The sequence below is a fragment of the Macrotis lagotis genome, chromosome 1 (genome assembly GCF_037893015.1).
Source record: "Macrotis lagotis isolate mMagLag1 chromosome 1, bilby.v1.9.chrom.fasta, whole genome shotgun sequence".
In the NCBI taxonomy this organism is placed as follows: Eukaryota; Metazoa; Chordata; class Mammalia; order Peramelemorphia; family Peramelidae; genus Macrotis; species Macrotis lagotis.
The window spans coordinates 231,853,823-232,142,180 of NC_133658.1; positions in this window are offsets into that span (position 1 = coordinate 231,853,823).

Sequence of the window (288,358 nt, forward strand, 5' to 3'; positions counted from 1 at the left end):
GATGGTAAAGGTAAAAGTCTGGACCACAATATATTATACTTCAGCAGAAGTAAAAGAGAAGAGTTATTAATGCTCAACTCAGACAACCCAAAAAGCAAAAATAGATTTCATTAAAGGGGATAAAAAAAGAAACTACATCTTCTTAAAAGGTACAAGAAGCAATAAAGTGATATCATTATTAAAGATATAGCATTCAAATACTTAGAGGAGAAACTATAGGAACTACAAGAAGATATAGATACTAGAATTATAATAGCAGGGAACTTCAACCTCCCTCTCTCAGAAATAGAGTAACCAAAACTAAACAAGAAGGAAGTTAAGCAGGTGAATAGAATTTTAGAAAATTTACTTATGATATACCTCTGGAGAAAATTGAATGGGGATAGAAAGTAATATTAATTTTTCTCTTCAATACATTGCACAACACAAAACTTGACCATGGAATACACCTTCAAAATCTCACAACCATCTGTAGAAAGGCAGAAATATTAAATAAAATTTTGTCAGATCATGATGCAATAAAAATTAAGTGTAATAAATGGCCATAGAAAGATAAATTATTTGGAAACCAAAGAATCGAAATTTATTTTATTTTTTACTTTATTTTATTTTATTGATAGTTTATTTTTCCAAATACATATTATGAAAGTTTTTCTACATTCATCCATATGCCTATGCATATTTTCAAGTCACAAAATTTTCTTCCACTTTCCCTTTCCCTCAGTGGTGAACAATCAGGTTAATATTGTGCAAACACATATATTTTAAAATGTTTACAAATTAATCATTTTTGATATGAGAAATTAGGATTAAGGGAAATAAATAGATAAAAAATTTTTAATAAAGTAAATGTAGTGTTCATCAGATTCTGAAGTGTTTATTGCTTTGTTTTGTTTTATTTTTTTTTTTTGTTTTATTTTTCTTCCTCTGGATGGGGCTAGCATTTCCCAAAGTTGGGCTAATAGGGTTGTCCTAACTCTCTGAATTGCTGTGAGAAGCTGCATCCATCAGGGTTGAAAATCTCACCAAATTCTTGATAATGTGTATATATTTCTCTTGCTTCTGCTCCCTTTTCTCAGCATCATATCCTTTAATTCATTCCATGAACCTCTTGAGAGTCTGACTATTTATGATTTCTTATAGAATAGTAGTATTCCAAAATATTCATGTACCAGAACTTGTTTAACCATTCCCCAGTTGATGGGCATTCCCTCAATTTCCAGTTTTTTGCTACTATAAAAAGAATTACTATGAATATATTGGAATATATGGGACTTTTTGCATATTTTATGATTTCTTCTGGATAAAGGCCTAGAATTGAAATTGCTGGGTTAAAAGGTATTAACAGTTTTATTGTTCTTTGGGCATATTTCCATATTACTCTCCAGAATGTTTGGATCAGTTCACAACTCCACCAGCAATGCATTAATGTCCCAATTCTCCCACAACCTCTCCAATATTGATCATTTTCCCTTTTTTGTCATCTTAGTGAATCTGATAGGTGTGAGGTGATATCTCTTAATTCTTTTAATTTTCCTTTCTCTTATCAGTAATTATTTGGGACAATTACTCATATGGTTAAATATAAATAATTTCTCCATTTGAAAACTATCTATTCATATTCTTTGACCATTTATCAATTGTGGAATGACTTGCAACTTTCTAAATTTGACACAATCTTCAAAACTCCTAATTGTGAACATTATTTCCAAGCTTACTGCTGTCCTTCTAATTTGGGCAGCATTGATTTTATTAGTGCATAAGTTTCTTAAATTAATGTAGTCAAAAATCATTAATTTTACAGTTTATAATATACTTTATTTCTTATTTGGTCATAAATGTGTCCACTTTCCATAGATCTGATAGATAATGGTGTCACCCTTTATGCCTAAATCTTATACCCATTTTGATCTTATTTTGGAATAGGGTGTGAGATGTGTTTCCATGCCTAGTTTTTGCTATATTATTTTCCAGTTTTCTGAACAATTTTTGGCAAATATGGAATTTTTGCTTTAAACATAGTGGTGTCATCTTAGTCTTCTTCCATGGAGAGATAAGATCCAACCATATTCATATCCTCTAAGTCCAATCTCTTCAATTATAATCATCTTTTTAAGTATCCTAGGAAAATTCAATTCTCAAGAGTTATAAATGTTATATATTTCCCTTTTAGGTTTGTATACATTTGATGGTATTAACTAACTTTCAGTTTGTTTTATTTTATCTTTTCCCTTTTTAATTTACTTTTTTATTTATTTCTTAAGAGTATTGGGAGATACAATTCCCTATTTAGTTTTGGTCTTTTTGTAAGGAATTTGGGAAGTCCTCTGTTTATTGAACATCCTTCTTTTCCCCTGAGAGTATATGCTGAATTTTGCAGAGTAGTAAAAGTTGGTTTTAATCCCAGGTGTTTTTGTCTCTGATATTTGCTATTTTAGCTTCTCCAGTTCTTCAGTGTTGAGGCTGCTAGGTCCTGTCTGAGTCTGATTGTGCTTCCCTTGTATTTAAATTGTTTCCTTTTTTGCTACTTGCAGTATTTGCTCCATTAATTGAGTGTTCTGGAATGTGGCTATATCAGCCCCTGGAGTTTTATTCTGGGTCTCTTTCTGGAGGGGTTCTGTGTATTTTTTTCTTTTTTTTAAAATTTATTTATTTAAGACAATGGGGTTAAGTGACTTGCCCAAGGTCACACCACCAGGCAATTATTAAGTTTCTGGGTTCAGATTTGAACTCAGGTCCTCTTGACTCCAGGGCCTGTGCTCTGTCAACTAAGCCCCCTAGCTGTTCCTCTGTGTATTCTTTCAATGATTATGTTGTCTTCTTGGTCTAGAAGATTTGGACAGTTTTCCCTGATAATTTCCTGCAAGATGTTTTCCAGATTCTTTTTATGATCTAGGTTTTCTGGTAGTTGAATAATTTAAAATTAACTTTGCTAGATCTATGTTCTAGGTCATTTGACTTCCCTAAAAGGCACTTTCTTTAATTTTTAATGTCATTTGTTTTGTTTGATGGAATCTTGAGGTTTTATAGATTCATTGTTTTGTATTTGTTTAATTCTAATTTTTAGGGTTTTATTTATTACAATTAACTTTTTTCTTTCCTTTTGCAGGTGGTTATTTTTACCTTTAACAGAACAGACTTCTTCAGTCACCTTTTCATAATTTTCCTGCATGACTCTCATTTCTTTTTTCCATTTTCTCTTCTTTGGTATTTTAAATTCTTTTTTAAGCTCCTCTCTGAGGTTTTGGATTAGAGTCCAATTCATATACTCTTTTGAGACTTCCCTTTTTAGTAATTTTCTCTGATTTCTTTTTCTGACATGACATTATAATTATCTTTATCTGCAAATATTGTTTTCATAGTGAGCACTTTTTTAGCTTTGTTGCTTGTCTTTATTGTTTCAGCTCTGCTCCTGGGGTATAGGGAGTATAGATCCAAGATTTTTATGCTGGGGCTGGGGTCTGATCTCTGTCTTGTCTTTGGTCAAGATATTTCCCTGTGGATCAGATCAGATCTTGCATTTGCAGTAGTTTATTTCCTCCTTTGTGTCTAGATTCTGACTATGTAGCTTGTCCCTAATCCAGTCCTATCATTTGCTCCAGTTTTCCCAGGGTTCAGGCTTTGTTTGCAGTTGGGACCCTCTTTGCTGGCTTGCCAGCTGCCAGGATCTATGCTGTTGTCAAACTGTTGGTACCTGGACTGCACTGTAGTTTACAGCTTTCCCACTCTCCCACCTAACTGGACCTTACTTCCCCTTTTACCCAAAAGAGACAGACCTTCACTGAAGATATCTCCACGATGTCAACCATTGAAAACTTTGGATCTTCTCTTTTTCTTGGTGGGTTCTGTAGTTTTAGTATCAGTGCAGAAGTTTCATTTATCTCTGGTAGGAAAAAGTTCCATGAGAATGTTGGCTTCATGCCACCATCTTGGCTCCACTTTGGAAGTCTCACTCCAACTCCCATCATTTCCAATACAGTCAGAGGTAAAACATGGATGGCAATTATTATCACCATTCAACATTATATTAAAAATGTTATATTTAGCAACAAGAGAAGACAAAGAATTTGATATAGTTAGAATAGGCCATAGGGAAAAATCTATTCACTATTTCAGATGATATGATAGAGTTTATAGTTCTTCTAAATCAACTCAAAATGACTTGAAAAAATTAAAAACTTCAGCAAAGTAGCAGGATAAGAAATTAATCCACCCAAATCATCAATATTTCTTTATATGACCAATAAAACGAAAGAGTAAGAAATAGAAAGAGCAATTCCATTCTAATTAACTATAGATAATATAAAATACTTTGGAATCTACCTCCCAAGAGAAACCCATGAACTATATGACCATAATAACAAAATACCTTTCTTACAAATAAAGTCAGATTTAAACAACTGGGAAAAAGTCAACTGCTCATGGTTAGGCCAAACCAATATAATATTAATGACAAGCCTATCCAAAATAATTTACTTATTGAATACCATACAAATCAGACTACCAAATAACTATTTTACCAAGACAGAAAAAAATAACAGCAAAATTCATATGAAAAAAAACAAAAACTCGAGAATATCAAAGGAATTCATAAAAAAGGAAGGTAGCCTAGCTCTACCAGATCTAAAATTCTATTATAAAGCAGTAGTCATTACAATAGCCAGGTATTAGCTAAGAAATTAGATTAAGCACAAAAGAAACAATAATACACCACTATAGTAATCTACTGATTGATAAACCCAAAGTGATAAGAACTCACTATTCAACAAAAGGTGACAAAACAGGATAATAGTATGACAAAAACTAGACAAACTCAAATCTCACATCCTATATGAAAATAAGATTGAAAAGGGTATAGGATTTAGATATAAATGATGACATCATAAAAAACTTAAGAGAACAAGAAATGCTCTATCAGCTCAATGGAGGGGGAGAAATTAATGAAGAAACAAGAAATAGAGTACATTACAAATTGCAAAATGAATGATTTTGATTGTATTAGATTTAATGGTTTTTGCACCGGAGCAGCCAGGTGGTGCAGTGGCCCTGGAGTCAGGAGTACCTGAGTTCAAATCCGGCCTCAGACACTTAATAATTACCTAGCTGTGTGGCCTTGGGCAAGCCACTTAACCCCATTGCCTTGCAAAAACCTAAAAAAAAGTTTTTGCACAAATAGAGCCAATTCAGTCAAGATTATAAAGAATGTGGAAACACAACTAGTATTTCTGATAAAAGACTCATTTCAAAAATACATAGAGAACTTAATCAAATATATAGGATTACAAGCCATTCCTCCATTTATAAGTGGCAAAACTATATGTACAGGTTCTTTTCAGATGAAAATGGAAAGTTATTTATAATCCTGTGAAAAATGTTCCAAATCACTATTGATAAAGAAAGATAAAATTTAAAGCAACCCTGAAGTAGAGTCTCACAACTTAAAAATTGGCTAAGATGAAAAACAGAGAAATGATTAATGTTAGGGATGACATTGGAGAATTGAGACACTAAAGCACTGTTGGTGGAACTGTGATTTGATTAAGTCATTCTGGAGAACAATTTGGAACTATGTCCAAAGAGCAATAAAACAATGCATACTCTTACCTAGCAATAGCACTACTAGGTATATATCCCACAAAAATGAGAAAAATCTCATAAATTCAAAAAAAATCTTAGTAACTATTTTTGAAGTGGTAAAGAATTGGAAATTGAAGGAATGTCCATTAATCAGGGAATGGCTAAACAAGGTAGGGCACATGAATGTTATGGAGCCTGACTTTGGAGAAACAAACAAACAAAATAAAAAAGACTTGCATGAGCCAATGCTGAGTGAAATAAACAGACCCAGGAGAATATTGTATATTTTAGCTACAACATTGTAAGATGATCAATTGTGATGGATGCAACTTCTCTCAGCAATTCAGTTATCAAGGACAACTTCAAGAGATCTGTTAGGGAAAATGCCATCAACGTCCAGAGAATAAACTATGAATTCTGATTGCAGAGCAAATCATACTATGCTTATTTTTTAAAAAACTTCTATTATAGTTTTTTCTTTCTTTATCATGTTTTCCCCCTTATTTCTAGTTCCTCTTTCACAACATGACAAATTTGGAATTATGTTAAACATGATTGTATATGAATAACTTTTACCAGTTTGTTCAGCACCATTGAGAGGAAGGAAGGAAGGAAGGGAATATGGTACAAAACTGTGGAAATCATATACCTGCAAATGGGTGAATGCTGAAAATTCCCTTTGCATATAATTGAATTAAAATTTAAATGAAATTTCAATAAAAGAAAAGAAAAATAAAAGCAATCATTAATGATGCATATTTAAGATGAAGTAAAAAGTAGTATTTTTGTAAGACCTTCACAACCAATTCCATGATAACCTCAGAAGCATGCTGAATGGAATCTTGCTATGAAAAGTGAAGAAAAATTAATAGCTTAGTAAAAGTGGTCTAAAATGTTAAACCAAATAATATACTAAAATAAGAATTGGCCAAATGGAAGCCAATAAATGCATGAAACAATAAGAAACAATAAAGTAGTTGAAAGATTTTCAAAAAAGAAACAGAACAAAATAACTGACCTGAACAAATAGGTCAAGTAGAGCTACTTTAAGAATCACTTGGATCAGCTAGGTGGTGCAGTGGATACAGCATTGACCCTGTTGTCAGGAGGACCTGTTCAAATATGGCCTCAGACAATTAATAATTACTAATTACCTAGCTCTGTGATCTTGGGCTATTCACTTAACCCCATTGCCTTGCAAAAAAACAAAAACAAAAGACAAAAATAGAATCACTGGCTTTCCTGAAATCTATGGACAAAAGATTATTTTAGATATCATATTTCAAAAAGAAAGTTATTTATATAGCTTAGAAACAGAGGGCAAAGTGAAAATTTAAAGAATTCTTTATTCCCCTCCTGAAAGAAAACCCAAAATGAAAACTATGAAGAATATTATAAATAAAATCCAGAATTCATAGATCAAAGAGATAATACTGTAAGCAGTTATAAATAAATAATCCCAATATCCAGTAGCCACATTAAAGATCACAAAAGATTTAGCACCTACCCAAATAAAGGATTGAGAAGTTTGGTACATAATGTATCAGAAAATTACAGAACTAGGATTAGAGCCAATATAACCAATCCAGCAAAATTAAATATGACACTGTAGAAAACTATAGGTATATAAGAGGACTTTCTTTCTCTTGTAAAATATTTTATTTATTTTTTCCAAATGCATGCAAAGGTAGCTTTTACCAATCAATTTTTTCAAGGTTTTGAGTTTTGCATTATTCTCTATCCCTTCCTTACTCCCACCACCCCCTCCCAAAAGTTATCAAATATAGGCTCTATATTTATAACATGCTAAACATATATCCATACTGATCATGTTGTGAAAGAATCAAATCCAAATCGAAGAAAGAAAAATTTGGAGAGAAAAAAATGACATTATACATTAGACAACTTTCAAAAGTTGAAAATAAAAGGCTTTGGGCTTCATTTAAATTCCACAGTTCATTCTCTGGATATAGATGGAATTTTTCATCACAAGTGTTTTCAAATTGTCATTAATCATTATATTACTGAAATGACCATCATAGTTAATCATCACCCCATGTTTAGTGTGTTTAATGTTCTGGTTCTGCTCATTTCATTCAGCATCAATTCATGCCATGCAAGTCTTTCCAGGCTTTTCTGAAATCTCATCCTTCATGATTTCTTAAAGAACAATAGTATTCCATTACACACACACACACACACACACACACACACACACACACACACACACACAAACACACACACACACACACACACACACACACACACATATATATATATATATATATATATATATATATATATATATATCACAATTTTTCCATTCATTCCCCAATGGATGGGCATCCCCTCAATTTTCAATTCCTTGCCAATACAAAAAAAGAGCTGGAATGAATATTTTTATACATGCTGGATTTTTTTGTCCTTTTTCTTCATCTCTTCAGGAAATTACCAAGTAGTGTTATTGCTAGATCAAAGATTATGCACATTGTTATTGCCCTTTGGCATAATTCAAAATTGCTCTCCAGAAAGGTTGGATCCATTCACAAGTCCACCAACAATATATTGGTGTCCCAGTTTTCCCACATTCCCTTCAACATTGATAATTTTCCTTCCTAGTCATATTGGCCAATCTGAGAGGTATGAGATATTTTAATTAGAATTAAAATGGTGCAATCAATAATGACACAGAATCATTTTTTCACATGACTATTGATGGTTTAGATTTCCTCATCTTGAGAATTGCCTTTCCATATCCTTTCTCCATTTAAAAATTGAGGAATGACTTTTTTATATATTTGACTCACTTCTTTATTTATTTTAGAAATGAATCCTTTTTCAGGAATACAAGTAGTAAAAATTGTTTCCCAACTTAATACATTCCTTTTAATCTTGGTGGCAGATATTTTGTTAGTTCCCAAGCTTTTTAATTGGTGATCAAAATTATCCATTTTATACTTTATAATGTTCTCTGTTTTTTAGTACTTTATAATGTTCTCTATTCTTTGATCACAAACTATCCCCATTTCTGTAGATCTAGCAGATAATCTAATCCTTGTTCTCCTAATTGGCATATAATATTACCTTTTCTGTCTAAATCCTGTACCCATTTCCACCTTATCTTGGTACAGGTTGTGAAATGTTGTTCTATCCCTAGTTTCTGCTATACTATCTTTTGGTTTTCCCATACTTTTCTTCTTATGAAAGAGAGAATTTCTACACTACAATCCAGGATCTTTGGCAGACTACAGAGTCATTTTCATCTTTGTAACTATTAAATTCCACTTAACCATCACTCCATTTCTTTGCCAATAACAAACAGTTTTGATAACCAGTGCTTTATAACATAATTTTAGATCTGGTATGGTTAGACCACCTTCCTTTGTATTTTTTTTCACAATTTTCTTGGTATTGTTAAATTATTTTCTTGCTTACTAAAGTAATTTTTTGGATGTTAGATTTGTATGGCACTGAACAAATAATTTTATTTAGCTGGAATTGATATTTTTATTATATTAACTCAGCTTACCTATCAGCAATTGACTTGCCCAGTTATAGATGACTTATTTATGTGAAAAGTATTTTATAGTTGATTTCACAAAATTTCTGAGACTGCCTTGGCAGGTAGACTACCAAAGATTTTGTGTTGACTGTAATTATTTTAAGTGGGATTTTTCCTTAGATCACTTGCTGAAGTGCCTTGTTAGGAATATATAGAAATACCGAGAATTTATGTGAGTTTATTTTGTATCCCACAAATTTCCTAGAGTTGCTAATGGCTTCAAGTAGCTTTTAAAGATGGTTTTCTAAAGTTCTCTAGGTATACCATCATATGATTTAGGAAAGAATGACAGTTTTGCTTCTTCATTATCAATTCTAATTGCTTCGATTTCTTTCTTTCCTCTTATTGCTAAAGCTACCATCTCTAATACAATATTGAATAATATTAGTGTTAACAGTATCCTTGTTTCACCCCTGATCTTGTTGTGATGCTTCAAGCTTATCCCCATTACATATAATACATGCTACCAGTTTTAGATAGATACTGCCTATCATTTTAAGGGATGTTCCATTTATTCCTATGTACTCTAGTCTTTTTACTAGGAATGTTTATTATACTTTGTCAAAAGCTTTGAGATAATCACATGAGATCTGTTAGGCTTATTATTGATATGGTAAATTATGCTAATAGTTTTCCTAATATTGAATCAATCCTGCATTCCTGGTATAAATCTGCATGATCATAATGTATTACCCTTGTACTCCATGAGCAGAGCTAAAACAACAAAGATGAACAAGACAACTAAAAGAGTCCTCACTATAGAAAACTACTTTACAGACAAAGATGACAGTAATGCCATGTCTGAAGATGAAAGCATTAAAAAATCACTCACAAGGGAAGTGTCAAAACAATTTATAAATTGGGCTTAAATACAAAGGCTCATCAAAGAGATTAAAAAAGAATTTTAAAACCAAAGAAGAGGGTAGAAGACAAAAGGAAGGAAAATAATGAAAGTCATACAGGAAAATTATGAAAAATTGACCAAAGAAATCAACTCTGTTAAAGTAAAAATAACCAACTGGAAAAGGAAACACAAAAACTAATTGAACAATTTAGCTAAGTGAATAATTCTAAAATGAGAATTGAACAAATGGGGGCAACTAGGAGGCTCAGTGCATAGAGCACCAGCCCTGGAGTCAACAGGACATGAATTTAAATCCAGCCTCAGACACTTAATAATAACCTCGTTGTGTGACCTTGGGCAAGTCACTTAACCCTATTGCCTTAAAGAATTAATTTTTATAATTAAAAAAGAGAACTGAACAAATAGCAATCAATGAATCTACAAGACTGCAAGATTACAACAAACAAAATAAAAAGACTGAAAAAAATACAAGAAATGCAAAGTACCATTTAGGGAAAATGAATTACCTGGAAAATAGATCCAAGAGAGATAATCTATGAATCATCAGACTACCAGAAAGTCTAGATAAAAAAAAAAGAAAACAGCATGCAGGAAATTATAAGGGAAAACTGTTCAAATCTACTAGAGCCAGATAACAATATAATAACCGAAAGAATCCACAGATGGGACAGCTAGGAGTCAGGAGGAACTGAGTTCAAATGCAACTCCAGTCACTTAATAATTACATAGCTCTGTGACTTTGGGCAAGTCACTTAACCCCAATGCCTTGCAAAAACAAAAACAAAAAAAACAATTCACAGAACCCCTCTAGAAAGAGACTCCAGGATAAAAACATCAATGGATCTAATAGCCAAATTCCAGAACTCGCAAATAAATGAGAGAATATTGCAAATAGTTAGAAGAAAACAATTTAAATATCTTATTAATGAATTCTATGTGAATCAAAAAAGAGAAAGATAATGATAGGCTAATATTTGTAATGAATATTGATACAGATATTTTCATTAAAATACTAGCAAGAATATTATAACAATATTTCACAAGGATCAAATACTATGATCAAACTGATTTATACCAGGTATGCAGGGCTGGATCAATATTTTGGCAATTGTAACTATAATTGCCCATATCAGAAATAGAGACAAAAATCATATGTTTATTTCAAAAGTTTCAGAAAAACCTATTGCCTTCTGTTTAAAAAATACTTTTCATTCTGCAGATAATATGATGGTTTACTTAGGGAAGGCTTGAGATACAACTTAAAAAATTACTGGTTAAAACAAATAATAGGGGTGGCTAGGTTGTGCAGTGGATAGAGCACTGGCCCTGGAGTAAGGAGTATCTGAGTTCAAATACTAGCTCAGATACTTAATAATTACCTAGCTGTTTGGCCTTGGGCAAGCCACTTATACCCATTTGCCTTGCAAAATCCTAAAAAAATAATAACTTTATCAAAATTGCAGGCTGTGCATACAAATCATCAATATTTCTGTATTCTATATAATCATTTTTATACCAAAAACATTTGGGACAGAAATAAAAATTCTATTTAGGGACAATATAAAATACTTGGGTCTACTTTCTTAGACATCTACAATAACACAAATAGAAAATTAACAAAACACTTTTCACACTAATAGAGATCAAAATACTTGGAAAAATATTAACTACCCATGCACATTCTGAGCCAATATTTTTAAAAAAATATAATGCTACTTCAATTAAATTACGTATTTAGTACATTCTAAATGAAGCTACCAAATGGTTATTTTTACAGAACTGGGAAAAATAATACAATTCATCTGCAGGAGCGAACAATCAAAAATATCAAAGGACTCAGTGAAAGAAAAAAAATGAAAGGAATTGAATTTAGCAATACGAAACTCATATTATATTACAAATCTATGATGATTGAAACAATTTTGCATTGGCTGAAGAATGGAGTGACTGAAAAAAACAAATATACAAAAATAAATGAGTTCAGTCACATAGTATTTGATAAAACCAAATATCTGATTTATTCAAGTAAGTATTTGGCAAAACCTATTGGAAAAACAGGAAGAGTCATAGAAACTAAATGTATTTTGCAACTGGATATCTCTTGTCATATACAGAGAAAAGCCAGAAAAAGATACCTTATTAGGACAAAAAAACAAACAAATTAGTTAAACATGCAAGAAATTACCTGTCATATCAATAGATAAGGGAAGACATCATTACCAAATAAGCGACAAGAGAGGTTCACAGCTAAAACTTATGTTTTCAATAAAATAAAATCCAAGTTTTTAGCAATAAAATTATAGAACAGGTAGAATTTGAAGAGAAATAGGAAAATGGAAAAATATTTCTTGGCAGCATCATCTCTGATAAAGGTCTCATTTCTTAAATATATAAAGAACTAATCAAATTTTCAAGACTAAGAGCCATTGTCCAATTGAAAAATGGTCAAGGATGATGAAAAATGGGAAAAGTCTCACTTGTTCTAAAATATTCAGAGCAACTCTTTTGTAGCTTCAAAGAATTGGAAATTGAGAGGATGCCCATCAATTGGGTAATGGTCAAACAAGTTATGGTACATGAATACTATGAAATATTATTGTTCTATAAGAAAGTATAAATGATCAGACTTAGAGATGCATGGAATGACTTAAAGGATCTGATGCTGAGCAAAGGGAGAAGAACCAAGAAATCAATGTACACAACAGCATTGTGAGATGATCAAACTTGATGGAAGTAGTTCCTCTCAACAATTTAGAGAGGACAATCATTTTAGACTAGCTATGGACAATGTTATACCAATTCAGAGGAAGAAATACAAAACAAAACAAATACAACAAACTTTCAGAATCTGAGGAACACTTTATAAAAATTATCTTTTATGTATCTCTTTTCCTTAATCCTAATTCCTCATATCAAAATGACTAATCTATATACATCTTTATCAAAAATATATATGTGCAATGTTAACCTGATTATTTGCTGCTGAGGGGTGGGAAGGGAGGGGAGAAGGCTATTTTTAACTGAAAAATATACATGTGCATATGGATGAAAAAAAATTAAAAATAAATTTAAAAATGGACAAGGCATATGAATATTCAGTTTTCAGAGAAAACAATCAATTACCACTTATCATATAAAAATGTCTAAATCATTAATAATTAGGGAGCTGCAAATTTAAATAACTCTGAAATAGCATAGCACACACAATCAACTTGGCTAAGATCACAGAATAGCTTAATGAAAATGTTTGAGTGTAGAGGAATAAGTCGACTAAAGAACTGTTGGTATAACTGCAAATTAGTCCAAGCATTCCTAAAATCATTGGCAACTATCCCCAAAATGTATGACAACACTAATTTTTTATTTATTAATCATATTACTAAAAATATACACTAAAGAGATTCAAAAAAATGGGGAGAAATGAACAAATATTTATGCTAACTCATTTGTGGTGGCAAAGTACTGAAAACTGAAGGGACATCTATCAACTGAGGAATGGCTAATCAATGCATAATATATGACTGATTGAATTATTTTGTGCTGTCAGAACTAATGAAAGGAATTGCTTCATAAAAATTTGGGGCAAATTATATGAACTGATGAGAAGTACAAAGTACCAGCATAGAAATTAAGACAATAACAACATTATTGTAAATTCAACTACGAAAATCAAGAATATCAAACTATGAAAAATTAGCAACCAAACAACAAAATGACCTATAATAGTTTCAAAAGATTAATTATGAAAAGTGCTATAGATGTCCAAACAGAAAATTGATGGACTAAGAGTGCAACTTGAACCAAACATATTTTATTTTTCTTTCTTTTACTTGTGTGTTTGTTTTTTGCAGGGATTGGAAGAACATGTCCAATGAGGAAATTTGTTTCGTATGACTCCATATATGTAAAGGGTTTTGTATTTCTTGACTTCTCAATTGCTAGGAGATGACTTAGAGGAACATAGGAAATTTAAATTTAAAAATTAAATTAAATATAAAGATAAAAAAGAAAAAAGTGTATTATATATCATATTCTCTGGAAGGTATGAATAGGAGAGCTACTGGTAGAAATTTAGGCAATGTAAAAAAAAGATCAATAAAATTTTAAAAAGTACTTTTGTTAGTGACTTGAATAATAGCAGAGAAGACATACTCCAAAAGTATAGATTATATAAATTGGTTAATGGAAGTAAGAACCAAAGGGATCTTGATAGGCTAGAGTGGATGAACTCAAACTTTTGCTCTCAGGACCATTTTAAACTTTTAAAATTATTGAAAATACTCCAAAGAACTTTTGTACATATTTTACCTATCAATATTTGCTGCAATGTCATTATCAAACCATTATTATGAAAATAATTTTGATTTTTCAGATGCCTTAAAAGAACTGTACTCCAAGTGATTCTGAGATCATTCATTATGAATAGCTGTGTAGACAAAGAGATCACAAAATTTGTGGAAAATTTACATGTACAAAAATTTGTAATGACAAAGAATTGGACATTGAGGATATGTTCATCAATTTCAGAATGATTAAAAAATTGTGTTATATGAATATGGTGGAATACTATTGCTCTGTAAGAACACATGAGCAAGCAGACTTCAGAAAAGCCTGGAATAACTTGGGTGAACTCATGCTGATTGTAGTGAGCAGAATCATAAAAACATTGAATATATTAGCAACAGCATTGTGTGATGATAAACTATGATAAATTTACCTCTAATTAGGAGTATAATGATCATAATCAATTCGAAAAGACTTGTGATGAAAAATTCCATCCACCTCCAGAGGAAAAAACTATGGAGTCTGAATGAAGACCAAAGAATATTATTTTCACTTTTTAAAAATATGTTTTATGTTTTTTTCCAATATTTTCCTTTAGTTCTGATTCTTATTTCACAGAATGACTAATATGGTAAACATAATTGTACATGTTTAACCTATAACAGATTACATGCTGTCATGGAAAGAGGAGAAGGAAGAGAGGGTGTTAGAAAAAAGTCAAAAGCTTACAAAAAGATGAATGTTGAAAAGTCTCTTTGCAAGTGATTGAAAAAATAAACACAATAACAATAAAAAAATCTTTATACCAAAATAGATGGATTAAAGGGAAAAAGAATAACTAGGCTACACAGTGAAATGAATCTAATAAGATGATATACAATATGGACAAAGGTAAAATCTCGCATCTAGGTATAAACAATCAACTTTATAATTATAAAACAGAGAAGGCATAACTAGGTAGTAGCTGTTTTGTAGAAGATCATATGCTCTTCATAGTCTGCAAATTCATTATGATGAATGCACAGCAGAATGATGTGGCAGGCAAGAAATCTAATGTAATTTTAGGCACAGTAAGAAGAACATAATTTCTTCATTACCATTAAAATCACTAGAAAGTTTAGGAATAAAAGGAGTGTTTCTTAAAATAATAATCAGTATCTATTTAAAAACAAAAATATTAAATGCAGTATGGATAAACTTAGAGCATTTCCAATAAGATCAGTGGTGAAATAAAGATGCCCATCATTACCATTACGATTCAATATAATATTAGAAATATTAGCATTAGCAACAAGAGAAGAAATAGAAATCAAAGGAATCAGAAATGGCATCTAAAAAGCTCCTTGAAACAATTAACAAATTCAGCAAAGTAGCAGGTTATAAAATAAAACCAGAGGAATCATCAGCATTTCTATATATGAACACCAGAGCCCAAGAATAAGAGATAGAAAATGAAATTCCATTTAAAGTAACTGCAGACAGCATTAAATATTTGGAAATTTACCTTCCAAGACAAAACCCAAAGCTGCGTGAACATGATTATAATGCGCTTCTCACCTAAATAAAGTCAGATCTAAATAACTTTGAAAATGTCAATTGCTCATGGTTAGGTTGAGCTAATATAATAATAATGGCAATTCTATGCAAATTAAATTATTTATTCAGTGCGATACCAACCAAATTATGAAATAATTATTTTACTGGGACAGGAGAAAAACAGTAACAAAATTCAAACACATCAACAAAAGGTCAAGAATATCAAGGGAACTGAAAAAAAATATAAAGGAAGGCAGCCTAGCTCTACCAGATCTAAAACTATTCTATAAAGTAGCAATCATCAAAACTGCCTGGGTCTGGTTAAGAAATAGAGAAATAAGGGAGCAGTTAGATGGCACAGTGGATAGAGTACTGGCCCTGGAGTCAGGAGGACCTGAGTTCAAAACTGGTCTCAGACACTTAATAATTGCCTAGCTGTGTGACCTTGGGCAAGATGTTAAACCCCATTAAATTGCCAAAAAAGAAAGAAAGAAATAGAGAAGTGAATCAGGGAATTAGAATAGGTTCGAAAGAACAGTAGTAAATGACTACAGTGACCTACTGTTTGGCAAACCTACAGACACTGGAAAAATGTCAGTTACTCATGATTAGGTTGAGTTAATATAGTAAAAATGACCATTTTATCCAAATTAAATTAATTGTTCAGTGCTGAATAGTATGAATACAATGAATCTAATAAGATAATATGCAATAGAGATAAAGGTAAAGTCTTGCACCTAGTTATAAACAATGAACTTCACAAATATAAAATAGAGAAGGTATATCAGTGGATTAGAATAGGTTCAAAAGAAACTGAGTAAATGACTACAGTACTCTACTGTTTTGCAAACCCAAAGACATTAACTTCTGGGATAACAACTCACTATTTGACAAACATTGTTGGGAAAACTGAAAAATAATATGGCAAAAAACTAGGAATAGACCCCCATTTCAAATCCCCTAACACAAAATTAGGTCAAAATAGGTATAGTATTGAGACATAAAGGATGACAATCATAGATAATTAATAGAACAAGAAATTATCTATCAGATGTATGGAAAAGCAATGCTGCCAAAATTAGATGGAAAAACAGAATCTTGGAAACAATCTTCACAACTAGGAATTCTGATAAAGGTCACATTTCTAAAATATATAGAGAATTGCATCAAATTCATAATGTTACAAGTCATTCCCCAATTTATACATGTTCAAAGGATATGAATAGAGAGTTTTCAAATGAAGAAATTAAAGATATATATATATATATATATATGTGTGTAATCAATGAAAAAATGCTCCAAATCATTATTGATTTGAGACATTCAAATTAAAACAAATATGAGTTACCACCTCATACCTATCAGATTCACTAAGATGAGAGAAAAAAGGGAAAATTATCAGTGTTGGAAAGGTTGTGGGAGAATTGGGACATTAATGCATTACTGGTGGAGTTGTGAACTTATTCAACCATTCTGGAAAGCAATATTATTCTATTCAATAGATCTATTAATCTATCTTACATCTAAGAACATTTCTGTAGTGGAGTTGGTGAAGCACTGAATCTAGAGTTATGAAGATCTGAGTTCAAGTTCAGCTTCAGACACTTTGTAGCTGTGTAGCCCTGGGCAAGGCATTTTATCTCTATCTGCCTTGGTTTCCTCAACTGTAAAATAATGATACAGTAGCATTTAACTAACAGGGTTATTATAAGAATCAAATGAGTTAATATTTGAAAAATTAAACAGTTTTCTGATTAGTCTCCCTGCACAAACCTCCCCACTCCAATCACTCATCCACTCATATTTTAAATTCTCTCCTGCCCCACCTCCCCATTCAAGAAATTCTAGTGATGTCCTATTACCTCCAGGATCAAATCTAAAATCCTCTATTTAATTTTTAAAGCCCTTCATAGCCTATTATACTCCTACTTTTCAAGTATTGTTTCACCTTATTCTCCTCCAAGAATTTTGTCATCCAGTAATACTGGCCTCATTATTATTCTTACATAAGACATTCTACCTCCCAGTTCTACCTATTTCCATTAATTTTCTGCTAAAATGCTCTTCCTCATCTCCATTTCTTGTCTTCCTGTAAAACTTGATTAACACCTTTTCCCCAAAAAAATGCCTTTAACTATCATTCAATGTGAATGACTTTCTCCTAAGGTAAAGGTAGCTAGGTACTATAGTATGGAAAGTGTCAAGCTTGGAGTCATCTTCTGGAATTGAAATCTGGCCTCAGTCTCTTATTAACTATGTAACCCTGGGCAAGTTATTTAACTCTGTTTATCTCAGTTTCCTTACCTGTAAAATAATTTATACAAGGAAATGGCAAACCACTCCAGTATTTTTACCAAGGAAACCCACAGTGTGTACATGAAGAATTGGACATGACTGAAAGCATTTAACAACAATAGCAAAAGACCAACATCTGCAATGTAATTAATACCTTAATAATGGTTTGTCCTCTTTTCTCCTATCTCTCCATTTATATAATGTATAGAATGTTGTAGACGATAGATTTAGAACCAGGGTAGAGAATATCCAATCCACTGGCTGTATAAGATCTGAGGTCTGGTGCTGCCTCAGGAAGGATTTGAAATTCAGTAATTCTATGAGTTTTAAGCCATGAATTAATTAAATATTTGAGCATATATTGCAGGTAAATGATGTTTTACAAATATCGAAATAACCCTTGGCAGAAATAATAATTCCCTACCCAGTTAGAAAAACTGTCTTTTCTTTTTTTATTTCAAAGAGGAGTGAGATACACATTTTATAGATCATGAAATGATTGGCACCCTGGACTGGAATAAAAACAAAAAAGCACTAATAAAAGCAACAAATGAAAAAAGAAACTACTTTAATCCACTAAACCCTCTTTTTCACATAAACGTGTGTATATGTATGATTAAACTAACTTCAGCTGATTTGTTCAAATAAATTCATATGAGCATTGGGTAAAAGCCTTATATTTTCTTTTAAATATGCCATCATTCTTTCTTGCTTTTCATTAATAACAGGGAGTTTGAGGTTGTTTTTATTTTTTTAATTTAAAAAATATTTGTTGATTTAAGGCAATGGGGTTAAGTGACTTACCCTAGGTCACACAGCTAGGAAATTATTGAGTGTCTGTGACTGGATTTGAACTCAGGTCCTCCTGACTCCAGAGCTGATTCTCAATCCACTGTGCCCACAGTTTGCCCCTTGAGGTTGTTTTTTTATTAAGTTATTTATAATAACTCCAATGCTTTTATTTAACCTCTCTAAAAGCCTACTTTATCAATCCTGGAATACTCAGAGATCTGGGCCCACTCTCTCCCACTCTTCATTGCTTCCCTCCTCATAAATTGAATTAACTTTTATAAAGACTCCAAATCCTCTGTTTTAAAATATTTATGAAAAGTGAAAATGAATACAGAAAGGGCATTTTTTCTCCCTCCATGTATCCAAATCACCATCACCATCAACAGAGCTGACACTGATACAAATTTTTAGGGTCGTAAAGAACTCTATATACATTTTCTTCATTTGATTTTTGTTCTACTTACCTGAGAGGGTGAAATAAAATAAGGTATCTGTAATTTAATCCTATATAAAGATCTCAGTGCTATACCATTTGCTTTCTCCCTGCTTCCCACTCACTGCTTTCTCCCCACTTCCTTACCTAGGAATACTTATGTGTTTAACAATTTTCTCCTGCTTTTTGAATTCAACACATTTCTCTGTCCTTAGTATATGTTTCTATGTACAACATGTTTTAATTCCAGAGGCAATAAACTTTCATCCACTGGTGATATGTATCTGGTATGTCCAGAACTAATAAAACATAATTGGGAAATGTTTAACAAAATAAATAAAAATACAATAAAATACAAATATTGTTATTTGTGATTTTCTAGACAATTACTGTTCTATAAGGATCTATTTCTACTTGAGTTTGATATAATGAAATGAATTTCACATACAACATATTATATGTGTGTATATTTACATGTATTTAGTCATTTCCACTTATGCACATTTCTTCTTGAACTCAATTTAGATTTTTTTGGCAGATATAGGAGTGATCTGTCATTTTCTTCTCCAGTTTATTTTTACAGATGAGGAAACTAAGGCAAACAGGGTTAAGTGACTTGCCCAGAATTATAAAATGTCTGAAGTCAAATTGGAACTCAGATCTTCATGACTTCAGGCCTGGTTCTCTAACCACTATGCAACTTAGTTGCTCCACATATACACATATAGATACATAAATATATATATATGTCTACATATGCATGAATATATGCACATATGCACTTGTATACAAACATGTATATTTGTATGCAGAGAGTTGTATTTTCTCTTTTACTTAATAATTTCACAAGAAACTGAACTCTCTTTTGCTCTTTTTTGAATATTGAAACATTTGTGGGTTTGATGAAACAATGTCTCAGAAAAGAAAAATGAATCATACATCATTCCTTAGAAGCATAGAGGAGGGGCATGTTGAAAACAGAATACTGTATACCTTATTAGACATCTCCATATTTTATTTCTTTCGTAGTCTCCTGGTCTTTGCAAAAGAATGGTGTTATGCAGGAAGGGGAAAGGAATCACACAGAGAAATTATGGGAGGTTCATTTAGGAGTATTGGCTACAACAATATCACTGGCAGACAACTTACCTGATAAAATAATAGGTAAAAAATGACAAAAACCCCACAATAACTAATTCCTTTGCTGTATGGAGAAAGTATAAGACTCTAGTATAAATCTTATGTCTCTCGTCCCTCTTGAAAGGGAAGAGTCCTCTGGGATTTTAGGGCAAAGCAATTCTTTGGTGATTGGGTACAATGAATATATGTGAAACCCATTTTCTCTAGAGTGTTGGCATTTGCATTTGAGAAACAACAATGTTCATAGGTAGCTAGTTAGTCTTCTTATCAGGACTCTCCATTTGTTAATCACAGCAGCTTTAAAGAAGGTACTCACCATACCCCCCTTTCCCAAATTGCTTATCACATTTCTTTTCTGTAAACTTTATCACTCTCTTTACTAAATATATGATAATTAGCACATAGAAATTACAGATAGGGTAAAAAGAAGATTTAATAGGCCAATCTGACAAGTTAAATAGTTTAGTCTCCTTATCTGGTAACACTTAATATTCCCCCTTTTCCAAGGAGAATTTAAAGTAATTGGCAGCAGTGTAATCAGGGTAGCAGATCTGTCAGCTTTCAGCCTCAAACTACATGTATTTACTAAATTAGCCCAGGTGTTTAAAGCAAAATGTAAATGAGGCTTAGTTTGGAGCTCACTAGAATAGTGGAAACTTATGACCCACATTTTGACCTCAGGAAAAAAGAAGAGAAAAAACAACTTCCCATTGCTAGTCTCTCTGCATTCTCTCAAAGCAATTTGCATTTTCTTTTGAATGCTCCATGGAAAAGTTTCATTTTAATAAATGAATAGAAAAAAGTTCATTTTTTTGATGATTGTTTTAGATTTTCTATAAAGGTCATCTAGGTAAACACACTATGATCCTTTTGATACCCGTTTTTTAGTCACTAGAGTAGCTGGCTTCTCTTCCATAGAATCTTAGAGAGAAATTCATCCATATTTGCAAGCAATTAGATATAATAGCGAATGTTTACATAGAACTTACAGATTTAAAAATACTATGCATGTGAGATTTCATTTGATATTTCCTCATAGAGAAAATTGAGGATGAAAAAGCTAAAGTTCCTTATCTAGACACACCCATCTGAGTTAGTATTTGAGGCAGAATTCAAATTTAGGACTTACTGAGCCTAAGTCCACTATGTGAATCACTAGCATTTAACTGTTTGGTAATAGGAATGGGTACATCTAGGTAATGATAATATAGCTAAATTCTGAAGGGATTTAGAGATTCTAAAATGTATAAGTGAGAAGGGAAGACAAAGATACAAATAAAAGAGGTAGGTCATCATATATAGGAAACAGAAACAGAGTGAAGCTATTTTGTGGAGACAGAATCAACATTTAAGGTGAGAATGAGACATTGAGGATGACTCCTAAGCTATAAATTCAAATAAATTGGAAGAAAATATTGCTCTTAAAAAAAGAAAAGTAGAAAGAAGTAGGCTGTGAATGAGTGAGGTGAATAGATAATGTGAGAAATCACAACAACACATCCAATCAGAAATATCCAACAGGCACCTGTTGATGCAAAGCTCGAGCTCAGAAGAGATATAGGGGCTAGATATAGTGATTCTGGAGTCATCTAATACTCAGTAATTCAATGAGAATAGCAACTTGTTGCCATGGAAGCTGATGAAGTAACCAAGAGAAAAAAATTAAAGAAAGAAGAAAGGGGAACAAAATAGAGATTCGATAGCTGCAAAGAATGGAGGAAGACCATGGATGGTATTTTAGCAAAGGGGAGTAAAAAGAGGTAGAACCAGAATGAAGAAAATAAAGCCACCAAAATCCAAAGAGAAAGTCTACTGTAAGAAAATGAAGTCAACAGTGTTGATTCCTATAGTTAGGCAAGAATAGATTTGGGACTTCCAGGACAGAGTCAGGATGGTAGCATGAAGCTAGAAAAGTCTTGGAGCTTGCCCCCATCAACTTTGTATGATTCCTCTAAATAGATCCAAAGTGACAGAACACACCAAAATAGTGATAAAGAAAAATTTTTCAGCAAAATGTCATCAAGGAAATTCAGGAAAAGAACTGCTTTCTGAGAATATAGCCCAGAGTACCAGTGTAGATAGGAGAGCTGGGAAGCCAGTGAGAGATTTTTAGCCAAAATGCAGCTCAAGTGCTGCTCAGCAGATAAGCAGTAAGGTTCCCAATCCCAACTCAAAGAGCAAGGTCTGTAACCTAGAAGATAGGTGCAACATTGGAATTTCGTAGCACAAGAAATAAGATCATTATCAATGTAAGAGTAGAAATCCAGGGACCAGAACCCCCCACAAAAACTTGGAAAACATATATATATATATATATATATATATATATATATATATATATATATATATATATATATTATACCACATATATACTATACCACAGGAGCAGTGTTCAATTTCCAAAATGAGCAAAAAACAATAAAAGGTTGCTAACCATTGAGAGATACTATACTGATAGAGGCAAAAATAATACCATCATAGAATTGGAAAACAATAACAACATGCTTCAAAGGGGAAAGCAATGACAAACTCAAATCCTCGGAGGGGATGATTAATTGGTCTCAAATCAAAAAAGTTTGGGGTATTTTGGAAGAATTCTGAAAAGATTTTAAAAATCAAAGAAGTGAGTAAGAAAAAAACAAAAAGCAAATGAGAGTCATGCAGGGGAATCATGAAAAATTGAATGAAGAAAACAATTTTTAAAATAAATTTGACAAGTTGGGGAAAAATTGAAAAACTGGAAAAGGAAAACAACTCATCAAAAAAATAAAATTAAACAACTGGAACAGGAAAGAAAAAATTCACTGAAGAGAATAAAGTCCTAAAAATTAAAATTGGACAAATGGAAATGATTGACTCTTTGAAACACCAAAGATTCCATCAAATAAAACCAATATTCTAAAAAAAATAAAAGAAACTCTTTGTAAAAATGATCAACCTAGAAAATAGAACCAAATGAGATAATTTACAAATTATTATCCTATCTGAAAGCCAGCTATGGCCAGAAAAAAACCTGAACAATAGCTTTCAGGAAATTATCATGAAAAAAATGCCCTAATATCCTTGAATAAGAAAACAAAATAATCTTTGAAATAATTCATTGATCAACCACAGAAAGTGTTCCCAAAATCAAAAGCAAAAATCAAAGATTGTAGTCAAATTTCATAATTATCAGATGAAGGAGAAAATACTGAAAACAGCCAAAATAGGAGCAATATAAATTCAAGGGAACCACAATCAGTATTATGCAAGATATTAACTTCAACATTATAAGATCAGGGAACCTAGAATGTAATATTCCAGAAGGCAAAGGAAATTGGATTACAATGAAGAATCAGCTCCTTGAAAAATTCAGCATATACTTTCATGGGGAAAAGATGGATTTTTTTGTTTGTTTTTTATTCATTCATTCATTTATTTATTTATTCTTATTTTGTACAAATAATGGTTTTATACATTACTAAAGTATTCTTGTTTAAGAGTAAATATAATACCCCTCCGCCCAAGAAAATATAGACCTGCATAAGTAATAAAGTAAAGGGGAGAGAAAAAAATAATAATAATAGTAGGTATGGCCAGGTGGCACAGTGGATGGAGCACTGGCTCTAGAGCCAGGAGCACCCAAGCCCAAATCCGGCCCCAGCTGTGTGACCCCATGCAAGCCACCCCAATCCCATTGCCCTACAAACCCCCCCAAAAAAAGACCTAAAATAAAATGAAATAGTAATAATAATAGTAGGGGCGACTAGGTGGCACACAGGTCACTGGCTCTTGGGTCAGTGGACGCAGGTCTAAATCCGGACTCAAACACCCAACAATCACCCAGCTGTGCTGACCCAGGCAGCCCACCCAGTCCCATTTGCCCTGCAACAAACCACATAAAATAATAATAATAATAATAATAATAAAAAGGTGCTTCAGTCTGTGGTCCAACACTACCAGCTCTGTTGTGGGTGGATCACATTCTTTATGATAAGTACATAACAAAAGTTACTTCCATATTTTTCCCACATTTACCATTGCTGATTGCAACTCCTTCCATTCATACTTCTCTACTACCATGAACTATATTATTTCTCTCCATTCACTCTGTCTCTGCTGTAGGGTAGTTGAGTGGCACAGCAAACAGATCCCCAGTCCTGGGGCCAAGAGGACCCGAGCCCACATACCACTCCTTACCCAGCATCCACCTGGTCCTATGGTCCCAGACAGGACATCCAATCCCAGACCCTTGCAAGAAGTAAAGAAAATGTGTTTTTCACTTCACCTCCACTCTCTATGCTTTGCCTGAATCCTGTATTTGAGGATCAAACCTTCTGTTCAGCTCTGGCCATTCCAACAGTAACATTTGAAATTCCCCTGGTATATTGAAAATCCATCTTTTTTCCCTGGAAGAGGACATTCAGTTTTCCTGGGTAGTTGATTCTTGGTTGCATTCTAAGCTCTTTTGTCTTCCAGAGTAGTATATTCCAAGCCCTACGAGCTGCTAAGTTCTGTGTGATACTGACTACAGCGCCACGATATTTGAATTGTGTCCTTCTGGCTGCTTACAATATTTTCTCTTTGACTTGGGAGTTCTGGAACCTGGCTATAATATTCCTGGGGGCTGTGTTTTTGGATCTCTTTTTCAGGGAGATCGGTGGATTTTCTCCATTTCTATTTTGCTCTCTCCTTCTAGGATATTAGGGCGATTTTCTTATAATAATTCTTTGAAAATGATGTCAAGGCTCTTTTCCTAGTCCTGACATTCAGGTATTCCAATAATTTTTAAATTATCTTTCCTAAATCTGTTTTCCATATCAGTTGTTTTTTCAATGAGATGTTTCACATTTTCTTCTAATTTTTCATTCTTTTGGTTTTGAAGTTTTGAGTCCTGATTTCTAGTAAAATCAGCAATCTCCCTGAGTTCTATTCTTTGTGTGAAGGATTTGTTTTCCTCAGAGAGATTTCTTATCTCCTTTTCCAACTGGCCAATTCTGGTTTTTAAAGCATTCTTCTCTTCAATAACTTTTTGAACTGTTTTATCCATTTGACCTATGCTAGATTTTTAGCATGCTATTTTCTTCAGCATTTTTTTGCATCTCCTTGCCTAAGCTACTGACTTCATTTTCATGTTTTTCCTGCATCTCTCTCATTTCTTTCCCAAATTTTTCCTCTATTTCCTTCACTTGATTTTCAAAGTCTTTTTTGAGCTCTGTCATGGCCTGAGCCCAATTTCTGTTTTTTCTTGGAGTCTTTAGATGCAGGAGCTTGTACCTCTTCATCTTCAGATTGAGTATTTTGATCCTTCTTAGGGTCACAGGCAAAGTATGTCTCAATTGTGTTCCTCTTTTTTCTCTACTTACTCATTTTCCCAGCCTGGTTTCAGGGTGCTTCCTGACCTTTTGGGATAACCCCACAAGGATCTCAGTATGTGAGGCTCTGTCCTCCTCCCCAGTCTGTGAATGACCATAGGCATCCCCCTCTGCCACGGGCCTGATGTTTGGGGGGGGCTGCTGTTCTATGGGGGGCCTAGACTGTGATCAGTATCTAAATGTATTAAGAATCCCAGCATCCTTTTTCAGGAGCAGAAGATGGAGCTCTGCACTCTCTCTCTCTTCACTCCCCTCCCTTGGCTCAATGGGCTCATGCCCTGGGGGCTCCTGCTTATGGGCTCTGCCTGCTTCTGTTTCTTGGATCTGGGATGCCTTGGCCACTGCTTGCTGTGTGCCCTGAGAGCTGGGCTTCAAGTGCTCACTCTGGCAGTGGTCACCCCGCTGTTCCCCAAAGTTTTGCCTAGTGTTCCCTGGGGTGTAGGTCAGGAAACTGCCCCAGCTTCTGTGAGCCAAGGCTCCCAGCACCCTGGGTCTGCTGCTGGGAGACTGAAGTTCCTTCGCCCTGGCAGGCCACCCCTCTGTTAGGCCACCTCTCGGACAGTGGAGCTGAGCCTTTCCGCTCTTTTCCAGGTTACCTTGGGTTGGAGAATTGCCTTACTGGATCCCTCTGTAGGTTCTGTCTCTTGAAAATGTAGTTAAAGTCCTTAGTTTATAAGTTTTGTCCCAGAGCAACTGAGAGAATATCCTCTCCTGTCACCATCTTGGCTCCACCCCGAAAAGATGGATTTTCAATGAATTACAGGAATATAAATCTTAACTGGCAAAAAGACAAGAACTGAACACAAGTGCAGGACTCAAGAGATGCATAAAAGATAAACAGAAGAGACAGGAGGAATGTTAGTCAATAAAGCTAAATTGTATATCCCTACATGAGGCGACAATATTTTACCTATTGGGAATTTTATCTCTCGGGATATACTTAGATAAAAAGTGTGGGTCAAAATTGCCTTTTAGACTTCTGGCCAAGCTAGCAGAGAGAAATGAGGCCCGGTTTTAAGTTGTGGCTTTCCCTCAGAAATAACATGAATTAAGCCTCTTAATAGATTTTGGATCCACAGAATCCAGAGAAGAATGGAGGAGAAAATCTAACACAAAGTCTGTCTCAGGGGTGTGTGGATGAGCCAGAGGCAGAAGGCAGAGAGTCATCCCAGGGGCAGCAGGGTAAGGCCCAGGAACTAACATGAGAACAGCTGTAAAAGCTTTGGCTATGTGAGCTGCAGGTGGGAGAGTTCCAGAAAGGCTGGAGGGAGAGTTCTAGTACAGTGGGCAAGAGAATTCCAGAGTGCTGCTAGACATAGATCAGTCAACTTGGCTGGTCTGGAAAACCAGGGTCTTGAGCCCCATATTCAGCATAGTCCCCACAGTTGAGTCCCCTCCCCATCCCTGTGGAGAAAATGACTCTTACCAGAACAGACACAATAACTACTCCCTCACCCCCCCCCCCCCCACAAGCTCAGGTGTGGGCAAATCTCCCTCAGTGCAGAGTGAGGATTAAGGAGTTTAATGATGTAGCCTGAAGGTGCAGTCCACATTGTTCAAAGATGATCAGGATTCTGCCACATCTCTCATCCCCACTCCCACAGGCTTAGGGGGTAGACCATAAATCAAAGTCACAGACACTCCAGAGAAGGTGCATAGTATCCCCCTCCTTGCCTGCCCACTTGGAGTTACTAAATCCAGTGAGCAAAGCTCCTAGGGATATTAACAACAAAGTATCTGAACTAGCCCTCCCAGATAAAAGGTCCTAGATACAGGAAGAAAAGCCAGTGGAAAGGGGGGTCCATTGAAAGCCACCTAGGAGACAAATGTCCTAGCTCAGAGAGATCTTGAACTTCTGAGGAGAATATAAATTGGTTTCCAGCCCAGAAAGACTTCTTAGAAGAGATGAGGACTTTAAATATCAATTGGGAAAATTGGGAAAAGAAATGCAAGAGAAAATTAATACAGTGCAAAAGGAAATTATCATCCTGCAACAAGAAAACAAAAATACAATTGCACACATGTAAAAGGAAAATAATTCACTCAAAACCACAACTAGAGAAATGGAAAACTCCTTCAAAATTAGAATTGATCAATTAGAAAGAGTTGAAAAGGGTAAATGAAGAAAATTCTTCTCTAAAGAAAGGATTGGGATCTATGGAAACTAATGACTTCATGAGACAACAAGAATCTGTTTAAAAAAACAAAAAAATAGAATAAAATATAAAAAGCCTCATGGGTGAAACAACTGACCTAGAGAATAGATTCATAAGAGACAAGCTAAAAATGATTGGACTTCCTGAAAACATTGAGAATGACAAAAGCCCAGATACATACTTCAAGATATAGTGAAAGAGAACTGCCCTGATATCATGGAACCAGAGGGCAAAATAGTTACTGAAAATAGCATTGATCCACACCTGAAAGTGATTCCAAAAAAGAAACACTAAGAAACATTGTGGCCAAATTACAGAACTATTAGATAAAAGAGAAAATCTTGCAAGCAGCCAGAAAAAACAATTTAGATACCAAGAAGCAACAGAGAGGATTACACAAGACCTGGCTGCATCAACACTAAGGGATTGAAAAGGCTGGAATATGATATTCAGATGTGCAAGGGAGCTTGGAATGCAATCAAAAATTCACTATCCAGCAAAACTGAACCTTCTCTTCTGGGGAAAAGATGGGCATTTAACAACATAGGAAACCAAAAACTTTTGCTGTTGAAAAGAACAAAGCCAAATAGAAAATTTGGCCTTCAGACAGGAGATTCAAGAGATACTTGAAAAGGTAAAAAAAGCGACAAGAAAACAAAAACGATTGGTAACTAATAAGATAAACTGGCTATATCCCTGCCTGGGATAAAAAAATTAGATGTAATAAAAGGTTAGTGAAAGATAAGCTAAAAATAATCTAATATTAAGGAATGAATGGATCAAACAACAGATCATAGGACTAAACAACAATTTCATCAAAGACAATGACATAATGAAAAAAATCATACAAAAACTTGTGGGACACAGGAAAAGCAGTTATTAGGGGAACTTTTATACCTCTAAATGTTTACATGAATTAATTAGAGAAAGAGGAGGTTGGTATACTGGGCATGGGATTAAAAAAGATGGTAAAAAACATTAAAAATCTCCAATTAAATATCATGTTAAAAATTCTGAAAATCAAAGAAGAAATTAATAAAATTAAAAGTAAGCAAACCATTGAACAAAAAATAAAACTCATTTGCTTTTATTAATAAAACAATAAAATGATTAAAATTTTATTTAACAGGATTTTTAAAAAGAAGGAAGAAAAATTATCAGTTTCAAAAAAAATGAAAAGGGGAAAATCATCACCAATGAGGAGGAAAAATAATAATTCAGAGCTATTATGTCAACTGTATGAATAAATTAGATAATCTAAGAGAAATAGATGAATATAAACAAAAATAGCATGTGCCCTTATTGAAAAAGAAGAAATAAAGTATTTACAGGAAAAGAAATTGAATGATCCATCAATGAAATCACTAGAAAAATTTCCATAACCAGATGGATTTAAAAGTGAATTTTTCCATTTTAAGAATGTTACTCCAATTATATAGAAACAACAGGTAGTGTATTTCCAAATTCCATTCCTAAGCCAGAAAGAGTAAAAATAGATAAACAAAACAATAGACCAATCTCTCTAATGAATATTGATGGAAAAACTTTAAAAGAATTAGCAAAGAGATTAAACCAAGTTTTCCCTAGGAGAATACACTATGATCATGTGGGATTTATACTTGATATGTGGGAATGTATTGATATCAGGAAAACAATTAGCATATATATATATATATATATATATATATCAATAACAAAATTAACAGAAACCATATGTCTATCTCAATAGATGTTGAAAAAGCCTTGGACAAAATATAGTATCCATTAATATTCAAAACATTATAGAGTATAGGAATAAATCAAATTTTCCTGAAAATGAAAATTATTATCTATCTAAAACTATTAGCAAGCACTAGATGTAATGGAGACAAAGTAGAGACATTCCCAATATGATCAGGGGATGAAACAAGGTTGGACATTATCACCGCCAATATTATGCAATATTTCATTAAAATTGTCAGCTTTAACAATAAGAGAAGAAAAATAAATTTAACTAATTAGAATAGACAAAGAGAAAGAAAAGGTCTCAGTCTTTTTAGATGATATTATGTATACTTACAGAATCCTAGAAAAACAAATAAAAATACTTGAAACAATTAACAACATTAAATAAAATCATATAAATATGCATTTGATATGTTACCAAAAAACCCAAAACAAGAGATAGAAATCAAAACCCCATTAGACAACATAAAATATTTGGGAATCTACTTCCCATGAAAAACTCAGAAACTATGTGAACACCATTGCAAAACAATTCTCACACAATTAAAATCTCACACAAAACTATTCTCACTCAAATAATTGGAAAAAATGTCAATGGCTCATGACATGACAATTCTATCTAAATTAAATTACTTATTAAATGATATATCAATCAAACAACCAAATATTATTTTACAGAGCTATGAAAAATTATAGCAAAATTTATCTGGATTAATAAAAAGTCAAGAATATGAATATAATTAACAAAAAATGTAAATAATGGTAGCTAGTCATGAGATATAAAATTATATTATAAATCAAAAATCATTAAAACTTTTTGCCATTGATTAAGAAAAATGTGTTAAATGAGTTGTATAGTTTAAATATAAAAGAAACAATAATAAATGGCAATACTAATTTATGTTTTGATAAACCCAGACTATAGCTTCTGGTTATAAAAACGCATTTTAACAAAAATTGCTAGAGAACTGGAAAATAGTATGGCAAAAACTAAGTAGAAACCACCACTGCATAACCTATTGAACGATAAGGTAGAAATGGGTACAAGATTTAGACACAGGAGTCAAAATGGCAGCATGAAATTAGCATTCTCCCAGATCTTTACCCCAAACAAAGCTAAATGAAACCTCTGCACAAACATTAAAGTTATACATCCCACATAAAAAAAAGGCAAGATTCAAGGAAGTTTTCAACTTCATGGAGCATCTTTAGTGAACTCCTGTCTCTTTGGGGGAAAGGGGGAAGTAAATTCCAGCTAGATGGGAAAACAGAAAAGGCAATGGGAAGATTTTAACCACAATATAGTCCAGTTCTGGACAGCTTGACAACAGTATAGATCCCGGCAATTAGATAGCAACCAACAGGGAGGGTGAAACCCAGATAAATTCTGAACCCTCGAAACACTGGAGCAAAAGATAGGACTCGGTTGGGAACAAACCACTGCATAGGCACAACCTGGACATAAAGGAGGAAACAAATCACTGCAAAGGTAACACCTGAACTCCATAAGCAACATATTGGCCAACGACAAGTTAAGGATCAATGCCCCAGCCCCAGCATAAAAAGCTTGGGTTTATACTCCCTATACCCCCAGGATTAGAGCTCAGTCATTTCAAGGAGAACAAAAAGACTAAAAATAACACTCACTATAGAAAGCTACAATGCAGATAAAGTTGATAGCAATGACAGTTCAGAAGAAAAAAAGAAGTAAAAAAATAGCTCATAGAAGAGCTTAAAAAAGAATTTAAAAAAAAACAAAGAAGAGAGGAAAAGGAAACATGGAAAAGGTAATGAGTCATGCATGAAAATTATGAAAGATTGTTCAGAGAATTCAAAACCTTTAAAAGTAAATAGAGCCAACTGGAAAAAGAATGTAATTCTTCAAAAAATAAAATTGACCAATTGGAAAATGAATTCAACTTAGCAAAGAGTAAAATTAACCATTTGGAAAAGGAAATACAAAGTAACTGAAGAAAATAACACTCTAAAAACTGGAATTGCAATAATAGAAACCAATACATCTATAAGACTATTAGATTCCATCAAACAAAGTAAAAAGGTCAAAAAAACTGAAGAAAACAATGTACCATTTAAGAAAAAGAAACACTTAGAAAATAGAACCAGGATAGATAATTAATGAATTATTGGACTAGTAGAAATTCTAGGTCAAATAACAAACTTGAAAAACATCTTTCAGGAAATTATCAGGGAAAACTGTCCAAATCTTCTAAAGCAAGACAAAAAAAATAGCCTTTGAAAGAATATATATAACTCTTCTGGAAAGAGATTCCAGGATAAAAATTCCAAGAACCATCATAGCCAAATTCCAGAATTGACAAAAAGTAAAAGGTAAATGAAAATAAGAAGGAAAAACCAAAACAAAACAAATGTTAGTCAAATCCACCAAATTGTATATAACCTATAAAGGAAAATATGTCACTTATTACTCCTGAGAATTATGTTCCTCTTCATATAGTTAAATGTTTGGATATAATTGAAGAGACTAGATTTAGAGGATATGGGTATGGTTGCCTTCTGTCTTTCCATTGAAGATGGCCAAGATTACATCACTATGTTTGAGACAAAAAAGTCCAGATGAAAAGGAGGGATAGTTACCCTTAAACTTATGTCTCAGTTTCCTTTGACCTACTTTAATTCTGCTTTGCTCATAAAGCTTAACACTTTCTCTGATGAGAGCATCCGAAACTGAGCAGTCCAAAGCCAGTAACTCCTGGGCCTTACAATCAATTGTAAAGTTCTTAAGAGAGAACTGCAGACTGTCCCAGTACTTAGATCACATAGAAACTCAATATAAATTAAATCAGAAGTGACTTTAGGGGGTAGATATTGAGAAACTACTTGGAAGCATTGACCTTAATCCATACTTCAGTTAACAAGGGTTTATATAACCTGGTTGAGGAGTTAAGAGTGGGAGGGTGGGAGAGAGTATTCTTGGAGAATGGTACAAATGATTCAGGATATGATTTGTCTTTAGATAATAGTTTGGCTCATGAGGATTGTGTGTCATTTGAGAGTACTTGAAAAGGGGGTAAAGTATAAAATGATTATAATTTGATGTAAAGCATGAATGTTCAAAAGGTTATTTCTAATTATGCATAAAAGGAAAGGGTACTTAGTTACTATGAGATGCTGCTGCTGATCAAACAATCAATCGGCAATCAATATGTGATTGTACTTTTATTGATATTGCTTTGAGCTTATCAAGCAATCAAGAATTCAATTAACCAAGTTTTCATTGATGGTACCAGATTGATAGTACTTCATTGATATTTAACACCAGGTGAAGAGGCACAAAGATAAAGATATATATATATATATATATATATATATATATATATATATATATATATTAATTTATTGTATTGTATTATATTATATTATATTATATTATATTATATTATACTATATTATACTATATTATACTATATTATACTATATTATACTATATTATATTATATTATACTATATTATACTATATTATACTATATTATACTATATTATACTATATTATACTATATTATACTATATTATACTAATTATATTATATTATATTATATTATATTATATTATATTATATTATATTATATTATATTATATTATATTATATTAATTATATTATATTATGTTATGTTATATTATATCATGTTATATCATGTTATATTAATTTATATTAATTTATATTATATTATATTAATTTATTATATTTATTATATTGTATTGTATTGTATTGTATTAATTATATTATATTATATTAATTATATTATATTAATTATATTATATTAATTATATTATATTATGTTATATTATATTATATTATATTATATTATATTGTTATGTTATGTTATGTTATGTTATGTTATGTTATGTTATGTTATGTTATGTTATGTTATGTTATATTATATTATATTATATTATATTATATTATATTATATTATATTATATTATTTAGAAGATGGGAGCATATAAACACTGTGTAAATTCAATTTAAAAGATTTGACCCAGAGAGGGAATAAAAGACATTCCTACTTGGGTTTAAAAATACATTTTACTCTACAGGGAGGTGGGGAGGGAGGGAGGGAAGAAGGGACCAATAAAAGCAAAGACAAAGTAATAAGTGAAAATAAACTAAAAGTTAAATTTTAAAAGAAAGGTTAAAGGGGAAGGGATTTAAAACTTTGGTGAGGAAGAATAAGAGGAAAAGAAAGGGGAAAAATATAAATAAAGAAGATAGCTGGATGGAAATTCAGAATTAGAAATCTTAACTGGAAATAAGAATTTGATGACTGTCCCATAAAACATAAGCAGATTAAACAATGGATTAAAAACCAGAATCCCACAATATGCTGTTAACAAGAAACACATTTGAAGGAGGGTAAAAGTGAAAAGACTGGTGCTTAGAGAAGCCAAGAAAATCATCTAATAAAGTACTTGAAACAATTAACAAATTCAACAAAGTTGTAGAATATAAAATAAAACCACATAAATATTAACATTTCTATGAACCACAAAGCCCAAGAGCAAGAGATAGAAAGAGAAATTCCATTTATAGTAACTACAGACTACATTTAATACCTGGGAATATACCTCCCAAGGAAAACCCCGAAACTGTATGAATACAATTACAAAGAACTTCTCAAACAAATGATGTCAGATCTGAGCAATTGGAAAAATGTCAATTTTTCTAACCAAATTCAATTACTTATTCAGTGTCATACTAATCAAACTACCAAATACTTATTTTACCGATCTAGCAAAAATAGTAATAAAATTCATCTGGAGCAACAAAAGATCAAGAATAGCAAGACAACTGATGAAAAAATGCAATTAATGGTGGCTTAGTTCTTCCAGAGCTTTATACTTTAAAGCAGCATTCAACAAAACTGTCTGATGCTGGTTAAGACATAGAATGATGGTTCAGTGGATTAGGATAGGTTCAAAAGAAAAGGTAGCAAATGACTACAGTAATCTACTGTTTGTCAAACCTAAAGACATTAGCTTCTGGGATAAGAACTCATTATTTCAAAAATGTTGTTCAGAAAACTAGAAAATAGACCCATATCTCAGACCCTATTCCAAAAATGGTCAAAATTGATACAAGATTTAGACATAAAGTGTTACTCCATCTATCAATTAACAGACCAAGAACTACTCTATCAGATCTATGGAAAGGGGAGAAATTTATGACCAAACAAGAAAGAGTCCATTTTATCCTGCAAACTGGATGATTTTGACTTTATTAAATTATAAAGAATTGCACCAATAAAATCAATGCTGCCAATATTAAAAGGGAAATGGAAAGCTGTGAAAGGTGTTTCACAGCTTGGGGTTCTAAAAAAGGTCTCATTTCTAAAATATATAGAGAATTGCATTATATGTGATTACAAGTCATTCCCCAAGTGATAAATGATCAAAGGATATGAACAGACAGTTTTCAAATGAAGAAATTAAAGTTATATATAATTGCTTGAAAAAAGCTACAAATCATTAGTGATTAGAGAAATGCAAATTAAAACAACCATTAGATTCCACTTCACATCTATTGGATTAGTTAAGATGACAAAAAGGGAAAACAATCAATGTTGTAGAGGTTGTGGGAGGATCAAAACATTAATGCATTATTGGTAGACTTGTGAACTGATCCAATCATTCTAGAGAGCAATTTGGAACTATACCCAAAGGGAAATAATACTTATCATACCTTTTCATCCAGCAATTCCACTACTAGGACTATATACAGAAGAAATTATATAAAAAATTGTAAACGTCCCACACGTTCAAAAATATTCACAGCAACTCTTTTTGTAGTGCCCAATAATTGGGAATTATTGAAAAAGATATTGTATATGAATGCTATGGAATATGGTACTCTAACAAATCATAAATGGTCAGACTCTAGAGAAGCATGGAAAGAATTACAGGAATAGATTGAAATTATGGAAGCAGAATCAAGAGAATATTGTGCACATCAACAACAACATTGTGAGTTTGTCAATCTTGATGGATGCAGCTACTTTCAGCCATTCAAAGAGCTAGGACAACCCTAAGACTGGATATGGAAAGTGTTTTTCCATCCAGTGGAATAAAAACCAAACTAAACCAAACCAAATAAAACCAACAACCAAACCCAATCAAACCAAAACCTTTCAGAATCTACATGAAAGCTATATTCACTTTTTAAAAATTTCTTTTATGTATTTCTTTCCTAACTTGTAGTTTTCCTTCTTTTCCCTTGATCCTAATTCCTCATACAAAAATGACTAATCTGTAAACATGTTAAACAAATGTGTTTGTACAATATTCACTTCTGAGGGGAGAAGGGTGGGAAGGCATGCTGGAAGGTAGTTATGCATACGTATGAGAATGAATTTTGAAAAACTTTCATAACATGTAATTGGAAAAAAATCAAATAAAATATCAATTAAAAAAGATATAGACATAAAAGATGATAATATGAGTCAATTAGAAGAACAAGGAATAGTCTATCTGTCACTTCTATGGAATAACGAGAGGTTTATGTTCAAAAAAGAGTTGGAGAACATAATAAATTGCAAATTGGATAATTTCAACTACATTAAATTATAATTTTTGCCCAAATGAACAATACTTAGATGAAATGTAGAACTGGGAAATAATTTTCACAGGCAATTTTTCTGATAAAGAAATCATTTCTAAATTTTATACAAAATGAATCAAAGTTATAAGAATACAAATCATCCCCCAGTTTGAACAAGTAAATTTAGATGAAGAAATTAAAGATATTTATAGTCATATGAAAAAATATTCTCCAATTCATTATTGATAAGAGAAATGCAAATTAAAACCACTTTGAGGTATCATCTCAAAACTTTCAAAGTAGTCAAGATGACAAAAGCAGAAAATTATTTATGTTGGAAAAATGTGAGAAAATTGGGACACTAATGACTGTAGTTAGAGCTGTGAATTGATCCAGTCATTCTGGAGAGCAATTTGGAACTATGCTCACAGGACAATAAACCTGCTAATGCCCTTTAATTCATCAATAGTTCTACTAGGTCTATAGCCCAAAAAGAACATAAAAAATGGGAAAAAGTCCCACATGTTCAAAAATATTTATAGTATCTCTACTTGTGACAAAGAATTGGAAATAGAGGAGATGTCCATCAGTTGGAGATTGGACAAACTGTTTATGAATGTGATGGATTACTCTTCATCTGTATGAAATCATGAGTGGCCTGACTTCATAAAATTCTTGAAAGATTTCCATGAACTGTTGCTGAATGAAGCGAGCAGGACCAGAAAAACATTGTACACACTAACAGCAGCACTGTGAGATCAGAGACTATGATGCAAACAATTCCTATCAGCATTTCAGTAATCAAGGACAATCCTGAGAGGCTTGTTAAGGAAAATATCATACACACTCAGAGGAAAAAAAAAACTGCTGATTCTGAAAGCAGACCAAAAGATGCTGTGTTCACTTTTTAAAACTTCTTTTATGTTTTTACTTTCGTTCTCACATTTTTCTCTTAGTTCTAATTCTTCTTTCAAAACAAGACATATTGAAATTTGTTAAAAAAGTGTTTATACATGTACATCTTATATCATATTGATTGCTACCATCGAGAGAGGAATAGAAGGCAGGATGGTAGAAAAATGTGTAACTCAAATACTTGCAAAAGGCTAAGTTGAAACCTATCTTTCATGTAATTGTGAAAAAATATATGGAGTCATAAAAAATAAATAGAAATGGGAAAAAAGAGACTAGAATAAAGGGAAAAGCACCTTTGGGTATCTTAATCAATTTGTTAACAAATATTTATTAAAGCTTACTTACTATACTATTGGTCCCTTGATAGATGCTAGAAATATATATATATATATATATATATAATGAGTGAAATGATCCCTATATTCAAAAAGCTTATATTTTAAGGAAGCATTAATAAAATTAAAGAAGATTATTTCAAATGAATAATTTGGTCATGTGTCAAATTACAAAGAATAGGGAAGAAAGTGGAAATGATGGCAAATGATAACATGTGAGACTTCATGTCCAGTTGAAAAACTGGACTAATAATAGATTTTTTTTTTCATAGTGCAAACCCAGTTTGGAAAGTCAACAAATTTTCTTGATGATTTATTATGATGAAAGGTATCAGAGATATAAACATGAAAATAAACATCATTATCTTTTAATTTTAAAGATTTTATTTATTTTGAGTTTTACAATTTTCCCCTAATCTTGCTTCCCTCCCCCTACCCCCATAGAAGACAATCTGTTAGTCTTTACTAACAGAGTATAGATTGCTTTAATTTTCTCATCTGTAAATTGTATTTCCATATCCTTTGACCATTTGTTAATTGAGGATTTTTTTTTTGAAAATTTGACTTAGTTCACTATATATATTAGAAATGTGTCCTTTCACAGAAATACTAGTAGCAAAAATTGTTTCCCAGTTTCCTACATTTCTTTTGATCTTGGTTACAATGTTTTTTAATTTAATGTAATCAAAATTATCTAGTTTTTAATGATGGTCTCCATCTTTTCCTTGACCATAAACAGACATCCATTCCATGTATCTGACAGGTAAATTACTCCTTGATCTTCTAGTTTGCTTATAATCTTGATTTTTATGTCTAATCCCTGTATTCATTCTGATCTTTTCTTGGTATAGGGTATGAGGGGTTGGTCTAATCAAAGTTTCTTCCATACTAATGTCCATTTTTCCCAACAGTTTTTATAAAAGAGTGAGCTTTTGAACCAATAGCTGGACTCTTTGGGTTTATCAAACAGCAGATTACAATAATAATTTCCTGCTATTGCACTTGTCTGTTCCACTCATCCACCAGTCTATTTCTTAAACAATATCAGACGAATTTGATGACTGATGCTTTATAATATAATTTTAGATCTAATAAGGTTAAGCCACCTTCTTTTTGACTTTTTTTCATTGAATCCCTGGAAATTCTTGACTTTTTATTTCTCCATATGAATTTAATTACATTTTTTTCTAACTCATTAAAGTAATTATTTGGAATTTTGTTTGGTAGTGCACTAAATAAGTAGTTTAGTTTTGGTAGAATTGTCATATTATTATATTATTATATATATATATATAATTATTATTATATTATTATAATATTATTATATTACCTCGACCTATCCATGAGCAGTTGATGTTTGCCCAGTTATTTAATCTGATTTTATTTGCATGAGAAATATTTTGTAATTTTTTTGCAAAAACTTTTTAAGTCGGCCTTGGCAGGGAGTCTTCCATGTATTTTATATTGTATGAGGTTTTTTGAATGGGATTTCTCTTTCTAGCTCTTTCTTCTGTATCCTGCCAGTCATATATAGACATGTTGAGCATTTATGTGTTTATATTTTAAATCTTGTGATTTTACTAAAGTTGATAATTATTTCTAGTAGTTTTTTAGATGATTTTTGAGGATTCTGTAGGTATGCCATCATGCAATCTGCAAAGAGTGAGAGTTTTGTCTTTTCCTTCCAAATTCTAATTCCTTCAATTTTTTTCTTCTCTTATTGCTGAAGCTAACATTTCTAATACAAAATTGAATAGTAGTGGTCATAATGTACATTGTTGTTTCACCCCTTATCTTATTAGGAATGCTTCCAGTCTATGCCTGTTACATATAATGCTTGTTGATGGTTTCAGATAGATACTGCTTATTATTTGAAGGAACAATCCATTTATTCTTATGCTCTCTAGTGCTCTTAGTAGGAATGGGTGGTATATTTTGTTAAAAGCTTTTTCAGCTTCTATTGATATAATCATATGATTTCTTATAGTTTTGTTATTGATAAAATTAATCATAAAAATCAGTTTTCCTAATCTTGAACCAAACCTGCATTCCTCATATAAATTGTACTTGATCATAATGTATTATGTATTAACCTACTGATAATTTGCTGTAATTGTTTGACTAAGATTTTATTTAAGATTTTTACATCTATGCTCATCAAGAGATAGGTCTATAATTTTCTTTCTCTGCTTTAATTCTTCCTGGTTTAGGTATCAGCATTATATTGGTGTCATAGAAAGAGTTAGGCAGAGTTCCTTCTTCCCCTATTTTTCCAAAGAGTTTATATAGGATTGAAAACAATTGTTCCTTAAATGTTTGATAGAATTTCCTTCCCTGGAAATTTTTTCTTATGGATTTCAATAATGACTTGTTGAATTTCGTTTTCGGAGATAGGGTTATTTAGATATTTAATTTCCTGTTCATTTAATCTGGGCAACATATATTTTTGTAAATATTGGTCCATTTCACTTAGCTTGTCAAATTTATTGGCAAAGAGTGTGCTAAAATAATTCCCAAATTATTACTTTAATTTCTTCCTCATTGGTGGGGGTGAGTTTACCGCTTTCATTTATGATACTAGCAATTTGGATCTTCTTTCATTTTTTATTGAATTGACCAGAGGTTTATCAATATTATTGTTTTTTTTTTTCATAAAACCAACTCTTGATTTTACTTATTGGTTCAAAAACTTTCTTGTTTTTGATTTTATTAATTTCTGCTTTAAATTTTAGAATTTTGAATTTGGTATTTAATTGAGAATTTTTAATTTCTTCTTCCTCTAACTTTTTAATTGCATATTTAGATCATTGGTTTCCTCTTTATCTAATTTATCCATGTAAGCATTTAAAGATATAATATATCCACTGACAGCTGCCTTCAGTGTGTCCCATAGGTATTGGTTTGTTGTTTCATTACTGTCATTATCTAGGAAGAAATAATTCTGTCTTTGATTTTTTGCTTGATACAGTCATTCTTTAAAATGAGTTTATTTAATTTCCAATTAGTTCTGGGTCTATATCTCACTGGCTCAATATTGCATATAGTTTTTATTGCATTATGCTCTGAAAAAGATATATTCACTATTTCTGCTTTCTGCAGTTGATCATTAGGTTTTTATGCCCTAGGACATAGCCAATTTCTGTGTAAGTGGCATGTACTGCAGAAAACTAAGTTTATTCATTTCTATACCTGTTCATTTTCCTCCAAAATCTATCATATCTTGGTTTTATTGCAATCTATTTATCTCCTTATCTTCCTTCTTGTTTATTTTATTATTAGATTCATTTAAATCTGAGAGAGGAAGGGTGAGGTCTTCCAATAATTAAGTTTTGCTATCTCTGTCTTCCTATAACTCCTTCAACTTCTCTTCTACATTTTGGAAGCTATACCACTGGGTACATGCATATTTAGTATTGAAATTACTTCATTGTCTATGGTACCTTCTCTCTTTCAATAATATCTATTTTTGCAGTTACTTTGTCTGAGCTAAGGATTACTACCCTTGCTTTTTTCACTTCATCTGAAGCAAAACATATTTTACTCCAACTTCTTATGTTTACACTATGTTGTGTCACATATGTTCCAGGCTAAGAGCTATGAAGGGTTAACACAGAAATAGTTATGTGCTTTAACCAGCAAGATGTATTTCAGAGCTTAGATAAGGGAGTAGCTGCATGTCTGAGCTAACAAGGTGTATTCCCAGGCTCAGATAGATAGTGCATTCTGAGATAATTACCTTCTGCACTCTGTTTATCAAATCACTGTTTGGTTCTCAAAACAATCACCTAAGACATACACAAGGTATGCATGTGAAAAAAATGCTTGCTAAAATGCTTATGTAATTGGTTACGTAAATGTAGAATATAAAAGTAGGTATCCTGTGATCAATAAACGAACCAGCTTATGCATCATATTGATGTCGGCCTGGGTTTCCTCCTCTGGACTCGACAACACTATAAGTAATTCCTTGTTTTAAAATGTTTCTTATAAGCAAGATATTGTAGGATTCTGGCTTTTAATCCACTCTGCTATTTGCTTAAATTTTAAGGAAGAGTTCACTCCATTAACATTCAAAGTAATAATTACTAACTCTTTATTGCCCTCCATGTTATCTTTATACTGTTAATATTTTTCCCCTTTGTCTCTTTATCCATATTCCCCAGTATTTTGTTTCTGCATACTGCTACTTTCAATGTGTTTGCCCTCCTATACAGCCTCCCCTCTCAGATTTCTTTCCCCTTTCCCTTTTCCCTTTCTTCCCTTCCTTCTGTTAGTTCCCCTTTTTCTCCCTGTAGTCCTCTCCCCTTTTCCCCTTTTAATGCTTGAAAGGTAAGCTCAGTTTCTTAACTTAACTGAGTGTATCTAACTTAACTTTAAGCCAAGTCTATTGAGGTGAAGTTTCAAGTGGTTTTTACCTCCTCATTTCTTCTCCTCTATCATAATAGGTCTTTTGTACTTCTTAGGGTAATGAGATATACCCCATTCAATCTCCTCCATCCTCACTTCTCGTTATTGTTCCCCTTTTTTAAGGAGCTATTGTTATTAAGTCACTCTATCTGAATCACAGAAAAGTCATGAGTGTCCATCACTTCTGCCTAAGTATATTCTCTCTAATAGAGTTACAGTTCCCAAGAGTTATGAGATTCTTTCTCCCAGGTGGGGATACAGCCAGTTTCATCTTATTGTATAGCATCATTTTTTTCTCCCTCCCCCTTTCTTTTACCTTTTCATGTGTCTCTTGAGACTCTTATTTGATGTCCAAAGATTTTATTTAGCTCTGATATTTTCATCAGTAAATGTTGGAAGTCTCCCGTTTCATGAAATGTCCACCTTTTCCCCCTGGAAGAGAAGACTCACCTTTGCCTGATAGTTGGTTCTTGGTAGCATTCCAAGGTCCCTTGTTCTTTTGAATATCTCATTCCACATCCTTTGATCCTTTAATGCTGATATGGCCAGGTCATGCATAATCATTACTGAGTCTCCTTGGTATTTAAGTCGTTCCTTTTGGGCTGCTTTCAGGATTTTCTCTTTCATCTGATAGTTCTGGAATTTGGTCACAACATTCATTGGTGGTTTCCTTTTAGGATCTCTTTCAGGAAGGGATTGATGTATCCATTCAATCACTATTTTGACATTTGGTTCCATTTTATCAAGATAATTCTCCATCACTAAATTCTGTAGATTTTAAGTCCAGGTTTTTTTTTTTTTCCTTCAATGTTTTCTGGAAGATCGATAATTCTCAGGCTGTTCCCTACTCGATTGATTCTCAAGGTCCATGGTTTTGCTGATGAGGTATTTTACATTTTCCTCTATTTTTTGATCTTTTGTTTTTCTTTAACAGAATCTTGTCTCATGAAGTCATTAGTTATCACAGGTTCTATTCTTATTTATAGAGAATTTTCTTCACTTAACTTTTGAAACTTCTTTTTTCCATTGGTCAATTCTATGTTTGAAGGAGTTTTCCATTTGCCCAAGTTTAGTTTTGAGGGAGTAATTTCCTTTTTGCATTTGCCCAATTGAGGATATGAGAACATTATTCTCATTTTGCAATTTGTCCGATTATATTTTCCAAGGATTTGTTTACTTGTTGCGAGATTTTAATTTTCTCTTGCAACATGTTAATTTTCTCTTGAGTTTCTTTTCCCAATTTTCCCAATTGATTTTGAACTCCTTCCTGATTTCTTCAAGGAAGTCTTTCTGGGCTGGAAACCAATTCATATTCTTCTCAGAAGTTCTATATCTCTCTGGGTTAGAATCTATTTCTTCCATGTATTTCTCCATGTGTCCCCCTTTTCTGACCTTTCTACATTTTCCTGGGATCTTGTGTTGGGTAGGGCTAACTCTCAGAGATTTGCTTTTGCCCTAGAGACTTTGTTTACTTGGTTTACTAATTCAAAGGGCTGGCCAGTAGGGATTGATGATTACTTTCTCTGGAGTGTTTGAGGCCCTTAGCAGCAGGGTCTGAGTTGACCATGAAAAATGCACTCGGCCCTGGGGGTGCATGTTAATCTCCCTTTCAGCTCAGTGAACACTGTTGCCCACACTTGAGCCTGAGGATATTTACCATTTGTTTTGGTAAGAGTGCTTATATGGAACTTAGGTTCCTTGCCCAGCTGGTTGATTTCCAGGTGTGCTCTGTGATTCTTTGTGTTGGAACTCAACCTTCCTTTACTCCTCTATCCCTGGCCCAAATTTCCAAGGCTAAAGTTGGTCTTCAGACCCACCACTCACCAAAGCCTCTGAGGCTAAGGCTGGTCCTCTGGCTTCCTCCTGCTGCTGTCCCTGTTCTGGCCCTCTGCTTTCCATTCTGGTTCACCCACAGTACCCTGAGACAGACCTTGTTGGAAGGTGTTTTTCTTCTAGTTTCTCTTTCTGTGTTTTGTCTATTTAATTTCTGTTAAGAAGTTTCTTTCATTTTATTTTTGAGGAGGAACCAGGAGCACTTAAAACAATGCTTGTCTTCCACAATCTTGTCCGGAATTTCCAGATAATTTACTCTATTATAACTTTCTCTTCCCCCTTGAAAATTATTTCTCACCTCTTAATTTTACATTTTTATATCTTCTAATCTTAATCAGTTCACACCTGAGCCCTCTGTCTATATAGATATACAAATATACATACATAAATACTTAATTTCTTCTAATGTCCCAATAATGAGAGAGTTTTTATGAATTATAGGATCATCTTCCCATGTAGGAATAGTACCTTATTAAGTCCCTTAAACCTCATTTTTATCTTTTTTTGCTTCTTTTGTGTCTTGTAGTTGAAATCCAAATTTTCTTTTCAGACTTCGTCTTTTCATCAGGAATGCTTGGAACTGCTTTATTTCATTGGATATCCATTTTGTCCTTGAAAGATTATACTCAACTTTACTAGGAGTCTTATTTGCAAAGACATTTACCTTGTCCTTCAGAATATTATCTTCCAAGTTCTCCAGGCCTTTAATGGAAAATCTACTAAAACTTGTATTGTACTGACTGTGGCTTTATAATATTTAAAATCTGACTGCTTGCAATATTTTCTCCTTGATCTGGGGACTCTGGAATTTGACTGTAATATTTCTGGTAGTTTTCATTTTGAGATCTTTCTCAGGAGATGATCAATGGATTCTTTCTATTTCAATTTTACCTCTGGTTTCAGACTATCATGGTAGTTTTCCTTGAATATTTCTTTTAAGGTGATGTCTAGGCTCTTTTTTGGATCATGGATTTCAGTTGGTCCAATAATTTTAAGTTATCTCTCCTGGATCTCATTTCCAGGTGAGCTGTTTTCCTAAAGAAATATTTCTCATAATATAAATTTTTCATTCTTTGAATTCATTTCCCATTGTTTAATTCTAATTTTTAATGAATAATTTTCTTAAGTGAAATTTTCTCCCTCCCTTTTTAATTTACTTCAGTATTTTTGTGTGGTACTTTAAAAAAGATATTACCTTTTTCATGATTTTCTTGCATTATTTTCATTCTCCTCCCAGTTTGTCTTCTACCTCTTTTACTTAATTTTTGATAACCTTTTTGAGTATTGTCATTACCTTAAACTAATTCATTTATGTCTCTGAGGATTTGTATATAGGAGTTTTGACATTGTTGCCTTCTTCTGAGTGTGTTTTGATCTCCCTTGTAACCATAGTATTTTTTCATTCATTTTTTTCTCTTCTACACTTATTTTTCTAGACCATTTCTTGAATTTTAATTATTTTCTAAAGTGAGGGGATTTGCTTCCAGCATGAATGAATGGTGGCACACTGTCCCGAATTTAAGAGGATTTTTACAGCTGTTTCAGAAGTACATCTGGGACCTCCAAGTTTATATTCCTTCCAAAGTGGTATGATCAAAGGAAAGATAACTTTACTACTTTGGCTTGTGCACTGCTGATGAATTTTTCTCAGTCTCATCTTTTTTAAATGTTGACATACTCCTTTTGTTGTATATTCATTCTTCTCATAACTTGAAATATATAATATCCTTCTGATTCCTCTTATAAGTAATAATGATTTGACTACAATGATCTATCATCCAAATCTCATATTCTAATCACAGATATTATTTGAGGCTCTATGTTTTCCTTTTCTATTTTCAATACTTACTAGTCATGTGACCATGGGAAAGTCAAGTAAGCTGTCTTACTCTCAGTTTAGAAATATCTGTAAAATGGTAGATTTATACTGGGTCATCTCTGAAACAGTTCTAGAGTTATGAGTCTGAGTTTTATGTACATTTTATCTATTTTTCTTTCTTCCTTTTATTCTTCCTTTCATTCTTTTTCTCTCTCCACACATAGACATAGACACAAACACATTTTTTTACTTGCATAGACTCACATATTTATATATGAGTATGGTATCAACAGTCCAATATCTGTCACACTTGAAACCTATGAATTCTTACTCCTCCCTCATCCCATCCACTTCTCTCTACTCCACTCTCTTTATCTCTGCCTCTATGTGTCTTCTTTCTCCTTCCATGATTTCCACCATAACTTCAATTCACAAGGCATGTGGAATCTTCCTCTTTCATATTACTTGAGCCTACCCCTTTTATTCATGTTTTCACCCTATTGCCTTGACTATAGAAGTAACTTCCAAGGAGGTCTCCCTTTCTTCAGTCTAAAAACTCTATTATTCATCCTTCACATGGATGTCTTGAAATCTTCCCAATAGCTGGTTCTGATCATGTCATTCCTCTGTTCCAAAGCCTTCAATGATTCCCTATTGCAAATAAGAAAAAAAAATTTACTCTTTGTCCTGCTATTTAAACTGCTCCTGGAGCTGGCATCAGCCTCCCTTTTCATCCCCTTTTTCTCACAATATTTTTCTTTACCCATTCTTCTGCAGATAAACCATCCCTTTTATGTTGGTTAGATAAAAACCAATGCTTTTGTTGCTGGCAGTGAAACTTTATAAAGGCAGGGATTGACCACAAAAATGAAGGAAGATATTGTCCTAGAATATTATCCTTTGTTCTATGCCTTAAATTTATTTGCATGTGAGGGAGCATTATGAATGAAAGAATGGAAGAATGAAAAAAAATCTTTAAAACCAGTCAATAAGAAAAAAGAAAAATCATCTTGTCCTCCTAGGCCCTACACAAGTCTTGTAGTATTTTAATGATCTGAATCTTGGAAATCGGTTTTATCAACATAGATTGACAAAATTTACCTAACGAAAAATCAGAGAGTTGATGTCAAGAAATCTGAATTAGAGGTAAGGGGGGAAGGACAGTTGTGAGATGGGGAATCAAAACAGATAAACCTGGTTTTTGGCTGACTTTTTCTAATCTGCCTGAATGGATATAGTGATTCATAGCTCTAGACTATAAAATCACATAACTATTAAGTTTCCAAGGTCAGCTTTGAATTCAAGAAGATGAGTCTTCCTCCAGACCTAGAGCTCTATTCACTGGCCTCCTAGTCATCCCCAGTTTATGGTCATAATTAATGATTATCCTGAAAAGACTGAATAGCTGAAATCCAATGGCTGATATGGGATTCAATTCAATTATTCTGAGACTAGTATAAATTTCCAGGAGAGAGAACATGATACCCAAGAAAGAGTGGAAAGTCAACATTCAGTGTGTCACCTAATAGAAAATAACATGACAGTACAATAGCTTCACAAGAGATTACCATTCTCTAGTGTTGGTATGTGAATTTCCCTGAAATTCAAAGCCTTCCCATTCAAAGCCTTATGCATGTTTTCTTCATGTGTATGACAAAAGTTCAGGACACTTAAGTAAATATGTGTCCTTCATTTTCTTTGGTCATATATGTTCTATTTCATGTGCATAAGTTTCCTCTTCCATTGATGAGGGAACAACAAAGTATTATGTCTTTGGAAAGGATTATGCATTCTTGGGAAAGACAGGAACTCTTTTTTTTCACTTGTTCTACTGTGTGTTTGCTCACTGATATAAGTAAAGGTATGAACACAGACAACTGAATATAGCTTTGATAGAGTACTTTCAATACAAAGATTAACATAGGTCTTTGAACATAAAATTTTTTTAAAGTTTTTGCAAGGCAAATGGGGTTAAGTGGTTTGCCCAAGGGCACACAGCTAGGTAATTATTAAGTGTCTGAGAACGGATTTGAATTCAGGTGCTCCTGACTCCAGGGCTGGTGCTCTATCCACTGTGTAACCTAGCCACCCAAAATTGTTTGCTTTTTTGCTTTTGTTTTCTGAAAATTTGAAACACTATTTATTTTCCAACATTACACGCAATAACCTAGCTCAGTACATTCTATGTAAGAAATTGCTTTTTGACTACTCTTAAGAATCCCCCCCCTTTCTACAATTTAACACAATCTAAAAACATTTTATAGAGCATATACTATTTATAGGACACTATACCAGTCATTGAGTTTATAGACAAGCCATGAAATAGTCTCAGTCTTTAGGAAGTTTCTATCCTACTAGAGGAATACAACAGGTAATCAGACAATGTGCATGCTCATGTGAAGATGAAGAAAAAACAGTCAGCTAGAAGAATCAACAAAGATGTTCTGTAGGAGATATTATATGAGTTGGTTCTTGATGGAAAACAGAGATTTTGGCTACCAGAGCTTTCCATATTTCTAATGACTTTAATATCTAGTCATTCTCTTGGAATTTTTCAGATTAACCAAGACTGACCATATCTGCAAATGAATAGATAATCAAGTTTATTCTGAATACTACCATTTTTTCTAATTTTTCTTAAATCCTATGTTATTCTTCATTCAACTTCAGCTACTTATGTGTTATTCATATTTTAAGCCACCCTATCACTCCAATGAACCCAGTTTCCATGGTTTTATTTCATACTTGACACAATATAATTGGTCCTTTGTTCTATCCACATTTTGACCTTTGGTATTTTTATTTATTCTCAAGAATTGCTATGTCAAATTTATGCATAATTATCATGTACTTATCTCTAGACTAAATTATTCCTTAAAGCAGAAGTTCTGCATCAGCAGCTGTTATATTTCTGGATTTTAGAATCTCATCATCCCTCAAGATCACATCTTTCTGAGCTTACACCTTCTCATATCCCCAAGTCCTTGGAGGTCCACTTTCCCTCTGATTAGAGAGAGGATTCAGATACAATAGAGAACTCTTTCCATATTCTCCTTTGAAAAGACATCCATACCCTTTGATTCAACAATACCATACTAGATATGTATCCTGAAGATATATTGAAAAATGATTCAAATCCCATGCACAAAAATATTCATAGCATCTCTATTTGTAGTGGCAAAGAATTGGAAATTGAAGGGATATCCATCAACTGGGAAATGGTTAAACAAATTCTGGTATATGTATGTAATGCAATGCTATTGTTCTATAGGAAATAATGACTTATGGCATTTCAGAAAAGCCTGAATTGATGCTTAGTGGGGTGAGCAGAACCAGAAGAATATTGTACAAACTAACAACAATATGGAGTGATGATCAACCTTGATGAACTTGATCACTCCAGAGACAATTTTAGGGAATCTGTGAAGGAAATTTCCATCTGTATCCAGGGAAGGAACTGTGGAGTTTAAATAAACACCAAAGCTTTTTATCTTCACTTTAGAAAAGTTGTCTTATATATTAAATAATTTTGCTATCTCTGATGCTTTCTTTCTTTTACATTTCTTTCTTCTCTACTAACACATTTAACTTTGATATATACATATCATGGATGCATATCATATTGCCTCATGTAGAGGATAGAGGGATAATGGTTGCTAGAAACAGCCACTGTATAAAATTGGAAAAGGAATAACATTTATATAATGGGGGGAAAAAAGAAAGAAAGAAAGACACCCAGGGCAGCTAAAATTACCTTCGTACCTAGTTGCCCTCCTGAATTTATCAGAGACCATCTTTTTAGTTTCTTTTTATGGAATATCTTCCTCTCTAGGTCATGAGCTCCTTCTGGCAGAGATTGTAGTTTCCCTTCATTTATATCCCAGATCTTGCCATTGTCTGACACATAAGACATATATAATAAATATATACTGATTGACTGACTATTAAGCATCACTTGAATGTGCTATCAACTCAATAAACTTAACATTTCAAAAATTAAGTTCAATACCTTCTCCCCAAAGCTACTCCTTCATGTTGACTTCTCTATGTATGTTGAAAGTATCACTATTCTCCCAGTCACATGAATTTAAAAACTGGGAATCATCTCTGTCCCCTACTTCTATTTTACCCTTCAAATTCTTTCTCTTCTTCTATATTTTTACTTCACATTCAATTAGTTGTCAACTTCGGTTGATTCCAACTCTACAAGATCACTCAAATATTTTTCTCTTTTTCAAATTACACATCTACTCTAATTTTGGTCCTTGGCATTTTTGATGTCAATATTATAATAGTTTTCTAATTTTTCTTACATTCTTATCTACCTTCATTCTAAATCCACCCTTCAGACTTTTGTATAAGGTGATGCACAAATCTGTTCATTTCGGTCTTGTAAACAAAACCATTGATTTCCTTTTTCTTAAGAAAGGAATAACTCTTTTTTACTTGACATTGAAGGACTTCCACACCCTAATTCAAAAAACACAAAGTAATATATTTGAGACCTTTCACAATCTTGCAAAAATTGTTTTAATGGTCATATTGCAGCTAAACTAGATTATTCACTATTGCCTGATTTTATTCTTCTCTCTCTCATATTTGTTATTTTATTGATGTGATTTTCTAAGCCTACTAAGATCTACTATTAATAACTTTCTCTTCCTTCAAGGCATCATCTGTTACCTTTGATTACTATTACATCCAGTATCATTTATTTGACTTTTAAAGATTTTCACAATCTAGCTACTTTCTACTTTTATCATTTTCTTAACTCACCTGTATTCTTTCTGTGACTCAGCTGCAGTAGCCTACTTGTTGCTCCTTATTGTCCAGAAGTTACCTTCTGAAATGTTTTCCAGTTATCTCATTACTAATCTCATTACTTTCTCTCTCATATTGGTTGCAATTAACTGTAAATACTGCTTTATATCTAGTTATTTACATGTTGTATTCTTCTTTCAAATTTAAGTCCTCTGAGAGAAAGATTATCTTTGCCTTTCTTGGCATCTCTATAACTTGGTACACTGTCTGTAACAATTTTAAATGAATTTATTTACTTATTTTTCCAACTATATGTAAAGATAGTTTTCAACAATCATTTTTTAATAAATATTTTACTTCTCAAGTAATAAATACTTGTCTTTCATCAAGTTTCTTGAAACACATTATCTAGACTTTTATTTTGAATTGATTTTATTCCCATCTGAATTATAATATGTATGGAAAAATTTCTTATTCTCAGTTTTATAGGTTCTTTTTAAAATTTATTTTCCAATGAAAGTAAAGATAGTTTTTAACATTAATTTTTGTAAACTATCTAATTCTACATTTTTCTCCCTCCCTTTCTTTTCCATCTCTTGATAATGAGTGATCTGACTTATTTTATGCATGCATAACAGTGTTAAACATATTTTCATATTAATAATGTTCTGAAAGAATTGAAAGTGGTAAAAACCATGAGAAGGGAAAAATATGAAACAAATTTTAAAAAGTGAAAATAATATGGTTTTGGTATGCTTTCAGACTCCATAGTTTTGTCTCTGAATGTAGAGGGTATTTTCCATTACAAGTCTTTTAGAATTGTCTTTGGTCATTGTACTACTGAAGAGAGCAATGTCTGTCAGTGATGATCATCACACAATGTTGATGTTTATGTGTACAATGTTCTCCTAGTTCTGATCAAATCACTCAATATCAGTTCATCTTTCTAGGTTTATTTCTGAAATACTCCTATTCATGAGTTCTTAGAGAACAATGATATTCCATCATATGTATATATATCATAATTTTCTCAGTCATTCCACAATTGATGAGCATTCCCATAATTTCTAATTTGAATTCTAATTCTGCATTTGATGTTTATAAAAGTTTTGGGTACAGGACCCATGATATATTTCATCATTATATTCTCATCAGTCATCAAAGTGGCCTTCATTAAGGAGAAGAGATAATCTGAGTCACAACATTGATCTCTAGGAAAATATTATTTTTCTGCTAGTAGATATATTTAGGATGGCCAATATATCAGGTGCATAGATTCAGTACCATGAATAAGTAAATCATGAAATTCTGTTTTTTCTATCCTTCAAACCATCTGCAAAAGATCATAAAATTCCATACATACATGATTTGTCCCCCTATATTCTATAAAATAACTGTTTTACTATTTTTGAATAAAAAAACAAGAATCTTATTTCATCTTCATAGTAATTTATAGCCTGCAATCAAATTATCATCAAGTTTTTTCCAAGAGCAAAATGATGTGTGATGGATAGAAAATCATAATGCATGAGATAACTTTCTTGGGAGAAGAAATATAGTCTTCTATGGTTTCCCACCTGCTCAGAGAGCCCTATGTTCACTAGGTAATGGCATATGTTTATTGTGAATTGTGAAGGTGATTCAATTCTTTGAAAACTTATTAAATACCTGCAACAAGAACAAACATTTATAAAATACTTGCTGCATACAGAGTATGATGTTTGTGTTGGAGAGATACAAAGTTTAAATAAGACAGCCTACATATGATGTTAAGTTCTAATGGCAATCAAAAGATAGCAATATAGTTAGCTATAATCTATTTACATAATGAAAGGAGCAAAGACATACAAAGAAATGTTGAGTGGTATCTGAAAGGAAAAGAAAATCATCACCAACATGACAGTATTTTAACTGAACTTTTAAAAAAGGGAATGAGTTTGTCAGATAAGTAAGCTGTAAGATTGTGGTACATAGGCAGCAACCCAGGTAAATTTTAAAACATTCTTCTCCAAAAATTTTCAAAATAAATCTTCAAAAGGACAGTTAGGTGGCACGGTAGATAGAAGACTGTCCCTGGAGTCAGAAGGACCTGAGTTCAAATTCAGCCCCAAACACTTAATTGCCTGGCTGTGTGACCTTTACTCTCTTAATACATGTATCAAAAAATCATTACAAACTAAATTTTTCCTATATTAAGAATAGGGTTCTAACAATATAATTTTCATTATTATCTTATAATCTAATTTATAAGAAGTGATTTTGAGAAGAGAATTCACAACTTGACAAAAGAGACTCAAAATTACTCAAATAACCCATAAACAATTCAAATATCATAGAATCATAGTCAGAATCACACAGCATTTATCTACTTCCACATTAAAGGAGCAGAGGATTTGGAATATGAAATGCCCATAGGTAAAGGAGTTAGTTTTACAACTAAAAATAACTTATCCAGCAAAAGAATAGCATAATCCTTCAGGGAGAAAATGATATTTGAAGAAATAGAGAACATATAAGCTTTTCAGATGAAAAGACCAGAACTAAATAGAAAAATTTACATTTAAACATTATAATTCCAAAGGAAAAATAGAAAGGTAAACATTAAAGAGTAATCATAAGTGACCCAGTGAAGGTAAAATGTTTTCATTCCCATCTGGGAAGATGATACATGTAACTCCTAAATTATTAGGACAATTAGAAGGAATCTTCAAAGACAATCAGCATTAAGAATGAGTAGATGATATGGACAATCACTAAAAAAATTTAAGGGGTAAAAAGACGAATATGTTGGGAAAATGGGGAATGGATATGTAGAATGAAAAAAATATCTCATATAAAAGATTCATGCAAGAAAGAGCTTTTACAGTGGAGGCAAAATTAGGAGGGGGAGACAGGAATACTTGAATATCACTCTCATCAGAACTGGTTCAAAGGGAGGATGGGGCATATACTCAACTGGGTAGAGAATATTAATTTCCCTAAAGAACATAGGAGAGGAATGGAATAAAAAATAAGCGATGGAGAAGGGAGAAGCTAAAAAAGGATGGCATAAGAAGAGAGACATTGATCAGAAGCAAGACAGTTTTTTGAAGGGGGATAGAATAAAAAAGAGAGAGAAAGATAAATAGAAGAAATGGGATGAAAGGAGATGCATAATAATTATAACTATGAATGTGATGAGCTCACCTATAAAACAAAACTGAATAGAAAATGAAGTAGAATCCAGAATTCAACAACATATTGCTTATAGCAGTTACACTTGAAATAAAAAGACAAACACAATTTATAAAAGACCAGAACAGAATCTGTTATGATTCAGTGAAAGTAAAAATGGCAGAGGGGGAAATCATGATCTCATTATCTCAGACAATCAAAAGCAAAAATAGAACCAATTAAAAGCAATAATCGGGGAAAGTATATTTTGATAAAATATACAATAAAAAATTGAGAAAAAATTAAGAGGCTTCCTCCAAGTGATAAATAGTCAAAAGATAAGAACAGATGGTTTTCTGAAGAAGAAAATCAAAGCTGTCTATATTCATGTGAAAAAAAGTTCTAAATCAGTATTGATTAGTGAATTACAAATTAAAACAACATTGAAGTGCCATCTTGCACCTATCAGAAATAATCAGTGATGGAAGGTAAGAGGGAAATAGTGTACACCAATAAACTCTTGGTGGAGTAGTCCAAACATTTTGGAGAACAATTTAGAACTATATTCAAAGTCTATAAAACTGTGAATACCATCTGACCCAGGAATATCATCATTGGGTTTGTTTGCTAAAAAGATCAAAGAAAAAGGAAAATAATCTACATGAACAAAAGAATTTAAGACATTTCTTTTTGTGGTTGAAAACATTTGGAAATCTAGGAGATACTCATAAATTGAGGAAAAGTTTGAACAATTTGTAGCATATTATTGTGAAATGGACTACTGTGCTATAAAAAAATAATAAAGATATTGCTTCAGGAAAAAAAAATTATGAGAAGACCCATATGAACTGATGCACTGTAAAGTGAGAAGAACCAGAAATTCATGTGCACAATAACAGCAATATTGTAATAATGATATGAAAGACTACTCTTACTCATATCCCCCCCCCCCTAAATGTGTCTGTACCACAGCAAGTGTCCATTCAAACTTACTCTTTCCACTAGGTGGAATATAATACTTCTGAGGCAACCCATTTCACTTTTGAATAGTTATTATTAGAACATTTGTCCTGGTATGAAGGCTATATTTACCTGAAAGTGTTGATTTCGTACTATCCATAGCAGTCAAAGAGAATATTTACTCTTACAAATGATAATGCTTCAATTGTTTGATAACAGCTATCATTTACACTTTTAACTGTAGTCTAATATTCTTTTTTTCTAGCTCTTTTATCCAGTGTTAAAAGGGTAAGGGTCATTCACCAATCTTCTGACTATCCTTCCGGCTTGGGTACACACATGTATGTATAGATATATTTAATATATCATATGTTTAATATCTAATATCTAATATATTTCATATATACAATATATTCCTTATATATATTTATATATGCTTGTATATATGAATATATACACATTCTAATTCAAAATATATTTTAAATTTGTAGAAATTCATTTTCTTTCCTTCCTGTACCCTTTGACATTCTAATTGTAAAAAGAGTAATAAAACCTATACAATAAAGAAAATATGCTTATTCAAAAAATTAATTTTCTCATTGTGTTCAGAAATATATCTCATCCTGCACCCTAAATCTATTCAAATTCTGACAGAAAATATATTTATCACAAAGATTTTAATAGCTTTAAAATGTGTTTGTTTTTAAAGGTCATTTCTTTCATATATTTTCAAATTTTTCCTGGCTTTCTTCATTTATTTATCAATAAAATTCTTCTAATTTCATATGAATATTATAAAATAACATTGTTCTTCTGGAACTGCTCATTTTATCTTGTGTCAATTTATTACAACTCATTTCAAGTCTTTTTGAAATCACGTATTTCCTCATTGTCTGTAACATATTATTTTGTTTCTTTTGACTTTCTTGAACCTTTCTTGGACTATGCCACACATAGTTTTGTGAATTTGAGGTTGAATGTTTGACTCATGACAAAATAAGTTGCTGACATAGAAATTACAGGAACAAAGACTTGAGCGTCAAAGTGATCAATCCGGGAAGAGTCAGATAAATACTTATATTTTTAGAAAGTAAACATTTTTTATCAGAAAAAAATGTTGAATTCTGCAGTTAGAAAATTTAGAAAGAATAAGTTTCAAGAAGTTCAAGGGACTCTAATACATGAAATACTAATAAAGCAATAAAAATAACACAATGAAGAATGGGGAAAGTATTTAAAAAATCATAAAATGGATGAGCAGCGTATGTGCATCTCCTCAATGAATTTATAGCATAAATTTAAAAGTAGATATATTGCCAATATAATAATGACAAAATACTCAGACCTGAGAAAATGGTGTCCAGAAGACAAAAGCTCAAAATGAGCTGAAGTTTATTTAAAAAAAAAAACCAAATAAGTATAATATATATGATTTTTAACGGTATGATTTTGAGGGCCAAAAGGGAGGGGACATCCTCCAGCTTCTGGAGGAAAACAGAAGAAAGTGCTGATACAAAAGAGAAAACCAATTTCAAAATACTTTCCTGATTATTGAGGGGGAGAAAACATGTAGATTCCGGGCTTCTAGGATGGATGAATTTACTATTGATTCATTGTAAAATTCTAGAATGGATTGTTAAACAGAAGATTTTTGAGTGATTAGAAAAGAAAGTGCTAATCAGTAAAAAAAAAAAGTCAGAACAGGTTCACAAGGAACAGGTCATACAGAACTGATCTCATTTCCTTTGTTGCTTGGGTAATTAGAGTGATTGATGAAAATGCCCTCAGAATATGTTATCTTGATTCAAGCAAGACATTGGTAATCTCTTAAAATATGCTTATGAAAAACACAGAAATAATTGATTGAATAATTGGTAGTATAAGTGTACTTCTAACTGATAGGCAGTTGTATCTAGAGTATTGTTTGTTGCATCGAAGGTAATTGAAAGGAAGTCTTTTTATAATGCTTTGCTATTAGGCTAATACTTGTATCCTGGTCAGCATTTTTATTAACACCTGGATGTAAAAAAGAGAAATAAAAATGAATCAAAGTTAGGAGAGCAGGCATCTTAATAGGCAAATTAGGGTGAGGAAAAGACTTAGGATTGTGCATATATGTGTGTGTTTGTGGGGGGGGGAATTTAGTGATAGATTATGGTTTTTATGACAAAAATTATTAGCGATAGAAAGAATTCATATGACTTAGGTATATTATAGCCTTCAGAGCCACAGATGTCTGTGGCTATTGAGCATATCATCTGAAATGGAGCTGTTTCTAGCTTCATATTGTAAAAGGGGAATTGAGCAGGCAAGTGGTACAATGGATTAAGAAGAAGACTCATTATTTTGAGTTCCATTCTGACATCAGAAACTTCCTATTTTTGTGTCCCTGGGTAAGTCACTTAGCCCTGTTTGCCTTAGTTTCTCATCTGTAAAGTGAACTAGAGAAGCAATAGAAAACCATTCTAGTATCTTTGTCAAGAAAACGCCATATAGGGTCATGAAAATTTAGACTCTGTTGAGACGACAGAACAAGAGAAACAATAACAATTGACTATATGGATTATTACCTAGAGAAGAGACATGAAGATGCCAAGAAGATTTCAATGTCAAATTAGAAAAGCATTGAGGGTATTAGATGTATCTTGCTGAAAAGAATATCATAATAGGCTTTGTTCAAATATTTGAAGTGTTGAAGAGCTTTCAGAATTATTTTGATGAAATATAATGCAGTAGAATTATCTTTAGCTTGGGGAAATAGACCAAGATTCAAATGCCATGTATGTCTCTTACTACAACTGTCACCTTTAGCAAGGTTCTTGGGTCTCAGTTTTCTCATCTGTAAAATGGTTCAATGACATTAAAAGGGAAGAACCAGAATCACTGGAAAATTTGAGTTATCTCAAACCCTTTGGAGGTAATTAAATTCCAGGCCCTGGAAGTATTTGAGTGAAGATTGAATGGCCATCTGTCATGGGCACTGTAGAAAAATTACAAGGCTTTCCCTAAGAAATGGAGGCATATTATTTTCCCAGCTGTATCTTGTTTCGTACTTCAGCTCCTCATTAAATACATGCTGCTTTTCTATGTGGGTGAGAGAGAAGTAAGACTTCATCTTAGAGTGTGTCTGTGAGTGAGTCAGGATTTGTGTTTGTTACCTGGTGTTCCTATTATATTTTTTATCATCCATACCATTGCACCTTTCCATGAGCAGAAAGTACATTGTTTATAATTTATGTTATCTACTTTTATGTCTACCTTGCTATTTCTATTATTTTTTTGTTTAGTGGAAACTTCAGAAAGAATGAAATCTGAGAAATCCCCCATGCTGTGTCCCCCCAGACTTGACGCAGTGCAGTAATCTCTTTCCACCAAAGTACCAGATTTAATCATCCTGAGATCAAATATCAAACCTGACAGAGAAGCCTTTAAGCTTAGGAGAAACCTTAAGGATTTGGGAACTATAAAAAATGGATTCAATATAACATTTTAAATTAAAAGATTGGTAGGAGACAAGGAGATAAAACCAGGCAAGGGAAAAGGCAGTAACTGACTGCTTTAGCCATGAAATGCAAATTCACTGAAATCAATTTCCTCTACCATACATGGATATGTAAATGTGGTCTCAAATGAGCTGGGACAATATTTGACCAATCACATTGACTTAAGATTTCTACCCTAGGGTAATTCATGATCTGAATAACCATAACTAAGTTGTCCCATGTTGCTACATCTGGGATTCATACATTTAAGCACATGCATAAATGTATGTATGTATATATGCATATGCATACACATGCAAAATCAAAGAAGACCAAGACATGAAGGAGGTGATACAATGACAAACTTATGAATTGAATTTGAGCGAGGGGATGTTGGGCTATGTCACCAGCTTCACTTTTTTCCTCCAGTCATGGAGATCCAGTGACCAGATATGAACTAGGACAACTGGAGATGGCCTTGGATGTAAGACAATCAAGGTTAATTGACTTGCCCAAGGTCACCCAGCTAGTGAGTATTCATTGTCTGAGGCCAGATTTGAACCCCTGACTTCATGATTCCAAATCCTGTGCTATGTCCACTGCACCAAAGCATGTATGTATTTTGTGTATATATATATATATATATATATATATATATATATATATATATATATATATATATATACATATATATATGTGTGTATGTATAATTAGGCTAATACTTGGCCATATCCTGGTGAGTATTTTTATTTACACTGGAGTGTAAAAAGAAATAAAAATGAAACAAAATTAAGTGAGCAGTCAGTTTAATAGGTGAATTAGAATGAGAAAATTCGGGTGAGGGACAAGGGAGTATTAAGGGGCCAAAGAGGCCTCTCTATCCTTTCCTGGTGGTGATCAAAGACATATGCATATACATATGCATATCTATGTCTTTATCTATATCTATATCTTTGTAAATATACATGTGGTAATCATCTCCTAATATTCTCTTTATCTCCTTTTCTCCCTCAAGGAAACAACTTCTGTCACTTCAGGTTTTCACTATCTGCAACTCATAGAATTTTCCTGAAGCATGTAATCAATATGTAGCAGATGTAGAACTTGAATGCAGATAGTCTCTATTTGCACTTGACTTTATTCACTTCTTCTGCATATGATAAAGTAGAAAAGTAAACTCTGGCATCAGAGATTCAAATCCAGCCTGTAATTCTCACTATTTATGTGATCTTGAGCAAATTACTTACCTCCCTGGGAGAATTTGTACTAGGTCACCAATGATGTCACCTATGATTGTCTATGACATCTTCCTTTATCCTGGTTGATTTCAGAGTTGACTTTTTTGTAAATTTATCATATAAATTATTCATGAATCATATTGAATGTGCTTTGTAGCACAGAATGTTCATAGCAAGGAGATCATAAATTGCATAGTAATAATGGAGTATAAATTTACATATTCATCTCATTGACTTAGATCTTTCCTACAGTGATAGAGATCACAGGATATCCTTGACAGCTCATCCTGTGTTACTCATAATCATTGCTTGCAGCAAGTTTTCTCAATATGTTAAAGGTATTTCTGATTTCTCAATACATGTTGATTGTACCAGTGAAGCATTCTGAACATAGTTCTGCACACTTTTGTCATTTATTTTTGTTCTTGTCACATGAACCAGGACATCTTTTTATTTGGTCATGAATTTTATGATGACGTCTTTATTGTTGATTTCTCACCATATGCCTTTCCACTGCCCTCTGTTGATCATCTTTAATTCTTCAAAAGAAGTACACTACAGATGTTGCTATTGTAGAGTAAGACCAGTAAAATATTTGTATTGAACAAATGGATCTTTTACATTGGGGAAAATTTCCAAATTCCTCATAACAATTCAGACCCTATTTACTCTTCCTCCTTTTCCAATCCATACCCAACTTATTGTCCATCTATACTGTCTCTACTGTAGATATTTTCAGGATTGGATAAGATCTAAAGAGTTAGGCATTCTTTATCCTCTTGGTATTTTCCATGTGATGGACAATTCAAACTCTTTTTATGGTTTTTTTTTTTTTTTTGCAAAGCAACGGGGTTAAGTGTTAAGTGGCTTGCCCAAGGCCACACAGCTAGGTAATTATTAAGTGTCTGAGGTCATATTTGAACTCAGGTACTCCTGACTTCAGAGCCAGTGCTCTATCCACTGTGCCACCTAACTGCCCCTCAAACTCCTTTTAATGAATACAAATCTCTTCCAGGATGATCTGCAGTATCTTAAGGTTGATATAATCAATACAATGTCATTTATGAATGACAGCCTCTGGAGGACCCCATTATCCCCAGGAAACACTCTTCAAACTAGACTCTTTAATAGATCCCACTGTCTTAATGGTGAATATATTTAGGATTCATATATCTCCTTGATTTATGATTTTTCCAGTGTTTATTATTGGAGTATATTTTCTTTGTTTCCACAGAATATCGAATGATCATTGTGATAGGGAAATTGACAATGAGAGTCTAGTTCTTGTGAGCATCTAAAGTAACATCCTTCTGATACAGTCCCCCATTTAGACTTCAGAACATGTTCAGTTATTCTATGGCTCCTTCCTATCCACCTATTGTGTGGCAGAAAGGTTCTTATCTAGAACAGGGGTGAGGGACAAGATGTGTATTAAAAACACATTAAGGAACCAAAGAAGCCTCTCTATCCATTGCTGGTGGTGATGAAAGACATTCTATAAGACTATGGAGAAAGAATCCCCAGTTCTTTAGTATTCTTTTCTGATATTTTCCTACTGTTGTATGGGCCAAAATTTTCATCACTGCCCAGAAAACATACTAGTGAAATTTCCCTTGAATTCTATGCTGGTGCTTAGGCAATAGCCTCTTCTCCATTTGCCTTAAAGTATAATTCAAACTCTTTCCAACATAATCTAATCTGTTCAAACTTGAACTGGCATAACCAAAAGACTAGAGTCAATTACACACTGATAAAATTTGAATACAAATTATCATAGTATAAGTTATTGATTCTCAATTAAGATATAATTCATCTTCTTCAACATTTTACTAAGTAGACCATTTGACTAAATCCTTTACTAGTCTAAGCTTCTTGTAGGCAGGAAACATTTTTCATCTTGGCTTTGTGCCCCTAGCAATAAGCAATAGTTAACTGCAAAAAGCATGTGATGATATTGTTGCATTGGATTAGGTTGGATTAATTTGCTTCTTTTTCTAATGCCTTCATTTATTTCCAATTTCCCAACTTCTTCTTCTTAGTTTTTATCTGCTGTTGACTCTAGCCAGAAGAAAACTGAGTTTCTGCCTTGAGCTGGCTCAGTTAAAGTTGCTGGCGTATTGTTATGTAATCAACATTGCAGCAGTTGTTCATAAGTATTTTTCTTCTCACTAGAGAGACTTAAAATTCTTCAAGTGTATTATGAATAATTATAGTGAAGATAGTAACCAGATGTTCTCCATTCTTGCTGTCAAAAGAACAGGAGGAAAAAGGGAAAAATATAGAACAAGAGACTTGGAACTTCCTTACTTAAAATAATTGAGAAAAATCAGACCAAGTCCTAAAAACATATAATTAGAGAATCTTGGATTTGGAAGGGATCTCAGAAGTTACATAATTCAACTGGGATAAGAATCCCTTCTGTAACTTCCTTGTTGAGTGGCTACCCAGACTTTCTCAAACACTTCCAATTATGGGGAATATATTGCCTCACAAAGTATCTTTTTTTCCCCAATTGTTGAACAGTTACAAGAGATAGAAACAGTATTGGGAAGTAAATGTAAGTTTGATTTCAAAGCCAGGATGACCTGAGTCCAAATATTGCTTTTCTTCGACACAGCAAGTTATTTAATTTGATAATCTTGGAAATTTTCTAAGACTTTCACTTAAGTACTTCTGAGAATGAGGTAAAATTAGTGGCCAAGCAAAAATCCCAATATCTTTTTTTTAACTAAAGGCATTACTTCATCTAAAGGAAACTGAAAGAAAGTAAATCTCTGTCCACTATTCCACTGTCACAAAATCATCTCCCATTTAATATAAAGGTATGATAATTTCCCACAATGATATCAGCAGTACCAGTCAATAATAATCTATCCATTCATAAAAAAGGACATTTGAAAGTAGCCCTGCCACATCTAATGCTGACTCATATTGGGCACTGAGTGAAATTATTGGAGAATTTCTCCTCTCCAAATCTGTGTCTCCATGGGTGCTTTGCTTCTTCAGAAGGAGCACAAAGTCAGTCAGTCAACAAGAATTTATTACATGCTTAATATGTGGCAGGTATGCTAGGTAATATAAAGAAAAGCAGCAGGGTCCACTTATTTTAGCTCATTTGCTAAAAAAAAATGCAATCCCTCCCCATATGTTAATACATGCCTGCGAAAAAAAAAATATCAGGGCAAAAAAATCACTGACTTGGGTTATAGCTACTGAACTCCTCCTTATCTTTTTGGATATGGAAATTCCATGTTCAGGTAAAATCTTTCATTATGGAGCATTGGAAAAGTTTTTTTTTTTTTTTGCAGACTGAAAATAAGTCAAATCCCAGGCTTCATTGACCCTACTTACCAAACCTTTTTGTCCTTCACAATGCAGTTTTGATTATCTGAGGCAGGATTTGAACTGTCTTCCAGTCTCTTAAGTTTGGTACTCTATGTATGTACTAAGTTATTTCATGATGATACCTAATGAAAATCATGAATAATCAGAACAGCAAAGGAAGGCCTAAACAGGGGACAGTCAATGTGAATGACTTAAGGTGAAAGAACATAACCCAAAAACAAGAAAGTGAGGGATTTTGATGTAGAGAACCTAAAGAGAAGTAGTGCTGACTAGGACTGGGGGAACAGCAGGTTAAGACCTGTCATGTCATCAATGTAGGGAATTAGTGATGGAAGCTAATCTTGTAGTAAAGCGAAATAACTTGTCTAGGGTCACTAGACTTCACTTTTAGATCACTATAACATGTGCTATCTTTTATCCTATAGCATAGATAGATAGATAGATAGATAGATAGATAGATAGATAGATAGACATAAATATCTATTTATCTGTATAATATATAAATACACATAAGTACAAAAATGTCTACATTGAAGGCAAGAATATGAAGAAGTATATGAAAGTAGGGGGAAGGGAAGGTAATAGGAAAGGAATGGAACTCACAAGAACACTGATCTGATCTGATCTGATAACATTTTAATACCCAGGGGAAAATGGGAGTAGAAAACAAATAATCTTTTCTTTTACCTTATTAGAGAGAAAGAGAATGTAATCACTGTGAGAGTTGTAAAATCTTCCCCAAAAGAGCCTTGGAGCTTATCTTACTGTCTTTGTAGAATTCACCTTGATAGCCTATGATAACCAACAGAAATAAAGATGTCAAATGATTGGCAAGACTAAATATTTAACTAACTTGTATAATATATCTAGGTTCCTTGTTGGATACGCCAAGGTTCATACTTCTTGAGAGATAGCCATATCTTGATTCTGCTATTTACTTGCTCCCACTGAATTCTCCATGACCAAACTAACATTGAATCAAGTAACAACAGAGTAAAGTCAAAGATTTTATTTAAAACAGAATATGTCAGGAGAAAATCAAGCAAAATTCTCCATGAAGATCTATTTTTCTAAAGTACCACCTCTCAAGCCTCAAGAGATGAGAAGGTACAATTTATTATCTCTATTCTTTACAATAATTTTCAGCAGGCCATATCAAAAAAAAGGAATAGGAAAGGTTATGTTATAGTCAGAACCATTAGATCAGTCCTATAAGTGCAATACCTGAAAGTTACTACTTCTCAATATAGAAATAGTGAAGCATTACAGTGTTTTTGTTGCTTCCTTTCAGAACCTGAAGAGGGAAAATGCCTTCCACCACTGATGCAACTTGAGAATGCTAGCATTGGCATGAACTAGATGTAGATTCTTTTCTATCCCTTCACCCTTCCTAGACACTTATCACTTAAACTTAAGTCTAATTATTTCTCTTTCCTTCCTTTTCCTTCTTGCCCTCTCTCCCCTCCTATTTTTTCCCCTTCCTTCTTTCCCTTTCTCTTCCTTTTTCATTGTATTGTGCTTCACAAATTGATATTTACTGAAAAGCTTTAAAAATGCACTTATAAACATTTCTCCAGCAACTGGTAATATAACCTTCCCTGTATCACCTCTGTCCCTGGGGATAATAGGCTCAATCTTAATATAATATTGACAAAGCATTTCTCCTAACAAATTCAGCTCCAGAAGCAATCTAATTTTTTACATAGTATTATTTGCAATACATTAAAGTACAAATTCTACATAGTTACTAAGTTAAACTCATTTAAGCTTTTTGCTGGTGTGTACCAGAGGTCATTCCTCCAGGCCTTGAAGCTGTACTGACTAGCCAAAAAAAAACCCAGCAAAGACTGCTGGCTTGCTGCTATGAGCTTGCTGTGAGCTAAAAGCTCACAAGTTCATAGAACCTTCCAATATCTTCCACCTAAAAGCAGAAAGAACACACATAGCCAAAATAAAAACCACAGTGAGGTCTAATCTAAATTCTGATACCAGTTACAAAAGTCTAAGTATCCTCCCTAACCAAAACCTTTGCTACTCTTCTCTCTGCTCCAAAACCAGCAAATATAGAAAGAGTCTTATGTTAGAAGTAGCTGTTTTATTTCTAATGAGACTATGCTTCTATTGAACAAACTGGCTCCAAAAACAGTGAGAAATTCATTGAGAATCTACAATAAGGAAATATCTTCATCTTCATAGATGATACATGGGCTTCTGGGGCATGTTCCTTTGAAGAAGGACACAATTTGGGCCGACCTCCCCTTTCCCACTTTAAATTCAATTAGGAGAAAAAAATATTTGTGAAAAAATCTAGAAGGCTCATTACTTTATACTGATAGTCTCACATTTTCTAAAAAATAAAGGGAAATTTCAAATCACTTTCTTTCCCTGTAATATAAATTTTTTTTCAGATCTTATAGGAGATCTGAGTTTATCAGAGTGTTAAATTATTAATAATGGGAGACGGAAAGTAAATGGGAAATAACTACAATTCAAATACAATAAATGCCTAAAACATAAGCTGACAGAGCAGAAATACCTGTTAAAGTGCCTCATGTTCTTTCCCACCAATGCATCAAAAGCTGGAAAGGGTCATGTTACATTGAGAGTGTATACTTGAATTATTTCCTTTAATCTTCAGAAAATGTCATTAGTGTATATTTTACAAACCTTACTACAATCCCTCTAGATTTTTCTTTTTCAACTTTATGCCTTTATTTCTGTTTTGGGGGGCCATCACAGAAGCACAAGGGATTTGGGAGCAATCAGTTTTCAGTAAATTTCAGTTACAATATTCACTCCAGGAAGGCTGAGTCCCTTATGTCCTTGGAAGAATGAAAGAACTATTTCCTGCAATTGTAAGATATTGCATCAGGTGTCAGTAAACAGATAAAGGAGCATGCTTTTGTAGTGCAAAAAGTACTGTGAATTATTCTGTAGGGTTTCAACTCAAACTTCGAATTCATTCTATTAAATATTTAAGCATATATTAAATGCAAGTAAAAAATGAAAAAAGTGGATAGATATAATCTGACATAGGGAGGACATGACAAGCAGGGAGAAATCAAAGTGATTAGGAAAATTTGCATTTGGTAAGAAGGCTAATACCTGGGAGCCAGAAGGAAGCTTTTATTGATGGGACAATCCCTCAATTTAGCCTTGAAGGAATATTAGAATTCTCAAGGGTTGACATGATAAGAGAATACAGTCTTTAAAAGATGGTTTATACAAATGTATGGAAATGAGAGAAGGCATATAACATTTAGGCAATAGGTAATTATCTGCTTTATTTGAAATGGAGAATTGATAAGGGAAGTTGCCTAAGATTGGATTAGTTGGGTAGTTTATTTAATTATACAGAACTTTCATAACAGAGCAAACATTTTTTCTGATCCTAGAGGCAATAAATGATTATATAGATTTTTTATCTGACATTGACATGGTCAGACATATCTTTGGGAGTATTTTTTTTTGTATAATATCAGCAAAGGAGACTAAAACTAATACAGTTAATAAGTGACAAGTACTGAGTAAGGGTAGTGACTTTAAGAGCAATGAGTAGGTAATACATACAAAACGTACCCAGATTGAATAATAAGGAATTTAGAATTGGTTGGTGTGGAATATTACGGTAAAGGATAAAAATCAAAGATATCTCTGAGTTTGTAACTCTGTTCTGTTTCCCCAGTATAAAAGTTCTCTTCAAAATAGTGCAGAATCATAATTTACTAGTTTTAGGGATCATTCTAGAGCATTAACCCCATTGAGTCTAAAGCAGCAAGGTGTGAGGATGAAGTAAGACTTGTTCCAGTTCTCCAGTCATATCTTATCAACAAAAATACTTAGTTCTTACAGACAACTAGGTGATGCAGTAGATAAAGCATTTGGGTCTGTAGCAAAGAAGACCAAAGTTTTAATACAGCTTCAGATACTTTCTAGATATGTGACTCCAGGAAAGCCATTTAATCTCAATCTATCTCAGTTTCCTCAACCATAAAATGGAGGAAACAATGACATGATCCCAGGTTCATTGTGAGGATGAAATGAGATAGTATTTTTAAATGATATAGTGTCTAAGATATAGGTGATTTTAAAAATTCTTGTTTCTTTTCCTTCTTTCTTTTATCTCAGTCTGCGTAATGTACATATACATATATATATATATATATATACATATATTTATATGTATTTCCAAGTAATCTATGAAAGTAAGAAATGATTCAGAGTTGTAGATGATCTCCAAAAAGAAGAGATTGTAAGATCATATACTCAAAAATGAGAGTCTATTTCATGAATGTTCTGTGAGTTGGAAACCAGGAAATAATTTCCTCTATAGAAAAGAATACTAGTTTTATCTGTTACTCTAGAAAAAGGCTCAATCATCAGTTATTCTGAATACCAAGCATAGAAGCTGTGGCTATTCAACCTTTAAAAGACTCTTATACAGCTTTCTTGTAGTCAGTGATGGTTAATCAATAGGAAGAATGTTTAGACTTGCTCTGATTTAATCAAAGGTTAGAAAGCATAAGAAGGCAGATTTCAGTTTAATAGAAAGGGGGAAAGAACAATTAGAACTTTCCTAAAATACTATGAACTCTTCGGCATAATAAGTTTCAGCTCACTAGAGTTCTTTAGGTAGAATTTGGATGACCACAGAATCACAGAAACTCATAATTGAGAAGGACTTTAAAGGCCAATTAGTCTTTACCATTCCTAACAGGAGGTTATCAAACTTTCTTTCAAAACCAAAAATCAGGGGAAATATACTAGAACTATTTCCAAGCATTTGGCTTCTATTTGTTGCTCCTAGTTTTGGCTACTGGGAAAAACAAAATATGCTTAACTAGAAAGAAACTTAACTTTGGAACTTAGTTCAGCTTGCATCTGTTCTTCTTGTTTTTCTTTTAACCTTCTTGGCAGAAGATATTCTATGCTTCACCCTCTTATTCTGCTTTCCTACCTATTTTTGTGCATTATATCTCCCCATTAAATTTTAAGTTCCTCAAAAGTAGAGAATTTCTTTTTTTAAGTGTAACACCAGCACTTAGCACAGCACATGCAACTGTGTACATTCAATAAATGTTTATTGGATTGGACTGAATTAACTATACTTTCTGATCCACTCTTCCTAGGTATTTCAAATATTACTCATAAAGAGCAATGAATAGTAATGAATACAGTGATACTGATATGGAATAGCTAAAGAGGTTAGGGGCAGCTAGGTGATATAGTAGTTAGAGTAAGAGCCCTGAAGTCAGAAGCACCTGAGTTCAGATTTGACCTCACACTCTTGACACTTATTAACTGTCTGACCCTGGGTAAGTCACTTAACCCTGATTGCCTCACCTCCAGGACTATCTCCAGTCATCCTGTTCATATCTGGTCATTGGACCTAGATGGCTCCAGAGGAAACTGAGGTTGGTGACTTAGAATAAGACCCTTTCACACAAATTCAGTTCATGTGCTTGTTATATCACCTTGCTGATATCATGGTCTTCTTTGAACATGAAGGATAAGCAACAGCTAAGGAGATGAAAGTGGGACTATAACTGGCTTCATTCTGTACACCATATATACTTCTCTATATCAGTCTAAGAAAACATTGCCTTTTTTGCCTTCTATATCACACTATTGAATCATAAACTTCTCACCAAAACTTTATATTATTTTCATTTATTTAGCCATTCCTCCCTTTTTCTGCTTGAGACATTTTGTTTTTGTTTTGTTTTTAGTAATTCAAGTGAATGCACTTTTATTTATTTTGAGTATGTTTTTTCCTTTGTTTTCACTTTTGTTTTTGTTTGGACCTGTGATTTCTTTTTCAAGGGAACTCCCAGGGAAGAAACTTCTACCAATCCCACTGCATACCTTCCATGAAACTTTTTTTCTTAAAGTGAGTTGCCTAGCGTAACTCAGAGGTTATATGTCTTACCCAGAGTCACATAACTGTAGCTGTTATATCAGTGAAGCCACTTGAACCCAGGTCTTCCTGACTACAAGTCTGATGGGATATGCCATGCCATCTCTTACTTTTCTTTATAGTCATAAAGAAAACTCCCCATTACTTTATTTTTACTCACTAATTCAAATTCTCAACCCTTAAAGTAATGAGGACAGTTTGAATCTGTCTTCCATATGATAACATTTTAGGATTTGAGTGCAACTAACATTCCCCTTTACCCCCACCTAAGTCTTTTCTTCCCTAATATGAAATATTCCTTTAATGTATTTCAGAATCACATTTTGCTAGTTTCAGAAATCTCACTGAAGATACCTTATATGCCAGAGTTGATGAGGAATGCTAAATATGGACCAGTTTTTCCTAACATATCCTTCTAGCCCATTGGCCAATTCCTGCCTGTGGATGCTACCTGAGTCAATCCTAACACTTTAGTTTTTGTTTGTTTGTTAAATCAATGGGATTAAATGACTTTCCTAGGGGCACACAATTAACACTTTGCTTTAACAGAATTTCCTTTCAATTTACTTTTGGTTAAAAGTAGAGTTATTTTGGATTTAAACAGGTACATGTTTTACTGAAAATGAGAATCAAAATTATAGAATAAAGATAAAATATGTGTGTGAGTACAATCTGACCTTTTAGATTCCTTAAATTTTGCAGCTCATTGAAATAATAGAGAAATAGTCTTGATTTAGATTGGGATTATGCAAAAAGGGTAGAGAACCAATGCATGAAGATTGAAGAGACCAAGAATTGATACCCCAAAGGATGAGTTGGCTTGTTTTGAGGAGAGACATGGAAAAATATCCTGATAAATAAGGGAAGATTAACTGACACTATAAATATAAGATCCCTTTTGGAATTTGTACCCAGAGACCTCCATGTACAACAGTTGATTCTTTTCATATATCAAGAGTATATCATCACCAAGAATGGAGCCCTCAGGGGAGACAAAGTAAAATTTGTGGTTCCAAAAATTCTAGAGAGAAGGAAGAATTTTATACCCTACTGCAAATTTTGCTCTATCCCCCCCCTCAACCCCACCTATTTATTTCCTTGACTTATAACAATAGAGGGATGTTACCCACACCCACCTGGCTACGTCTTTCATTTTAAATGGTTGGTGGCATAGGTGAGTTGAAACTGCCCAGTGTCATGTATTACAATGGGCCTACTATGCCCAGGAGGTAAGAATTGTCTTTCTGCTCATCCTCTACATGAACAGCAGTCTCTGCTTTCACCTTACAGCTCCCACTGATCAGTAATTCATCTGCTTTCCCAACCATGCCTTCCCAGGGGGCATGTATTCAATCATGAGGATGTATTTACTCCTTTCTGACCATAACCTCATCTCAGATTTGTTGTGGCTATTTTTCCTAGGAACACAAGTTGCTATTGCAAGAATTCCCTGTGGAAATGTCCCACTCATCTAAGGTGTGACACCAGGTTGATGGATAGTTAAACATAAAGTCTCTTGCTTACCCAACTTATTTTTCCTCTCTAAGACAAGCATTTTAGTTCCTGTAAAATACCATGCCGCCTGTCCTAAAAGAAACAATAGGAAGGATATAGTAAACTCACATGTTTCATAGAACACTTAAACATTTATTTCAGAATATATGAAATAGCTTATAGCTAATGGTATGATGAATCTTCATTAGTTCTTCCTTTAGGTGGTATTCTGAATTGTGGTATAAATTTGACTATGTATATTATGTAAAAGATGGGTTCCTGCAGAAATATCCAAATTCTCATTGATTTCAGTTTTCATCACCAATAAGAATGATCTTCAGACAGTCAAAGTGAGAAAGTAGTATTGGAAAGATGGTTTTTGAAGCCAAGAAAGGCAAGAACACAAAATTCACAGAGCTCTCAAATGAGTACTATTATTCAATATTTGATAACACAGAACATAGGTTATGGAAATAATATATAGTTTTGATCATAAACTTTTACATGTTTAATTCTATTCATAAATATATTATTAAATTTCAACTATGTGCAAAGCACCATGCAAGGTTCATGAGTGGTCAAGAAGAAATCACAGCAAATGGGGGAAAAAAGCTGGGACTCTGAAGAATGGTAAATATTGCAGCATTCAAAATAAGGAAAGAGGGATTTGTAGAAACTGTAGATTATGATCTTGAGCTTTATCTTCAATCAAATCCCAGAATAGATTATGAAGTAGTGATTTATAGGGATCTGGAGAACAAAAAAGTAATCACCAAGATTTAGTAGGACTCACAAACAACAAATGATGTCAAACTAACTTTACTTCCATTTATTGTTGATGTTGACAAGTGTATATAAATTTTAGTTAAGCATTTGATCAGCTTTTTTCTGATATCCTAGTTGACAAGAAAGAAACATTATAGAATCTTTATATAGCTGTTCGAGCAACTACACTCAGAATGGATTTTTTAATAGCTTAATGTCATTCTAGACAGAGATTTCTAGAAGCTGCTACTAGACTCTGCAGAGTACTTTTCTGCTCGATATTTGGATCATTAGCTTTGTTAAATGCCTAGATAATATATTAGTTACATTTACTGATGGTACAAACCTGGAAAAGATAGCAAGTATGTTGGGCAACAGATTCAAGAAGCAAAAAAAATTCATAGACTAGAATTATGGGCCAAATCTGAGAAACTTTAAAGCATACAGAAACATAAAGTCTTGTAATTAGGTTTTAAAAACTAATCATGGTGGATAGCTATTTTAAAGTAATAGCTTATATGGAAAATCAATGGGAGATTTAATTGATTATGATTTCAATAAGATCTATTATCTCCATCTCTTTCCCATCTTTATGCCTCTGTGTTGGTCATCCTTGATACATGGAATGAACTACTAACTTTTACCCCCATAGAATCCCCTGTTTCCTTCTAAATACTGCTTTTGTATTATCTTCTGCATGAAGCCTTTCCTAACCCTACCAACTTCTAGCATGCTATCTCCAAGGGAAGCATCTTATATTTATGCTGTCCTCTTCCCCACTCCCCCTCTCTATATACTATATATATTATATATATATATATATTATATATAATTATGGATATGATTACATATTAACTATTGTCTCCCCTAACACAAAAAAATACAAAAGAGTAAGTGCTTAATAACTGCTTGTTGGTTAATAGATTGCTTGATCCAACACTAAGATCCAGCTTCAAAATGTCTAATGAAATCTTTGGTTATATTAGTAGAGATATGGCACTCCATCCTGATTAAGTTACATAGAAAGTATTGCATTCAGTTCTCGACATCACAACCAAGATGGTGAGAGGTCTGCATATCAGATCATGAGATGGTGAAAGAAGAGGAATGCATGGATTGAAAGAAGAAAATATTTAAGGAGAGACATGTTTTCAAATACTTGAAGGATTGTCATGTAGAATATTAAGTAAATATTAATTTAGTTCAATCAATTTCAGGTATCTGAAAATGAGCGTAATAGTCAACTAGTATTAATTAAATCCCTATTATGTGACAGACTGTATGCTAAGTGCTGGGCACTAGACTCACTTCTCTATCTGTAAACAGTGATCTGGACCAAATTATCTCCTAAATTCTCTTCCAGTTATAAAAGCTATGATTTTAAGAATTTTCTAATAGAATTGCTTAATGATTGACCTTGTAAGTGTTGAGCTCCCTATCATTGAGTGCTTTTTTAATATCACCACAATTTACATAACTGTCCTGTGTATAGATCTTTAATAATAGATTCCTAAAAATAATTATGAGATATGATACATTGTTTGATTGAATTGTCAATCATTATCAGTCTATCTATTGTTGGTTTATTTGGTTGAAACTTTGCTATTGACAATTCAGCAGGCAGCTGATGAGAGAGGAATGTTCCAAGAAGTAACCTTCTTATTTATTTCCCTCTAAATTATGCAATCCAAGTAAGAGATGTTGAAAGACAATTTTAAAATATAAACTATATATTTGTGCCCTGAAAATGAAGTTTCAGTAAATGTTAAAATCATCAGATCATGGTTCAGCCTCTCCTTCATTGCATCTTGCAAGGTATAGAGATGGGGAGAGACCCAGAACTGGGGTATATGCATTCCTGGTAGTGTTCACTATTCATTCTTAGTGAAATAAACTAATGTATGTAATAGTGCTAGTATTACTTTCAGGTTGTACTGAAGCAGCTAGAAATTTCTTGAGAGACTAAATTTTTAAATTTTCAGTTTGATCCTTTACACCTCAGAAATTGACAAATACTACAAATCAAGGCATGACTGATTATTTCATTGACTGTTTAGACTGAGGAAGGTGATGACGAAAATAATTTCTATGCAGATTAAATTAAAAAATATCTTGTTGCAGCCACTAAGTAGGGCAGTGAATAGAGCACTGGCCCTGGGGTCAGGGGGACCTGAATTCAAATCAAATCCTGCCTCAGACACTGTGTGACCTTTGGCAAATCACCTAACCCTATTGCTTTGCAAAAATCTAAACACACACACACACACACACACACACACACACACGTATGTGTATGATGTATGTATGTATGTATTGTAGGTGCATTTTTCCCCAAGATCTTATTACTAAATATTTACCAATTTGCCACTGACAAATGATTAAAAAGGAAAAAAAAAGAAAAAAATGATCACTAAGAGGTATCATGAGCTGTGTTTTATTTTACAGATCCCAATGGAGTTTGATTTCTTGCCTTTATCAGAATTATTTTTAACTTTCACCATTAAGTGATGATGAGTCTTTCCACAGCTGTGCTCTGATTTTTCCATTTCTTGAAAACTTTTCCAGAGGGTGTCCACTATATTGCAAATACATCCTAGTTTACTACAAACATTTCTACTCTGCTTTGACTGACTGAAAAAGATTAAAGAAAATTAAAAACACTATTAAGAACCTAATAATATGTCTCAGACATAATCCTAGAGACAAATAAAAAGCTAAGAGTATCTACATTCTACTGGAGATATACATCAGTGTTACTTAAAAATAGGAGAATTAGTAAAGATGTCTTATAGGAGGAAGCATTTGGGATAATGCTTGAAGGAAGCTGGGCTTAATTAGAAGTAGTAAGATGAGCAAGTATTCCAAGTAAGAGAGACGAAGGTGTAGGTAGAGTCTGTACAAGTAATGTATTAACCAAACAAGTTGGAATTCTCTTCTGATATATTCTGGTATTTTTAGCATTTTGCAAGGCAATGGGGTTAAGTGGCTTGCCCAAGGCCACACAGCCAGGCAATTATTAAGTGTCTGAGGCCAGATATGAACTCAGGTACTCCTGCCTCCAGGGTAGGTGCTCTATCCATTGCACCACCTAGCCGCCCCTCTTCTGATATATTCTTGATCATATAAAACTATTTTCTGTCACAATAACCAATGTTTTATTATTTCCAATTACTTATACCTTCATTAATAAAAATTTAAAAGTTTGAATCAAAATTAAATCTTAAACCAGTAAGGATTATTCATCTTCATATATTTTCTTAGTTCCTCCAAATGGATAGAAATATAAAATAATTAAAGTAACACATAAATATTTAGAAACCAGTCAGTCAAAAAGTATCTATTGAATAACTGCTCTTTGCTAGGTACTGTATAAGATGACATGGATACAAAGATGAAAAATAAGATGGTCTTTATCTTCAAGGACTTAGTCAACAAAATTCTTTGAATTAATTCATTCATCTTTGCATCCTTGTCTTGGAATAGTCTTTGAAAGACTTTCCTTTGCAGCTGCTACTCACTAAAGACTGACTTCTGTTCCAAATTTGGTCACCCTTTCTGCGAGTTCAGTTCTACAACTGGTGAGTCTCTGCCCCCATGGAGATCATACATTTCAGTATGTCAAAGAACTGGAGATTGACTTCTATCAACTGCCCAAAAGAAACTTAATAATAATTTTCATTTTAAAATTTAATATTTATATATTTATTTGTGCATTCCTGTATATGTATATATGAATGTGTTTATTTGTATATGTGCATATGTGTATAAAGCAGTGATAGCTTAGATTGGGCAGTGGATAAACCATTGATTATGGAGTCAAGAATGGAGTTCACATCCTGCCACAGGTACTTGTTAGCTATCTGATCTATAAGTCTCTCAGTCTCTTTTTTTTCCACATCTCTAAAATGAACATAATAATAGTACCTGATTGTGATCATGATCTCCATAGGGCCAGAGACTCACTAGTTAATAAGAGAAGGTAGATAAAAAACTGCGTTCATAATCAGGAAAATTTGGGTTCTTGTCCTCTTTCTATGCAAAGACTTTTTTGTGTAATAGTGGGCAAATCACTTAACCTCTCACTCCTTCAGGCAAGTAAGACTGCAATTGTAAAGTAGGTGCTGAGTTTAATGGAGAGAAGCAATTTCCTCACTGGAACTTTCCTATTATAATGAAATCAAAGATCTGATTTTAAAAAAAAAGTCCATATATTTATTTCCCCTGCCATAGATCTTGAGCAAGAGGGGAAACAGCATTAAATTTAGAAACTACAGGAATGATTTGTTAATGATATGTTTTCAGGTATCAATGAAAAAGTGGGAGTAACTGAAGGATCTGGACAGGCTTTCTTGAAACCCCTGAAATTATGGTGTATGAGCTTTGTGCCTGCTCCTGAGGTCAGGTCCATAGGTGGAGGATGAATATTTCCTATGCTACTCCTTGTCTTGTTATTTTTGTAATGAATAAATTGATCAAAGAGACTGAAATGTCTTCTTTTAGCCATAATAAAATGATTATTTGGCCTAAGCTTTAATAAATTTCATTGATCCACTGATGGGATGCTTGCACAGTGATCATGGTACATGATCAAACCCTAAGAGTTCAGATTACAGCCAACTGGAAACCTTTCCTTAAATCTAAAGTTTAAACAAATTTCAGCAAAGGCTAGGGTAGGAGGTTGCATCGAAGAATAGAGAATAATCCATTGATCACCACATTCTACTCTAGCATATAAGAGAGAGAGGGGGGGGGCACAGTGTCCCTTCCTTTTCTGTAATTCTTATCATCAGGAGAAGTCTTATACCTGTCCTCTTTCCATCTTCATTTACAAAAAGTGTACTATTATTCAAATAAGAAGAGAAAGAATAGATCCTCTCACTGTCTACTTGAAAAACTGATTTTTCTCTGCTTTGCAAAGATGAAGACAAGCCCTAACCAGACTTGGTGTATAAGATGAGAAGGAAGGGGCTGCCTCAGTTACTGTGAAAGCTTGTCACTTATTCTGTTGATACCTAGAGTTCTTTTGATCAATAAGGAAAAGGTAGATAATCTTCAGGCATCTTGGGATTTAGTAAACACTACTCAAAGGGAACCTTGAATAATTGTACCTTTTTTATTATTAAAAGCACTTATGAAAATATGCTGAGACCTCTAAATAGCAATGATTTTCTTACAAAAAATGTTTTGTATGCACATTTTCCTTATCAACATGTTGCCAATTATTTAAGATTTAGACACTGAAGACAGATGATTTAAGGCCTCTGAAAAGGTGAAGGTATTTGCAACTCTCTTGGATGTTAAAACTGCTCAGGGTTTTATTATGGCAAAATAATGTTAGGAAATACAAAGGCCAAAATTCATAAGAAAAATAGTAAGCACCTTGAGAACAGACCAGGTGAAGTGAGTGAGAGAGAGAAAGACAGGCAGTCATGGGACTTGGCTTAAACAGACTACGTGATGAGGCCCAGGGTATTCCACTTCGGTTAAGGAAGAGCATGAGAAAGTCCCATCCTCCTAGAAGGGGCAGCACTTCCTATTAAATACCCTACTATGGTAAGCTGGACAAAGGGTGGCACTTAGGGAGTGGTCTTACATCTTAGGCCAGGTATCTTCCAATGGCAAGCTATGTACTGGTCCTTCCTGTCCCAAGGTGGCCAACCCCAGGTTCAACATGTCAATTCCTGTCACGCCAGTAAATACAGTCAAAGTTAAGTGAAGGGGAAAATGGGGACAACAGTGTCAAAGGGAGACAGGATACAATCAACAATCAAGGTCATCTCAGAACCAAACAGTCCTCCACAATGAACAAGATTTTAATAGCATTAAAGCTACATTCATAATTCTCTACATGATTTCCCTGCATCAGGCCCAAGATAATGTAGGGGGGGGGAGAGGACTTTGTCTTCCCTATGCTGATGATTGAAATTTATAACATGAATTTGGTAGAACAGGTTTAAAAAGAGTAAAGCTTTCTGTTTTGTGCACTCAGGAAAGCTATATTACTATAACCTTAGTGGGTGACTGCTGTAGAAATTTAGAAAGGAGGCTATCAGAGCCCCAAAATGGGCCTGTCTATTCACTGCTTTAGCAAATGGCTCACATATATAGAATAGGTGGTCTGTCTAGCTCATACATGAAGAGAACAGTGGTGTTAGATTCAGAAGATTTAAGATCAGATATTATATTTGATGCTTATTAATTATATAAATGATTTAAAATAATCATGTGATCTCTGTACCTATCATCTGTAAAACAAGGGTGATGCAGGGAGTTATGAGAACATGATACAGGGAATTGTGAACATAGGAGATCTGTAATTGGAAACAGATTGTGTAATCTTTTATACAACTAAATTTTTAAATGTTATCTGCTCCTGTGATGTAAATTGACTCCTATTGTTATATTCTTAAATATAAAATTCATAACTTTCCTCATTCCCACTCTCCCAACTTTCAGCCTTTTACCTAGTTTCAGAAACCTAAGGGGGGGGAGGGATTTCACATTCCCCCAAAATCTCTTCACCCTTTTGTTCCCAGAGAGTGGACAAGTCTATAAAAGCCTGGTCTGGACACTCCTCTTAGTGGACCAGACTCACTCACGACCATTATCTCTTTCTCCTCTTCTGTCTGTCTGTTACAGTCCCCCAAACATACCTATCCTAGTCTTTTATTATTCTGAACAATTTACAAGGTGCTTGCTGCTTCTCCTGGAGGAAAAAAGGTTTTAATCTGTTCACTTTGCAGGCTCCTATAATAAATCCTGAACAGTTTTATAATCCCAGGGCTGTGTGTGAATTCTTTCACCATTTAGACCTCTCAATCTTCAATTGGCAACTCCCCCTGGCAACAAGGGGAGTGGACTAGGTGACCAATATCTCAAAGTAAATGTTATTAATTATCCACAGCCCTTCTCATGGGTAGTGCAGAATCTATTATATTCCAATCATTGTGGATACATCATACAAGGTCCCCAGCACCATGTTATCTCTTCCACATCACAGGAGTTAGGGGTTTGGTGCCCACTACCATCTAGAAAAATGAATTAAATTTTTTAACCCTCCTTTCATGCTGCAGAAGAAATCTGAACTTTTTTCCTTTTTTTTCATTAAGTGTTTACAGTACCTTATTGAAAAATTTGGCTTGGTATTTGGTCATGTATTGTGTGTTATCTATGGCTTCCACAAATCTATTTTAAAAAACTCCCATTGAATGTATTATGCCAACCTGAAATATATGGAAATCACAATGGGGAAAGTCATGATGTGGAAGGGATAACTGTAATGAAACAAAGAAAGATTCATTCATCCATTTATCACTTAATTGCCTCATTGCCCCCCCCCCCCCCAATAAGAAGTAACTTCTATGACTGCAGTCCTTCCCATTTTGGAAGCTGTTAGCAGACATCAAAAAAAAAAAAAAACCCAGACAATTATTCAATTTCTCTTGCCCTTGAATTTACTCATCTCTTGCCTCCATGCAGTTGGGTAAAATGTGTATTGTGATAGAGTTTAAATTACTGTTATCTACATCTCTGTGTAGCATTCATATGTTTGAGGTTATGCTTAAGAGTCAGAGATCATAATGAAGTAAGTTATTCCTGTCGAGAAGAACCAACCTCAAGCCCTGCTTCAAACAAGACTTCACGATAACCTCTCTGTGTTTTGTTTTGTGTTCTAAGGAGTTTAAGGAGAGTAACTCACAGGGCTGTTGTGGGGATCTAAGATTTGCAAGCCTTTAGCAGAATTCTCCAGGGCTCTGTCAGCCAGATTGTGCACAGCTAACTGTGTCCATTTCTCTAACTCACAGAGAAGGAACTGTTGACCCCCTCCCCCCCGCCCAGGCTTATGTCACACAATAATCTGCCTTCTTCCTTGTTGGGAGGTGGCAAATTAAGTGTTGGCAACTTTCTTGAAAGTTGTCAGTTATTTGTGTGTTTGGGAAAGCCCAATCATTTTATTAGGAACTAGATGTGGTCCAGGTTAATGGGTTCATAATTTTCTGAAGATGAAATTCTGCTAATAAAGAGCTTATACAAAAAAAAAAGAGAATGAGTGGATCAAAAAACAAATTATAGAAAGAATTAGTGATTTCATCCAATCATTGACAATAATGAGACAATATACCAAAACTTATGGGATACAGTCAAAGCAGTCTTTAGGGGAATAATGCTTACATGAATAAAATAGAGAAAAAGAAAATCAATGAACTGAGCATGCAACTAAAAAAGTTAGAGAAAGAACAAATTAAAAACCCCAAATTAAAAATCAAATTATTCTAAAAATAAAGGAGAAAATAATAAAATTGAAAGCAAGAACACTATTGAATTAATAAATAAAACGAAGAGGTGATTTAATGAAAAAGTCAATAAAATAAATAAATCTTTGTTAATTTGATTTTAAAAAGAAGGAAGAGAGCTGCTAGGAAAGTGGCAGCAAGGTGCATGCCCCTGGTGAGTGAGGCCTCTGGGCTTCGGAGGTTCTGCAGTTCACCTAGGTGTCTTGCTGGACAACGTGCCTCCGGCTTCCTGCGCCTGGAGCTCCATGTGTGTCGACTACTGGTGGGCTCGGTCGGCTTGGTGCTTGGAGATGGAAACCCCTCGGAGGAGAAGCCAGTGCCTGGGGGGCCTGGAGGCTGAGAACCCCATGACCCGATGACCCCATCTAGGAGGCAAGGCCTGGCGCAGCTTCCTGAGACCCATGGCCAAAACTGCCTTAGAGCTGCTATCTGGAGTAGTGGCGAGAGCAGGGAAGCCGGGGGAAGAGTGGGGGCCAGGCCTGGGCTCCCCCCAAGAGCAGGGGCAAAGACTTGGCATTGCCCCAGAGACTCTACCCTGCGTCCCAGAATGGAGCTGCAGACACAGCCAGCGCCCCAAGCTAAGAAGCAGGGCATCTCCTCTGCCCCCAGAGGCAGCAGAAATACCCAAAGAGAAGCCCAAGTCCGATGGAGTGAGGAAGGACCCCAACAAGAAGAGTTTCTCCAAGATGGTCCAGGCCAAGCCGCGTGGACATCCTGCAGTGCAAGATAAAGGAGAGGCAGGAGAAGAAACTGGCAAAGAACTTTGCAAGGCACCTGGAGAGAATCAAGAGGAGAGGAAAACGCTGCGAGCAGAGAACCTGAAGAGGTGCCTGGAGAATGAGCGGACCCAGAACCTCACAAAGCTCAAGCAGGTCACGAAAAAGTAGCTTCTGCACTTCGAGAAGCGAGATACCTCGGCACTTCTGCAGAAGCAGCCCCCACAAGGTTCCAGTAGTTAAGGAGTGCAGGGGTCAGGGGCTCCGGCTATCCCTTGGCTTCTCATTCTACTGTCCACCTGTATGGACAGCATTCCCAAGGACAGTGCTAGACGGAGTCAAGGCTTTAACCCTGGATACTGGGGGGAACACAGTGATGAGTAGTAGGGCTGGTGGCTGGACCAGGCAAGGAGAGCAGTAAATGTCTCCTCCCAGCTAACCTTTCACAAAATGACCACAAGGTCAAGGGATACACCCCATTTTATTATGTCACAGTTCTTGGGAGGAAGCAGGAATGGTTGCTCGGGAGCTCATGTGCAGGAAGGGGGTCCCAGAGGGCATCTGGCTTCCTTCCTGGAGTGTCTGTGCCTTATATCCATGCCCCCTGTTTTGGGAAGACAGGCCTGGGGATCAGGAACTGCAGGTGACCCCACTGCATTTTTGACCCCTTTATTCACAAGATTTGGGAGTCTATGGGCCAGCTCAGGGAGATATAACAAATCAGGTCTCTACTTCTCCTTCTCCCTCTCCATTTGGAGAGGATATGTAAGGGCCCCTTAGTGGTCTATTGGGAAGATTGGGGAGCAGGAGGAAGGGCTGCTGGGAGCATAGGAACTGTGCTTGGTGGCCCCATGCCTGAGGATGTGTCTACTCCTGGTGAAATCCATCCAATAAACTCACTCCCTCTCAAGTGTTAAAAAAAAGGAGGGAAAATAAACAAATTACTTGTATCAAAAATGAAAAACGTGAGCTCACTGCCAATGAGAAGGAAATTAAAGTAATAATTTGGAACTATTTTGTACAATTGTATGCCAATACATTTGATCATGATAATCTAAGTGAAATGAATGAATATTTACAAAAAATATAAGTTACCCAGGTAAAGTGAGGAGGAAATTACATACCTAAATAACCCTATCTCAGAAAAAGAAGTTCAACAAGCCATCAATGAACTCTGGAACTAAAAATCTCTGGGCCAGTTGGATTCAAAGTGAATTCTATCAAACATTCAAGGAACAATTGGTTCCAATGCTATGTAAACTATTTGAAAAAAATAGGTGAAGACAGAACTCTGCCTAATTCCTTCTATGACACCAATATGGTGCTGATATCTAAGCCAGGAAGAGTCAAAACAGAGAAAGAAAATTATAGACCTGTCTCCCTAATAAATATAGATGCAAAATTCTAAAATATTAGCAAAGTGATTACAGCAAGTTATCACTAGGATAATACACTATGACCAAGCAGCATGTATTTCAGAACTGTGGGGTTGGTTCAAAATTAGGAAAGTTGGCAGCATAATTGACTATATCAATAGCAAACCTAACAGAAACCTAATCTTTGATAAAATACAGCACCCATTCCTACTAAAAATACACTAGGAGTATAGGAATAAATGGATTGTTCCTTAAAATGATAAGGATATATCTGAAACCATCAACAAACATTATATGCAATGGGGATAAGCTAGAGCACTCCAAATAAGATTAGGGGTGAAACAAGGATGCCTGTTATTACCACTATTATTCAATATCTTATTAGAAATGTTGAGTTCAGCAATAAGAAAAAGACACTGAAGTAATTAGAATTGGGAAAGATGAAACAAGACTTTGACTCTTTGGAGATGAAGTGATGGTAAACCTAGAGAAAGCTAAAAAAAATCATCTTAAAAACTATTGGATAAAAAGTTAACGGCTTTAGCAAAGCCACAGAATATAAAATAAACCCACATAAATCATCAGAATTTCTATATGTTATCAACAAGATACAGCAGCAAAAGTTACAAAGAGAAATGCCATTTAAAATAATATCAGACAACATAAAATACTTGGAAATCTACCTGCCAAGGCAGACTCAGAAATTCTATGAAAACAACAATAAAACACTTTTCACACAAATAAACATAAATAACTGGGCAAATATGAACTGTTTGTGGATAGGCCAAGCTAATAAAATAAAAATGGCAATTCTACCTAAATTAAACTACTTATTTAGTGCTATACCAAATAAACTTCCAAAAGATTACTGTAGTGAACTAAAAAAATGTAACTAATTTCATATGGAGAAACAAAAAGTTAAGAATATCAAGGGATTTAATGAAAAAAAAAACTAAAGAAAGTGACTTAGCCTTATCAGATCTAAAATTATAAAGCATTAAGCATCAAAACTGTTTGGTACTGGCTAATAAATAGAGTGGTAGATCAGTGGAATAGATTCGGTGCAAAAGAGAAAGAAGGAAATGATTACAATAATCTACTGTTTGATAAACCCAAGGAGGCCAGGTTTTGGGATAAGAACTCACTCTTCATTAAAAAATGCTGGGAAAACTGGAAGATAGTATGGCAGAAACTAGGATTAGGCCAACATCTCACACCCTATATTAACAAAAGTTCAAAATGGGTACAGGATTTAGACATAATAGGCAATATTATAAGTAAATTAGAAGAGCAAGTAATAATTTACTTGCCAGATCTACAGAAAGTGGAGCTGTTTATGACCAAGGAAAAGATAGAGAACATTATAAAAAAAGTTGGTAATTTTGAATACATTAAATTAGAAAGCTTTTGTGCAAACAAAACCACCTTAACCAAGATCAAAAGAAATGTAGCAAATTGGGAAACAATTTTTACAACTATTGTTTCTGGCAAAGGAGTCATTTCTAAAATATATAGAGAACTGAGTCCGATTTATTAAAAATATACACCATTCCCCAGTTGACAAATGGTCAAAGGGTATGCAAAGCCAGTTTTGAGATGAGGAAATAGAAGCTATCTATAGTCATATTGAAAAGACCCTAAATTAAAGCATCTCTGAGGTGCCACCTTCTATCTATCACATTGACCAATATCATCAGAAAGGATAATGATCAATAATGGAGAAGATGTGGGCAATCTGGGACACATGCATTTTTGGTGGAGCTGTAAACTGATCCAGCCTTTCTGGACAGCAGTTTGGAATTGTGCCCAAAGTGAAATAAAAATTTGCATATCCTTTTATCCAGCAATATCACTACTGGGTGTATATCCTGAAGAGATCATGAAAAAGGCTAAAATCCCCACATATACAAAATGATTTATAGCAGCTCTGTTTGTAGTGACAAGGAATTAGAGATTGAGGGGATGTCTACCAATTGGGGAATGGCTAAGCAAATTGTGTTTTTTTTATGTGATGGAACACTGTTGTTCTATTAGAACTAAGGAGGAATGGCATTTCAGAGAAGCCTGGAAAAACTTGCATGAACTGATACTGAGTGAGATGAGCAGAATCAGAAAAATATTGTACACCTTAACAACATGAGGTGATGATCAGCCTTGATGCACTTGCTCATTCCATCAGCTATAATCAGAGAAAATTTTAGGTGATCTATCTTGGAGAATGCCATCCTGAGAAAGGACTGTGGAGTTTAAACAAAGAACAAAGATAATTGCCTTCAATTTTTTTTAAAAAAATGTTGTCATATGTTTTATATAATTTTACTTCTCTAATATTTTTTCTTCCTTGTCCATATTGTTTTTATCAATGGATTCATTTTTAATCTATGAATATCATAGAAACAAATGTAAAGACTATCAGATTCCCTTCTGTTGGGGGGAGGAGGGAGGGAAGGAAGGGAGAGGGAAAAATTGTAAAATTCAAAACCTTGCAAAAAATGACTGGTAGAAACTACTATAAATAATTGGAAAACAAGTAAAATATTTATATTATTAAAAAAGAAAGTATGTATTAAATTCACCTGCTTCTAACCCTATGTAAACATACTGTATGCTACTGCTTAAACATATCATAGTAATTCCCTTGAGCTTCTTGATCTCTGTCACTATGCTAGGACACTCCAAACTTATAAACTTTAGATAGGGGTCTAAAACTCCAAGGAATCAAACTTACATTTCATGACTCATTTTAGACTGTATAGAAATCAAGTTCTGGGAGCATGAACCCTGTGTATCCAAGAGAGGTACTCTTTTTTCCCATAACCAAGACCTGGACTGAAGGCTCAGAACCTCTTGCTCATCCTTTTATTTTCCCAAATTTGACCTCCCCATCCCCCAACGGAGAATTAGTACAGGTGAGACAGTCTCAATACAGGGAAAACTGCAATAGCTAATTTATTGAGCCCTTTTCTTATTTACCCTGGTCTCATCCTATCCTAGATTACCCACAGCTTCCTTCTTTTCATGCCCTGGGTTAAGAGGAAGAAATAAACAGAAAATATAATAGCTAAATATGTCCTACCCTTATGGGCAAGTTAGGAAGAGATGGGGAAAGTCCCCTATAGGAATCTTCAAATTAAAAGCAGAGTTCACAGAAAAATTGCAAGTAATTAATTCATCTTCAATTTAGATGGGTAACATTTACTCCTTTTATCATAAAGGCTTTCCAAAAAATGAACACTATTCTGGAATTTTCCCTGAAATATGAGATATATTCCCATTTGTTGAATAAGATTCAAGAATTTCCAGATGATTCATGAACATCAGTTACTAAGTTCCACTTCTAAGACAAGGATACCCTCAGAAGCTATTATTGAGTTGTCAAAGCCTGTTTGAGCAGTCACCAAATGGCCCCAGGCTTTGGGTCTATAGCTTCTGTTTCCTTTCTTTAATTTCAGCTATCTTTATTATCTCATTGCCTCTTAATGGTTGCCTTATGTATATGTAGTTACCTGGGTGAAGTCTTGGTGGTGTCTCATCTCTTGTTAGGATCAAAGTAAATAGATTTTAGGTGGGTATGTGCTAGAACCAGTTTGAATTGCTCTGAGAGTCAATTGTTAAATTTACATCTTGAAAATCAACAATGACTATAAATCAGTTGATTTATTCTTTCATTGATTATCTAGTCTTGAGAAAGTAATTGAAAAGTTGTAATAACTGCAAATTAAATTAAAAGGTGTGTCATGCTAAGGAGAACTAGTTGTTAAATATTTTCCAGAATACCTCTGATTTTCTGATAGTGGTTGGCCTGGATAAGATATTTTCTACTTCCAGACATGGCTTCACTTTTTTCTGGAAACTTTTCTTGAACTTCTTGGATTCTGTGAAAATATTAAAAGTTTCCCTATTTGAGCAGTCAGGGGTATAGTGAAAGATATTAAAGAATTAGATCTCCACAACAAGAGGCAGTTTTTAAGTCTTTTCTAATTAAAATCTCATAGATGAGCTCTTAGTCCTGAAATCCAAAAATCACAGAATTGCAGACTGGGACAACCCCATACCCCACTATTTCAACCCACACAGGAAAGGACAATTCTTTTTGTTTCATGTAAGCATACATTTTATTGCTATGCTATGCAATATTTTTTAACATTTAATTTATTTATTTTCACATTACTACAATAAACTTGATGTAAAAGTAAATATAACACCTTCTCTACCCCCACAAAAATAGAGAAATCGCAAGGAAAATAAAGTGAGAGAAAAAAAAGTTTACTGCAGTGTGTGTTCAAATACCATAGGCTCTGTTTCTGGGATGGATCATTTTCTTTACTATAAATTCATCAAATAATTTGCTTCAATATGTTTTCCTACAGTTTCTATTGCTAGCTGTATTTTCCTCCACCCTAATACTCCCCTCATACATTAATTCTGTTCTCTCTCTTTCACCTGTCTCTCCTCAAAACTGTTTTATTTGACTATTTTCTCCCATGATCTTCCCTCTTTTGTATCACCTATACTCCACTCTTCCCTCCCCCTTCCCCTTTCTCCCACCTGCTTCCTCTCTTTTTTTCCCTGTAGAGTAAGAGAGATTTCTATAACCTATCGAGTGTGTATGTTATTTCTTCTTTGAGTCACTTCCAATGAAAATGAAAACTCACTCATTTCCACACCTCCTCCCCTTTCTACTTCACTGCAAAAATTTTATCTTGCCTCTTCTACATTAAATACCTTAGCCCATTCTACTTTTCCTTTACTTTTCTCCCAATACATTCCTTATTTGCTCATTGATTTCATCTTTGTAATATATTATACAATTCATATTCATGTCCAGGAAAAGAGCCTAGACTTAATTTTTCAAGAAATTCTCCAGAAAGATTGTTCTGATATCCTAGAAGCAATTTCATATTCAGTTCTCTCCTGTGCCTTGCCTATATGTAATGAATGAGAAGATTCATATTAGTAGTATTTTCCCATGCAAGAATATAAACAGTTCAACATCATTAAATCCCTCATAGCTTGCCCTTCCTGTCCACTCTCTCTGTGCTTCACTTGAGTCCCATACTTGAAGATCAAACTTTCTTTTCAGTTCTGGCCATTTAAACAGGAAAGTTTGAAAGATCCATATTTCATTGAATTCCCATCTTTTTCCCCGTGAAAGGATGTTCAGTTTTGTTGAGCAGTGGATTCTCAGTTGATTTGCCTTCCAAAATATTATATTCTAAACCCTATGAGCCCTTAATGTAGGTACTGCTAAATCTTGTGCAATCTTGACTGTGGCTCCACAATATATAAATTGTTTCTTTCTAACTACTTGTAATATTTTTTCTTTCACTTGAAAATTATGGAATTGGCTATAGAATTCCTGGTGTTTTAATTGTGGGAACTCTTTCAGGATATAATTAGTGGAAACCCTCAATTCCTATTTTACCTTCTGCTTCTAGGATATCGGGCAATTTTTCTGGAGAATTTCTTGAAAAATGAAGTCTAAGCTCTTTTCCTGATCATGACTGTCATTAGCCCAATGATTTTTGAGTTATCTTTTCTGGATCTGTTTTCCAGGTCAGGTCTTTCTTCCAATGAGATATTTCACATTTTCTTCTAGCTTTTCATTCTTTTGCTTTTGTTTTATTGTTTCTTGATTTGTCAAAAAGTTATCAACTTCCCTTATCTCTCTCCTACATTTGAAGGAGTTATTTTCTTCATAAAGCATTTTATCTCCTTTTCTAAGTGGGCAATTCTGCTCTTTAACGGTATTTTCATTGACGTTTTGCACATCTTTTTTTCAATTTGACATAAGCTGGTTTTTAAGATGTTATTCTCTTTGATATTTGGTTGGTATCTCCATCAAACTGCTGACTTGTTTTTCACGATTTACCTGCATCACTCTCATTTCTCTTTCCAATTTTTCTTCTACCTCTCTTGATTTTCAGAAACTTTTTAAAATTCTTCCATAGCCTGAGATCAATTCCTATTTTTCTTGGAGGCTTTGGATATAGAAGCTTTGACTTTGTCACTTTCTGAGTGTGTATTTTGATCCTCCATATGACCAAAGTAATTGTCTCTCATCAATTTTTCTTCTGTTGTTTGCTCATTTCCCCAGCCCAAAGCATGATTTTAACTTTTCGTTAAGCTGGGACTCTATTTCCAAGCTGGTGTAAATAATTTCCCAAACTTTTGAGGGTTTGGGGGACACCCTCCAGGGACTTCAATTTCTTCAAAGTTATTTCAGGAACTCTGACTGCTCTCCTGGCCCCTGCCCTTGCCTGTGAATGACCACAGGCCCTCCCCTATGCCCTGGATCTGTGAGAACTGTCCCTGCTCCACTATGGCAGTATGGAGCCCTAGTTTGCAACCTGGACTTGAGAATGGGCCAAACAAAGATACTTGCCCAAGGGATAGTGGAGAAATCTCTGCAGTCTTTCCCAAGCCCCTTACCATTCATGGGCTCTGGAAGCAACTGTTGTGTGGCTCCACTAGTTCCTGGGGTAGGGTTGTCCTGAGGTCTGCACTGGCCTGGACTCTGCACTCTCTGCTGAAGCAGATTTTCCCACTGACCTTCCAAATTGTCCTTGGCAATCCTTGGATTGAGAGATCTGGAAAATGCCCCTGCTATCACAGACCTAAGAAACCCTAGGGACCTAGGTGCCCCATGGAGGATTCCTGAATTCCTGGAGATAATTTTCTCCAATGATCAGCACTGAGTAAGGTATGCTGCAGCCCTTTCCAACCCTGGTAGAACAGCCCTTCCCATGAATTTTACAACTTTTCCTGGACTGAAGACTCTACAGTCTTTCTGTGGGTTTCACCTCTCCAATATTTTAGCCATAATTTTAAGGTATTTAAAAATGTTCTGGGATAGAACTTCTGGGATTTCCTGCTTCTACTGTGTCATCTTGGCTCTGCCTATCAGGTAAATTCTGTATCCTTTATCATTAACATTTTTACATCACTTCCTAAAGTTTAATTGTAAGAAACAAACACCTTACCATGAACTCAGAACAGCCATTAGCAAAGCAAAGAGGATCCTTCATTGTAACATTCTTGAGAAGGGGTGACTCCCCAATATGGGCACACCTGGGTCAGAAAAACCATAGCCTTTTATCCCCTATCTAGACACACAAAATAATATCCCTCCCATGTCCCCAGTTGGCTGGATATTACAGAGGTCAAAGACCCATCTAAAGTGCCTAATTCTCTCCCTGCATTAGTCCTTATTCCTTACCAAACCTCCCCTTCCCCACAATATGGCGACAAAACTCTCAAGATATATAAAGCAAATATGTGAATCAGACACCTAGACTGGCACCAGTTTATTTATTAATTCACCCAACATTCTAATTTTTTGCTTTATTGTTTTCCTGCTCAATGTTAACCTTCTTATCAGTAGAAAAAGATTCCTTTTTATGGCTTCCTCCATTCTCCCTGTTATACATCAACTTATATTTTGGTCTTCTCCAATCTCCCTAGTTGTTTATCTGTTAGTCAGAAACTCCTTTCCTCAGTTTTTCATAACTGAAGAAGAAATAGAAGCTAATCACATATTACATGAGCAATCAATAAAACAAATTAAATACTAATTTCTAGCTTTCTCTAATTTCTAAGATGCAGATACTCCCACTGAAAATAACAATAGACTTTTTTGAGCCAATTTGAGCTAGCTTCAGCATACTTCTTACTTTGCGGTACCTTCAGGAAACAGCAATTGACTTCAGGATTCCTTTTTTGTTATTTTACAGTTAAGAAACTTTTTTGTTCTAATTAAAAGTGTTTGACATAAATCATGAAGAGGTACTAACAAATTCATAGGAATTAAGCAAAGTCACAGAATCTTTGATATCCTATTCCTTTATTATATTACAAGTGCTTATTTTCTATACTTCTACAAGAAGTTAATCACGTTAATGTCTCTTCTTTGTTGCACTTGTCTCTCTGTGAGCTTTGTTCTTAGGGGAACTAGAGTCCAGTTTACAGTTGGTTCTCTGGTTTCTCACTTTTATGTATTATTGAGATAAAGTCTTAGTCTTGATAGAATTCTCAGTGGTAAAGGATTATTTACTTCACAAGGCTACCATCTAGATCTAAGAGGATTTAGGAAGGCAGGTAGCAAAATCCACCCAAGATTATGTGGTGATTGATTCACATAACTTTTGAGTTGGAAGAAACTGCTGAGATTATGTATTATAACTTGTCGTTAAACATATTCAGGTGTTAACCTAGAATTTGCTGGAAGATCTCTTGTATAGGTCAACCCATTGATATTGAACCCTATTATTGAACCTCAGCTTACTTCTTTTAAGGCCTTTGCCACTAAATAGAAGTAGGAATAGCTCACCTTACTTTTAAGGTTAGTTAGAATTGAAATAGTGGGATGTGGGGTCTGTCCAACTCAAAAAATCTTTGATTCTAGATTTCAGGAATAAGAGGCCATCTATGAGTTTTCCAAGAGAAAAATTCACTTGATCAAGACCCTTTTGAATGAACATTTTGTTAATGAATGGAAGGAACCGAGACAGAATCAAATTAGAGCAATTTATTAGGAAAAGTGTTGCTTTCAAGGACTCATAGGCTAATCTGTTTTCCTTTTCATTGAAAATGTAGTTCTAAGGTGTCAGTATCACTAACTTTTTTGAAGTTGTTGTCGTTCAATCATATTCAGTTCTTCATGACCCTATTTTCAGGTTTCTTGGAAATGATACTGGAGTAGTGCACATTTGCATCTCCAGCTCATTTTGCAACTGAGAAAACTGAGGAAAGTAGGATTAAGTTAAACCAGAGTTACACAACTTTTAAGTCTGAGGTTTAATATGAATTCAGGAAGAGTAGACTTCTTGATTCAGGTCTGGTGCTCTATTGACTGAGTTATCTAGTTGCCCCACTTCCCCAAAATAACATGGTGAGTATATCCTGTTTTTATTGGGGTTTTCTTAGCAAAGATACCGGCAGTTTGTCATTTCCTTTTCCAGCTAATTTTTCAGTGGAGGAAACTGAAGGGAAGAGAGCTATATGATTTGCTTAGGATCATAAAACTAATATAAGTCTAAGTCTATATTGAAACTCAATTTCTCCTGACTCCTGGCCTAGTAGCATTCCATACACTGTGTCAATAAACTGCCCTAATATTCTAGGAGGAACCAAATTTCAAATCAAATTAATTTTGAAAAGGGGAAGAAAGAGCATGGAGAGGACATAGAGATAAATTCAGAGTCTTCTGAAGCAACTCAAATGTGATACCAGGAGGGTTCAAATAAGATCAGGAAGAAGAAGAAAAGAAGTGTGGGTTTGTAGGACTTGATATGACTAGTTAATTATAGGAGATAAATATAAATTGCTGAATCTCCTTATTGGAAAGCCTTTTATATACTAGTCCAACCTTTACCTAAATCCATTCACCACTAAAATATGGTCTTTCAGAAGAGCAGCAAATGCTCTGGAAAGAATAATTCATTTGGCAAAAAAGATGAAATACTCAATATAAAAAATAATAATTTCTTTCAAGGATAACTTTATATTTAGTATCCCTATGTGGCCAAGGAGGCACTGCCATAGTGAACTCACTTGGTAATTCAGAATTATCTCAATTCAGTTTACATTTCATCCTTCTTATTTTGTATATTAAGAAAGCATCCCCAAGGTAGCAGATCCAAGATGGTGGAGAGAAGAAAGAAACTTGCCTGGTATCTTCCTACTTTCCCTCAGAAACATTGTTAAATCAAGACTCTAAACAGATTCTAGATTGGCAGACCCTACAAAATTATGAAGTGATACAATTATCCAACTCAAGACATCTTAGAAAGATTTCAGAAATTTAAAACAAAGAACTTCAGCGAAGATTTGTCTGGATTGGGTAAAAGAGGAACATAGCCTAGCTTAGGTACATTGTGAACAAGCAAGTAAGAAGCCCTTAACCACAGCAAAGGATCAGCAACCAAAGTTCTTCAGTCTTGGTTCAGCAGATCAGTGACATAGCAGGCTAGCTGTAAGGACTCCAGCTATTGTTAAATAGGCAACACTAGGTTGAGTTAACTCAGCACAGTGAGCAAGCCACCAGCATGTGAGATACCAATATGGAAAGTTGGTGACCGGACACTGGAGCCCCAGCACAAGAAGATTTTGGCAGTACATATGTACATTCAATGCCCCAAGAGCCGAGACCAATTTTTTAAAATAATTAAAACAAACAACTTAAAGAACGCTAACCTATAGAATGTTACTATGGCAATAAGGAAGAACAAAGCATTGATCCAGAAGATAAAAATGTCTAAATTATATATCTGAAATCTTAAAGGAAAATATGAATTCAAGTCCAAATCCTCAAAAAGGACTTTATAAAATCAAGTAAGAGAGGTAGAAAAAAATGAGAAAAGAAATGAGTTGTTCATGAGGATTATAAATGAAATTGTAAACAGCTTGGAAAAAGAAGGAAAAAATGACTAATGAAAACAATTTCTTAAAAATAGAATTAGCCAAATGGGAAAAATACACTAAACAAAACAATTCCTAAAAGAGTATAAATGGAGAAATAGAAAAGGAAATACAAATGTTAACTGAAGAAAATAGTTTCTTAAAAATTAGAATTGGGCAAGTGGAATCTAAAGACCCTATTAGATGTTTGGCTTATGGGTATGTATGTCCTTCATTATTTAAGAAGACCAAAATGATATCATTAATATAAGCAATAAAGTACAGTGTGTGCAACTATACCTAATCAGACCAATATGAGCTTGAAACACTCTACCACAGTTTGAGTCCAAATAGTCCATGTGAAAATCTGTAGTGTTTACTCCAAATTTTACCTTTCCTTTGAGTTTCTTCAAATCTGCCCTACTCATAGAATCCCGCAATCTCTCTGATGGACACTCCATGCTGAGTGGTCTGGGGGCAGTGTCCCGATATTGCATAATCAATTCTAAAGTTAGCAAGTGAGACCTTCAAGTTGTCCCCATATCACTTCCTCTGAAACACTTATGAGAGTTTAACCTGTGTGAGTTCTCTGTAAAATAGACTTATTAGCAAGTGTATGTTGGGCATTCTAACAACTGGCCTGCCCATTGTAGTTGTGCTCTCTGTAGCAAAGTTTGAATGCTTGGCAGTTTAGCTCAAAAAAGGACCTCAAAAAAAAGTACCTGTTATCTTCTCCTGCCAGGTAATCTTCAGAATCTTCATACACAATTTAATATTTTAATGTTTTAATAATTTTTCCCAGCTACATACAGTGGTATTTTTTGCCAATCATTTTCTGCAATGTTTTGAGATTTAAACTTTTCTCTCTCCTACCATTCTTTCTTCTCTCACCCTGACAGAAAGGACTCTGATATAGACTTTACATTTATAATCAGCTAAACAATAGGTCCATATCGATCGTGTTGTGAGGAAAAGATATCAAATCCAAATTAAAGAAAGAATATATTAGAGAGGAAAAATTGACATAATAAATGAAAAATTTAAAAATTGAAAATATAGCAAAACCAACAGCAATCATATGATTATCTCCATAGATGCTAAATAGCATTTGATAAAATAGAACATTCATTCCTTTTTAAAACACTTAGAAAGTTTAGAGATAAAAGGAGCTTTCCTTAAAATAATAAGTAGTAACTATTCAAAACATCAAGAAATATTATATGTAATGGGGATAAACTCAAAGAATTCCAGTAAGATCAGAGGTGAAACAAGGATGCCTATTATCGCAATTACTATTCAATACAATATAGCATTAGAAATGCTAGTTGTGACAATAAGATAAGAAAGAAATTAAAGGAATCAGAATTGTCAATGAGGATGCAAAACTTTCCCTCTTTGCAGATGATATAATGATATACTTTGATTATCCAAGGAAATCATCTAAAAAAACTCCTTGAAACAATTAATAAATTCAACAAAGTAGAAGGATATAAAATAAACCCACATAAATCATTGGTATTTCTATATATGAACAACAAAGCCCAAGCACAAGAGATAGAAAGAGAAATTCGATTTAAATTAACTGTAGGCGACATTAAATATTTATGCATCTACCTCCCAAGATAAACTCAGAAACTGGTTGAACACAATTATAAAGCATTTTTCAACCAACTGATGTCAGATCTAAATAATTGGAAAAATATCAATTGTTCATGGTCAGTTTGTGCTAATATAATAAAGTCAATTCTATACAAATTTAAATTATTTATTCAGTGCCATATGAATCAAACTACCAATTAATTATTTTACAGAGGTGGACAAAATAGTAACAAAACTCATCTGGAACACAAAAGTTCAAGAATAGCAAGGAGAGTGATGAAAAAAAAATTGTAAAGGAGGTGGTCTTGCTGTAGCAGATCTAAAACCATACTATAAAGTGGCAGTCATCAAAACTTCCTGGAACTGGTTAAGAAAATGAAGAATGGATCGGTGGATTAGGATAGAAACAATAATGATTACTCTAGTAATCTACTGTTTGACAAACCCAAAGCCATTAATTTCTGGGATAAGAAGTCACTAAAGAACAAAAAGTGTTGGGAAAAACTGAAAAACTGTATGGCAACAACTAGGCAAAGACCCACATCTCACACCCTATACCAAAATAAGCTCAAAATGAGTACAGGATTTAGACATAAAGGGCAACACCATGGATAAATTATCATACTAGAAATACTCTATACATTTGATTTATGGAAAGGGGACAAATTTATGACCAAACAAGTAATTGAGTACATTATAAATTGCAAATGAATGATTTTGAATATATTAAATTGAAAAGTTTTTTCACTAATTAAATCAATGCTTCCAAAATTAGAAGGAAAGCAGAAAGCTAGGAATTCTGACAAAGGTCTCATTTCTAAAAATATATAAAGTACTGCCTCAACTTTATAAGGTCAGAAAGCACTCCCCAACTGATACTCAAAGGATATGAATAGATTGGTTTCAAATGAAAAAATTAAAGCTATATACAATCATATGAAAATTTCTCCAAATAATTACAGATTAGAGAAATGCAAATTAAAACAACTATGGGTGATCATCTCACACCTATCAGATTGATTAAGTTAATAAAAGGGAAAATGATAAATGTTCAAGTGGTTATGGGAGGATTGGGACATTAATGCACTGCTGGTAGAGTTGTGAAATGATCCAAATCATTCTGGAGAGAAATATGTAACTATGCCCAAAGAGCAATAAAATAGTTCATACCCTTTAACCTAGCAATTTAAATTCTAGGTCTATATCCAGAAGAAATCATTAAAAATGGGAAAAGTCCCACAAATTCCAAAATATTCATAACAGCTCTTTCTATAGTGGCATAGAATTGTAAATTTAGGGTATGCCCATCAATTGGGGAATAGCTCAACAAGTTATGGTACATGAATATTATGGAATACAATTGTTCTAAAAGAAACCATAAATGATCAGATTCTAGACAAGCATGGAATGAATTATAGGATCTGATGCTGAGTGAAGGGAGCAGAAAAAAAGAAAACAATGTTCACAATAGCAACAACATTGTGAGATGATCAACCCTGATGAAAGCTGCTGCTCTCAGCAGTTCAGAGAGCTAGGACAAGCCTATTAGACCTGCTATGACCAATGTTATCCCCATGCAGAGGAATAAAATCAAAACAAAACCAAAAAATCCTTCATAATCTGATAAATACTACATTCACTTTAAAAAAATATCATATATTTCTTTCCCTTAAACTTAATTCTTCATAATGCAAATGACTAATCTGTAAACATGTTTTACACAAATGTACATTATTAACCTGACTTTTTACCACTGAGGGGAGGGGGTGGGAAAGGAGGGTGGAAAAAAATTTTGTAACTTGAAAATATATGTAGGCATATGGATGAATGATGAAAACCTTTCATCACAAGTATTTGGAAAACGAAAACATCAGTAAAAATAATAAAAACTTAAAAATAAATTACATCAAAAATTGATAATAATACACTTTGGTCTTCATTTAGATGCCATAGTTCCTTCTCTGACCATGAATAGTAATTTCCATCATAAGTCTTTAAAAATTACCTTTGATTATTTTGCGGAAATGAATATATCCATCATAGTTGATCATCATCCCATGTTGCTGTTAGTTTTTGAAATGTTCTTCTGGTTCTGTTCATTTCACTCCACATCAATTAATGAAAATCTTTCCAGGTTTTTCTGAAATCCAATCCCTCATGATTTCTTGAAGACCAAGTGTTCCATCACATACATATATCACAATTTGTTCAGGTATTCTCCAATTGACGAGCATCCTCTCACTTTCCAGTACTTTGTCACTGAAAAGAAAAACGATTATGAATATATTTGTACATGTGGAATTTTTACCCTTTCTCCATCATCTCTTCAAGATACAGACATGGTAGTAATATTGTTATTTCAAAGTGTATGCACAGTTTTTATTGCCCTTAGGACATGATTCCAAATTACTCTCCAGAAAATTTGGATCAGTTCACAAGTCTACCAACAATGCATTATTTTCCCAGTTTTCCCACAACTATTCTAATATTGAACTCTAACATTTTCTTTCTAGTTGTATTAGGCAATCAGAGAGGTGTGAGGAGGTGTCTTGGATATGTTCTAATTTACATTTCTCTAATCAATAATGATTTAGAGCAATTTTTCATATGACTTTAGATAGCATTGCTGTCTTCATCTGAGAATTGTCTTTCCTTGGCCTTTGACCATTTATCATTTGTGGAAGGACTTGATGTTTTTTTTAAATAAATTATACTCATTTATATATTTTATAAATAAGAAACATTTCTAAGAAATATTAGTTGGAAAAAATGCTTCACAGTTTACTACATTTCTTTTAATTTTGCTTGCAGTGGTTTTGTTGTGCAAAATTTTTTAATTTAATGTAATCAAAATTATCGAGTTTGTTTTTAATAATGTTCATTATCTCTTCTTTGGTCAAAAACTTCATCCTTTCTACAGATCTGATAGGAAAACTATTCCTTGTACTCCCAATTGGCTGACAATATTACATTTGTATGTCCAAATTCTGCAACCATTTCCACCTACTCTTATATAGAGTGGGAAGTGTTGGTCTTTGGCTATTTTCTATACTATTGTACAATTTTTTTCAGCAATTTGTATTGGAGAGTTCTTATCTGAGAAGCTATAATCTTTGAGTTTATAAAACAGGAGATTACTATAGCCTTTAATGCTGTTTCTTTTGTACCTAAACTATTCTACTATTTCATAGCCAGTACTAAACAGTTTTGATAATTGATGCTTTATAATATAATTTTAGATGTGTTATTGCTAGATTGCCATCCTTTGCATTTTTTATTAATTCCCTTGATCTTCTTGAACTTTTGTTATTCCATATGAATTTAGTTGATATTTTTTCTAGCTTACTAAAGTAATTTTTGGATGCTTTATTGGTATGCCACTGAATAAATAATTTCATTTAGGTAGAATTGTCATTTCAATTATATTAGCTTAGCTTACCCATGAGCAATTGACATTTGTCCAGTTATTTAGTTCTGACTTTATTTGTGTGAAAAGTGTTTTATACTTGTTTTCATATAGTTTCTGCCTTGGCAGGTAGACTTCCAAGTATGGTATGTTGTCTGCAATTATTTTAAATAAGATTTCTCTTTCCATCTCTTGCTGCTGTATCTTGCTAGCAATATATAGAAATGCTGAGAATTTATGTGTATTTACCTCATGTCCTGTATCTTTGCTAAAATTGCTAAATGCTTCCAGTACTTTTTAAGATTATTTTCTAGGATGATGTAGTTTTATCATCATATCACCTACAAAGAATGAGAATTTTATTTCTTCATTACTAATTCTAAGTCCTTCAAAATCTTTTTCTACTCTTATTGCTAAAGTTAACATTTATAATACAATAATGAGTAATTGTGGTGATAATGGTATCCTTGTTTCACCCCCTGATCTAATTGGGAATGCTTGTAGATAATCTTCATTACATATAATTTTTATTGATGGTTATAGATAAATAGTGCTTATTGTTTTAAGGAATATTACATTTATACCTATGCTTTCTAGTGTTCTTATGAGGAATGGGTGTTGCATTTTGTCCAAAAGCTTTTTCAGCTTCTGTTGAGATAATCATATGATTTCTGTTAGGTTTGTTAATGATATGGGCAATTATACAGAATATTGAAACAACCCTGAATTTCCAGTATAAATGCTACATGATCATAGTGTATTATTCTAGTGATAATTTGCTATAATCACATTGCTAATATTTTATTTAAAATGTTTGCATCTTAGGGGCAGCTAGGTTGCCCAGTGGATAAAGCACCAGCCCTGGAGTCAGGAGTATCTGAGTTCAAATCCGGCCCCAGTCATTTAATAATTAATAATAGTTCCTTAAATGATTGGTAAAATTCACTGATGAATTCATCTGACCCTGAAGATTTTTTCCTTAGAGTGTTAATTGATTACTTGTTCAATTTCTTTTTTGAGATGGGCTAATTTAAGTATTTTATTTTCTCTTTTTTTACCTAGGCAGTTTATATTTTTGTACATATTCATCCATTTCACTTAGATTGTCACATTTATTTGCATATAATTGGGCAAAATAGTTCTGAATAGCTATTACATTAATTTCCTCTTCATTTGTGGTGAATTAATCTTTTTTCATTTTAGATACTGGTAATTTAGATTTCTTCTTCAACCAACACTTGGACTTATTTATAATTTCAATAATTTTCTTACTTTCAATTTTGATAATTTCACCTTTAATTTTCAGAATTTAACTTGGTATTTCATTGGGGATTTTTATTTGATTCTTTCTCTAAATTTTAGTTGCATGTTCAATTCATTTACCTCTTCTGTTTTTATTTTATTCATGAAAGTATTTAGAGATACAATATTTGCCCTAATAACTACTTTGACTGTATCCCATAAATTTTTGTACCAGTATGTCCATATCAAGATAAAAAAATTACATGTAATAAATGTACATGGAAAGATATTCTAAAAGTTATTGGAAACTAAATCAAACAATAATTTATCAAAATACTCAAAAATTTTCTAAAAGAGAAAGGAAATGATGAGATATTAAAAAATACAGGATACAGCCAAAGCAGTAATTATGTGAAATTTTATATTTCCAAATGCTTAGATGAATAAAATATATAAAATCAAGTTAGAAAAAGAAGAAATTAAAAATTAAATTCCAAATTTGAAAATCAAAGGAGATATAAATAAATTGAAAGAAATAAAACTATTAAATTAACAAATAAAATTAAAATGTGATATTATAGAAAAATGATTAAATTTTGATTAATTTGATTTAAAATAAGAAAAGTAAATTACCAGAAGAAAAGTGTAAAATATGGCTTTCTGTCCAAGATATCAGAGAGAAACCAGACATGTCCTAAGGTCTCCTAGTTTCTCCTCAAGACTAATATGAATCAAGCCTCTTCACATAATTTGAATCCACAAAGCACAGAATAACAAGCTAGGAGAAGAGCATCTATTAACAAGTTCTGTCTCAGGGGAAATGGGGGTAGGCAAGGGCAGAAGGTCTGCTCAGATGTGGCAGAATGAGGCCCAGTGACTAACATGAGAACAGCCATGGAAGATTTGACTGTGCAACCAATGGGCAGGAGAGATCCTGTGAGGTGGCTAGATATCAGTAATGTCCACTAGTCTGGTCTGGAAGACCAGGGACACATGTCATGTATTTTGAGAGAAATTCTCTGTTTCCAATTGAGTCACCCCTCCCCAATCCCTATGAGTGAAAGTGATTCTTCCAAGAACAAACAGATTAACACCCCTCCCCCAAGTTCAGGTGTGAAGCATATCTCTCTCAGTACAGACTGAAGAATAAATAGATTAATTATAGCCTGGGGATGCAGCCCACATTGTGCAAGGATAATCCAGAAACTGCTGCCCACCCCACACACTCAGGTCTAAGGATTGGGCCACAAATCAAGGTCACAAACAGTCCAGAGAAAGGAACGAGGACCACCCAGTGGCCTGCCCACTGGAGTAACTAAACTCAATGAGCAGAGTGTCTAGGAATTTCATTACCAAATATCTGTCAATAAACCCCTACTCACAACACAAGATACTAGGAAGATGAAGAAAAGCCAATGGAAAGGGGTGCCTATTGAAAGCTACCTTGAAGTCAAAGACCATAACTCAGATCTTGAACTTCTGAGGAGAATATGAATTGGTCTCCAGCCCGAAAGACTTCTTAGAAGAGATCAGGAAGGAGGTGAAAAATGAATTGGAGGGTAGGGCAGCTAGGTGGCACAGTGGATAAAGCACCGGCCCTGGAGTCAGGAGTACCTGGGCTCAAATCCAGTCTCAGACACTTAATAATTACCTAGCTGTGTGGCATTGGGCAAGCCACTTAACCCCTTTTTCCTTGCAAAAATCTAAAGAAAATTAATTGGAGGGGCAGTTAGGTGGCACAGTGGATAGAGTATTGACCCTGGAGTCAGAAGGATCTGAGTTCAAATGTGGCCTCAGACACTTTATAATTACCTAGCTGAGTGCCCAAGGGCAAGTTACTTAACCCCATTACCTTAAAAAAAACAAAAAAAAACCTCAATTTGAAAAAATTAGGAAAAGAAATACAAGAGAAAATTAACACCTTGCAAAAAGAAAAAAAAATCCTTGGAAAATACATTTCAAAAAGAAAATAATTCTCTCAAAACCACAAAGAGGCAAATTGAAAACCTCTTCAAAAATAAAATTAACCAATTGGAAAAGGAGTTGCAAAAGTTAAATGAAGAAACTTCTTCTCGAAAAAAATAATGTAATCTATGGAAACTAATGACTTCATGAGACAGCAAGAATCTGCTAAATAAAATTAAAAAAACAAAAAAAAGAAAAAAATTCAAAATGCCTCATTGGCAAAAAAAACTGACCTAGAGAAAAAAAATGTATATATATATATATATATATATATATATATATATATATATATATATATATACATATATACATATATACATACATACACACACACACACACACACACACACATATATATATATATATATATATATATATATGTATGTATGTATATATATGTATGTATGTATGTATCCAGGGGAGACTTAAGAGTCATTGTGATTCCTGAAAACATTGAGGATAAAAAAAGTTTGATTCAGAATATAGTGATGGAAAATTGACCTGATATTATGGAACCAGAGGGCAAAATAGTTATTAAAAGAATACATTGATCCTCTCCTGAAAAGTATCCAAATGAAAATACCAGTGAATATTGTGCCCAAATTTGAGAACTATCAGATAAAAGAAAAAATTCTGCAAATAGTCAGAAAGAAACAATTTAGATACCAAGGAGCCACAGTAAGGATTGCATAGAACCTGGCTGCATCAACATCAAGGGATTGAAGGACCTGGAATATAATATTCCAAAGAATACGGGAGCTTGGATTGCAGCCAAGGTGTCATCATCCTGGAAAAACTGAGCCTTCCCTTTAATGAAATAGATCTCTAACATTCCCTAATGAAAAGACTAGAACTATATAGAAAATTTGGACTTCAAACAAGAGACTCAACAGATGTAAAAGAGAAGAAATGGAAAAGGAAAAAAAACTGCTATCTAATAAGATGAAACTGGCTATATCCCCACCTGAGAGAAAGATTCTCATAACTCTTGAGAACTGTAACTCTGTTAGAGAGAATATACTTAAGTAGAAGTAAGGGATACTCATGATGACTTGTCTGTGACTCTTATTGAATGATTTTAAAAGTATATTTTCTTAAAAGGGGGGAACAGTAAAGAGAGAGAAGGATGGAGAAGATTGAATGGGGTAAAACACATTACATGTAGAGGAACAAAGGAGGAGGTGAGAAATGACTGAATCTTACATCATATTTGGCTTAGATCTGTGTGGCTGAAACACTCAATTAAGTTAACAAAACTTATCTTTCCTTTGAAGTATTGAAAGGGGAAAGGGGGAAGGGGAGGAAGAAAGGGCAGAGGGAATGGGGAAAGAAAGGGAAGGGGTTTGGATATAAGGTTACAAACACATTGAAGGGAGTGGTATTCAGAAGCAAAATACTGGAGAATATGGATAAGGTGGGAAAAAAGGGAAAAATACCATCAGTGGAAAGATAGAATGTGAATGGAATGAACTCTCCCATAAAACATAAGTGGATAGCAGAGTGGATTAAAAACCAGAATCCTACCATATTCTGCTTACAAGAATCTAATTTGAAGCAGAGAGATACATATAGATTAAAGGTAAAAGGTTGGAGCAGAATATATTTTGCTTCAGTTGAAGTAAAAAAGGTAGGGGTAGCAAGCCTTATCTCAGACAAAGAAGTTGCAAAAAAAAAAAAGATCTCATTAAAAGAGATAAGGAAGGAGACTATATCCTCCTAAAAGGTAATATAGACAATTAAGTAATTTCAACACTAAATATGTGCACACCAAGTGCACATCCAATTCTTAGAGAGAGGCTGAATGAGTTACAAGAATACATAGGAAACAAAACTTTATGGGTAGGAGATTGCAACCTCCCTCTCTCAGATTTAGATGAATCTAACCATAAAATAAACAAGAAGGAAGTTAAAGAGGTAAACAGAATATTAGAAAACCTAGACAAGATCGACCTCTGGAGAAAATTGAATGTGGTCAGAAAGGAATGTACTGTTTTTTCCTGCTGTACATTGCACTTACTCAAAAATTCACCTCATACTATGACATAAAAACCTCCTCCTGTGCAAAAACGGCCCATGGAGAGATAGACCTAATACTGATTGGAAACTAAATAACCTCATTTTAAACAATGAGTGGATCAAGCAACAAATTATAAATAGAATTAATGATTTGATCCTAGATAATGACAATAAGGAAACAATATATCAAAACTTATAGGACACAACCAAGTCACTTATTAGGGGACATATTGTGATTTTGAATGCTTAAATGAATAAAATAGAGAAAAAGGGAATCAATGAGTTAAGCATACAACTAAAAATATTAGAGAGAGAACAAAGGATAAATCCCCAATTAAATAACAAATTAGAAATTCTAAAATATAAAGAATTATTGGATTTGAAAACAAGCTATTTAACTAATAAATAAAACCAAGAACTGGTTTTATGAAAAAAACAAATAAAATTGATAATACTTTGGTTAATTTCATTAAAAAAGAAAACTAAATGCTAGTATATTAATTGAAAAAGGTGAACTCACCTGCAATGAGGAGAAAATTAAAGTAATGATTTTAAATTATTTTGCCAAACTGTATACTAATAAATTTGATAATTTAAGTGAAATAGATGAATATTTATAAAAATGTAAGTTTCCCTGTTTAAATGAAGAGGAAACTAAATACTTAAAAAACCCTATCTCAGGAAATGAAATTCAACAAACCATCATTGAAGTCCCTAAGAAAAAATTTCCAAGGCCAGATGGATTCACAAGTGAATTCTATCAAACATTTAATAAATAATTGGAGGGGCGGCTAGGTGGCACAATGGATAAAGCACCAGCCCTGGAGTCAGGAGTACCTGGGTTCAAATTCAGTCTCAGACACTTAATAATTGCCTAGCTGTGTAGCCATGGGCAAGTCACTTAACCCCGTTTGCCTTGCAAATAAAAAAAAAAGGAATAATTGGGTCCAATTCTATAGGAATACTTTGGAAAAATATGGGTGAAGATAGAATTCTACCCAACCCCTTCTATTACACCAATATGGTACTGATACCTAAATCAGGAAGAGTCAAAACAGAGAGAGAAAACTGTAGAGCAATTTCCCTAATGAATATGGATGCAAAAATCTTAAATTAAATCTTAACAAATTGATTAATGTAAGTTATCGCTAGAACAATACACTATGACCAAGCAGGATTTATCCAAGGTATGTAGGGCTGGCTCAATATAAGGAAACTGTCAGTATCATTGTCTATATCAATAACAAACCTAACGGAAATCATATGATTACCTCAATATCTCAACTCTTGACAAAATACAGTACCCATTCCTACTAAAAAAAAAAAACCAACTGAAAACATCATTAACACTGTATGCAATGGGGATAAGCTAGAGGCATTCCCAATAAGATCAAGGATGAAACAAGGATGCATATTATCACCACTACTATTCAATATTGTGTTAAGTGAAATGGATGAATATTTATAAAAATGTAAGTTGCCCAGTTTAAATGAAGAGGAAACTAAATGCCTAAAAAACCTTATCTCAGGAAATGAAATTCAACAAACCATCATCGAAGCAATAAGAGAAGGAAGGAAGGAAAAATAATTAAAGGAATTATAATTGGGAAGGGAGAGACAAAACTCTTACTCTTTGCAGATGACATGATGGTATACATAAGGAATCCCCAAAACTCATCTAAACAACTACTAAAAACAATGAACAATTCTAGCAGAGTTGTAGGACATAAAATAAACCCACAAAAATCCTCAGAATTTCTATTTATTACTAGCAAGATAAAGCAATAAGACCTAGAAAGAGAAATCCCATTTAAAGTAACTTCAGGTAATATAAAATAATTGGGAGTCTGCCTATCAAGTCAGTCTCAGAAACTCTATAACAACTATAAAACACTATCCACACCACTAAAATCAAATGTAAATAACTGGGCAAATACCAACTGCTCATGAATAGGCCAAACTAATATAATAAAAATGACAATTATACCTGAATTAAACTACTTATTTACAAACCAAATTACCAAAAAATTACTTTGAGCTACAAAAAAAATTGTAAATAAGTTTATATGGAGAAACAAAAGATCAAGAATATCCAGGGATTTAAAGAAAAAAAAAGCAAGTGGCTTAGCCTTAAAAGATCTAAAATCATATCATAAAGTATCATTCATCAATACTGACTGGTACTGGCTAAGAAATAAGAGTGATGGATGAGTGAATAGACTAGCTGCAAAAGAGATAGCAGGAAATGGTTACAGCAATCTGCTGTTTGATAAACTCTGAGTCCAGCTTCTGGGATAAGAACACTCTTATTTAAAAAAAAACTGTTCAGGAAACTGGAAGTTATCATGGCACAAATTTAGATTAGACCAACATCTCAAACCCAGAGAAGATAAAATGGGTACAGGAGTTAGACATAAAAGATAATATTAAAAGCCAAGTAGGAGATCAAGGAATAGTTTACCTGTCAGATCAATGTAAAAAGGAAGCACTATATGACCAAGGAAGAGATGGACAACATCATTAAAACCAAACTAGATAACTTTTATTACATTAAATTATAAAGCTTTTGTAAAGACAAAACCACTGTACAAAGATTAAAAGAAATACAGTAAATTAAAATATTTTTGAGCTAGTATTTCTGACCAAGGACTTATTTCTAAAATATAGAGAGAACTGAGAAAAATTTTCAAAAGAAATTCCTACCCCAATTGATAAATAATCAAAGGATATGCAAAGGCAAGTTACAGAGAAGGAAATCAAAGTGATCCATAGTCATATGAAAAATTTCTCTAAATCATTATGGATTGGAGAAATGCAAATTAAAGCATCTCTGAGATATCACTTCACACTTCTCAGACTAGTCAATAGAACCAGAAAGGAAAATGATCAATGTTGGAAGGGATGTGGGAAATCTGGGACACTAATACATTGTTGGTGAAGCTGAGAATTCATACAATCTTTCTGGAGAGCAACTTGGAATTAAAACATAAGGTTAATACAAATGTTCATAGTCTTTGACCCAACATTACCATCACTGGGTCTATACCCTGAAGAGATTATGAAAAGAGGTAAAAACAAAACTTGTACAAAATATATTCATAGAAGTTCTGTTTGTGGTAGCAAAGAACTGAAAACTGAATGAACATCTATCAGTTGGTGAATGGCTGAACAAATTGTGGTATATGTATGTTCCCACATCCCAATAGAACATTTTTTTTATTAGAAACCAGGAGGGATGGAATTTCAGAGAAACTTGTAAGACTTTCATGAACTGATGATGAATAAGATGTGCAGGACCAAAAAGAACCACTGTAGACAATAACAGCAACATTGGAGTGATGATAAACTTTAATGGACTTGTTCATTCCAGTTGTGCAATAATCAGGGACTATTTTAGAGTATCTGTGAGAGAGAATACCATCTATATCCAGAGAAAGAATTGTGGAGTTTAAACAAAGACCAAAGTCTATTACCTTTGATTAAAATATATTGTCTTATGTACTACATAATTTTACTATTTTTAAATTTTTTTTCCTTCAGGATATGAATTTTCTCTCAACACATTCAATTTTGATCAATGTATAGCATAGAAACAATATAAACATTATCAGACTGCCTTCTGTCAGAGGGAGGGGGAGGAAACAGAGGGTGGGAGGAAAATTATAAAATTCAAAACATTACAAAAAGTGATAGGTAGAAACTACTATTGTATATAATTGGAAAACAAATGAAATATATACAAATGTAAAAATGTGAATTCACCATCAGTGAAAAAGAAAGTAAAGCAATAATTCAGAGTGAATTTGCCCATTTGTAAATCAATAAATCTGGCAATTTAAATGAAGTGAATAATATTTACAAAAATTTAAATTTACCGGATTAAGAAAAAAGGAAATATGATACATAAATAACTCCATTTAGGAAAAATTGATCAAATCATCAATGAACTTCATAAAAATATTCTGAGGAGGTGAATGGCTAGCATTTTTTGCAGATGATATGATTGTATACTTAGAAAATCCTAGAGAATCAATTTAAAAGGCTACTTGAAACAACTATCATCTTTAGCAAAGTTGCAAGATACAAAATACACATAAGTCAACAGTGTTTCTTGTAAAACTGACAAATTCCAACAGCAAGAAAAAGAAAGACAGATTCCATTTAAAATAATTATAGACCATATAAAATATATAGAAGTCCAAGACAAACCCATGAACAATTATAATATACTTTTCACACAAATAATGTCAGATCTAAGTAACTGGGGAAAATATCAGTTACTCACAGGTAAGTAGAGCTAATATAATAAAAATGAAAATTCTACCTAAATCAAATTACTTATTCAGTACCATGTCAATCAGACAACCAAAAATATTTTTATAGAGTCAAAAAATAGTCATAATATTTATCTGGAGGAACAAAAGTTCAAGAACATGAAGAAGATAAATGGAATATATTGCTATGAAAGATGGCCTCCCTGTAGAAGATTTAAAACTATATTATGAAGTAACAATCATAAAAACTTTTTTGTATTGGCTAAGAAGTAGAGTGGTGAATCAGTGACTATACAAGATCTAGTAGTAAATAAGAATGGAAATCTATTGTTTGATAAATCCAAAATGTTCAGCTTCTGAGATAAGAATCCACAATTTGTCAAAAAATTCCTGGGAAAGGGGCAACTATGTGGTGCAATGGATAGAACACTAGTCCTGGAGTGAAGAGGACCTGATTTTAAAATTGGTCTCAGACACTCTATAATTACCAAACTGTGTGACCTTGGATAAATCACTTAAATCCATTGCCTTGGAAAAATGAATGTTAGTGGAAAAAAGGAAAATAGTATGGCAGAAAATAGGCAGAAACCAACATCTCACACCTTGCACCAAGATAAGGTTAAACATGGTACATGATTTAGACATAAATGGTGATACCTTAAGCAATTTAGGAGAGCAAGGAACAAGTTTACTTATCAGATCTATGCAGGGGAGAAGAATTTATGACCAAACATGATAGAGAACACTCTAAAATGCAAACTAGATAATTTTGAATACATTAAATTACATATATGCTTTGCACAAACAAAACCAAGGCAACCAAGACTGGAAGTAAAGCAAAGAGTTGGGAAAAATTAACAAATATCTCTGATAAAGACTTCTGAGCCCCAAATGAGTTAGTATCTATTAAGGTTCTAAAAAAGTGCTTGACAAGAGAACAAACTTAATATTTGTTCTCATCTCTCTCAACAATCAAATTCAAAGTCCCAATGAAATGACTTTAGGGAGTATGCAAAAGGATGGAAATGCCCAGAAAATGGTAGGTAAACAAGAGAAAATTTTTTGCTATTTTTTTTAAGATATGTCCATCTTTTTATGACACCTCTTTTTTTCCTGACAGAAATACTGGGAGTGGTTTGCCATTTCCTTTTTCTAGCTAATTTTACAAATGAGGAAATTGAGACAAATATTGACTTGTCCAGGGTCACATAGCTAGTAAGTATCTGAACAAAGATCTGTACTCATGTCTTCTTCATTCAGAGGTCCTGCTAACTATTTCTTCCCCTCAGATTTAGGGTAAGCTCTAAAATTTAAAACTAGGATTTCAAGGGTAAAGTCATCATTTCTCATGAGAGAATAATACTAGTATATAGGCAGAACATGTATATCCATTGATGACAGGACTAAAATATCCCAAGTTTAGAAATGTAAAGGACCATAGACAGCACATGGTCCAAAAGCCAAGAAAAAGTAAAAGACTTGCTTAGGACCACAGAAATCCTAAGCAACCACTTTGGGATCTAAACTTAGATTCTTTCCCTCAAAATACAGTATTTTGTAATCTCCAGAAGCTTGATGTTCAAATAAATGTGCATTTATATAGTTGATATTAACTTACTAATGATGGTCCCATAATAATCTATTTAACAACAACAATAAAATATTAGGCTATGTTATTTTGTTTTAAGCTTGAAATAGGATGCAAATAACATTTTTCTCTTCTTAGATGTAGTTTTTATGAAAAATGATGCATTAAATTCAAATGAACTTACCTTTAAGGTGCAAATGAAACAGATAAATAAACAAATGTTTACCGTATGATATAATTGGAGAGAAAGTAGCAGGCTATAAATGGGAAGAATATCTGCTCCCACTCAGAAATATGGAATGTTGTCAACAGCAACACAGAGAATGTTTCAACTGTCAGCCTGTCTTTGAAAAAAAATGGCAATCTGTTACCAAGGTAATTTGTGGTAACACCTGTGGTTTATGGGACACTAAAACTGAGAGATTTCTACTGAGAACTTGCTTAGATCAGTAGAAACCTGATCTTTGTCTTGTTGTTGAAGAGCAAGATAGAAGATACAAAAGTCTGAAGAGCCTTAAAAAAAGAATGGTCTTGAAAAGCACACAATTGAGGATTTGAGAATGTGAGAAAAACCCTCCAAGAAGAGAAAGAAAAGAGGAGGGGAAAGGAGGGGAAAGAGACCCCTCAGACACTTAGAGAATAGGCAATCTAGAGAAGGATAAGGAGACTCATAAGACCAAAATATAGAATGACAGGCAAACTACAATTGTTGTCTTTCACCCATTCCCCATTCTAGCTAAACGTGCCATGTAAAGCCAATATATCAAGAGTCATCCTCAAGAACATGCTCTCTGAGTTAATGTTTTCTGGTTCAGGGTGTACTTTGTGTTTGGTTTGTGACCTTCTAACCTTTTAGAACCGAGGTCTAAAGGATGTGACCTGTGAGATAATGAAAATTTCCTATATTTGAAGTGATGATTCAGTAGATGATTAAAAGCGAGCAGACATCCCCCTCAGCTGTCATTTCCTTTATAGGTGTGAATTATATCACTTTACAAGGTCAGGGTGGCTTTCTTACCATCTAATCTAGTCGCCTTATGGTTATGAACACATGTATACAAAGTATATGTTCTCCCCAGGCAATGGGAGCCTAAGTTTTTACTTCTTTTGTTCATTCTTTCCTGATCTTCGATGAATAAGTATTTATTCTTTAATTTAAATTCAGGCTTGGAGATTTTGAGAGATATGGAGGTGTTGGATTCCGTTAGGTGAGGACTCAATGTTGGTAAATAGAGAAGACTTCAAAAACTACTCCAACTTCTTGGAAAAGACTACAAAAAAAAGTTAGATAAAAGTCAAGCCATTTTATCATAGGACACAGATAATAATTTTAAACAATGAATTGTAAAATGTTTATCAATCTAGAGACTGCTTTATTTTTAAGTTGTTCTAAGTATCAGCCTCTTGAGAAACTACAACCATAGTTAGCTCTAGAGCTTATTTAGTTTTTCTCATCATTTATGCATGGTTGTGAGAGTCTTTTAAAATGATGAAATTTCTTCTATGTATAGGAAATTAATACCTGTTCCATATCTGATTTATATTAGACATTGAATGTGTTTTTACACTTTATTTTGGAGAAATTATGTGCCTAAGTCAAAACAAAAGCTATAATTTAATTTTCTCTGGGGAGCTAAGTTGAAGGTCTTGTGAGTAAAAAGACTATAAGGGAAAATGAACCTGATCTTATTTTTTTTAACACATGCTTAGATTAAAACTGTAAGTTGGAATATTACTCCATCTCTATTGGGCCCAGAAGCAACTCTATAATATTAGACCTTTAAATGATATTACATGACCCATTTCAATACCTTTGAATGGGCTATTCCCTAATACTGAAATAACTTCTCCCCTCATTCTCACCTCTTAGGATACCTAGCTGTCTATAACATTCAACTTAAATGTTCCTAATGAGGGGCTATGGTACTTTGCATTACTTTACTATGAAGCTGCTGTTTTCCTCCCCAAAGTATGTAAGAAACTGGAAGGATTAAATTATTTCCTTTTTTCCTTTTTATTCCTAACACAGTGCTTGTCATTTCTTGATTGTTTGCTTGTTTTAGTAAAAATTTGTAAGTTCATCTAAATAGGAACTTTCCCCACCACCCCACTCCCCTCCTCTGCCTCTCACCCCCTGAAAAAACACCCTTTTAGCAATACAGGTCAGCAGGAGTTGGTCATCTTATGTTCTTACAATTGTCCAGTGATCAAAGGATATAGGCAATTTGCCTGAGTTCTCACAAAGCAATATGACTCAAAGACAGGACTTAGATCTGATCTTTTTAAATCAGAGGTCATCTCTTTATCTACTGTCTCCTGTTATCTCTCACATAGTAGGAACAACTACATCCAGAGGAAGATGTTTTGACTGCCAAGTGAATTGTATTTGTGAGGTAAGACTTTGAAAAGTAATCAGCTTTGCTATCTTTTCCAAGACATCTGAGTCCAGTGGTAAAACATCGGTTAGTTTCACTGCAGAAAACCCAGGTCTTAGTTTCTCTGAGACAAAATTCATTCAGTAAATTAAGGCTAAATGAGGCAAAAAAATAGCCTAGTTTGCCCACACATACACACACACACACACACACACACACACACACACACAAACACTCAGAGAGAGAAATAATTGCTATTAATACTCACTTTGAGCCATCAAAATCCCCAAAATAACAAAATGAGACTCGAATTGGTCCTTTTTATTGGCCAATCAGTGAGACCCAGAATGATTTGGGTTTAAGGCATGGTCAAGTGGCTTCATTTGAATCCCAAAGGAGTTTATCAAAGTCTGGATTTTCAGAACTCTAGTTCAAGAAATCATAAATGAAACTACATGGGATAAAGTTGTTATATTGTGAGGTTTCAGCAATCAAAATTTATATTCCTTTGAGATGTGCACCCATATGTAATAGTATTGCCTTTTGAATGAAACAAACAAACAAAAATATTAAGTCCCAGATACCAGCATATCTAAATAAGAGTGGGGAAGCTCCAAAAAATAATGAATTTGAGAATTTAAATGTCTTAAAATAAGGTAATATAAAACCACAAATAACTGAGCATTATGATAGAAAACAGACTCTTATATCCAAAGCTTGAAAATATTCATTTTGCTACCTAAATATATCAGTAGATCAATGTTTAGTTTTGAAATTAAAGGAACAATAAAGGATTTATAGGCAAGATTTATGTTCACAGAAGTGGAGATGTTTATGATAGGATCCTCAGAATAAAGTAGACTTCAGTAGCCCTGTGATCCATTAATCCTTATTATCTTTCCCTCCTAACACACACTTCCATCAAACTTTTCTTTTTCTGTCAAGGGTACCACTATCTTTCTAGTCACTTAGATTAAATACCTTGTCATATTCAGCTACTCAGCCTCACTCATTCCAAATAACTATTCTATTGCCAAATTTTGTTTCTGTCTCCATAAAATTTATTTCATCTAAACTTTTCTGTCCATTCACAAAGCTCCCACATAGTATAAGCCTTCATCACTTTTCACCCAGATTATTATGATAATCTCCAAATTGGGCTTTCTTTCTCAAATCTTTATTCTGTTAGAATTTTCTCTTTTATTAGGGATTTTGGAATTTGACTATAATATTCCTGGAAGTTTTTCTTTTGGGATACCTTTCAGGAGGTGACTGGTGAATTCTCTCAATTTCTAGGATCTCAGGACAATTTCGCTGTATTATTTCTTGAAAAAATGAAGTCTAGGCTCTTCTTCTGGTCATGGCTTTCAGATAGCCCAATAATTTTTAAATTATTTCTTCTGGATCTGTTTTCAAGGTTGGTTGTTTTTCCAATGAGATATTTCACATTTTCTACTAATTTTGGGCTATTTTGGAAGAATTTTATTTCTTTCTGATTTCTTGCAAAGTCACAACCTTCCTTTAGTTCCATTTTGCATTTGAAGGAGTTATTTTCTTCATAGAGCTTTTTTATCTCCTTTTCCAGCTGGCCAATTCTGCTTTTTAAGGCATTCTTCTCATTTGCCTTTTGCTTTGCTTTTTCCATTAGGCCTAAACTGGTTTTTAACATAATATTGTCTTTGGTATTTTTGGTATATCTTTCACCAAGCTTTTGATTTGGTTTTCATGATTTTTCTACATTGCTCTCATTTCTCCTCCCAATTTTTCCTCCACATCCGCTAATTGCTTTTCAAAGTCTTTTTTGAGCTCATCCATAGTCTGAGCCCATTTTTTATTTCTCTTGGAGGTTTTGGATACTGAAGTTCAATTTTGTCATCATCTGCGTATGTGTTTTGCTCTTCCATTGGACTAAAGTAATTCTCTATGGTCAGATTCTGCTTTTTCTGTTGTTTACTCATTTCCTCATCCTCAGACTAGTTTAAAGTACTTCCATGGCTTTGGGGTTGATTTTTTTTTGGGGGGACACCCCACTGGGGCCTTTTTTCCTCCAAGGTCTTATGCTCTCTAGCCTCTGCTTTGATATATAGATGACCACAACACTGAGTTCTGCCCTGGGACAATAAGGAGGGATCCAGCTATCTTAGTATGGAAGCCCAAAATGCACTGTCTGCATGTAGGCAAACAGCAGGGACCTACCCTAGGGAGAGCAGAGAAATCTCTGCTGACTTCCCTTACCATCTCTGGGGATGCAGGCTGCTTTCTCCCAATTCTTGCTGCAGCAGAGTTCTCTCAATGCCCTTTCAAGCTGTTGTGGGCTTTGGATTGCACTGGGCTGAGCTAGGCTGGGCTGTTCCGCCGATTTTTTCCCAACTCCCGGTTCTGGTGAAACACACCTTTCCTGTGGAACTTATACGTTATCTTGGACTGGGAAAATGTATCACTCAGTCTTTCTGTGGGTTCTGTCCCTTTAAATGTTGACTAGAACCATCCTTTGTATGTTTTTTGGGGGGGTTTGAGGGGCCGGAGTTCTTGGGAAATGCTGCCTTTATGTGGCCATCTTGGCTCTGCCTCCCTATTTGTGTTATCTTCATTCTGCATTTTGTCCCTCATAATAGTTCAATGTCTCTATGTGTTTGTTGAGCAGGCTACCAGAACCTACTATTCTGTATACCTTAAACCTCAACCATTAGATCTCTAGAATTCATGGTTCAGTTTCTTCTCAAGATCATAGGTTTTCTCGATGGAGGTATTTCTTGTCTCTGACTCTCTGTGTATCTGCTTCCCACTGGATTCAATGGCTCATACTAGGTAAATAGTCTGTAGCACAATTATATGATAGATGGAGAACAAAGGGAAATACCAATATAGCACCCATTACCACCACCATTATCACCATAAAGGTGAACAACTTATACTCTGTAAAGCTTCTCATTGCCTCATTTGTGCTTTGCCACCACCTAGGGTCTATTTGTCTTCAGCTTGTCAAGATCCAGTTGCCCTTCCTGTGCTATCAAGAAAACTGTTTCCTACTCTTTTAAGAGATAACGGGGCGTAAATTCATATATTCCCCCCTTCATCTTGAAATACTGATGACCTATCTATTTTCTTTAACTACTACAGCTAAGTTGGGAATAAAGCCAAATTCCCCCACACAGTACAGAGAACATACACACCATACACATTGCAAAAAAATTATATGAAATATATTTGAAGTAAACAAAGAAGAAATTTGGTGGGAAAGGGGCATTAACAGATGGAGAAATCTGGAATTTTTCTTCTGTTTCTCAAACAGAATTTTCTTGGAAAAAAGGGAATTTAAAAAGGCATTGATTAATCAAGAGAACACTCTAGAATTTAAAACCATTACAAAAGTGGAAAGGGATATCAGGGTAAGGTTGGGAAGGGTTTTAAAGCTAAACAAACATTTCCATTTGATCTAAAGATGTTAGGAAACCATTGGAATTTATTGAGTAGGAAAGACTGAGTCTCTCCTATAACCCTTTACAAAAACCTTTTTGGCAGCTGTGTAGAAAATGGATTATTTAGAGGGAGGAGAGTCTTGCAGCAAAAGAGATCACTTGGAAGGATAATAAGGCAATGCAACAGAAAGGAAAGAAAAGAGGGGCATTTCCAAAAAGAAATCAGGAGAACTTGATGATTAATTAAAACAAATAAAGGAAAATAAGCAAGGATTACTTAAAGGTTTCAAGTCTAGAGGATGGGCAGAATGGTGGAGACCAAACAGTGGAAATGACAGGGCCAAGAAGCTAAATGTAACATGAAAACTGATAGTGCTCAATTTTGTCATATATAAATATCTCAATTAGGAAAAGTGACTCCAATTGCTAATTTTTACCTAATACTTAAATTTCATTTATACTGAAACATATATAGTCTGAGACCCACTTCTTTAAGCTTAATGAATCTCTGAGTTCTATTTGATCAAGTAATAACAGCCACATGCTTGCAGAACGTCTACTTATGCACAACATTTGGTCAGGTGTCAAAAAGAAAATGTAACTACAGTCATTTAGTTTTGAGTAAGTTATAATAAAATATGTAAAATAACTATCTAAGGCATAAAGGAAATATGTAAATAAATACTAGACAGTACTATGTAAATAAGTGTTATAAAGGCAAAAATAAAGTATCCCTGTCCTCATTTAGCTTATAATCAACTAGAAGTGTTGGGGCAAAGTGGGGCGGGGTAGAATTCAAAATGTACATAACAAATACAAAGCATATATCAAGTAATATAAAGTAATTTCAAGAGAGGAAGACAATTTTTACTAACTCATTAAAGAAATTTTTGGAAACTTCGATTGGTAGGGCACAAAATAGTTTAATTTAAGTGGAATTGTCATTTTTTTCATTAGCTCAGCCTATTCATGAGCAGTTGATAATTATCCATATCTAAATTTCATTTAATTTGTGTGAGAAGCGTTTTATAATGATTCTCAAAAGTTTTCTGAGTCTGACTTGGCAGGTATTATTATTAGAACTTACTTTATTCTATTTAGTTATTTATTTGTTTGTTTATTTATTCTTATTTTTGTATAAATAATGTTTTTTATATTACTAAAATATTCTAGTTTAAGAGTAAACATAATACCCCCTCCCCCCAAAAATAGAGACCCACATGAGCAATAAAGTAAAGAGAAAAAATTAAAATTAAAATTAAAAATAGGAATAACAAAATAATAATAATAGCTGCAGCCAGGTGGTGCAGTGGATGGAGCACTGGCCCTAGAGCCAGGAGCTCCCGAGCCCAAATCCAGCCCCAGAAACCCAACAATCACCCAGCTGTGTGAACCTGGGAAAGCCATCTCAACCCCATTACCCTGCAAAAACCACCCCCCCAAAATATATAATAATAATCATAATCATAACAATAGTAATAATCATAATCATAATAATGATAGGGGTAGTCAGGTGGCACAGTGGACAGAGCACCAGCCCTGGGGCCAGGAGCACTCAGGTCCAAATCGGGCCTTAGACACCCAACAATCCCAAAGTTGTGTGGCACCAGGCAAGCCACCCAACACCATTTGCCCCACAACCCACAAAATAATAATAACAATAATATTAATAATAATAAATAATGATAATAATAAATGTACTTCAGTCTGTGTTCCAACACCTCCAGCTCTGTTGTGGGTGGATCACATCCTTCATGATAAATCCATCACAAAACCTATTTCCATATTTTTCCACTGTTGCCATTGCTGATCGCAACTCCTACCATTCATACTTACTCACTACTATATAATATATTTTCTCTCTCCTTTCACTTTGTCCCTCTTCTTAAAGTGCTGTAGGGTAGTGGAGTGGTGCAGTAGACAGATTTCCAGACCTGGCGTGAAGAGGCCCCTAGCTCATATCCACCCAGTCTTATGGTCCCGGACAAGCAACCCAATTCCAGCCCCTTGTAAGAAGTAAACATGAAAATGTCTTATATCTGACCAGTCTCCACTCATGGTCCACCCTCTCCTCCATTACTCACATGACCTCCTTCCACCTGACCCCCTTCTCTCTTTCTTACTCTAGATGTCTATATTCTATTGAGTATATATGCTGTTTCCTCTCCTAGCCACTTCTAATGAGAGTGGTTTCCCTCATTTCCCTTGGCTTCCCCCTTTCCATATCACCGCAATAGCTCATTATAATAAAAAAAATCTTATTATATGAAATGTCTTAGTCTATTCCACCTCTCCTTTTTCTTTCTCACATTACATTTCTCTTTCAGCCATTGACTCTATTTTTACAATATATTATATCTTCAAATTCAGCTCTCTCCCGTGCTTCATGTATAAAAGCTCCTTCTATTTGCTCTATTAAATAACAAGGCTCATATGAGTATTATAAGTATCACTTTTCTATGCAGGAATACATGTAGTTTATCATCATTAAGTCCCTCATAATTTACCTTTCTCCTCCACTCTCAATGTTGCACTTGAGACCTGTATTTGAAGAGCACACATTCTGTTCAGCTCTGGCCATTTCAACAGAAACATTTGAAATTCCTCTGGTTTAATCTAAGTCTATCTTTTTTCCCTGGAAGAAGACATTCGGTCTTGCTGGGTAGTTGATTCTTGGTTGCATTCTGAGCTTTTTGGCCTTCTGGAATATCATATTTCAAGCCCTATGAATCTTTAATGTAGTTACTGCTAAGTCCTGTGTGATCCTGACTGCAGCTCCATGATATTAAAATTGTGCCCCTCTGGCTACTTGTAATATTTTCTCGTTGACTTTGAAGTTCTGGAACTTGGATATAATCATCCTGGGGGTTGTTTTTCTTTGGCTCTCTATTTTTGGGGAGATTGGTAGATTTTCTCAATTTTTGTTTTGCCCTCTGCTTCTAGGATATCTTGGCAATTTTCCTGTAGTAATTCTTTGAAAATGATGTCAATGCTCTTTTCCTTATCATGACTGTCAGTTATTCCAATAATTTTTAAATTATCTTTCCTGAATCTATTTTCCAGATCAGTCATTTTTTCAATGAGATGCTTCACATTTTCTTCTAATGTTAATTCTTTTGGTTTTGAAGTATTGTGTCTTGATTTCTTGTAAAATCAGCAGCTTCCTTCAGTTCCATTCTATATCTAAAGGATTTGCTTTACTCAGAGAGCTTTCTCATCTCTTTTTCCATCTTGCCAATTATGCTTTTTAAAGCATTCTTTGCCTCAATAACTTTTTGAACTGTTGTTTTATCCATTTGACCTATGCTGGTTTGTAACATATTATCTTCAGCATTTTTTGTGCCTCCCTGACTAAGTTACAGAATTCTTTTTCATATTTTTCCTGCATCTCTCTCATTTATTTGCTCAGTTTTGTTCTATCTCCCTCACTTGATTTTCAAAATATTTTTGAGCTTTGTCATAGCCTGAGACGAATTTCCATTTTTCTTGGAGTCTTTAGATGCAGGAGCGTGTACTTCCTTATCTTCAGATTGAGTATTTTGATTCTTCTTGGGATCATAAACAATGTATTTCTGTATGGTGTTCCTCTTTTTTCTGTGCTTACTCATTTCTCTAGCCTGTGCCTGGTTTTGGGGTGCTTCATGAGCTTTTGAGTATTATTGGGACACCCCTCCCCACAAGGATCTCCATGTGTGAAGTTATGTCTTCCTTTCTGGTCTGTGAATGACCACAAGTGCACCCCTCTGCCACAGGGCTGAGGTGGGGTGGCCCTGCTGTTCTATAGGGGGCCTAGACTGTGATCAGGTCCTGAATATGATCAGAGCCAAAGAGTCCTGTTCCAGGTACAGAGGACAGACCTTGGAAGTCCCTCTCTATTCCCCTACCTAGGCTGAGCACTTAAGTCTGGGGACTCCTGTTTACTGGCTCTGTCTGCTTCTGCTTCCTGGATCTGGGCTGCTGCAGCCATGTGGCTTGCTGAGTTCCCTGTATGCTGGGCTTCACGTGATCACTCTGGCAGAGGCCCCACACTGATCTCCCACATTGTGCCCAGTGCTTCCCAGAATGTAGGTCAGGAAACTGCCCTTACTGCCATGACCTGAGGCTCCCAGGCCACCCTGGGGCTGCTATCAGGAGGCTGAAATTCTTCACTTTGGTTGCTGTCCCTCTTACCCCATAGAGCAGAGTTTTTCAGCTATTTTCCAGGTTACCTTGGGCTGGGGTACAGCCTCACTGGATCCCTCTGTGGGTTTGGTCTCTCAAAAATTTAATTAGAGTCCTTATTTTATAAGTTTGGAAATATCAGAGACAGAGCACCTAAGAGAGGATCTTTTCCTGTCACCATCTTGGCTCTGCTCCTTAAAGTTACTTTAAATGGGATTTTTCTTTCTAGTACTTTCTGCTTTATACTACAAGACATGTACAGAAATGTTGAGGATTTCTGAGAGTTCATTTTATATCATGAAACAATGCTATATTTTCTAATTATTTCTAGTATTTTTAGATGATTATTTTGGATTCTCTAGGTATACCATCATGTCATCTGCAAAGAGTGAGAATTTTGTCTCTTCTTTTCCAATTCTAATTACTTCAATTTTGTTTTCTTCTCTAGCCTATCCCCACTGCACATAATAGATGTTGATGGTTTCAGATAGATACTGCTAATTACTCAGAGGAACAATTCATTTTTTTCCTATGCTCTCTAGGGTTTTTAGAAGGAATAGGTGCTGTATTTTTTCAAAAGCTTTTTCAGCATCTATTAATATAATCATATGATTTCTGATAGGTTTGTTATTGATATAATTAATTATATCAACAGTTTTCCTAATAGTTAATCAACCCTGTATTCCTGGGATAAATCCTATTTGGTCATAATGATTACCTGTTGTAATCATTTTGCTAAGATTTTATTTAAGATTTTTGTATCTAACTTCACCAGGGAGACAGGTTTATCATTTTCTTTCTCTGTTTTAACTTTTCCTGATTCAGGTATCAGCACCATATTGGTGTCATAGAAACAGTTAGGCAGTGTTCCATCTTCACCTAGTTCTCCAAAGAGTTTAAATAGAATTGGAACAAACTGTTCCTTAAATGTTTGATAGAATTCACTTGTGAATCCATCTGGCCATGGAGATTTTTCTTAGGGAGTTCAATGATGGTTTGATATATTATGTTTCATAAATAGAATCATTCATGTATTTAATTTCTTCTTCATTTAACCTGGGCAACTTATATTTTTTGTAAATATTCATCCATTTCACTAAAATTATCAAATATTTTAGCATAGAGTTGGGCAAAATAATTCCAAATTATTACTTTAATTTTCTCCTTATTGGTGATGAGTTCACCTTTTTCAATTATGATACCAGACATTGGGTTTTCTTCTTTCATTTTTTAATCAAACTAACCAGAGGTTTACCAATTTTATTGTTTTTTTTCCAATAATACAAACTCTTGATTTTTATTAGTTCAATAGTTTTCTTGCTTTTGGTTTCATTAATTGTCGTTTAAATTTTAGAATGTCTAATATGATATTTAAATGTGTTATTAATTTGTTCTTTCTCTATTTTAGCTGCATGTATAATTCATTGATTTTCTCTTTCTCTAATTTATTCATGAAAGCATTATCGCAAAAATTCTGGTATGTTGTATCATTATTGTAATTATCTAGCATGAAATCAGGAATTCTTTCTATAACTTGTTGTTTCATCCACTCATTCTTTAAAATGAAGATTTTTAGTTTCCAACTAGTTTGGGGTCCATATCTCCCTGGCCCAATATTGCATGTGATTTTTATTGCATTATGATCTGAGAAAGATGTATACACTATTTCTGCCTTTCTACAATAGATTATTAGGGGTTTTGTTTGCAAGGCAATGGGGTTAAGTGGCTTGCCCAAGGCCACAGAGCTTGGTAATTATTAAGTGTCTGAGACCACTTTTGAACTCAGGTACTCCTGACTCCAGGGCCAGTGCTCTATCCACTGTGCAACCAGCAGCCCCATTTTTAGACTTTTGTGCCCTAGTACAGGGTCAGTTTTTCTATAAGTTCCATGTACTGCAAGGGAAAAAAGTATATTCCTTACTATCCCCATTCAGTTTCCTCCATAGGTCTATTATGTCTAGGTTTTCTAACCATCTACTTACATCCTTCATATTCTTCTTGTTTATTTTGATTAGATTTATCTAATTCTGAGAGTGGGAGGTTGAGGTGTCCCACCAGTCAAGTTTTCCTCTCTATGTCCTCCTGAAACTCATTCAACTTCTTCTCTAAACTTTGGATCTTATACCATTTGGAGCCTACATATTTACTACTGAAATTACTTCATTGGACTTCCTGCCAAGAAGGCAGAGAGAGAAGACAGGCACAGTTCTAAAGTCTCCTGATCTTTCCCCATCTATCATATGAAACAAACTTCTTAACAGAAATCTGACCCACAAAACAGAGAAACAAAAGCCAGGAGAAAGAACCTCAGGGTTTGTCTACTGCAGAAGCCTTGGGAAAATGCAAGCAGGTGATTCTGGGAGCAGAGGGCTGTTAAGTCCTGGATCAGCCAGATTAGTAGTTGAGTTGGAATCTGGGAACCTGAGCGAGGGAGAGCCAGACCTGCTGGATCAGCAAATGGGGATAGACCATGGCGACTTGAGTCAACTAGGGAGCAGAGGCACTAGTGTTGGCACTGACCCTCTGGAGTTTACCAACAGGACTGGAGGGAGAGTTCCCATGCAGGAGAGCTGCAGAGACCATCCCTGGGCTCATCTGGTTGGAGGAAATCTAAGTCCACACCTCCATTGCCCCTGAGGCCTCTTCCTACAACAAACAATTGCAGACTACTTCTGTCTCAGGCACAGGTGTGTGAGCAGAAGAACCAGCACAGCTGACAATAGGGAGAGGAATTACCTTACCCCAGGGTAAAGCCCACCATTGATTGAAGGCAAAAGGATTCAGTGGCTTCAATTGTTCCCTTCAAGCTAAGAGAGAAGGCCTCAATCAAGGTCACAGACACTCCAGAGAAAGCAGCCAGTACCTCCTATTAGCCAGCCAGAGAAATTGCACTCAGTGAGTAAAGCCTCTAGCAACCCCAAACCCATGTGAAGAAGCCCCTCCCCAACTCAAGGTCTTAGCAAAATGAAGAAGGGTCAGTGGAAAGGTGGATCCAAAGAAAAATTCTTGGAAGGAAAAGACCGTAACTCAGAGAGATCTAGAACATCTGAGGAGAATATGAACTGGTCTTCAGCACAGAAAGACTTTCTTGAATAAATAAAGAAGGAGTTCAAAAATCAACTGGAAAATTTGGGAGAGACAATTAATACCTTGCAACAAGAAAACAAATCCTTAGAAAATGCAACTGGACAAATACAAAATGGGAATAAATCTATCAGATCATCAATTGGACAAATACAAAATGAGAATAATTCTTTCAGATCCACAATTGGGCAAATATAAAAAGGAAATAATTCTCTCAAAACCTCAATTGGTCAAATGGAAACCTCTTTCAAAAGTCGAATTGACTAATTGGAAAAGTAATTACAATAGTTAATGAAGAAACCTCCTCCCTAAAAAAAGAATGGAGTCTGAAGAAACTAATGACTTTATGAGACAGCAAGAGCCTGTTAAACAAAATAAAAAAAAAAGAAACAATAGGAGAAAATGTAAAATACCTCATTTGCAAAACCACTGAACTCAAGAATAGGTCGAGGAGGGGCAACCTGAGAATTATTGGACTTCCCAAAAACATTGAAGAGAAAAAAAGCGTGGACCTAATATTACACCATCTGTTGAGGGAAAATTGCCCTGATATCATGGAACAAAAGGGCAAAGTAGTTATTGAAAGAATACATCAATCCCCTCCAGAAAATATCCTAAAATGAAAACACCAAGGAATGTTGAGGCCAAATTCCAGAACTATCAGATAAAAGAGAAAATCCTGCAAGCAGCCAGAAAGAAACAATTTAAATATCAAGGAAACACAGTAAGGATTACATAGGATCCAGCTACATCAACATTAAGGGATTGAAGGGCCTGGAATGACATATTTCAAAGATCATGGAAGCTTGGAATACAGCCAAGAACCCACTATCCCACTAAGCCTTCTCTTCCAGGGAAATAAAATGGACATTTAACAAAATGGAAGAATTCCAAAAATTCCTGGTGAAAAGACCATAGCTAAATAGAAAATTTGGGCATCAAACAGGAGGTTCAAGAGACACATGAAAGGGTAAAAAAAGTGGGGGTGGCAGTAAAAGAAAAAAATACTATCCAATAAACTCAAACTGGCTATATCCCAGCATGGAGAAAAAGATTCTCATAAATCTTGAGAATTCTACCTCTAACAGAGAGAATATACCTAACCAGAAAAGATGGACATTCATGACCTATCCATGAGACTGCTATCCAATGGGATGTAACTGTCTTTAACCCCACTTGGGAGAAAGACTCTAATAACTCTCAAGAATTTTAACTCTATTAGATAGAATGTACTTAGAAAGAAGTGACGGATACTCAGAATTTTTTATGACTCAGAATGATTCTAAAAACACTACCTCCTTAAAAAGAGGGACACAAAGGAGAAAAGAGAAGGGAGGGGATTGAATGGGGTAAATCGAATTACACTAAGAGGTACAAAATATCTATGGAAATAGAGGGGAAGAAGGAAGGAGGAGAGAAACACCTGAATCTTCTTCTTATCAGACTCAGCTTAAAGTCAACTTACACATATTAGTTAACTTAAAAACCATCTAACCTTTCAAGTATTAAATGGGGAAAAGGGAAGGGGGGAAGAGAAAGAGAGGGGGAGTGGGAAGAAAAGGCGAATTAACAAAGGGAAGGGAAGGGAAAAGGGATAAAGGGAAAGGGGGAAGAAAGGGGTGGGGGTGATATAGGAGAGCAAACACACTGAAGGGGGTTATATTCAGAAACAAAATAATAGGGAATATGGATAAAGGGGGGTAAAGGGGGAAAATACAAACAGAGGGAAGATAGAATGGAGGGCAATAAAGAATTAGTAATCATAACTTTGAATGTGAATGGGATGAACTCTCCCTTAAAACATAAGTGAATAGCAGAGCGGATTAAAAACCAGAATCCTACAATATACTGCTTACAAGAAACTCATTTGAAGGACAGAGAGATACACATAAAGTATGGTAAAAGATTGGAGCAAAATATATTTGGCTTCAGTTGAAGTGAAAAAAGCAGGGGTAGCAATCAGTATCTCAGACAAAGCAGCTGCAAAAATAGATAGTGTTAAAGGAGACAAAGAAGAAAAGTATATCCTCCTAAAAGGTACCATACAACAATAAAATTATGTCAATACTGAATATATATGGACCCAATGAGACAGCATCCAAATTCTTAGAGGAGAAGCTGAGAGAACTACAGGAAGACATAGACAGCAAAACTCTACTAGTGGGAGACCTCAACCTCCCACTCACAGATCTAGATAAGTTGAAACATAAAATAAAAAAGAAAGAAGTTAAGGAGGTAAATAGATTGTTAGAAAAACTAGATATGGTAGACTTATGGAGGAAATCGAATGGGGATAAAAAGGAATATACCTTTTTCCTCTGCAGTATATGGAACTTGTACAAAAATTGACCATGTACTAGGACATAAAAACCGAATGATCAACTGCAGAAAGGCAGAAATAGTGACTACATCTTTCTCAGATCACAAAGAAATAAAAGTCATATACAATATTGGGCCAAGGAGCTATAGACCCAGAAGCAATTGGAAACTGAATAACTTCATATTAAAGAATGAGTGGATCAAAAAAAATTATAGAACGAATTAACCATTTTATTCTAGAAAATGGCAATAAACAACATGACAAAATCTATTGGATTCACTCAAAGCAACTCTCAGGGGTTATATTATATTTTTAAATGCTTGCATTAATAAATTAGAGAAAGAAGAAATCAATTAATTAAATATGCAACTAAATAAATTAGTAAAAGAACAAGTTAAAATTTTCATTTAAATAACAAATTAGACATTCCAAAATTTACAGGGGAAATTAATAAAATCAAAAGCAAAAAAAACTATTGAATTAATTAATAAAACAAAAAGTTGGTTTTATGAAAAAACCAATAAAATTGATAAACCTCTGGTCCATTTGATTAAAAAAAGAAACAAGTCAACCAAATTACCAAGTATCATAAATGAAAAAGGTGAACACACCACCAATGAGGAGGAAATTAAAGTAATAATTTGAAATTATTTTGCTTAACTCTATGCTAATAGATTTGATAATCTAAGTGAAATGGATGAATATTTACACAAATATAAATTGGACAGGTTAAATGAAAAGGAGATTAAATATGTAAACAAGCCTATCTCAGAAAAATAAATTCAACAAGCCATCATTGAACTCCCTAAGAAAAACTCTCCAGAGTCTGATGGATTCACAAGTGAATTCTACCAAACGTTTAAAGAGCAATTGGTTCCAATTCTATATAAACTCTTCAGAAAAATAGGGAAAGATGGAACTCTGCCTAACTCTTTCTATGAAACCAATATGGCGCTGATACCTAAACCCAGAAGAGTTAAAACACAGAAAGAAAATTATAGACCTATCTCCCTAAGGAATGTAGATGCAAAAATCATAAATAAAATCTTAGCAAAAGGATTACAACAATTTAGCACTGGGATAATACATTATGATGAAGTACAATTTTCCGAGGAATGCAGGGTTGGTTCAATATTAGGAAAACTGTTAGTATACTCAATTATATCAACCGCAACCCTATCAGAAATTTATATGATCATATCAATAGATGCTGAAAATTCTTTTGACAAAATATAGCATCCATTCCTACTAAAACAACTAGAGAGTGTGGGAATAAGTGGACTGTTCCTTAGAAAAATTAACAGTGTCTATCTGAAACCATCAACAAGCACTATATTCAATAGGGAGAAGCTAGAGGCATTCTCATTAAGATCAGGGTTGAAACAAGGGTACCCATTGTCACCAGTACTATTCAATATCGTTATTAGAAATGCTAGTTTCAGCATTTAGAGAAGAAAAAGAAATTGAAGGAATTAGAATTGGGAAGGAAGAGACAAAACTCTCACTCTTTGCAGATGACATGATGATCTACCTAGAAAATCCCAAGAAATCATCCAAAAAACTACTGGAAACAATTAGCAATTTTAGCAAAATTGCAGATTATAAAATCAACCCTCATAAATCCTCAACTTTTCTATCTATGACTGGCAAGATAAAGAAGAGCTAGAAAGAAAATTCCCATTCAAAGTAACCTCAGACAATATAAAAAACCTGGGAGTCTATTTTCCAAGACAGACTCATAAACTTTTTGAAAACAATTATAAAACACTTCTCACACAAATTAAATCAGATTTAAATAACTGGGAAAATATCAACTGTTCACGGAAATATAGATCTTATATAATAAAAATCACAATTCTACCAAAACTAAACTAGCTGGTTAGTTCCCTACCAATCAAAATTCCAAAAAATTACTTTAATGAGTTAGAAAAAATTCTAAGTAACTTCATATGGAGAAATAAAAAGTCAAGAGTTTCCAGGAATTTAATGAAAAAAGTACAAAAGAAGGGGGCTTAGCCCTACCTGATCTAAAATTATATTACAAAGCATCAGTCATCAAAACTTTTTGGTATTGGCTAAGAAATAGAGTGGTGGACCAGTGGAATAGACTAGGTGTAAAATCAGGAGACGATTATAGTAATCTGCTGTTTGATAAACCCAAAGAGTCCAGCTATTGGGATAAAAACTCTCTCTTTGATAAAAACTGCTGGCAAAATTGGAAGTTAGTATGGAAGAAACTTAGATTAGACCAACACCTCACACCCTTTACCAAGATAAGATCCAAATGATTGCAGGATTTAGACATAAAAAACAATACTATAAGCAAATTAGAAGATCAAGGTCTAGTTTACTTGTCAGATCTATGGAAAGGGGAGCAGTTTATGACTAAGGAAGAGATGGACCACATCACCAAAAACAAACTAGATGATTTCAATTACATTAAATTAAAAAGCTTATGCATAGAGAAAACAATTGTAACCAAGCTCAAAAGAAATGTAGTACACTGGGAAACAATCTTTGTAATTAATGTTTCTGACAAAGGATTCATTTCTAAAATATACAGAAAACTGAATAATATTTTTTAAAAAGCCATTCCTCAATTGACAAATGGTCAAAGGATATGCAAAGGCAATTTACAGATGAGGAGATGATAACAATCCAAAGTCATATGAATAATTGCTCTAAATCATTAATTATTAGAAAAATGCAAATCAAAGCTTCTCTGAGGTACCACCTCTCACCTCTCAGACTGGCCAATATGACCAGAAAGGATAATGATGATTGTTGGAAGGGTTGTGGGAAATCTGGGAAACTATTACACTGTTGGTGGAGCTGTGAACTCCTCCAATCTTTCTGGAGAGAAATTTGGAACTATACCCAAAGGGCTGTTGTGGCTTGCTTCCTTGGGGCCCACAGCAGTGACCTCCCTCCAGGAGGGGAGCTGAGAATAAGGAGTCAAGCTACTACTGCCTTATGCCTCCAGCTCAATTTTATTATCGCTTAGCTATTACATATATACTGTTAGGTCTTCCGGGGTAGAACAAAGAATAATGAGGTAATGGTTAGGGGGTGCAAGCGATGTGTATATGCAGCTTCTTGCATTACAGGGTAGGAGGGTACATTAGGGAGGAGATGATAAGGTACAGCTGTGTCTAGTGCCCTTGGTCAGTGGGGTGGAATGTCCAGCTCCCAAGGACTCTGGCCCCCAAGGACTCCAGCTCACCTTATGTCTCAGGGCAGCAAGCCAGCTCCTGAGACTGTCTAGGTGGTGGTTTACTTGGAGATGATTTGTGTCATGGCTGTTAGAATAGCCTGTGTACCCACATCTCCCCCCCTGTTTTTCATTTAGGACCTGGAGGGCCTGGATAGTCATGGCAGAGCCTATGAGGGCTTTTGCAGCTCTGTGCCAGTTAATCAAAGAACAGAGGAGGAGTAATAGACAAATAAGAATGAGAACCCCAAGAACAATTTTGGTTGGGGAAGTCCAGCTAAAAAAATCACGCAAGAGCATGTCTATGGAATCACTATCTAGTTGTGGTCGGATGACCATGTCATTGAAGTCTAGGACCTTATATGTCATGTTGGCAAGCAGGGATTGCAAGTGGGAGTCCCCCTGGGAGGAAAGCTGCATATTGAGGAGAGTTTGAGCATGGGAAAGGTTTTTTACAAGGAATGGTATCACACAAAAGGAGGTATATCTTGCATCACACATGGTCCTAATTTGCTGTTCTACAAAAGAGATTCGTTCATTAGTGAGGGCTAGCTGTTGGTTTAGGTTAAGGATAGCTCCTCTCAGGAGATTATTAACCTCATTTTGCTGGTGAAAGATTCCAGGCATTTGTCTGGACATGTGCTCTATGTCCTCCAGCCGTGGGGTGGTGGCAAGGGTGGTGGCTATAGAGGTGGCTGCAGAAGCTATAAATGTAACAAGGGATGCTATGAGCAGGGTAAGTAGGCCAATGGCTTGGGATTCCCTGTGATAGATTGTAACTTGCTGAGTCCACCCATCAGTGGTTACAGGTATCCATAGATACCTGGGTGTATGAACCAGGACGTGTGTGTCAGCATCAGGCAGGTTGCAGGAGGTAAGAAAGCAAGAATTATTACTGGAGCAGTTCAGGATATCAGAGTGGTCAGGGATCAGATTGGTAGCTACCCAGAAAAATGGGGGTGTGAGATAGGCCTGACTGTGTAAAAATACTGATTTTTCTGGCTGTATTGTAGGCTCAACCAGTGCTAGCTTGAACCACTAGGGTCCATTTTTTCCCAAGTCCCATTATACCAGACAAGCCCTCTCATGAAAAAAAGAGGTCTAATGTCTATGCAGGCTGAAGGGCCGCACAGAGGGACCTGAGACAGGGCGGTGTATTTTGTATATGTATATATCTCAATGGGGGTGCCCCAATCTCATCTAAAGCAGAATAGATACTGAGCTGAGAACCAATACAGAATGTGTAGGGGCCTCTGCATGGGGCCCAGGGGATCTGTGGAGACCAGAACCAGGGGAAATGTCCAATGTTAGGGAGAAGAGGGCAGGGAGGGGAGTGTGGAATTTGGGGTGGTCTAGTATACAGTGTTCTAAAATCCTTGGGCCAGCACACACCAGTACCATTGTATCCCCATAGACTTCCAGCTGGGAATCTTATGTCAGAAGAGTCAAAAGCAAAAAGGTACCCTTGAAATGAGCAGGATAGCAGGACCCAGTATGGGTGTGCTAAGGACCAATTAAAGGTGAAACCAACAGAATTGGAAACATTAAGAGTCCCGGGAAATGGTGTAGCTGCTTGCTCTTCTGGTGAGAGTGCGGGGAGACCCACAGTTCCACTACTGGCAAAGAGTGAAGGGAAGAGAGATGCATCATAATCTATGGCTAAAAGAATTAGGGGGGGGAAGGGATAAGTGCCCATCGGGGGGTGGCCTGTACTTTGGGGGTATTCAGCAGGAACAGCATAGTAATGAGGAGATGGTGAAGAGATAAGTGTCCTCTGGGTTTAAAGTCCATTGCTCTTTTTGCCAAGGTGAGGAGCTGGTACTGGAGCACTGTGGGAGGTTGGGGAAATTTCCTCCTTCCCCTCCCTCTGCATTTTGGGTCTCATCTACTGTTGTTCAGCGACATTCTCTGCATCTCTTTGGTGAGGGCTGAGATGTGGGGTGTCATCTCGAGAGGCAGGTCGGATCAAATGGTTGGGAATCCACAGTGGGGCAGTGCAATCTGTGGGGAAAAGTACAAGCAAACCCTCTCCCTTGTGTTAGGATAGGGTCAGGTCCCCTCCATTTGTTAGAAATAGGATCCTTCCAGTGAACCATGGGCAGAGGTGTGGCTGGGAACAGGGCCCCCCAGTGTTTAAAGGAAGGGGAAAACCCTTCAAAATCAAAAGTCAGAAAGTTCATAGTAAAGAGGGCCCTGTGCAGGGCAATTTTCAGGCCACGCCAGTTGTGGGCATCACTGTCTTTTTGTTTTAGGAGAATGTTCTTTAACTTGCCGTGAGCCCATTCAACAATTGCCTGGCCTTGTGGGTTGTGAGGGATTCCCGTGACATGTTTAATTTTCCACTAGGAACAAAATGCGGCAAAGGGGGAAGAGGTAAAGCAAGGGCCATTATCTGTTTTTATAGTGTGAGGGACCCCTAGGGTGCAGAAGGTGGACATCAAAGCAGTGACAACTGCTCTGGAAGTTTCAGAAGTAATGGCTTCAGCAAAAAGAAAGTGAGAAAAAGTGTCAATACAAGTAAATATGTATTTGTGCTGGCCAAAAGGATGATTGACATCAGCCTGCCACAAAGAGTTGGGTCGGAGTCCGCGAGGGTTGACTCCTGTCCTAGTGAGTGGGCCGAGGGGTAAAAAGGGTGCACACTTACTGCACTGTAGAGAGAGGTGTTTGCATGCCTCCATGGTTAGATCAGGGTAAAGATGGTGAAGGGATGCTGGGGACAAATGAAACCTGTGGTGGAACTCCTTTGCCTGCTGCAGGGGGTCAGAGGGGGTAGTTGCCTGTAGACTGTTGCCTGCAAACAAGGGGCCTGGCAGCCCGGTATGTGAGCGGATGTGGGAGAGGAACCACGGTGCTGCTCTGCTGTGTATAAGTGACTGGCAGGAATACATCAGAGCAGAGATGAGGTCGGCCTCTTCTGGGGGCAGGGATGCAAAGGGGAGGCTAGAAAGCTGCACAGCGTAAGCACTGTCACTGAAAATGTTGATGGGATCGGAGGGGAAGAGGGCAAGGACCAAGGCCAGGGCCTGCAGTTCTCCCCATTGCACAGACTGGGTGTGAGGGCTCTTGTGAGTGAACAAAACAGAGCCATTTATGTAGATAACATAGCCCAGGTGCTTTCTGTTTGCATCTGTAAAGGCTACATAAGCCTGTGGAATGGGTCGAGGGGAGGGAAATGAGAAGGGGAGTGTGCTGACAGGGAGGGCTGAAATCCCCTTGAGGAGAGGAGAGGGAGGGTAATGGTTACCAACAGACCCCATAAAGCCCAAGAGTTCCAAGGCGAGATCAGGGGAGTCAGAAAAGCAGTGAGGGATATGGGGAAGGGGTATGGGGAGGACAAGTTCCTCAGGGTCGGTTCCAAAATGAACTTTGGCAGCCTTCCGACCCTTTAGGGTGAGATGAGCCAAGGACAACACCAGTGAGGCTATACGGGGAAGAGAGGACCGTGATAAGTGTATCCAAAGCAGGGGTGCACTCTGCGAGAGGAGGGCAATGTGTGGAAAGACAATCAGGGAGAAGGGTTTGTGAGGGTCCCTTTGGGAGATGGTAGCTAGACGTAAAGCCGAGTTCACTTTGTCAATGGCTGCCATGGCCTCTCTGGTCAGCACACAGGGGCTAGAGGGATCAGGGGAGCCTCTAAGGCAGTTGAAGAGAGGCTGCAAGTCTTTAGTGGAGACAGGCAGGGAGGGGGGAAACCAGTTAATGTTCCCACAAATCTCCTGAAGGGAAGTAAGAGGGAGGGTCTTTGGAATGGTAATGACTGGCTGGCCTAAGAGGGCTGAGGAAGAATTCACCCAGGTAGGTAAATGGGCGGGGGTGCCTCTGAATCTTATCCAGAGCTATCTGCAGGCCAAAATTAGAAAGGCTCTCTATAAGCTAGGCCTCTATCATCTTAAGGGTGGCTTGAGAGGGGTGGGACAATAATATATCGTCCATGTAGTGGATGCAGGTTAGATGTGCGTAGGTACAGATGGGTTTGAGGGCTGCAGCAAAGTAAGTCTGACAAAGGGTGGGGCTATTTGCCATGCCCTGAGGCAGAACCACCCAATGAAAGCTGTCATTTGGAGATTCATAGTTTGTAGCAGGAACAGAAAAAGCAAAGCAGGGAGCATCCTGAGGATGCAGGGGAATGCTGTAAAAGCAGTCTTTAATGTCTATGACAAAAATAGGTTGGTTTTTGGGTATAGCTGATGGGTGAGGGAGACCTGGCTGTAATGGGCCCATGGGGACCAGCTGGCTGTTGGGTCCCCAGAGGTCATGTAAGAGACGGTATTTTCCTGGTGTCTTTTTTGGGATAACAAAAATCGGGGAGTTCCAGGGACTGGTGGAATGAACAATGTGTCGCAAGGAAAGCTGCTCCGAGACAAGGGAGCAGAGGGCAGTCAATTTAATAGTACGTAAAGGCTACTGATCCATCCATAAGGGGGTCTCATCCTTCCATTGCATTGGGGTAGGCGGGGGGCAAGGAGGGAAGGATGGCAGGGGCGGAGCAGTGGCCTCTAGAATTGGGGGTGACCGGTAGAGACATCAGCGGATATGTGGAGACACATCTGTTTCTGGAGGTCCCTTCCCCAAAGGACATGGGGAGCACCTGGTACCAGGAGGGGTCAGATGGATCCTGAATGACCTTCCCAGTCCTCCCATCAGAGGTCTCAGGATAGCATCTGAGTGGATATTTCCCCACAGACTCCCATGATGGTGGGTCCTTTTTCAGTGGGCCATTCACTGGGGGCCTGATTGGCAGGGATAACAGTGGTGTCAGCTCCTGTGTCAATGACCCCAGTAGAAACTGACCCGGCCAATTTTAGGGGCATTCTGGGCTGCCCAAGTTGAATGGGTGCTGTCCAGAGGATGTCGTTCCCTCTTAGGCGTGGGGCTGAGGGTTGCCCCACATCCCATTTCCCGAGGCAGAAGGAGGAGGGAGAGCGAGATCCAAACAACAGTCTTTAGCCCAATGAAGGCCTTTCTTACATTTGGGGCAGGGTGTCCTTGGCTTCCTTGCCTGTGAGGGCAGGGGGTAGCACCAGGGAATTGGAGCTGCCGATTAGCACATTCTCATGCTAGGTGGCCTGTTCCCCCACATGCATAACATTTCCTGTCTTGGTTCTCTGTCTGTGCACTCTGAACTTGTATCTGCAAGGTCTCTAGTGCTCAAGCTAGGGAGGAGGCTTGATGGGTCATAGACCCCACATCCCGGCAGGCTAAAACCCAATCTTCTATGTGCATGGATTTAGAAAGATCGATCAGCCTCCGACATTCCTGGAAGCAGCCTTCCTTAATGAGTTCTTTAGTAAGGGCATGGGCTGCTCCTTTAAATTCAACAGCCTCTTGGACCCTAGCAACGAAATCAGAAAAGGGCTCTGTCAGTCCTTGGATGAGTTTGCGCAAGGGCTCTTTAGAGGGGCCTGATCGTGGTGTGCAACTCCAAGCCCGTAGTGCACAGAGCCTGACCTGATCAAAGTACTCTGGGGGACCCTGGGACTAGATGTTTGTAGTACTAAAGGTCCCTTCCCCTGCCAACATGTTAAAGGTTAGCTGGACACCAGTGTGACTATTGCACTCAGCCTGTTGTTCACATTCATCATAAAAGGCTGCCTTCCACATGAGAAAGTCCCCAGGGGTTAAAAGGGTCCACATGAGTTGTTTATAGTCCCCTGGGCAATTAAGATCAATGCTCCAAGTGTCTAACATGCTTTGCAAGTAGGGGCTATTAAGGCCTTCCTCCCTGGCGACCTTCCTCATCCTTTCCAGGACCTTAGCATCTGTGGGATACCACCTTAAGGGTCTTTGTGGGGTAGGGTTAAAGTTAACTGGGAAAGCCTGAGTGAAAGGTTCTGACTTGGGGGAAAATGCACCCCAGCAGGAATCTCTCATCTGGCAGGGTTCCATGAAGTCATTAGTAGGTGCTGAGGGGCCAGGGGAAGCATCTTGATGTTTCAGGCCCCAGGGGTTATCATCAATGAGCTTGTCGGGGATTTTATTGTGTGTCCAGTGTGGCTCTGGGGGAGAGTGTTAGGGGAGTTGGATCCAGTCATCTCCCCGAGGCAACTCAGGGTAGAGACGAGGAGGCTTTGGGGGGGGGGGGTTGTCTGGCGGAGGATCCAGGGAGGGCTTAGGAGGAGGGGGCCAAGTAGATTTCTTATCAGTTTGAGTGCCCTCATAGCAGAACTTAGTGAGGTGGGGCACGGGCTCTCTGCTCTGGCCTTTTCTACATCTAAAGCTGCCTGTAAAATATCATGAGGCTTTTCCTCTCTCCCTGAAAGGCAGACAGGTATTGCAGTGACAATAGGATAGAAGGGCAGAGGGGGAGAAAAGTCACCACAGACCTCAGCTCTGCAGGCAAGTATCAAAACACGCCCCCAAACATCAGGATCCAGGATGTGACCAGTTTCAATCCAGGGGGCCAAAGCCAAAACCACCTGGAGTGTTATCTTACATTCTTTTTCAGTGCATTTCAGGTGACAGGAACTTAGGAGTTGTTTAAGAACCCGTACTTGCGTATCTTGGGAAGAAGGGGGAAGATTCCCCATTAGGATAAGGGACTACAGGGGCTCTAATAGCCTTGGGGCCGCTGGGGCAGGGGGCTGTCGAGAGACCAGCCCAAATGGGGCACTTATCTTGGCCAGCAAGGAGGAGTGCGAGTCTGAAGAGTTCTTCAGAGGGGGATCCCAGGTTTTCGGCACCATTTGTTGTGGCTTGCTTCCTTGGGGCCCAGAGCGGCGACCTCCCTCCAGGAGGAAAGCTGAGAATAAGCAGTCAAGCCACTACTACCTTATGCCTGCAGCTCAATTTTATTATTGCTTAGCTATTACATATATACTGTTAGGTCTTCCGGGGTAGAACAAAGAATAATGAGGTAATGGTTAGGGGGTGCAAGCGATGTGTATACGCAGCTTCTTACATTACAGGGTAGGAGGGTATGTTAGGGAGGAGATGATAAGGTACAGCTGTGTCTAGTGCCCTTGGACAGTAGGGCAGAATGTCCAGCTCCCAAGGACTCCAGCTCACCTTATGTCTCAGGGCGGCAAGCCAGCTCCTGAGACTGTCTAGGTGGCGGTTTACTTGGACATGATTTGTGTCATGGCTGTTAGAATAGCCTGTGTACTCACAAAGGGCAACAAAAATGAGCATACCTTTTGGTCCAGTAATACCACTACTGGGTCTACACCCTGAAGAGATGATGAAAATGGTAAAAACATCACTTGTACAAACATATTCATAGCAGCCTTGTTTGTGGGGGCAAAAATTGTAAATCAAGTAAGTGTCCTTCAATTGGGGAATGGCTTAGCAAACTGTGGTATATGTATGTTATGAAACACTATTGTTCTATTTGAAACCAGGAGGGATGAGAATTCAGAGAAGGCTGGAGGGATTTGCAGGAACTGATGCTGAGTGAGATGAGCAGAACCAAAAAAACACTGTACACCCTATCAACAATATGGAGGTGATGTTCAACCTCGATGGACTTGCTTGTTCCATCAGTGAAACAACCAGGGACAGTTTTGGGCTGTCTGCAATGGAGAATACCATCTGTATCCAGATCAAGAGCCTCAGAGTGAGAACAAAGTTCAAGGACTATTACCCTTAATTTAAGGAAAAAAAACAGATATCTTAAAAAAAAAGAAATTACTTCATTGTCTATGGTACCTTTTCAGAGGATATAATTTCCCTCCTCATCTCTTTTAATGAGATCTATTCTTGCAGCTGCTTTGTCTAACATAAAGTTTTCTACCCCCTGCTTTTTCCACTTCAGCTGAAGCAAAATATATTTTGCTCCAACCTTTTACCTTTACTCTATATGTTTTTCTGTGCTTCAAAGGAGTTTCTTGTAAGCAACATATTGCAGGATTCTAGTTTTTGGTTCACTTTTCTATTCACTTTCATTTAAAGGAGAGTTTATCCCATTCACATTCAAAGTTATAATAACACTGTATTGCCCTCCATGCTATCTTCCCCCCATTTGCATTTTTCCCCATTTTTCATTTTATCTATATTCCTTAATATTTTGTTGCTCAATACCACCACCTTCAGTATGTTTGCCCAACTATATCAAATTCCCTCCCCTTTCTTTCCCCTTTCCCTTTGTCCCTTCTTACTTCCCTTACTTGTGTTAATTCCCCCTTTCCTCCTCCATCCCATTTCCCCCTTTCAACTTAACTGATTATATGCATATTAACTTTATGCCAAGTCTCATGAGAGGAAGATTCATGTGCTTCCCACTTCCTCCCTTCTTTCCCTCTATTTCAAGAAGTCCTTTGTACCTCTTTATTTAATTTGATTTACCCCATTCAATCTCCTCTATCCTCTCATAACTTTACTGTCTCCCTTTTTAAGGAGGTATAGTTTTGAAATCATTCTATCTGAGTCACAGAAAATTCATGAGTGTCCATCACTTCTGAGTAAGTATAGTCTCTATAATAAGATTTGTAATTCTTGAGAGTTATGAGACTTTTTCCTCCCAGACAGGGATATAGCCAGTTTCATCCTTTTGCATAGCAAAAGGATGTGTCTCTTGAGTCTCAGGTTTGAAATCCAAATTTTATATTAATCTATGGTCTTTTCATCAGGAAAAGTTGGAAGTCTCCTATTTCATTAAATTGTCATCTTATCCTCTGTAAGAGAAGGTTCAGTTTTGATGGAAAGTGAATTCTTTTCTTCATTCTAAGCTCTATTCCTTTTCACAATATTCCATTCCACACCCTTCAATCCCTCAATGTTGATGCAGCCAAGTTTTGTGTAATCTTTACTGTGGCTCCTTCATATCTAAATTGTTTCTGGCCGCTTGCAGGATTTTCTTTTTTACCTGATATTTCTGGAATTTTGCCATAATATTCCTTTCCAGAGGGATTCCAGAGGATCCCTTTCCAGAGGGGATTGATGCATTATTTCAATAACTATCTTTCCCTCTGGTTCCATGCTGTCAGGCCAATTTTCCATCACTAAATCCTGCAATATTCAGTCCAGGCTTTATTTCTCTTCAATACTTTCAGGGAGACCAATGATGCTTAAGTTGTCTCCCCTAGTTCTATTCTTGAGGTCAGTGGTTTTGCAAATGGGATATTTTACATTTTATTCTATTTTTTTCAATTTTTTGGTTTTGTTTTACAGATTCCTGTTGTCCCATGAAGTCATTAGTTTCCACAGACTCCATTCTTTTTTTTAGAGAAGAATTTTCTTCAACTACCTTTTGTGACCCCTTTTTCAATTGGTCAGTTATATTTTTGAAAGTTTTCCATCTGACCAAATGAGATTTTGAGAGATTTATTTTCCTTTTTTGCATTTGTCCAATTGTATTTTCCAAGTAATTATTTTTTGTTGCAAGCTATTAATTTTATTTCCCAAATTTTCCAGTTGATTTTTAAACTCCTTCCTGATTTATTCAAGGAGGTCTTTCTGTGCTGGATACTAAATCATATCCCTTTTTTAGGTTTTCTCAAGGCAATGGGGTTAAGTGGCTTACCCAAGGCCACACAGGTAGGTAATTATTAAGTGTCTGAGACCGGATTTGAACTCAGGTACTCCTGACTCCAGGACCGTTGTTCTATCCATGGTGCCATACAGATGCCCCTAAATCATATTCTTCTAAGAGTTTTTAGATCTCTCTTAGTTAGGGTCTTTAACTTCTAGGTAGTTTTCTGTGGAACCCCCTTATTGCTGTACTTTCTTCATTTTCCTGAGATCTTGTATTGCAAGAGGAACTGATTCACAGAAGTTTGGTTCTGAGATCCCTAGAGGCTTTACTGCTTGGGTTCAATAACTCTGAGTGTGTCATCCAGTAGGCAGTGGTAGAGGCTTTGATCATTGGCTTTAGAAACTCCAAGTGAGCTGGCTAGTAGGGGTTGCTGATTGCTTTCTCAGAAGTCTCTGAAGTGATTTGAAGCCCTTTCCCTTGACCTGGAGAGGGTGGGTGGTGCTTCTGGATACTTTTATCTTTGCACAGTTTGGGCTATGCCCTGGAACAAGGTAATTATTCTCCTTCTTCAGCTGAGGGAGCTCTGCTGCCCATGACTGAACTTGGTGGAGGGGGGGTGCTGTTACTGTGTTTGTTCTGGGAAGATGGTACAGTTGAAATGAATGTATGGAATCTGAAGGCCTCCAGTCCAGAGAAGCCCAGCAGGTCAATGTCTGCTCTCCACACTAGAACTTGCCTCCCAGCTCTGACAGAGTGCCCCAGACCATCAGTCCTACTACTAAAGCCTCCATGCCCCAGTTGGCTCAGTGGCTCCCACAGTCAATGCCTCTGTGGCTGAACCTAAGTTAGTGCAGCTCTCCCCCTGTCCTGGCAGGATTTCTGATCTCTACCATGGGTCACCCATGATTCCTGAAAGACAAACCTTGAGGTGATGTTCTTCTCCTAGGTTCTTTTTGGAGTTTTGTTGATTAAATTTCTGTTAAGAGGTTTGTTTCATATTATATATGAGGGAAGATCAGGAGACCTTAGCATAGTGCCTGCCTTTTCTCTGCCATCTTGGCCAGAAGTCCTCGTGCTTAAGTTTCAAGGTCTTTAAATGTCTCAGAAATAAACACAATTCCAGTTATGTCAACACAAACCACGTTCATATATCCTGAGGCATTGTTCCATAGTTTCTCCCTTTTTGCTTATTTAAAAATTTGAATGCTCTATCAAAAGTTGCAAAAAAATATTCCATATGAGCAATAGGAGTGGATTCTTGCACTTCTTATTCTCAACCTGTGCTGGAGTGTTCAAGGTTCCTTCCTGTTTGTCTGCTCAGTCACAGTCAAACACATTGTAACTTAATTCTAACATATTGATATCATTTTGATCATCTTCAGGAGTGAGGTACAACAGTCACCAATATCTTTAATCCCTTCAGCTTTAGTTGGAACTGGTATCTATGCCAAGTCTTTAGTGAATTTACATGTCCCTGCTTAACAATAATTTAGGAATTCATTCTAATACATGTCAAAAATATTCTGAGGTGAATAATAGATTGATAGCCGCCCACATTTACATAGGACTTTCTCTCCAATAGATAGATAGATAGATAGACAGACAGATAGATTATATCTATCTGTCTGTCTATCTATATATATCTCATCATTTGGTCTTCTGTGATAAATAGTCCAGTAGTTAATATTATCATTTTGCATGTATAAGAACAGGAATTAAGTGAATCAGTTGCTTAAAGCAACTTGTAAAATAGTATTGTCCTGGTACTTTTTTATCAGATAAAAACCTCTTATTAAATAAATCAATCCATCAAGGGGATGTATATAAAATTATAAGTGAGTTTAGATTCTGACATTTCAATCAAGAAAGAGCAGTTTCAGTCAAGCTCTTGAGTAGGAATTTTTTTCTAAAAGTAGATGAAAAGAGAGGAACATTTCCTGTCTTCCCTCCCAATTTCTGAGGGTAAAGGGATTTAGATTTCTTCTTCCTAGGATTCTATCAGTAATCTTGGAATGGTTGTGGCAGCGGCAGTATTTAGAGATTAAACTAGACATGAACAAAAGGAAGCTTTTGATCTATATAAGGATTTGAGCAGAAAATAATACCATGCATAAAAAGAACTTCAAGAAGTTTTCACAAAGAGAGGAAAAGGATTTCTAGGAAAAATGACTCTCAAGAACTGTACTCTAAATTTTATTTTAATTTTTCTAGGCTTTGTATATATGTATGATTCCAAGTATGACTTGACTGAAAGATGGTTTACTAGCAACTATTTTTATCATAATATATTAGTAAATATCCCAAATAAAAAGTTCATTAACATCAGGGGTGCGACTAAGATGGCAGCATGAAGGCAGGAATTCCCTAAAACTTGTTCACCCCAAACATCCAAAGGCCATCAAATTATGATTCTAGCCGAAATCTAGAGGGGAAAAAATCAGTTTGTTAGAGGGGAAGAATCCATAGAAAGACTGAGTGATACAATTGCCCAGTCCAAGACAACTTAGAAGGCACAGGTTTGGGACAGCTCTGTTCCATCAGGACCAGGGGTTAGAAAAAGACCCAGATCAGCCACAGCCTCAGCATAGCACAGCTGGGTCAGGCAACTGGGTCCATGGCAAAGGGTGCTGTTTAATCATTGAGAACAGTTGAAAGGGGTAGTGATAGAACTCTGCTGCACCATAGTAAATGCAGGTCTGGAAAGTAAGAGCTCCAGTCTCAGAGCAACCCTGCAGTGAGAAACTGCAGTAGGAGTAAGCAGGGCCACCCAGCAAGTCCAGTGCTCTCAGCCCATAGACAGTAAGTGGGTTGGTGGAGACTGCAGAGGTCTCTCTGATCTTACTGGGGAAAGATTCAAGCTATTTGCCCACACTCAAATCCAGATTGCAGTTTGGGCTCCCATACCACCATAGCCAAGCAGGAACCATCCTTACAGCTCCAGGGCAGAGGGGAAGGGCTGAACAGAGGCAAGAGAGCAGTCAGAGCCTCTCAGAAAACCTTGGAGTAATTAAAATCCCTATAGGTTGTCCCTCAAACCACCCAAAGCCTTGGAACTATGGTACATCAGTCATGCTGAGGAAATGAATGAACAACAGGAAAAGAGGAATTGGATCATGGAAAATTACTTTGGTCCCATGGAGGATCAAAATACACATTTAGATGATGACAAAATCAAAGATTCTATATTCAAAACCTCCAAGAGAAATAGAAAATGGACTTAGGCTCTGGATGGGCTCAAAAAAAGACTTTGAAAAACAATTAAGGAAGGTGGAAGAAAAAATGGGAGGAGAAATGAGAACAATGCAGATAAATCATGAAAACCAAGTCTGCATCTTAGTTAAAGAAAACACTGAAGAAAATAATATGTTAAAAAGCAAATTTAGGCCAAATGGAAAAAAGCAACACAAAAAGCAATTCAGAAGAATGCCATAAAAAGCAGAATTGGACAACTGGAAAAGTAATAAAAAGAGCACTCTGTAGAAAATAACTCCTTTGAATGCAAAATGGAAATAAAGGAAGCTGATGACTTTGTGAGAACTCAGGAAGAAATAAAATTGCACCAAAAAAATACCAAATTAGAAGAAAATGTGAAATATTTCACTGGAAAAACAACTGACCTCCAAGATAGATCCAAAAGCGATAATTTCAAATTTATTGGACTACCTGAAAGTCATGACCAGGAAAAGAGCCTAGAATTCATTTTTCAAGAAATAATGCAGCAAAACTGCTGAGATCCTAGAAGCAGAGGATAAAATATAAATTGAGGGAATTCCCCGATCACCTGCTGAAAGTGATCCCAAAAGAAAAACCTCCAGGAATTTTATATCCAAAGTCCAGAACTCCCAAGTCAAAGAGAAAATGTTAAAATTTGCCAGAAACTAGCTATTCAATTACTATGGTTCTATAGTCAGGATTACACAGGATCTGGCAGCATCTTCAATGAGGGCTCATAGGGTTTAGCATATGATATTCCGGAAGGCAAAATATCTTGCTTTACAATCGAGAATCAACTACCAAGAAAAACTGAAATTTCTCTTTTAGGGGAAAATATGAACTTTCAATGAAGAAGGGGATTTTTGAACTTTCCTATTGAAAGAACCAGAGATGAACAGAAGTTTGATCTCCAAGTATAGAACTCAGGTAAACCATAGAGGGTGTAGATAAGTAGTAATTATGAGGAACTTAATGATGTTGAACTGTTTGTATTCCTGAGTAGGAAGAAGATATTGATAACTCATGTGACCTTTCTCATTTATAAGAGCATTTAGAAGGAGCATATATAGACAAGGCACAGGAAGGAGCTGAAAATAATGGTATAATATAGTAAAAAGTTGGAGTCAATGGGCAATGAAGAAAAGTACTGGGAGAAAGAGAAAGGAGGGGAAGAAGGGGCTAAGATAGTTCACATTTGAGTCAAGAAAAAGCTTTTACAGTGCAGTGGAATGAGAGAAGGCAAGGAGGAATGAATGAGCTTTCATTCTCATCAGAAATGGCTCATGGAATAGTGGTTTAAAGAGGAAAACAATTCATGAACTACTCAAGTATTTCATAGAGTTAATAAAATTAGCTAGATAATAAAACTAGTTAAGAAATTCAGTGACGTACTATTTAAGGAAGGCAGCATCCAAATCACAAAACAATGGGTTATTATATCATAACCACAACTATATCTATACTCTATGCTCAGAAAACCAATATGAATACCAAGGAATTATATTAATTTTAAGGCTAAGGACATAATTTAAGAACTCAGATTAGAGGTGGCAGAGCCAAGATGTTGGAGAGAAGCCAAGAAGTTGCATGAGCTCTCCCCAGCTTCCCTCAGTGACAACATCAAATCAAACCTCTAACAGAATTCTAGAGTGACAGAATTCATAAGAAGGAGTGAAAGCAATTTCCAGCTTAAGATAACTTAGAATGACTACATGCCTGATAAGTCTGTTTCACTTCGGTATAAAGGGAGTGCAACCTAGCAAAACAGTGTCTCAAGAAGTCAGAGGATGATATTTAGCCACAACCAAGATCAGCAACTGAGACTCCTGGTTCAATAGGTCAGTGACACAGCAGGTCAACTATGAGGCTTCCAACCCTACTGCAATAGACAAATTGCCAGTCCTGGAACCCAGGGCATAATAATGGCCCTTAAATCAGGCCATCGTAGCAAAGTAGGCAAGACACCAGCCCCTGGCAGAGAAAACCAATGAAGAAATTCCTGCCCCCGCCAGAGCAAATAATTTGGGATAGTGCACCTTATGTCCCAGGAGCAGAGTTAAACTTAAAATAATAAAAAGAACCCTTAACACAGAAAACTACTATGGTGACAGGGAAGAGTAAAGCACAAGTTCAGAATATGATAACAGTGAAAAATCGTTTATATGTAAAGTCTGCAGAGAAAAATGAATTAGCCTCATGCCCCCAAAGTCTAAAAAAGGATCTCAAATAGAATTTCAAGAATGAAGTAAGAGAATTAGAAGAAAAAAATGGAAAAGAAGTAAGAGATACATAAGAGAATTAAGAGGAAAAATTAATTAAAACTTGGAAAAGGAAGCATAAAAATTTTACTGTAGAAAACACCTTTAAAATAGAATCGATCACATGGGAAAAAAATCCAGTAAAGAAAACAACTTCGGGGGCCAGAGCCAAGATGGTGACAAGAAGGGATCGAGTCTCAGGAGCTCTCTGATAAAACTCATAAACTAAGGACTCTAAACTTTTGAGAGACAGAACCCACAAAGGGACCCAGTGAGGCAGTTCTCCTACTCAAGGTAACCCAGAAAACAGCAGAAAGGCTCTGCTCCCCAGGGTCAGAGGGCTGGCCCACCAGAGGGGTGGCCCACCAGAGGGAAAGAATTTCAGCCTCCCAGAGGCAGCCCCAGGGTGCTGGGAGCCGGGGCTCACAGCAATGGGAGAGTCTCCTGCGCAGCACCCCGGGGAGCACTGGGCACAAAGTGGGGGAACAGCAGGGGACCTCTGCCAGAGGGAGCACGTGGAGCCCAGCCCTCAGGGCACACAGCCAGCAGCTTGGTCTTTCAGCATCCCAGACCCAGAAACAGAAGCAGGCAGAGCCAGTAAGCAGGAGCCTCCAGAGCATGAGCCCATTGAGCTGAGGGAGGGGAGTGAAGAGAGAGACTAAAGAACTCTGTCCTCTACCCTGGAAAAGGACTCGGTCTCTGACCACATTCAGGTCCTGATCGAAGTCTACCCCCCCCACAGAACAACAGGTCCCCTCCACCTCGCCCTGTTGCAGAGGGGGGAGCTTATGGTCATTCACAGACCAGGAGGGAGGACAGAGCCTCACACACTGAGACACTTGTGGGAGTTTCCCAAAAGCTCAGGAAGCACCCCAAAACCAGGCCCAGCCTAGGAAAATGAGCAGGCAGAGAAATAAGAGGAACACCACTGAGAAATATTTTGCAAATGAGCTCAAAAAGGATCAAAATATTCAGTCTGAAGATGAGGAAGCACAAGCTCCTACATCTAAAGACTCCAAGAAAAACAGAAATTGGGCTCAGGCTATGACAGAGCTCAAAAAAGACTTTGAAAATCAAATGAGGGATTTGGAAGAAAAACTGGGAAAAGAAAAGAGAGAGATGCAGGAAAAACATGAAAATGAAGTCAGCAGCTTAATCAAGGAAATCCAAAAAAATGCTGAAGAAAAAAGCATGCTAAAAACCAGCTTATGTCAAATGGATAAAACAGTTCAAAAAGTTATTGAGGAGAAGAATGCTTTTAAAAGCAAAATTGGCCAGATGGAAAAAGAGATAAGAAAACTCTCTGAGGAAAACAAATCCTTCAGACAAAGAATAGAATTCAGGGAGATTGATGAATTTACCAGAAATCAGGAATCAATACTTCAAAATCAAAAAAAAAAATGAAAAATGAGAAGAAAATGTGAAATATCTCATTGAAAACATAACTGATATGGAAAACAGACTTAGGAAAGATAATTTAAAAAATTATTGGAATACCTGAAAGTCATGATCAGGAAAAGAGCCTTGACATCATTTTCAAAGAATTACTACAGGAAAATTGCCCTGATATTCTAGAAGCAGAGGGCAAAATAGAAATGGAGAGAATCCACCGATCCCCCAGAGAAAGAGATCCCAAAAAACCAACCCCTATGAATATTATAGCCAAGTTCCAGAATTCCCAAGTCAAAGAGAAAATATTACAAGCAGCCAGAAGGACAGAGTTCAAATATCGTGGAGCTGCAGTCAGGATCACACAGGACTTAGCAGCACCTACACTGGAAGCTCGTAGGGCTTGGAATACAATATACCGGAAGGCAAAAGAGCTTAGAATGCAGCCAAGAATGAACTACCCAGCAAGGCTAAATGTTCTCTTCCAGGGAAAAAGATGGACTTTCAATGAACCAGGGGAATTTCAAATGTTCCTTTTGGAATTGCCAGAGCTAAACAGAGGGGTTGATCTTCAGATACAGCACTCAGGTAAAGCATGGAAATTGGAGGACAGGGGGAAAATATGAGGGACTTAATGAGGATGAACTGCATGTATTCCTGCATAGAAAAATGACACTGATAATACTCATATGAACCTTCTCAGTTAGTAGAGCAGGTAGAGGGAGCTTTTATAGTTGAAGCACAGGAGAAAGCTAAATTCAAAGATAAAATATGGTTTAAAAATGGAGTCAGAAGAAAGGGAAATGGAATGGGAGAAAGAAAAAGGAGGGGGGAATAGTCCAAGGTATTTCACATAATAAGATTTTTTTATTACAATGAGGTATTGCAATGATATGGAAGGGGGAGGCAAGGGGGTATGAGGGAAGCTTTGCTCTCATCAGAGATGGCTAGGAGAGGAAACAGCAAATATACTCAATGGGGTATAGACATCTGGAGTAAGAAGGAGGGGGTAGCAGGGGGAAGGGGTGGGGATGTGTCTGGGGTCTTCTTCCCCGGACCCCTGAGTGAGCTCCTCAGTGGGCACTGCTTCAGGCGTCCCTGGTATTTCCCTCCCCCGGGGATCAGCGAGGAGGGACTCAGGCAGACACGTCTTCAGGAGGCATATGTTTTATTAGGTGCAGAGGGATCCCCCGAATAGCTCAGGGTGATGGCTAATATAGGGAGTTAGTTCTGGGCTGCCACCCCGATCCGCCCCGAGGGCAGAACCTACCACCCGATTGGAGCAAGCAACACAGGCCAACCAGGCGAAGCCACGGCTCCCCTTAAGGAGCCGTGTCTTCTTTGGATTGGCCTGACCTCACTCTCGGGGAGGTCCTATCCACTCAGGCGGTCAGGGCCGACCCCCGACAAACTCCCCCTTTTTGTTTAACACAATTAGCACCCCACCTGCTTATGGGGGGGAGGCAGAGCACCCTGGCTCGGCTTGGTCAGTAATCACACAGGGGCTGCCCGAGCCCGGCGATGGCGTGGGCCTAGGAGGTCCGCTTTCAATGCCTCCAGAGAATGAGAAAAGATGAAGAACAATAGTTTCAGGATACATGGGAAAAAGAGACAAATCACAATAAACATTCCTACAGCCGGTAAGAAGGAAAACAACCATCTCAGGTGGAGGGCACCCGTAAACCATTTTAGAAAGGAGTCTTCTTGATCATCCCACTCAGCTCTGAAATGGGAGGAAATGTTGTTGAGCTGGGCTATCAGCATATCTAATTGGCGGATGTCATTGGAGGTGTTGTAGGCTAACATCGCCCCCTGTAACGCCTGTTTAACTCTACCCCAGTCCGATGGAAACTGTGACATATTTACAGGCAAATTAAGCACACAGAGAGGCTGATACTTATAATGGCATTGAAGTTTCATGTACCCTGCCATAAGGGCCAGTCTATCCCCTAACCAGAGGACTGTTGTTTCCAATGCTCCTATTTGCTTCTGTAGAAGGGAGTCAACATGTTGCTGGTAATGCCAGAGGGAGACCTGGTTTGTCATGAATGTTTGGATAGTAGAAGCTAACATAGTCACCTCACTCTCTAGTTCCTGGATCTGCCATTCCTCATACATCTCAACAGCCAAGTTCACCAAACCCAAAACATCCCCGATCCCATCCCTCCTGGTACGTAACAACTTTTCCCCCGACGCTGCACGGTACAATTTTTTCACCAAAGAATCAGCGGGGGACAACGCAAAATCTTCTGCTTTGACAGGTAGGAGTTGGTAGGGAGGGGATACAGCTAGGAACACAGCATACCCAGTATGATTATACCGTAAAACATTTGTAAAAATCGGGTCAGTACAAGTGATGTTAAAAAGGGGTAAACCAGCGGATTCCCCTTTTTGTTGAATAGTCAGGTTAGCAGGGGGACAAAGAAGGAAGAGAGCGTCCGGAGGGGTGTGCGCGGTGGCGCTCAGCCAGTAGCACAAGCGGTCCGTGCCATCCTTGGTTTGATGGCAAGAGCTGTTAAGAGTCTTAAACACATTATACCATTGTTGGAATGAAAAGTCATGGCAGGCAGTGTCATTACGAGGGCATGGCCACAGGCGAAAAGAGGCGTTCACACCCCCTAAGGCCGCTCCTATTTTCCAGAGGTCGGGATGCATCTGTCCATACGGTAAGGCAACAGGAGTGGGAGAGGGTCTCATGGTGTACGTGGTGTGGTTCTGCTGTCCATCCCAAAACCATAACTCAGTGTTGTTAGGTAGCCCAAGCGGGCCTAGTCTTGGGATGCCCGTGGAGCAGGGTACCGTAGGTATGAATACTTGCGAACGGTGGCCTACTGGGCAGGGTGGTAGGGAATGCAAAGGCACTGTGGAATTAGAATAAGAGGAATTCTCCGGAGGGTGCTGCTCAATGGCCATGAATGAAAGATTAACCACAGCAGTATGGTTGTTCAGGTCCGGAATCGGCCTCGGAGTTTCTGTGCTGTTGTATGGCTCTAAGGGTATACAATGGTTCTTAACAGAGGTTCCGTTATCTGGGGAAGAGGAGGTGTTCCCACCTGGCCATAGCCCGTGTGGAGGACGGGCTACCACACAAATAGGCGTGGTAATGGAGAGCAGGGTGAGGGGCTTCTTTAATGGTCTTTCCATCGGTATGGGTAATGTACCGTGTTCATGTAAGCCCAGCACAACGGTGGCGTTGCCATGCAACTTTAATGGCACTGTCTGGCTCCCCCATCCCATTATACGAAGGGATGGTACTCCCCTCGCAACAGCCCAATATTTCTCTCCTCGTTCATCAGCAGCCCTCCGTATAGGAGAGGTCAGATTGTACCACTTCCCGCCCTTGCCCCAAGGAAGAGGGGTGGTGGGTTGCAATCCACATAGCAAACCCATGATACTTAGCCATACAGGAGCTTGTGCCTTCATAATTCTTCGTGTCCTGCTAGGTCGTTGCCTTCTTCTGCTCCGATATCTTTTCCTTCGTCTCTTCACAGGCCCTGGTCCATTTGACGGGCACCCAGCGTGTTCTCTCACCTGTTTGGAGACATAAGAATCCCTTTCCCCACACCCTAACCTGTGCAGGGCCGTGCCAACGACCCTCCTCATCTCTCCACCAAACTGTGGTCAGACTTTGCGAGTGTGCTTTTTTATCATGTTTTTGTGTTTGTTGTTCATCATGTTTTTGTGTTTGTTGTTCAGGTTTTTGTGTCTGTGTTGATGTTGACAGCATCTGTTTCATGGCAGGGGTGATGCCTTGTTCATTATCAATCAAATAATTCCTAGTGAATACTGCTGTTGCTACCTGGGCTGCAGTGAGCCTACCACGCACTCCCCCTTTTTGTTTAATGAGAGTGCGCTTCAAGGATTGATTGGCACGCTCCACGATGGCTTGACCGGTGGGGTTGTAAGGGATACCGGTAACATGAGTGACACCGAATTGGTGGCAGAAGCGAGCAAAAGCAGAGGAGGTATAGGCCGGGCCGTTGTCGGTTTTTAACAACCGGGGTATCCCGTGGGTGGCAAAGCAGTGAAGACAATGAGCAATCACATGGCGTACAGCCTCACCAGGCTGCAGAGTGGCCATAATAAAGTTAGAAAAAGTGTCCACAGTGACATGAATTAGGCTGGCCTGAAAGTGGGTGACATCCATCTGCCAAATGTCATTAGGGGCCAGGCCCCGGGGGTTGGTGGCATGTACAAGCGGGGCAGGGCGGAAAGGGACACAATGCCTGCATTGTCGGACAATGCGACGTGCCTCTTCCTTAGGAAGACCATAAAGCCGTGCAAGTGTTTTTGCTGGGAGATGAAATGTGTCATGAACAATAGAAGGATCTGCATACATGACTATCTCACTTTTGATATCAGGGTCAAGGAGAGCCGAGTCAGCTATGGCATTCCCTGAGTAGATTGGGCCAGAAGTGGACACATGAGATCTGACATGTAAGACATAGAGGGGGTCAGAGCAGTGTAGGAGAGACCATTGTGCTTGGTGTAAAAGATCTATGACTGCAGAATTGGACAAAGAAAGATCTGCTAGAGCTAGCTGTTGCAATAAGACAAAGCAGTAATAGCTATCAGTGATTAAGTTAAAAGGCTCATAAGCACACAGTTCTAAGGCTATCACAATGGCCTGCAATTCATTCTTTTGAGCTGAGGTATATGGGGTTTGTAGCACCTTCAATATCTTCCTGTCTGGAATATAAATAGATGCTCTATGGTGTTTGGTAGCATCCGTAAAAACATTGACTCCCTGTACTGGTTGAGGAACTACAGGGTTGGAGGGATATTTCAAAGGGAGTTGCAACCATCCTCGTAATGAGGGAGGTGGATGGCCCTGAGAAGTGGGATAAGTAGACAATAACATGGCCCACTCCTCGGAGTTCTGTGCTAGATGAGTAAGTATTGCAGGATCCTCCTGGAGCAGTAACATAGGAATGGTACCAAAAATAGTGATTGCAGCTTCCGCTGCTTTCAAAAGGAGTTGTGCATCCACTTCAAACCTAGAGGGTATAGACTTAATGGGTTTTGATGAATGTACCCATTGTAAAGGACCTGTAACTTGGAACACTACTCCGGCCTTACCCAATGAAGGATGACACACCAGAGTTACATAAACCGGAGCGGCTGGATCTAATCAGGCAACAGTTGATATGGATGCCAAGTCCTGTATCTGAGTAACAGCTTCCATGGCTGCAGGGGTCCATGTACGAGGCGAGTTCAAATCAGATGAGCCTTTTAAAATATTATACAATGGATACATCATATCATTAGAAATAGGAACTACATTCCTTAGCCATTGGATTGAACCAATTAATTTCTGAAAGTCATTTAATGTAGAAACTTGAGCTGTATCAATCTTAGGAGATTTCTTCACTAAATCCTTGTATACCTGATGTCCTAAATATGTGTAGGGAGGTTCTGTTTGTATCTTTTCAGGGGCAACTTGTAATCCATATGCTGCTAGGGCTGAGGTAATCTTTTGTAAAATAAGCGAGACAACAGTCTGGTGGGATGCAGAAATTAATATGTCATCCATGTAATGAATAATAATGGCTCCCGAGTGTTCTCGCCTAATGGGCATCAAAATCTGTGCAACATAAACCTGACATAGAGTGGGACTGTTTGCCATGCCTTGGGGAAGGACTTTAAACTGAAAACGCTGAGCAGGTTCTTGATAATTTACAGCAGATACACTAAAGGCGAAGCGTTGCCTATCCACAGGGTTAAGGGGTATACTATAAAAACAATCCTTTATATCTATAACAGTTATGGGCCAAGTCTTTGGAATGGCAACTGGAGAAGGCAACCCAGGCTGGGTGGTACCCATAGGTTGTAGAGTGGCATTTACCTTTCTTAGATCTACTAACATTCTCCACTTGCCACTTTTCTTTTTGATTACAAAAACTGGGGAATTCCATGGGCTGGTGGATGGCTCTACTTGTCCAGCTGATAAAGTCCTTGTACTATGTTAGCAAGGGCCTGTAATTTCTCTTTTGTGAGGGGCCACTGATCTACCCAAACTGGTTTGTTGGATCGCCACGTCAGTGGTATGGGTTGCGGCCCTCCAGTGACCCCTAGTGGTTTAAAGCTGTGTCTGTAGTTAGAGACAAGCCCAAAGTTTGCAAAACATCCCTCCCCCATAGGGACATAGGAATAGGAAGTACTAAAGGGCGGAAGATCCCTGCCACATCATCACTTCTCCATTTTAGAAATCTTAGGGATTTTTTTCGCCAAAGTTCCTCCTGAAACTCCCGTGATGTCTTGGGGAGTTTTTGAAAGTTCCCAACAGGGCTGCCAATCTTTTGTGGATATGACCGAGACATCAGCACCTGTATCAATTAAACCTACAATCTCTCTCCCCCCCACTATAAGTGGTAAAGTGGGACGGTGGGCTGATATAGCCTGTGTCCAGGCCACAAATGTGTCCTCATGGGTACGTTCTCTCCAATCCTTATCTATCCACGGGAGGGAGATGGCAAGAGCAACAGGCTCACCGCCTTTTAGTTCTATTGGGTAATGGTGGGGATTTGTAACAGTTATAGAAGTCTGGCCTGGGCTTAGGAGCTGTGTGTGGACAATGACCTGGGGAGCGAGAGCAGTTCCAATCACTAAACGGTGGAAGTCCCTAGGGGAGGCTTTAACAGTAGTCGTAGTCCATGGGCTCAATTCTGTGCTCTCTGAGAGGGGAATAGTAACCGAGGGATTTAATAAATCAGCCCTGGGGTCGGGCCCTCGGCTTCTCGACCCCTCTTCCCGTTTCCCTGCGGCCCATCATTGCTATACTTCTGGTTCTTATTTTTCTGTCTACAACGCTTTGCTATATGACCAGGTTTACCACAGACAAAGCACTTCATTGTACTCTTCTGGGAATTACGGCACTCAGCTTGAAAGTGACCGGCCTTCCCGCAATGGAAACAGTTTCCTTTACCCTTTGATCTAGGCACTAAGCTTGTGGTTTGTAAAGCATTAGCGAGGAGGTTAATAGAGGTTTGGAGAGGGTCGGGGGGGGCCTTATCAATTATCTCCTCTAAGGAGGGGTCAGCAGGCAGAGTAGCTAGCAAGCCTTTTGAATGAGTTAGCCCTCCCTTTATCAACTGGATGATTAAAGGCTGTGCTGCATTCCCTGTCCCGAATTTCCCTTCCACAGTGGTCTGCACTCTGCTGATAAAATCTACAGCAGACTCCCTAGTTCTTTGTTTCAGCTGTTGCAGGGGAGTGGCAGCTGCTCGAGCCAGTTTGTTCAGGGCATTCAGTCCTGCTATCTGTACTGCCCTAACAATGGGTTCTGAAAGTTGTAATTGAGCCTCCACAGTGTTAAATTGGCCACATCCAGTGAGTTGATTAGTGACTAAATCAGAATTATTTGGGTCTATGATCTCAGCCTGTAGCCTGGCCTCTCTCCGCCAGTAGGCAGCCCAGGTGGTGTAATGTGATGACTCTAACACCGCTTGTAAAGTTTCATCCCAATCCATGGGGAGCCAGGCAGCAGTCTGAGTGTTAGAACTTATGAGCCGTTTTACATAGGCAGATCCTGGCCCATAATTATGGACTGCCTCTCTGAGATCTTTGATAAATTTATACGGTATTGGGCGGCGAACTCTAACCTGTTGGCCGTTTTCTCTTTGCACAAATACTGGGTAAGCAGCTGCTGAGGAGGTAAGATAGTCTAGGTCTTCTTCCTCTACTTCCTCCCCATCCTCCAAAGCCTTATGAATGGCCTGCTGTAAACGAGTCCGGCGGGGTGCCTGGCTGGGGACGGTCGCCCCAGACCCTTCCTTTCCTGTTATCAGCGCGTGCCTCCAGCCATCTGCACCCTGTCCGCAGATCCCTTGACATTCTGTATGTTTGCACTTTTGTTCTAAAATCTTACTTTCACTTTGTACCTGGGCAGGTGGTCGACTCGCGGCAGCCGGTTCTTCCCAAGGGTACTTGGGGGCTGGTTCCTTGGGATCGTCAGGCTCCTCATCAGGGGGCGGGGGCCATTCAGGTTCCCCCAGTAACGAGGGTCCTGTTTGTGTTTCTCCGGACACGGCTTCTTGTGGGGGCTGCGGGTCAAGGGCCGCGGCCACCACGGAGTAGATTACAAAGTCTGTGTCCGTTAGAAAGCCAGGTTTTTCTGTGTTGTAAGAGGACATTTGAGTTCCTACCACTCTCCACTTCTGAGGGTCAATGCCGGTGTGGGAGACCCAAGGGGAGACAACCAATATTTTTTCCACCCAATCCTTACATTCTTTTATACGGACTCTTATGCCATGAGTCTTTACTAGTGCATGTACTTGACATGCTAATACTCCTGAATCCTCTGGCTGTAAATGCTTAGACATTCCTTTGCCCATGTTTACTCCCTCTAGGTGTTCCGTGGACCTAGGGTGTCTGCCTCTTCTGTTTTTACTTAAACAGGCTTACCTCACTCGGTGGGGTCTTCGGGTGTCCCTGTTCGGGGGCCAGTTCTGTCCGGGGTCTTCTTCCCCGGACCCCCGAGTGAGCTCCTCAGTGGGCACTGCTTCAGGCTTCCCTGGTATTTCCCTCCCCCGGGGATCAGCGAGGAGGGACTCAGGCAGACACGTCTTCAGGAGGCATATGTTTTATTAGGTGCAGAGGGATCCCCCGAATAGCTCAGGGTGATGGCTAATATAGGGAGTTAGTTCTGGGCTGCCACCCTGATCCGCCCCGAGGGCAGAACCTACCACCCGATTGGAGCAAGCGACACAGGCCAACCAGGCGAAGCCACTGCTCCCCTTAAGGAGCCGTGTCTTCTTTGGATTGGCCTGACCTCACTCTCGGGGAGGTCCTATCCACTCAGGCGGTCAGGGCCGACCCCCGACAGGGATGTGAATAAAGGAGGAGAGGATGGACCATGTGGGGAGAGAGGTTAGATATCACACATTTTCTTTTTTACTTCTTGCAAGGGGCTGGGATTGGAAGGCTTGCCCAGGACCATAGGGCCAGGTGGATTATGGGCCTAAGGGGTGGTATGGGGGCTCAGGGCTTCTTGGCACCAGGACCAGGGATCTGTCTGCTGCGCCACTCAGTGACCCTACAGCAGAGTCAGAGTGAAAGGAGAGAGAAAATATACTACATGTTATTGGAGAAATAAGAAAGGAGGGAGTTTGGATCAGCAATGGCAATGTTGGAAAAATATGGAAGTAACTTTTGTGATGGACTTATCATAAAGAATGTGATCCACCCATGACAGAGTTGGTGGTGTTGGAACAAAGACTGAATCACATATTTTGTTATTATTATTTGGGGGAGGGTGCAGGGCAAGTGGGGCTGGGTGGCCTGCCTGAGGCCACATAGCAGGGTGATCTTTGGGTGTCTGGGGACGGATTTGGACCCAGGTGTTCCTGGCTCAAGGGCAAATGCTCTGTCTGCCACCCAGCCACCCCTACTATTATTACTATTTTATTTTGGGTCTTTTTGTCTTCTTTTTGGTTTTTGCAGGGCAGTGGGGATCAGATAGCTTGCATGTCACACGGCTGGGTGATTGTTTGGTTTATGAGGCTGGATATGGGCTCGGGTGCTCGTGGCTCCAAGGCTGGTGCTTCATCCATTGTGCCACCTGGCCATACGTACAATTATTACTATTATTTTTTAATTTTAATTTTTTTCTCTCCCCTTTACCTTTTTTGCCCAAGCAAGTCTATCTATATTCATGGGGTAGGAGTATTTTGTTTACTTGTAAAGAAGAATATTTTATTAATGTAAAAAAGACATTTGTACAAAATGAGAATAAAAAAATAAATTAAAAAAAAGAAAACAACTTCTTTTAAAGTAGTCTTTGCCAAGTATATTAGAATTGGGCAAGTGAAAATAAGGACTTAGTAAGTTATCAAGAATCAGTCAAACAAAATTAGAAGAATAAAAAAAGTAAAATATCTCACTGGAAAAAAACTGACTTGAAAAATAGATGCAGGAGAGATGCTTTTAAAAATTGACATTCCAGAAATGAAAGGAGATTGAATAATACAATGAATTCCACAGAAGAAGTGAGCATAATCTTTCAGGAGAAAATTTCAAAATTCAATGAAAGAGGGAACTTTCAAATTTTCACAATAAAAAGACCAGAGCCAAACAGAAAGTATGATTTTCAAATATAAGACTCAAGCAAAACAAAGAAGGTAAACAGGGAAAAATACATAATGTTCACTTAAACAGTTTATAACTCTACATGGGAATATGATAATTGTATCTTTAAATTTATCTCTATTAGATAGATCAGTTAGAAGATGTATGCTTACAGGGTATATGAATAAGTCAACTTTGATCTAATGGTAAAAAGAATTAATTAAAGATTGATAAAACGACTGTATAGGAAGAAGAGAAAAGGGGGAGGCAGAAAGTGGTAAATTATAGCACATGAAAAGAGATGAAAAGCCTGTTATAGTGGAGGGAAAAGGGTAATGGGTGAACATTGTTTTATTCTTACTCTAATCATATTTGAATCAAAGAAAGAATAATATACACAGTCGGTTACAGAAATCTAATCTTGCCTTCTGGAAAGTAGAAGAGAAAGGAGAAAATTAAAAAGAAGTGATGATAGAAGGGAAGGCAGACTGAGGAATCTGGTGATAAGTAGCAAAACCCAGTTGAGTAGGTGCAAGGTGAAAGGAGAGAGGAAAAAATTTAAACCGGGGAAAAATTGTATTGAGGGAATTATACAATAATTATACCTGAACATGAATGTGATTAACTCTTCTATAATACATAAGCAGATACCAGAGTGAATTAAAAGCTTAAATCTTATGATATATTATTTAAAAGAAACACATTTAAAATAGAGAGTTACACAAAGAGCACAGGTAAAAGGCTGAAGCAGAATCTATTATGCTTCAGAGGGAAAAAAGCAGGGGTAGCAATCCTAATCTCAGATAAAACAAAAGCAAAAAAATAGATTTAATTGAATGAGATAAGGAATAAAAATACATTTTGCTAAAAGGTACTATAGAAAATTTGGTAATATCAATACTAAACATATATGAATCAAGTGGATTAGCATCCAGATTCTTAGATGACAAGTTAAGTAAGTTATAGGAAGAAATAGGTAGCAAACCTATACTATATGGAAGACCTCAACCTCCTTGTCTCAGAACTAGATGAATCTAGCACAGAATATACAAGGAAGACTTCAAGTAGTTGTATAGAACATTAGGTAAGTTATATATGATATACTATTGCAGAAAATTGTATAGGGAAACAAAGGAATATATCTTATTCTCATGGGACAAGGCACTACACAAAAACTGACCATATACTAGGACAATGAAACATCATAAACAAGTGCAAAAGGTAAAAATAATAAGTACAAGGGGCAGCTAGGTGATGTAGTGGATAAAGCACCTGCCTTGGAGTCAGGGTTTAAATCTGGTCTCAGACGTTTAATAATTACCTAGCTGTGTGGCTTTGGGCAAGCCACCTAACCCCACTTTCCTTGCAAAAAACCTAAAAAAAATAATAAGTACAGATTTTTTCAGATTGTGATACAATAAAATTTTCGTGTAATAAAGGGGCATGGACAGATAGATGAAAAATAAACTAGAACTTAAATAATCTAATCCCAAAGAAGGAGTGGGCCAAACAACAAATCATAGAAGAAATTAATAATTTCCTCAAAAAGAATGATAATAATAATAATGAGACATCATACCAAAACTCGTGGGGTGCAAAAAAAGCAGTACTTAGGAGAAATTTTTTATTTATAAATATTTATGAGAATAAAATAGAGAGAGACCAATATACTGGGCATGTGATTTTTAATTGCTTATTAAGCAAGGAAAAAAGCAAATTAAAAATCCCCAATTAAACACCAAATTAGAAATTATGATAAGTGATTATTGAACCTGAAAGAAATGAAACTATTGAATTAATAAATTAAATTTAAGATCTGGTTTTATGAAAAATAACTATCAAATAAATAAAGCATTGATAATTTGATTTTTCCAAGAAAGAAGAAAAGCAAATTACCAGTATCAAAAATAGAAGGGCAAATTCACCACCAAAGAAGAACAAATTAAAGCAGTAATTCAAAACTATTTTGCCAAACTGCATATCAATAAATCTAATAATTTGAATTTAAAAAATGACTGTTTACAAAAATACAAATTTCTCAGATTAACAAGAGGATATAAAATGCTCAATGAACCCCATTTTTTTAAAAAAAGAAGTTGAACAAGTCATCAATGAACTCCCTGAAGAAAAACAAACTACAGACCCCAATGGCATTTGAAGTGAAGTCTACAGAATATTTAAAGAAAAATGGGAATATAAGTTAAAAAGAAGTCCTACCAAATTACTTTATGAAACAAATGTGGTACAAATATCTAAACCAGGAAGAATCAAAGCATAAAAAGAAACTTATAGACAAATTTTCCCAAAGAATATCGATTCAGTATTTTAAAGTAAAATATTAGCAAAGAGATTTAAGTAATTTATCATGAATATGCTACACTATGATAAAGTGAGATTTATTCCAGAAATGCAGGGTTGCTTCAATATTAGAAAAACTATTAGTATAACTGCATATATCAATAACAAAAATAACATAAATCTTATTATTATCTCAATAGCTGCAGTAAAAACATTTTGACAAAATACAAAACACCAGACAGCATAGGAATAAATGGAGCTTTCCTTATATTGATAAGTATAATGTATCTAAAGTCAATAGCAAGTATTATATCCAATGGGGACAAACTGGAAGCTTTTCCAATAAGAATTCCAAACAAAGATTCCCATTCTAACTACTATTGCTATTCTATATTTACTAGGAATGTTAGCTTTAGCAATAGGAGTAGAACATAATTTGAAGTAATTAAAAGAGAGAGGAGGAGGAAACAAAACTGGAACTCTTTGCATATGATATGATAGCATACTTAGAGAACCCAAGAGAATCTATTTTAAAAAAACCCTACTTGAAATAATTAACATATTTAACAAAGTTCCAGTATATAAGACAAATTCACAAAAATCATCTACATTTCTATAAATTACCTATGAAGCCCAACAACAAGAGAAAAAAGTGAAATTTCATTTGAAATACCTGTAGACAATAGAATCTATGTAGCTGTCTACTTGCTAAGACAAACCTAGGAAATATATGACCACAATTACAAAATTTACACAAAGTCAGATTTAAACAAATGAAAAATATCCACTGCTCATGAGCGGGTTGGGTTAATTTAATAAAAAAATGACAATTCTAATAATTCTAATAAATTAATTTGCTTATTCAGTGCCATACCAAATGAAATTCATCTGGTAGTTCAAAAGATAAGAATACAAAGGGAATAATGAAAAAATAATCAAAGGAAGGTGGCTTACCCATACCAAATCTAAAATTATTTTATAAAGCAGCTATCAAAATTAGTTGGTTCTGGCCAAAAAAGAATAAGTGATAGATCAATGAAGTTGCAGATACACAAAATACAGTATGAATTTTTTTAAAGAAAGATTTTATTTATTTAGAGTTTTACAATTTTCCCCCATCCTAGCTTCCTTCCCTCCGCCCCCACAGAAGACATTCTGTTAATTTACATTGGTTCCATGTTATACATTGATCTCAGTTGAATGTGATGACAGGGAAATCATACCCTTAAGGAAGAAAAATAAAGTATGATATAGTAAAATTACATAATAATAATAAAATGCTTTTCCCCCTAACATGACGGTAATAGACTTTGGTCTTTGGTCTAATCCATAATTCTTTCTCTGGATATAGATCGTATTCTCCACTGCAGGTCACTCAAAATTTTTCGTGGTTGTTGCATTGAAGGGATGAGCAGGTCCATCAGAGTTTATCATCATCCCCATGTTGCTATTAAGGTTTAAAATGTTTTTCTGGTTCTGCTCATCTCACTCAGCATCAGTTCATTCAAATCTTTCCAGGCTTCCCTGAATTCTCATCCTTCCTGGTTTCTAATAGAACAAGAGTGTTTCATGACACAAAAATACCACAGTGTGTTAAGCCATTCCCCAATTGAAGGACATTCATTAACTTCTGATTTTTTTCCAACACTAACAGGGCTGCTATAAATATTATTGTACAAGTGATGTTTTTACCCATTTTTATCATCTCTTCAGGGTATAGACCCAGGAGTGGTATTGCTGCATCAAAGGGTATGCACATTTTTGTTATCCTTTGGGCATAATCCCAGATTGCTCTCCAGAAAGGTTGAATGAGTTCACAGCTTCACCAACAATGTATTAGTGACCCAGATTGCCCCCATCCATTCAAACATTGATCATTGTCCATTCTGATCATATTGGCCAGTCTGAGAGGTGTGAGGTGGTATCTCAGAAATAATTTAAGTTGTATTTCTCTAATAAGTAATGTTTTAGAGCAATTTTTCATATGACTATGGATTGCTTTGATTTCCTCAGCTGTAAATTGCCTTTGCATAGCCTTTGACCATTTTTCAATTGGGGAATGCCTTGTTCTTTGAAAATTTGACAAAGTTCTCTGTATATTTTAGAAATGAGTCCTTTGTCAGAAATACTAGTTTCAAAAATTGTTTCCCAATTTATTGCATTTCTTTTGATCTTGGTTACAGTGGTTTTGTCTGTGCAAAAGCTTTTTAATTTAGTGTAGTCAAAATTATCCAGTTTGTTTTGAATAATGTCCTCTATATCTTCCTTGGTCATAAACTGTTTCCCTTTCCATAGAACTGACAGGTAAACTATTCTTTCATCTTTTAGTTTTCTTATAATATTGCTTTTTTATGTCTAAATCCTATATCTATTGGATCTTATCTTAGTATAGGGTGTAGGAGTGTTAGTCTAATCTAAGTTTCTTCCATACTACTAATTTTATTGTTTATTTTATAGTTCGATTTATCTAAATGTGAGAGTTGGATTTTGAGGTCCTCCACTAGTAGATCTTTGAGGTTCATGGCTTTCTGTAGGTCTTTCAACTTCTCCTCTAAGAATTGGGATGCTGTCCCATTGGGTGCATACATAATTAGTAATAAAATTATTTTATTGTCTTTGGTACCTTTTAGGAGTATATAGTTTCCTTCCTTATCTCTTTAATTGTGATTTATTTTTCTAGCTGCTTTGTCTGAGATAAGGTTTGCTACCCCTTCATTTTTCACTTCAACTGAAGCCAAATATATTTTGCTCCAACCTTTTACCTTTACTCTATATGTATCTCTCTGCTTCAAATGAGTTTCTTGTAAGTAGCATATTGTAGGATTCTGGTTTTTAATCCACTCTGCTATTTGCTTATGTTTTAAGGGAGAGTTCATCCCATTCACATTCAAAGTTATAATTACTGACTCTTTATTGCTCTCTATGCTATCTTCCTTCTGTTTGCATTTTGCCCTTTTTCCCCTTTATCCATATTCCCCAGTATTTTGTTTCTAAATACCACCACCTTCAGTGTGTTTTCCCTCTTAAATTGAACCCCTCCCTTTTATTCCACTTTCCCTTTTCCCCTTCTTCCCTTCTTTCTGTTACTTCCCCTTTTTCTCCCCCTTCCTGTTGCCCCATCCCCTTTTACTTTTTAATATTTGAAAGGTAAGATAAGTTTCTCAACTTGATTAATTGTATCTAAGTTAACTTTAAGATGAGATGAAGATTCAGGTGGTTCTCACCTCCTCCCTTTGTCCCCTCAATTACAATAGGCATTTTGAACCTCTTGATGTATTGAGATTTTCCCCATTCGCTCTCCATCCACCTCCCTTCTCCTTACTGCACCCTTTTAAAGGAGGTATTATTTTTAAATCATTCTGAGTCACAAAAAATTTATGAGTGTCCATCACTTCTGGCTATGTATATTCTCTCTAAGAGAGTTACAATTCGCAAGAGTTATGCGACTCTTTCTCCCAAGTGGGTATATAGCCAGTTTCATCTTACTACATAGCAGTTTTTTGTTTTGATTTTTTTACCTTTTCATGTGAATCTTGAACCTCCTGTTTGATTTCCAAATTTCTATTTTACTTTCGTCTTTTCATCATGAAATCTTGGAAGTCACCCTTTCATTAAATGTCCATCTTTTTCCCAGAAGAGAAAGCTCAGCGTTGCCAGAGAGTGGATTCTTGACTGCATTCCAAGCTCCATTACTCTTTGGAATATTTCATTCCAGGCTGTTCAATCCCTTAATTTTGCTGTGGCCAGGTCCTGTGTAATCCTTACTGTGTCTCCTTGGTATTTAAATTGTTTCTTTCTGACTGCTTGCAAGATTTTTTTTCTTTTATCTGATAGTCCTGGAATTTGGCCACAGCATTCCTTCATCTTTTCCTTTTAGGATCTCTTTCTGGAGGGTATCAATGCATTCTTTCAATTACTATTTTGCCCTCTGGTTCCATGATATCAGGACAATTTTCCATCACTAAGTCCTTCAATATTAAGTCCAGGCTTTTTTTTCCCTCTTCCATGTTCTCAGGAAGGTCAATAATTCTCAGATTATCCCTTCTCAGTCAGTTCTCAAGGTCAGTAGTTTTGCTGATGAGGTATTTTATATTTTTTTCTATTTTTTATATCTTTTGTTTTTGCTTAATACAATCTTCTTGTCTCATGAAGTCATTCGTTTCCACGAATTCAGTTCTTTTTTTTTTTAGAGAAGATTTTTCTTCATTTAATTTTTGCAACTCCTTTTGCAGTTGGTTCACTCTATTTTTGAAGGACTTTTCTATTTGCCCAAATGTAGTTTTGGGAGAATTATTTCTTTTTTGCATTTTCCCAATTGGGGATTTGAGAGAATCATTTTCTTTTTGCATTTTCCCAATTGAAGACCTTAGGGAGTTATTCTCATTTTGTATTTGTTCATTTTTTTCTAGATGTTAGTTTTCTCTTGCAATGTGTTAATTTTCCTCTTGAGTTTCTTTTCCCAATTTTTCCAATTGATTTTTAAACTCCTTCATGATTTCTTCAAGGAAGTCTTTGTGGAAACCAATTCATCTTCTGCTCAGCAGTGTTAGATCTCTCTGAGCTAAAATCTTTCACTTCTAAGTATTTCTCCAAGGACCCCCCCTTTCCTCTGGCCTTTTTCATCTTGTTTTGGGTGGGGAGAGCTGGCTCTCAGAGGTTTGCTTTTGAGTATCCTAGAGGCTTTGTTCACTTGACTTAGTAATTCCAAGGGCCAGCCAGTGCAGGTGCTGGTTGCTTTCTCTGGAGTGAAGTCCTTAGCAGTAGGATCTGAGTTGACATTGAAAACTGGACTGGGCCCTAGAGGAGGTAGTAAATTTCTTTCTGTTGAGTGAGCTCTGCTATCCTGAGGGCTTGGGGGGGGGGGCAAAGGGGGTTGCTGAAAGTATGGAGCTCAGGTCCCTGGCTCAACTAGTTGCTCTCCAGGCCTGCTCTAAGACTCTGTGCTGGAACTCACCCTCCAGTAGCTCTTCCCCCCTGCCCAAAGATTCTGCAGGTAAAGCTGGATCTCACACTGGCCCCTCACCAAACTCTCCATGACTGAGGCTGACCCTCTGGCCTTCCACACCTGCTGTCCCCAGTGTTGATCATCTGCTCTCATCTCCCAGTTTATCCGCAGTCCCCTGAGACAGACCTTCTTTGTAGGTATTCTTCTCCTAGCTTCTCTTTCTGGGTTTTGTTGATCAAATTTCTATTAAGAAGTTTCTCTCATGTTATTTCTGAGGGGAGAGAGAGAGCACTATCACAGTGTCTGTATCCTCTCCACCATCTTGGCCAAAAGTTCTTTCCAGTAATAATTACTATAATAATCTACTGTTTGATAAACCCAAAGACTTCAGCCTCTGGCAAAATAATTCAATATTTTACATAAACTGCTGGGAAAAACTGGGAAATAATATGACAGATATTATGTATAGATCAGCATCAACATCTATGTTCCAAGATAGTGTCAAAGTGGATACATTATGAAAGCATAAAGGAAGATACAATAAGCAAATTAGGAGAGCATGGAATAATTTACTTGTCATATCTATGGAGAAGGGAATAATTTATGGCTAAACAAGAGATAAAGAACATTATTAAATGCTAGTTGGATCATTTTAATTATATTAAATTAAAAAGAATTTTTGCACAAGTAAAACTAATGCATGCCAGATTAGAAGGAAAGCATAAAGATGGGAATATGTTTAAAACAAGTATTTCTGATAAAGCCCTCATTTCTCAAATACATAGAGAGAACTGAATCAAATTTGTAAGGATACAAGTCATTCCCTAATTGATAAAAGACTAAGGAATATGAACAGGCAGTTTTTATATGAATAAATTAAAGCTACCTATGGTTATATGAAGAAAATGCTCTAAATCCCTAATAAATAGACCAATGAAGGGGCAGCTAGGTGTCATAGTGGATAAAGCTCTGGCCTTGGAGTCAGGAGTACCTGGGTTCAAATCCGGTCTCAGACAATTAATAATTACCTAGCTGTGTGGCCTTGGGCAAGCCACTTAACTCCATTTGCCTTGTAAAAATGTAAAAAAAAATAGACCAATGAAAATTAAAACAACACTGTGTTATAAACTCATTCTCATGACATTGGTCAATATAACAGAAAAGGAAAATGATAAATATTGGAGAAGATGTGGGAGATTTTCACTAATGTATTGTTGGTGAAGATGTGAACTGATCCAACCATTCTGGAGTGAAATTTGGAATTATGCTCAAAGGACAATCAAACTGTTCATACCCGTTGAAACAGTAATTCTACTCCTAGGTCTGTATCCCAAAATGATCATAACAAAAGGAAAAGGCACCCATCTTTACAAAAATATTTATAGCAGGTTTTTTTTGTATTTTACTTTTGATGGAAGTAAGTGCTACTTTCCTAGAAATGGATGAACTATCCTGTGGGAAAACCCTGTTTAGTTCTTGTTTTTCATGAAGTAGCTTATATATGTCCCCATAATTTTCATCAAACCAATCTTGCTGTCTGCAAGGGTTCAGACAAAGATGATCAAATGCAGTGCAGGATAACCAAATCTCTCAAAATTTCCCACTATTTTTCTGTTTCATTGTTGCCAACTGTGTGATGATTCAGTTTTCCTGCCAAGTTAGTAACAAACTGTTCTTCATCAGAGTGACACTCTAATCATTTGACCTTAATTCTTCTCCTAGTCATTTTTCCTTGGGGCTATAGCTTCTGTTGAAAGTGATTATTTAATTTGGAGAGAATGAGTCTGTGATCTGTCTAGCACTTTGAACCACACCATACCTTTGGAAATGGGAAATTGATCATATGCCCATAAATGGGGAAATGGCTGAACAAATTATTGTATATGAATATAATGGAATAAAATTGTGCTATACAAAATCATTACTGGTTGGATTTCAGAGAAAAAACCTACAAAGACTTACATGAACTGATGCTAAATGATGTGAGCAGCACCAGTAGAACATTGCACACATTAACTATATTGTACTATTATCATGTGTGATTGATTTAGCTCTTCTAAATAGGACAATGATCCAAGATAATACCAAAAATCTTGAGAAGAATGCTAACCACATCCAGAGAAGGAACTATGGAATCTTAATAATGATTAAATCAAACTACATTCACTTTTTTGTGGGGTGGAGGATTGTGACTTTTCCTTTTTTGCTTTATTCCTTCTTTCACAATGTGGCTGATGTGGAAATATGATTGCACATGTATATTCTTTATCAGATTTATTGCCATCTTGGGGAGTAGGGAAGAAGTGTGAAAGGGAGAAAAATTTTGAACTCAAAATATCAAAAAAATATCAATCTTGAAAATTATCTTTATATGTAATTGGAAAAAACAAATAGTACATTCAAAAAAGGACACAGGCCAATATATTATCCAGAAGAGATATAATGACACAGAAATTTTTACCTTTGTCAATATTGCATCACTGAGTGTTCTCTTTCAATAGCAGAAAATATTTTTAAATTAATACACATGTAGGTTTTCATGACGATCCTTTCTAGGCCAGACAGTTAGCATTATTATTGCATGTGAATTCTCCAAACTTGGTGTGTTGTATTGCTATGGAAAAAAACAGCAGATTTGAGTCCCTGAAGCCTCAGGAGATAACTTCCCCTGGTATCACATGTATTTTTGATTCATATTAATAGGGAAACTTAGGTAGTTTATCATCCCCTCTGAGGAAATTTCATCAAAGTATATAACCATGATTTTTATAAAGAAGGAATTTTCCTTAGCAAAATTATTGAGAAAGGTTTGGAAATGTGTATTAAGGGTCATTTTTCCATTTCATTATTTAGTAGGTAAGTCTTTATGAGATTTTCACTAAACAACAAAATGTGTAAAGCCTAAGATGCCTGTGTAGTACCAATAGTATTAGTAATATTGATAATAATAGTGGCAATAAAAAAATTCCTTCCATTTTTCTAGTGTTTTATGTATCAAATCCTTTCAAATACCTCATTGCATTTGACATTCATAATCACCCTCTAATGTAGACGTCATAGCAGTTGTGTGCTGCTAAGTGTTCAATGTATAACTCTAATGGGTTAAAAAAAGTATAGCTGACAAACTAACATGTTTAATCATCATGATCATTTTCCTAAGTTTAGACAATTAGCAAAACAATAACTGACCCTAGTACATCCTAGTATGTCCAAGATATTGTTTTTCCTATTTTTACAGATATGGAAAGTACTGAGGGTGATAAAACCCAAATAGAGCAATCAAGAGTAAAATACAAGTCTTGAATCTCAAAGGGGACTTTATAAATGACTAGGGTATGCCTTTTGAGGAAATTAGATTAAGTTCATATGGACCATGTCAGATGTAGCAAGGATAAAGGCAGACTGGTTATTGGGAAATTTACCTGAAATCTAAGGTTGGTAGGTAGAGGTGATACCCTCAAATATAGTCCGGTCTTTGCAATCTCTGGTTTCTTTCAGATTTATTAATTTCTCCTTCACATTCTCTATGATCCACAGAGACTAGCCTTATTGTTATATTGTTTTTCTTGCCTCTTTGCCTTTGCTCAATTTGTTCAACAATCTCAAATGTACTACCTCCTCGTCACCACCTGTTAGAATCCTTAAATTCCTTTAAAGCTTAGCCCAAACATTTCTCCTATAGAATTGTTTCTTAGTATCCTTGGATTCTGATGAATCTTCCTACTTCCCGAATACCTCATTTTGATTGTTTCCATTTTATACATTCTTTTATATGTACATGTTGTATCGCCATATATAGTATGTAAGCTATTTGCTTTATTGTTATATTTTATCCCCAACAATTAACAAAGTGATTGGTACAAAGCAGTCTCAAACAAATGCTCTTTAATTTTTGGTCCCAATTGTTTCTCTTCTCTACTTTGCTTCTTTGATCTGATGTTTTTAGCCTAGGACTGTGCCATGCCTCCATTCCATGTTGCCATGATAAGAGGTTCAGCAGCAAGATCTAGGGTCCTTCTCCTGATAGTATCACAAGCTACTTGCTACTCAATCTTTTAGAAATGCACAATAGGAAGGAGTGTTCAGTGGATTATCATTGCCCAAGTAAAATCCAAGATTGCCATTCAAGACCCTTTCAGTCTTCCTTTTAACTTACGTTTCTAGATATAGCCACAAATATTCCTTTACATGAATTCTATACTTTAGCAAAACTGAATATCTCATAATATTCATGTACTTTGATCTCTCACTTCTTGTACCCTGATACCTGAATTACCATTGTTCATCTACCCAATTTCCCAAAACTATCTAATTGTTTGGAATAAAGTCTATGTATATGTCTATATGTATATTTGTCACCTTCAATAGAATGCAAACTCCTTAAACCTATTCCCCTATTAAACTTATTCCCTTTTTCCAAGTACCTAACACAGTAAGCAACACTTAGCAGGTACCTGATAGATATATAGTGAAGGTAGATTATGGATGGGATTTGAATTCTATCATTTTATAGGTTAGGAAGCTAAGATCCAGAGACATCCATTATTTGTCCAGTCATGTATAAGTAATGTGTAGTAAAACTCACGTTTAGGTGTTCTGACTCCCCTTTTGACTCTGCTTCGGACTTTCTGGACTCTTCCATTAGGTTTAAACTGAAGTCTCACTTTATTACTTTTCTCAGCTCCTCACATCTCACTCTGAAAAATACATTTGTCCCTTTGGTTTCCCATCCATAAGCATTTCTTTTAATCTCTTCTCCCATTGGAAAGTTCCTTCTAGAGTTCTCCATTTTTTGAGGAACCTATATAGGATAAACAATCTTCATTTTCTTCTTGCATCTTCTTTCATCTTTCCAGACTTCAAAACCATGCCTTATGTGAGTACTTTCCTTTCACTCATCCCTGATTTTCAGTTCCGTTTATTGTGCTATCTTCTCCCATTTGAATGTAAGCTCCTTGAAGATATGGGACATTTTTATTTTTGCTTGCATTTGTATTGCAATACCTGGCACATAGTAAATGCTTGACAAATTCTTGCTGCTTTGTTGTCTTAAATGCAATGAGTTTTTTTTTCAGAATCCCATATAACTTCCTAACAGAAGTCATTGTAGAAAGACCAGAGAAAGTCATTTATGTGATGTATAGTGTAGCAGTCCCTTATTTGTATTTGCAGAGAACTACAGAGAACATGATGGATAAAGGTTGAAAACAATTTTTCCACAGTAGTTTTGCATGATTCAATTTTTGTTTAAGGAAACACAACCACAGAATATGATAATAACTATGATTAAATTTTTTGACCATAGGATGGATTAGATTTGAAATAATATTGAAGGAAAAAGTAGAGAACATTTAAAAGATCATATGTGAGACTTTTCTGTGGATCTGTTACATTCTGTTTTAGCCTAATTGAAGGAAGATGTTGATAATTTTTGGTTGAAAGAACTGTGAGCATCCCCTGGAGGAGATAGTCATTCCATACTCATAGGAAATGGTTAGAAGAGTAGCAGATAGACCTTAACACTGCACATCAGCTGAAGATAAAAGCTATGATCAGTAATTGAGACAAGAGAAATATTTATTACATTTTGAAGTGTGGGCATTTATACCTCAGTAATTAGCTAACACTACAAATTGGGATGTTTTTTACCATTTTTCTTGATTGCCTAGACTTAAGTGATGTAGAAAATTTTAATGTACATTAAAAGGGTGCTATTAAATACACTCATGATTGTTAAAAGTTTATCTACTCCTCTTTCTGACTAAAGCATTCTATTATAGATGGCAATCAAGATAGCAGGTAGTTTTGAAGTTAACTTTGAATGGAGACAGTTTTATGCCAGATGGCCAAGAACAGAAATATGTCTGGCAGAGAGCAGACCCAGGTGAGAGCAAAAAGCAGTGTGATGACTTAATCAGAATTCACTGGCTGTTAAATAGCATCAAAGGTATGAGTTGAACCTGATATTTTCATCTACATCTGTGCCCTTCCATTCTTATTATGTATTTCCTACACTGATGATGACTATTATAGTCACTCTCCCTATTTATGGGGAATGTTTTTGCGAGTGAATAGGTTTTAATTTTCTAGATAATATTTGCTGCTGTTATTTTAGTTGTATTTGCCTAAATGCCTCTGCAATGAACTTTGTCCTCTGATTGATTTGTAAAAATAAATGGATTATCCTAGGCTAGTAACTTATGACTGATTCATAAATATCCAGAATCTGGAAGGACTTTTTAAAGATCTATGGGTAAGGGGGTCTTCCAGGTGCTACAGATATAATCCACACTTCAGAAACAATGATCAGTCTTAGCTTTCCTTAAAATATATTTGCTCATCAATTTTAAAATCAACTATGGGAAGAATCCTCAAGAATTACTTTGATGTCACTTTGTCACATTTGCTCATTTGTCACAGTCATTTTTGTTCTAAGAATATAGAGCCTCTCCTGCTCTGATAAACTCTTTTGCAATGAGGTGTTCTGGCATAGGGCTTAACCTATTTTTTTCAGTCATCAGGCATTTTAAAATATTTTTTCAGTTATGCCTAATTCTCCCTTCCTTCCCTTCACTCTCCCTAATAGAGAACAATTTAATACAGGCTATGCATTTAGAACTATGTTAAACACATATCCATATCAGTCATGTTGTAAAAGAAGAATGAGGGAAAAAAAGGAATAAAAACAAGAGGGAAAATATACAACATAAAACAAATTTTAATAATTGAATAAATAGTAACTTTTGGTCTTGATTCAGACTTTATAGTTCCTTCTCTGAATGTGGATGACATTTTTTCCATCACAATTCCTTTATAACTGTCTTTGATTGTTTTACTGCTGAGATAGACAATATCATAGTTGATCATAACATAATGTTGCTATAGAATGTGTACAATGTTCTTTTAGTTCTGCTAACCACTAAGCATTATTTCAATCAGATCTTTCTAAACCTTTCTGAAGCTCCATCCTTCATTATTTCTTACAGAATAATAGTAATCGATCACATTCACATACTACAGTTTCAACCATTCCTCAATTGATAGTCTCTTAATTTTCAATTCTCTGCCATTATTAAAATAATTGCTATAAATATTTTTGTTCATGTGGGTTTTTCAACCTTACTTTTGACCTCTTTGGGATATAGAGCTAGTACTGTTACTGCTGGATGAAACAGTTCCCAATTGCTCCCCAAAAAGGTTGGATCAGCTCACAACTCCACCAATAATACATTTGTGTCCCAGTCTTCCCAGATCCCCTCTAACAATGATCGCTTTCTTCTTTTGTCAAATTGACCAATCTGATAGATATGAGAAAGTACCTCTAAATTGTTTTAATGTACATTTCACTAATCAATAATGACTTAGAGTATTTTTCCTATAATTGTAAATAACTTTCATCTGACAATTGTCTGTTCATATACTTTGACCACTTATCAATTGAGGAATGACTTCTATTCTTATAAATTTGACTCAATTCTCTATATATTTTAGAAATAAGCCCTTTGTTAGGAACACTAGTTGCAAAAATTGTTTCTCAAATTACTGCCTTGTAATTTTGGTTGCATCAGCTTTTTTGCTAAAACTTTTTAATTTAATGCAATGAAAATTATTCATTTTTCATTTTGCAGAATTTTTATCTTTTCTTTGGTAACAAACTACTTTTCTTTCCATAGATATGACATATAAACTATTGGTTGTTTTCTTAACTGGATTATGATTTCACCTTTTTATATCTAAATCCAGTACTTATCTTGGTATAAGGTCTGAGATGTTGATCTATTTCTGACATAATATTTTCAAGTTTTTCAAGCACTTAATTTTAAAGAGTGAATCTGGAGTCTTTATATTTTTCACACAGCAGATTTTACTTTTTATTCCACAAATCTATTTCTTAACCAGTACTAGACAGTTTTGATAATTACTGCTTTATAACATAATTTTAGATGTGGCAGCTAGGCTACCTTCCTTTGCATTTTTTTATTAATTCCTTTGACATTCTTTTATTCCTACATATGAATTTTATTACTTCTTTTCTAACTCAATAAAGTAAATTTTGGTAGTTTGGTTGTTATAGCACTGAATAAATAATTTAATTTAGGTAGAATTGTCATTTTTATTATTTTAACTTGAATTCCCTGATACTTAATGTCCCCATTTGGGATTTTACTTGGCAAAGTTACTTAAGTGGTTTGTCATTTCCTTCTCCAATTCATTTTACAGATGAGGACACTGAGGCAAACAGAGTTAAATGACTTACCTAGGACAACACAGCCAGTAAGTGTTTGAGACCAGATTTGTCGTCAGGATGATGAGTCTTCATGTCTCCTAGTCTCTGTACCACCTAGCAGCTTTACAATAGTTCACATTAATTCACATATATGTAGCACTTTTTAATATTTAGAAAGAACTTTATAGACATTCTCTTATTTGATTTTCATAACAACCCTATGATGTATACCATATTATCAACCCATTAAATTTAGGAGAATATTGAGTCTCAGGAAGTGACTTTCCCAGAGTCAAACAACTAATGAATATGTGAATTGAATTTGAACTTCCTATTCCTGACTCCTTCTCCTACTCTAATTTACTATATAACTTCTCCTTCATAACTTTGTGACAAAGAAATTTAGGGATAGAAGCTTGTCCTACATTGTCCATAAAAGTCACTAAGAGCATGTCTAGAGAATGGCTAGTGATATCTTGGGATATAATACCATACCAGTATCTGTGCTCCTGGAAAAAGATTGTGTATTCCATCACATGCCTAACCCAGGAATTCATAATGTCAGAAAAACCTATATCTCCTGAGGAGCAGGCTAAGTATTTTCTGTAAGGGGGAGAAAAATGTGATCATCATGTTTTGAAAATGTGTAAGTAATAAATGAGGGACTGGAACTATTGTGCTGTGTCAGTAGTAAAAGTCATAACAGAATTGGGAAGAAAATGCTGATTTTGACAATCTTCAAGCAAAGAAAATGAAGTTTCTGTGAGAAATCAGTCATTGTCTGAAATGAATCAAAGAACAGTATAGACCCAAATGCTCTCCTGTGGGAGTATCTCATCTGTACAGTGATTACCAGAGATGGAACTACTGAAAGGTTTAGAGGTGGAGCTGTACTGAATGAATAATTTGGTTATAGATGACCAAGTAAGTAAGTCACATCACAGTTTAATCACAGGAATAGAAATTATTGTCAAGAAGTGTTTTCATCAGCTGCTGCTACCAACAGCACATCTTGAACATCCCCAGCTCTTATCTCTCTAGATCTTGGAGTGACTGCAAGGATTGACACAGGGGAAAAAAAATCTAGGATTGATGGATGTTGAAGGGACAAAATGTAGGCTTCAAATAAGAATTATAACACAGTGGACTGCTTCAGGAGGTATTAGTTTTTTATTCTCTCCTTGAATGCTTCCTCCTCTCTGTCCCATTTATAAGAACCTTTATGTCAGGCTCCGATTGGTAATATTTTAATTTAACTTGTCCAGATAATGAACAAGAATGATTTTTTAGTGGGGCGGCTAGGTGGTGTAGTGGATAAAGCACCAGCCTTGGAGTCAGGAGTACCTGGGTTCAAATCCGGTCTCAGACACTTAATAATTACCTAGCTGTGTGGTCTTGGGCAAGCCACTTAATGTCATTTGCCTTGCAAAAACCTAAAAAAAAGAATGATTTCTAGGACATTTCTTGACAATTTCCACAATGTTCTTTCTCTCTCCTCTAAGATCTTCCTCCACTAGAATGCAGGTACTATGCAAAGACTATCTTCTTATATCTTGTACCCCCAAAACTTAGCACAGTATGTTTTATACAGAATTCTTTAATAATTCTTCTATCACATATCTTTCTCTTCTTCTGTCAAACACATTTCTATTATCTACTTTTCCTCTTTAGTTGTCTTCAGATATGGCTGGAATACCAATTGTAGGATGTCAAAATATGTTCCAGGACTGATGCTAAGAAATAATTGTTTTTGTGAATCTGGAAAGGTCTTTTAAATTTTTAGTACTTTTAACCAATATCTAAGAGAACAAGTTATTGATGAAGTGCTACATTAGAAGAAGAAATACATCATAGGTGCTTCCAGTACTAGTGAAATCAAAGGGTTTTTTTTGGTTAAATCTAGCTAGTTGTGAACTGATTAAAATATGCTGGAAAGCAATTGTCCCTGATCATTGCACTGATGAAGTGAGCATGTTCATCAAGGTTGGCAAGGTATACAATGTTCTACTGGTTCTTCTCATCTCACTCAGCATCAATTCATGTAAACTTTTCCAAGCTTCTCTGAAATCCCATCCCTCCTGATTTCTAAAAGAACAAGTTTTCCATCACATACATATACCACAGTTTGTTTAACCATTCCTCAATTGATAGACATCCTTTTGATTTCAAATTCTTTGTGACTAAATCAGAACTGCTATGGATATTTTTGGTTTTGGTGGGATTGTTACCATTTTTCGTGATCTTTTCAGGATATAGACCCAGTAATGGTATTTCTGGACCAAGAGGTATGCACATTTTTATTGCCCTTTGAACATAATTCCAAATTTCTCTACAGAAATGTTGGAACAGTTCACTGTTAGTTCCACTAACAATGAATTAAGGTCCCAGATGTACCACATGTGCACAAACATTGATCATTATTCTTTCTGGTCATATTGGCCAGTCTGAGAGGTGTAAGGTGGTACCTCAGAGATACTTTAATTTGAATTTCTCTAATCAGTAATGATTTAGAACAATTTTTCATATGACAATAGATAGAGTGGTTTCCTCATCTGAAAATTAATTGCCTTTGCATCTTTGACCTTTTGTCAATTAAGGAATGACTTGCGTTTTTATAGATGTGACTCAGTTCTATATATACATTTTAGAAATGAGTCCTTTACCAGAAATATTAGTTGTAAAAATTCTTTACAATTTACTACATTTCTTTTGACCTTGGTTAGAGTAGTTTAATTTAATGTAATCAAAATTATCCATTTTGTTTTTTATAATGTTCTCTACCTCTTGCTTAGTCTTAAACTGACTAAGTCATAAATATGACAAAAAAAAAACTATTCCTTGTTCTCCTAATTGACTTAAAGTATTGTTTTTTATGTCAAAATCCTGCACCTATTATGATCTTATCTTGGTAAAATGTGTAAGATATTGATTTAATCCTAGTTTCTGCCACATCTTCCAGTTTTCCCAGCAGTTTTTATTGAAGACTGCACTCTTTAACCAGAAATTGAACTCTTGGGGCCTATCAAACAGCAGATTATTATAATAATTTCCCACTGTAGCTTTTGCATTTAATCTATTCTACAGATCCACCACCCTATTTCTTAGCCAATACTAGACAGTTTTGATGACTGATGCTTTATAATAAACTTTTAGATCTGGTAAGGTTAAGCCACCTTCTTTTCATTTTTTTAAATTAAATCCCCTTGATATTCTTGAGTTTTTGTTTCTCCATATTATTTAATTACAACTTTTTCTAGTTAATTAGAGTAATATTTTGAATGTTTCATTGGTATGGCACTAAACAAGTAGTTTAATTGAGGAAGAATTGTTATTTTTTATTATATTAGTTCAGCTTATCCATGAGTAATTGGTATTTGCCCAGTTATTTATATCTACTTTTATTTGGGTGAAAAGTGTTTTATTATAGTTTCCATAGTTTCTGAGTCTGCCTTGGCAGGTAGACTCCCAAGTGTTTTATGTTATCTGAACTTATTTTGAATGTTATTTAACTTTCAAACTCTTGCTGCTGTATCTTTTTAGCAATATGTAGAAATGCTGAGAATTTATGTAGGTTTATTTTATATCCCTCAACTTTGCTAAAGTTGCTAATTGTTTCCAATAGTTTTTAAGATGAGTGTTTAAGGTTCTCTATGTATATCATCTGCAAAGAGAGTTTTGTTTCTTCCTTCCCAATTCTAATTCCTTTAATTTATTTTGCTTCTCTTATTCCTGAAGCCAACTTTTCTGATGCAATATAGAATAGTAGTGGTGATAATGGCCATTCTTGTTTCATCCCTAATCTTATTGGAAGTTCTTCTAGCTTATCCCCAATGCACATAATGCTTGTTCATGGTTTCAGATAGATACTGTTTATCATTCTAAAGACAAATCCATTTATTTCTGCTTCTTTAGTGCTTTTAGCAGGAATGAGTGCTGTACTTTGTCAAAGGCTTTTTCATCATCCATTGAGATAATTATATGATTTCTGTTAGGTTTGCTATTGATCAATTATGCTGACAGTTTTCCTAACATTGAACAAGCCTGTCATTTTGGAAGAAAACCTACTTGATCATAGTGTATTATCCCAATTATAACTTGCTGTAATACCTTTCCTAATATTTTATTTAAGAATTATTTATTAGGGAAATTGGTCTATAATTTTCTTTTTCTGTTTTGCCTCTTCCTAGTTTAGGTATCAGAATCATATTGGTGTCATAGAAGGAATTAGACAAAATTCAGTCTTCACTTATTTTTCCAAAAAGTTTATAAAGAATTGGACCCAACTGATACTTGAATGTTTGATAGAATTGACTTGTAAATCCATCTGACCCTGGGGATTTTTTTCTCTTTAAGGTTTTTATTGAAGGCTTGTTGAATGGCTTTCTTCATTTTGGGCCATTTCCCTAGGGTCTTTTAGTGGGGGGAGGGACTGGTTCACATATCTATAGTGTTGAGGTCCGTAAAGGCATTACCCACTTCTGTGATACTCAGTGGGTCAAGCTGTAAGGGATGCCAGAAGCTTTCTCTGAATTGCCTGTGATATTAATTAGTGGCCTGGGGGTTAGAAGTGGGAGGGCAATATCTGGGCTGTCCTCCCACAATATGGGCTGGGCCCAAAGGCCCAGTCAATCAATTTTATCCACAGTCTGAGTTTGGGGGAGATCTTCTGACCACATCTGATCCTTGTGGCAAGGTGTAAATACATGGAGGTTGTTACTGTGTTTGTTCTGGAGAAAGTCAAGTTCTGCCACAGAAATGGTGGAGGACTCAGCTGGAAACATTGGGCCTGGAGGGCCAAGCCTTCCAGAGCAACTGAGCTGATCAGAGAGATGTCTGGATCTCTGAGGCGGAGCTTTCCCTCCTGCCAAATGCTTCTTTCTGCTGTTTTCAGTTCAGTCCCCAGTCTCACCCAGCCACCCTTGCCCTCGGTCTCTGTTCTCTGCCCCTAGGAGGCCCATGCTCCCCTGTGACAGACCTTGCTGTGGGATGTTCTCCTCAATTATTTTCTGGGTTCTGTGGAATTAAAATCTGTTAAGAGACTTGATTCATGTTAGTTCTGAGGGAAAGGCAGGAGAGATTAAAACAATGCCTGGATTTCTTTCTGCCATCTTGGCCAGAAATCCTGTTGCTTAAATTTATTTGTGACTTTATTATGTCCTCTTTTTGTCTCTCTAAAAAGTCACTCCTTTCCCTGGACTTACACCATCTACATTATTCATAATAGCTAAACATCGCAACAATCCAGATTTATCAACAACCTAACTCAGATCTTTAGTATTGCTTTACTCAAACTGCCATTTGAAAATTATTTTGCTTGATCTTGAACCTTGGTGTAATTTTAGAAATTCTTGGGTCTAATGTGTCCCAGAAACTCCTTTGCTAAGTCTAGAAAACAGATTTCAGAATTTCTTCTGAAGAAAACAGTTTCCTTCTTTGGATTCCTAGTGTTTAGCACAGTGTCTGGCCCATAATGTACTTATTGGAAGACTGAATAATGCATATAGCTTCCAAGATATATTGTTTATCTATTCAGGCTTCTCTTCAGTAATCTGATCTGAGCAGTTTCTCTCTTTCTTAGCTCATAATTATTTCTCCCTTTACCTTTCACAAGGCCAAAATCAAGGGTACTGATCAAAGGTATAAACATGCTATAAATCATCAATTATTATCATTCGATATCAACAAGAATAATGAATAAGGCAAGAAATACATTTGTTATCAAGGAGCTATTATGTCAAAGTGATGTCATAAATTGAAAAAGAGAAGTCATCCATCTAAAAACAACATCCTTGTCAATGGATCCAGGACAATTCCTAGGAACATGCACAAAAAGACATAAAATAAATTTGAGCATTGTAAAGCCTTAAAGATAAGCAAGTGCTAAAATATATTGAGGGAAACATTGTATAGTGTATATAGAATTGACTTTGCAAACAAAAAGTGGGTTCAAGTGTTATCTATGTGACATACTAGCTCTATGATTTTTGGACAAATCATAACATCTAAGTACTTTAGGCAAATCTCTAAAACTATAAATTGTATAGTGGGTGGCAATCTGTTTTGATAAAGGGAATTTCTTCATCTGGGAGTTTCCTATGCCAAGGTAATCATAATTCCAATTCCCTATATTAATTCTGAGGAAAAAGAATTAACTTTGAGTGAGAATGGAAAGTGTTTAGAGGGAGCTTTCATAGAGGAGGTGATGACTAATTCATCCCTAAAAGAAATATAAGTTTTCAACTCATGGAGATTGGGGCAGAGTAAGAGTAAGGTACAGAGAAGATGGCATGGGCATCTTTAGCCAAAAGGACAGGATGAATTCAAGGAAGACTAAGTAATCTGACATTTTGGCAAGAGATCTAAATATGAAAGGGGGCACCATGTGATAGAGATAAGTCAGAAAATAAAATAGATCATGAATAGCTTTGAATATGAAACTAAGGTATTTGAATATTGTACCGAAGCCCTGCTGCCTAGTCATATTTCAAAGAACCCCTTCTCAGAAGTTCAATATGTCATACTATCTCCTCTCACATCTCCATCTTTATTATATGATAAGCTTTGCAGGTTTCCTAACAGTAACTAAAACTTCTGTGTTGGGAGTTAAGTTTCCTCTATACTAATATAGTATAGGTCATAAAGTACCTCAGATAAAGCACAGTGGGTTTTCTGGAGGAGGGGTGGAACCCCAGAATCAGAGTAGGAACAAACAATGATCACTAGCTAGAGATTCAGTCCTTGGTACTGTAGTGGCAAAGTAATGGTAACATGTGAATTGTATGGCAGAGTATGTAACCAGAGGCTAATTGAAAGAGAATATCTGTTGAAAACATGCAAAATAATGTTTGTTTTTCATTATCACAGAAGACCACAACATTAAGGAGGTGATGCCATGACACAAACATGAACTGGATTTAAGTGAGGGAGTATTGGGCTAAGTCAATAGCCTCAGAGTCATCTGAGTCCAGAGGCCAGATATGAATCAGGATGACTGAAGATGGCCCTGGATGCAAGGCAGTCAGGATTAAGTAAATGAATAGCTGTAAGAGCCAAATGACAAAGGACAGATTTGAACTCTTTTTCTCCAATTAATCTATGATGGCACTTTGATAATACTGTGATCTTATCAAGCAATCAATTAATCAAGCTGTGACAGATAATATTTGAATAATAGTTCTTCAGTAATGAATAACATCAAGTGTTAAGGAAAAAAGAGTTATAATTTTAGCAGGAAAGAAGGGAGGATGTGAACACAGAGTACACTCTATTCAATAGATTTTGCACAGAGAGGAAATAAGATTCATTCTCGCTTGGGTCTGAAAATTTATCCTACTCTACAGGGAAGTGGGGGCAGAAGGGGAAGGTAAGGGAAAAGGGGACTGAGAAAAGGGAAGGTGAAGGTAGAAGTGAAAATAAACTGAAAATTAAATTTTAAAAGTAAAGTTTAAGGGGAAAGGGAGTAAAACTTTAGTGAGAAGGAAAAAGAGGAAAGCAAATAGGTAAATATAAATGGGGAAAGATAGCATGGAAGGAAATGTAGAATTAGTGATCTTAACTATAAATGTGAATGGGATGAACTGTCCCATAAAATGGAAGTACATAGAATGGATTAAAATCCAGAATTCTACAAGATGTGATTTACAAGAAACACATTTGAATCATAGAAATACACACAGGGTAAAGGTAAAAGGATGGAATAGAGTATATAAAATGTATATAAAAGTATATAATATCTCAGCTGAAGTAGAAAAATAAGGGGTAGTGATCCTGATCTCAGATAACATAAAAGCAAAAATCAATCTCTTTAATAGGGATAAGGAAGGAAACCACAACATCTTAAAAGACATCATTGCTGATGAAGCTATATAATTACTAAACATGTATGCACATGGTATATAGCTTTCAAATTCCTAGAGGAAAAGCTGAGTGAATTACAAGACATAAATTGCAAAACTTTAATAATGGGAGACCTCAACCTCTGTTTCTCAGAACTAGATTTATCTACCCAGAAAATAAACAAGAAGAAATTTAAGAAAGTCAATGAAATCTTAGAAAACCTAAATATGAAAGACCTCTAAAGAAAATTTAATGGAGATAGAAAAAAAAATATCTTTTTGTTAGCAATACATGACACTTACACCAAAACTCACATGTACTAGGGCACAAAAAACTTAAATAAAATGCAGAAAGGCAGAAATAATGAATTCCTAGTTCTCAGACCATGATGAAATAAAAATTACATGTAATTAAGGGTCACAGGAAGAAAAACCAAAAACTAAGTGGAAACAAAATAATTTTAAATAATGAGTGAATCAAATAGCAAATCATATAAATAATAAATAATTATATACAAGAAAATGATAATAATGAGACATCCTGCCAAAATTTATGGGATGCAGCCAAACCAGTTTTATTTATTCGTTTGTTTGTTTGTTTGTTTGTTTGTTTAAGGCAATGGGGTTAAGTGACTCACCTTAAGTCACACAGTTAGATAATTATTAAGTGTCTGAGGACTGATTTAAACTCAGATACTCCTAACTCCAGGGCCAATGCTCTATCCCCTATGTCACATAGCTGTACCCATGGGGCAGTTTTAAAGGGAAACTTTATACCTCTAAATAATTATAGGAACAAAATAGAGAAAGAGATCAATGAATTGGGTATGCAACTAAAAATGTTAGAAAAAGAACAAATTAAAGATCCCCAATTAAATACCAAATTATAAATTCTGAAAATCAAGGGAGAGATTAAAAAAATGAAAGAAAGAAAACCATTGATCTTATAAATAAAACTAAGAGTTGATTTTATTTTAAAAAGCAAATAAAATACATAAACTTTTGCTTAATCTGATTTAAACAAAAGAAAGAAGATAGCCCTAGTATCAAAAACTGCAAAGGGTGAAATAACCACCAAGGAGGAGGAAATTATGGAGGATATTCAGCTATTTTGCTGAACTGTATGCCAATAAATTTGATACCCTCAGTGAAATGAATGAATATTTGTAAAAATACAAACTGTGCAGATTAATTGAAGAGGAAATAACATTTTAATTAACCCCATCTCAGAAAAAGAAATTGAAGAAACCATCAACATCTTCCCCAAGAAAAAATCTTCAGGTCTGGATGGATTTACAAGTGAATTCCACCAAACTTTTAAGGAACGATTAATTCCTATTCGACATAAACTATTTTAAAAAATAAGAAAACAAGGAATTCTCCCTAATTCCTTTTATGAAACCAACAAGGTTCTAATATCTATGCAAAATAGACAAAGGAAATAATGTAGAACAGTCTCCTTAATGAACCCTGATGGAAAAACTATTAAATAAAATTTTAGTGAGGCAGCTAGGTGGTCCAGTGGATAGAACACTGTCTCTGGAGTCAGGATGATCTGAGTTCAGTTCTGGCCTCAGACACTTAATCATTGCTTAGCTATGTGACCTTAGGCAAGTCACTTAAACCCAGTGCCTTAAATAAATTAAAAATCAATAAAATAAAATAAAATATATCAATGAAATTACAGCAAGTTATTACTTGGATAATACACCACGATCAGATAGGATTTATACCAGGATGACAAGAATGGTTCAATATAAGAAGGACACTTAACATAATTGAACATATCAATAGCAAAAACAATAAAAATCATATGATTATCTCAATAGATACAGAAAAAGCCTCTGATAATATACAACATCCATTTTTATTAAAAGCACTATGGGGAGTCTAGGTGGCATAGTGGATAAAGCACTGGCCCTGGAGTCAAGAGTACCTGAGTTCAAATCCAGTCTCAGACACTTAATAATTACCTAGCCATGTGGCCTTGGGCAAGCCACTTAACCCCATTTGCCTTGCAAAAGCCTTAAAAAGCGCTAGAAAGGTTAGGAATAAGTGGAGTTTTCCTTAAAATAATAAGAGGTACCTATTGAAATCCATCAACAAACATTATCCATGATGGGGATAAACTTGGAGCATTTCCAGTAAGATCAGAGGTAAATCAAGAATGCCCATCATCACCTATACTATTGAAAATAATTTTACAAATGTTAGCTTTAGCAATAAGAGAAGAAAAAGAATTGAAGGAATCAGAATTGACAATGAAAAAGTAATGCTTTCAAATTGTAGATGAAAAGATGGTATATTTAGAGAACCCAAGAAAATCATCTAAAAAATCCTTGAACTAATTAAAATTTCAGCAAAATAGTAGGATATAAAATACACCCACACAAATCATCAGTATTTCTTTATATGAACAACATAGTCCAAGAGCAAGAGATGGAAAGGGAAATTCCAATTAAAGTAACTGTAGACACCATTAAATACTTGGGAATCTGTCTCCCAAGACAAACCAAGAAACTGTATGAATGCAATTATAAAGCACTTCTCACCCAAATAAAGTCAGATCTAAGTAACTGAGAACAATGGCAATTGCTCATGGTTTGGTCAAGCTAATATATTAAAAATGACAATTCTACCCAAATTAAATTACTTGTCCAGTATCATGCCAACCAAGCTAGGAAATAATCATTTTGCCAAGCTAGTTAAAATAGGAGCAAAATTCATCTGGAGCAATAAAAGGTCAAAAACAGCAAGGGAACTTATGAAAAAAATGTAAAGGAATGTGCCCTAGCTTTACCAGATATAAGACTATACTATACAGTGTCAGTCATCAGAACTACCTGGTACTGGTTAAAAAGGAGAATAATCAGTGGATTGGGATAGGTTCAAAAGAAACAGTAGTATATTAATATAATGTAATAATATAATACAATATAATTTATATAATAATCTTATGCTTAACAAGAAATTAGTTTCTGGGATAAGAACTCACTTGATAAAAATTATTGCGAAAACTGGAAAAAATAAAGGCAAAAACCTAATTAAGGTCAAAATGAGTACCGAATTTAGACATCAAGAAATGAAGCAAGAATGTCTATTATCACCATTATGTTTCAATATATGGAAATATTCAATATGTAAACTAATATGGCAAAACGAGGCATAGAAAGGGTGACTATGTAGCAGAGTAGATAGAGCACCAGCCCTGGAGTCAGGAATACCTGAGTTCAAATGCGGCCTCAGACACTTAATAATTACATAGCTGTGTGGCCTTGGGCAAGCCCCTTAACCCCATTGCCTTGAAAAAAAACCTAAAAAAATAAACCTAGGCATAGACCCTAATCTCATAACCTACATTAAAATAAGGTCAAAAGGAGAACAGAATATAGACATAAAGGACAACACCATAAATAAATTACTAGACTAGGAAATACTCTATCTTTCAAATCTATGTAATGGTGACAAATTTATGACCAAACTTCAAATTTATGACCAAACTGCAAAATGAATGATTTTGATTATATTAAATTAAGAAGTTTTTTCTCTAATAAAATCAATGCCATCAAAATTAGAAGGAAAGAGAAGGCTGGGAAAAAATCTTCACCAGTAGGTGTTCTGATAATGGTCTCATTTGTAAAATATATAGAGAACTGCATCAAATTCATAAGGTTATAAGTCATTTCTGAATTAATAAATGTTCAAAGGATATGAATATACAGTTTTCAAATGAAATTAAAGCTATATAATCATATGAAAAATTCTCAGAATCATTATTGATTAGAGAAATGTAAATTAAAGCAATTAAAGGTATCACCTCACACTTATCAGATTGGCTAAGATAAGAAAAAAGGGAAAATATTCAATTTAAGAGAGGTTGTGGGAGGATTGTTATAATAATGCATTGCTGGTGGAGTTGTGAAATGATACAACCATTCTGGACAGCAATATGTAACTATGCCCAAAGAACAACGAAAATGTTCATACCCTTTGACCTAACAATTAAAATTCTAGACCTATATCCAGAAAAAAATTATAAAAACTGGGAAAAGTCCCACATGTTCCAAAATATTCATAGCAGCTCATTTTTTTTAGTGGTGAAGAATTGGATCCTGTTCATCAATTGGGGGATGGTTAAAGAAGTTATGGTACATGCATATTATGAAAAACTATAAAAAACATAAATAGTTGGACTCTAGAGAAGCATGTAATGAATTACAAGTTCTGATGCTGCATGAAGGGAGCATAACCAAGAGAACAATATAAACATTTAACAACATTGAGAGATTATCAACTCTGATTTCTTTGAGATCTACTCTCAGCAGTTCAGAGAACTAGGACAAGCCTATTAGAACAACTATGGACAATTCTGTGTCCATTCAGAGAAAGAAAAACAAAACAAAACAAAAATGATTCAGAATCTAATGAACACTACATTCCCTCTTTAAAAAATATCTCTTATGTATTTATTTCTCAAAATGTTTAACACAAATGTGTATGTACAATATTAACCTGACTGTTCCCTGTTAAGGGGAATGGGGTGGGAAGGAAGGCTGAAAGAAAATTTTGTAACTTAAAAATGTACATATTCATATGTATGAATGTTGAAAAACTTTCATAGCATGTCTTTGGAAAAATGAAATATCAATGAAAGAGAATCAATAAAGGAAAACCAAAAGGGCAAACTCGAAGACAATGTTAAATGTCTTAATGGAAAAAGAAATGCCCTGGAAAATAGATCCATGAGAGATTATTTAAAATTATTGAACTCCTGAAGGTCAGGAGGGAAAAAAAGCCTCTTTTAAGAGGGCAAAATAGAAACTGAAAAAATCCACCAATCACCTCCTGAAAAATGATCCCCAAATGAAAAGTCCCAGAAACCAAATTTCAGAGCTCCTAGGTCACTGAGAAAATATTTCAAGGCACCAGAAAGAAATAATTCAATTGTTATGGATCCATAGTCAGGATCACCAAAGATTTAGCAGCTTTTACATTAAGGGATCATGGGACTTGGAATATGATATTCTGGAATACAAATACTTTGAATTACAACTAATTATCAAACAAAATTGAGAATATTCTTTCAGGGAAAAGATGGGCATTCTATGAAATAGAGAACTTTGAAACTTTCCTGATAAAAAGACCAGAGATAAACGTATAATTTGATTTTCAGATACAAGTAAAGCTAAAAATGGAGCATAAAAAGGTAAACAGGAAAGGCAAATCATAAGGGAATTAATGATATTGAATAATTTATATTTTTGCTTGGGAAGATGTTACTGATAATTCACATGAACTTTCTCATTTCTTAGGTCAGGAAGAAGTAGGATATATAGACAAGGTATGGGAGAAAGTTGAATATAAAGGGATATTAAAAACATTGAGTTAAGGGATGAGAAAAGAATGTACTGGAGAAAAAGATAGAGATAAAATGAGGTAAATTATTTTGCATACAATAGTGAAGGAAAAGATTTTGCAGTAGTGTAGGAGAGGGAAAGTTTAGGGGAAGTTAGTGAGCCTTATTCTCATTGAAATTTACTCTGAGAGGTAATAATATACACATTCAATTAGGTGTAGAAATTTATCTTGCCCTGTGGGTACACAGGTTATTCTAACAGCCAGGCCACAAATCATTTCCAAGTAAACTATCACCTGGACAGTCTCAGGAGCTGGCATGCAGCCCTGAGAGATAAGGTGAGACAGAGTCCTTGGGATTTGGACATTCTGCCCCACAGACCAAGGGCACTAGACACAGTTGTGTTTTACTACCTACCCCCTAACATACCCCCCTTATCCTGTAACAGAAGTTGCTGCAAGTAAATCCTGCTTCAAGCTCCTCCAATTACCTCATTATTCTTTGTTCTACCCTGGAAGACCTAACAGTATATATATAATAGCTAAGCAGTAATAAAATTGAGCTGGAGGCATAAGGCAGTAGTGAATTGACACCTTATTCTCAGCTCCCCTCAGGGAGGGAGGTCACTGCTGTGGGCCCCAAGGAAGCTAGCCACAACAAATGGTGTTGAAACTCGGGATCCCTCTGAAGGACACTTCTGGATTTACACTCATCCTTGCTGGCCAAGGTAAGTGCCCCATATGGACTGTTCTCTTGACAGTCCCCTTCTTCCAGCAGCCCCACGGCTTCTAGAGCCCCCTGTAGACCCTTATCCTAATGGGGAAACTTCCCCCTTCTTCCCAAGATACCCAAGTATGGGTTCTTAAACAGCAACTCCTAAGTTCCTATGACCTGAAATACTCTGCAAAAGAATGTAAGATAACACTCCAGGCGGTTTTTGTTTTGGCCCCCTGATTGGAAGCTGGTCACATCCTGGATCCTGATGTTTGGGGGTGTGTGTTGACACTTGCCCTCAGAGCTGAGGTCCATGGTGACTTTTCTCCCCCACTGCCAATTGTCACTGCAATATATGCCTGCCTATCAGGGAGAGAAGAAAAACCTCAAGATATTTTACATGCAACTTTAGATGCAGAAAAGGCCAGAACAGAGACCCGGTGCCACCTCACTGAGTTCTGTGATGAGGGCACACAAACTGATGATAAATCCACTTGCTCTCCTCTTCCTAAGCCCTCCGCAGAGCCTCTGCCAGACAACCCCCCCCCCCCAAGCCTCCTTGTCTCTACCCTGAGTTGCCTCAGGAAGATGGCTGGATCCAGCCTCCCCCAAAACATCAAGATGCTCCCTCCACCCCCTCAGCAGCAGCTAATGACTTCACAGATCCCTGTCAGATGAGAGATCTTTGTTGGGTCTATTGATAACCATTACCCACCCCTCCCCTCTCCTCAAGGGGATTTCAGCACTCCCTGTCAGCACACACCTCTTCTGGCTTCCAGATCACCTAAACTCTGTAGAAGCCCTGACCAAAGGAATGCAAAGAATGTCTCTAAACAACAGTAGATGAAACCAGAGATGCAGAGGACCTAGCGGGGAAAAGACAATCCCCTCAACCTCCCCACAGTGCTCCAGGACGAGCTCTTTACCTTGGCAAAAAGAACGATGGACTTTAAACACAGAGTACATTTGTCTCTTCACTAACTCTTTGTTACTAGGCTATTCCTGCTGAACACCGCCAAAGCATGGGTCACCCCTCAGTGCGCACTTATCCCCTCTCCCCCATTCTTTTATGGTGTGTCTCTTTTCCCTGCTCTCTTTGTCAGTAATGGAACTGTGGGTCTCCCCACACTCTCACCAGAACAACAAGCAGCCACACCATATCCCAGGACTCTTAAAGTTGCCAATTCTGTTGGTGTTTTGCATATCCATACTGGGTCCCGCTAACCTGTTCATTCCAAGGGGACCTTTTCGCCTTTGACTCCTCTGCTATGAGGATCAAACCCCACACACCCCTTCCTGCCCTTTTCTCCCTGACACTGGACACTCCCCCTGCTTCTGGTCCCCACAGATTCCCTGGACCTCTGTACGTTTTGTGTTAGTTCCCTACTCCGTGTTTATTATGACTATCCAGGTGCCCCCAGCCCAAACTGAAAAACAAGGGGGACATGTGGGTACAAAAGCTATTCTAACAGCCATGACACAAATCATTTCCAAGTAAACCACCACCTGGACAGTCTCAGGAGCTGGCACACTGCCCTGAGAGATAAGGTGTGCCAGAGTCCTTGGGAGCTGGACATTCCGCCCCACAGACCAAGGGCACTAGACACAGGTGTGTTTTACCACCTCCTCCCAACATACCCCAACTTGTGTACCCCCCTCCATTACCCCATTATTCTTTGTTCTACCCCGGAAGACCTAACAGTATATATGTAATAGCTAAGCAGTAATAAAATTGAGCTGGAGGCATAAGGCAGTAGTGGTTTGACTCCTTATTCCCAGCTCCCCTCTGGGAGGGAGATCATCCCTGTGGGCCCCAAGGAAGTAAGCCACAACATTACCCTAGATAAAAATAGTACTGAAAGGAGATGGAAGAAGGGGGGAGGGAGAGAAGATTGTGGGAAGGGTTAGTCAGATGCAAAACACATTTGAGGAAGGACAAGTTTACAGGAGAGAGAAAAAATAGAATAAATGGGGGTCAGGTGAATAGGATAGAGGGAAATACAGTTAACAATAATAACTTTGGAGAAAAATCATGAAAGAAGTTTCTCTGATAAAGACCTTATTTCTCAAATATAGAGAGCTGAAACAATTTATCAAAAGCACAAGCCAACTCCCTATTGATAAATAATCAAATGAACAGTCACCTAATGAACAGTCACAGTTTCCAAGGGAACTTATTAATAAAATCTATGGCCACATTAAAAATGTACTAACACTATGGATAGGAGAAATGTAAGTTAGGAGAACTTTCAAGTATTACTTTCTGCTTATTGCGTTAGTTAATAGAACAGAAAGAGAAAATACCAAATGTTGGAGGAGATGTAGGGAAAATGAGACATTGAGGCACTTTTGGAAGAGTGTGGAAATTATTCAACAATTCTGTAGCAATTCAGAACTATGCTGAAGGACTATAAAAGCATGCCTACTTTTTGACCAAGAAATTTCACAACCAGGTCTATATTCCATAAGAGTTGAAAAGCAGGAAGGAAAAGGAGCTTTATATATATATATATATATATATATATATATATATATATATATATATATATATATATATATGAATTGTAAATTGTGTAAATTGAGGGGATGCTCATCAGTTGGGGAATAGCTGAAGAAATTTTGATATGTAAGTATAATGGAATGTTATTTGACTATAAGAAATGTTGAGTAGGGTACTTTCAATTAAACCTGGAAAGAATTACATGATCAGATGAGAAATATACTATGTACAAAGTAATAGCAATATCATATGGTGATATACTGTGAATGACAGCCTTTTTCAACAATGCTGTGATCCAAGGCAACTCTGAAGGGCTTATGATAAAGAATATTATTTATCTTCAAAGGCAGAAATTATTAAAAGATCCTTTTTATATTTATTTTTCTCAAGGTTTCTTTTAGGGGGGAGTTATTTTCACACTATGACTATTATGGGAATGTTTTGCAAGATTACACAGTTTGAAACTATATAAAATGACTTACTTTTTCAATTAGAAGGGGTGAGGGGAAAAGGAGAGAATTCAAAAATGAGAATTTTAAAATGGATAGAAATAAATTAAATGTTAAAAAGATGGAAAATGTTAATAATGCACATTAAACATATAAGTGCTTTGAGAGGAAACCATGTTAAATATTTGCCATCAATCTCTAATTGTGTCCAATACCCCAATTTCAATTCATGCTAGCAAATAGATGTCCCTTATTAGATGAGAATGTGTCTTTGAGAGAATGTCTTTGATAGAACTTCACTAATCCTCAATAATCATTCAAAGTAGTCAAATGCATATGAACAGTTTCTAGGAATCTCTATTGAATCAAACAATCAAGAGGATAAATTAGATGTGAATAGCCTAGTTAAGCACTCTAAGAAGGAATGAGTACTGCAAAGACATTCAGGAAGTCAGATGTCAAAATTTATTGGAACAAGATGAAAAAAATTAAATATTATCCTGGGTTATATAAGATATGGAAATTACAGTAGGATCATTTTTTTCACTTTAGCAACTTTTTCAGCATCAAGATTTGGAAGAACTTTGAGAGGATATATCTCTTTGCATATATCTCAGAAAGTATGCCACATGTTCCCTATTCCATTAATCTTGACATTTGAGACTAGAAGAATAAAAAACTGTGCACATCCACTAGGGAACTGAAAGGGAACAAAATAGACACTTGAAGAAAAATGAAACTTCAAGGGTGTTGCAAAGACCTTAACCCTCTGGGCCCATCAAGAAACTATAAACCTCTCTGGAAAATTCATGAAAATTCCACAAAAGAGAAAAAAGAAATTCTTTTAAATCAAAAGCCTAATTTCTTCTTTGCCAATTGTGTTCTATAAGCATGAGATGATGTTCTGCTGAATAATGTATGCCTTTGTCCGGCATACATAGCTTTGTCCCAGACCTTCAGAATAGTTATTTTAAAACTATAGATCTTTTGAAAAAAATTTATTTTATTTAAGGCAACAGGGTTAAGTGACTTGCCCAAGGTCTCACAGCTAGGCAATTATGGAGTGTCTGAGGTCACATTTGAACTCAGATTCTCCTGGCTCCAGGGCCAGTACTCTATCCACTGCACCACCTAGCTAACCCACATATAGTTCTTTCTTACTATCTACTAACTGAATAAATCATGATAAGGAGTCAATTACTTATTAATGATATGAGAGCACAATGGATGGGGGATTGCAAGTATTAGAAGTCTCTAACTCTTTGGAGTTATTTCCTATTGCCCTAAGGGTAAAGTTAGTTATCACCATTTGGAGATAAGCAGCAGCTATGAAAAAGAGAACAGAAGAAGTTCTAAAAGTGCATTTAAGCATTTAATTCATTTTGAATAAGAATAAATATTGCCTTTTTTAGATTTCACTTCTTTTTTTTATTTCTAAGTTGTTTTTTTAACCTCAGTTATATATAAAATCAAGTCTCAACATTTACTTCAAAATCTTGAATTTCAAATTCTTTCCCTTCCTCCAAACCCACCACCCCCATTGAGAAAGCAAGCTTCATGTGTACGTTAAAAGTGTGTAGCCACGAAACACATTACTACAATAGTCGTGAAGTAAAAGTAAATATAATTCCCCTAGCTCAGTAAGAAAGAGAAACCTGAAGGAAAACAAAGTGAGGGGAAAACAGTATGCTTCAGTTTGTATTGAGATACCATCAGCTCATTCTTTGGAATGGATAATATGTTTTATCATAACTTCATCAGTGAAATTTCTTCAATATTTTTTCCCACAGTTGTTTTTGCTAGCTTGATCTCCCTTCATCCTATGTTCCCCCCACTCCCATTTGCTCTATTCTTTCTCTTCTTTCACCCTGTCCATTCTCAAAAATATATTGTATCTTACTATCCTCCCTCATGATTTTCCCTCTCTTCTATCATCTAAACCCCCCTCTCCTGCCCCTGTCCAATATCTCCAGTCACTTTCCTCTTATATTTTCCTCTATGGTAAGATAGATTTCTATACCCAATTGAGTGTGTATGTTGTTTACTCCCTGAGTCACTTCCAGTGAAAATGAAGGCTCACTCTCTCCCCCTCACTTTCCCTTCATCCATTCCATTGCAAAATTTTATTTTTGCCTCTTTTATATGAAATAACTTACCCCATTATACCTCTCATTTCCCTATTTCTCAGTACATTCCTTTATCCCCCATTAACTCCATCTTTTGAATATATTATGCTTTCAAATTCAACTCCCTCCTATGCCTTGTCTATGTATGCTCCTTCTAGCTTCCCCCATAAATGAGAAGTTTCATATAATTTATCAGTATCATCTTCCCTTGCATGAATACAAGCAGTTCAATAGATAAATCCCTCATACTTGTTCTTCCCATTCAAGAATACGCACATATTTGTTCTTTCTTTCCACCCTCTCTATGCTTCACTTGAGTCCTGTATTTGAAGATCAGACTTTCTCAGCTCCGGTCAATTCATCTGGATAGTGTGAAAGTCCCCTCTTTCATTGAATATCCATATTTTCCCCTGAAAAAGTATGTTAGTTTTACTGAGTAGTCGATTTTCAGTTGTAATCCAAGCTCTTTTGCAATCTGGACAATCATGTTCTAAGTCCTACAAGTCTTGAATGTAGAACCTGCTATATCCTGTGTTATACTAACTGTATTTCAATGATATTTAAATTGTTTCTTTCTTGTTACTTGTAATATTTTCTCCTTGACTTGGGAGTTCTGAAATTTGGTTATAATATTCCTGTTTTCATTTTGAGATATCATTCAGAAATATGATTCCTTCAATTTGTATTTTACTCTATGCTTCTAAGTTATCAGGACAATTTTCCTGGAAAATATCCTGAAAAATAAAGTTTAGGTTCTATTCCTGTTCATGACTTTCAGTTGGCTCAATAATTGTGAAACTATCTCTTCTGGATCTGTTTTCCAAGTAAGTTCTTTTGTCAATGAGATATTTCATATTTTCTTCTAGTATTTCATTCTATTAGTTTTGTTTTATTGTATCTTGATTTTTCATAATGTCATCAACTTCCCTTTCTACCATTCTGTTTTAAGGAATTTCTTCAGAAAATTTTTGTATCTCCTTTTCCAGCTGGCCTATTCTTCTTTTAAAGGCATTCTTCTATGGGGCGGCTAGGTGCCGTAATGGATAAAGCATCGGCCTTGGAGTCAGTAGTACCTGGGTTCAAATCCAGTCTCAGACACTTAATAATTACCTAGCTGTGTGGCCTTGGGCAAGCCACTTAACCCCATTTGCCTTGCAAAAAAAAAGGCATTCTTCTCCTCATTGGTCTCCTGTACTGTTTTTTCCATTTGACCCAAAGAAGTTTTTCAGATGTTACTTTCTTCAGTAAATTTGTGAAATTTCTTCATCAAGCTGCTGACTTTGTTTTCCTGATTGTCCTGCAATGTTTTCATTTATCATTCTATTTTTTCCTACCTCCCTTACTTGGTTTTCAAAACCTTTTTTGAGTTCTTCCATAGTCCAAGACCAATTCATATTTTTCTTAGAGGTTTTGGATACAGAAGCTTTGACCTTGTCATCTTCTAAGTGTGTCTTTTCATCCTCCATAGAGGAACAAAGCAGTTGTCTATGGTCAGATTTTTTTCCTTCTGCTGTTTGTTCATTTTCCTAGCCTATGACTAAATTTTAATTCTTTGATAAGGTGAGGTTCTATTTCCAGAGTGGAGCACACACTGTTCCAAGTTCTGGAGAGTTTTTTAGCTGTTTTTCAGAGACACCCCCCTAGGACCCCAATTCCTCCAAGCTCTCATGAGAGAGTCTAACTGCTCTCCTAACCTGTGCTCGATGGATGACCATAAGCACTCCCCTCTGCTCTGGAGCCATGAGGAAGGGACTCTGTTCCATTTTGGCAGTAAAACTCCTTTTCTGAGACTGAGGTCCTAGACTGCGACCGGTATCTGAGAATGGGCAAAGCCACAGAGTCTGATTCAGAGGTAGCAAGGAGACTTCTTAAATCTCATCTATCCCCCTTAACAATGGTGGGAGGAGCAACTACAGCATGACTCACTGTCAGGTGGCTCCCAGGACAGCTCCTGGTTACTTTACTAAGGCAGGGTCTGTCCTGGAGAGGGCTCTGTTCTGAGTCTAGTACAACAGAGTTTACCTGCTGAGCAACCCAAATGTCCTTGGCAATCCCTGGACTGAGAGATCTGGAAAGCACCCCTCTACCATGCAGGCAGTTACCACAGGAACCCAGGCATCCTGAGGTCCTTTCATAGATAGCTGGAACCAGTTTGCTGTAGGTTCTTTTTAACCCTTCTTTAATAGTCCTTTCTCATTGAACTTCCAAGTTGTCTTGGGTTGAAAAATTGTTTCGCTGAGTGTTTTTGTGGGTTTGTACACTCTAGAATTTGGATAGAATCATTATTTTAAAGATGTTTGGAGTGTTCTGGGGGGTGGTATGGAGCTTGTTGCAATTCCTGCCTTTACTCAACCATCTTGACTCTGCCTCATAGACATTTTATTGTTTCAGAATTAAACTTTTAAATTATTTTGAGATATATTGAGAATTTTTTACTAAATTAGCTACTTCTAGCTATATAAATGAGATAATTTTAGTAAAGTTCTCATATGTGCCTTGGGATAAGTTATTTTGATACATATTTTACTTTTATTATAAATGATATTTTTCTTTATAGAAACTTTCATTTTCTCTTCATGAAATGTAAAGTAAATCAGATAATTTTCAAACTATCTTATGCCTTATTTTCTCAGTAAAGTCATTAAATGACTTCATAATAAAAAATGCATTACTTTAATTAATTTTTTCCCTTTTTTCTATTGGGATTCTAAAAATATCTGTTTCATTTCTTATAGAGCTATTTCAACTTTTTTGTCAGTATTTATCTTCTTAAATACTACTTCATTCATCCAAGTCAGTTCCAAACAATTGACAAATTAAAGAACATTTCTGACATTTCATTTGCCTGCTTAAAAAATATCAGTGACTTTTACTTGACAATAAATTAAAATAGAGACTCCCTTTTGACACTGAAAGCATTCCTTAATCTATCCAATCTAGCCTTCCAGACTTAGTAAATCTTTTTTTATTAAGCCTACCTACTGTTGGCCTACCCGTATTTACTTGAATATAACATTCCATCTTTCATCTATGTTTTTCACAAGTTCTTCTTCTAGCCCCAAATATTTTTTCTTCATTCACACTTCTTAGAACTACTTATAAACTTTAAGTTTCAAGCATCACCTTACACAAAAGTTTTTCATTCTTATACACTAAAATTACATTGCATTTTTGTGCTTTTTATTTACTTATTTATATGCCTTTTTTCCTAGTAGAATACAATCTCCTCAAAGGCAGAGACATTTCATATTTTGCCTTCATTTAATTTCCAGTAAAGTATTTGACGCATGGGAGGCAATTAATGTCTTTGAATCTAAATAATTGAGACAAATATGTTCAGTGGATGGTAAAACCATTTATTGAGGATGAAAGAGCAACACTGTTTCTGAGCTAATGGATACTAGATTAAAATAGTAGTTCAACTTCTCTCTTCCAAACTGAAGTCTTTGGTGATGATTCTTTACATGATCTGTCTGCTCAGTGGTACTGTAGTGGCATCCTATTTCCCTACTCAAAAACAGCATCAGTAATACAATGGAATCTGAGGTAATCTATAAATGTTCAACCTAATTTAAAAAAAAATTCCACATAGATACACATTTAAAAAATTTTTGTTCTTTAAAATTTTGATTTTATTGCATCATAATTAATGAAAATAGTGCTCAAAATATCTACTTTTCAAGTTTTCTTTGAAGCAATTAGGCCATTTGGAAGAGATAATGTTTTCCCATTAATGTTATATTCTAATCTGATGTATGAAGAGAAACACTATGCCTAAATCGGGGGATATAAAAGCCACAATGTATTCTACCCTTGTCAGAACATATCTGAAATAATATGCTAAATTCTGGAAAGGAAATTATATGCAAAGTGATGTACAGCTATAATATATTTGGAAAGGGGGTCCTCGAGTTAAGAGAAGACTAGAAATCATGACAAATAATAAGGAACTGGAGCCTGGTGAAGAACAGATGCAAAGGAGGACAAAACTACAAGTTGCAGTTATTTAAAGGAAGTCATTTGGAAGAGGAATTGAACTTGTTCTTCTTGGCCTTAGATCAGATTCAGCAAAAATGCTTAGATAGTGAAGATGGCAATATTTGGATTTGCTGTAAAAGGAAATTTTCTATCAATTAGAAATGTATGGAAGCAGTAAGGCCTAACGGATAGAAAGCTGATCTAAAATTAGGAAGATCATGAGTGGCTAGGTGGCGTAGTGGATAAAACACCGGCCCTGGAGTCAGGAGTACCTGTGTTCAAATCCATTCTCAGACATTTAATAATTACCAAGCTGTGTGGCCTTGGGCAAGCTACTTAACCCTGTTTCCCTTGCAAAAAAAAATAACAAAAAATAAATAAAATGACGAAGATCTGCCATCTACTCCTACTTCTGACATAGTGTTCTTGTGATCCTGAGCAAGTTATTCAACCTGAAATGAGTAAGACCTGGCTTCTAATGCTACCTCTGACATATTGTTCTTGTGATCCACACAGTAACAGCCCCTCCCCCCCCCCCCACACCAGACTCAGGTGTGGGTAGCTGAGCTTTCTTAGCTTAAAGTGAGGTTAACATTCTTGCCTCCAGGGCACAGTCCACATTGTTCAAAGACAATTCAGGCCCTGTTGCCAACCCCTCACCATCACCAGTCCTAGGAAAAGGGACTCAAATAAAGTCCACAGACACTCCAGAGAAAGCAACCAGCAACTCCTAGTTGCCAGCTAATTGAAGTTACTAATCCAGTGAGCAAGGCCTACAGGGATTTGAAACTCAAACATCTATGAACCAGCCCCACCCCCAATACAAAATCCTAGGAAAATGAAGAAAGGCCAGTTGTAAGTGGGGTCCATAGAAAACTATCTAAAAACTAAAGACCCTGCCTCAGAGAGAGAATGGACTTCTGAGGAAAATATGAATTGGTCTCCAGCCCAGAAAGACTCCCCAGAAGAAATCATTAAATAGCTTAAAAATTAACTGAAAAAAATTGGGAAAAAAGCTTAAGAGAAAATTAACATTTCATGACAAGAAAGAAAATCCTTGGAAAATACAATTGAACAAATACAAAAAGAAAAGAATTCTTTCAAAACTACACTAGGGAAATTAGAAAACTCCTTCAAAAATAGAATTGAACAATTTGAAAAAAGATTTGCTGAAGATAAATGAAGAAAATTCTTCTCTAAAAAAGAATGGAATCTGTGGAAACTACTATTTTCATGATACAACAAGAATCTGTTAAAATCAAAAAAATTGAAAAAAATGGAAGAAAATAGGAAATACTTCATTAGCAAACCACTGACCTTGAGAATACAACAAGAAGAAACAACCTAAGAATCACTGGGCTTCCTGAAAACATTGAAGAGAAATAAAAGCCTGGACTTGATATTACAGCATTGGAAAACTGTCCTCTTATCATGGAACCGGAAGGCAAAATAGTTTCTGAAAGAATATGTTCATCCCATCCAGAAAGGGATCCCAAATGAAAATACCAAGGAACTTGTGGCCAAATCCCAGGACTATCAGATAAAAGTGAAAATCCTATAAGCAGCCAGAAAGAAAGAATTTAGATGCCAAGGAGATACAGTAAGGATTACTCAGGACATGGTTGCATCAACATTAAAGGATTGAAGGGCCAGGAATGAGATATTTCAAAGAGCAAGGGAGCTTGGAATGCAGCCAGGCATTCACTATCTGGCAAAATTGAACCTTTGGGGTGGCTAGGAGGCACAGTAGATAGACCAATGGCCCTGGAGTCAGGAGTACCTGAATTCAAATCTGGCATAAGACATTTAATAATTACCTAGCTGTGTGGCCTTGGACAAGCCACCTAACCCCATTGCCTAGCAAAAATCTAAAAAAACAAAAACAAACCTGAACCTTCTCTTATGAGGAAAAGATGGACATTTAACAAAATAGAAGGCTTCCTTCTCTTCCTAATGAAAAGACCAATACTAAATAGAAAATTTGTACATAAAGGAGGAGACTCAAGAGATACATGGAAAACTAAAAAAAAGGTAAAGAAAATACTGCTATCTAAAAAGATGATACTGGTTATATCCCCACCCAGGAGAAAGATTCTCATAGCTCCCGGGAATTGTAATTCTGTTAGACAGAATATACCACACCAGAAGTGAAGAAAATCATTACTTATCTGTGATGCTGAAAGAATGATTTAAAAACAATATCTCCTTAAAAAGAGGGTGACAGGAGCAGCTAGGTGGCACAGTGGATAGAGTACTGCCTCTGGAGTTAGGAGTACCTGGGTTCAAATCTGGCCTCAGACACTTAATAATTACCTAGCTGTGTGGCCTTAGGCAAGCCACTTAACCCAATTTGCCTTCAAAAACCTAAAAAAAAGAAAAAAATGAAAAAGAGGGAGTAACTGCAACGAGATGGGAGGATGAAGGAGAATGAATGGGGTGAATCACATTACATAAAGTGCTACAAAGAACCTATTGCAATAGAGAGGAAGAAAGGAGGTGATGAAAACCACCTGAATCTTACTCTCATCAGATTAGGCCTAAAGTTAACATACACACACTCAATTAAGTTAGGAAACTTATCTTAGCTTTCAATATAAAATGATAAAAGGGAGAGGGAGAAGAAAAGAGGAACTAACATAAGGAAGAAGGGGCAAAGGGAAAGGGGAAAGTATGGGGAGGAAATTTGTATACAAGGGGGCATATATACTGAAGGTGGTGGTATTCAGAATTCAGAAACAAGACACTGGGGGATAAAGTGCAAAAAGGGGAAAAATGTAAACAGAGGAAAGATAGCATGGAGGACAATAAAGAGTTAGTAATTACAAATTTGAAAGTGAATGAGATGAATTCTCCCATAAAGGGAAAGGGAAAGAGGAGAGAAGAAGGAACTGATAAAAGAAAAGGTGAAGGTATATATATGAAAATAAGCATACTAGGAGATCAAGGAATAGTTTATCTATCAGATCTATGGAAAAGGAGAAGTTTATGACCAAGGAAAAGATGGGGAAGCTTATTAAAAACAAACTAGATAATTTTGATTACATTAAATTAAAAAGCTTTTTCAGATACAAAACCACTCTATCCAAGATCAAAAGAAATATGCAGCATTTCTGACAAAGGACTCATTTCTAAAATATATAGAGAACAGATTTTAATTTAGAAAAAACAAACCATTCTCCAATTGACAAATGGTTAAAGGATATGAGGAAGCAATATACAGATGAAGAGATCAAAACAATCCATAGTCATATGAAAAATTGCTCTAAATCATTAATTATTAGAAAAAAGCAAATTAAAGCATCTCTAAGGTACCACCTCACACCACTCAGACTGTTCAATATGACCAGAAAGGGCAATGATCAATGTTGGAATGGATGTGGGAAATCTAGGACACTAATTCATTGTTGGTGGAGCTGTGAACTCCTCCAAATCTTCTGGAGAGCTATTTGGAATTACACCCAAAGGGCAATACAAATTTCCATACCTTTTGATTCAGCAATACTACTACTGGGTCTATATCCTGAAGAGATCAAGAAAAAGGGTAAAAATATCACTTGCACCAAAAATAGTCATAGCAGCTCTATTTGTTGTTTCAAAGAATTGGAAATTGAGTGAATGTCCATCAATTGGGGAAAGGCTTAACAAATTGTGGTATATCTATGTTATGAAACACTATTGTTCTATTAGAAATCAGGAGGTATGTGAATTCAGAGAAGCCTGGAGGGATTTGCATGACCTAATGCTGAATGAGATGAGCAGAACCAGAATAAAACTGCACACCATAACAGCAACATGCAGTTGATGATCAATTTTAAGGGACTTGCTCCTTTCATAAATGCAACAATCAGGGACAATTTGGGGGTATCTGTGATAGAGAATACCATCCATATCCAGAGAAAGATTTGTGGAGTTTGATTTCAAGACCAAAGACTATTGCCTTTAATTTAAAACAAAAACAAAAAACAAAAAGTTATCCTAATATGTATTCTTGCTATCTCTTATTTTTTTTTCTTAAGAATATGCTTTCTCTTTCAACACATTCAATTGAGATCAATGTATAGTATTGAAATTGTGTAAAGACTAAAAGACTGCCTTTTGTGGGGAATGGGGAAGGGAAGCAAGATTTGGTAAAAATTGTTAAATTCAAAAATAAAGAAATGTTTTTTTTTTAAAAAGGAAGAAGGCTTCTTAAGTGTTGCAGTCCACTCTGGGCAGCTGGGTCTGAGTCTAATTCACACAACTCTTCAGGGAGCTCCACTGGACATGTCCCACATGTTGAATGATGAAAGTCAGCCAGTGAGAGATAAGCAAGGAGTTTATTGCAGGTATATGCTACATCTCTGCTCACATAGTTGAAATAAGGGTATATATAAGCCTAGTCCCCTTGTATCTGCATTCCTCATCTCCAGGCCTGTGAAAGTATAAAGGGCATGCCACAAAATGTCTGTATCCTGGAAAAATGTGGAATCTTCAACAAGATAAAGATGAAAGGTAGAGAGATAAGTACAAGAACTCCTTCCTGGGACACTTGAACAAGAAGAGGATGAAAGGCAGAGAGATAAGGACAAAAGGTCCTTCCTGAGAATATTCAACAAGATAAGGATGAAAGGCAGGGGAACAAAGAGAGAGAAGGGCCAGAGCTCCTTCCTGATTTCAGAGCACTCTGGTATGGACATTCCTGTTGTCCCAGGTCTCAATGACTCTCAGGATGAACTCCTCATGGCCACATACTCTGTCTATTATCCCCTTACACTTAAATCCTCTTCACTTTCTGCCATCTGAATGATATTGTTACATCACTAAGACTGCTTTTTCTTTCTAAGACTATTTCTCTTGGCAACTCTAATTCCAGTTTAAAATTCATCCAGTCTGGAATTCTGCATGATATACTCTACTTTTAAGTTAAATAAATTAGATGACAATAAAACAAAAGAAGAAAGTGTAAGAAAGGAATGTCAGTTACTCTGAAACCTGAGTTTAATAGTACAGATCACTAGCTTGATATTTTCATTCCAAAGTAATGAACCTCAGTTGATGACCTACTTGCCTATCTCATTCACCAAGTCTTCTTAATGATTATTATCTAAAAGTGAAATGGATAGAGCACCAAACCTGAAGACAGGGAGATCTGAGTTCAAATTCATCCTCATACATTTATTAGTACTGTGACTCTGGGCAAGTCACTTCTCCAATTTATCTCAGTTACTTCATGGAAAAATGGAAATGCATTGGCAAAGAGAATGGCAAACTTTTCCAATATCATTGCCAAGAAAACTCCAGGGACATTATTATGCATGGGGTCACATTGAATCAGACTTGACTGAATGTCTGAAAAGGAAGGGAAAAAAATTATTACCCTCCCTCAACACGGATTCAAAATGACAAAAGTTAATAAATAAAAGCAAATGGAACAATTTTTGGCATATAAAATAACTTTTATTCTTGTATCAAATTAGGAATCCTGTAGAAATTGTTGCTTTGGCTGTTTACAGATAAGAGGGAGACCTGGGCTTAGTGAATAGAATCTTAACAAATTGACTTATACCAGGAAAAAAATGAATTTTTCCCCCTGGCCACATTGTAAAAACCAAATTAATTACTTGGATTTTTTTAAGGAAGTCACTGAAAATTATGAGGCATATTCTCAACATATAGATTAATCATGGGCAAAATGATCTAGGTCAAATTGCAATCATTTTAAATCTCTTAGCTACATAAAGAACTTTTGAATTCCATCCAAAATGAATAATTTCGTACCCTGCATTTCTTATATAGAAAGAAATTCCCAAGAGAAAAAGGAATTTATGGAAACAATTTACTATGAAATAAATATGTAAAGGTAGATAATGAAGTAACTTAATTCTAAAACCAATAGGGAGCCAGGGAATCTTTTTGACCAGGAGCATAACATGATTAGACACAAGGAAAATCATTTCATCACCTCTGTGAGAAATGAATGTAGAAGGGAGACACTAGAGTCATGGAGATGAAGAATCAGGTGATGGAGGCTATTTGGATGAGTTCCCTTACCATAAAGGAAGGAGTAGAGGCAGGGAAGCAGAAGTAGAAATAAATGGAAGACGTTTCTAAGTATAACACTTGACACAAGTGGAACACTTGTATTTATATTAAATTACACTGATGCAAAATTTCTCTCTTCTTCAATCACACTGCTAACATTCTAACACACTCATGACTAGTTTATACAAGTTGCTGGGAGCCTCCTCACCCCATGTTGGTGCATTTGTATAACACTTCACTTTCCTACTTTAACACAAAATGTCACCAACTCTTAAACAACATGGGCCACTTCAAGTTGGTTGGAACTTTAGGACAGAGTCAATTTCTTGATTTGCATATTTATGAGAGTCTTCATTTCTCAGAACTAGAAGGAAACCAAGATTCAACAGTGGCATTGAATCATATTTCCTTCTATCCATTTGTGACTGAGTATCCTACTAGTAATGAGTAAACAATTATTAATGAAATTTGTATTTAGATAACAATTTTTGCACTTGATAATAATTTTTTCTATTCTTTGATATTCAGAATTTTATTAGCTCAGAAGGCAAATTTAGTGATACATGTAAAAGGTGAAAAGACAAATTTTTGACCAAGAATGGCATTAATGTTAATGGATAGTAGAATAGATAAGATTTTTTTTTTCATTTTTAAGAGTTCAATTCATTGCAGTATTGTATGGATAATTAGACATAGAAAGTGATGGAGAGGAAATATTCAAAGGAAAATCTGAAATTAATATTCACTATTTCTTAGCAAGTACCAAACAATTCTGATGACTGCTCTTTCATATATAGGTAATACCTATATATCTAAAATTTTGGATTTGGTTTAGATAGGCCACCTTTTTGCATTTTTCATAAATTATTTTTGGTAGTCTTGAACTTTTGTTCATCCAAATGAATTTTGTTACCATTTTTCTAGTGCAATAAATAATTTTGCATAGTTAGATTGGTATGCCCTGAATAAGTAATTTAATTTAAATAGAAATGTCATTTTTATTATATTAGCTCAACTTACCCAGGTGTAAATGAAATTTGTTCAATTATTTAGATTTGATTTTATTAGGGTGAATAGTGCTTTTTAATTTCATTCAGATAGTATCTAACTTTGTCTTAGGAACTTACTGTTGCCTACAGTTATTTTAAATGAAATTTCTGTTCCATTTCTTGCTGCTGTTTTTTTGTTGATAATATGAGGAAATGCTGATAATTGATGTGGGTTTATTTTAAAACTCGTAACTTTTTCAAAGCTGCTAATCAAACATGATATTCTTAAATCAAAGATCTGAAAAATGTCATTCTCCCTTTCAGTAAATTCCAGTGGTCCCCTCTGACTGTCAGATAAAATATTAGCTTCTGTTTGGCCTTTTCAAATGAAGAATTGACCCCTCTCCTTGTCAGGGTCAGTCCTTCTACATATACATCAATCCATTCTTTACCATTTTCTACATTAAAGTGCCTTTATTCCTATGCACTCACCAACCTTCAGTCTATTCCTTTCTATTGGTCGCTTCCTTCTACCTACAACCATACCTAATTTTCCCTCATCCCACAAAAAACCAAGACAATAAAATCCCTCTTCCTTAATCCTTCTGTTCATGCTTATTATTATCTGATATCTCTCCCCGGTTTGTGAGAAGGCCATCTAAAATAAGTTCCTCCATTTCTTCTTCTCTGTCTTGGCAGCTCTTTGTAGCCTTGTTTCTATCCTGATTCAACCAAAACTGTTCTCTCCAAAATTTACCAATGATCTTTTAATTGCTAAATCTAAGGATCTTTTCTTAATTCTTCATCCTTGTGACCACTCTGAAACCTTGATAATATCAGACACACTCTTCTTGATCTTCTCATTGCTGATTTTTCCTGCCATTTCTCCCTCCTGATTCTCATCCTACCTGTCTAACTTATTATACATAGTATCTTTCATTGAATATCCATTCTGATCAAATTCAATAATTCTTAATGTCCTCAAAGTTTCTGCCCTGGATTTATTTCACTTTTCTTTAGTTCATAATATGATCAACTGCAAAACTTCTCATTTCTACCTTTTATATTCCCTATCTTCATTCAAAATAAATTTCATAAAAGATAAATTTATACAGAAAGCATTTTTTGTCAACCCTTAATGCTAGTACCTTCCTTCTGTCTATTATCTCCAAACTATCCTATTTGGGTGTTTTTTTCCATAATTGATTTCACATTTTTTCATCCATTTGACTTTGAGTTCATGAGATCAGGGACAATCTTTTGTCTTTGTCTGTAGTCCCAGAACATAATAGAAATCCTGTTTAGTGACTGACTATGGTTGAATTTGAAATCTAGCCTTCTTAATTATAAGATCAGCTTTTTAATACTAGTGCATTCTTCTTGCCCAGCAATTTAACAATATAACACAATAGGTTTTTTTAACTTTGTCATCTTGTGCTTATTCCAATGAGATAACTAAATAATTGTAGTTCAAAAATATCAACTATACAAAATACTGAATTTTTTCAGAAATTCTTTTTCCAAGGTTTACCAAAATCCAAGGGTGTTCGTTCTCTTTTGTTTGTTTTATTTGCCTTTTGTTTTTAATTTCTAGTGACCAGTTTAATTCTTCATGTTTTCTCTAAGGTTTTCTTGATTGCTCTAGCTATTTATTTTTAATGCTAATTCAAAAATTCTTTTGAAACTGGGTTTCCTGGACTGTTATTTCTAAGTTATCTTTTACTTTTAAAAAACGTTTAGATTTGCTGGGAAACTGATGCTATGATTAAGGATTTTAGAAAATATATATTCCATCTTCTTATTATTCCATATTCTTTATAAAAAATCTTCTGAGATTCAAATTGCTATTTTTATATAAATAATATCTTTCTACTCACAGTATCAAAAATTTTTCCTTATCACTGAAGTTTAGAAATTTGATGATAATGGAACTGAGTTGAAGATTTTTTGCAAAAATGCAAAAAATTAGGTATGGTTGTAGGTAGAAGGAAGCAAAGAAAATTGTGGTTTCTCCAAGCATGCATGCATTTCCTCACGAAAATTTATTATTACTTCCGGGGCAGAGCCATTGATGGAGGTATAAAGCTAACATCAAATACAAATGAAGCCTCATACTCTGACATTCACACAGATCCCCGCCCCCCCCCCCAAGAAAAAGAGAAGATTCAAAGAAGTTTTCAACTGTAGACATTGTGGAGAATCTTCAGTGAAGGCTGTCTCTCTGGGGAAAAAGAGGAAGTAAAGCTGAGGAGACAGGAGAGTGGGGAGAGTCAGGAAGAGGCTTTTAGCCACAGTGCAATCCACCAGCTTAACAACAGCAAAGGTCTCCACAGCTAGAGAGCAAGTAAGCAGGGAGGATCCCAACCCTAAACAAAGGCTGAACCCTGGGAAAACTGGGATAAGAGACAGGACTGGGTCAGGAATAAACACTGCTAGGTCAGAACCTGGACATAATTAAGGGAAAATAACCTCTGCAAAGGCAAGGCCTGAACTGCATAAATAACATCTTGGCCAATTACAAACCACAGATTAGACCCTAAGCCCAGGGGGAAAAGAAGCTTGGATCTATGCTCCCTATAAACCTGGGGCAGAGCTGAAACAGCAAAGCTTAGCAAGAGTTAAAAGAACACTCACTATAGAAAATTATAGACAAAAATAACAGTGCCATGTGTGAAGAAGAAAGCAATGAAAAAAACACTTGAAGGGGAAGTACCAAAATAGTCTATAAATTGGACTCAAAAACAAAAGTTTAAAAAAAATTAAAAAACAAAGAAGAGGGCAGCTAGGTGGCACAGTGGATAGAGAACCAGCCTCGGAGTCAGGAGTACCTGGGTTCAAATCCGACCTCAGAAAATTAATATTTACCTAACCATGTGGCCTTGGCCAAGCCACTTAACCCCGTTGCCTTGAAAAATCTAAAAACAAAAAACAAAAAAGAGAGGAAGAAGAAAAAATGGAAAAATAAATGAGAGTTGTGCAAGAAAATTATGAAAAATTGACCAAAGAAATCAACTCCATGAAAAGTAAAAATAACCAAATGGAAAAGGAAAAAAAAATAATCTAATTGAAGAAAATAAAACCCTAAAAATTAGAATTGAACAAGTAGAAAACCAATGAATCTACAAGACTACAATATTCTATCAAACAGAATAAAAGTTTGAAAAAACAGAAGAAAATGTAAAATACCTTCCAGGGAAAGTGAATGACCTGGAAAATAGATCCAAGAGAGACAATCTATGAGTCATCAGACTACTAGAAAGCCTAGATCAAAAAAAAAAAAAAAGAACCTGGAAAACATCATGCATGAAATTATAAGGGAAAACTCTCCAAATCTACTAGAACAAGAAAACAATGTGATAATTGAAAACATCCACAGAACCGCTCCAGGAAGAGACCCCAGGATAAAAACTCCAAAACCTGTTATAGTCAAATTCCAGTACTCTCAGATAAAGGAGAGAATGTTGCAAGCAGCAGAAAGAAAACAATTCAAATACAAAGCAAACACAATTAGACTCACAGAGGACCCATCAGCCTCAAAATTAAAGGATAGGAAGACTTGTAATCCAATATATCAGAGAACAAAGGACCTGGGATTACAACACAGAATTTACTACACTGCAAAATTCAATATTTACTGTCAGGGAAAAAGATGGATGTTCAACAAATTGAGGACTTGCAGAATTTCCTGAGACAAAGACCAAAACTGAACAGAGAATTCAATCACCAAATATATGACTCAAGAGGTATATGAAAAAACTAAATGAAAAGAGGAAGAAAACAAAACAAAACAAAACAAATGTTGGTAAGTATCATCAAATTCTATACAACCCTAAAAGGGAAGATATAATACTTATAATTCTTTAGAAGTTTACTTCTCTTAAGATAATTAAAGGGTTAATATAATTGAAAAGAATGAGGGGCAGCTAGATGGTGCAGTGGATTAGAGCAGCCACCCTGAATTTAGGAAGAACTGAGTTCAATTGTGACCTCAGAAACTTAATAATTATCTAGCTTTGTGACCTTGTGCAAGTCACTTACCAATTGCCTTGCAAAAACAACCAAAAAAGATAGAGAAATAATTGAAGAGAATGAACTTAAAGGGTATGGGTATAGTTGGGTCATGTCTCTCCATTGAAGAGGTCTAAGATGACATCATATGTTAGAAACAAAAAGGGCTGAAGGAAAGCAGATATGTTAATTTAAAAGTTACATGCCTCATTATCCTTTGACCTACTTTAATTCTTTTTTTTTAGTTTGAATGACGTTTTATTTCCTTTGTCAATATGGTCAGAGTGATTAAAACAGACTTAGACCTTCTCCTAAGTCCATTCCAGTTGTCTTCATTTTAAATCTATAATTTAAGTCTATATACACATGATTAAGAACATGTCTATAATTGTAAAGTTGAAATTGGAAAGCTCGCTATGTTTTATCATTTATGTATTTATTTATGTTGTGATTCTTAATTTATTTATTATTAAATTTCACAATTTTTACCCTAATTTCACTTCCCTCTGCCCCCCCCCAACAGAAGGCAGTCTGTTAGTCTTTACATTATTTCCATTCTATGCATTGATCAATATTGAATGTGTTCAGAGAGGTTAGATCATTAAAGAAAAAAATAAAATGTAAGAGAGAGAGCAAAATTACATAAGTTAACATGTTTTTTTTTTAAATTAAAGGTAATATTTTTTTGGTCTTTGTTCAACCACCACATTTCTTTCTCTAGATGCAGATGGTATTCTCCATCAAATATATCTCAAAATTATCCCTGACTGTTGCACTGATGGAATGAGAAAAGCCATTAAGATTGATCATCAACCCCATGTTGCTGTTATGGTGTACAATGCTTTTCTGGTTCTATTCATCTTGCAGTTCATGCAAATTCTTGCAGGCTTCTCTGAATTCACATACCTCCTGGTTTCTAATAGAACATTAGTGTTGCATAACATACATATACCACAATTTGTTCAGCCATTCACTCAATTTCCAATTCTTTGAAACTACAAATAAGAGTTGCTATGAACATTTTTGTGCAAGAGATGTTTATCCTTTTTCATGATCTCTTCAGGGTTTAAACAAAGTAGTAGTATTGTTGGATTAAAGGGAATGCAGATATTTATTGCCCTTTGGGTGTAATTCCAAATTAATTTCCAGAAATATTGAATGAGTTCACAGATCCACCAACAATGTATTAATGTCCTATATTTCTCACATGCCTTCCTTTCTGGTCATATTGGCCAGTCTGAGAGGTGTGAGGTAGTACCTTAGAGATGCTTTAGTTTGCATTTCTCTACTAACTAATGATTTATAGTAATTTTTCATATGACTATGGATCTCTTTGATTTCTTCATCTATAAATTGCCTCTGCATATCCTTTGACCATTAGTCAATTGGAGAATGGCTTGGTTTTTTTTTTAATAAATTTGACTCAGATCTCTATATATTTTTCAGAAATGAGTCTTTTGTCAGAAATAGTAGCTATAAAATTGCTTCCTAATTTACTACATTTCTTTTGATCTTGGTTATAGTGGGTTTGTCTGTGCAAAACCTTTTTAATTTAATGTAATCAAAATTATCTAGTTAGTTTTTAATAAACTTCTCCATCTTTTTCTTGGTCATAAACTGCTCACTTTCCATAGATCTGACAGGTAAATTATTCTTTTGTCTCCTAAGTTGCTTATAACATTGTCTGAATCCATTTTGATCTTATCTTGGTACAGGGTGTGAGATGTTGGTCTAATCCAAGTTTCAGCCATACTAACTTCCATTTTTTCCCCATAGTTTTTATTGAAGAGAGAGTTTTTATCCCAAAAGCTGGATTCTGTGGGTTTATCCAACAGAAGATTACCATAATCATTTCCTGCTATCTTTTTTGCACCTAATCTATTGCATTGATATACCACTCTGTTTCTTAGCCAATACCAGACAGTTTTGATGACTTCATAATGTAATTTTAGATCTGGAAGAACTAAGCCACCTTCTTTTTGCACTTTCTTTTCAATAAATCCCTGGAAATTCTTGACTTTTTACTGCTCCATATGAATTTACTTATTTTTAATCTGATTTATTTAAGTAATGTTTTTAGAATTTTGATTGATAGGACACTAAATAAGAAGTTTAAATTAGACAGAATTGCCATTTTCATTATATTAAAAATGCATGAACAGTTGATATTTACCCGGTTATTTAAATCTGATTTTATTTGTGTGAAAAGTGTTTTGCAATTGTTTTCACATAGTTTCTGAGTCTGCCTTGGCAGGTAGACTCCCAAGTATTTTATATTATCAGAAGTTACTTTGAATGGGATTTCTCTTTCTAGCTCTTGCTGGTCATATATAGAAATGTTGAAGATTTATGAGGAGTTATTTTAAATCCTGTGACTATGCTAAAGTTGCTAATTGTTTCTAGTAGTTTTTAGATGATTTGGGGGTATTCTATAGGTATACCTTCATGTCATCTGCAAAGAGTGAGAGTTTGTCTCTTGCTTCCCAATTCTAATTCCTTGAATTTCTCTTTCTTCTCTTATTGGTGAAGTTAACATATCTAATACAATATTGAATTTTAGTGGTGATAATGGGAATCCTTCTTTCAACCCTTGATTTTATTGGGAATGACTCTGGCTTATCCCCATTGCATATAATGCTTTTTGATGGTTTCAGATAGATACTGCTTATTATTCTATGGAACAATCTATTTATTCTTATGTGTTATATCTGACTATCCTCTCCTATGCTCCACCCTCTCCTTTATCACCCACTTTCCACCTCCCCTCCCCCATTCCACTTCTCTCCTTTTTCATCTATATGTTGATATCCTACTGATTGTGTATGTTGTTTCCTCTCCAGAACCATTTCCAATGAGAATGAAGACTCCCTCATTCCCCCCACCTTCTCCTCTTCCTTACCATTGCAAAAATTACATGAAATAACAGCCTTTTCTACATCTCCTTTCTCTTACTCCCAGTCTTTTTCCCTTTCACCCACTGACTCCATTTTTACAATATAATATATCTTCAAATTCACCTCTTTCCTGTGGCTCATTTATAAAAGCTCCTTCTATCTGTTCTATTAAATGAGAAGGTTCATATGAATATTATCAATATCATATTTACATGAAGGAAAACACACAGTTCATTATCATTACATCCCTTATTATTTACCCCTCTCATCCACTCTCTTTATGCTTCACCTGAATCCTGTACTTGAAGATCAAACTTTCTGTTTAAATCTGGTCATTTCAACAGGAACATTTGAAATTCCTTGTTTCATTGAAAGTCCATGTTTTCTTTTGGAAGATGATGTTCAGCTTTGCTGGATAGTTGATTCTCAATTGCATTCCAAGCTCTTTTGCCTTCCAGAATATTAGATCCCAAACCCTACAAGACCTTAAAGTAGTTGTTGCTAAGTCTTGGGTAATCCTGGCTGTAGCTCCATGATATTTGAGTTGTTTCCTTCTAGTGGCTTATAATATTTTCTCTTTAACTTGGAAGTTGTTGAACTTGGCTATAACAATCCTGGGGTTGTTGTTTTTGGATCTCTTTCTAGGGGAGATTGATGGATTCTCTCAATTTCTATTTTGCCCCCTGCTTCTAGGATATGAGGGCAATTTTCCTGTAGAAGTTCTTTAAAAATTAGGTCAAGGCTCTTTTTCTAATGATGACTTTCAGGTCGCCCAATAATTTTAAATTATCTTTCCTGAATCTGGTTTCCATATTTTTTTCAATGAGATATTTCACATTTTCTTCTAGTTTTTCATTCTTTAGGTGAATTATTGTCTTGATTTCTCACAAAGTCATCAGCTTCATTTAGGTCCATTCTACATCTGAAAGATTTGTTTTCCTCGGAGAGCTTTCTTATCTCCTTTCCATCTAGTCTATTCTGCTTTTAAAAACATTTTTCTCCTCAATAACTTTTCTATTCATTTGAAATGTTCTATCCATTTGCCCTAAACTGATTTTTAATATGATATTTTCTTCAGTACTTTTTTGGATCTCCTTGACGAAGCTGCTGGCTTCATTTTCATGTTTTATCTGCATCTCTCTCATTTCTTTTCCCAATTTTTCTTCTACTTCCCTTATTTGATTTTCAATTTGTTTAAAATCTCTGTCTTATTCTGAGCCCAATTTCTATATTTCTTGGAGTCTTTAGATGCAAAAGCTGGAATTTCTCATTTTCAGATTGGGTATTTTGGTCCATGGTACCAAAGTGATTTTCTATCAATAGGTTCTTTGTTTTCTGTTTACTCATTTCTCCAACCTGTGTCTAGTTTTGGGGCACTTCCTGAAATTGTGAGTATTATTGAACTACCCCTACAAGGCCCTCAGTATGTGAGGCTCTGACTGCTGTCCTGGTCTGTCAAATGCCCACAAGCTCACCCCTCTGGCGCTTTAAACTGTGACTAGGATCTGTATGTGGTCAAAGACCCAGAGTCCTGTCCCAGGGACAAAGGAAAAACCTTGGCAGTCTCCTTCCACATGTTGAGCAATTCAGGGAGCAGCTTCTTGGTGGCTCTTGTTGGGCGGCTCCATAGGCCTACCTCTGTTTGTTGGGATATGGGCTATACGGAGAGCAGTGGCTGCACCGAGGAGTGTCATGCTGGCATGAGCTTTGCACCTGCTCTGGCAGAGGTCATCCTGCTAATTTTACAAGTTGTTCTTTGTGCTCCCTGGGGTAGCAGGTCAGGAAAACTGCTTCTGTTGCCAGGAGCTGGGGTTTGCAGCCACACTGGGGCTGTTCCTAGAAGGCTGAAGCTCCCTTGTTCTGGCATATTGCCACCCCTCCAACCCCATGGAACAGAGCCTTCCCACTATTTTCCAGGTTACCTTGGGCTAGAGAATTCCCTCAATGGATCTTTCTGTCTCTTGAAATTTTAGTTAGAGTCATAATTTTAAGACTTTTGAAATATTTTTGAGAGAGCACCTAAGAGAGTCTTTTCTCCTGTCACCATCTTGGCTCTGGCCCCCAAACGACTTTCTTGTAAGCAATATATTGTAGGATGTTGGTCTTTAATCCACTATGTTATTCACTTAAGTTTTATGGGAGAATTTATCCCATTCACATTCAAAGTTATAATTACTAATATACTAATAATACAATAATTATTTTATTGTCCTCCATGCTATATTCCCTCTGTTTGTATTTTCCCATTTTTTCACTTTATACATATTCCCCAGTATTTGTTTCTGAACCACCACCTTCTCTTTATTTGCCCTCTTACATCCTTCCCTTTCTCTTTTTCCCTTCTTTTTCCCCATCCTTCTGTTAGTTCCTCTTTTCCTATCCCCTCCCCTTTTCCTTTTTTAATATTTGATAGGTAAGATATGTTTCTTAACTTAACTAAGTTTGTGCATGTTAATTTTAAGCCAAATTTGATGAGAATAAGATTCAGGCAGTTCTTACCGCCTCCCTTCTTCCCCTCTATTGCAATAGGTCCTTTGTACTTCTTTATGTAATTTGATTTACCCCATTCAATCTCCTTCATCCTCTCATCTCTTTTCTCCTCCTTTTTTAAGGAGATATTGTTTTTAAATTATTCTATCAGTGTCACAGTTAAGTCACGAGTTCATTATTTCTGGCTAGGTATATTCTCTCTAATAAAGTTGGAATTCTAAAGAATTATGAGAATCTTTAGCCCAAGTGGGGATATAGCCAGGTTCACCTTATTTGAGAGCAGTTTTTTTCCTTTACCTTTTTTTATCTTTTCTTGTATCACTTTGCATATCCTCTTTGAAGTTCAAATTTTATATTTAGCTCTGGACTTTTCATCATGAAAATTTTGAAGTCTCCAATTTTTTTAAATGTTCATCTTCCCCTGGAAGAGAAGGCTCAGTTTTGCTTCATTCCAAAATCCCTTGCTGTTTGAAATATCTCATTTCAGGACCTTTGATCCCTTAATGTTGATGCAACCAGGTCCTGTGTAATCCTTACTGTGACTCCATGATATCTAAATTGTTTCTTTCTGGCTGCTTGCAGGATTTTCGCTTTCATCTGATAGTGCCTGAATTTGAACACCAATATTCCTTGATGTTTTCATTTTGGGATCTCTTTCAGGAGGGGATCGATGCATTCTTTCAATAACTATTTTGCCTTTTGGTTTCAGGATTCTAGGGCAATTTTACATCACTAAATCCTGTAATATTAAGTACAGGCTTTTTTTTCTCTTCAATATTTTCAGAGAGTCTAATGATTGTTAAATTGTCCCTCTGGGCTCTGTTCTCAAGGTCGGTGGTTTTTGTGCCAATGAAACCTTTTACATTTTCTTCTATTTTTTTTTGGTTTTGTGAAACAGATCCTTATCATCTCATTAAGTCATTAGTTTCCAGACTCCACTCTTTTTTAAGAGAAGAATTTTCTTCCTTTACCTTTTGCAACTCCTTTTTTAATTGACTAATTCTATTTTTGAAGTAGTTTCCCATTTGTCCAATTGAGGTTTTGAGAGAACATTTTCTTTTTTTGCATTTGATCACTTGGGTTTTTGAGAGAAAGGTTTTCTTTTTTTATTTGTCCAGTTGTATTTTCCAAGGTTTTTTTCTTCATTTGCAAGGTGTTGATTTTCTTTTGGGTTTCTTTTCCCAAATTTTACAGTTACTTTTTAAACTCCTCCCTGATTTCTTTAAGGAAGTCTTTTTGGGTTGGAGACCAAATCATATTTCCCCTCAGAAGTTCTAGATCTCTCTTAGTTAGGGTCTTTATCTTCTAAATAGTTTTCTATGGATCCTCTTTATGCTGGTCTTTCTTCTTTTTCCTAAGCTCTTGCATTGGGGGCCGGCCTGGTTCACAGAAGTTTGTTATTAAGATTCCTAGAGACTTTGCTCACTGTGTTTTAAAACTCCAAATGGGCCTGGCAGAAGGGAGTGCTAGAAAATTTATTCATTTGGCTTAGTAGCTCCTAGTGGTTGGGCCAGTAAGAGTGTTGGTTTCTTTCTCTGGCATGTCTGTGACCTTGATTTGAGGCTTTCTCACTGGACATGGAGGGAATGGGTGGGGCTACTGGATACTTTTATCTTGAACAATGTGGGCTGAGCCATGGGCAAGAAGGTTAATCTCCCTATTCAGTTGAATGAGCTCTGCTGCCCAAGCCTGAGACTGAGGGGTGGGGTGGGGGCTGTGTCTGTGTTTGTTGTGGAAAATGTAATCTGCTGAAATGAAAGTATGGAGTCCAGGGTCTTTCAGACCAGCTGAGCCAAGTGGATCAATGTCCATCAACACATTGGAACTCTGTTCTGCAATCCACCCTCTAGCCCTGATGGGACACCCCTGACCTCCACTCCCATGGCCAAAGACTCTGCAGCCTCAAACCCAGATCCCCCCACCAAAGACTCTGTGGTTGATCTTAGGTTTAGTCTGGCTCTCATCCTACCCCTGCTGGCTCTCTGCTCTATGGCCCTGGCTCACTCATGTTCCCCGTAGACAGTCCTTTTGGAAAATGTTCTTCTTCCAGCTTCTTTTATGCATTTTGTCTATTGAATTTCTTTTAAGTGGTTTGTTTTATATTATATATGAGGGAAGACCAGGACACCTTAGCACAGGTCCTGTCTTCTCTCTGCCATCTTGGCCAGAAGTCAGCGCATTTTAGTTCTACTGTGCTTAGCACTTTGTTTAATGAGAGCCTAATAAGCAAGATGCTCCTGAGTCATTGTCTCCTGTAACTTACAGTCATTTGTAAAGTTTTCAGGTAAGACCCTCAGAGCCTCAGAGGAGTTCAAGATCTTTAGGATTCTTGCAGTTAATTAGATCAGGGTTTGACTTAACCAGTGTTTCTCTTAAAAAGGGGTTAATTATCTTAGGTGGGGAGTGGGGTATCAAGTGTGAGAGAAAATAGGTCATGTTCCATTTAACAAGGGGTCAGGCATGCTGAGTGAGGAGGTGGGGTAAGCAGGGAGAGAGAACAGGCTTTACTTCATTAACAAGGGGTTGAATACACTGGGTGGGGATGTGAGGAGGTAAAGTGTGAGAGAAAATAAGCCTGCAGAAGGGGTATAAATAGTACAAGAAAGATATGGCTTGGATGATACCTTGGATCTTGAGGAGTATTGTTTGTATTTGAAAGCTACTTGAAAATGCGGTAAGGTAAAAAATAATTATAATTATAATTTGATGTAATTTGAGACAATGTTGCTTATCAAGGAAGCAAGCAATATGTGATTGATACCTTGATGTTTGTGATAATACCTTGATAATAATGTGAGCTTATCAAGCAAATAATCAAACTGTGATTGATGATACCTGATTTATAGGACTAGAGTGATAAAGAACACCAAGGGAAGAGGAAAAAAGATTTATAATTTTAGAGGAAAAGAAGGGAGAATGTGAATTCTGAGTAAATTCTATCCAATAGATTTAGCCAAGAGAGGGAATAAGATCCATCCACTTTAAAAATCTACCCTAATCTACAGGGCAGCAGGGGGAGGAACCAGGAAAGGGAAAGATAAGGGAAGAACTGATAAAAGAGAAGGTAAAGTTATATGTGAAAATAAACTAAAATTAAAATTTTTAAAAGAAAAGTCAAAGGGGAAATTAAGAGGGAAATATAGAATTATTAATCTTAAATGTAAATGGCATGAACTGACCCATAAAACAAAAGCAGATAACAGAATAGATTAAAAAGCAGAATCCTACAATATGTTGTTTACAAGAAACATATTTGAAGCAGGGTAAAGGTAAAAAGTTGGAGCAAAATATATTATGCCTCAGCTGAAGTAAAAATAAATCAGTAATAATAATCCTAATCTCAGATAAAATAAAACCAAAAATCAATCTCATTCAAAAAAATAAGGAAGGAAACTTCCTTCTTAATGGTAATGAAGCTATATTATAACTAAACATGCATACACCTAGAGGTATAGCATCCAAATTCCTAAGGAAAAGCTGAGTGAATTACAAGGAGATATAGACAGCAAAACTTTAATAATAGGAGACCTTAATCTCCCTCTCTCTGACCTAAATAAATCTCACAACAAAATAAATAAGAAGGAAGTTAAGAAGTTGAACGAAATCTTTAAAAACTTAAATATGATAGACCTCTGGAGGAAAACTTAATGGGAATAGAATATAACTTTTTCTCAGCAGTACATGGCACTGATACCAAAATTGATCATGTAGTATGGCATCAAAACCTTATAATCAAAAGCAAAAAGGCAGAAAAAAATGAATATACTTTCAGAACATGATGCATTAAAAACTACATGTAATAAAGGGTCATGGAAAGATAAACCAAGATTAATTGGAAATTAAATAACTTTATATTAAATAATGTGTGTATCAATTCACAAAAAATAAAATTTTTCAATAATTATATTGAAGAAAATGACAATAATGAGATATCATACCAGAGTTTATGGGATGCAGCGAAGGCAGTTTTGAGGGGGAACATTTTATCTCTAAATGTCTATATAAATAAAATAGAAGAAGAGGAGATCAATGGATTGGGTATGCAATTAAAAAACTAGGAAAAAAAAACAAATTAAAGATCCTCAACTAAATAATAAATTAAAAATTCTCAAAATTAAGGAAGAGATTAAAACATTTGAAAACAAGAAAACCATTGATTTCATAAATAAAATTAAGAGTTTGTTTTATGAAAAATCTAATAAAATAGACAAAACTTTGGTTAAAGTGATTTAAAGAAAAGAAAGAAGATAACCAAATTATCAGTGTCAACAATGAAAAGGGTGAACTAACCACCAATGAGGAGGAAATTAAAGGGATAATTTGGAGGTACTTTGCGAAACTGTATGTCAATAAGTTGGATAATCTAAGTGAAATGTAAGAATATTTTCAAAAATAAAAATTTCCCAGATTGACAGAAGAGGAAATAAATCATTTAAATAACCCCATTTCAGAACAAGAAATTAAAGAAAACATCAATAAAACCCCTAAGAAGAAGTCACCAGGTCCAGATGGATTTAAAAGTGAATCCCATCAAACATTTAAGGAACAATTAATTCTATATAAACTATTTAAACTATTTAAACTATTTAAAAAAACAGGAGAGGTAGAACCAGAACAGACAAAGAAAATTATAGACCAATATGCCTAATGAATATTGATGCAAAAAATATTAAATAAAATTTTAGCAATGAGACTACAGCAAGTTATTACTAGGATAGTATACCATGATCTGGCAGGATTTATATCAGGTAGGCAGGGATGATTCAACATTAGGGAAAAACAACATAATTAGACATAGCAATAGCAAAACCAACAGAAATCATATGATTATCTCAATAGATACTGAAGAAACCTTTGATAAAATACAAGATCCATTTCTATTTAAATCTCTAGAAAGTCTAGAATATCTATCTAAACCTGCCAACAAATATTTTATATAATGGGAATAAACTCAGACATTTCCAATAAAATCAATGGTGAAACAGGGATACCCATTATCACTATTACTAATCAATATAGTATTACAAATGCTACCTGTAGCAATAAGAGAAGAAAAAGCCACTGAAGGAATCAGAATTAGCAATGATGAAGCAAAATTTTCACTCTTTGCAGATGATATAATAGTATATTTAGAGAACCCAAGAAAAATCATCTAAAAAACTCCTTGAAGCAATTAAAATATATTAACACATATTTAAAAATTCTATTTACATTCTCAAATCAAATATCCCAATCTTTCAATTTGGAAATGAAAATTACATACCATGACATCTTTTAGTCTGCAGAAAATTAAATTCACTTGTGTGCTGCTTGTGTGCATATATCGAAATTTAAAAATACAATAGAAATTCATCACTGAGACTCATACTCACAACCTACACTCTAGAAAAGATGAAGCATTGTATTATGGCAAGTATACCTAAAATTTTAATGTTCATAATATAGATTTTAATTTGGAGCTTTTATATTTTATATTTAGCAATTTAGGTCTTCTTGCATCTTCACAAATGTAACAATCATAAAGGGGGCTTATTTATTTTATTTTCTATCTAGCAAATATTCTATTTAAGAGTCCCTAAGAGTCTTCAAATTAATTTGTGTATTTATTCCTAAGGGGAACATGCCTATACCCTCAAGTTCTGGATTCAGATCTTTGCTCTTCATGACATTTACTAACATCTATTTTCTCTAATCCTTAGTTTTTCCTACTTAGAAAGAGGAGCTCAATGATCTCTAAGATCCCTTCTAGTTTTTAAATTATACTCCTATCCTTTATTCATCAAGTACCAACTATTTGCAGAACACTCTATTAGATCCTAAAGGAGAAATAATTATTGAAGTCAAATAGGTGGATACTATAAGAATACATACAACTGTAATCAAAAACATTATATATATTAGGGAAGAATAAAATGAAATGAGTTGTAAGTTCTTGGGAGAATAAATTAAATTGTACTGACAAAGGTCTATTTGGATTATGAGGGGTTTTCACTTGAGTTAGACTTTCAATAATTTAAAGAAATCAGCAAGAAGGAAGGTGTGGAATTTAAGGGTGTAGCAGTCATGAACAGCTAAGGCAGAGAAGTTGAATCACTCATAAAGTGTTCTCCTAAATCTTTTTCTTCTCTTTTATACTTGCTTTCTAAGTAGTCTGAATTGTTCTCATTGCCATTACTTATCACCTCTATGTGTATTGCTTCCAAATCAATAGATACAAATCTGACTGTTTCTTGAAGTCTAAACTAATTTTTAAAATAGTTGATGGTAGATATTTCATCTTCATGTTCACAAATATCTCAGAAAAAAGTTCCAAAATAAATTATTATTCTCCTTTTAAAATTCCTGTCTCTTAATGGGCAATCAAATGATTATTTTGTTAAGGAACGGCTTTTAAAAGTTTCATGGGTATTATGACAACTCCATGAAACTCAGACAAATTCGATATTACTGAAATTTCAAATTGAGTCAAATTTTAATTTTCTCAACATGACTCAGTTTTGTTCCAAACCATTGCAACCAGGTTCATAATAGAATAGATTTCTTATATCAGTCAGTGTGGAAGATATAATAGGCAAAGTCCTAAAATTTTTATCATTTGTTTCCAAAATGAGAACCAGGGACTCTTGGGATAAATAAGAGGAATATGTGAATCAAGCGATTTTGTCTAGTCAATAAGGGGGTGGAAAGATTGATCTTATGCCACCCTCTCTGACATAATCAATTCTATGCTTGGCTTAAACACACTAACAAAACGTTATTCGATATTCCCTTATTACTCAAGACAGTTCAATCTAACCTATACCTTTTCTCAATAGTTCCATTCAATCAGTTTACCCATACCTTGATTCAAAAATCAATACTTAGCTGAGGCAACATAATGGCCAGTGAATATTTCAATGGGTCAGAATAACTTAAAAAGGTCAAACAGAAGCAGATGTGACTGAATCTCATTACATTATAAGAGCATATCTTGCCATTTTTTCTCTACAGCATCCTTGTATTTACTCATATAGCCACTACACTACTATGCAGTGCCTTGTTATCTCTTGCTTGGGCTAACACAATAGCTCCTAAATGATGACTCTTTCTTAAGGTTCTCCCTATCCAAACTATTCTTCACATTTAAAAAAAAGAAGTTTTTCTAAAGCACAGGTTTGACCATGTTACTGTCCTCATTGAAATTTGATGACTTCCTATTATATATATATATATATATATATATATATATATATATATTCCCCTTCTATAATTTCACTTTCTTTGTAAAAATTTATAATGGCCATAATTGTTAGTATAGTTATATATGTAGATAATTTAAAAATAAGTAAATGTGCATATATTGAGAGCAAGTTCAAAAATTTGCAGATGGGATATAGAATGTTAAAAAATATTTAGAATTCACTGATTTAGATAAACACCATAGATTGCATATGGTAAGATAAAGTCCAAGTTCAACAGCCAACATTCAGATGGAAATCAAGTTCTAAAAAGATTAAAGAGTTAATAATTTATGTACTTTCATTTATGATAGTTTTATGTTATAAAAGACTAAGGAAAAACAAGGATGGATTTTATCATAGGAAATATTTTAGAGTTTTCTCATAATCCCACAGGGTATGGGGTTGAAAAAATGCTTTAATAAATTTGTGATCATTGTAGAGCTTTAGCCATTGAATAGCAGCTAATACTATAAAGGGAACATAGTAAATGTCTAAGAAACCAAGTTATGTCCTTTGAACATGTATTTCAAGAAAAGTAAACCATCAAACATTTTTAGTAGGACGAAATTAAATCTTGGGGTAGTTGAATAATAAGATTTCTGCAAGGAGGAAATGATGACATTGCTTTGAGAAATATTTACCCCAAAATTTACAGCCCATCCAACAAATGGAAAATAAGCTCAAGAGAGTTTTTGGGGGTGGAGCCAAGATGGAGGAGTGAAGGCAGCATTGTCTAGAAACTCCTTCCCCCCAAAACACTATAAAAGCCAACAAATTATGGCTCTAGCCAAAATTGAGAAAGACTGAGTGATACATTTTCACAGTCCAAGATAATTTGGAATTTCCATGGGAAAGGTGTGTTTCACCAGGACCAGGATTTGGAAATATCTCCAGTCACAGCACAGTCCCAGAACAGCTTGAAAGAGTGGGGAGATAATTCTACTATATCACAATGAGTGTGGAGTGAGGGAGCACCAGTTGCAAAACCTGCAGTGAGAATATGGAGAAAGCTGCCTGCACCACCAGACAATAAGGGGGTCAGGGAAGACCACAGAGATTTCTATGCTATCCCTCCATGTAGGACTTTGCTGTTTCCCTACACTCAGATTCAGGTTGCAGTTCAGGCTTCTACATTAAGATAGCCAAGCAGGACCCCTCTTTACAGCTCTAGGGTATATCAAAGCACAAGCAAGAGAGCATAAGGTCTTGGAAGAATAAAGGTCCTATTGGAGTGTCCACCCCCCAAAAAATCCCTAAACCTTGGAAGTGCTGTATAATAGGCTTGAGCTGAGGAAATGAGCAAACAACAGAGAAAGAAGACTCTGACCATAGAGAATTACTCTAGTCTCATAGAAAATCAAAACACATACTCAGATGACAAGAAAATCAAAGCTTCCATATCCAAATCCTCCAACAGAAATACAAAATGGGCTCAAACTATTGATGAGCTCAAAGACTGAAAAATAATTAAGGAAGATGGAGGAAAAATTTAGAGGAGAAATGAGAGCGATGCAAAAATCTCATGATAACCAATCAAAAGCTTGGTGAAAGATATACAAAAATATTGAAGAAAATAATATGTTAAAAACCAGTCTAGGCCTAATGGAAAAATCAAAATGAAAGGCAAATGAGGAGAAGAATGCCTCAAAAACCAGAATTGGCCATCTGGAAAAGGAGATAAAAAACGTTTATGAAGAAAATAACTCCTTCAAATGCAAAATGGAACTAAAGGAAGGTGATGACTTTGCAAGAAAGCAAGAAGAAATAAAACTCTTTCAAAGAAAGCTAGAAATTAGAAGAAAAATTTGAAATATTTCATTGGAAAAACAACTGAACCCGAAAACAAATCCAGAAGAAATAAATTAAAAATTATATACCTATATGAAAGCCATGATCATGAAAAGAACCTGGACTTCATTTTTCAAGAAATAATACAGAAAAATTGCCCTGAGATTCTAGAAGCAGAAGGTAAAATAGAAACTGAGAGAATTCACCAGTCACTTCCTGGAAAAGATCTCAAAAGTAAAACTTCCAGGAATATTATAGCCAAATTCCAAAAATCCCAAATCAAAGAGACAATTCTAAAAGCTGCCAGATTTAACTACCAAGGCTCCACAGACAGGATTACACAGGATCTGACAGCATCTACATTAAAGGCTCATAGGGATTGGAATATGATATTCCAGAAGGCAAAAGATCTTGGTTTACAAATGAGAATCAACTACCCAGCAAAAGCAAACATCTCTTTAAGGGGAAAAGATGGACTTTCAGGGGAAAAAATGGACTTTCAATGAAACAGGGGACTTTCAAACTTTCCTACTGGAACAACCAGAGCTGAAAAGAAAGTTTGATCTCCAAGTACAGGACTCTGGTGAACCACAGAGGGGGTGGATGAGAAGGAATAACTATGAAGAACTAAATGATACTGAACTGTTTGTATTCCTGCATGGGAAGAAGATATTGATAACTCATATGAACTTTATTATTTATTAGAGCTGTTTGAAGGAGCATATGTAGACAGGAAGGAGCAGAATATAATGGTATAATATAGTAAAATTGGAGTCAATGGTTGGTAAAGGAAAGTACTGGGAGGATGGGAAAGGAGATGAAGAATAAGCTAAGAAATTTCACATGAAAGTCAAGAATAAGCTTTTTTTTCAATGGAGTGGAAAGAGGGAAGGCAAGGGGAATGAGTGAGCCTTCATTCTCACCAGAAATGACTCAGAGGAAATAACATATATACTTAATAGAGTGAGTAAATCTATCTTACCCTAGTGAAAAAATGAGAGGAAAGTGACGAGATAAGGGGGAATGGGGTGAAGCAAGGGGGGAATTGGGTGATAGGAAAGAAGGAAGATGGAAGGAGAGGGTACTCAGATACAACACACTTTTGGACAGGGAAAAGATGAAAGGAGAGAGAAAATAGAATAAATGAGAGTGGGGAGGAATAGATTCAATGTACAGCTAGTGGTGGTAACTGTGGGAAAGCTATTGAAGCAGCTTATATGGTGAACCTATGATAGTGAGAGCAACTCACCCCAGAGATGGAGGCATTGGAATCTGAACACAGACTGAAGTATATCTTTTTCTCTCTCTCTCACTATTATTGAGTTTTTTCATCTTCTTGGGGGGGGTTATGTTACTCTTATAACAAAATTATTGTAATAATAGTAATAATAAATTAAAGTTCACTTGCAAAAAAAATGGAAAAAAAGAGTTTTGGAATAAGTTTAAGAACTGGAAATAATCACTATGTGTAGACATGGCTACAAAGACAATGGGGAAATGGGGGAATGGACCCTTTAGAAATAGCAGCTGGTCCAGTAAAGAAGAAAGCAAGAGATGGATTCAAGGAAAAATTAGGAGATTTTACATCAAGATGGTTGAGAGTAGGTACTGTATTTTTTGTTTGTTTCATATACATATACACACTGTGTTTGTGTATGTATGTGTGGTAGCTGTGGTAAAAAATTTATCTATCATATAATATAAAATATATAATTTTTTACCCCAACTATATGCAAAAGCAAGTTTCATCATTTACTTCTACAAACTTTAGTTCCAAATTCTTTCCCTTCTTCCCACCCCACTCCCCCACATTGAGAAAGCAAGTTAATTGGTATAAGTTGAAAAAGTGTAGCCATGAAACACATTACTATTACTATAGTGGTCATATTGTAAAAGAAAACATAACTCCACTCCCCACAAAGAGAGACTAACCTCAAGAACAACAAAGTGAAAAAGAAACAGTGTGCTTCAGTCTGTTTTCAGATGCCATCAGCTCTTTCTTTGGAATGTATATAATTTTTTATCTCAAGTCCATCAGAGAAATACCTTCCATATTTTTACCACAGTTGCTTTGCAAACTGTATTTCCCTCCAACCTATTCCATCCCACCACCATTTAGTCTACTTTCTCTCTCCTTTCACCCTGAACCTCCTTAAATGTGTAGTCCAGATGATTACCCTCTCCCACAATCTTCCCTCTTTTCTATCAACTATACTCCCTTCCCCTCCCCAATACATTTTCTCTCATCCCTTTCCTCTCCTATTTTCTTCTAGGGTAAGATAGATTTCTATACCCAAATGAGTGTGCATATTAGTTCTTTTCTGAGCCACTTCTGATGAGAGTAAAGGCTCAGTCACTCCCCTTCACCTTCCCACTTTTCCATTCCATTGAAAAAGCTTAACCTTGCAACTTTTATGTGAAATTACCTACTCCATTCAACTCTTCTTTCCCTTTCTCTCATTACATTCCTTTCTCCCCCATTAACTCTATCTTTTTAACATTATACTTTCAAGTTCAACTCTCTTTTATGCCTTGTGCTCCTTGTAACTGCCCTAATAAATGAGGTTTATATGAGTTATCAATATCATCTTCTCAAGCAAGAATTAAAACAGTTCAACATCATTAAATCCCTCATAATTTATTCTCCCCATCCACCCTCTCTATTATTCACCTCAGTCCTGTACTAGAAGGCCACATTCTCTTTTCAGCTCTGGTTGTCTTACCAGGAAAGTCTATCTTTTCCTCTGAAAAAGTATGTTCAGTTTTTCTGGGGAGATGATTCTTAGTTGTAATCCAAGTTATTTTGCCTTCCAGAATATCATATACCAAGCTTATGAGCCCTAAATGAAGAAGCCATTTAATTTTGTGTTGTCCTTTCTGTAGCTCCATGATATTTGAATTGTTTCTTTCTGATTGCTTATAATATTTTGCCCTTGACTTGGGGGTTCTAAAATTTGAATATTATATTCATGGCAGTTTTTATTTTGGTAACTCTTTCAGGAGGTGATAAATGGATTCTTTCAATTTCTACTTTACCCACCACTTCTAGAATATCCAGGCAGTGTTTTCTGGATTGTTTCTCGAGAAATGAAGTCTAGGTTCTTTCTTTAGTCATCCTTTCATATAGTCTAATAATTTTTCAGTTATCTCTCTTGGATCTTTTTTTTTCCAGGTAAGTTGTTTTTCCAATGAGATAGTATTCTTCTAGGTTTTCATTCTTTTTTGTTTTGTTTTATTGCTTCTTATTTCTCACAAATTCATCTGCTTCACTTAACTCCATTCTACCTTTTAAGGAATTATATTCTTACTGAGATTTTGAGTATTATTGGAACATCCCCCGCTGCCCCAGCAAGGATTTCAGGGTGTGAAGTTGTGACTACTCTCCTGGTCTGTGAATGCCCACAAGCTCATGGGGCTGTGAAAAGAGTCCCTGCTCTATGGCAGTCCTTGACTGTGACCAGGGTCTGAATGCAGTCAAAGCTCCAGAGTCCTGTTCCAGGGATAGATGACAGAACTCAGAAGTCTCCCTTCCTTATTTTATGTGGGCTGAGCACTCAGAACCCAGCTGCTTGGAGGCTCCTGCTGGGTGGCTCCATGTTGCCACTGCTGTGCTGAGTGCCAGGGCCGCACAGAGGGCCTGGGCTTTGTGCTTGCTCTGGCAGAAGTCTCCCTGCTGATCTTTGAAGTTGTGCTTGGTGCTCCCTGGGGTGCAGATCAGGGCACTGCTCCTGGTGCCAGGAGTTGGCACTCCCAGGTAGCCTGGGGCTGTTCTCAGTAGGCAGAATTGGAAGAATTTCTTTCAATCCAGCATGGTGCCACCTGTCCAACCCCGTGGAACACAGTTTTCCCACTATTTTCCAAGTTACTTTGGGCTGGAGAATTGCCTCACTGGCTTGTTCTGTGGATTCTCTCTCTCTCTCTCTCTCTCTCTCTCTCTTAAAAATTGAGTTAGAGTCATAATTTTAAGGTTTTTGACATTTTTTTGGAGAGAAAACCTAATAGAGGTTCTTCTCCTGCAGTTTTCTTGGCTCCACCCCGGAATGATTTTTTTAATGTTACATTAGAAAGGAGGGAGAAGGTAAAGAGATGGGAGGAAGAGGGAGATTGAATGGGATAAATTACATCACATGAAGAGGTACAAAGGACCAATTGCATAGAGGAAAAAATGGGGTAAAGAATAGCTTGAATCTTACTCTCATGTGATTTGGCTCAAAGGGTTGATATACCCACTCATTTGTTTGTAGAAATTCAATTTCAAGTATTAGGAGGGGGAAAGGGGGAAAAAGATGTAGGAACTGATAGAAAGGAGGGAGGGAAAAGGGGGAAAATGGAAAGAGGAAAGGAAAGGGAGAGTCATGATAGAAGGGGTGAACACAATGAAGGAGGTGATATTCAGAAACAAAACACTGTGGATGATGAGGATATGGTAAAAGAAAGGGAAAATACAAACAGAGGGGAGATAACATGCAAGTAATAAAGAGTTAGTTATTATAACTCTGGATTGAACAGGATGAACTCTCCCATAAAATAGAAGCAGATTGCAGAATAGATTAAAAACTAGAATCCTACAGAGTCCTTACAAGTAATACATTTGAAAGAGAAATAAATACAGGGAAAATACTGGAGCAGAATATTTTATTCTTAAGTCAAAGTGAAAAGGCAGGGTTAGCAATCCTTATTTCAGGCATAGCAGTTGCAAAAAATAGATCTCATTAAAAGAGATAAAGAATGAAACTTTATCCTCCTAAAAAGTACCATAGACAATGAAGTAATTTCAATACTAAAGCATGTATACACTAAGTGATATAGCTTCCAAAGACTTACAGGAGGGGCTAAATACATTATAGGAAGACAAAGACAGCAAAACTCTACTGTTGCAGGACCTCAACATCCCTCTCTCAGAATTAGATAAATCTAACAAAAAAATAGATCTCTGCAGAAAATTGATTGGAGATAAAAAAGAGTATAATTTTTTTTCCTGTGGTGCATGGCACCTAAACAAAATTGACAATTATTAGCATAAAAACTTTGCAATTAAATGTAGAAAGGCAGAATTGTATAATGAATCCTATTCAGATCATGATGCAATAAAAATCACATGCAATAAAAATGATGGAGAGATAGATGCAAACTAATTGGAAACTAAATAATCTTATTTTATAGAATAAGTAGATCAAACAGCAAATCATAGAAAAAACGATTTCATCCAAGTTGATGACAATGGCAAGACAAAATATCAAAACTTATGGGATACAATAAAAATAGCAACTGTGGAAATATTACATCTCTAAATGATTACATGAATAAAATAGAGAAAGGGGAGATCAATGACCTAACAAGGAAACTAAAAAAAGGAATAAATTAAAAGTTTATTAAAAGTAAATTAAATTTAAATAAATTAAAAATAAATACCAAATTTGAAATTCTGAAAATTAAAGGTGAAATTAATAAAATTGAAAGCAAGAAAACCTGGTAACAGTCTAGGTCTGCCATAGAACAGGGACCCTTCTCACAGCCCCATGAGAGAGGGGTGAGCTTGTGGTCATTCACAGACCAGGAGAGTAGTCACAACTTCACACCCTGAGGTTCTTGCTGGGGGGGATGTCCCAATAATAAATAAAATCAAGAGTTTGTTTTATGGAAAAAAATCTAATAAAATAGATAAACCTTTGGCTAAATTGATATAAAAAAGAAAGAAGAAAATCAAATTCCTAATATCAAAAATGAAAATGTGAATTTACTACCAATGTAGAGGAAATTAAAATAATATTTCAGAACTATTTTGCGCAAATGTACATCAATATATTTGATATTCAAAGTGAAATGAATGAATATTTACAAAAATATAAATTACCCAGATTAAAATAATAGCAAATTCCACAAGCCATTAATAAATTTTCTAAGGAAAAATCACCAGGGACAAAAGGATTCATAAGTGATATTCATTAACCTTTCAAGGAACAATTGGCTCCAATTCTATATAAACTATATGAAAAAAATTGATGAAGAAGGAGATCTGCAAATTTCTTCAAGGATACCAACATGGGGCTGACACCTACGCCAGAAGAGTCAAAACAGAGAAAGAAAATTATAGACCAATTACACTAATGAACAGAGAGGCAAAAGTTTTAAATAATATTAACAAAGTGATTAATAGCAAATAATCATTAAGATAACCCTCCATGATCAAGGAGGATTTATACCAAGAATGGAGAATTGGTTCCATATGAGGAAAAATATCATCATAGTTGACCAAATCAATAACAACTTCCACAGAAATCATATGCTACTCTCATTACATGATGAAAAATTAGAAAACAATATAGTACCCATTAAAACTAAAAACTCTTGAAAAAATAGGAATAAATTGAGTGTTCTTTAAAACAATAAGCAATATCTATCTAAAACCATCAACTATCATTGTATATATTGGGTATAAGCTATAAGCATTCCCAATAAGATCAGGATTGAAACAAGGATATCATTTATCACCATAATAATCCAAAATTATATTGGAAATGTTAGTTTTAGCAAGAAGAGAAGAAAAAGATATTGAAGGAATCAGAATCAATAATGAAGAAACAAAACTCACAATTTCTATATAACATGATGGTATCCCTAAAGAACCCTAGAAAATCATGTAAAAAACTAATGAAAACTATTAGCAACTTTTTTAAAGATGCAGGATATAAATATATTCCCAGCATTTCCAGATATTACTAACAAGATATAGCAACATGAGATAGAAAGAGAAATGCCATTAAAAATAACTTCAGGAATTTCTGGTCAACATGGAGGAGAGAAGACAGGAACTGATCTTTCCTCATATATGATATGAAACAAACCTCTCAACAGAAATATGATCAACAAAACCCATAAAGAAAGGCCAGGTGAAAGACCATCCACCAGAGGATTTGTCTTCCACAGACATGGGTGAGTCCAGGTGCAGAGGGTGGATCAGCTGTGGATCAGCCTGATTAGAAGCAGGGTTGGAGCCTGAGATCTTGAGGGCTCAAGAACTGGATCTATTGATCAGTGGGGTGGCTAGAGCCTGGTCGACCACAGGGGCTTGGGTCAACTAGGAAGCAGAGTCATTGGTATTGGTGTTGATCATCTGGAGGTTGCCGACAGGTCTGGGGGAAGAATTCTGGTGGAGGAGAACTGTGGACATCTTCCCTGGCCTCCTCTGATTCGGAGGAACTCCAAGTCCATTCCTCCATTTCAGCTAAAGCCTCTTCCCAGAACAAAGACATTTGCAGACCTTCTGCCCAGGCACAAGTCTGTGAGTAGAAGAACCAACTCAGCTGACAATAGGGAGAATGAAGACCTCACCCCAGGGTATAGCTCACCATTGACTGAAGACAAATATTTAACAGCTCCAATGATGCTCTCCAGGCCAAGGGAGAAGGCCTCAATAAATGTCAAAGACACTCCAGGGAAAGCAACCAGCACCTCGTACTGGCCATCTGGAGAAAATATACTCAGTAACAAATCATCTAGCATGGCCTACTGGCCAGCAGGAGATATTACATTCAATGAGCAAAGCCTCTAGGGATACCAACATCAAACCTCTGTGAACCAGCCCCTCTCCACTTAAGGTCTTAGCAAAATGAAGAAAAAGTCAGAGGAAAAGTGGATCCATAGAAAATTTCTTGGAAGGGAAAGAACTTAACTCAGAGAGATCTGGAACTTCTGAAGAGAATATGATCTGGTCTCCAGCACAGAAAGAATTCCTTGAAGAAATAAGGAAGGAGTCTAAAACGAATTGGAAATTTTGGGAAAAGAAACCCAAGAGAAGATTAACACCATGCAACAAGAAAACAAATCACTGGAAAATGCAATTGGACAAATAAAAAATGAGACTAATTCTCTCAGATGCTCAATTAGACAAATAGCAAATTTGGATAAATCTCTCAGATCCTCAATTGGACAAATAAAAATTGAGAATAATTCTCTCAGATTCTCAATTGGGCAAATGCAAAAAGAAAATAATTCTCTCAAAACCTCAATTGGTCAAATGGAAAACTATTTCAAAAATACAATTGAACAATAAGAAAAGGACTTGCAAAAGGTAAATGAAGAAAATTCATCTCTTAAAAAAGGAATGGAATTTGAAGAAACTAATGACTTCATGATACAGCAAGAGTCAGTTAAAAAAAACAAAATAATAGAAAAAATAGACGAAAATGTAAAATACATCATCAGCAAAACCACTGATCTCAAGAATAGATCAAGACGGGGCAACCTGAGAATTATTGATCTTTCTGAAAACCACTGGAAAGAGATCCTAAAATGAAAACACCAACGAATGTTGTAACCAAATTCCAGAACCATCAGATAAAAGAGAAATCCTGCAAGCAGGCAGAAAGAAACAATTTAAATACCAAGGAGCCACAGTAAGGATTAAGCAGGACCTGCTTGCATTAACATTAAGGGATCAAAGGATATGGAATGAGATGTTCCAAAGAGCAAGGGAGCTTGGAATACAGCCAAGAATCCACCATCCCACAAATCTGAGCCTTCTTTTTCAGGGGAAAAGATGGACATTTAATGAACTGGAAGAATTTCAAAAATTCCTGAAGAAAAGCCCAGAGTGAAGTAAAAAATTTGAACATCACAGGAAGTTCAAGAAACACATGAAAAGGTAAAAAGGGGGGTAGGGCAAAGGAAAAAACTGCTATCCAATATGATGAAACTGGCCATATCCCAGCATGGGAAAAAGATTCTCATAACTCTTGAGAATTGTAACTCTAACAGAGAGAACATATCTAGCCAGAAGTGACAGACACTAATGACTTATCCATGAGACTGCTATCCAATTGGCTGAAAATAGCTATAACCCTACTTGGCTTATAACAACTCACAAGAATTGCAACTCTATTAGATAGAATATACTTAGCTAGAAAACATGGATACTCAGAAATTTCTATGACTCAGGTAGAATGATTTCAAAACACCTTCTCCTTTAAAAGGGGGACAAAAAGGAGAATGGAGGAGGGAGGTGATTGAATGGGGGTAAATCTCATTACATTAAGAGGTACAAAAGAGTTTTATTAATAGAGGAATAGAAGGGAGGAGATGTAAAACATCTGAATCTTCCTCCCACCTGATTTGGCTTAAAGTTGACTTACACGCATAACTCATTTAACTTAAAAAAATCTTACCTTTCAAGTATTAAAAGGGGAAAAGTGGAGGGGGAGAATGGAGAAATGGAGGAGAAGAAAAAGGGTAACTAACAGAAGAAAGGGAAGGGAAAGGAAGAAGAGGGGTTGGATATAGGAGGGAAAACACACTGAAGGTGGTGGTATTTAGAAAGAAAACACTGGTGAATAAGGATAAAGGGAAATAGGGGAAAATACAAACAGAAGGAAGGTAGCATGGAAAGCAATAAAGAGTTAATAATTATAACTTTGAATGTGAATGGGATGAACTCTCCCTTAAAACATAAGTGAATAGCAGGGTGGATAAAAAACCATAATCCTACAATATGCTGCTTACAAGAAACCCATTTGAAGCAGAGAGATACATATAGAGTAAAGACAAAAGGTTAGAGCAAAATATATTTTGCTTCAGCTGAAGTGAAAAAAAAAAGCAGGGGTAGCAATCCTTATCTCAGACAAAGCAGCTGCAAAAATCAATAGCTTTAAAAGAGATAAGGAAGGAAACTATATCCTCCTAAAATGTACCATTGACAATAAATTGATTTCTTTGCTGAATATACATATATATGAATATACACATATATGTATATATACACATACATACATACATACATATGTGCACCCAATGGGATAGCATCCAAAATCTTAAATGAGAAACTGAAAGAAATACAGGAAGAACCAGCAAAATTCTACTAGTGGGAGACCTCAACCTCCCACTCGCAGTTCTAGATAAATCTAATAATAAAATAAATAAGAAAGAAGTTAAGGAAGTAATGGATTGTTAGAAAAACTAGATATGATAGACTTATGGAGGAAATTGAATGGGGATAGAAAAGAATATACATTTTTCTCTGCAGTTCATGGAACTTGTACAAAAATTGACCATGTTCTAGGGCATAAAAACCTAATGATCAACTGCAGAAAGGCAGAAATGGTGAATGCACCTTTCTCAGATCACAGTGCAATAAAAATCATATGCAATATTGTGTAGGTGAGACATAGAGCCAGAATTAATTAGAAACTGAATAACTTCATTTTAAAGAATGAGTGGATCAATCAACAAATTATGGAAAGAATTAATTATTTTAACCTAGATGACAAAAATTAAACAACATACCAAAACCTATATAATTCACTCAAAGTGCCTGTCAGGGGATATATTAAATCTTGAAATGGTTACATAAATAAACTAGAGAAAGAGGAAATCAAGGCACTAAATATGAAATTAAAAGGATTAGAGAAAGAACAAATTAAAAATCCCCAATTAAATACCAAAATAGAAATTCTAAAAATTAAAGGAGTAATTAATAAAATCAAAAGCAAGAAAACTATTGCACTAATAAATAAAACCAAGAGCTGGTTTTATGGAAAAACCAATAAAACTGATAAACCTCTGGCCAATTTCATTAAAAAAATAAAGAAGAAAACAAAATTCCTAGTATCATAAATTAAAAATGAACTCACCACCAAAGAGGAGGAAATTAAAGTAATAATTCAGATTTATTTTGCCACACTCTATGCCAATAAATTGGAGAATCTAAGTGAAATGGATGAATATCCACAAAAATATAAGTTGCCCCAGTTAAGTGAAGAGAAGATTAAATACCTAAACAAGCCTATCACAGAAAAAAATTCTCCAGGGCCTGATGGATTCACAAGTGCATTCTACCGAACAATTGGTTCCAATTTTATAAAAACTCTTTGGAAAAATAGGGGCAGAAAGAACTCTGCTTAACTCTTTCTGCAACAGCATGGTGCTGCTACCTAAAAAGGAAGAGTTAAAACAGAGAAAGAAAATTATAGGCCTATCTCCCTGATGAACATAGGTGCAAAAATCTTAAAAAAAAATCATAGCAAAATGGTTACAAGTTATTGCTAGGATAATACATTTTTGTCTAAGTAGGATTCATCCCAGGAATGCAGGGTTGGTTCAATATAAGGAAAAATATTGGTATAGTTAATTATATCCCCAACAAACCTATCAGAAATTATATGATTATATCGATAGATGCTGAAAAATCTTTTGATAAAATACAACACCCATTCCTACTAAAAACACTAGAGAATGTAGGAATAAATGGACTGTTTCTTAGAATAATAAACAGTATCTATCTGAAACTATCAACAAGCATTATATTCAATGGGGAGATGCTAGAGGCATTCCCAATAAGATCGGGGTGAAAAAAGGATGCCCATTATCACCACTACTATTCTATATCAAATTAGAAATATTACCTTCAGCAATTAGAGATGAAAAAGAAATTGCAGGAATTAGAATTGGAAAAGAAGAGTTTAAATTCTAACTCTTTGTAGATGACATGATAGTATACCTAGAGAATCCCAAGAAATCATCCAAAAAGCTACTGGAAACAATTAGCAATTCTGACAAAGTTGCAGGATAAAAATTAAACCTTCATAAATTCTCAACTTTTCTATATATGACTAGCAAGAGACAGCCAGAAGAACGCTAGAAAGAGAAATCCCATTCAAAGTAACTTCAGACAATATAAAGTACCTGGGAATCTATTTGCCAAGGCAGACTCAAAAATTTTGAAAACAATTATAAACACTTCTCACTCAAGTTATATCAGATTTAAATAACCATTTAAACACCAACTGCTCATGGATAGGTCAAGCTAATATAATAAAAATAACAATTCTACCAAAACTAAACTACCTATTTAGTGCTCTATCAATTAAAATTACAAAAAAGTACTTTAATCAGTTAGAAAAACTTCTAATTAAATTCATATGGAGAAAGAATAAGTCAATCATTTCCAGAGATTTAATGAAAAAAAAGTTCAAAAGAGGGTAGTTTAGCCCTACCTGACCTGAAATTATATTCTAAAGCATCAGTCATCAAAACTGTCTGCTATTGGCTAAGAAATAGAGTGGTGGACCAGTGGAATAGACTAAGTGCAATAGCAGGAAACAATTATAGTAACCTGCTGTTTGATAAACCCAAAGAGTCCAGCTATTGGGAGAAAAACTCTGTCTTTGCTAAAAACTGCTGGGGAAAATTAGAAGGTAATATGGAAGAAACTTAGATTAGAGTAACACCTCACATCCTCTACCAAGATAAGATCCAAATGGATACAGGTTTAGACATAAAATACAATATTATAAGCAAACTAGAAGAACAGTACTAGTTTACCTGTCAGATTTATGGAAATGGAAGCAGTTTTCAACTAAGGATGAGTCGGAGAACATCACTAAATACAAACTAGGATGGTTTCAATTACATTAAATTGAAAAAAGCTTTTTCACAGACAAAACTACTGTAACCAAGATCAAAAGAAATGTAATATGTTGGGAAACAATCTTTAGAACTAATGTTTCTGACAAAGGATGCATTTCTAAAATATACAGAGAACTGAATCAATTTTTTTTTTAACAAAAGCCATTCCCCAATTGAAAATGATCAAAGGATATGCAAAGGCAACTTACAGATGTGGAGATCAAAGCAGCCCATAGTTATATGAAAAATTGCTCTAAATCAAAACTTATGCAAATTAAACCTTCTCTGAGGTTCCACCTCTCACCTCTCAGACTAGCCAATATGACCAGAAAGGATAATGATCTTCATTGGAAGGGTTGTGGGATTTCTGGGACACTATTACATTGTTGACAGAGCTGTGAACTCATCCAACTATTCTGGAGAGCAATTTGGAACTATGTCCAAAGGGCAACAAAAACCTGCATACTCGTTGATCCAGCAATACCACTACTGGGTCTGTACCCTGAAAAGTTGATAAAAAGGGTAAAAATATCACTTGTACCAAAATATTCATAGAAACCCCATTTGTGGTGGCAAAGAATTAGAAATCAAGTAAATGTCCTTCAGTTGGGGAATGGCTTAGCAAACTGTAGTACAAGTATGTCAGGAACACTATTGTTCTGTTAGAAACCAGGAGGGATAGGAATTCAGGGAAGCCTGGAAGGATTTGCATGACCTGATGCTGAGAGAGATGAGCAGAATCAGAAAAACTCTGTATATCCTAACAGAAACATGGGGGTGATGATCAACCTTGATGGACTCCCTCATTCCATCAGTGCAACAATCGGAAAATTTGGGGCTGTCTGCAATGGAGAATACCATCTGTATCCAGAGAAAGAACTGTGGAGTTTGAACAAAGACCAAAGACTATTACATTTAATTTAGAACAAAAAAAGCTGATATCTTATTGTCTGATCTTGCTGTCTCTTATACTTTATCTTTCTTCCTTAAGAATATGATTTCTCTCTCATCACTTTCAACTTGGATCAATATATACCATGGAAACAATGTAAATACTGATCAATTCCCTTCTCTGTGGGGTGGGGGAGAGGGAAGAAAGATTAGGGGGAAAATTGTCAAACTCAAAATAAATAATTTAAAATAAAATAAAATATATTCAAACAACATAAAATACTTTGGAGTATACTTGCCAAGCCTTAGTCAGAAAATTTATGAAAGCAACTTCACATCACTTTTCACACAAATAAAATCAGATCTAAATAACTGAATAAATATCACTTGCTGGATAGACTGAAATAATATAACAAAAATGAAAATTTTTCCTAAATTTAATTACTTATTTATTGCCATATCAATCAATCAAACCTCCAAAAAAATTACCATATTAAGATAGAAAAAATAATAACTAAGTTCATATGGAGGACCAAAATCTGGAGCATATCAAGGAAATTACTGAAAAAGAATAAAATGATGGCAACTTAGACATGCTAGGTCTAAAATTATACTCTAAACCATCAGTGATCAATGTTTGATATTGGCTGAGAAATAAAAGTAGTACATCAGAGGACTAGATTAAATGTAAAAGAGACAGAAATACATGACTAAAGCTATCTACTGCTTGATAAACCCAAAGATTCCACCTTTTAGGATAAAAAATTCACTCTTCAATGAAAACTACTGGGAAAACTGGAAGATAGTAAGGCAGAAACTAAGCATATATCAGCATCAACATCAACAAGATAAAGTTGAAATGAGTACAAGATTTAGACATAAAACATAATATAAGCCACTTATAATAAGAAATAATTCACCTTGTCTATGGAAATGGGAGCAATTAATGATCAAGAAGAGAGAACATTATAAAAAAATGGATAATTTTGATTACATTAAATTAAAAAGATTTTGCATAAGAAAAACCATTGCCACCAAGATTAAAGGGAATGTAGTAAGTTGGGGAACAATTTTTATAACTAGTTTTTCAGACAAAGGACTCATTTCTATAATATATAGAGTCCCGGGTCAAATTTGTCAAAAAAAAATCATTCCCCTATTGCTAAATGATCAAAGGATGTGGAAATGCAATTCTCATACAAAGGAATCAGAGCTTTCTCCAGTCTAATAAAAAAAAAATCTTCTAAGTCATTATTAATTAGAGAAATGCGAATTAAAACATCTCTGAGGTACCGCCTCAACTCTCCCAAATTGGCCAATGTGACATTGTTGGAGGGTAGTTGTGAATTGATCCAACTTTTCTGGAGAGCAATTTGGAATTATGACCAAAGAGCAGTAAAAATGTTCATACTCTCTGATTTGTAACCTGAAGAAATCATGAAAAAGGGGGATAATCCCAGATGTACAAAGTATTCATAGCAGTTCCTTTTAGAGTGGCAATGATTTGGAAATTAATGGGAAGTCTATCAAATGGAAATGATTGAACACATTGTAGTATGTGTGTGTGTTTGTGTTTGTGTTTGTGTGTGTGTGTGTGTGTGTGAGTGAGAGAGAGAGAGAGAGAGAGAGAGAGAGAGAGAGAGAGAGAGAGAACATCATTGTGTAAGAAAACATGAGGGATGGGATTTCAGAAAAGTATGGAAAGAATGGCCTGAATTGATGCTGAGTCAAATGAGCAGAAGCAGAAAAACATTATTAATATTAACAACATAGTATGATGATCAACTCTGATGCATTGTTTATTTGATCAATACAATAATCAAAAATAATTTTACAAGATGTGATGAAAAATACAATCTCCACCCAGAGAAGGAACTATGTAATATCAAAGCTTATTATCTTCAATTTTTTTTGTTGATTTTCATTTTCTTTTTAAAATTTATTTAAGGCTTATGTGGTTAAGTGGGTTAAGTGACTTGCTCAAGGTAATTATTAAGTGTCTGAGGTTGAATTTGAACTCAGGTCCTCCTGACTCTAGGGCCAGTGCTCTCTCCTCTGTGCCACCAAACTGCCTCTGTCTTCAATTTTTAAAAGTTGTCTTAAATATTATTCCATTTTTTCCCTCTCTCATGTTTTCTTCCTTCCATTTGGATCTTATTCTTCGCTCACAAGATGGTTGATATCGATCTATGTTCATCGATCTTATGTTTAGGTCATAAATACAGAACCTATATCAGATTGCTTTCTGATAAGGAGATGTAGGGAAGGGTGGAAGGGTAAAACTTTGCCAAAAATTATTGGTAATAACTACTGTTGCATGTAATTAGAAAACAAATAAACAAAATATTAAAAATAATAATTAACTATATAAAAACATTAGGCCAAAAGTGGAAGTTAGAAGAAAAATGTCAACTCTATCAAATATTATCAAGTTTTGAACCCATTAAGATGCTTCAGAAAGTTTAAAAAAAAAAAAAGCAAGAACTAGACTTGTCTATCAAGAGTTAGGTTCACATCAGTTACTCCTTACCCCTGCAGTTCCAAAGATGTAAGTTGCCTTAGGTCTTTTTTTCTTTTTCTGTGACTCCCTTTTTTTGTACTACAAATCTGTTCTGTGCTCACTCTTTCCATATGTAAATTTGTGGGAAAGTGCACTCCAGGTTTACAGGAATGAATGATTCCAAGCTACTATTTTTACTATTAAATTTTAATATTTACTGGTTTATTGTTAATAAAAGGACATAGGGAGTTACTTTTGAGCTATATTAATAGTGGTGCATATTCACAGGGTTACTATTGGAACTTGAAATAGACCTTCCTCTGAGAAATAATTCCACCAGTTTAAGGGTAGTATAAATTAGGTCTTAGAAGGATAAGCTCAGAAAATGGACTCATGTGATACAAATCATATTTATACTAATACTAGACTTTTCAGCTGAGTCACCCAGGATGATTACTATACCTTTAGAAATGTTACCTCACATATTTTGAGTTTACTAAAGGAGTACTTTGAAATGATGTTTCATATAGCTGTCAAAATGATTTCCTTGAACAGCTATTCATTATTAACCAAACTCTGAAAATTAGCAACCTACTTATTTTCAATTTTGTGCATCTGGAGGATAGGGGAAAAAATCTTTATTTTAGCCTATAAAGGCTCTTCCTGATAATCATCTATTAACCAAAACCCCAAGTTTAAAGATTTCTTTTTTTAAAAGGTTTTGAGTTTAACAATTTTTTCCCAATCTTACCTTCCTCCCCCACCCCACCCCCATCCCACGAAAAGCAATCTGTCAGTCTTTATTTTGTTTCCATGTTGTACATTGATCCAAATTGGGTGTGCTGAGAGCGAAATCATATTACATTTACGCTTACATTTTAAGGGAGAATTCATCCCATTCACATTCAAAGTTTTATAACTGATTATAACTTATTCTTTATTGCCCTCCATGCTATCTTCCTTCTGTTTGTACTTTACCCCCCTTTCCCCTCCATTTATCCATATTCCCCAGTATTTTGTTTCTGAATGTCACCCCCTTAAATGTGTTTGCCCTCCTATATCACTCCCTCCCCGTTCTTTCCCCCTTTCCCTTTTCCCTTTTCCCTTCCCTTCCTTTTGTTAGTTCCCCTTTTTCCCCACTCCCCCTACCTTTCTTTGTTCCCCACTCCCCTTTTCCCCCTTTTAATACTTGAAAGGTTAGATGTTTTCTAAGTTAACTAAGTATGTGTAAGTTGCCTTTAAGGCAAGACTGATGAGAAGAAGATTCAGGTGTTTCTCTTCTCCTCCTTTCTTCCCCTTTATTACCATAGGTATTTTGTACCTCTTAATGTAATGAGATTTAGCCCATTCAATTCCCTCCCTCCTCCTGTCTCTTTCCTGTCTCCCTTTTCAAGGAGGTAGTGTTTTTAAAAATCATTCTATCTGAGTTGCAGAAAATTCTGAGTATCTGTCACTTCTAGCTAAATATATTCTGTCTAATAGAGTTAAAATTCTTGAGAGTTATTAGGGTCTTTCTCCCAAGTGGGGTTAAAGCCAGTTACATTCCATTGGATAGCAGTCTCATGGATAGGTCAAGAATGTCCATCACTTTTAGCTAGGTATATTCTCTCTGTTAGAGTTACAATTCTCAAGATTTATGAAACCTTTTCCCCCCACGTTGGGATATAGCTGATTTCAACTTGTTGGATAGCAGTTTTTTTCCTTTTCCTTTTACCGCTCCCCCTTTTTTTACCTTTTCATATGTCTCTTGAACTTCCTGTTTGATGTCTATTTAGCTCTGGTCTTTTCATCAGGAATTTTTGAATTCTTCATTTCATTAAATGTCCATCTTTTTTCCCTGGAAGAGAAGGCTCAGCTTTGCAGGATAGTTCTTGGCTACCTTCCAAGCTCCTTTGCTCTTCGAAATATCTTGTTCCAGACCCTTTGATCCCTTAATGTTGATGCAGACAGGTCCTGTGTAATCCTTACTGTAGCTCCTTGATATTTAAATTGTTTCTTTCTAGCTGCTTGCAGGATTTTCTCTTTTATCTGATAGTTCTGGAATTTGACCACAGCATTCCTTGATGTTTACATTTTAGGATATTTTTCTGGAGGGGATCCATGTATTCTTTCAGTAACTACTTTGCCTTTTGTTCCATGATATCAGGGCAATTCTCATCACTAGATACTATAGTATTAAGTCCACACTTTTTTTCTCTTCAATGTTTTCAGGAAGTCCAATGATTTTCAGGTTTCCCCTTCTTGACCTAATCTCGAGGTCAGTGGTTTTGCTGATGAGATGTTTTACATTTTCTTCTATTTTTCCTATTTTCTGATTTTGTTTGACAGGCTCTTGCTGTCTCATGAAGTTATTAGTTTCTGCAGACTCCATTCTTTTTTTAGGGAAGAGTTTTCTTCATTAACCTTTTGCATTTCCTTTTCCAATTGGTCAATTTGACTTTTGAAAGAGCTTTCCATGTGACCAATTGAAGTTTTGAGAGAATTATTTTCTTTCTGCATTTGCCCAATTGAGTATTTGAGAGACTTATTCTCATTTTGTATCTGTCCAATTGTATTTTCTAAGGATTTGTTTTCTTGTTGCAAGGTATTAATTGTCTCTCCCAAATTTCCCAGTTGATTTTTAAACTCCTTCATTAATTCTTCAAGGCAGTCTTTCTGTACTGGAGACCAGATCATATTCTCCTCAAAGGTTCTAGGTCTCTCTGAGTTAGGGTCTTTTCCTTCCAAGAATTTTTCTATGGTTCCACCTTTCTACTGACTCTTCTTCATTTTTGCTAAGACCTTCAGTTGGGGAGGGGCTGCTTCACAGGGGTTTGGTATTGGGATTGCTAGAGGCTTTACTCAGTGCAATTTCTCTGGCTGGCCAGTAGGAGGTGCTGATTGCTTTCTCTGGAATGTCTGTGACCTTGACTGAGGCCTTCTCCCTTAGCTTGAAGGGAGGGATTGGAGCTATTGAATTCTTTTGCCTTCAATCAATGTTGCCTTTACCCTGGGGTGAGGTCATCCTTCTTCCTATTGTCATCTGGGCTGGTTCTTCTGCTCACACACCTGTGCCTGAGGCAGAAGTAGTCTGCAATTGTTTGTTCTGGGAAGAGGCCTCAGCTGCCATGGAGGTGTGGACTCAGAGTTCCTCAGACCTGAGGAACCCAGGGATGGTGTCCACAGCTCTCCTGCACTGGAACTCTCCCCCCATCCCTGTCAGTAAGCTTATAAGGGTCAGCATGCCACTGCTTCCTAGGTGACTCAAGCCCTCCCCCCGCATCTAGCCCCACCACTGATCCAGCAGGTCCATCTCTTGGGCCCTCAAACTCCCTGGCTCCAATTCAGTCACTAATCTGGCTGATCGGGGCTGATATGCCCTCTGCAGCCAAACTCTCCTGCCTGAACTCACCCAAAGCTGCAGAAGGCAAATCCTGAGGTAGATATTCTTTCTCCTGGCTTTTCTTTCCGGGTTTTGTGGGTCAGATTTCTGTTAAGAGGTTTGTTTCATATGATACATGGGGAACGATCTAGAGACTTTAGAACTGTGCCTGTCTTCTCTCAGCCATCTTGGCCAGAAGTCCTAAAGATCTGTTTTAAGAAAGAATGGGGGGAGTGGCTAAGCTGTGCAGTGCATAGAGCACCAGCCCCTGGATTCAAGAGTACCTGAGTTCAAATTTGGTCTCAGACACTTAGTAATTGCCTATCTGTGTGGCCTTGGGCAAACCACTTAACACCATTTGCCTCACAAAAACCTAAAGAAAAAAAGAAAGAAAGAAAGAAAGAAAGAAAGAAAGAAAGAAAGAAAGAAAGAAAGAAAGAAAGAGGAAAAATCAGAAGTTTCCATGCAATGGTACTCTATATTCAATCTCCCTGTATTTGCACAAGTCATCCCCATATTGAGAATATACTTTATACTTTATTATACCTAAGAAAACCAGCTTTCATTTCCTTCAAAATGCAGTTCAATACCAAACTGCATAAGTTCAAAACACTTTCTACTTGAAGCATTTCCTGTGCTTGAATGTCTTCCTTCTCAAACTAAATACATATATGTGTATATACCCATATATGTAGGTCTACATTCTATATCTCTTTATATGTGTGCAACTTGTCTCCCTAATGGAATGTGAACTCCACAAGAAAAGGAGTTAATTTCATTTTAGGAATTTTAACAAATTCGTTTTGACTGATTGATTGGTGCACTGTGGATAGTGTAGTAGATTTGTAGCATAAGTACCAAAATAAGCCAATTGCATTGATTGTAGATAATGTGATATAATAATAATAGTAATAATAATAATAATAATAATAGCTAACATTTACATGGCTTACTGTAAGTCAGAGACTGTGCTAAATGCTTTGATCTTCACAAAATCTCTCAAAGATAAGTGATTTTATTATCCCCATTTTACAGATAGGGAAACAAAAGCAAATTGAGGTTAACTAACCCAAACACAACTAATTACTATTTGAGCTGCATTTAACTCAGGTTTCTTAATTCTAGTTCTGGCATTATATTTATTGTACCATCTAGCTATAGGCATGGAAAAACTACTATTGTGAAAAAAAAGAAAAAAGACTTAGTATAAAGAGATATCTGGATTCAAATCTCATTTATAGATTTGTAATGTCTGCTTCTCTAGCCCACTTCAGTTATATAAATAAATGGTCACACTCTTCTTGCCTGCATTCAGCAATTCTCTACTTCCATGCTCATGAACTCTGAAATCCCTTTATCTGATCACAATACATTTTTGGAAAACTTTACTTTGAAATCTTTATTCTTCATCTACATAATGATCTCCAATGTCTTGAGTCCTCAGTTCTCTATAATACTATCACCACTGAACTAATCATACTTTCCTCCCTTCCTCATCTTGACCTCTTGGTGAACTAGTTAAAATCTATATTGTATTCTCTTAAATCCTTTATGATCTTTTCATAATGAGTGTTTTGTCCTGCCAAGTTTCAATGTTATTTCATTACCATCATTTCCTGCCATCACTTCTATAAACACTACTTTATGAAGCTGAAGAAAATCATGAAAATCTGCAGATAGGATCTTATACAAATAGAGCCTAACTACATATTGAAAACTACTGCTGCAATGTTATTCTTTCATATCGCTTTCATATCTCCATCTCATTCACAGAAATAGCACTTCTAAAATTTTTAATTATTCATCAAACCTCTCATGATCTGCCCTCCCACATCAATTTGGCTATGAATTATGACTCATAGTTTGCTGAATAGATTCAATTTACTGAGAGATCCTCTTTTTTTCCTAATCTCATATCAACAAGTGACTTTCAGTGATCATTTTCTCCTTCACTCTTGTCTCATATGAAAAGGTAATATTTTTCAACCCTCTTTATGCTCAAGTCATCCTCACACCCTCATTCCAGACCTCTTCTCTTCTCTTCTCTTCTCTTCTCTTCTCTTCTCTTCTCTTCTCTTCTCTTCTCTTCTCTTCTCTTCTCTTCTCTTCTCTTCTCTTCTCTTCTCTTCTCACTTCTCATCAACAGTAGGTGACTCAATTTCATTTTTTCTCTTTCATTCTTACAATTCTCTACAATTTAGTTTCTCACTTCATCATTCAAACATAACTCAGTGATTTCTCCCCAATTCATCATTTATTTATTTATTTTAAACATCATTTTTAGTTCCAAATTCTCTCCCTCACTCCAGTCTTACCCCACCTAAAGAGAAGTCAAAAAAGCAATATTAAATTAATTATACTTATGAACTAATCACATATATCCATGTTCCAAAAACATAAAACACAAAGTAAAAATGTTTCATTTTGTCACGTGCATGCATATTTCATAATGAGCTCTTCAGAATTATCCTGAACTATTATATCGATCAGAGTGTTGAAGTCTTTCACAGTTGACCATTATTACAATATTGCTGTTACTGTCTGCAGTGAAATCTCTCTTTATATATGTATATAGATAGATAGATAGATAGATAGATAGATAGATAGATAGATGTACACACACATACACATGCATGTGTTTGTGTATCTATAGTTTTATAGTCCTTTGGCCATCCATCCAAATTGTTCTCCTGAAGGGTTGGACCAGTTCAAAATACAACCAATGCAAAAAGTGTCATATTTATTTCATATACTCACCAGCATTTTTCATTTTTCTTTTCTATCACAATTCAATAAATATAGATGATATTTCTCTATTGTATTAAAACGCATTTCTTTGATTTAAAGCATTTTTTCATATGACAATATAAAACTTTGATTTCTTCTTATGAAAACTACTTATTTATATTTTTGCTCATTTGTTAATTGAGAAATGGTTCTTATTTATATATTTGTCTCAGTTCCCTATATATTTGAGAAATGAGAATTCTAAGAGAGAAGTACGCTGTGAATATTACCTCATAGATTTCTGGTTTTCTTATAATTTTGAATGCATAGAAAAGTAAAAACTTTTTAATTTAATGTAATCAAATTTATCTGTTACTTCCTATGAAACTCTCAATCTCTTGTCCAGTTCTAAATTTTTCCATTATACATAAATCTGACAGGTAGAAATTTTCATGCTCCCTTAATTTTCTTATGTCACTCTTTACGTGCAAATCACACATGCACAGTTGAAATTTACCTGGATATACAGTGTAACATGTTGCTTGATGTGTGGTTTCTAACAAACTGATACTCAGTTGCACCAGTAATTTTTGTTCAATAGGAGTTAATTGTATTGCTGAGTTATTTGTATCCAAAGCTTTGGATTTATCAAACACTAGATTACTATGGTTGTTTTCTGCTGTGGAATTGTATGTCTCGTCAATCCCACTAATACAGCACTCAACTTTTTAACAGCACGAGATGGTTTCAATAATTCCTGTGTTTGATTTGGTTTGAAATCAGGCATGGTTAGGCAAAATTCTTTCTCATTTTTAAAATGATTCCCTGGATATTTTTGATGTCTTGTTCTTCTAAGTAAATTTTATTATTTTTCTAGAGCTGTACAAAAAATATTTGTTAGTTTGCATGACACCAAATAAATAATTTAATTTATGTAGCATTACTTTATTATATTCATTTGGTTTATAAATGAACAATAAATATTTCTTCAGTTGTTTAAATCTGTGCTTTTATATATATTTATATATGCATATATGTGTATATATATATATATGTATATATGTGTACATTATGTAATTGTATTCAAATAATTGGTAGGTTACTCTGGACAGATAAGTTTCCAAGTATTTTTGTTGTCTCCACTTATTTTAAGTGGAATTTCTTTTCCATTTCCTGGTGTATCATTTATTTTTTTAGGGTTTTTTTTGCAAGGCAATGGGGTTAAGTGGCTTGCCCAAGACCACACAGCTAGGTAATTATTAAGTGTCTGGGGCCAGACTTGAACTGAAGTACTCCTGACTCCAGGGCCAGTGCTCTACCCACTGTGCCATCTAGGTACCCCCATTATATTATTGATAATATACAGAAATAGAGATGAATTATGTGAATTTATTTTATATTCTATGACTTTACTAAATTAATTTTGTCAACTCAGTTTTTAGTTGATTCCCTAGTATTCTTTAAGTATACAAGCACATCTTTTACAAAAAGAGATGATTAACTTCCAGGGCAGAGCCAAGATGGCTGCTTGAAGCTAGCATGGTCCTGGAACTTTACCCTACCCAAAGATACATGAAGCCTCTACTCTGACATCACACTATAGATCCCACCATGAAAAAGAAAAAAAATTCATAAAAGTTTTTAGCTGTAGATATCATGGAAGATCTTCACTGAAGGCCCATCTCTTTGAGGGGAAAGAAGGAAAGTCCAGGAAGTGGGAGAGTGGGGAAAGCTAGCAGGAGGTTTTTAGAAACAGTGCAAACCAGGTCCTGACAGCTGAAAAGTAGCAGAGGTCTTGGTAGCTAGATAGAAAGCCAGCAGGAAGGACTCCAGCCCCAAAGACTGAACCCTGAATACATGGGGGGAAAAGACAGGACTGGGTCAGGAACAAAACATTGTTAAGTCAGAACCTGGACATAAAGGAGGAAAAACAAAACCTCTGCAAAGGCAAGGCCTGGATTGCATAGAAAAAATCTTGGCTAACACCAAGCAAGTGACAGACCTCAGCCACAGCAAAATAAAAAACTTGGATCTATACTCCTTATACCCCAAGAGCAGAACTAAAACAACAAAGATGAATTTAAAAAAGCTAAAAGAGTGCTCACTTTAGAAAACTACAAAAATGACAGCAATGCAAAGAATGATACTTTTATTTTCTTCTTCTGTCTTCTTATCATTTCCATTTATTTTTCTTATCGTTTTGCTATAACCAGCATTTCGAGTATAATATTGTATAATAGGGTTGACGATGAACAATCTTCCTTCTTCCTCTTTTTGGAAAATTCATCTTTATGCTTGGTCCTGTATTTTGATATAATACTTTTTTTGTGTTTTTTGCAAGGCAGTGGGATTAAGCGATTTGCCAAGGTCATATAGCTAGGCAATTCTTAAGTATTTGACGTCAAATTTGGACTCAGGACCTCCTGATTCTAGGGCCAGTGCTCTATCCACTGCATCAACTAGCTGCTCCTAACTTTATTAAAGAAATGCTCCATTAATTCCTATGCTTTCTAGCAATATTAGTAGGAATGAATATTATTTCATCTTTTTCTCTATTTATTGAAATAATCTTCTGCCTTATATAATCAATTTTATTTATGGATTTCCCAATACTGAACAAGTCCTACATTCCTAAGATAAGATATATTGTTATAATATATGTTTCTATAATTTCTTTTTCCAGTATTTTATTTAATTTTTGCATCAATATTCATTAGAAAAATTCATCTATAGCTTTCTTCCTCTTTTTTTTCTCTCTAGCTAAGATATCAAAATCATATTCCACCTATACAAAGAATTTAGTAGAGCTCCTTCATATATTTTTTCACAGTTTATATAGAATAGAAATCAATTTCTTTTTAAATATTTGGAAGAATTCACCAGGTCTGAATTTTTCTTTTCCTTAGGGAGTTCAAACATGATCAATTTCTTTTTCCTAATCAACTCCTCCCTTAATCTGACCTATCATTTTTCATCCTCTTTCTTTATCTTATTCTTATCAACTTATATATCAGAGGAATTAGATTTCTATGCAAATTATGTGCATGTGTATGTTTCAAATACTGTCCATCACCCCCAACTGTTTTCCATTCTACTATAAAAACTCTGCTTGTGTGCTTGATTTATGTGAAATAATTTTCTCCATATTTTTGGCTCCCTTGTCCATTCCCTTAGTACATACTGTCTCTCATCTTCCTTTTCTTTTATTTAGATCATAACACAATTGATTCACAGTTGTGCTCTCTATGGATGTACTCCTTCTTACCTCACTAATGATGAAAAAGTTCTTAAGAATTACCTCTATCAGTTCCCCATAAATTAATGTACATTGCTTAAGCTTATTAAATCCTTCATGATTTCATGTTTACTTATTTGTTTGTTTCTTTTAAGTCTTTTGTTTTCGACTGAAATTTTGTGTTTAGCTGTTTCCATCAGAAATTTTGACTATTTCCTCCACAAAAAATTTACTTAGGTTTTCTGGGTTTATTATTATTATTATTATTATTATTATTATTATTATTATTATTATTATTATTATTATTTATTATCCAAGCTCATTTGCCACGTGTAATATTACATTTCAAGTCCTCTATTCCTATAATAGGGAAGCTGCTAAATTTTGTATGAAACTGTCTATAACTCCATAGTATCTGAATGATTTCCTTTTGGATTATGAAAGATTTTTTATTCTCACTCTGGGAGCTCTGAAATTTGGCTATGATATTCCTGGGAATTCTCATTTTACTGTCTTTTTGAGGAGGTATTTGATAAAGTCTTTTAACTTCTAGTTTAATCTTTCCTTCTAAGATATCAGAGTAGTTACCTTTAAGATTTCTTGAAATAGGAGGTCACCTCTTTTGATTATGACTTTCAGATCATCCATAATTTATAAATTATCTCACCTTTCTCAAAATTCACAAGATTAGTTGTATTTTTCTTTTTATTGTTATCTTTCAGGTGGTTTTATTTTAATTATATGTAGATACAATTTTAAAATTCATTTTCTAAGATTTTTAGTTTCCAGTTTTTCTTCCTTCCTTCTTTAACTCCCCTCTCCATAAAATGGAAAGCAATTTGATATGTTGTATATGTGTAGTCATGTGAAATACATTAGTTATATTGTGAAAGAAGAAACAAATCAAATTAAAAGATATGTAAAAAAGTGAAAATAATATGCTTCAAACTAAATTTAGAGTCCATCAGTTCTTTTTCTGGATGTGGACAACTTTTTCCATCATGGGTCATTTGGAATTGACTTGAATCTCTGAATTGTTGAAAAGAGATCATTCTTATCATTATACAATGATTAGCATTTTCAATATTATCCTGGATCTGCTTATTTCACTTTACATCATTTGTTGTAAGACTTTCCATATTTTCCTGAAATCTGTCTGGTTTTTCTCTCTTAAAGCACAATAATATGCCAATATGTTCATATACAAAACTTGCTCAGTCATTCCTCAATTGATGACACCCCTGGCCTAGATCTGGATATTGAAGAGAGTCAGGTTCAAAAAAAAAGTGACAAACAACTTAATGTTGTGAATAACTTTCTGTTAGCTTTATTGTTGAATATCCAGACTCCTATAACAAAACTTATCTCACACATGACCAGTAAAATGAAATCCAGATGCATGGCTTTCCTGGTTATATTTACAATATTTATCTTTTGAAGACTTTAGACTTCCTTATTAGAATTTTTTCCCATACACTCCAAATTCAGCAGTTCTTTAGGCCAAGGTTCATTGGTGAGCCAAAGATTGCATTTACTGAGCAATAATACATGCTTGATATCTGGTACCTTTGAGCCAAGGACACCTGCATTCCAACTCCACAGACATTGGCCCTCTACACACCCCCTCAATTTTCAATTCTTTTTCACCAGAAGAAATATATGCTATAAATATTTTTATATATCCCTTTTCCTTTTCTATAATCTCTTTGGGAAACAGACATAATAGTGGTTTTGCTACATCAATGGATCTTCCCAGTTTTATAGACCATCAGGCCTAGTTCCAAATTCCACTCTAAAATGATTGGATCAGTTCACAGCTGCATCATCAATGTAATAGTGCACCAATTTTCTCACATCCTTTCCAAAATTAGTGATTTTCCTTTTCTGTCATTTTAGTCAATCTGATAAGTATGTGATAGTACTTTAGATTTGGTTTAATTTGCATCTCTAATCATTAAAGAGTTAGAGTATTTTTTCAATGACTAGAGAAAACTTTGATTTCTTCATTTGAAAACTGCTTATTTATTATCCTTTGACTATTTAGAAATTGGGGAATGATTTGTATTATTATAAAATTGACTCATTTGCAAAATGAGGCATTTAACAGTGACATTAGCTATATAAATTATTACACAACTTTCAGCTTGTCTTCTAATTTTGATTATACTGATTTTGTTTTTGCAAAACCTTTTAATTTAATGTAATGAAAAATTATCTATTTTATATCTAATAATGGTCTTTGATCCTTCCTTGGACATAAAAATGTTCCCTTTTCCATAGATATGATAGGTAAACTATTCCTTGCTCCCCAAATTGTCTTATGGTATGAAACTTAATATTTAAACCATGTATCCATTTTGACCTTATATTGGTATATGCTATAAGATGTTGGTCTATACCTAGTTTTGGCCATGCTGTTTTCCAATTTTTTTCATCAACTTTTATCAAAATTTTATAATAGAGATTGTGGTCTTTGGAGCCAGATGTATATTTCGATGATATTTTTTCATCTTTTTACTTTATTTCAGTGTCTTGATGTGTTAATCACAAGCTTCCACTTGCTCATTTATAATTTTAAAAGAATTATTTTCTTTCTGTGATCTGTTGGACTGATTTTTTCTATTTGAATAATTTTTATTTTAAGATATATTCACCAGAAATATTTTGCTCCTTTTACCATTCTATTAATTTTCCTTATCTTGCATAACTTTAATTTATTTTCCCCAATGTTCCTCTTTTACTCTAATCTTTTTCTTTAGTTCTTTCAAGAATTCTCACTGGACTTGTCTCAAATTTGCATGTTGTCTTTGAAACTTTGCTTGTAGAAAACAGCCCTGACTATAGAAAGCTACTATGCTGAAAGGTAAGATCAAAACTCAAACTCAGAAGAGGAAAGCAGAAGCAAAATGCCTATATGTGAAGCCACAAAGAAGAACAAAAAGAATTTTAAAAATCAGGTAGAAAAAGAAAGGAATTAAATTAGAAGTATGCAAGAGAGAGTAAATAGATTAGAAAAGGAAGCACCAAAATTGAATGAAGAAAACAACTCCTTCAAAAACACAATTGGTAAAATTGAAAAATAAAACAACACATTAAAAAATAAAACTGGAGGCAGCACCAAGATGGAAAAGAGAAGTCAGGAATTTCCTTACATTTTCCCTCGCTTCCCTCAGAAACAAAATAAATAAAAACTCTTACCAGATTCTGGAGTAACAGAACCCACAAAAATATAAAGTGGAGTATTTTCCATCTTAAGGTTTATTGAAAGTACTTCAGGGAAAATATGTCTTACTTGGGTAAAAGTGGAACATTGCCTGGTGCAGGGAGCAAAGCCCATTGTGGGAAGCCAAGACCAGCAGAGGAGGAATACCAAGGAGGTCAGTTGGGGACTGTCAGAAACAGAAAATATCAAAAGTTGAGGCCCCTCCATCCTGGTTCGGGGGCCAATTGCATGACAGGCCTCCTATGTGGTCTCCAACATTAGTACGGCTGGTGACTTGAGAGCCCTGGAGCTCCTGCAGAGACAGCATCATTCATGGTAACTACAGTGCAATGAGCAAGTCCCTAGCATTGGAGGTCTTGACACACAGAATCCCCCCCCCCAACAAAAGACATTTGGGACAGTGACCACTATAGTTCAGGACTAGAATTCAAAATTATTTTTTAAAAGTTAGAGAAAATCCCTTATAGAACACTGCTATTGCGAGAAGGTAGATCACAATGTCTCAGAAGGGGATGACAAAACAAATAATACCACAAGTGAAGGGGAAATATTACAAGAGGGGAATGTGAATTAGTCACAAGTCCAAATGACCTCCTGGAAGAAATCAAAAAATAATTGTATAAATCAAGGAGAAGAAATGGGAAAAGAAATGCAAGAGGAATTAAATAGTTTAGCAAAGGAAATAAAAAAAATGGACTGAACAAATCAATTCTTTTCAAAACATAATTGGGAAAATACAAAAAAGAAAACAACTACTATAAAGGTAAAATTGACCTAATGAAAAAGAGATACAAAAGTTAATTGAAGAAAATAACACATTAAAACCTAGAATACGGCAAGGAAAAAATAATGACTATATGAAACAACCAGTATCAGTGGAGTAAAGTTTTAAAAATGAAAAAAATTTGGAAAATGGACTAGAAAATAGATATGAAGAGATAATTAAGAATTATTGGACTACTTGAAAGCTATGATAAAAAAAGAACCTGAACAAAATTTTTCAAGGAAAATTGCCCTTAAATTTTAGAGCCAGAGGATAAAATAGTAATCAAAATCATTCAACAATCACCTCCCATAAAAAACCCAAAATGAAAACTCAAAGAAATATAATAACCAAGCTTCAGAATTATTAGGTCAAGGGGAAAATATTGCAGTCAATCATAAATAAGCAATTCAAGGGGTATCTAGGTGGTGCAGTGGATAGAGCACTAAACATGGAGACAGGAGGACAGGATGTTTAAATCCAAACTTGGGCAAGTAAGTCACTTAACCCCACTGAAATACAGAAAAAGACCAATCCCAAAACCAAATAGTCACAGTCAGTTACATAGGATTTAGCAACATCAAAATTAAAGTATCAAAGTCCCAGAAATATAATATTCCTAAGAGCAAAGGAGCTTAAACTCCAACCAAGAATCAAATACCCAGAAAAACTGAGCATACTCTTTCAATATGGAAATTCCAGATGGAAATTTAATGAAATAGGAGACTTCCAAATTTTTCTGATAAAAAGCCCAGAGCTAAACAAAAAACAATCTTTAATTATGAGTCACAGAAGATACATAAATAATTAAAGAGCAGAAAAGAAAAAAATTTGTAATTCAACTTGTTATATTCCTACATAAGAAGATTGATATTTGGAACTCTTGAGAATGATATTTATATTAGAAGCAATCTTCTTAGAGTGTCTAGGCAGAAGTTTATTTTTGATGGGTGATATAAAAATTAAGACATTATAAAATATGTACTACTCGAAAAACAGGAAAGGGGCAGTAGAATAAAGTAAATTATATCACATGAAGAGGCACAGAGGATCTAATAATTAGAGGGGGGAAAGGAAGAGGCAAGAATTACTTGAATCTTACTCTCATAGGATTTGGCTCAATCAGTTGGATTTTGAAATATATCTTACCTATAGAGAATTAGGAGACAAAAAGAAGTAAAAGGTGGAAGGACAGGTGTATTAAAAAGGAGGGCAGAAGGGTGGACAAAAATAGAAACATAAAGGAAAAAGAAAAGGGAGGAGGCAGCTAGAAGGAATCACAATTCAGTGGTCAGAAGGAAAACATGGGTGAGGCAGATAGGGTGAAAGGAGAGTGAAAAGTACAAATGGGGTGAAGATAGGAAGGAGGTTAATACAGAAATAGCAATCCTAATTGTGAATTTGAATGGAATGAATTTTCCCACAAAACAAAATAAATGGCAGTGGATTTAAAACCAGAATTCTACAATATGTTCTTTACAAGATGCACATTTGAACCAGAAAGATACACACAGAGTAATGGGAAAAGATTGGACCAGAATACATTATATTTCAGATGAATCAAAAATGAAACAGGGGTAGCAATTCTGTTATCAGACAAAGCAAAATCAAAAATAGATCTCATTAAAAGAGATTAAAAAAGGAAACTACACCTTGCCCAAAAGAATCATAGGCAATGAAGTAATATCTAGATTAAACATTTATACACAAAGTGGTATGACAACCAAATTCTAAAATGAAAAAAAAAATTAAAGGAGTAAGAGGAAGACACAGACAGCATAACTATAAGTTTTGGTGAGGGAATTCAACTTTCATCTTTTCAAAAGACATAAATCTAAACATAAAAATAGAAGGAAGCTAATTAGATGAATGAATTTTTTAAGTAAAAATATGATAGGCCTCTGGAGAAAATTGAATGGGAATATAAAGGAATATATATACTTCTCTACAGTACATGGCACCTACACAACATTTGAACATGTATTAGGGCATATAAATTTAAAATCATTGCAAAAAAGCAGAAACATTAAATGCATCATTTTCAGATCAGGATGTAATACAAATTACATGTAATAAAGCACCATTTAAAAATAAACTAAAAATTATTTGGAAACTAAATAATCTAATTTTTAAGAATGAATGGATCAACAAAAAAATCATAAAAACAATCAATATCTTCATTCAAGTCAATGACAATAATGATACAAATTTGTGGGATGCAGCCAAAGCAGTCATTAGGGGACATCTTATAATTTCTAAGAGAATATATTTTGGATGAATGAAAATAGAGAAAAAGTAGATCAACAAACTGGGCATGACCCAAAAATGGTTGAAAAAGAACAATTTAAAAATTCCCAATTAAATACTAAATAAAAATTTCTGAAAATTAAAGGAGGGATTAACAAAATTGAAAGTAAGAAAACACATTTGAAATGATAAATAAAACTTAAAGCTGGGTTTAAGGGGAAAATACAAGATAGATACTCATTTGGATAATTGATAAGAAAAAAGAAAGAAGAAGATCAAATTATGAGCAACAAAAAGAAAAGGGTGAATTTACCATCAAGGAGGAGGAAATTCAAATAATTTTTCGGAATTGTTCTCAACTGTCAGTTGTCTGTCACTCTACATGATACGGAAGAATATCTACAAAAATATAAACTGCCCAGCTGAACAGAAGTGGAAATAAAATACTTAAATAGTTCCATTTCAGAAAAAGAAATTGAATAAACTATCATTGAACTTTCCAAACAAAAAACTTCAGGGACAAACAGATTACGACCAATATTTAAAGATCAATTAATTCTAATCCTATAAAAAATATTTGAAAACAAATTGAAGGAGTTCTATCAAATTCCTTCTGAATCTAATATTGCTTTGATATCTGACCTAAGAAGAGAAAAACTAAGAAAGAAAATTATAGAACAATTTCCATAATGAATATTGATACAAAAATTTTGAATAAAATATTAACAAAGAGTTTTAAGCAAGTTATCACTAGGATAACACACTGTGATCATATAGGATTTATACCAAGAATACAGGGATGGTTAAAAACTAGGAAAACAATATGCTTGACCATATTGTAAATGAAACTAACAGAAATATTGTGATAATATCAATAGATGGAGAAAAACATCTAATGAAAAAGAACACTCATTCCTAATAAGAGCACTAGCGCACACAGAACTAAATGGAATTTCCTTTAAAATGAAAATCAGTCTTTATCTACAAATATCAGCAAACATTAAATGTAATGGAGATAAGCTTAAAACGGTGTCATAAATATCAGGGATGAAACAAGAGAAACTCATTTTCAACACTATAACTCAGAATTTTAATAAAATTGTTAGCTTTGGTAATAAAAGAAGAAAAATAAATTGAAGGAATTAAAAACAATAAGAAAACAGAGTTTGCAGATGATATGATACTTAGAAATCAACTAAAAACTACTTGAAGCTATTAACAATATTAACAAAGTTGCAGGATATAAAATAAAATCCACAAAAAGTCTTCAGCATTTCTAATATAGCCTACAAAGTACAGCAACAAGAGATAGAAAGAAATTCTTTTAAAGTAACTGTAGGCAACATAAAATACTTCAAAGGATGTTTATCAAGACGAACTCAAAACTTATACGAACATACTTTGTATTTTTTAATTTTTAATTTTTTAATTAATTAATTTATTTATTCTTATTTCATACAAATAATGTTTTTCAATACATTGCCAAATATTCTTGTTTAAGAGTAAACATAATATCCCCTCCCTCCAAAACAATATAGACCTGCATGAGCAATAATGAGAGAAAAAAATTAAAATTAAATTAATAATAATAATAATAATTGTAGGTATGGCCAGGTGGTGCAGTGGATCAGTGGATAGAGCACTGGCCCTGGAACTAGGAGTGCCCAATCCCAAATCTGGCCCCAGAAACCCAACAATCACTCAGCTGTGTGACCCCATGTAAGCCACCCAGCCCCATTTGCCTTGAAAAAAAAAACAAAAAAAAAGACTCAATATAAAAAAACAAATAATAATGATAGTAGGGGTGGCCAGGTGGCAGGCAGAGCACTGGCCCTTGAGCCAGGAGCACCCAGGTCCAAATCCAGCCTCAGACACCCAACAATCACACAGCTATGTGGCCCCAAGCAGGCCACCCAGGCCTATTTACTCTGCAAACCCTCCCCAAAAATAATAATAAAAAATGTGCTTCATTCTGTGTTACAACACCACCAGCTTTGTCATGGGTGGATCACATTCTTTATGATAAGTCCATCACAAAAGTTTCTTCCATATTTTTCCACTGATGCCATTGCTGATTGCAACTCCCTCAATTCCTATTTCTCCACTACTGTGTACTATATTTTCTCTCTCCTTTCACTTTGTCTCTGCTGTAGGGTAGCTGAGTGGTGCAGCAGACAGATCCCCAGCCTGGGGCCAAGAGGCCCTGTGCCTACATACCATCCCTTATGCCCAGTACCCACCTGGGCCTATGGTCCCAGGCAGGCCATTCAATCCCCAGGCCCTTGCCAGAAGTAAAAAAGAAAATGTGTTATATCTGACCACTCTCCCACCATGATCCATTCCCTATCCTCCATCACTCACATCCCCCCTTTTCCCCCCGTCCCCCTTCTCTCCTTCTTACTCCAGATATCTATACCCCATTGAGTATATATGCTGTTTCCTCTCCTACCCACCTCTGATGAGAGCAAAGATTCCCTCATTCCACCTTGCCTTATCCCCTTCCATATCATTGCAATAGCTCATTGTAATAATGAAAAATCTTACAATATGAAATATCTTAGCCTATTCCTCCTCTCCTTTTGCTTTCTCCCATTACATTTCCCTTTTATCTAGTGACTCTATTTTTACACCACAATATATCTTCAAATTCAATTTTGTCCTGTGCTTCATCTATAAAAGCTGCTTCTATCTGCTCTATTAAATGAGAAGGTTCATATGAGTATTATCAGTATCATTTTTCTATACAGGGATACATGTAGTTCATCATCATTAAGTCCCTCATATTTTACCCTTGTCCTCCACTCTCTATGCTTCACCTAAGTCCTGTATTTGAAAATCAAGCCTTCTGTTCATCTCTGGCCATTCCAACAGAAACATTTGAAATTCCCCTGGTTCATTGAAAGTCCATCTTTTTCCCTGGAAGAGGATGTTCAGTTTTACTGGGTAGTTGATTCTCTGTTGCATTCTAAGATCTTTTTGCCTTCCAGAATATTATATTCCAAGCCTTATGATCTTTTAATGTAGTTGCTGCTAATTCCTGTGTTATCCTGACTGCAGTTTCATGATATTTGAATTGTGACCTTCTGGCTGCTTGTAATGTTTTCTCTTTGACTTGGGAGTTCTAGAACTTGGCTATAATATTGCTGAGGGTTGGTTTGTTTTTGGATCTCTTTCTCAGGGACATCGGTGGATTGCCTCAATTTCTATTTTGCCCTCTGCTTCTAGGATATCAGGGCAATATTTCTATAGTAATTCTTTGAAAATGTTGTCAAGGCTCTTTTCCTGATCATGACTTTCAGGTCTTCCAGTAACTTTTAAATTAACTTTCCTAAATCTGTTTTCCATATCAGTTGTTTTCTTTTTCAATGAGATGCTTCACATTTTCTTCTAAGTTTTCATTCTTTTGGTTTTGAAGTATTGTGTCCTGATTTCTCATAAAATCAGCAACCTCCCTCAGTTCCATACCTTGTCTGAAGGATTTGCTTTCTTCAGAGAGCTTTCTTATCTCTTTTTCCATCTGGCCAATTCTGCTTTTTAAAGCATTCTTAACCTCAATAACTCTTTGAACTGTTTTATGCATTTGACCTATGCTGTTTTTAACATGTTATTTTCTTCAGCATTTTTTTTGGATCTCCTTGACTAAGCTGCTGACCTCTTTTTCATGTTTTTCCTGCATTTCTCTCATTTCTTTTCCCAATTTTTCTTCTGTCTCCCTCACTTGGTTTTCAAAGTCTTTTTAGAGCTCTATCATAGCCTAAGCCCAATTTCTGTTTTTCTTGGGGTCTTTAGATGCAGGAACTTGGACTTCCGCATCTTCAGACTGAGTGTTTTGATCCTTCTTGGGATCACAGGCAAAGTATTTCTCAATGGTGTTTCTCTTTTATCTCTGCTTACTCATTTTTCCAGCCTGTGCCTGGTTTTGGGGTGCTTCCGGAGCTTTTGAGTATTAGTGGGACCACCCCCATGGATCTCAGTGTGTGAAGTTTGTTTTTCATCCTGGTCTGTGAATGACCACAAGCACACCCCTCCACCATGGGGCTGAGGTGGGAGGGCCTGCTGTTCTTTGGGGAGCCTAGACTGTGATGAGAATCTGAATCTAGTCAGAACCCCAGACTCCTACTCCAGCAACAGAGGACAGAGCTCGGAAGTCTCTCTCCACTCCCCTCCCTAGGCTCAAAACTAGGAGACCTGGGAGCTGCTGCTTACCAGCTCCTGCTTCTGGTTCCTGAAATTGGGTTTCCCAGATCACGCTGCTTGCTGTGTGCCCTGAGGGCTGGGCTTCACATGCTCACTATGGCAGAGGTACCCCCCACTGGTCCCCAAAGTTGTGCCTGGGGCTCCCTGGGCTGTAGGTCAGGAAACTGCCCCCTCTACTGTGAGCTGTGGCTCCCAGCACCCTGGGTCTGCCTCCAGGAGGCTGAAGTTCCTTCACTCTAGCAGGCAACCCCTCCAACCCCATGGAGAGGAGCCTTTCTAGTCTTATCCAAGTTACCTTGGGTTGGAGAACTGCCTCAATGGGTCCCTCTGTGAATTCTGTCTCTCGAAAATGTAGTTAGAGTCCTTAGTTTATAAATTTTGATTGAGAGCTACTAATAGATCTTCCTCTCCTGTTGTCATCTTGGGCTCTGCTCCCGAACATATTTACAAAAACACTTTTTTCCACAAATAAAGTCAGTTATAAATAACTGAAAATTGTCTACTGCTCATGGGTGGGCTGAGTTAATGTAAGAAAAATGACAATTCTATCTAAAGTGCCATATTAATCAGACTACCAAAAATTGTTCAATGGAACTAGAAAAAAATAGTAATAAAATTCATCAGGAGAAGCAAAAGACAAGAATTTCAAGAGGATGAATGAAAAAATAAAAGATGCTAAGGAAGATGGCCTAGCCATATCAGATCAAAATTTTTATTATATAGCAGAGTCATCAAAACAATTTGGTACTGGCTAAGAAATAGTGTGATGGACCAATGGAATAGATTAGTTATAAAAGAAACAATAATAAATGACCAGAGTAATTTACTATTTGAATCAGTTTCTATGATAAAGACTTCTAGGAAAAACAAGAAAGTAGTATGACAACAACTCCCCCCAAAAAACTGTATGAACACAATTATAAAGCACTTCTCATCCAAATAAAGTTAGATCTAATTAATTGGAAAAATGTCAATTTCTCATGGTTAGGTTGAGCTCATATAATAAAAATGACAATTCTACCTGTGTGGGGTCAGATCCATGTGTTACTGTGTTGGTTCTCCTTAAAAAAGAAGAATCAGAAGACCCCTAGCAGAAAGAAAAAAGGAGTTTATTTGCTCTTCTCAAGTAGTAGGCACAATCTGTATAACATGAGTTACAGCTCTAGGAGGAGGGTGAATTGCAAAGGTGCCGCTTTTATCCTAGTCTCTAACACAGTTCCAGCCCTGTGATCTGCTAACTATTGGCTAGATAGTTGGGCTCACAATCTTTCTGCAATTAACTAGTCAATCAGTACAAAGCATTTTAATGCCCCATTTGCATAATTATTCAGATTTAGTTTTTATCACATAAAAGAGAGATAATTTTCTTTACTCTATCAGAGAGATAATTCTGTATCCTTCCGAATATGGATTTAATCACCATAGTTCTGAATAACATTCATTGCCACCTGACTTTGGGGAAGTGAAACTTTGCAACTCTTGCTGACATGGCTTTGGGAAAAAGGAAGACTCATTGATACATGAGGGAGGCTTCACTCAGTAACAATCCTACTCATAACCAAATTAAATTAGTTATTCATTGCCACACCAATCAAATAACTATTTTACCTAGCCAGAAAAAAATTCATCTGCAGTAACAAAATGTCAAGTAAAACAAGTGAATTGATGAAAAAAAAACGTACAAAGGAAGAGGATCTAGCTCTACCAGATTTAAACTATACTATAAAGCAACAGTCATCAAAACTACCTCATATTGTTAAGAAATAGAGTAATGGATCAGTGGATTAGGATAGGTTCAAAAGAAGCAGTAGTAAAAGACTACATTAATGTACTGTTTGACAAACCCAAAGACATTGACTTCTGGGATAAGAACTCCATACTTACAAAAATTGTTGGGAAAACTGGAATATAGTATGGCAAAAACTAGTCATGGACTCACCTTCACACCCTATACCAAACTAAGGTCAAAATTGGTAAAGGATTTAGACACAAATGACAACACTGTAGAAAAATTAAAAGACAAAGAAATACTCTATCTATCAGACCTATGGAAAGGGGACAAATTTATGACCAACAATAAATAGAGTATATTATAAATTGCAAAGTGAATGATTTTGACTATATTAAATTAATAAATTAAATTACCAAAATTAGGATGAAAGCAGAGATCTGGGAAAAAATTTTCACCATTAGGAGTTCTGATAAAGGTCTCATTTTTAAAATATAAAGAAAATTGCACCAAATTTATAAGATTATAAGTCATTTCCCAATTTATAAATGGTCAAAGGAAATGAATAAATAGTTTTTCAAATGAAGAAATTAAAATTATATATAATCATATGAAAGAAGTTCCAAATTATTAGTGATTAGAAAAAAAGGCTAATTAAAATAACTCTGGAATATCACCTCACACCTATCTAATTGGCTAAAATAAGAAAACGGGGAAAATGATCAATGTTGGAGAGATTGTGGGAGGACTGGGACATTGATGCATTAATGGTAGAGCTGTGAATTGATCCAACCATTCTGGAGAGAAATATGGAAGTATGCCCAAAGAACAGTAAAACATTCATTCTTTTTGATCCAGCAATTCCAATTCTAGGCCTATATCCAGAAGAAATCACAAAAATGAGAAAAGACAGACATGTTCCAAAATATTCATAGCAGCTCTTTTTGTAGTGGTAAAGAATTGGAAATTGGGGGGGGGGTGATATCCAATAATTGGGGAATGAATAAACAAGTCATGGTGCATTAATACCATGGAATACTATTGTTCTATAAGGATCTGTAATTGGTTGGACTCTAGAGAAGCATGGAATGAGTTATAGGATCTGATGCTGACTGAAGGGAGCAGAACCACAAGAACAATGTACATATTAAGAACAATATTATTAGATGATCAAACTTGATTAAAGCAGCTCCTCTCAGCAGTTCAGAGAGCTAGGACAAGCATATTGGACTGGCTATGGACAATGCTAACTCCATCCAGAGGAACAAAGAGAAAACAAAACAAAATTTAAAAAAAAACCTTCAAAAATTTGATGAACACTTTGTGAAAAATATCTCTTCTGTATCTCTTTCCCTTAATCCCAATTCCTCACACCAAAAATGACTAATCTTATAAACAGGTTTATCACAAATATGTATGTACAATGTTAACCTGACTATTTGCCCATGTGGGGAGGGGGTTGGGAAGGGACTGTGGAATGAAATTTTGTAACTTAAAAATCTAAATATACATATGGATGAATGTTGAAAAACTTTCATATCATGTATTTGTAAAAATAAAATATCAATAAAAGTAAATAGTATGGTCAAAACTAGGCATAGACCCATATCTCATGCCCTATACTAAGATGAGGTCAAAATGAGTCCAGGATTTAGGCATAAAGTGTGATACCATAGTCATTAAGGAAAACAAAGAATAGTTTATCTTTCAGATCTATGGGGAGAAGAGGAGTTCATGATCAAACAAGTGATAAAGATCATTATAAAATGCATAATGGATAAGTTTAATTACATTAAATTAAAACTTATTCCATAAATAAAATCAATTCAATCTATATTAGAAGTAAGACTGAGTCAGTAACTATCTGACACATTAGATAGAGTACTCTTTGGAGTCGGACCTGAGGACCTGAGTTCAAATAACACCTCAGACAATTAATACTTGCTTAGTCGTGTGACTCTGGTAAGACACTTAACCCCACTGCCTTGAAAAACCATAAAAGGAAAAAAAATAAGTAAGGCTAAATGCTAGTAAACAATTATTACAATTAGTGTTTCTGATAAAGGACTAATTTCTTTTTTAATGCTATTTTGTTTACCAAGTACACACATAGAGTTATAAATATTTGTATTTTTGTAAGCTCTTCTGTTCCACATTTTTCTATTTCACTCATTTGTCTATTCCTTCACCATGATAATAAGTAATCTCATATGGGTTATATATATGTATATATATATATATATATATATATATATATATATATATAAAATCATTTCCTTATTGGTCATGTTGTGAGAGAAGGATCAGTTCTAAAGGGGGGGAAAACCAGGAGAAAATTAAAAAAAAAATAAAGCAAGCTATAAAAAATGAAAACAATATGCTTTGGTTTGCATACAGACTCATTTTATTTCTCTGTATGTGAATGACCTTTTTCATGAGGAGTATTTTAGAATTTTCCTTGATCACCCAACTTCTGAGAGGAACTAAGTTCATCATAGTCATGATCACACAAGGTTGCTGTTAATGTAAACTATTCTCTTGTTTCTTCTCAGTTCACTCAGCAAAAGTTCATGCAAGTGTTTCCAAGTTTTTCTGAAGTCTGTGCAGTCATAATTTCTCACAGAACAATAGTACTACATCACATTCCTATCGTATGATTTGTTCAGTGATTCCCCCCAATTGATGGGTTTCCCCTTATTTTCTAATTCTTTGCCATTACAAAGAGAGCTGCTATAAAGATTTTGGGACATGTACATTTTTCCCCATTTTTATCCTTTCTTTGGGATATAGACCTAGTAGTGGTATTGTTTGGTCAGAGGATATGAATAGTTTTATTGCCCATGAGTATAGTTTCAAATGCCTTTCCAGAATGGTTGGATAAATAAACAACTCCTCCAGAAATGCATGATCAAAGGATTTGAATAAGCAGTTCTCAGATAAGGAAATTACTGATATATATCGTCATGTGCAAAAAACTAAATCATTATTGATTAGAGAAGTGCACATTGAAATAATTCTGATGTACTGTGACACACCTATCATTTGTCCAAATGACAAAAGAGAAAATGATCAATGTTGAGGTAATTTGGAAAGACTGGTTTGTTGCATTGTTGATGGAATTGTTCTCTTTCAGTAGATGATTGGTGGATTCTTTCTTTTTTTAAGAAAAGTTTATTTATTTTGAGATGTACAATAATTCCCCCCATTCTTGTTTCCCTCCCCCACCCCCTACAGAAAGCATTCTAAATAGTCTTTACATTGTTTCCATGGTATACATTGATCCCAGTTGAATGTGATGAGAGAGAAATCATATCCTTAAGGAAGAAATATGAAGTATAAGAGATGGCAAAATTATGTAATAAGATAATCATTTATTTTTCTAAATTGAAGGTAATGGTCTTTGATCTTTGTTCAAACTCTTCGATTCTTTCTCTAGATACAGATGGTATTCTTCATTGCAGATAGCCCAAAATTGTCCCTGATTGTTGCACTGATGGAATGAGCAAGTCCATCAAGGTTGATCATCACCCCCATGTTGCTGTTAGGATGTACAGTGTATTTCTGGTTCTTCTCATCTCACTCAGCATCAGTTCAGGCAAATCCCTCCAGACTTCCCTGAATTCCTGTCCCTCCTGCTTTCTAATAGAACAATAGAGTTCCATGACATACATATACCACAGTTTGCTAAGCTATTCCCCAATTGCAGGAGATTTACTTGATTTCCAATTCTTTGCCACCACATTTTTTTACAAGTGATGTTTTTACCATTTTTCATAATCTTTTCAGGGTATAGACCTAGTAGTGGTATTGCTCAATCAATGAGTATGTACAGTTTTGTTGCCCTTTGGGCATAATTCGAAATTGCTCTCCATAAAGGTTAAATGAGTTCACAGCTCTGCCAACAATGTATTAGTGTGCCAGATTTCCCACATCTTTTCCAACATTAATCATTGTCCTTTCTTGTCATATTGGCCAGTCTGAGAGTTGCAAGGGAGTACATGAGAGATGCCTTTAATTTGCATTTCTCTAATAAGTAATGATTTGGACCAATTTTTCATATGACTACAGATCACTTTGAAATCCTCAGCTGTAAATTACCTTTCCATATCCTTTGACCATTTGCCAATTGGGTAATGGCTTGCTTTTCAGAAAATTTGACTCAGTTTTCTTTATATTTTAGAAATGAATCCTTTGTCTGAAGTACTAGTTCTAAAAATTGTTTCCCAATTTACTACATTTCTTTTGATCTAAGTTATAGTGGATTTTGTCTATGCAATTTTTTTAATTTAATGTAATCAAAATTATCTAATTTGTTTTTAATGATGCTCTCCATCTCTTCCTTGCTCATAAACTGCTTCCCTTTCAATAGATCTGACAGGTAAACTACTCTTTGATCTTTTAGTTTGCTTATAATATTATATTTTTGTCTAAATGCTGTATCCATTTGGGTCTTATCTTGGTATAAGTTGTGAAGTGCTGGTCTAATCTAAATTTCTTCCAAACTAACATCCAAATTTCCCAACAGTTTCTATTGAATAGAGAGTTTTTATCCCAATAATTGAACTCTTTGGGTTTATCAAACAGCAGATTACGATAATCATTTCCTGCTATTGCACCTAGTGTATTCCACTGAGCCACCCCTCTATTACTTAGCCAATACCAGACAGTTTTGATGACTGATGATTATAACTAATTAATTTGTTGAAATTTTGATTGGAAGGGGCACTAAACAAGTAGGTTAATTTTGGTAGAATTGCCATTTTTATTATATTACCCTGACCTATCCAGAAGCAATTGACGCTTGTGCAATTATTTAAATCTGATTTTATTTGTGTGGGAAGGGTTTTTGTAATTGTTTTCAAAAAAGTTGTTGAATCTGTCTTGGCAAATAGACTCCCAGGTATTTTATATTGTATGAGGATATTTTGAATGGGATTGTTCTTTCTAGCTGTTTCTGCTATGTCTTGTTAGCCATATATAGAATTGTTGAGGATTTAAAAGGATATGTTTTATATCCTGTGAATTTGCTAAAGTTGCTAATAATTTCTATTAGTTTTGTGTATGATTTTTGGGGGGATTCTCTAGATATACCATCATGTCATCTGCAAAGAGTGAGAGTTCTGTCCCTTCCTACCCAATTCAAATTCCTGCCATTTATTTTCCTTCTCTTTTTGCTGAAACTATCATTTCTAATACAATATTGAATAGTATTGGTGATAATGGGCATCCTTGTTTTTCCCCCTGATCTTATTGGGAATGTTTCTAGCCAAACTCTATTGCATATAATGCTTGTTGATGGTTTCAGATAGATACTGCTTCTTACTCTGAGGAACAACACATTTATTCCTACACTAGCTGATGTTTTTAATAGGAATGGGTTCTGTATTTTGTCAAAAGCTTTTCCAGCATCCATTCATATGATCATATGATTTCTGATAGGTTTGTTATTGATATAATTAATTATACTAACATTTTTCCTAATATTGAGCCAATCCTGCATTCCTGGGATAAATCCTACTTGATCATAATGTATTATCCTAGTGATTATTTCCTGTAATCATTTTGCTAAGATTTTATTAAAGATTTTTGCATCTATATTCATCAAGGAGATAGGTCTATAATTTTCTTTCTCTAATTAACTCTTCCTGGTTTTGGTATCAGCACCATATTGATGTTATAGGAAGAGTTAGGCAGAGTTCCGTCTTCACCTATTTTTTCAAAAAGTTTATTTTGAATTGGAACGAATTGTTCCTTAAATGTTTGATTGAATTCACTTGTGAATCCATCTGGCCCAGGAGATTTTTGGATAGGGAGTTCAAAAATAACTTCTTGAATTTCTTTTTCTGAGACAGGGTTATTTAGATATTTAATTTCCTCTTCATTTAATCTGGGCAACTTATATTTTTGTAAATATTCATCCATTTCACTTAGATTGTCAAATTTATTGGCATAGCATTGGGCAAAATAATTCCAAATTATGATTTTAACTTCCTCCTTATTGGTGGTGAGTTCATTTTTTCATTTATGAAATTAGCAATTAGGTTTTCTTCTTTCTTTTCTTTAATAAAATTTGCCAGAGATTTATCAATTTTATTGGTTTTTCCATAAAATCAGGTCTTGGTTTTATTTATTAGTTCAATAGTTTTCTTCCTTTCAATTTTATTAAATTCACATTTAATTTTTAGAATTTCAAATTTGGTTTTTAATTTGTTCTTTCTCTAGTTTTGTCATTGCATATTTAGTTCATTGATTTCCTCTTTCTCCAGTTTATTCATGTAACCATTTAAAGATATAATATAATCACCTGACAGCAGCTTTGAGTGAATCCCATATGTTTTGGTCTGTTGTTTCATTATTTTCATTATCTAGAATGATATAATTAATTCATTCTGTAATTTGTTGCTTGATCCACTCATTCTTTAAAATGAGGTGATTTAGTTTCCAATATGTTCTGGGTGTATTTCTCCCTGGTGAAATATTGCTTATGGGTTTTATTGCATTATGATCTTAGAAATATGTATTCACTATTTCTGCCTTTTTGCCGTTAGTCATTATATTTTTTTGCACTAGTACATGGTCAGTGTTTGTGTAAGTGCCATGTACTGAAGGAAAAAAGTATATTCTTTCCTATCCCCATTCAATTTCCTCCATAGCTCTATCATTTCCTAGGTTTTCTAACAATCTATTTACCCCATTAACTTCCTTCTTGTTTATTTTATGATTAGATTTATATACATTTGAGAGCAGGAGGTTGAGGTCTCCCAATAGTAGAGTTTGCTGTCTCTGTCTTCCTGTAGCTCTTTCAACGTCTCCTCTATGAATTTATATATTATTGAAATTACTTCATTGACTATGGCAACTTTTAGGAAGATATAGTTTCCTTATCTCTTTTAATGCCATCTATTTTTGCAGTTGCTTTGTCTGAGCTAAGGATTGCTACCCCTGCCTTTTTCACATCAGCTGAAGCAAAATTTATTTTGCACCAAACATTTATCTTTACTCTATATGTATCTCTCTGCTTCAAATGGGTTTCTTGTAAGCAGCATATTGTAGGATTCTGGTTTTTAATCCATTTAATTCACCTACATTTTAAGGGAGAGTTCATCCCTTTCACATTCAAAGTAATAATTACTAACTCTTTATTGCCCTCCATGCTATCTTCCTTCTGTTTGCATTTTCCCCCCTTTTCCCTTTATCCATATTTAGCAATGTTTTCTTTCTAAATAATGCCACATTCAGTGTGTTTGCCCTCCTATATTAACCCCCTCCCCATTCTTTCCATTATCTCTTTTCCCCTTCTTTCCTTCCTTTTGTTAGCTCCCCTTTTTTACCTCCTCCCTTTCCCCCCTCCCCTTTTCCTTTTATATACTTGAAATGTAAGATAAGTTTCTTAACTGAGTGTGTCTAATTTAACTTTAAGCTAAGTCTGATGAGATAACGATTCAGGTGGTTCTCACATCCTCCCTTCTTCCCCTCTATTACAGTGGGGCTTTTGTATCTCTTGATGTAATGAGATTTACCCCATTCAGTCTCCTCCATACTCCCCTCTCCTTACTGTCCGTTTTTTTCAGGAGATATTGTTTTTCTATCATTCCATCTGAGTCACAGAAAATTTATGAGTGTCCATCACTTCTGGTTAAGTATATTCTCTCTCTAATAGAATTACAATTCTCAAGAGTTATGAAACTCTTTCTCCAAAGTGGTTATATAACCAGTTTCATCTTATTAGATAGCAGTTCTTTTTTCTTTTCCCTTTTTTTAACCTTTCCATGTGTCTCTTCAGCCCCCTCCTTTGATGTCCAAATTTTTGATTTAACTCTGGTCTTTTCATCAGGAAATATTGGCGGTCTCCAATTTCATTAAATATCCATCTTTTCCCCTGGAAGAGAAAGCTCAGCTTTGCTGGGTATTGGTTTCTTGCCTGCATTCTGAGCTCCCTTGCTCTTCAGAATATCTCATTCCTGGACCTTCAATCCCTTAATGTTGGTGCTGTCAGGTCCTAGGTAATCCTTCTTATGGCTCCTTTGTATTTAAATTGTTTCTTTCTGGATACTTGCAGGATTTTCTCTTTTATCTGATAGTTCTGGAATTTGACTACAACATTCCTGAGTGTTTATATTTTAGGATCTCTTTCTGGAGGTGATCAATGTATTCTTTCAATAACTATTTTGCCCTCTGGTTCCATGATATCAGGGCAATTTTCCATCACTAAGCCCTGCAATATTATGTCCAGGCTTTTTTCTCTTTAATGTTTTCATAAAAGCCTATAATTCTCAGGTTGTATGTTCTGGATCTGTTCTCAAGGTCAGTGATTTTGCTGATTAGGTTTTTTACATTTTCTTCTATTTTTTTCAATCCTTTGATTTTATTTGTTTCATCTCATGAAGTCATTAGTTTCCTTCAATTCCATTCATTTTTTAGAGAAGAATTTTCTTCATTTACCTTTTGCAACTGCTTTTGCAGTTGGACAATTCTATTTTTGAGGAAGTTTTCCACTTGCCCAAGTGTAGTTTTGAGGGAATCATTTTGTTTTCACATTTGCCCAAAAGAAGATATGAGAGACTTAGTCTCATTTTGCATTTGTCCAATTGTATTTTCCAAGGATTTCTTTCTTATTGCAAGGTGTAGATTTTCTCTCACAAATTTTCCAATTTATTTTTAAACTCCTCCCTGATTTCTTTAAGGAAGTCTTTCTGGGTTGGAGACCAATTCTCATTTTCCACCTGGTTTCTCTTTCTGGGTTTTGTTGATCGAATTTCTGTTAAGGTATTTCTTTCAGGGGCGGAGGTCAAAGGAGAGGATATTTCTTAGGTGCTCTCTCTTTGATATTTCCAAACTTATAAACTAAGGACTCTAACTGAATTTTCGAGAGACAGAACCCTCAGAGAGATCCATTGAGGCAATTCTCCAGCCCAAGGTAACCTGTAAAACAATGCAAAGACTGGGGTCCATGGGGTTAGAGGGGCAATCTGCCAGAGTGAAGGAATGTCAGCCTCCTGGAGGTAGCCCCAGGGTGATGGGAGCTGCAGTTCATGGCAGCTGGGGCACTTTCCTGATTTACACCCCGGGGAACACTGGGCACAACTTGGGGAATAAGCAAGGGGACTTTTGCCAGAACAAGTGCGTGAAGCCCAGCCCTCAGGGCAGTCAGTGAGCAGCATGGCCCTCTGGGCAGCCCAGATCCAGGAATCAGAAGCAGGCAGAGCTAGTAAGCAGGAGCCTCTAGGCATGAGTGCTGAGTGGAGAGAGGAGAGAGACTGCCTAGGTCTTTCCTCTGGCCCTGAAACAGGACTCTGGGGATCAGACCACATTCAGATCCTGATCACACTCTAGGACCCACATAGAACAGCAGGGCACCCCCCCCACTGCAGCCCCATGGCAGAGGAGTGCACTTGTGGTCATTCATAGACCAGGAGGGAGTACAGAGTCTCACACATGGAGATCCCTGTGGGGTGGTGTCCCAATAATACTTAAAATCTCAGGAAGAGCCCCCAAACCAGGCACAGGCTGGAGAAGTGAGTAAGCAGAGGAAAAAAGAGGAATACCATTGAGAAATACATTGTCTATGATTCCAAGAAGAATCAAAATACTCAATCTCAAGATGAGGAAGTACAAGCTCCAGCATCTAAAGACTGCAAGAAAAAATGGAAATTGGGCTCAGACTATGATAAAGTGCAAAAAAGACTCTGAAAATCAAGTGAGGGAGATAGAAGAAACATTGGGTAAAGAAATGAGAGAGATGCAGGAAAAACATGAAAATGAAGTCACTAGCTTACTCAAGGAGATCCAAAAAAATGCTGAAGAAGATAACATGTTAAAAAAAACCAGCATAGGTAAAATGGATGAAACAATTCAAAAAGTTATTGAGGAGAAGAATGCTTTAAAAAGCAGAATTGGTCAGATGGAAAAAAGAGATAAGAAATCTTTCTGAGGAAAACAAATACTTCAGAGGTAGAATGGAACTGAGGGCATCGGCTGATTTTATGAGAAATGAAAACACAATACTTCAAAACCAAAAATAAGGACAAATTAGAAGAAAATGTGAAACATCTCATTGAAAAACAACTGATATGGAAAACAGATTCAGGAAAGATAATATTAAAATTATTGGAATACATGAAAGTCATGATCAGGAAAAGAGCATTGATATCATTTTCAAAGAATTATTACAGGAAAATTGCCCTGATATCCCAGAAGCAGAGAGCAAAATAGAAATTGAGAGAATCCACCGATGTTCCTGAGAAAGAGATCCAAGAAAAAAAAAACCCTAGGAATATTATAGCCAAGTTCCAGAGCTCTCAAGTCAAAGAGAAAATATTACAAGCAGCCAGAAGGACACAACTCAAATATCGTGGAGCTGCAGTCAGGATCACACAAGACTTAGCAGCAATTACATTAATAGCCCATAGGGCCTGGAATATAATATTCTGGTAGGCAAAAGAGCTCAGAATGCAACCAAGAAGCAACTACTCAGCAAAACTGAATGACATCTTCCAGGGAAAAGGATGGACTTTCAATGAACCAGGGGAATTTGAAATGTTCCTGTTGGAATGGCCAGAGCTGAACAGAAGGTTTGATCTTCAAATGCAGGACTCGGGTGAAGAATAGAGAGTGGAGGACAAAGGTAAACTATGAGGGACATAATGATGATGGACTACATATATTCCTGCAGAGAAAAATGATACTGATAATACTCATATGAACCTTCTCATTTAATAGAGAAGGTAGAAAGAGCCTTTATAGATGAAGCACAGGAGAAAACTGAATATGAAGGTATATTGTGGTATAAAAAATGGAGTCAATGGCTAAAAAGGAAATGTAATGGGAAAAAGAAAAAGGTGAGGTAGAATAGGCTAAGATATTTCATATAATAAGATTTTTTTTACAATGAGCTGTTGCAATGATATGGAAGGGGGAAAGCAAAGGGGAATGGGGGAACGTTCACTCTCATCAGAGGTGGCTAGAAAAGGAAACAGCATATATATATATATATATATATATATATATATATATATATATATATATATATATGTATACACACACACACACACACACACACACACACTCCTCTATGGGGTAACAGGAAGGAGGATGGGGAATGGGGGATGTGAGTGATGGAGTAGAGGATGGACCGTTGTGGGAGATTGATCAGATATAACACATTCACTTTTTTTACTTCTTGCAAGGAGCTTGAATTGGATGGCCTGTCCAGGACCATAATTTCAGGTGGATGGTAGGTCTAAGGGGTGGTATGTTTGGCTCAGGGCCTCTTGTCCCCAGGACCAGGAATCTGTCTGCTGTTCCACTCAGCTACCCTACAGCACATTTAAGAAGAAGAACAGAGTGAAAGGAGAGAGAAAATATAATACATGGTAGTGGGGAAGAACAAATGTAGGGAGTTGCAATCAGCAATGGCAATAGTGGAAAAATATGGAAGTAGTTTTTATGATGGACTTATCATAAAGAATATGATCCACCCATGACAGGGTTGGAGGTGTTTTAACACAGACTGAAGCACATTTTTATTGTTATTATTTTGGGGGGTGGCAGGGCAAATGGGGCTGGGTGGCTTGCCTGGGGCTGCACAACTGGGTGATTGTTGGATGTCTGAGGCCAGATTTGTTCCCTGGTGCTCTTGGCTCTGGGGCTAGTGATCTTTCCACTGTGCCACCTTGCAGCCCCTATCATTATCATTATTATTATTATTATTATTATTATTATTATTATTATTATTATTATTTTACTTTGGGTCCATTTTTTGGTTTTTGTAGGACATTGGGGTTAGGGTGGCTTGCCCAGTGTCACACAGTTGGGTGATTGTTGGGTGTCTGGGGCTGGATTTGGGCTGAGGTGCTCCTGGCCCCAGGGCTAGTTCTCTGCCCGCTGCACCACCTGACCACCTTTATCATCATCATTATTAATATTGTCATTACCATTATTATTATTATTATTATTATTATTATCATATTTGGGGGTGGTTTTTGTAGGGCAATGGGGTTGAGGTGGCTTGCCCTGGGTCACACAGCTGGGTGATTGTTCGGTGCCTGGGCCCAGATTTGGGCTGAGGTGCTCCTGGCTCCAGGGCCAGTGCTCCATCCACTGCACCACCTGGCTGTGCCTATTATTGTCATTATTTTTTTAATTTTAATTTTTTTCTCTTTCCTTTACTTTATCACTTATGTGGGTCTATATTTTTAGGGGGGAAGGAGTATTATGATTACTCTGAAACAAGAATATTTTAGGAATGTATAAAAACATCATTTGTACAAAAACAAAAATCAATCAATCAATAAATGAATGAAGGAATGAATAAATGAATAGATGAATAAATAAAAAATAAATATTAAGTAAATAAATAAATAGATAAATAAATAAATAAAATACATAAAACAAAACCAAAAAAGATGTTTCTTTCATGCTATTTTTGAGGGAAAAGAGGAGCACTTATAACATTGCCTGTTTTCTCTCTGATATTTTGGCCCGAAGACCTGGTGGATTCTTCAAAGGATGATTTTTACTTAGTTCAGGCTATTGGAAAAATTTCTGAATCATCAAGTCAAAGAGAAAATATTTCAGGCAGCCAGAAATAAACAATTCAAATATCAATGAACCACAGTCCAGATTTCATATGACTTAGCAACTGCTATATTAAAGCATCAGATGACTTGGAATATGATATTCTGGAAGGAAACAGAACTTGGAATAGAATAAAAAATCAATTATTTAGCAAAACTGAGCAGAATCTTTCAGGAGAAATTTGGACATTCAGTTAAATAAGGGATATTTAAATTTTCCTAATGAAAAGGCTGGAGCTGAACAGAAAATTTGATCTTCACAATTAAGCCTCAAGAGATCCATAAAAAGTCAAACAAGGAAAAATGTTATTCAGTAAAATTTAACTGCTTGCTTCTGTAACAGGAAGATGATTCTTGTAATTGTGTCTCTATTAGGAAAGTTAGAAGCTTACATAAGCAGAAGGTATGGGTATAAATTGATTTTGATGTTAAGATAAAAAATATAAAGGGGTGAAGAAATGAATCTTACTGGGAGAAGAGGCACCTGAGTGTGAATGTTACTCCCTCTTTGACCCAATCCTTATACTCATCATATTTGTGTCATAGAAGGAGAAACATAGACTGTTGCCTGCAGAAATTTATATTACTGGGGCACCTGGGTGGCACAGTGGATAGAGCACTGGCCCTGGAGTCAGGAGTACCTGAGTTCAAATCCTGCCTCAGACACTTGTACAGCTATCACAGAGACAAGATGGGAGCATGAAATTAGGAATCACCTAGAGATTTTCCTAAAACATCTTTAAATGAAATTTCTACTCAGATCTTATGACTACAGATCCAAAAAAAGAGTGAAACAAGATTTCAACACAAGATATCATGGAGGAATTTCAGCAAAGGTCTATCTGTCTCTTCTGGGTAAAAGGGAACTATAGCCTAGCATAGGTGGGAGAACTGAAAAGTCAGTAAGTGGTTCTTAGCCACAGCATGGCTTAGGTCAAGTTCAGCAAGCCAGAATGGAAGCAGATCAGTGAAAGTTCCAATTTCTGTTTGATGAGATGTAGTTTGAGCCCTGAGAATGCTGGCGCAACAAAAGAGGTTGGGTTAGGTTACTCCAATGCAGGAAAGAAACCACTGCTTAAGCAATGGCTTGGTGTAAAGTAGGGAGCAAACTCCTTCATGGACAACAACTTGGCAAGTGATAAGCCAGGATTTAGATCCTAGTCACAGCACAAAAAGATTGGGACTATACTCCTTTTAGCCCAGGAGCAGAGTTGAAGTATCAAAATGAGCAAAAAAAAAACACGTAAAAAGACGGCTTAGATAGCTACTATCCTAATAGATAAAATAAAAATGCCATCTCAGAAGAGAAAAATGGTGCCAAAGTTCCTACAGGTAAAGCCTCAAAGGAGTTTATGAATTGGCTTGAAATCCTACAAGATCTCTTGGATCATCTCAAAAAAAAGGGATTTTAAAAATGAATAAGAGAGGAAAAAGAAAAATGGAGAAAAGAAATGAGAGCCATGCAAAAAATATGAAATATTTTCTGAAGAATTCAATTCTTTTAAAAATAAAAATGACCAACTGGAGAAGGATACAACTCAACAAAAAGTCAAATTAACAAACTGGAAAGGGGGGGTGGAATTAATTTAAAAATAAAATTAACCAACTAGAAAAAGAAACACAAATGTTAATTAAAGCAAATAAAACCCTAAAAAGTAGAATTGGAATATGGAAACTAATAAACCTATGAGACACCAAATTTTCATCAAACAAAAACAAAAGAACCAGAAAAGTAGAAGTAAATGTGAAGTACCTATTAGAAAAAATGAATTACCTAGAAAATAGATCCAGAAGAGATAATTAATGAATTACTGGTCTACCTGAAAGCCTCTATCAAAAAATAATATGGGAAATATCTATCAAGATATTATCATTTCAGAGAAGCCTGGAAAGACTTTCAGAATTGATGCTGAACAAGATGAGAAGAACCAGAAGAACATTAAACACCCTAACAGCAACATGGGGGTGATGATCAACCTTAATGGACTTGCTAATTCCATTAGTGCAAATAACCAGGGATAATATAGGATATCTGTGACAAAGAATACCATCTCATCATCTCATCCAGAGAAAGAACTGTGGGGTTTAAACAAAGATCAAAGATTATTGCTTTCAATATTTAATAAAATGTTGTCTACAACTACAACTTTAAAATTAAAACATAATTTTGCTATCTCTAATATTTTATTTTTTCCTCAATTTTTTTTCTTAACACATTCAGTTTTGATCAGTGCATAGAGTGAAAATAATGTAAAGACTATCCTGTTGTCTTCTGTACAGGGCAAGGGGAGAGGGAAGGGTAAGTGGGGCGGGGAAAGTGTAAAAGTCAATAATTTCACCAAAAATGATAAGTAGAAACTGCTAATGTATGTAGTTGGAAAAAATGTATATAGTAAAAAACAAAAGAACATATCAAAGAAATGTGTTCTAATATCTGGAACAAAAAAGACAAAATAGTCCTTGATAGAATCAATAAATCTCTCCAGGAAAAAGATTCCAGAATAAAAATTCCAAGTAATATTCAAAGCCAAATTCCATAATTCTCAGCCACAGGAGAAAATACTGCAAGTATACCATAAAAAACAATTTAAATATCAAGGAATCACAGTCATGATTGCATAATAATTAAGATCTGAAATATATTCCAGGGGCAAAGTATCTTGGAATACAAGTTGAAATTGAAACTTTGACTGCTGATCTGAATTTTCAGGGAAAAGATGGGTTTTCATGAAATAGAGGAATTTCAAATTTTTCTGATAAAAAAGATCAGAAGTGAGTTGAATAATTGATCCTCAAATACATGACTCAAGACATATTTAAAAAGGTAGACAGAAAGAAGAAAAACACATGTATATAATATTAAATTGTTTCCATCACTACATGGGAAGACAATATTTGCAACTTTAAGAATTACATTTCTCTTCTGAAATTTAAAAATAAATATGCTTAGAGGGAGGTTAGTGGTAGAGATTGACCATAAAAGTGACAGTGCTTTAACTTATATTTTAGCTCATGAGGGCTGAATATAGTTGGAGTATTCTACTTAGAGGGCTTGGCTATAAATAGATATGAAATGATCTTAATACTAATTAAAAAGGATTATATTTCTATTTGGGCCAAAGGCAGGGAAGGCACTTAGAGAAGATCTGTACATAAATAGATCATGAATTGATCTTTATTGAATATTTAGTTAGCAAATACTCAATATTTTAGTTAAAGAGGGTTGTAGTACTATGTGGACAAAGGAAGAGAATATGCTTAGAGGGTAAGAATATAAATAGATCAAGAAGTGATTTTGTATTATTTGACATTTTAGCTACAATTAGAGGGAGTATACTTAGAGAGAAGGGTATAAATGATTCATGAAGTGATTTTGTACTATATGATCCATTAGGACATGAGGATTGTATCTCTATAGAAGGTACTTGGGAAGAGGGTTGGGTATATATTGATTATAATTTAATTTTACTTATGACTCTTAAGAAGTATATTTCTAATGAAACAGATGAAAGGAGTGTACTTAGATAGAGATTTTGGATATGAATTGACTGTGAGGTAATGTTGCTTAATAAATCAAACAATCAATCATCAACCCTTGAGAATTGTTCTTATATCAGGACAGATAAAAGGAGTAAATTTGTACAGAGGGGTTGTGAGTACAATATAGGGTTAAAACAATCAAGACATGTAAAGACGTATTATACCAGGGGAGGCTAGGCATAAGAAGATAAATAATACTACAGAAGAAGCACAAGAACAGTTATCATAGAGGAAAACTAGATAGTGTGGACACAGAGTAAATCCTACTCTCAACAGATTTGGTCCAAAAAGGGAATAACATATTCCCACTTAGGTTTAAAAAAGTATCCTAATCAGCAGGAAGGGGGGGGTGAAAGACAGGCAAAGATGAGATTGATAAAATAGAGGGCCAAAGTAGAAGTAAAAGTAAGGTTAAAGTTTAAAAAAAAAGTTAAAGGGGCAAGGGAGAAGGAAAGGAAAGGAAAGTGGCTAATAGGAATAAAGGAGTAATAAAAAGGGAGCAGTAAAAAGCACAACACTGGTGAGGATGGATAAGGGGAAAGGAAAAAGAAAAGTATAAATGATGAAAATAGCAGGGAGGTAGGGAAATACAGAGTTAGTAGTCTTAACTGTAAATACTAATGGGATGAATTCTCCCATAAAAGGGAAGGAGGTAGTAGAGTGGATTATAAACTCGAATCCTACAATGTATTGTTTACAAGAAACTCATTTGAAGCAGAGAGATACATACAGAGTAAAGGCAAAAGGCTAGAGCAGAATATATTATGCTTCACCTAAAGTTAAAAAAAAAGAAAAGAAAAGAAATCAGGGATAACAATCCTTACCTCAGACAAAGCAAAATAAAAAACATTAAAAGGGAAAAGGAAGGGAAATACATTTTAATAGGAAATGAAGTAATATCATTATTAAACATAAATATGTATATACATCATGATATAAAATAGAAAGCAAAACTATAATATTGGGGGACCTCAACCTACTTCTCTCAGAATTAGACATATCTAACCACAAAATAATGGTGAATAGAACTTTAGAAAATTTAGATATGATAGACCTCTGGAGAAAATTGAATGATTCTATAAATGAAGATACCTTTTGCTCTGCATGGCACCTACACAAATATTTATTATATACTAAGGCATGAAAAACCAAATAATCAAATGCAGAAAGGCAGAAATATTGAATGCATCCTTTTCAGAGAAAACAAAAATTATATGTAATAAAGGTTCATGAAAGAAAAACTAAAAATTAATTGGAAAGTAAATAATAAACTAAATTTAAAGAAGGAATTAATAAAAAAAAATAATAAAAAATGTCATCCAAGACAATGACAATGAGACATCACACCAAAATTTGTGGGTAGCAACCATCAAAATTTTTAGCTTTAATTTTATATCTCTATATGCTTATAATTAATAAAATAAAGAGTAGATCAATGAATTGGGCATGCAAATTAAAAAAAAAGACTGGAAAAAGGAGTAATTTAAAATTCCCCAATTAAATGCCAAATTAGAAATTCTGAAAAAGCAAAGAAGAAATTAATAAAATTTTTAAAATATTGAACTAATAAAATAAAAATGCAGTAGGTTGTATAAAAAATAATAAAATACAAAATGATTTAGTTAATATGATTTGAAAAAGAAAGAATATTAAATTATCATCATCAAAAAGAAAAGCATAAACTCGTCACCAATGAGAAGAAAATTAAAGGGATAATTTGGAAATATTTTGCTCAACTGTATGGCAACAAATTTGTTAATCTGAGTGAAATAAAGATATTTTTACAAAAATATAAGCTACCCAGAGTAATAGAAGAGGAAATAAAATACTTTATATTTCAGAAAAAAAGATATTGAAGAAATTATAAATAAACTCCCCAAGAAAAAATCTCCAGATCTAGATGGATTTACAAGAATATTCTACTGAACATTTAAGTAAGATTTAATCCAAGTTCTATATAAACTATTTTTAAAAATAGGAGGAGTTCTCCTAAATTCCTTTTATGACATCAATCTGGTGCTGATACTTAAACCAAGAAGAGCCATAGTAGAAAAGAAAATTTATAGCCCAGTCTCCCAAATGAATATGGATGTAAAAGTTTTAGCAAAGCAATTACAAATTATTACTTATTTAATATACCATGATTAGGGAGGATTTGTACCAGGTAGGCAGGGAAGGTTCAGTATTAGGATAACAATCAAGATAAGTGACTATATCAATAATAAAACTAACAGGAAACATATGATTAATTCAAAAGCTGCTGAACAAGTCTAACAAAATACAGTATCTATTCCTATTTAACACACTAGAGAATATATAAATGGAGGTTTTCTTAAAATGATACGTGGTATCTATCTAAAAGCATTATAAGCATTATAAGTAATGGGAATAAGTTAAAACATTCCTCAAAAAGATCAGGAATGAAATAAGGATTCTATTATCACCATTACTATTCAGTATTGAATTAGAAATGTTAACTTTAGCAACAAGAGAAGAAAAAGAAATTGAAGAAATTAGAATTGGCATTGAGGAAACAAAACTTTCACTCTTTGCATCTTATACATCATTCTTATTACTTTACTTTCCCAAAATACTCTAATATCCAATCTGTTATTAATATTACTTTAAATTTATGGCTTATGTATAACAACATCTCTCCTTTAACATTGCATTCCCACTGGTGTTTCAGGTCCTCACCACCCCATGGCTGGACCATTACTACAGCCTCCTAAAGGTTCTCCCTAACATGTTTCTTAACAATCCAATTTCTCTTCTACAAAGTGCTTGCATTGATCTTCCAAAAGGACAGGTCTGATCATGCCACCAGTCCTAATCAATTAATTCCAGTGGCTCCAGAATCAAATATAATCTAGCTTACAATGTCCTCCATAATCTTCCCCTCACCACATCACCACATTCTTCCCAATCTGCTCACTTTTTATACCATGCTACATATTCTGTGATCCAAAAACAATGCCTTACTTGCTGCTTTTTGTACATGATATTTCATTTTCTATTCTCTAGACATTTTCACCAACTGTTTTGTATACTGCAATACTCTTTGTCTTTTGGTTTCCCTGGTTTCTTTTATACCTCATCTAAAATCCCAAATTCAACAGGAAACCCTTTCTGATTCCCCTTCATTTTAATAACTTCTCTTTGCTGATTATTTACAATTTATTCTCTACATAGCTTGTTTTCTCAAACTTGGTCTCTCCATTTGAGAGTAGGAATTGTCTTTTTGACTTTTTTTCTGTATCCCCAGGACTTAGCAAAGTGCATGCCACATATTAGACATAATAAATATATTTGGATTAAGAACTTAAATTCTCTGAAAGTTATTTTTTCCTTTGAATACATAGTACCCCACATATAATAGAGGTTTAATAAGTGCTTAGTGATTACTGATTGGAAGAAATAATGTGGATTTTTTTTTAAAATATTTTTCATTTGTACATGTCTATTTAAAATCTGTATCATTGGTCAATTATTTTCCTATAAATTTATTTAGATGATTTCATTTTTCTCCTCTTGTTTAAGTGTCTTTTTTTCTAGCTTCTGAATTTCCTTCTTGAAAGGGATTTTCTTTTATAGGCTGACCTCTCCTGTTTAGAATTGTCTCTCGTAGTATAATTTGTGCCCAGATGACTCCCTAGATGTGGGCAGTAGTTTTCTGATTTGACAAATTTGACATTTGTTGGCAGTTTCTCCACTGTTTTCTGGTCCCAAGTCTCAGGATGAAAGCAGACATCACAGTGTTGTAAGATATATGTCAGATATGTGTGTAGAATTACTGTCTTCTATATCTGGAGTTTGCACAGGAATTTTCAGTCACCCTCTGTGATACCTGTCAGGATATTTGGTCCTGAATAGTGACTATTTTCAGGTGGCAAATTCTCTCAAGATATCATTGTTTGCACAACTTCCAGATTTTAGGGAGTCTGGAGGGACTTCAGTTTAACCCTGTGATATAAGTAATATATTATTTTTATCTTATATACTTCCCTTAACAAACAGTTTGATTTGTCCTAGTAGAGGTCATGATATGTTCCATGATTCATCCCTGACAGCTAAGAAGTATCAAGCAGGTCAATACAGATGAGAGTGATGCATACAACTGAATCCTGTATATATTTGCAATTAAAAAAATAGATGGGCCCGAGATGTAAGAAGTTTGATGAACAAAATTTTCGTCACCTAATAGAAATTTGGGGAACTGCCCCTATAAGCCCAAAGGCTTATCCCTTTTAATCAAGTTATTTCTAGTTGTTTTAAAATTTACATTTTATATATTATATTATATTTATATGTTATATTAAATATTATAATATTTTTCCTCTTACTGTTATTTTTAGTAGAACTGAACCCCTCTGCATTCCTTCTTCCAGATGTCATGGATCTAAGGTCAGTAGGGATAAGATGTCATCTAGTCCAGCATCCCTCATTATAGTAATGAGAAAACTGAAGTCCAAAGAGAAGTGACAGCCAAATATAGAGGCCTTAAGTGACAGTCAGGATTTATTCTGAGCTCCTATTACTCAATTCCTTATTCAACACTATTTGTCCTTTCTACTTTATTGCTTCTCACTGCCCCTCCATGTTCTTGAGGATAGTGATCCAATGTTAAACAAGATTGAGCAACTAATCATTCTAAACTCTGACTAGTCCTTCTTGGCTCTCAGAGAGACTTTCTTTCAGTGACTCTTAAACTCTGCATGCTCCAAATCATTCATGTTTTTACTTTATTCAGAGATTGTTGGAAAGAAAATGACTGAGTATTGTTAACCATATATGGCAGAGACTGATTGAAAAACTTGTCCCCCAATTTATTAATAGTCACTGAAAAATCTAATCAGAGCCATGGAACAGGGTCAGTATTCTCTTGCAGGAGAAAAGTCCATCTAGAAAATGAAATGAATATCAATCAATCAATCAGCAAATATTTATTAAATGCATATATTAGCACCAGGTATTACATTAGGTACTGAGAGTACAGAGAAAGAAATGAAATAGTCCCTACCTTCAAGGAGCACTTGTTTATTGTGTGAACCTGGGGACTTTTTCCTGTTTGTCTCAATTTCATCTTCTGCAAAATGACCAGGAAAAGAAAATGTCAAATTACTACAATATCTTTGCCAAGGAAACTCCAAATGGGGTCACAGTCTGACAAGACTGAAACAACTGAACAATAATAATGACCACAAAGATATAATATATGTTTGCATATATGTATACATATATAAATAAATGCATAAACATTTACATACATGTGTGTGCATGTGTGTGTGTGACTGTGTGTGTGTGTGTGTGTGAGAGAGAGAGAGAGAGAGAGAGAGAGAGAGAGAGAGAGAGAGAATTGCAGGCTCAGTGGCCTGGAGTTAAAAAGATTTTACTATAAATCTAAATTAAGTGTCTCACTCTGTGTGAGCCTGGACAAGTCATAACCTCTATCTACCTTAGTTTTTCAGTTGTAATATGAGAGTAATAAAAGATCCTACCTCCAAGGATCATTGTGAAAATGAAATGAAATAATATATTTAAAGCACTTGAATCAGAACATAAAATACTTTATAAATGTTAGTCCAAAATATTATCTCAGGGCGGCTAGATGGCATAGTGGATAAAGCATCAAGCCAGGAGTACCTGGGTTCGAATCCGGTCTCAGACACTTAATAATTACCCCTCTGTGTGGCCTTGGGAAGCCACTTAACCCTATTTGCCTTGCAAAAACCTAAAAAAATATTATCTCAAGGAATTATTTTGAGGAAAGTGATATGTAAAACAAAATAGTTTTACTGAATATAATTATTTCATGTTACTGTTATGCAACTATCTCCATTGTACAGGAATTTTTTAAAGTAATTTATAATTAAATATGAACATTTTGAATAAGGACATTTGAATTTTAGAAAAACAGTAAAAATTGCTAAAATCTTATTTATAATATGAAATATGGTTTAAAATCATATTTTTATGCTTCAATTTCAAAAAATTAAAAAGTGTGAGTTTGTTCCTAGTGGTTGTACTTACTGCAGGGATTCTGTGGTATCATCTTGCTCACTCTGATAATTTCCCCTTATTTAATATTCAAGATAGATGTTAAGAAGGTTCCATGAAAATGGGCTGTAATTCCTTGGTCTGATCAAGGTAAACTCCATGCTAATCAAAAAAAAAAAATCACATATCATCAGTTCAGAAAGTGTCAGTGATTATATGCTATAAAGATATACTTTCCACAGATACCAAATATTTCTATCAACTGGTTCTTCTGTCTAGAATTTGAGAAGCATTGATTGTTTTCTAAAATTCCAATAAGTACTTAGCAGCAAAAATCTAGTAAAGGAAGACATTTTATCTAATACAACCCTCTCATTTTAAAGATGAGGCAAATGAGACCTGGAAAATTTAAGTAATTTGTTCATAGTCACACTAGTAGGAGGTAACAGAAATGGAATTTGAACTCTAAATGCTTTGTGTACATGATCTTATTTGATCCTCACAATATCCCTGGGAGGTAAGTGCCACTCTTATTTCCCTTTTTATAGGCTAAAAAACCTAAGACTCAGAGAGATTAATTGACTCATCTAGGGTCAAATAGTTAATAAATTCCAGAGAGTGGATTTGAAATCAGTTCCTATGACTCCAAGTTCAGCATGTAAATCAATACTCTAAAGAAGCATGTTACATTTCCAGATAATTTCTTGTTTTACTGTGTCTCTTACTTTTCAGATGATATACTAGTATCTCCTTGATGAATTTTCTTAAGCTATCCTTACTTAATAAGTAACATTTTATACACCATGTCTTAGTGAAAACAGAAGTAATGGTGGTGGAGGGGAGAAGAGAGGGCTTGAATGAGTCTATATCTGTTTAATCTTATGCATTTTGTTTGGATTTGCATTAGATAGAGAGGTAGATAAATGATAGTGTTAGAGAATTTTCTCAACATATTGGAAAAGACATGTCTGTAAGCACGGTATGTTGTGGGTCAAAGAAATAAGCCAAAATTAAAACAAAGAGATTTATTAGAATGCCATGGAATCTATTCTTGCTGATAGTACAATCAGATTTCTGGTTTGCACATTTGATTTTTAAAATTTCTACAGTCTTCTTAGAGTACCCAGTCAATTCAATAGCATTCTGCAACAATTTAAACTAAATAAAGCATTTCACAGGAGATAGGGAAATAGAAAAGGTGAGGGATCAGCCAGGGGAGAGAAATAGAGAATTTGGAATATAAACGGTAAAATTTATTATCTGAATAAGAAAACAGTCCCTATTGAATGGCAGGATACAAAAGGAAGAGATCAAATACAATGGACAATAAATTCCTTTTTAGATTTAGACAAAGCTACTGGGTCTCTTATCCAAAGATAGCAAGTAGTTGTTACAATAGTTGATGAGACCATCTGCTTTACTGTGTACTTTCTTAGGAATTCAGTAGTTTCTAATATTAGACTACCAAATGGTTTGGAAATGTATACATTGGTAGATCATTAAGATGTTGCAAAATATTTAAGGTCCCAATTTCTCCCCATAGGGCAGCTAAGTGTTATACTGGACAGAGTGCTGGACCTGGAGAAAGGAAGACTCATCTTCCTGAATTCAAAATTTGACTTCAGACATTTCTGAGCTTGTGTGATACTGGGCAACTCACCCAACTCTGTTTGGTTCAGTTTCCTTCTCTGTCAAATGAGTTTAAGAAGGAAGTGACTGTGCTAAGAAAATCTCAAATGGGGCCTTGAAAAGTCAGGCACAACCGAAAAAGGCTAAAACACAATTTTCCTCAAGATAGGTAGCTAGAGAGATAGATTATAGATGAGAGAGAGAGAGAGAGAGAGAGAGAGAGAGAGAGAGAGAGAGAGAGAACTGAGATATTTTGAAAGTACTTGCTATGTTTCAGTCACTGTACTAAGCTCCCAGGAAACAAATAGAAGCAAATAATATAGTTCGTACCATCAAGGAAGAAATATTCTAATGGGGAGCTAGAGGTTGAGATGGAAGACATAGAAGGTATGTACTTGGAGGCATAGCATAGAGCCTATAAGAAAATGGAATGAAGTTCCACTTAACTTAGCAAATTAAGCCAAAAGATGACCTATCAGAAATGATGTCAAAATGGGGCAGAAACAAGGTTTCTGGTGGAATATAATGTTATAATAGAAACTACTTGGTATCGAAAATCAAAAAAAGTACTGTTTGAGTTCTGGGTCTCTGTAAAGTAAGAAAGAGGCTGATCCATCCTTGGAACCCTAGTTTTGTCACTCATTTTGTTACTTTACTTCTTAATATGAATACATATTGAGCATTTTTAAAGATTCCTAGATTATTTATGCACAAATATATGTGTGCATGAGATATGGTCACTTGTAGTAACATATAGTATGGCTAAGGGTCATAAATTATCACCAAAGAGAAGGAGTTTTCACTTGCAGAAGAAACCATGGTTAAGAGGTGAAAGATATGGACTTTAGTAGGATGATGGCTTTAGCTCATTGTGCAGCCTCACATAAGTTATTTTTCCTCTCTGATCTTCACTTCCATCTTGTGAAAATTAGACATTTTGAATTATATAACCTCTCAGATTCCTTGCTGCTTTGACATTTTATTCTATATTCTACTTTTTTTTTTCCCAGTAAGAGATGAGTGATTTAGGAGTTGGATGAGTTCATTATGTGTCAGGTAAGATCATAATATTCCTCATTATGTAACTCAAAGCATTTCAATTCAGTTTAGCAAACATTGAGTTTCTATAACTAAGTTTCACCTACTATGTGCAAGGAGCCATGAACAGCATTGGAGATAAAAGAAAAGGTAAATCTAATTGTTTTTCAACATAATGTTTTTGAAAGATAAATTGAGTATTCTAATGCGCCTTTTTAAAAATCAATTTGCACTTGCTTCCTCTATAAAGATTTATTCCAAAGGAAAAAAAATCCATTAGTATTAAAGTGCTTAAAAACTTGGCAGACTATCTCCAAAGGCATTAATTTCTCCTGCTAATTACAACTAATTATTCACTCGGCAGTTGTAAGCGGCAGTCAGTCCCCAAGGGAGAAGGGAAGATCTGTCTCTCTTCAGGATAGCATACTTCTAAGATTCATGTTAAGAGGTTTCTAATTCAAGATGCTAAACAGAGAAGACCTAAATTAAGCCTTTTAGAACCCTTAAACACTTACATGCAAGACCTACTTAAAACTGCATATAAAATCTACAGCAAACAAACCCATAGTAAAAAATACCAATAAGTTCTATTAGTTTAAGTTTCTCCTACTGCGTATGTGTGTGTCTATATATTTTTTTTCCATGGGAGTTCCTTCGTATTCATTGATGCATCCTTATAGATATGATTTCATCTGTTTCTTTGGAGGGGGAGGTATTTTGTTCCAAGTGTTCACACTTGCCATTGTGTGAGGATGAAAGAGAGTATAAGAAAAAGACAAGAGTTTTACAGGGGATAGGGCATAAGACTAGAATTATATGTCAGAAAGACATGACTTCCAATGCTGCCTAAGCCATATGACTCAGGACAAGTCAATTAATCTCTCTGGGCCTCAGTTTACTAATGAATAAAATGGAAGCATTAGTCTTTAAAGTGCATTCCAGGTTTAAATCTGTTCTCATGTGTTTTTATACATCTGTCTGTGTGTATTTCTATTCGTACTTGTATGTCTCTCAGATTATTTAAAGAAGCCCATCTATTGGTTTTATCTATCTTGTATATGTTAATTCAACCTCAAACTTATGAAGTTAAAGCAAAATTGGCATCCTCATTAACTTCTTGAATATCACAGTTAAAGAGATAAATTGGGAGTATCCTTGTTGTCATCAAATATTCAAAGGGCTGTTGCTGAAAGTAGGAAAGATGAAATACATCTTGGCTTGAGTGGGGAAAACTGGGGAAAATGGATAAAGGATTATGGGTAATTCAATACAAGGAAGAATACTTGAGAGTTAAAATAAAAATCTAATTAGTATACCTTTATATTCACATACATATTTTTGCATATTTGTAGACATATATAATGAAACAAGTATTTATTAAACACCTACTTGTGACACTGTACCAAACACTTTACAAATATTATTCTATTCTTACAATAACCCTGGGAGGTAGTTGTTGTTATTATTATTTCCATCTTACAGTTGAGAAACCTGAAATAGACAGTCATTAAGTGACTTGTCCAGGGTCACAAAATGTGCAAGTGTCTGAGACTAGATTTGTACTCAGTTCTTTTTTAACTCCAAGCCTGCCTCTCTATACACCCTCTATATACTACTTAACTTCTGCATATATAAGTATACAGTATTTCCATTTGGTTTTCTTCCATTTTTCCTAATGATTCCAATATTCTAGCTTCCTTTATAATCCAAATCATTTTTACAACATACATTCACTGTTTGAGCTTAAGGAATTCACTTAACCTCTCAGTCCTCTAAGCAACTATCTAAGACTCCCAAGTTGCAAAAAGAATTGCTAACCTGCATAAGTAGAGTTTTTTTTTTGGGGGGGGGCTTCTCTATTCCAATGAAATCACAGATCTAGTAACTATTTCATTTACTTGGACTGGTTATCAATATTTTTAAAAAACTGTTAGTAAAAATCAAAGGATAATGGCATTAAAGATTTGTTCATTCATTCATTCATTCATTCGTCAATTAGTTCCTCTATTTACTTATCCATGTATTTCTATCTTTTTTGCCTATGTGCTTATTACTCTCTTTGTCAAGTTTTTTAAACAGACATCTAACTAATTCTAAGAGGTGAGATTTAATCCAATGAAAAGGTTCATAACAATGTAATAATCTTTTAATCGCCAGGTACCAGACTTATCTGTCTGCCTATGCAGTTCCCAAAGTTCCCCTTTTTTCCTGTATCACCCTTTCCCAACATTTGACAATGAGATGCACAAAGTTATTGAGATCGATATTTGCTTACAATACTATTTATCCTAATGTAGCTCTAGTTCAATCTAGTTCACTGATTCAAGTACAGGACCAGATTGCAAATAAAACATCCATGGATGAAACAAGTGCTGTTATACTTTTACTTTTTCCAGGGCAGCAAAGCAGAGTCAGAATGTCATTTTACAGGAGCAGGAACTCTAAAAAGCTTTTGGAATTGTGACTTCATCTAAACTTGTTGATGGTAATGATGCTGAATATTCATAAATTTCTTTATTATGACAATCTGAAGATTGTTAAATTGTCTCTAGCAAGGGAGCATTTCTAAAATAAATATTGTTCCTTCCAGAGGAACCAAGAGTCTGAAACAGAAAGGTGAAGAAAAACAAGCTTAAAATGTATAAGATGAGAAAATGTTTGCTTAGCAAACCATAATTATAGTCTGTAGGAAAGAAATAAGTTAAAAGGTTAAGATTGAAGATAAGAGAAAACAGAGATGATAGTGTAAGCATATATAAAGCTAGGTTCAAGAGAGAACAGAATTTGATAAGGACTTAGAAGTGTGAGGTAGATGAAGGTAAAGAGTTGGAGAGTACTTGAAGGGAAGAAAATGATTTTCAATTAACACAAGTTCTTCCTTACTAGAATTTGAAGAAGAATTGGGAGGTTGTTTGCTATAGGACTTTTTGACTGTTCACCCTTCAAGAGATTGTTTATCGTGAAGAGTGGTATTGATCTTAATTGTAATGGCAATGTCTAGTGTTTGTTTTATGCTCTTGTATAGGTGAAGAGACTGTTTTCTAAATCATTCCATGACTATGTCTAGGCCAGCAAGAGGTGCTATACTCTCATTTGTTTTATGATAGCAAAAGTTTTGTTTCAATGAATCATGGTAGAGCATCAATATAATCTAAGGGTGTAGAATGCTTGGATGAGAAAATGGAGAAGATAATGCTAGGACATTGACTCCTGTTCCATCAAGACATTTTCTCAACTCCTCAGGTCTCTCAAAACTCATGGTGAAAAACATAGTTGGAAACACTTGCAAAATGTTTATCAGTGGTTACAAAAGTTAATGCTTTCTGATAAATATGTCCTCTGACCCTGTAATCCAGTGATAAGGATCCATCTCATTGCTCAGGTACACACGTAGACTTGCCCACTATTCTAATTTAGTTTCCATGTACATGTTCTGCTCTTTTCACTTTGACTAAACAATACCTGCATTTTTCCTTCACCAGTACCTATAATTCAGAATTTCTCTCTTCTTTGATGAAAATACATGTCCTATTACTTCTGCCAACATTAATATCAATATTTATTTTATCCCTAATGCTTCACTCTCCTTTTCCATGATTATGTTTTGTACCTTGGTCTTTGCAAACAAAGCTCCTTTTTTAATAAAGAAATCTCTTCAAGTCAGGCTAATCCTCGCCTACTCTCTTCTGTAGATTATTAGTTCACACATTTCTTGACCTACTTCAGGCCCTTCTCAGATAGCATCAATCAATATTCATCTGTCTTTGCCTTTAAATATTTTCTTTAATGATTATTTTATACCCACACAATTTCTTGACTAGATCATTACAACAGCATTCCAATTGGTCTCTGCTTCATGACTTTCACATTAGCTGCCACATTCAGATCTTACCATTTGATTCCCCTATCTAATCAAATGCAGTGAGGCCATAACTTCTTAAAACAAAGGGAAAAAGTTTAATCTACAATTTTTTAAATTGCAAATTCAAATTACTCTCACAGTGAGAGTAATCTTTCTTGTAACAAAAGAAAATAATCCTCTAAAACTAACAATGAACACATCCAGAAGTATTTGAAAAAGCCTATGCCTATAACCCTTCAACCCTTCTACTTTAAGTATGCTATTTAATTAGCAGAAATCTATGTTTGTCCTTTCCCAATCACTGAACAAAGGAGAAAACAAAAATTTAATTCTTTGGAACAAAATTTTTGGAGCAAAATAGTTTCCTCAAAGTCTGTATACAAAAAACAGTAAATATTTCATTCTGTACCATACATCCATGAATTCTCATCTAGAGATACTATGTTTCCTCATTATAACTTTTAAAGTTGCTTGTTTTATAATAATATTACTATTATAAAAACCCTACTTTTCATAAGTTTATGAATGTCTTCAAAATTATTTTTATAATATTAATGTCAGAATAAATTATCCTTGGGAATGTGCTTGTTTCTCTTTGCATCAGTTCAAACAAATCATTCTATATCTTTTTGAAATTACCTGTTTCTTATTTGTTACAGTATAATAGTTTTTAATTTTATTCATATATCACTATTTATTCAGTCATTCATCAACTTATGAGCATAAATTTAATTCCAGGAATTTTTCACAATATTCAATAAAAGCTGTAATAAACTTGTATCTCTACAAATTTGTTATTTATTTTATCTCATTTTATCTAGAATTGTTATACCTGGGTAAAAGACACTTGGTTTTTGTTTGATTGATTGTTTGGATTCTTTCCTTTGTTATCAAAGAAGATCAAAATGACATCACTATGTTAGAGACGAATTACAGCATGTACAACTGTGGCTGATCAGACTAATATGTGCTCAGAATGCTCTACCACAAGTTGGGCACAAATAGTCCATTTGAACACCAGAGATGTGTACTCTAAACATAAGTATCTCATGCTTCCATTGAACTGTACAATTCTGCCTTGCTCATAATGTGCAACACCCTTTCTGATACTGCATGGTCCTGTGCCAGTGTCTTCCATGTTGCATAACCAATTCTAAAATTCTTAAGAAAGACCTTCAGAGTGTCTCAGTATTGCTTCTTACCTCCTTATGAGTTCTTTCCCTATGTGAGTTCTCCATAAAATAATCTTTTGGCAAACATATTTTTGGCATTCTAACAATGGTCAGCCCATCATACTTATGCCCTCTGTAGCAGTATAAATGCTTCTCATTTTAGCTCAAGAAAGGACCTCAGGGTCTGGTGTCTTCTCATGTGAAATGATCTTTGGAATCTTCCTAAAACAATTTAAATGAAAGCAATTCAGTTTCCTGTCTTGGAGCTGTTAGACTGTCCAATTTTCATAGCAATGAGGTCAGAACAATGGCTCTATGGACCTTCAGTTTAGTAAACAGTCTAATATCGCTTTTTCACCTACACTTTCTTTTGGATCGTCACAAATACTGAGCTAACTCTGGCAATGTGGGTATTGATCTCATACCTTGTTTATGAGAACACTGCTGAGGTAAGTGAACCTATGAGTATTCAAAATTTTTCCATTTGCTATAATCAAACATATGGATTGTGCAATGCTGACTGATGTAACATCTAAATTTTCTTATTGTTAATTGTTAGACCAATGTTTTCACAAGCAGGAGAGAATTGATCCATACATTTTTGCATCTCAGCTTCAGAGGTTGCATTCAGTGCACAATCTTCTTCAAAGAAAAGATCATGTACTTTGTTCCACTTTGGTCTTGGTTTGTAGCCTTTTCAAGATAAAAAAAATGCATCATCCCTGTGATGTTCATCCCCAGGGAAAGTCATTTGGTATTAAATTACAATTAGTAAATAATTCAAAATTACTTTCCAGAACAGTTGTACCTTTTCACAAGTCTATCAGCAGCTCACCAATATATCACAGTACCTCCAACAGTTGGCACCTATCTATATTGTTACTTTTGCCCAACTTATGAGTGTGAAGAAGAATGTCAGAATTGTGATTTGAATTTTTCTAATTATTATTTATTTTGAGAATTGTGTCTTAATGTGGATTAGCGATATCCTGAGTTCCTTCCCTTAAACTGTCAGTTCATATAGATCATTTATCAATTGAGGAATGACTCTTGCTCTCATAAATTTGAATCAGTTCTTTATGTATTTTTGAAATAAATCTTTTATCATAGAATATTTTTGAATGTAATTTTATTTTATTTTTCAATTATATGCAAAGATAGTTTGCAACATTGGTCTTTTTGTAAGTTTTGAGTTCCACATCTTTTTTTCTCCCTCCCTTCACTCTCCTCTCCCCATGACAGCAAGCTATTTGTTATGTTATACATGTACAATCATTTTAACATATTTCCATATTGGCCATGTTATGAAAGAAGAAATATGGTTAAAAGGGAAATAATTTGAGAAGGCGGGAAAAATATAAAACAAGTTTTAGGAAGGTAAAATAGTATGCTGTGGTCTAACTCCAGACTCCAGAATTTTTTCCTCAGAATTTCAATTTTTTGGTAAAACAGATTTCTGAACTCAATTTATTGTGTATAATATTCCTTCTGTGAGCCAGTTCTGATAACAGTCACCTTCCCTTACCTCTCTCCCTTCCACTCCACTGTAAAAGCTTTTCTTCACCTCTTTATGTGAGAAAATTTATCCCATTTTGCCTCCCAATTTCCCTTTCTCCAAGGCCATTAGTTGTCACTCAATTTAATTTTTTAGATATCCTCCCTTCATATTCAACCCATACCTGTAACCTGTATCCTCTGTTTTCATATATATATATATATATATATATATATATATATATATATATTCCTTCTAACTGAGCTAATAATGAGAGAGTTCTTATGAGCTACTAGCATCATCCTCGCAGGTAGGAATATAAACAGTTCAACATTGTCTAGTGATTTCCCTTTCCTGTTTATCATTTTATGATTCTCTTTAGTTTAATAATTGAAGATCGAGTTTTCTGTTCAACTCTGATCTTTTCATCAGGAAAGTTTTTAATTCCATTATTTAATTGAATGCCTATCTTTTTCCCTGAAAGAATTGGCTCAGTTTTGCTAAGTAGTTTATTCTTGCTTGTAATTCAAGCTCTTTTGTCTTTAGGAACATCATATTTCAAGACCTATGATCCATTAATATATAAGATGTTAAACTTTGTAATATTCTTGCTGGGGATCCACAATACTTAAATTATTGCTTTCTTACTGGTTACAATATTTTCCCTTGATCTGGAATTTGGCTATAATATTCCTGGGATGCTTCATTTTGAGAACTCTTTCAGGAGGCAACTGGTAGATTCTTTCAATTTCCATTTTACCCTCTGTTCCTGGAATATCAGGGAAGTTTTCCTTGATAATTCATTGAAAGGTGGTGTCTAGGCAGTTTATATTTACTATGATTTTCAGGTAGTTGAAGATTTTTTTTCTACTTAACTCTCCTTGATCTATTTTCAAGACTGTTTTTCCTATGAGATATTTCATATTGTCTTTTATTTTTTCATTTTTGTGAGATTATTTCTGACTTTTCAAAAAGTTTCTTTAGTTTCCATTGGCTCAATTATAATTTTTAAGGAATTAATTCTTTCAATGAGCTATTGTACCTCTTTTATATTTAGTTAATTCTACTTTTTAAGGAATATTTTTCCCTCCTGTGAATTTTTTCTCCTTTTACATTTATTCAATTCTGCTTTTTTAAAGGTATTTGTAAGGCAATGGGGTTAACTGGCTTGCCCAAGGTCACACAGCTAGATAATTATTAAGTGTCTGAGGTCAGATATGAACTCAGGTACTCCTGACTCCAGGGCTGTGCTCTATCCACTGCACCATCTAGCTGCCTCCTCAATTCTGCTTTTTAAGACATTTTTCTCCTCATTGGCTTTCTGTACTTCTTTTTTCCATTTGACCTACTTTGGTTCTATGGTAGTATTTACCTTAGCATTTTTTTCCTTTACTGAGGTTCTGACTAGATTTTCATGATTTTCCCACATCAATCCCATTTTTCTTCCAAATTTTCCCTCTATCTTCCTCACTTGATTGTCTTTTCTTCTTTTTAATTCATATTTTATTTTATTTTCTTGTTATAAAAGATTTTATATATTCATGCACTTGCATGTTTATGTTACACATTTTCCCATCACCCTTTCTTCCCACTCCCCCTCCCCTCAACAGGGAACAATCTGTTAAAAGTTGCACATGTATATTTTCATTTAACATGTTTACATATAAATCATTTTGTGTATGAGGAATTAGGACTAAGAGAAAAGAAAGAAAATTGTGGGATAGGAAGGAAAAGCATAAGAGAAGATTTTGGTTTTTTTTAAATCAACATAGCATCCATTCATATTCTGTTTTTTCCCTTTCTGTATGTGTGTGGTGTTGTCCATAACAAATTTCCCAGGGTTGTCCTAGATCTTTGAATTGCTGAAAAGAGCAGCATCCATCATAGCTGATCAACTCACAATTTTGGTGTTATTGTGTACAATGTTCTTTTCATTCTGCTCTGTTTGCTCAGCATCAATATATGTAATTCTTTCCTTGCTTCTCTAAAGTTCTACCATCCATGATTTATTTTAGAAAATATAGTTCTTATAGAAAGAATTCAGAATAGGACTGTATACAATAATAGTATTCCATAGCATTCATTTATTAAAAGTTTTTCAACAATTTCCCAGTTGATAGGTGCCCCCTCAATTTCCCAATTCTTTTCAACATCAAAAAAGTTTGATGAATGGGAAATTGAGGGGATGCCTATCAATTGGATAATTGTTAAAAAAAGTTATGGCTCATGAATAGTATAGAATAGTATTGTTCAATAAGAACTCATAATTGGTCAGACTCTAGAGAAGCATGGAAGGAATTACAGGATCTGAGACTAAATGAAGGGTGCAGAACCAAGAGAACAATATACACATTAACAACAACATTGTGAGATGATCAGTCCTGTTGGATGTATCTGCTCTCAGCAGTTCAGAGAACTAGGACAACTCTATTAGACTGGCTATGGAAAATACTAGCCCTATACAGAAGTAGAAAAACAAAACAAAATAAAACAAAAAGTTGTTCAGAATCTGAGGAAGATTACATCATTCACTTTATTATTTATTGTTTTTTTGAATTTTACAATTGTTTCCCCAATCTGGCTTTTCTCCCCCCCACCCCTCCCCACAGAAGGCAGTTTGATAGCCTTTACATTGTGTTCATACTATCAATTGATCTAAATTGAATGTTTTGAGAGAGAAATCATATTCTTAAGGAAAAAATAAAATATGAGCTAGCAAAAATTACATAATAAGATCCCTTTTTTTTAAAATTAAGGGTAATATTTATTTAAACTCCACAATTCTTTCCTTGGCTACAGATGGTATTCTCCATCTCAGATAACCTAAAATTTTCCCTGATTGTTGCACTGATGAAATGAGCAAGTCCATTTTAAGGTTGATCATCATTCCCATATTGATGTTAGGTGCATAACATCCTTCTGGTTCTGCTCATCTTACTCAATATCAGTTCATGCAAATCTTTCCAGTCTTCTCTGAATTCCCATTCCTGAATTCCCTATCTCCGAATTTCCTCATCTGTAAATTGCCTCTGGTTTCTAATGGAACAACAGTGTTTCATAACATAGATATACAACAATTTGTTCAGCCATACCCAATTGATGGACATTCACTCAATTTTCAATTCTTTGCCACCACAAACAGGGCTGCTATGAATATTTTTGTACAAGTGATGTTACCCTTTTTAATGAGCTCTTCAGGGTATAAAACTAGGAGTGGTATTTCTGGGATCAAACAGTATTCAACTTTTCATTGCTCTTTGGATGTAAATCCAAATTGCTCTCAAGAAAGGTTGATGAGGGGGCAGCTAGGTGGCGTAGTGGATAAAGCACTGTCCTTGGAGTCAGGAGTACCTGGGTTCAAATCCAGTCTCAGACACTTAATAATTACCTAGCTGTGTGGCCTTGGGCAATCCACTTAACCCCATTTTACCTTGCAAAAATC